The 285,915-nt window shown below is 46.5% G+C and overlaps 7 protein-coding genes across 13 annotated transcripts in view; 3 read left to right on the forward strand and 4 right to left on the reverse strand.

Moving 5' to 3' along the window:
- Nucleotides 1–10,368: 10,368 nt before the first annotated feature.
- RASSF7 (Ras association domain family member 7) lies at nucleotides 10,369–56,749 on the forward strand. Its single transcript, XM_077820159.1, has 6 exons — nucleotides 10,369–10,521; nucleotides 38,600–38,754; nucleotides 45,169–46,064; nucleotides 51,720–51,888; nucleotides 54,424–54,531; nucleotides 56,718–56,749. The coding sequence occupies exons 1-6, from the start codon at nucleotides 10,463–10,465 to the stop codon at nucleotides 56,747–56,749; spliced, it is 1,419 nt and encodes a 472-aa protein (XP_077676285.1). The 5' UTR covers nucleotides 10,369–10,462.
- A 35,909-nt stretch (nucleotides 56,750–92,658) lies between these two features.
- On the forward strand, nucleotides 92,659–137,841 carry PHRF1 (PHD and ring finger domains 1). The gene is made up of 18 exons (XM_077818213.1): nucleotides 92,659–92,800; nucleotides 101,071–101,179; nucleotides 101,581–101,700; nucleotides 104,250–104,494; nucleotides 105,655–105,738; nucleotides 106,898–107,022; nucleotides 109,406–109,506; nucleotides 109,997–110,169; nucleotides 114,131–114,260; nucleotides 114,636–114,760; nucleotides 119,256–119,443; nucleotides 120,765–120,884; nucleotides 123,941–124,095; nucleotides 125,751–128,555; nucleotides 129,897–129,973; nucleotides 130,611–130,871; nucleotides 132,615–132,743; nucleotides 136,862–137,841. Exons 2-18 carry the CDS (start codon nucleotides 101,095–101,097, stop codon nucleotides 136,997–136,999), a joined length of 5,061 nt encoding a protein of 1,686 aa, XP_077674339.1. The 5' UTR covers nucleotides 92,659–92,800; nucleotides 101,071–101,094; the 3' UTR covers nucleotides 137,000–137,841.
- Nucleotides 116,206–152,801, reverse strand: LOC144265548 (uncharacterized). Of its 2 annotated transcripts, none has more exons than XM_077818221.1 (3): nucleotides 152,109–152,801; nucleotides 122,893–122,954; nucleotides 116,206–117,993 (listed from the first exon to the last, which is right to left on the reverse strand). In XM_077818221.1, the coding sequence occupies exons 2-3, from the start codon at nucleotides 122,916–122,918 to the stop codon at nucleotides 117,243–117,245; spliced, it is 777 nt and encodes a 258-aa protein (XP_077674347.1). In that variant the 5' UTR covers nucleotides 122,919–122,954; nucleotides 152,109–152,801; the 3' UTR covers nucleotides 116,206–117,242. The 2 variants fall into 2 exon arrangements, with proteins under 2 accessions (XP_077674347.1, XP_077674348.1); XM_077818222.1 differs by lacking the exon at nucleotides 152,109–152,801 and adding an exon at nucleotides 130,630–130,763.
- On the forward strand, nucleotides 145,124–163,108 carry LOC144265544 (malignant fibrous histiocytoma-amplified sequence 1 homolog). Of its 2 annotated transcripts, XM_077818214.1 has the most exons (11): nucleotides 145,124–145,217; nucleotides 146,878–147,757; nucleotides 148,372–148,663; nucleotides 149,697–149,883; nucleotides 151,245–151,435; nucleotides 152,764–153,245; nucleotides 156,441–156,598; nucleotides 158,359–158,518; nucleotides 159,684–159,754; nucleotides 160,838–160,944; nucleotides 162,982–163,108. In XM_077818214.1, exons 1-11 carry the CDS (start codon nucleotides 145,199–145,201, stop codon nucleotides 162,997–162,999), a joined length of 2,565 nt encoding a protein of 854 aa, XP_077674340.1. In that variant the 5' UTR covers nucleotides 145,124–145,198; the 3' UTR covers nucleotides 163,000–163,108. The 2 variants fall into 2 exon arrangements, with proteins under 2 accessions (XP_077674340.1, XP_077674341.1); XM_077818215.1 differs by lacking the exon at nucleotides 158,359–158,518.
- On the reverse strand, nucleotides 157,612–184,687 carry IRF7 (interferon regulatory factor 7). 5 transcript variants are annotated; one of them, XM_077818218.1, is made up of 13 exons: nucleotides 184,501–184,686; nucleotides 182,644–182,780; nucleotides 180,590–180,752; nucleotides 178,058–178,265; nucleotides 177,016–177,104; nucleotides 175,565–175,613; nucleotides 174,401–174,598; nucleotides 172,282–172,518; nucleotides 171,039–171,287; nucleotides 170,028–170,411; nucleotides 169,532–169,650; nucleotides 168,502–168,517; nucleotides 157,612–158,545 (listed from the first exon to the last, which is right to left on the reverse strand). In XM_077818218.1, coding segments are annotated over exons 2-13 (1,737 nt in total). In that variant the 5' UTR covers nucleotides 182,667–182,780; nucleotides 184,501–184,686; the 3' UTR covers nucleotides 157,612–158,543. The 5 variants fall into 5 exon arrangements, 4 of the variants coding, with proteins under 4 accessions (XP_077674344.1, XP_077674343.1, XP_077674342.1 ...); XR_013346316.1 differs by lacking the exon at nucleotides 157,612–158,545 and adding an exon at nucleotides 163,173–163,925 and having other exon boundaries at nucleotides 165,654–168,517; nucleotides 184,501–184,687; XM_077818217.1 differs by lacking the exon at nucleotides 157,612–158,545 and adding an exon at nucleotides 163,173–163,925 and having other exon boundaries at nucleotides 184,501–184,685.
- Nucleotides 184,688–249,374: 64,687 nt separating this feature from the next.
- CDHR5 (cadherin related family member 5) lies at nucleotides 249,375–273,262 on the reverse strand. Its single transcript, XM_077820441.1, has 15 exons — nucleotides 273,181–273,262; nucleotides 272,756–272,931; nucleotides 270,326–270,376; nucleotides 269,853–269,945; nucleotides 268,471–268,569; nucleotides 267,127–267,237; nucleotides 266,660–266,833; nucleotides 265,133–265,223; nucleotides 263,631–263,728; nucleotides 262,452–262,658; nucleotides 261,063–261,179; nucleotides 258,884–258,956; nucleotides 256,898–257,413; nucleotides 251,753–251,919; nucleotides 249,375–249,926 (listed from the first exon to the last, which is right to left on the reverse strand). The coding sequence occupies exons 1-15, from the start codon at nucleotides 273,260–273,262 to the stop codon at nucleotides 249,375–249,377; spliced, it is 2,607 nt and encodes an 868-aa protein (XP_077676567.1).
- Nucleotides 273,263–281,617: 8,355 nt separating this feature from the next.
- The window catches only part of SCT (secretin), a 9,463-nt gene continuing 5,165 nt past the window's right edge, over nucleotides 281,618–285,915 (reverse strand). The window contains exons 4-5 of the mRNA XM_077819938.1: nucleotides 284,189–284,308; nucleotides 281,618–281,729 (exon numbers count right to left, since the gene is read on the reverse strand). Of these exons, the coding sequence (XP_077676064.1) occupies nucleotides 281,618–281,729; nucleotides 284,189–284,308 (232 nt within the window). The remainder of the gene's footprint in view (nucleotides 281,730–284,188; nucleotides 284,309–285,915) is intronic.

A 285,915-nucleotide genomic window follows, 5' to 3' on the forward strand; every position in this document is an offset into this window, starting at 1 on the left:
AAGCCAGGAGTGGGCACAGGGCTGAAGCCGATATCTCTCCCCCCCTCCCCCCCCCCCCCCAGGTCTGAAGCCAGGAGCGAGTGCAGGGCTGAAGCTCCTCCCCTTCCCCCAGCCCCGTCTGAAGCAAGGAGCAGCACAGGGCTGAAGCCAGTGGCCACCCTTCTGCCAAAGCTAGGAGCCCCAAACACTGCCCTGCCCACCCACACACACACTGAAGCTGGGAGCAGCATGGGTCTGAAGCCCCTGGCCCCAGCGCTCTGTGTGGGCAGAAGCCCCGAGCCCATGGGCAGAGTTGTGGGGGCACAATGCAATTTCCCCCCCCAAATTGCAGTGCCTTACCCAGAGTGGGGCAGTCCGGGGACAGCTCCATCCTCCCCCACTTCCTGCTCTCCCTCAGGCCCACGCCTCTGGCCAGGTTGTAGGTTAAGAAGCCAGAGCCAGGCAGTGCAGGGCAGCTGCTCCTCTCGCTGTGGTTCCATGGAGCGGGCAGCTGTGGCATTCCCCCGCCTGCTGCTGGTGCCTGGGATTGCAGCTGCTCCTCAGCTCCCAGCCCTCTTTGGCTGCTCACGCAGTTGGTAAGAGCTGCCCAGGCAGCGGGACCCGGCTCCGGGGCCTGCAGAGCCCTCGGGGAGCAGCCACTGTGAGGGGAGCCCTCCTGGCACACAGCCCCTAGCTATCCTTCTCCCTGCAACCTGAGCTACCCCCCTGCCTGCACCCTGAGCAGTTTTTTCAAACTTTTTGAGCTGAGTCCCCCTGCCTTTGAGTTATATTTTTTTTGGTTGCATACCCCCCACAGTCCATACAGGCCAGGTGGGCTGTTGAGGTGAATCGGGGTGCAGGTGGCGCTCCCTCCCTGGACCCCGCTGTGCGGAGCTGCCTCCCCCCCAGATAGAAGTCAAACTATGCCTGTGCCCAAGGGGCCACCCCTTGGCCTGGAGCCCTGAGTCCCCTCCCCCCACCCCCCTTGGGCCTTGGAGTTTTTATAGCCTGTTGAGGGAGGTCTCAGAAAGAAAAAGTTTGAGAACTCCTGCCCTAAGGGATGCCTCTGTTTGAGCTGTTTGCTCCTCTGCACCTGTTGGCTTTTCCTCAGCCCTTAATTTAAAAACCTCCCCTACAAAGTCTTAATTTTACATGCCAGCAGTTTGGTTCTGCTTTGGTTTAGGTGGAGCCCAACCTTCCTGTATAGGCTCCTCCTTTCCAAAAAGGTTCCTCAATGCCTAATAAATCTAAATCCCTCCTCCCTCTCCATTGTGCCATCCACGGATTGAGACCCTGCAATTCTGCCTGTCTAAATGGAAGCATTTCAGAGAATGCTACCATGGAGGTCTTGGACTTTAATCTCTTACCTCGCAGTCTAAATTCGGTCTCCAGGACCTGTTTCCTACCTTTTCTGTACCTATATATACCACAACCAATGTCTCCTTCTCAGAACTGCACTTAAGTCTACATAGATGTCTTTGGATGTTTGCACCTAGCAGGCAATTCACCATGCGGTTTCCCCGGTCATTGCAAACCCAACTATATATTTCTAATAATAGAATTCCCCCTATTACTGTTACCTCTGCCTTCCTAATAACAGGGGTCCCCTGCCCTGAAGAGGTAGCCACAGTGTGAGAGGATACCATGACATCATCTGGAAGGAGGGTCCCAGCTCTGGGATCATTTCCCTCTGTTCCAGCTTGATGTTCTCCTTCCTTTCATCCTTATTACCACAGAGGCTGTCGATCTGGAAGTGGGACTGCTCTACTGTGTCCCGGAAAGTCTCATCTTTGTATCTCCCTTAGCTCCCCCAGTTCAGCCACTCTCTGGTCTCAAGAGCCCTTACTTAATGTCTGAGGGCCATGAGTTGCTTGCACTGAATACATGCACACGCTGCCTGCTCACAGGGCTCCCATTGGCTGTAAGGGAAGGACTGGCAACTTAAAAACAAAATACAGCCCACTACCTAATCTGAATAGGACAGAATGGATATTTTCGCTGACCAGCACAGATGATCACTGCCCAAAGACTGTTTCTGGATAGGGCACTGAACTGGCTGCAACTGGGGAGAGCTGGTTCTGTTTCTGACTCTGTTTCTGAGCCCCTTTGGGCCAGTCACTTCACTTCTCTATGCCGCTGTTTCCTTATCTGTAAAATGAAGTTACTTACCCCAAGAGCTAGTTGGTATTATCTGTACAGCACCAAGCACACTGTGGGCTTCCGTTAAATCAGGTACAACTGTTTGTGATCTGCCATATTGGACTTTCACTAGACAAAGTATACAGCTTTGATGGGTAGCTAGATTCTACCCCAGCAATCCTTTAATATAACTTAGTTTAAGTAAGCCTTGCCAGACTGGAGGCAGTACAAGGCTTAACTCTTGCTTACTGTGCTTTCAAGGCTTTGGATGTTTGTCCATCTAAGACATTAAAACCCCCTGGTCTGCTCTCTGGCTAAATGGCTGGCCTCTTCTAATAGGTTTCCCCACATGGGTTGCCTGCCTCTGAAATGAGTTTTACCTACAATACCTGCTGTCACAGTGCTTGCTAGACTCTCTCCTCCTTCACATAGCACAAGTGCCTGCCTCAAATAATGGACAGATCTTTCCGGGAGAGAGGGCCTCGGAATTTGTGCAAGTTTGTTTCCAGAGCAGGATCTTGGAAGAATTTGGTTGCCTAATGCACAAGTAAAGCTAAGAGATGAGATTTAATGACTGGGGAGGGGAGCATGTCTGGTCTGTAGGTGACAGGCCTGCAAAATAACCAGTTTGAATAGCTTTTCCCATAGCCCTCAATGGGATGGGTTTAAAATAAAACATCCTCAAGACACAGCATCATCAGCACCCTTAGTTTTCCCATTGGTAGTTGGCAGGGGAGGGGGAGCCCTACCACCAGCATGCCTGATCTGGTGAGCTGCTGCATGTCTTCAGCTTCCACTGAGGGGAAAACGGAATTGAGGGTGTGCAGCATCTTGCTGGTACAAACTCCGTGCTGGTCAGCATTTAGCAGCAAGCCTTATGAGTTCCAGAGGTGGTTTTTCACCCCTACTTCTGCCACCTTGGGCACTGGGCCTGCCCTAGTGTCCGATTTGATTCTGTCCTGCTCCTGTACTGAGAGAAGTCCGTTCACATAGTACAGTTGAGATAGACAAGAGTGGTGGGATGAGTGTGCTGGGGAGTCTGGTCCGCTACGCCAGTGGCCTCCAAAGTGGGGTGCGCACACCCCGTGGGGTGCGCAAGACGATTGATTGGGGGGCACAGCAGGAGGAGCACTGCCAGAGGGGGGAAAAAAGGGGGGGCCCTGAGTCCTCCGGCCTGTGGAGGAGAGGGGCAGCCGCACAGCCAGCGGCCGGAAAGAAGCGGCACTTTTTCCTTCAAAGCCGGCTGGAGAGAAGCACCACTTTGAAGGGAGAAGCGCCGGTTTTCTCCAGCCGCTGGCTGCGCAGCTGTCCCTGCTCCTCCTGAGTCCTCTGGCCTGTGCTCACAGGGCCACATTCCAAAAGGGGCTTTAGAGCTTCAGGCCGGGGCCCCCTTAGCCCAGGGCCCTAAAACCCCTGCGTTCCGGGTGGCCCTGCCCGCCGGGGAGGGGGCAGCTCCCAGAATCGCAGCGATGGGGATGGTGCTGCGCTGTGCAGAGCCACCTGCACTCCCCCTGCACCAAACAGGAGCTGCCTCAGGTAAGTGCTCTGCACCTCCTGCCTGCCCCAGCCCTGAGCCTCCTCCCGCACCCTAACTCCCTCCCAGACCCCGCTCCCCACCCTGAGTGCCCGCTATCACAAAGTGTTAAATCAAGATTTTTAAAAATAATAAAGCATATTCAATCACGTTGCTCTAACTAAAAATATTAATAATTTTTTTTGTGAGAGCAAAAAGGTTTTTTGTACCGTTAATAAATAAAATAAAAAAAATTATTTAAAAAATATTGTTTCATCTTTATCTCATCGCTTTTTAATTTCTATTTTTTGTTTTATAATTTACGTAATATATTAGTACAGTAGTACATGTATATATTTTATACATCAATAAATATACATATATTGGGGGTGCATGCTCAAATTTTTTAATGATAGGGGTGCGCGATCAAAAAAGTTTGGAGACCACTGCGCTAGACCGTCTCTCTATATTCTGCAAGGTGGCAGAGATAAGCTGCTCTCTTGACAGAGAACAGTCCCTATGTAATGATTACAAGGGAACGTTGGTGAGCTGTGTCCGGTTTTCATTTGTCTCTCCAGTTTGCTGTTGGGAACGCGAGTAGAACTAACCTTTCTGTGTATGTAACACATTTTTCAGGCAGCTAGTTAGTTTGGATGGCTCAATTTTGGGGAGTCCACTCTGACACATCTTAAAGGGGCCTGATGGTTGAAAAGATAGGTGCTGAACTCCTTCTGAAAAACCAGCCTCTTCAAGGTTTGTCAAGTTGGGTACTGTCAGAGGGCATGCCTGCCTTACAGCAACCTCTTCTGGTCAATTGTGGTTCTGCTGAGGCCTGCCTCAGTTTCCTCTTAACTCTGACTCCCTTAAGTCCACACAGGCCAGAGATTCAAAACTTTCCCCCTTTTGGGGTCCAGTTTATTAAGTCCTGCACAAAGTATCTCAAAAGAGAATGCAGCCTTACCAAGTCTTCATCCCAGTTTCAGCTGAGCCCTGAGGATCTGTCTCTTCCCTTCAGAGTTCCAACACTCTTCTGTTCTGGTTGGGCAAAGCCCCCTCCATAAGGTTCTGTCTTCCTGCTCTCCCAGCACCTCTTGCCTGTATTTTGCCTCTCTCCACAGGCCTTTCCAGCTGGTGTCTTTCCCCTGCTCACTCAGGGCCCCGCAGGAGCTGCCTTACTTCCCACAGTGTATGCAAGCATCTGCCTACAATCTGCAGCTGTCTCCCCCTTTATAAGGCTCGGGTGTCCTTCCCCAAGTCCTATTGGGCAGTCCCAAGTGCACTGGACCTCGTTCCCTCCTAAAGGGACCAGTCAGCTAGTGACAGGCATCTAAAATTGCTGCTCACTTCCGCTCTGCATTTAGACCTCAAAGTCCATGTTTACTGGGAAATCTCTAGCGAGGAAGGGATTGCCCCTATTTTATCTCCTTTGTATATGATTGCACACATCACGCCGCTTCTGCTTTGGGAGCTCCTGGGTGGGCCTTCTTCTGAGCAACTAGCAATGCCAGGAGAGCTGTGGGGAGAGCACATATTGGGGGAATATTTCTAGAAAAATTGGACTTTTTCCAAACCCCTCTAATACGTATAACCCCTCCCCTTTTTTTTTAAACTCAGAAGCCCTGCTTGCAAGAGCACCATCGGACTGAAACGTGTGTGCGTACGCGTGTACTGGTGGATAGCAGACACACCATTGCCACTTCTTCTAGAATTGCTACCTAGGCAAGTAATCACCAAGTGCTTAACTATCTGGGAGGATGCAGTTGCCCTAGAGGAAATCAGTGCAGAAGTTAAACTGTAGAGTTAAGGGTCTGACTCACGTCATAGAACCATACCTCATTCATTTCCCTGGCTTCCTTTTTTCTGGTCATGTTGCTAACTCTGCTTCATGTGGGGGGACAGGACTGCCATGGTGTCCTGAAGTCAAATTTTAGTCAATTTGGCTAGAGCTGATCACAGTGATTACAGCAATAGTTAAGGGTCTGCCAGCAAATCCCCTCGTAAATCTTGATCTTTATGGCCAATTTCATAATTGTCACTTTTGTGATCTGTTCTCCCCACAGGATAGCTTCCGTTAATGCTAAATGGGATTTACACAAAGCAGCAAATAGACCTCCTCCTCTTCCCACCTTTCAGGCTGACGTGTGTGTGAGTGTGTAGACATGCTCTCGCTCGCTGTAAATGCAGTTGGGCAGCTTTTTAAGTTATCCAGCATTAACCAGTGTAAAACACAACCCTTTTTTTTTTTTTTTTTAATAGGTCATTGGCTTTCAAAATTATAATGTCCTAGGTTGGAGCAGCTCTAACATTGTCTAGCTGAGGGATGGAATGGCAAGTCGTTTCGTGGAGCTGTACCTCTTGTGCATAACATGAAGCAGCTTGCAGCCGCCGCCTTCTCTGTCTAGCTATACATATGAAAGGCAGAGGAGCTCTAGAGGTTGGGTTCAGGAGCAAAGCGGTGGTGAAAATCCCACATGCTCTATTCTGTGTTACTGGGAAAAGGGAGAGTGTCAGGAGTTTGCCATCATGCTGTCCCAGGATCCTGTTTGGGGGTCATCTCTTTTATCTCCCTCTGGTTAATAGGTGTCTAGTGAGTTGGTAGCTTTGCTCCCATGACTAAAAGAGCAGAGGAGCTATAGGTATCATTCTTCCCTCCTGGTTGCTGCAGATGGAGAGGCAGGAGAAGAGGTATCTGGCCCTTCTTAGGGAGCATGGAAAAGTGTGAATGGGGGCGGCAGGCAGAAAACCAATGTGTCCTTGTATTCCACTGTCTGTATCCATCTGTTGTCTCTTGTCTTATATTTACTTTGTAAACGTACAGCATGTAGCCTAGGACTAGGCTAGCCCATGACTAGGACTCCTAAGCACTATGATAATACAAATAAAAAACAAAGAACTGCAGTGCTTGCCTTGGTAGGTTTTCCCAATAGCAGTAGAAAGCTGATTAGACATATGTAGTTTCACATCTGCCTACAAGATTCTGAACAGAAGCAGTGAAACTGAACAGAGACTTGTTAATTTCACATTGCTGCTTGGCAAAAGCTATGCATTGCAGCAGAGGCACTGGCTGTGTGCGCACTCAGGAAGACAGTACTTCATAACCTCCCATCTGAGAATCATGTGGAGGTCTATCTTTGCAATCAAAAGGGTTAGAAACTTAGGGCTTGTCTACACAGTGAGGTAATGCATTCTAAGGGGAGGTGTGATTTCTGAAGCATACTACTTTATTGCACATTAATTAGTTCACGTAGACGCTGCTGGCGCAACTAAACATTGCCTAGTGTGCTTCAACATAGTACTGTTTCAAATGACACTTAAAGTGCACCAGCAGGGCCTACATCGACCAATTAATAGACGACGAGTAAGTGTGTTTTCGAAACAGCATACACCACACCATACTGTGTAGACAAGCCTTTAAAAACAGAGAGAACCTGGATTCTGCAGGTGGTGATAGTGTAGGCCCCTCACACAGCATGTCACTTAGCCAGGACAAGTCGATTTTTCAAGCACTACCTCTCTAGATGCTTATGTAGCCCTCATCACTCTAGTATCTAAGCCCTAGGTAAGTAGCCTCCTTATTAAAGAATAACCATGGACCACCCTTTGATCATCCTTGGCCTATTTGTCTTCAAATATTTAATGTTTGAAATCACTTTCTCTATTTTTGTAGTAGGACAGTTGCACTAGCCCAAGTTTCTGACCTTGAGTAAGACAATCATTGAAACAAGATTTTTCAAATCAGTTTCTAGTGATCCAGCAGGTTGTCGTATTGGGATGTCACTGGCAACTGCAGTTATGAGATGTGCAGATGCAAGGAAAACAGGCCTCCCTAATTAATCACTAGAGCATCAGTGTGAATTTTCTGCTGTATCTCATGGGAGTTACCAGCTTAGAAATAATAAAACTATCAAAGTTATGGACTCTTAATTTGTATGTCACACCTAATTTAGTTACAGTGAATAAAATACCTTGCATTTTAATTGAACAGCTGTGGCTGTGGGTGCTGGTAAGGAAATTCTTGTATTAGTGCTGGTGATGTAATGTGGCTTTTTTTCCAGGTGGGTAGGTAAGTGGGGGTGGGCTGTTGAACCATGGCGGAATATGCCCCTCTATCTACTCTGGAAGGTCTGAATCAGCAATTACCTTCTTCTTTCTCTCCAAAGGTGACCCAGTTTATCTGCAGCAGCATTATTTCCTGGCAAGGTGAGGCATTCAGGTGCCTCAAATGTTGATATCCTTAATTACTGAAATCCTAACACAGCTCTTAACATCTTCAACCAGGCAAGAAATAGCTAATCCATTATTTACCTGGCTCTCTCTGTCTAGGTCGTTGTAACCCCTAGAACTGCTGCATTCATTAGTCCTGTACAGATGTATAGAGATGCACACGGACAGACTCATTTTATCTGGCTGCATTTTGCTTCCCTGAACATGACAGTGTTGATGCAGTCGCATGCTACCTCTATAAACTAATGCTACAGGTGACAGCAGCCCTACAAACTTAAAGCCTCTTTGCAGCCTTATGATGAAATTCTTAGACCATGCAGCTTGCACTGAATTACAGAGTCTTGTTTGAACTCTGCCGAGGCCCTGGCTGCATTCTGGATGGTTTTTGTTTTGTTCGCTGATTTTTGTGTGTGTGTGTGTTTTTTTTTCCTGCTAATTTTTAAACAAGGCCATTTAGAGCTATTTCAGGGCAGTAATAGGAAGGAACCATCCAGATTTCTGCTCTAAAGAGAACACTTTTAGTGAAGAAACTTCTCATGTATTACAGTAATGCCTATGGGTATGTCTCTACAGCAATGAATCACCTGCATCTGGCCCGGGTCAGCTAAGTTGGGCCCGTTGGGCTTGGGCTACAGCGCTATAAAGTTGCTGTGTGTATGCTTGGGCTGGAACCCGATCACTGGACCCTGCGAGGTGGGAGGGATCCAGAACCAGAGCTCCAGCCTGAGCTCAAACATCTACACTGCAATTTTTAGCGCCCCCCTCGCCCTCCCAGAGCCTGTGTCAGCTGACCAGAGCCATCTGTGGGTCTTTTATTCCAGTGTAGACATACCCTTAGAGCAGTGGTTTTCAACCTTTTTTCATTTGCGGATGGAGGTGCAGACCCCTTTGGAAATCTTACTCACTCTGTGGACCTCCCCCCAGGGGTCCGCGGCCCACAGCTTGAAAACCACTGCCTTAGAGGCTCTAACTGAGATCAAGGCTCCCTTGTGCAAGGTGCTGTACAGAAACACATAGTAATCCAGATGCTGCCCCACAGTGTCAGTCTAAATAGATAAGGCAGACACAAGAAGTATCATCCCCATTTTGCAGATGGGGAGCTGAGGCCCAGAGTGACTTGTTATCATGCAGGAGAAGAGAAACGGTAAAAACACAAGCTGATAGAATTGTTTTCCAACCAGGCTCACTCTGAGCCTCCCATTAATTCCCTATATAAGTAGGCGTTGGGCCTCTCCTTCCCATAATCCTGTCTCTCTAGGAATACGACAGGATCTCTGAAAGAATGGTGCAGCCCCTCAAAGGAAATCCTGAGATCCTTACTTTGTTCTTGTTCAGGCAAACTCACAGTGAAGTAAACCAAAGCTTGCTTGATCAAGCAGCTTGGATCTGACCCTTTGCTCCTGGGAGGGACAGATGAAATGACCTTTGTGTACTATTCCTTTCATTCCCACAGGAAGCAGGGAGATCATTCTTATGGGTGTGTTGCAGTTCTGGTATTTGATTTTATTCCTCCCCCCACCACCTTTTTTTTAATACTTCAGATAGCGCTGTAGGTCCCACAACGATCTCTTTTTCTCATGGCATTTGAATTCCTGGACAATGGAAATGCCACAAGTTGTGGCCTTCCTGTGGAGGTGTTGGTCCCACAAAGGCTCCCAGAAGCAAAAAGGAAAAACAAACACAAATATGAAGACGTTCAAATTCTTAAACCTGAATGCAAATGATGTAAATGCAATACACACACATCTCTGGATCTCCCCCCACCCCCACCCCAATGAAAGCTGATTGCTTCCTCAGTTTAAAAGAGCAAGGATGGCATGTGGCTTGGGACAGATTGACATTCACAATTTCCCCCCCACACTGAAGAAAGCTTTCTGGAACTTGCAAAGGAGGAAGAGACAGATTCTGTGAAGTTCCCTAAACTTGCTAATATCAGTCTAATGAATGTGGAAGGTGCTTAGATACTCTGGTGGTGGGTGGCGGTACAAAACCCTTAAGCTAAGAGACTTGGGAAACTGCTGCCAGGAAATATGGGGAGGGTGGGTCAAAAGGAAACCAAGCATTCAGTCCCTCATTTTTAACAAACTAGGCTCCTGACTGGCTCCTGGGTGTTTGTGTTGCTCAACGCTGGCTCTTGTCATTAGAAATAACTAGCATGGGGATGCTTGTATACAGTGTATAATGGGGTCATGCTTTGGAATAATATTAGAGGGGTGGGGAGAAGCCTCTGTAGTTGAGTGGTCCTTTCTGACGGGCTGAAGACAATGGCCTACCCAATGTGAATGATCCCAAGGTACTGTTGTCTCTTGCTCTTTTATGCAACCGATGGGTTTGGAGTCCAGGTAACCCTTTTTAATAGCTGCAGACGGCATGCAAGTATTAGCTTCATATACAGGCTGCTAGGCAGGGTTCTGCTGGTTTCTGGAGCATGGAAGACCGAGAGGGACACTAGAGGGCTTGTAAAAGAGTTAAAAGGATACACCTGCATTCCCAGACACTACATGACTTTTTTTTTTTTTTTAATTTTTTTAACTCACTTCCTGCCTTTTAGGGATTAATTGGCACCTTGCCAGGGGATTATTTCCCATCACCCGTGCTTCCAAATGTATGTGGAAATGCGGGTTGAGCTCACGGCAGCACAATGCACGACCACGTAGGGATCTTAGGCGAGTTTGTCACTAGCAAACTCCTGGGCAGAAGGATGGCTGCTGGTGGGGAGAGCAGGTGGATTTGGGGTCTGGGCTTTCCCTCAGGAGGACCGTCCTTAAACGTGCCTTCTATTTATGCTTACCTTTATGCTCCTCCCACCCCCCCACTCCCCACCGGTCACCCCTAACTTCGGGAGCACTTTCCCATGCCTATTACACAACCAGCCTCTCTCCGTTCACATCTGGCTCCGAAGCTGAGCGAAGAACGAGGCTGGCTGGGTGAAGAGCCGTCCTCCCCATTGCCCAGGGCGCGCCGTGCTCAAACTGCTCGTTAAAGCAGCGGTGTGTGACCTTCGCAGCCTGGAGGTGAAGCGCTATTTCAGGAAGGTCAAAGGGTCGCAATCAATACTTGTAACTATTTTCCTGGCCTCTGCCTGAGCTTGTCCTGCTCTCCCTGTAGTTCCCACAACCCAGGAGGGAAGCTGGCAAGGGAGCAACCTGAAGAGCCAGCCACTCCTCTCTCCTCTGTAAGGCAGCAGGCTGCCTGTGAGGAAGGGAGAGCTGCTGCAGAGTTCTCCCAGCTCAAACCCGAGCTGTTCTGGGGGCTGCAGGGCAGGTGGGGAGGTCAGCAGTGCCCCTGTTTCCTCTCATAGCAATGGGGCTGGCTCAACCGCTGCAGTTTTAGAAGTTGTGGGGCATGGCACAAGGAGCCCCCTTTCAATCCACAATCAGATGTACGTTTTCTAAAAATAGTTGCCCTCAAGGGCTGGGGATTGGACATTTCTTGGGGCAGGGATGGCCTCCCTCTATGTCCTGTGCAGCACGGAGTTTGGCAGGGTGCAGCACCCTTTAAATTACAGAGCGTCTTGTGGTTCTGCCACAGGATTGTTTGATCGCCAATTGTGCTAGTTTATTTTCTTATATTTACAAGTAATCTGTCTCCCTGCTAGTGTACTGGCTATGCAGGATGCTACCTTTCGTACAGGGAGGGGCCTGTGGAAGCATTAAATAACTTTATGATGTGTCATTGCAAGCAGCTGATTGAGCTCTGACTCATAGTGCCTGCCAGCGTACATACGTGACATTGGCACGTGGCTCCTCTTATGTTCAGATCTGTCCACACTCGGCTTTGGCTGGTATTTATAATTTTCCTGCCATCTGAATACATGGAGCTTCTAGTGGCATCTGGTCAATAGTGAGGATTAAATCCCAATCGTCTCCATTCCTCCAGCTGTTACGCAGGCTTCCTCCACCAAAAACAGCACCCGGCATCTCTGCCAGCACGCCCTCAGCTTGCCGAAGAGTGTTGAGATTTGTCCCTCCTGCACCCTTCCTCATCACCTACTAACCGAGAGGGTGAATTGCAGATCCCTACTGACATCTTCTGGAGTAATGTCATGGCCAGGACCGTGGGCCCTCAACTGCCTGGTCCACACTATGGTGATGTTACATAAAGCTTCCCAGGGTTGCTACCACCAGCTCAGCCATACCCATGATGGCAGCACACCTATCAACCAGAGCAGATATCTAGCCGCCGGCTATCTTTGTGGGGGAGGGAGAGGGAGAAACCCACTGTGTTTTTATGAGCTGAGAGGAGGTGAAAGGTACCTTCGGTCAAAGCCCCGTGGAAGCCATTGATGCAACAAGATGATCCCATCTTTGAACTTGCCTAGGATTTGCTTCTGAAGGGCCCTTTGTGTTCACAGAGGAAGCCATTGTATGGGGTGGTGATGGGCCAGGTAGAAAAACCTCCAGCCTAAGTAGCTATTTTTCGGGGAAGTGCAGAGTGGTGACAGGGGCCTTTGTGCCTTAGAAGAGGAATGTGCTGACATCCAGGATGTTGTGCAGCATTCCCTCCTGTGCCAACGCTGAGCGAGCTGCTCTCATGTAGTAGGTGTGGGTACTGCTGGCTGACATTTGTCATAGAATGGAGATTCTGTCTACACTGGGAATTTGCCATCAGCGTAGTTGCACAGCTGCAAACTCCTAGTGCAGACAGGCAAAGCCACTGTTTACACTGGTGGAAATCACTCTCTTGAAGTAGAGGTGAGCTGCAGCCAGCCTGTTGCACTTTACCTTGTTTATTGCTAGAGGTGTTGCACCTACCCCTGCAATCTAGTAAAATACCTGACTATAGACAAGGCCTAAGACATCATAAGGGTGCATTGGAAACAGTCTAACTTCATATCCCAAAACGATTTGAGTCTCTTCGCATTAGACTTTTTTTTTAAACTTCTGAAAGGATTCTCTTGCCACTGGCTCTTCATATCCCTCCCGTGTTCTCTGCTGATTAGAATAGTATAAAATGCAAAACCTCTATGGAAAGGCCGTGCTGCAGCTGAGATTATAGCCACCCGTAAGTGGGGAAGTACCTTTCCACCCCCAAGTCCATAAGGGGGTAAGGGTGGGGGATCTGTGCACTGATGTTGAAAGCATTATTGCCTTCAAGTAAAAAAAAGTATTGGACTCTGTCAATCAGAAGCCGCTGATTTTGAATTGTCAGGTCTAATTAGGGTAGAAAATAAAGACAGTCTTTTTTAGCTCCAGGGTATCGTGACAGACAGCGCTGAACACAAATGAGCCTGGCTTAAGGGGCAGGGCAAGTGGTGGGAAGTGCAGATTAAAAACCAGGACGAAATGGCTAAGAGACTGCCTGCTATTATCTGGATGGCCAGGGTGTTGCTTTTCCTTCCCCAAGGTGACCGCATCCGCCTCTCCCTCTTGCTGCCTGTGGCCCCAGTCCTAGCGAGAACTTCGTGGCACTCCTGTTGTTCTCTGCTTTGTGCTTTGAAATGACAAACCCTAATCCTCACGACAGCCCTGTGCGGGAGGTTGGGAGTAACCCCTCCTTTACAGGTGGCAAAAGTGAGGCGCATCCAGCTAGTGTTAGAGCTAGACATAGAATTTCAGAGGTCCCGTTTCCAGACCACTGCTAGATCATCAGATGCATGCGGTGGATCCCATGAAGTGAGCTGTGGCTCACGAAAGCTTATGCTCAAATAAATTGGTTAGTCTCTAAAGTGCCACAAGTCCTCCTTTTCTTTTAACCTGGAGGTCATGACCCCCCACCAGAAGGGTTGCAGGTACATTTCAGTGGAGTTGTAGACCTGTGGCAACGGAGGGGCACAACTCGAAGAAGGTCTGGAACCATGCCCCCTCCCGCCCCACAAGACCACGCTGGACCAAACTGCCAAATACTTTCTGGACTTTATTTTTGCCCTGAGCACAGGGACGCTGCCGTTTATGTTAAGAAGGCCACTTGTGAGGTGTCATGGTTCAGTTAAAGTACTAGCCTTTCAATAGCTCAGTTACGTGGGTGCACTGGTAGGACGTGATCTGTTTTTTAAATGCACTGCATGGAACAGAATGCTCTGGGGAGCCCAGCGATTTCCATGCTAGAGAGGTTTTGTCAATGGGTCCATTTGGACAGTGGAACGAAATTAAAGATGGCCGGAGTAGACCTGGAAGCATTGCCTTCCATTTCCAAACACTGTAGCATGTGTTAGTTGACCCTGACCTCCCTTGCCCTCTTGCCTTTATCTAAACTGACCCTTAATGTCGACAAGGCCCCTGTGGCCAGACCCCCAGAATATACATGGGTTCTTCCACCATTCAAAAACATGACTGTGTTGCTTTTGAATGCTGCTTTGCTGTGTGTGTGTGTGCGAGCGTGTGTGTGGAGGGGAGCAAATTGCTTGGGGGCATGTTGGAGAGGAGCTAGATGGGAGGGCAGATGGTGTTGGAGGGGAAGGTGGGTAGGAAGTCTGGGTGTGTGCAGCGGGGAAAGCTAGGAAGGGTAGGGTAGGAGAATATTTTGCGATAGCCATGGTGCTTACAGTATAGTGAATTATATGCCAGGTGGGGTGCGGTTTGAATGGATGGATGCTGTGTGTGTTTCAATTTCCTTATGCTAGATCTCTTTATTTGATCTAGCCCCAGGATAGAATCCGACGCCTTCTGGAAGACTGACTGTAGTGTGACTGTTTTCTATGCAAAGAGGGCTTAATGGGTAAATACCTGGCTGCAAAGTGGAAAAGGAGCGTGGGTGCTAAGGTGATGGAAGGGCATGAAAGTACTTAGAGACACAGGCACCGACTTTCCAAAGTGCAGAGCGCTCTGCCCCAGGCCCTGCCCCCAGCCCACCTTTTGGGGGGAAGGCCCCACCCGCACCCTGCCTCTTCCTGCCCCTGCTCCACCCCTGCCCCGCTTCTTCCCTCCCAGTTCCACGCCCTCCCCTGAGTGCGCCTTGTCCTCCCCCTCCCCCCAGCCTCCTGCACACTGTGAAAGAGCTGATGGTGGCGGGCAGGAGGTGCTGATTGGCGGGGCCCGCTGGCAGGTGGGAGACATTGGGAGGGTATAGGGGGAAGCTGATAGAGGGGCTGCCAGTGGGTGCTCAGCACCCACTATTCCCCCCCCCCCCAGGTGCTCGAGCCCCGGAGCACCTACGGAGTCAGCACCTGTGCGTAGAGAGGCAAGGTATCTGAGGCTTTGTCTACACTGGAACTTCCTTGACAAAACTTTTGTTGTTCAAGGGTGTTAAAAAAACACGCACCCCCAAATGACACAAGTTTTACCAACAAAAAGCGCCAGTGTGAACAGCGCTTTGTCGGCGGGAGAGCTGAGCACCTGTTAGCAACACGGCTGTAGCCGCACAGCTGTGTCGCTAAAAGGTGAGTAGTGAGGACAAAGCCTAACTGCGTCAGGAAGGCATGTCTGTCGCAGCAGTGAAGAGGTTAACTTTTACCACCGGAAAAGATGGCAAACTGCTACCCAGGCATTTAATCTGCATGTAACAAACACGACAGCCAGCACAGGATGGACTTAAAACCTAGTTGCATGCCTAGTTCCAATACACAGAAGTTTGTTGTTTGGTGACTGAAGGTGCAAATGAGGAATAGTTTATTCCAGGGCGTGGTTGACTTTCTGGCTTGTTCTGCAATAATTTACCAAAAGACTTTGTGTCAAACAGGGATGTGATTTCCTCTCCCCTCACCCTCCGCCAGCCCTATTATTTTGTATGATCTGTCAGATCAAAGTAAGTTGAGGCTCTCCCAAAGGGGAAGGGGGGAAGAGGGTAGTTTTAATTAATTGCCCCTCCCCTGTATCCAGTTTCATCAGATGATATTTTCCCGGGTCACTAGTGCACCGGCACCTGCTGCGATACTGAATCAATAGTCCCTGTCGTCGTGGTCTCTGCCAGCGGACAATGGAGCATGGTGTGAGTCATGAACCCCCAGCTGAAAGCAAGGGCGTCTAACAACATAAAGGCTCATTATCTGCCCGAGTGGGGGCATGGCTACCAATACCCTACTTTCAAAAACAAACCCTCTTTTCTAAGTAGTAGTCACCCCCTGGGCCCCTCCACAACCCAACCCCAGACATAAACAGCGTGAAAGGAAAACTCTCTTCTTTGGCCCTTTTGAAGTTTAATGAGATTTGCTTGCTGCAAAGCTGTTGTCGTTGCTGAGTTTCCCCACTACTGCCGGGCACTGGTCTCTGGCAGAACAAGAGTTAGCAGCCATTCTCCCGCATCAAGCAGTTTGGAATGCTCCTCGTGTAAGCGGCTGAGCCAAAGTTCAGCCCGTTCCACCCGGTGCTCTGGATTTTGAGTGACCTGCCTATTCTATGGAGGATGATTTACTTCATTTATATTGCTCTGGCGCCCAAAGACTCTGGTTGGGGCACTTTGGTCCTGGGTGCTGTATGGACACATTGGAACGTAGAGACCTCACCCTGAAGAGCTTACAGTCTGTCAGGTTCAGATACCGTACTTAGCCAAGAGAGGGCTCAGGTACTGTAACTAGCCAAGAAAAAACACTGTTTTCTGCATTTTTAAAATGAGAAGTGAGGAGATGGCTACTAGGTTTTCTGGTGGATAAAGAAAGCTTATAGGAAGGTAAAGTCCCTTTCTAAACAAAAGAAAGTCATGCCTGAAAACCAACACATTCCAAACATTATCTTTACCTAGTGTAGACACAGTTAACACGTTATTAAGGGTGTTAATCCTAGGATGGAAAATACGTTTTTAAACATACCTGTTCCTAAACAAGGCCTCTGGAGGCGTCTACCCTGCAATTAGACACCCCGGGCTGGCCTTTGCCACCTGACTTGGACTAAGGAGCTGTTAAATTGTGGTGTAGACATTAGGGCTCTGGCTGCAGCCTGAGCTCTGAGACCCCATGAGGTAAGAGGGTCCCACAGCCCCTTAGACTGAATCCCCACTAGCCCGAGTCAGCTGGCACAGGACGGGATGGGTGTCTATTTGCAGTGTAGACGTATCCTAACTGTCTCTGAATTTCACTTTGCGTCTTGTTCAAAACTGACAGTGTAGCCTCCTCTTCCTTCTCCCTGGTACTTAAGGGATGTCTTTGAGCCAGGATATACCGAGGCTTGGTTTGGGGGAATTTTTTGAGGGGGGAGGCAGAAGTTTGTGGTGGAAGGAAGCGGGTTTGGCACCTTTCAATATAAACAGTAGAAACAACCCCATGACTCTCCCCTAGGAGCAGATGTAGGGCAGGTCTGCACAACACAATTACTTTGGTATAACTGCGTCGCTCAGGGGTGTGAAAAACCCACACCCCTGAGTGATGTAGTTACACCGACCTAAGCACCAGTGTAGAAGACAGCACTATGTCGGCAGGAGAGCTTCTCCTGCTGACATAGCTACCGCCTCGTGGAGGTGGATTACTGTCGGCATAGAGCGTCTTCATTAATGTGCTACAGAGGCCCAGCTGCATTGTAGCAGCTGCACTGAAGTAGTGTTTTAAGTTTAGAGCTCAAAAAGAAAAGGAGGACTTGTGGCACCTTAGAGACTAACAAATTTATTTGAGCATAAGCTTTCCTGAGCTACAGCTCACTTCATCAGATTGCTCAAATAAATTTATTAGTCTCTAAGATGCCACAAGTCCTCCTTTTCTTTTTGCGGATACAGACTAACACGGCTGCTACTCTGAAGTTTAGACCTGATATTAGTCTAAATTTTCTAAGGCCAAAATGTTGCCTGCTCAGAGCACACACTTCTGTTAAAAGGAAACCATCCACTGAAGAACTTCTCTCTCTCTCTCGAGTGTAAAATCGTAATGTTTCCTAACCAAACATTATCCTTCCTCCACTGTGCTGAACACAAGCTGCATTTTGTAAGACTGCCTTGCAGTGCTGGTCTGCTGATCAATATGGACTCTTTATAAAGAAGCATGGAAGTATGTTAGTTCTGGGGAATAAAATACCACATAACTACAGCGGTGATGTTCAAAGCTGCCTTGGCAATTTAGACGATCGATTCCTATTAAAAATCTCAGCCTGCATTGTTTCTGCAAACATACAAAAAACAGGTGATGCTCAGGGCTTCTCACTGTCACTTCTGCCTTGTGTGCTCCAGACATTCCTCTGTAACATGGCCATCGTGCCCATTTTGCGGTTCTCAGATGAAAGAGCTTATTATACAATCGCAAGGAGTTGCTGCTGTTCACAGGGCTTGTCTAAATGCAGAGATTTCTCTGTCTGACTCATCAGTTTGAGTTGGTTACTTAACTAAGTCCAGCCTCCTTATAATTGAATGAACTAAAATGTTATTGGTCACTCTGATCTAACAGGTTTCAGAGTAACAGCCGTGTTAGTCTGTATTCGCAAAAAGAAAAGGAGTACTTGTGGCACCTTAGAGACTAACCAATTTATCTGAGCATGAGCTTTCGTGAGCTACAGCTCATGTTAGTCTCTAAGGTGCCACAAGTACTCCTTTTCTTTTTTCTGATCTAACAGTGTCTGCACAAGGGGTTTGCACCGATTTTAACTAAATTGATAAACAAACCAATTTATGTCAACTAGGTGTGTGTGTGTGTGTGTGGACCAAGCCTGTGCAAGAAGTGCACCAAGGCAGCAGCCATAGAGGGGGATGTTGGCAGTCCAGTGCCTTTCTGTAGATTGGAGCATGAATTCCATTGCCTAACGAGCACCCCAATAAAAGCCTGACTATCCACAAGCTTTTCTGTGTTTTGTGTACAAGGCTGCCTGCCTTGGCTGGTCTAGCTATTATTTCAGATTCTGTGAGGACACCAAACCATTGCTAATGCCCAAAGGCATCTCTAATTGGATGTTTCATTTATAAATGCTGCTCTTGTCTGTGCAGGAAACCTGGGCAGGGATGCTTCGTTACAATAGGACATGGGGCGGAGGACTGGAAAGGACCCTCCTCCATGTGCTCTAGTCTAGTTGCCTTCTATTGCAGGTCACACCATCATGTAGGACACCAGCACAACTTCTTGTGTATGCAACTAATGACCCTGGCAATTGGAGACTGCTGGAGAGTGAATAAACACGTGTTCGTTTTTATAGTGTCTTGTTCTAACTTTGGAAAACAGCGCCTTTTTGAAGTGAAGGACAAATACGTGTTTTAGTTTCATAGTTGTTTTTTTTAAAAGGCCATTATGACCATATAGTCTGACCACCTTTAGAACACCAGCCATAGAATTTCATCCAGTAATTTCCACGTCAAGCCTAGTTATGGCTTGACTAAAGCATCTCTCTTGGAGTGTTTTAAAACTTTACATCTAATGGAAGCCTGCATCAGGAGTCTTCCAGCATCTTATGCTAGTTTAGGCTTAACTTTTTTTCCATGTGAGTGGTTGAAACTGAAACTCCATCATGAGGTAAAATCCCTTGGCTAGCAGATAGCTAGATCTCTATCATGTTGAGGCTTTTATTTAAAAAAACAAAAACAGAAAAACAACAAACCAAAAACTAACATGCAAATTTGTGCCTTTGCTACTTATAATGAACCTAATTATAACAACATTTTTAATGCCACTGCTGCTAATTTATCTTCTTTGAATTTTACCCTAAAAGCCTTGAAAAGTAAGCTTCTGACTCTGCAAACGCCTAGAGCAGGTACATAACTCTTAGTCACATGAACAGTGCCATTGGAGTGAGTGGGACTACTCCACGCTTAAGTTAAGTGTGTTGCATAATTGTTTGCAGCATCTGGGGCTAACACTGTCTTTTTCTTTCTTTTCTTCTGGTGGCATAAAATCTTTTAATTTAAAAATTGTTTTAAAAAGTGCTTCAGTGTTAATAATTAAAATCTATTTAGACTTTTGATATGTTATATTGAGAACACTTTATACATAACAGACCAAAATTTTCAAAAATTAAGAGCTTTAAATTAGGCTTCTCTCCTCATCCGTAGATAGGTCAGAGTGGGATTTTCCAAGGCAGTTAAGTTACTTAAGAGCACACTGACTTCAAACTGCAAACCTAGATGGAGAGCTGTAGCCTTTTCAGAGTGGTTCTGCTTTTTTGACTTGTGGAAGTTCATTATCTGTAGATAGAGGCTGAAAATAGCACATGGGCTGTTTGCTTATTGATTTGTGCATTTGAGTTTGTGGTGTTAATAAAGCCCTGGACTTTTCTTGATCAATGAAGAGGAGCATTTGAAGTTTGAAACTTTAGTACAATTTCAGATTTTATATAGAGCTTTTTTCCTGGCTGTCAATTAGGAAATGAATGAAAGAAGCTAGTATAGAACAGCCACATAAGCAATCTAAGACTCTAATATGGGAAGAAAGAACCACAGTATGATTCAGATTATAAAAATTAATTTAAAACTTTTTAGTAAATAAAAATGATGGATTTGTATCCGCCCTTTTGGCTAGTGATAGAAACGTTGCCTTGCTCACAAACGGCACTATATCCTGATGCCTGGCCCACACAAGGAAAAGCTTACAAAAATTTCCAAATGTTGACACCAGTTTGGCTCCACCAACTTTAGCAAAGCTGGGAGCCCTAATGTGAATGGGCCCCTGGTGTTTTCAGACTCATGCCAGTTAGACCCATTTTGAGTAGAGTTAGATGACACCATGACAAAACATCGGAGCTCTGTCTACACTCAGGCCATGTCTATACCACTGCTTATGTTGGCAAAACTTATATTGCTCAGGGGTGTGGGGAAAAAACCACCCTCCAGACATAAATTATGCCTGCATAGCAGTCGTGTGCACAGCGCTATGTCAGCAGGTGAGCTCTCTCCCGTCGGCACAGAGTGGCTACATGAGCGATCTTACAGCAGCGCAGCTGCATCGATCCAGTTGCAAGCTTACAGCGGCACTAGTGTAGACATGGCCTAACACTGTTGCTGCTGCCACTGTAAAGCTGCACCAGTGGTGGTTTCTGCATCCAACTTGTAGAGGAGGCCGAAGTGGCCACAGCAGTATGCTCTGAGGGTTTGTCTTTGCTGCAGTTAACTCAGGCGAGTGGTACCTAGGTTAGCCTGGTATAGGCGTGAGCGGCCACACTGCAAAACCACACTCAAGTGTCACAGATGCCATGCTCACTTGCGTGTTGTGAGCACTTCTGGAGTCACGTCCTGTAGTTTTTTTTGTGCTGCAGAATCTGAGTGCTCTGATTCTTTCCCATTAAATTATGGGAGAACTCTGGTCTTCCTGGGCCCAGGGGGTAAATTCTAAAGACCCATGTAGCCGTTAACTGGGAGTGAAGAGCAAAGCTGGGGGGGAACGTATCTTTCTGGGAAGGCAATTGAGTAATCCCAATTATTTCTCCCGGGATGCATCTTTTGAAAAAGGATGTGTGTAATGAGTGAGTGTCTGGGAGGATTAACTGCAAAGAAAGCAGTATAGCTGGGCAAGATAAAGAGGTTTGCTTTGTCTGAGATCTGGTGGCTTTAGAAAGCTAGGTCTATTTGAACTGGTTTGATGTTTCCCAGCAACTGGTAATACCTGTTACTTGGGATGGGGGGGGGGGGGAGGGGGAGGGGAGGAGAGGCTGTGGGCTTTTATCTGTGTGAGACCTTGTTTTTTGGTTTTTTCTCTCACACTCACACACGACATACACGTGGGGAACCTGGCACAGCTCTTCCTGACTTTTGGAAATCTTTCAATTAAACCCCAGTGATAAAACATTTGAGATAAGCCCCTTACACGTTTGTGAAAGGATTACTGGACCTTTGTAGCCCAATTGTTCCACTGTTGGGTTACTAGGGAGGAAGAGAGAGAAATGGGATTGGGGGCGGGCCGTTCTCTGGCCTGTGCTCTGCGGGAGGTCAGACTAGATCAGAGTTTCCCAAAGGCTACGTCTCAACAAGGGTCTAGCTGGGTTACCATATCCAGGGCCAGATTAACCCATCACTGAGCCCTGGCATAAGCAAACATACACTTCACCCAGCCTGATGCGCACAGGAGAGCGAGCTCCCATCCCATGCTTCCCACTCAGTTGTGGCTCCGATCCCAGGGGACTGCGACCCCATGTGCCAGGTCTCAATGCCCAGAGAGGGGAGCCAGGCCCAGCCCTGCTGGGTGAGTGTAGGGCTTGCTCACGCTCCAACCACTCCCCTCTGCACCGAGTGTCAATGAGGATTGTGGTGCCAGGGTGGAGGGTGCAAATCTGAAATGGTGATTTGCACAAAAGGACACAATGCAGTTGGTGAGCCACCTTAATAAAAAGTTTGGGAACCCCCAGACTAGATAATCCTAGTGGTTCCATCTGGCCTTAAAATCTGTGTCTGCAAGTTGTCCATTGTGATTCTTTACTGGCTCATTTTACAGGGAGGATGATAGGAAGAGGGGGGAAGCTAATGGTTTTTAAACATATGTCTTGATACAACTTTGTTTTACAGTTGCATTCACTTGACACAGTTTCTTCACATCTTCCTATATCAGGATATTCTCTGAATTTTACCAAAGGAGTGGGAGGTGGGTGGGTGGTGGGATGAGGGGGTTTCATTTATTGGTGTATTTTCAAAGTGCATTAACAGGGTTTTGAAAAGTGCAGACGGAGGCAGAGAAATTAAAAGAGGGGGACTGTGGAGTCAGGAGAGCAGAGATATTGTTGTCCCAGAGATCAGTGTGGCAACTTCCATGGTTCCTCATTGAACAGAAATTGTTTGCGTTGCCCCAGCACCTTGGCATCTCCTGGATTAGGACCCCATTGTGCTAGGTGTTGTACAAACACAGGACAAAGAGACCGTCCCTGCCCCAAAGAGCTCACAGTTGAAGTTGTCTTCCACTTTACCATGTTGGTGACCTAAAGGATAGAGAGTTTTTTTTCTAAAATAAGAGTTCCCTTGTAAAAGTATCCCTTTAAAAGGATTTGCATACTTTGAATCACTTTCAAATAACATGCAAGAACTGAAATTCATCTTTCTGACACCAGCGCTGTCTTCCAGTGAGAGTTGACTCCTTTCTTACCTGATTTTGAATTTGACACTTCAGGCAACAAATGATTTAGTGCTTTGGGTGCTGGCCTGGAACTTGGACACTTAGGGTGAATTCTCTTCTCTGCTATAGCTGCCTTGTGTTGTCTTGGGCAAGTCACTAAGCTTCTCTGTTCCTCAGTTCGCCATCTGTAAAATGGGGATAATAGCACTGCCGGGGGTGTTTGTGTAAAGAGGGTGAGACATTCAGATACTATGGTAAGGGGTCCGGGCCACATAAATACCTTTTAGATAAACAACAAAGTGGTGTCATAAAAATATGGTTAGGACTTCATTGGTCAAGGCAGAAGGAGAAACTGGGCTGAGAGGGAGATAAAGCTGTTAGTTAAAATTACCCCCCACACAGAGACCTGAAAATACTGGGGAAGGAGCATTCTTGAATAAAGTTCTTCCCAAGTCATCTGCCCAGCTAAATAGCTGTATCCAAGCAAAGCCCAGGTGCTTTGGTGAGTGAGTTTGGTTTCTGATGCATGCCTGTTGTTATGCATCAGCCCATCAGTTCCTCCTTCCCAGCCCTCCTGGGATGCACAATAAAGAGGTATGTCCAATTGCGCTGGGTGGGGTGAGGGGAAGAAAGAGGCTCCCAATGAATGCCTGAGCTGTGGGGTATTATGTGGGGGAAACTCGTTCTGTTCACAAAACAAAACGTTTGCATAGAAATAGCCTGTCTGACCTCTTGAGAATAGCCCCCCCTTTGTGCCTCCACGGAACAAAAGCCAAAAGCGTTTCCCTGAAAGGCCACATCAAGGCTCTGAGCTGCTTTGTATTATAAAAGAGGGGTTACTGGGGGGCTGCTAAGATCTGGGAGGGCTTTGCAGACGGGAGATGCTGGCATTTGATTTCCTGCAGAGTCCGGGGTATAAATTCTGCTAAAACCTCCATCAAACTTCTCCCAGTGCACCTTGCAAAACAGATCAGATTGGAAGTCCCTGAAAGGTGATACCAGTGAAGTACCAGCGGCTCTTCCCATGCCTTCCAGCGAGTGTTCTGAACAGGGCTAAGGGCTCAGCAGGCCTGGAGCGGTGGTTGCTTCTCCCTGCCTCTCCCTCCCTCCCCCCACCACAAAACCAGCCATTTGTGTAGGTCTGTACATTTGTGTAGGTCTGTAAAGCACTGTGGTGCTTCACAGATATTTGAGGAAGAGGAGAGACATACCCTGAAGACCTTGGTCTAAGGACCCAGCCCTGCAGTGAGTTCTCTGCAAGCAGATTCCTGCATCAGCTCAGACCGCCCAGTGATTTTAATGGGCTTCAGTCCAGGTGCAGGGATCCATGTGCAGGGAGCCCCATTGAGGTCAGTGGGGCTATGTGCATGAATTTCAGGAGTGGGGCCCAATTTGGACGAAGGCAGAACACGAGAGACCATGGAGGGAGGAGGATTAAATCCTATTAAACAGCAGGTGAATCACATCGGTTCTATGTGGCCTTTTAAGGCTGAGGCAGGTTGAGATGGGAGGAGTGGAAAGCCAAGCCAAAGGAGTGGGTTTTGAGGAGGGATTTGAAAGATGGGGAGAAGACGCCTGGCCTGTAGGAAGGGAAGGGTGGGGGTGTTTAGGGAGTAGTGTGAATTTGATGATCGTGTGTCCCTGGGACACCCTGGTCACTCTTTCCAGTGTATTTGTCCCATTTTTTTGGTACCCCTGACCGCTGTAAACTGCTCACCTGAAGGAGCTGTGTGGGCAGCAGCTGTCCCAATGACACTCTTGATAGGTTGGCTGAGTGCAGGTGGGGGGAACCCCTGCCCTCTAAACCAGGCCTCTTGTATGCTGAGCCTCCCAACCCCACCTCCCCTGCCTAAGTCCTAAAACAAGGGCGTGCCTTGCACACAGTTGGTTGCACAGGGAAGAATTGGGCAGGGGTGGATTAAGAAGAGGGAGGGATAGACTCAAAAGGATTGAGGCCCATCTTGTTAAAAGCTGAGGCTATGCTGAAAAGGCAGTTTGGTGGGCAGATCCTGTTCTGTCAGCAGGTTTTGTGCCTGGGGAAGGGTGTCTTGGGATTTTTGGTAGATGTGTTTTGAAGCAGTCTGAAGAATTTAAATGTTCCGTACATGGTAAGAGAGCATGCCCATATCTGATGGAAATAGATCATGGATTATAAGAAAATCGGCAAAAGTAGATTGGAGCAGAATGAAGTGGCCCCACCTGCCCTCTTTCCCCTCCTACTTGTAGGAGGTGAACACACATGCTTAGTAGCTCTGGAGAAGTTTACGCAATTACTGCATGAAAGACGTCAGCTGTAGGAAGTGAATAAACTTAACTCAGGCAGAAAGCGTGTGTCTGTCCCTATTGTTTATCTTTCTTCCACTTCTTTCCCTGTCCCCCCCCTCAAAAATCCTCACCAGTGGGCATGAACGTTGACAGCAGACTAAACCTGTTAGCACACAGACTGATGAGAAAGATGGGGATCCCAGTGTCCTAATGCAAAACAAATACCCTCGGAGCTGCTGAGATTCCTTCCAGGGTCCTCTCCTTAGACGCCGCTTGGGAGTTTCATCTGTAGTGTTTAGCCTTTGGCTAGTGAGTGTTAGACAAATTCAAAGGCCTCAGGAATTGCTGGGCCAGTGACGAGTGCTTGTATTTCTGATATCCCTTGAGCTCCATCCTCTGCACAGGGTGTTACTGCGGAAGCCGAGGGAGTGGAACGACCACCTGGCCCTACCTGTGACTGAAACAAACTTCCATTAACAATAAATGTCTCAAGCTTTTAAAAACAAACAAGCAAAAAAACTCCCTCACATTCTTTTTTTCTCCTTGCTTCTCTGTCTCCCGTTCTAAACCTCTTGCTGCTGAGAACGGTCTCTGCTGCTCTGCCACCTGGGGTATGTCTACACTACAGTCGCTGCAATGGTACAGCCACGGTGATGCAGCTGTGTAGACGCTTCCTACGTGGACAGAAGGGGCTTTTCCATTGTACGACATCGTGCATCAACTATGGGAAAGGGACTGAGAGACTTTTCCATTGGACCGTATGAACGGGAACCATAAACTCACTGAACATTAAATCCCACCAAATGAGGGTCAATCCATCCTCCTCATCGTATCCGCTCATTATACTCCACACCTGAACATAGCCATCATATGAACAACATACCCTCATATCTCAATGTCTGTACTTTGACCCGTTAAACTTTTACTCCCAATCGGGGAGATTGCAGATTATGTATTCCTTATGCCACCCGTTCCTAAACCGAATTTCGCACCCCTTGATAATCTGTACCTTATTCCCAGATAACCAGAAACGTCTATGCTTAAACTCTGTACCGTTTTCTTTTTACTTCAACATCATCTTAATAAAATTAAGTCCACTTCTCCAAGAGGCAGTAGCTAGGTTGACAGAAGAATTCTTCCATCAACCTAGCTGCATCTACGCCGGGGATTAGGTTGACCTCATGATGGTACTCAAGGCGTGAAATTTTTCACAGCTCTGAGCGATGTAGCTAGGAAAATCTAATGTTTCAGTGTCAAGCAGGCTTGTCTCTTGTTTGTTGCTGTATTGTGGGAATGTCTTTTGCACTCTATCCTTCCCTTAATCTCTGATTTTTGGGAGTCCATAGGGGTAGGTCCACTGCATGCCAGTGCTGCTGCTGCTTGTAGCTTTCTAAAGCAACAACAAGAAATTGACCCAATTCTTGTCAGTTTCAGTGCTGCCTATAGGATTCTGAATAGCATCCCTGAAAATTGAGGGAATTCTGATCTGGGTTTTACAGCTTGGCAGAGCTATGAATACCAGCAGAGGTACTGGAACTGCATTTGGAAGGTCACCTTCACAAGCCTAGAAACTTAATATAGTATGTTAAAATGAGAGTTTAAAATTTTGAAGATGACAGTACTTATTTGGGAGAGATTGCTATATGATTTCAGTGCTGGATTTTCTTCAAGCCCTCTTACTGGGGAACATTTAAGAACTTCTACTGGATAATAGACAGATGGAGGCCACAAGTTTAAAAAAAAAAAGCTTATCTACAATTGAGGCAGAACTAAAATCAAATGTTACTTCTGAAGTGCATGATAGAAGTTAAGAACATTACACTTGCACCTACTTCCCCTTTACATACTGGTTGTAGTTAATATTAAAAAATAACAGCCACTTTTCCTCAGAAAATGTAGCCCAGGAGGAGTTTACACGTAGGCCACCGGTGAAGGGCCTTGAGGAGAGAGGTGCTTTGGTCAGGGCAGGAGGGAGGGAAAGTGTTCGTGTTAGGTGCTGGATGTTGGGTAGGTTGAGGAGAGGGGAGTCACGGAGGCAACAGGAGAGGAAGGAGAGAGCCTGATCTTGGGATTGGGAGGTGAGGAATGAAGGGATGAATTTTAGAAAGGCCTTTAGAGGGAGAAGCAACAAAAAGAACCAGTGAGCATTTGGGGGCGAGATGAGGAGGAGGCAAAGGCAACCCCAGCATTAGGAGGCTGAGCAATGAGAGGTTTTAGAGCAGTGGCTTGCAGACTTTTTTTCTGGGGATCCAGTTGAAGAAAATTGTTGATGTCCGTGACCCAACGGGGCTGGGGATGAGGGATTTGGGGTGCGGGAGGGGCTCAGGGCTGGGGCAGGGGGTTGGGGTGCAGGAGAGGGTCTGGGCTGTGGGTGCAGGCTCTGGGGTGGGGCCGGGATGAGGGGTTTGGGGTGCAGGAAGGGGTTCCGGGTTGGGGGGGGACGCAGGGCTGGGGCAGGGGATTGGAGCGCGGCGTTGGGGCCCGGAAGTACCTCTGGCGGCTCCCAGTCAGCGGCGCAGGCGGGATGCAGAAGCAGACTTCCAGCCTGTCCCGGCACCGTGGACTGTGCTACGCCTGAAGCGGCCAGCAGCAGGTCCAGCTCCTATGCGGAGGTACTCAAGCGGCTCTGCACGGCTCTCGCCCATAGGCACTGCCTCCCCCCAGCTCCGGCCAATGGGAGTGCGGAGCCAGTGCTCGGGGCAGGGGCAGCGCGTGGAGTCCTGTGGCCCCCTGTCTAGAAGCCGAACCCGCTGCTGGCCACTCCTGGGGCACAATGAGGTGTGGGAACAGGTAGCTGGGCAGCACTGCCAATGGGATTTTTAACATCCTGGTCGGCGGTGCTGACCAGAGCGACCCAGTGCCTGACATGCCACGACCCAGTACTTGGTTGAGACCTGCACTTTGAAAAACGCTGTTTTAGAGGAGACGGCAACAGGGATGGGGAAGAGGGTGTTGGAGGAACCATGAGTTTAGTTTTTGCCATGTTTTGTACAAGGAAGTGGCAGGATCTCCATGAGGATCTGCCCTCAGCTTGGGCAGAGGGCAGGGGTGGGCAGGTAGGTTTGAGCTTGTTGGTGCACAAGTACAAAACCAGGGCAGTGGATGAGGTCACCTGAGGACGATTGTAGAGGGCACCAGTGGAGAAGAGAATCAGGAAGAGAACAGAGAGAGGCTTCAAGGAGATGTCCATGGCTGGTGTAGAAGGCAGAAGAGATGATGTATTTGTTTTTTCAGACAACACAACCCCCAAAGGTTTAACTTCCAGTTAGAAGACAAGTCCTTCTCTTTAGGGAGACTCGCGGAGGTCAGTTTGTTCTATTTGCTGTCCATGCTGCCTGCTGGTATTGCTTCCTCACCAAAACAGGCCAGGGCAGAGAATCACTTACCTGGGGTGAGGGAAGAAGTCTTATGTTAGCCATAAACAGAAGAGAATTGTTAGTCACTGTAGCTATTTTAAGTGATTTTAAAAAACAACCCTGCTTTATGATTAGCTCCAGTTCAGCTGGTTCCTCCCCCCCCGCCACCCCACCCCCTTTGTGCCCTGGGAGGGAGACTGCTGGAGGAATGTGGGTTAATGATTGCCAGAAGTAATCAGCTGGCTAGGGCTATAGCAAATGGCAATAGGGCTAAATGCTTTTTTCTGACATGCACAAAGTAAACTTTGCTACCAGGGCATGAAAACAGCTGTGTGTGTCTGGAAGTAGATGGGTACACACACAACGCTGTGTCGTCCAGCTTTTCCTCGTCGCCTATCGAAGAACGGCAAGTGAGTCTGATTTTTGTGTTTTTTCGATAGCTAATGTCTACCTTGCGAAACAGAGTATGTGTTTCCAGCAATACCTGTCAGACTATAAAATCCTAGTGGAGACGAGGCACAGGTAGTTTGTAAGGCAGTGTAGCTAGACAAGGTCAACTGCAGATGAGGGGTATAGGGCTGACCTCACCTAGCCACATCAAGGTACAAACTGCCGGTGCCTTGACTCAACCTGGATTGTCCAGTCAGATAGGCACTGCCACGTAACAAGGAACCAGTTTTTGCCTTGAAGACCAAATGTATGAGCTAATCTCCCTCCTCCACCTGACAGCGAGAGGGGGTGTAACAACCAGATGGTCTATTCAGTTGTTAAATGCTTTCCAAGAAATTCTGATGCCTCGAACCTGACATTGCTACAGAACAATCCATTTAGAAAATGTGACACGCAGGCAAGGGAAGGATTACCAATGGATTAAAGGAATGCTGTCCACTTGAAATATAGTCAATTTAAAAAATGAGTGAAATGTAGCTTGAGTTACCAACTAGCTGCCCCGAATCCCTATGCCTTTTTGGGGGAAGGAGGGGTTAATGTCCTATTTATTTAAATGTTTTTCTCTTCTCTGTCACTGACTCAGATTTGCACCAACAGTAAACTGTGAAATGGGCTATTTGATGTATTGCCAAGTGCAGAAGATTCAAGGAAGTATTTTTTCCTCTAATCTTTTCATTATAGTTTTGTGTGTTATATCAATAGTAGGATAAAAAAAGCAATGTGGCGAAAATTAATGCTGTCCCTTTAAGATAGCAGACCTCCTTGGGGTGGGGGGGACTAAGCCAGTTCTCTCTACCAGAGTAATGACATAAACTCGTAATTTTGTGGACCTTGCTCTCCGTCGCCTTCTGAAGTGATATCAGTAGGCTGATTATGAGGCGTGTAGCCATGGTGCAAGCAACGTTGTGGGTTTGGAGGGAGCCTGTCACCACCGTCCATCCGAGAAATAACACGATGGGATAGAAGTCCTAGCAGAAGACCATATTTGCAGTCTAGCTGATGATATTGCCTTATGTGTGAGGGAAATCGGTAGTCGCTGAGGTTTCTGTGGGGCAAATATTGATCCTTCTCCTCCTCCTTTCCTCCCAAGTCCTGTTCCTCCCATGGAGCTGAGAACTTTAATATTTAGCTTGGGGTTCTCTGTCTGGTGTGTCTTTTCTTACCCCGTTCCGTGTCTACCCTCACCTTTCGTCCCCTATTGGCTTACTCTATTGCTCTGCCTCCCTTCTCTCGCCTGGACTCTTCCTCCCTCCTGATCGTTTGACTCCTATATTGTCAGGTCTGTTTATTTGGCATCCCTGCCACTCCACTTCCTCCTCTGTCTGAGTCATGCAGAGTGGGACTGGGGAGGTGGAAAGCCTGGCACAGGCTGATGGTGCCTTGGACGGTATTGACAAGTAGCGGCTTTGGTAGTGAGCCCAGGTGGGGAGCCAACTCTGAGGCTATGTGTGTGGCGACGTCATTGCAGGGATGATTGGTACAGGTGGGTCCTGAGTCACCCATGAGTCAGTGTCTCCTGAAAAACATTCTTGGGTTCTGCTGTCAATGTGACTAACCCACTCTGTCAAAAGGGCTTTGTGGTGGGCTTGGAAGCAGATGGGACCCATTGGCGTAGCGTGGCTCTTCCTGTGCTCTGGTTACACTTGTGCATGTGGACGTCTGACTTGGGCAGTGCCTCAGAGGATCTGCAGCTTGGGCGCAATTATGGAAGATGCTCTGGACTGCAGCTGGGGCAGGTGACTTTTAGAACCTTGTTCCTGCAAGGCTGGGCTCGAAAGAAAGGGCACGAACAAGGAGGATACAAGTGCAGACTTAGCGCTGCATCCAGACTAACAGGATGTCTCCTTTATTCTAACAAAGCATGAAGGGGGAAGCAAGAAATGAGAAAAGTGCTTCTGGCCCAAAGATTGACTCCAGCTACTATTACAGTCTCGGAAACCTGTGAGAATGAGGTGATATAACCAGGGCCAGTCAACATAGGGGATTGGTAAGAATAAAAACTAGCATAAACCTTATTCTCTTGCAGACTCTCCCAGCAGCGGAAATACATGTTTCTTGTTCTTGTGCCACTGGATTGTTACTAGGGAGAATGGCCCAGCATGAACCTAGTTTCTTGGTAACGAGGATGGGAAATGGTACAAACTGAAACAAGTCCTTAGTTGTTATGAGTCTGACTTTCCTTGGGGTGACTGGCTGAATGCTGTGCTCTGCACTGAAGGCAATGGCTCAGCACGGAGGCTGCGATCGGGTCAGAGTGGTTGCTCTCAGATGCCATAGACTAAGTGTTGCCTGTAAATCCTTCTGAGCAGCGTGACTCAGTAGCTGTGCTTGTGCAACTGGGCTGCGAGTTTCCACGGGTCATGCTGAATGAGCTGTGACAGGAGTGTCTCGCCTCGCCTCGCGCAGGGAAGAAGGCAGCTGTGATACTAACTGCTCCCTGTGAAAAGTTGTGCTTGCCCAGTTCAGGAAATACTGCCCAGTCTTTATCTCTGTGCCTACCAGCACAAAAATACAGTGTGGTGGCTGTACACGGACCATCTCCGGAGAGAGGAAGCCAATGGGAGCCGAGAGTGGTGAGCAACTCTTGGCCCCCTTCAGGAGGTACTTGGCGCCTTCAGGATTGGGCCTTGTGGGAGAAAACACATCGTGGAAAGTAGCATCAGCACAGCTGAATTTGCAGGAGACCAGAGCGATGCACGTGAACTGTCCACTTGAATAAAGGCCAGATCCAAAGGACATTGAAACAAATGAAAAGAGCATCCACCAATTGCAATGAACTTTGACTAGGGCCGTAAGTGTTGGGGAAAATAGCTGGTCACTATTGGGTGTCTTAAGAGTATTGCGTAGCAGGAAGCGTTTCAATTTTCAATACCCCTGGCCATCTACAGCATCGTATTTATCTGCAACTTGACTGCTCTTAGACATGGTGTGTTTATTTCCATATGAAACTGTTGGTGTTGAGCATCCATTGCCTAATTTAGGACCATGGTCCCATAGAAACCTGTGGAGAAAAACTGGCGAAAGCCTTAGAATTTGACCAGCCCTGCCATGCTTCCAAAGGGTTCCTTTCTATAAGGAGTTGTGCTCTGCAGGCATACTTGTGAGGAGTGCAAATAAGGAACCTTCTGATAGATCTGAGAATTATGGATCAATAAGCATGGCTACATGGCTTTCGCTAGCTAATGGAAATATGTATGTTGTGGCTTGCTTGTTAAAAATGTTCTCTCGCATACATACTTGCATTTCTTTAGCATCATCAAGAGAGCCACCCTTCTGGGCCAGCCTGCAGACCCATTTTTTTCTCCACTTCCTATTTGCCATTGATTGCATCACTGTAAAAACCTGACTTTGGGGACGGTTGGCATGATGATTCTCATTTGAAACTCATTTGACCCAAAAACTGTTGGGGTGGAAGGAATCCTCTCCGAAGCAGTGGCGGTCCAGTGGATAGGGCAGTGTACTGGGATTTGAGAGGCTGGATTCTATTCCCTGCTCTGCCACTGACGTGCTGTATCACCTTGGGCAAGTCACTTACCCTCTCTGTGCCTCTATTTCCCCTAGCACCAGACAATGCCTTGTCTATTTAGACTGTAAGCTCTTTGGAGGAAGGACTATCCCTTACTAGTGTATATACAGCACCGAGCACAGTTGATCTTAGTTGGAGCTGCTAGGCACTGCAGGAATGCAACAAATTATCATCCCAGGTATGCTGCTTAAATTGGGCTCAGCTGCTTGTTCCATTGAGGCCTAATAGTCTATTTGTGTTGGGATTGTTTGTAAGGCTTTTTGCATGGAAGAAGGGCTAGAAATGCATTTTTAACCAAAGCTGAGTGTCTGTCGCATCTAGTTCCCTCATGCAGCCCTCCTCTTATGCACTTGCTTGTTGTGTGCAGCACGTCAGGACACCGTGCCCTCCTGCTGATTGAATAATAGGCCTGTGGCAACTAAAGCGATGGCTCACGTGAAAAAGCCATGTTAAGAAACTATTTTTAGCTGCCTTTTGTAGAGCTGGAATTGAGAAGGTGCTAGCATCATATGGGCAGCCAGTTCTCCATAGACCTCAGTCTGAGAGCCTCCTGGGTTAAGGCAGGAGAGCTCACCACATGCATTCTCAAAGGCAACTTATAGGCCCTCTCAGCAAATCCAGGGAAGACCAGAGCTGACTTTCTAGGGTTTTAAAAAAGCAAAAGCGGTTGAAGGAAGGTTTAAAAGACTCAGCTTTCAGGCCTGCCTTTGTACATAATAAAGGGCACAAGCCCAAATATTTAAAATCCTTGGCAGGTCATTTTAAGTCTTAGGATTGTTCCAGGCGCTTGGCTGTGGGGATCTACAATAGCCAATTTATCAAAAATTAGTGAGCGTGATGTATACTGCCTACTAGAAAGAAGGTGAAAAACTCCAGCAAGCTAGGTAGCTATTAGTCCCCACAGTAGTCTTCATGGTAGCGGACCATGACACTACTGCAGAATGTGCAAAACCAAGACCGAGCTTACCGCATAAAGAACCAATGATCTCACACAAACTAGAGTCCATGAGAGAGACTTCACACCCAAGTAGGCCAACTCTAGAACATGTCTAAGGTGAAACTGAAATGGAGACACCTCCCACCTCAGACTAAATGAGTGTGTGAAAGAGAGACCTCACTTAAAGTGAGGAACAGACTGTATGCAGTGTCTGTGGCTAACCAGTCTGTTCAGGTCTTCATGGTCGCTGGGTGATCCCCAGTATTTAAACTGTGCATTTCCAACCCTTCCTTGTGATATACATAAAGATGCAAACTTGCTATTACTAATTGGATCCTGTCAAATCAGACTCTAGGGTTAACCAGGACCAACTAATATGCCCTTACAGTGGACAAGGACAGTTGTGTTTAAGGGCAACCTCGTGCTAAGTAGAACACGTGCATTAACACATGGGTTCTCAGCCTGGCCTTCGCAACAGCTCTCAGGAGGTTGTGACTGTACTCCGTTCTTTGTGGCTAGATGGTAAGGATGGGGAGATCTTGCAACTTATGGACGCAGGAGTTCCAGTACGCTTCTCTTCTAACCTGGGGTCAGGGTACTGGAAAGGTTGTTGTTCTAACTTGATACGTTTTTCCAAGTATAGAAATGGCCTCCCAGTGTCTCACTGTAAAGCATTAAGTAGCGAGTTTCACTCGGACGCTGATAAACTTGGTGGGGGACTATGACAAAGACCCTCTACAATGATGAGTTTGTCAAAGGCAATCTGAGCTCTTGAGGTTTTCTTCAGCACACTCCTCTGGTACATCTTGGAAACCTTTTAATGGCTTATGCTGTTTTGTAAAGGTCTTTTATTTCCTCCCAGATAAAGATAACTGGGAGTAAACAAAACATTTTTGAAAATACCTACGCCATCACCTTTATACCCCACAGCTGGGGCGGGGCGAATGACTGAGAGCTGCTTTTTCTGCTTCAGTTATTGCCTGGAAAATCCCCAGTGAATTGTTGCCAACTCATTGGAGTAATCGAAATAAAAAGAAGAAATAAATCCAGCTAACCCACAAGAACCCATGCTCTCAGCAGAAATACTTGGGCACTTTTGCTGCACTGAGCCAGCCTCATGGGAGAAAACATTTCTGGCTGGAAATCTAATTGCCAGAGAAAATTCAGTAGCCACTACCCAGCCAGACACTGAGATGCCATCTTGTTCTGGGTTCTGTGTATGCTGGGCTGGGAAACCTGAACCCCTTTTAAATAGCCTGAACCAGTTTCCAGTAGTAACTTGGTCTGTACTCTGGCTGCTGTGGAAGGGGGTTAAATGGAGATCAGAGACTCTTCTAGGCTAGAGATGAGTCCAAACCATGTCCAGTCTTGCCAAAAGGTTTTATCTTGGTCTGAAATCAGCAGTTTGTGCCTATCTCTAACCCAGCCCCATCCATGCTGGTCACGCGCACCATGTTAGAACAGCTGGAATTCATCATGGAGTGTTTTTAAACCAGCTGTTCCCAGTCAGATATAAATTTTTGGGGAGACAAGGGGGCCTGGAATAGAACTACTTCACTGTTGTGTACAATGTGACTGTCTCCATGAGTTAGTTTCTCTAGTTGCTTTGGCTAACATAGTTATGTCTATCTGATTCTTAGCCCAATGGGGTATTGATCCTGTGAAACTCTTTGCCACAGGATGTCGTGAAGGCCAAGACTATAACAGGGTTATAGAATGAACTAGATAAGTTCATGGACGATAGGTCCATCAAGGCTATTGGCCAGGATGGTGTCCCTAGCCTCTGTTTTGCCAGAAGCTGGGAATGGGCGACAGGGGATGGATCACTTGATGATTACCTGTTCTGCTCATTACCTCTAGGGCATCTGGCATTGTGACCCTCTATGGCCATTCTTATGTTCTTCTTTGGGTTCCTAAGGGTTACTGTAATACAAATTAATAGCTTTAAAATGTCCCTTCCTTCCGTCATTCCAGCCTTGCCCAAAACTCAAACCAAGTATTTTTCAAGGTGGGTTTTGTTTTTGTTTTTTTTTAAATTCCATGATCATATACTTCAGCCCTTGCTGGCTTGGGGAAGTATTGAAATCCTGTAGGGAAGAGCTATTCCTGGGGTGGTCCTGCCCACCCTACTAGAGCAGGTGGTTGTGGAATCTTCCTCATTCAGCCAGGCTGCAATCGCCCTTATGTAGAGAGTTCAGATCAGAGGCACCAACTCCGTGGGTGCTCCGGCACTCAAGCACCCATGGGGCGGGGCGGGGGGGGGAAGGTGGGTGCTGAGCACCCACCGGCAGCTCCCCCCAGTGCTTCCCGCCCAGCAGCAGACTCCACCAATCAGCACCCTCCCCCGCCCCCCGAACAGTTCCCGCCCGCTGCGATCAGTTGTTTTGCAGCGTGCAGGAGGCTATGAGGGAGGGGGGAGGAGCAATGATGCGGTGTGCTCCAGGGGAGGGGGCAGAACGGGCAGGAAGATGCAGGGTGGAGCAGGGGCAGGAAGATGTGGGGTGGGACCTTGGGGGAAGGGGTGGAGTGGGAGCAGGGCCTGGGGCAGAGCTGGGAGTCAAGCACACCCCAGCACATTGGAAAGTTGGTGCCTGTGGTTCAGATAGACTTTGGCGAAGTCTCCAGACAATCTGTAGTTCATCCATCGCTAGAAGATACGTATGCAGTGCGTTCTCTTAAACACTCGTGCTTCTCGTTACACCTGCCTTCTCCCAGTCTTCTGGCAACAGCTGTGAATAGTTAAGATGTCAGAGTTAGTCACATACAGAGAGTGCAGTGGGTTCCTAGGTGGAGAGAGAGAGGAATTCAAAGCATTTAGCTAGTTGAGTTGAACCCTCCTCCCCCAACTTTCTAGGCATCTCCGAGCATTGTGTTCTCTTCTGGGTGAAGTCCTATTTCTGGAGTTTGCTTTGGCTGGCAGCAGGGAACATACCAAGGTGTGGTATTGTGGCCAGCAAAGTGGCTTTCTAGTTAGGGTTCCGGTGTGTGAGTAGCACCACCAGGTGTCCTCACTCGGGATTCTTTTCATAGTTTCGATAGGAAGCTGGATTTGATAGGAACATTCACACCATAGGAACGTTGTTGTTGTTGGAGATGTGGCTCACGTAATCTTGGTTTCTGGTATCGGGTGTGCTTCCTGCCTTGCTTCACCCAGCAAGGACAAGGGAGAAGCAACCTGACACTTTTCATATTTCTAAAGCTAAAAGCACAAGCTGGAAAACACCTCAGATCTTTTAAATACTCTATAAATAAACCAAAACAAGGTGCAGACCCATTATGTCTTTGTTTTGCTGTACCACTGAGGGAGCCCAAGTGTAGAGTAGGCCCTGGTATACCAGGCACTCTACAAACACAGAACGAAAACAGTCACTGTCTTGAGGAGATTGTAATCTAGATATAAGACAAGCAACAACAGGTGGAGACAGACAGACTGGGAGCACAAGGAAACAATGAGGCAAAAGGCATTTTGTCTGGCCAATGTAGACAGAGCCAAATCATGCCTGCACTAGCTAAAATGTTTGCAGTGAACAACTTATTCAACTCTAACCCCTTTATTCTGCTTCCAAATTTCCTGTGAACAGTGAGTTTTATTGGTGAGTCTGTTAATTGTTCAGTCACTTTATGGGAACAAATTTTAGCCTACGGGCTGTTGAAAATACGTAGTGATAATTTAGGAAGGATGTGGACAAACTGGAAAAAGTCCAGAGGAGAGCAACAAAAATGACAAAAGGCTTAGAAAACCTGGCCTGTGAGAAAAGCTTAGGAAAACCTGGGCAGGTGTAGTCTTGAGAAAAGAAGACTGAGGTGGGGGACCTGATAAGTTTTCCAATATCAAGGGCTGTTATAAAGAGGATGGTGAGCAATTATTCTCCATGTCCACTGAAGGTAGGACAAGAAGCAATGGACTTAAAATGCAGCAAGGGAGATTTAGAAAAACTTTCTAATGACAAGGGTAGTTAAGCTCTGGAATAGATTTCCAAAGGAGGTCGGAGAGTCCCCATCATCGGAAGCTTTTAAAAACAAGTTGAACAAACACCTGTCAGGGATGGTCTAGGTTAACTTGACCATGCCACAGCTCAGGGGACTGGACTTGATAACTTCTCAAGGTCTCTTCCAGCCCTACATTGCTATGATTCTATGTTTTCAAACTCTGTGATTGGTCACCCAAGTTGCATGAAATGGTTTCTGCATTCTGATTGGATGACTCTGTGATCACAAGTTTCCTTTAACCTGCAGGGTGGGTGTGAACAAAGCCTTGCCCATTTGATTGTTGGCAAACAGCAACTAAAACAGAGCTGCAGGTTTTATTTGCAGCACTATTTGTGGTGGCTAGATACACCCAGAGCCTAGTCAGTGTTGAATTATAAACTGTTCAACACGGTTTCTGATCTCAGACCAGCTCTGTCATGCTGGCTGGCCACATCTGGCAATTGTACCCTATTCATTCCTGTGGTGTCTGAGTGGTCATAAGTTGTTCTAAAATAGGGCACAGAAGTTTAAATGTAGTTCTCCCATGGTTTAAAATCCCCATGTAGTTTAAAATCCCTAGGCAAGGTAACTGTTAGCTGATACATTAAGTACTTTCTCATGAAGTTGCCTGTGCGTGGAGGATTATGGAGTCATTGTGACTTGCACATCTTATCCCCATTTTTTGTTCAGGGTGGATGGCGGCCTGTGAAACTGGCAAGAGAAAGACTTTTGTCTAGTAGGGCTTAAAACCTGAGTGTAGCGTATAGTCTGCTTTGACAGTGGCAGTGCTGGCAGCCACAACCAGCTATGAGCAAGAGATTCCAGCCAGGATTAACCTGAGACTGTCAGGTGAAAAGTGCAAGCTAGTGATATCTGTCAGATGCTAGAACTGTTCTCTGAGACCTCTCAATGTTACTGGGTTTACAGTGGGATGAACAAATTCTTCTTGACCTCTAGGCCCAGTCCTGGACTCGAGACATCTTTTGAGACAAACTAATTTCTGGCGGTCTTTACAAGAAGCCAGGGAACAGGGCAAGGGGCAAAGAGCTGAGCTGAGAGTGGTTTCAAGCAGCTGGTTTTAGGTCCAGTCGAGTGTGGGATACCGCTTGCTGCTGTGGGATGATCGCACAGAGATGTTGGCATTATAGGTGTGTTCCCTCTGCCTTTAAAATGTCTTGTATTCTTCTAAAGCTCTTTGAAATCGGCTGCATCAAATGGTAGCTGGTCTTAGGCCCCCCGAAACATGGCTCCATTGGCTAACTCCCATTCTTGTCATTAACAAACTGCCTCTTGGCCATTTTGACAAATGGGTATTCTGTAGGGGAATCTTGCATGCCTATTAATTTGATTGTTCTGAAGTGTTTAGGGGCTGGCACAGCAGATCAGACAGCACACATGAAATCAAGCGCTTGTTTCTCTATCCCTACAGGGAAGCCACCTTGCGATGGTCCAGAGAGTCTAATTCCTCTGCAGCTTTGGTGATGGAGCTGAAGGTCTGGGTCGATGGTATCCAGCGGGTTGTGTGTGGCGTCTCAGATCAGACCACATGCCAGGAGGTTGTCATAGCATTGGCACGGGCCATTGGTAAGTAAGGTGTTGAATCACCATGTCTGGTGAAGTTTCATTAATGACCTACATCAATTTTAATTGCAATACCTGAGAAAGTGCTTCTATACAGTCTCAAGTCTTTCCTGCGATGTGGTCAAGGATTATTATCCACTTTGGAGCTGGATGAAACTGAGACATACAGATGAAGTAACTTGCCCAAGGGAGTCTCCCAGTGAGTGGCAGAAATGGGACTAGAACCCAGAATCCTGACTCCAGTACCCTGTTCTCACCAGCAGCCAACGCTGCCTCCTGGTGGATTAGTTCTAGAACTCTTACACTTCTAACACAAAAGGCTTGACCCAGGCCAGTTCTTCTTTGATGACAGGTTTTAACTTTCAACCTTTTAAAAATTTAAGATCATTAAAATAGTCCTGCTTGTGCCCCTCCCCCTCCCTCAGAACCCACCAATCTCTTCATAATTAAATTCATGTCCACATCTGCACAGTAATCTCCTGTTGAGGTAGCAGGAGACCTCCAGGGAGCATGAGGCTGTCTTTGCCACAGGGAGGGCACAGCTAAACTCTCTAGATCTTTGCCACATAAACAGCATGATGCAAACGATCGTCTGTGGGATCACAAGTGTGTTTAATTGCATTGGTACAGCTGTGTCTTTCAGCACTGCCTCACTTGGGATCTAAGCAGCTCACGCCAGGATGGGGTGGGATTGCTGGAGAAAGGGAGCGTACCCCAGAGAACTATGTCAAACAATTGACCCACAGTTCAACAGTGGATGTGCAAGGGTCTTTGGCTGAGGTGGCTGCACCTACAGATCTGAAGCGGTGTATGTGTTTTCTTGCACAGCTAAGTGTTTCTGTTAGGGAAATTCTCTTCCTTCATAGGAGAGAAGAAACCTCCTTGGGCCAGTACCTGTCCATGTACTATAGTAGACTGTCCCACAGGACCCAGCAGAGCACTGATACAGGCAGGGTGTCTGCAGCTGTTTCTCCTTTTCCTCCCAGACTGTGCATTAGAAATAGGCAGTGAGGTCAGTCATTGGCATCAGGAAATGATGCAGACATGGGCTCCAAAATGTGGTTCTATTTAATTGTCTCGGACCTAGATTCACAACAGCCTTTAAATGCATGCTTACATCCCATTGATTTCAGTGGGTCTTAAACAGATTCTTGAAGTGAAGCCCAGGCTTCAGTGCTTCACTGAATCAGGATCTCTGTGATTTCCCATACACTCTTACAGATAAGAATGAAAATTATCTCCCAGCTCTGGAAAGTCAGCCTGGGCTCTGAGGCGCCAGCTGGGTTCTTCCATCTTGCACAGAACCACCAGGAGTAATTGGGCCTTCAGCCACACCGTTGTTTTTGCTGGGTTTGCTTAGGCATGACTGAGCGTGATTTACTGTAGTAAACGGTTCTGTTCTGAGGCACAAGAAAGACTAGAACCCAGCTGTCTCCCTCCCACTTAGCTCTGTTGGCTCTGCAGGGCTAACCACAGGAACCAGCCACAGAAATGTTGTTTTGTCCCTGGAGTTGGCGGATCTAAGACTACACACCGCTGATCTGTGAAATAAGGAGTTGCCACTATTACATACTCACTTTATGCAGTAGAATGGAAACCGAGGCATGGCCTGCAGGGCTGTACCTCGATGTGGCCTTAGATACTGGGAGAAGGCCCTGGAGCACATGCATAATTAAAGCACAGGCATGCTTTGAGATCCCCTTTAATCTCCATGTTCTAAGAGAAATCCCTCTAATCGTACTAATAGTCCGTCCTTCACTGTCCCCTCCCGTCGGAGGATCCAGGAGCGCTTCACAAACACTAACGAAGTCTCAGCACCACTGTGAGTGAGGCAGGACTCTGGCCCGGTTGTGCTCCAGGAGCTATTGGGGAGCTGGCTGCGGTGGAAAGTCAGTGGGTGAGCAGAGTAACAAAGCTTTGTTAGCGTAGCCAATAGGTGTCAGGTGCTGTTTTGCTGCTCAGGCTATGGGCATCTCCTCTTCTCCCCTAGGGCAGTAGCCAGCAGCACTCCCTGGCGTAACATTTGCAAGGTGCTGGCCCGAATGCGGTACTGGTGCAGACTTGGCATCGGTCAAGCTGCTCCATTTTGCACTAGTAGAGAACATGGGCCAATGTCAGCCTCTCTCCAGTAACCCACTGTCCATAAATACCGAGCCCTGCCCCAGGAGCCCCAACCTCAGTTGGCTTGTGAAAAGACCCAGCTCCACACACATGCTCTCTGAAGGCCCATCTTCGCTAAGGAGCTAACTCAACGCTGCTGCAAGCAAGAATCTGGCGGGTCTGGTGAAGACGCACTAAATCGGTGGGAGAGCGTCTCCCGTCGACACTGCATGGCGTAGACGCTGCGATAAGTGGATCTAGCTACATCAACTTCAGTTACGTTATTCATGTAACTGAAGTAGCGTCGCTAAGATCAATTTACTGTGGTAGTTTTGCCTGAGTTTGCCTCTGGCTCTTGAAGGTCTCCAGGGTATGTCTGTATCGCAGTCATGGGGTGTGACTGCATCCTGTATTCCCGAGGTTGTTTTAATGCTAGCTCAGGCCCCGGAGCAGTGAAGCTGCAGGCAGTGCCCACTTCAGCCTGGGCTATACAAGTCCTCCTGGAGCCCTGGGTAATTACTCGCGGTACTAACCCATACTGACGCATGTGCTGCCATGGCTTCGCTGCTCCAGGACCCAAGCTAGGGAGATGAAAGCTAGCTTGAGTATGTCTCTGGGAGCTGCAGTCCCACCCTGTGATTGCAGGATAGACATACACTCAGGCACAGGGACTCTCGTCTGGCTTCTGCTTTTAGGACATCACCTTTTTATTTCAATCCCTATTCATATGGAAGCTCAGCAAACGCTGTTATGGTGCTAAATAAGTCGCCTGGTGCCTGCCATAGGGCTGTGCCTGCTGGAGAAACTTGAGGTGGCTCTTGGAGGCCTGTACCTTAGCACGCCCTCCACTGTGGTTATAAATGTACCACCTTTAGAACATTGTCTCCGTATGATGGAGGCATCAAACCACATCAAACTGCCGACTTGCTGGGACCTTCCGGGTGATGGTGGCAGCTTCAGGTTTGAGCCAGGTTCCTCTGTTTGAATTAAGCATGTTTGTTCTCCCATGAAGGCTGTGAACTTTACCAGGAGAGAATGCAGCTGACTGGGCAATGTCTGCCCAAGGTTACAGCAGCTGTGGAGGAGACAGACTAGCGTCTGCTTTGTTGTGAGGTTTTAAAAGTTGGCAAGAATGCCTTGGGACTATCTTTATAACCTCCCTTCCGCTTCCCCTGGGGACTGTCCAATTAACTAACTCCTTTTTTCTCCCTGTCCCCTCCCAGTAGAATTCAGATACACTCCTAACTTTCCCTCTATTCCACTCTGGTATATTGTCTTTCCAGATGTAGTCATAAAATAACCTATTGCATCAGAGAGTCATTAATGTCACATTAAATGTGAGCTATAACAGCCCACCTGGCAGGATGTCTTTGGAATTGTGGTGAAATCTCTGCTCAGTTGTTACCCATCTCTGCCCCCGTGTTTGTGGCTAACTCCTTGTTTGCACTGAAGGTTCCGTGCTGGGTTACAGGTGTACTGGGGGTGGGGCCTGAATTGAAGGAAGGGATTGCATGGGTAATGCAGTAATTACTAGGAAGGAGAAGGAAGAAGAGTCTGGCATCTCTCTGCATAAATCCCTTCTACCCTTAGCCGGTCAGATGGGCGTAGGTGCCCACCCATCTGGCCATGGGAGCTACAGTAATGCCACAGCCGTTGGGCTCCCAGAGGGAAGAAGCAGGTTAGGCAGCAAGGAGGATAATAAAACCCTGTCTTTGAAAACTGCAGTTAAGCATGAACTAGAGAGAGGCTCTGTTAACCTTCTGATTTGACACCTGTTCCTTGGGCTTCCAGCTGTGACAACCCCCCATCTTTAACAATGCCAGCTTTATAAACAACCCCGCTGCCCTGGCTTTGATTAGATGCACAGCTCAGGTTTTTCTTTTTTCTTCTTTCCTCCAGAAGGGCTGAAATTGGTGTTTGGCTTCTAATCCCAGCAGGGGACAGCAGTCCTACCATGGACTGCTCCTTGCCTGACAGATACACTGTGGTTGTGATTTTGAAAAGATCCCTATCTCCAGATCGCAGTTTCCGTTTCAGAATCTCTCCTTTGCGGATCTTCCCTCATGACTCGGAATGGAATAAAAGATCTTTTACCCTCCTGTGGCGGGACCTGGAGGACTCTTCATGCACAGATCTGGGTTCAAAGGGACAAGGGTCCCATGTGAGCCAGGGCTCAATCTCTCAGCTCGCTGAACCGTCTGTAGCATGAAATGGTGGCTTTGGCACCATTACACGTGGCTAGGTCCAGTCTGGTTTCCATAGCACTAAACACTGTACTGTGGGTCTTAGACCACCTCTCTCATGGCGTTTCCGGTCGAGAACGGCACCTTTCCTTGGTCATGTTTGTAGCTGGGTGGCTGAGTCTGGCCCTGGAGCTCCCTGCAGCTTTATCTAGATGGGTGTTTGGATGAGTGTCATCATGTTAGTATCTGAGTACCTCGCAGGGTCCCAGAGCCTAGGCTCCAGCCCAAGCCCCAGTGTCTAAACAGCAATAAAACAGCCCTTAGCCCGAGCCCTGTGATCTCCAGCCAGCTGGAGGGGTTTTTAATTGCAGTGTAGACATACCCCAGGGGCCTTCCTAAGTGAGAGGCCATGGCAGGTGTGGGAGCTGAACTTGGATTTCCAGAGTCCCAGGCCAGTATCTTAACCACAAGCGTCCTGCCTGCCTTGCCAACCTGCACTGAGGGAGAGGAGAAGCCCTCCTGGCCTGTGAACTCCATAACACTGTACTGGAGAGCGAGCCACACAGCGGGCGAGGCTGGGCAGATGTGTTCCTCCCGTCAGCACGCTGAGCAATGCAGGACAGCCCCAGGTTCTGCCTCCTCTGGTATTCCCCGGACACAAACAACAGTCAGTGGCCATGTGCTCTTCTGCAGGCAGAAGCCAGGCCATGGCCTGGGAGCGTGAGATACCCTATGAGTCACCCAGCCTGTGCTTGCAGTTTCCTTGAACTTGAGCTGTGCATGTTAGTGCTGATTGTGCTGTCTGAATATCCTGCGGGTAATGGTGAGTGGCAATCCTGTCTAGGGATTTGGAAATTCACTAAAATTGCAGCTGAAGTTTCCATCAATATGTGCTCCTGCCCTCCACCAGGTTACAAATGCCTCTGATCTGATGCTGCAAATCGGGTCTCCACCTGCAACATCATTAATTGGACGTGCAAGTAGAGAAGCACCCCCATGCTCAGGGCCAAAACCTTGTGTGCTCGAAATCTCCTGACTCCATCTCAGAAGCATCAGAAAGTGTTTGAAGCTGAGTTATGATGTTTCTGCTCTCAGAAAACCTGCTGGCTCATGATCTTATTTAATGACTAATGTCCTTTCCATCCAGCAAGCGGAGGCTGCAGTGGTACAGTGAGATAAGATGTTAGACAGGCCCTCTGGAGACCCAGGTTCTAATCCTGCCTGAGGTCACACGTGAAATGTCGTCTTTTAGGCTCATCTACACTAGGAACATTTTAAAACTTGTAATTCCCCACTGGTGGCTGCAAGGGTGGAGACAGTAGTATAGCTAGGGCTTGAAAATCGTCACCACTGTGTTGTCTAATCCTGAAAGCAGACAAACTGGTGGTGTGAGTCCCAGAGCCCCAGCAGTGTGCAATGGGTAATTACAGGACTTGATTCTCCTAGTGCTGAAAACACTGCTACTCAGTGCGGAGTCTTCAATGCCTAGGACTTGGAACCCGGCGGTGTCATTTCAGAAGAATTCAGGGGAATGGGGGCAAAGTTGTCAGTATATAGAACGTTGTGTGATTATATTATAGCCTGCAAAGTTGGGTGGGGGTGGGGGTGGAGTACATAGACCTATGAAAAGTCAGGGTGGGGGGAAGATTGATGCCCCTGCTTGGAGTGAAGTCAGATAGGACCAGGGGAGCCATAGGGCTGGATGGAGGTGCATTGAAACAGCATTGTTTGGGAAGAACACATGCTGCCTGGCTGCAGCCACTGACATTGGTGGTCTTTGGTGGAAGCGGAAATCACCCCCCCCCCCCACCCCCCCCCCACCCCCCAGATTCCTGGTTCTTCTTCAAGTGAGGGTCGCTATTGTAGTTCACTGCATCAGTGGAATACAGGGAGGGGCCGCACATCTCGAAGAACCTCCAGTTACAGGTAAGTTGTCCCCTAGTGTGGTAGGGAAGAGCTGCATTCAGGTAACGGCTGTGAGCTGTGCTGCCAGAGGCTCTACGTGTTTGTAATGCAGATGGGCTCTCGGGTACAGGCTGGGGGAGTGGAGCGGCTGAGCGTGATGAAATGTTGCCAAGTGTGATATTCCCCATTTCTCTCTGAGCTCCTAGTGACTCATCTGTTCTCTTCTCAGGCCAGACAGGAAGGTACATTCTCATCCAGAAGCTGCGGGAGAAGGAGAGGCAGCTTCTACCTCATGAATGCCCTCTGGAGTCGCTGGCCAAGTGTGGACAGTATGCCAATGACGTGCAGTTCATATTGCAGCGGACGGGCCCCAGCCTGGCCGAGCGCCCTTCCTCTGACAGTGCCCCCCAGGCTCCCGAGAGGACATTCATCCGGGCCAGCCTTCCCATCAAACCCAGGCTGGTCAGCACAGAGGTGCCCAGGTCCCGGGAACCTAAAAAGTCTATGACCTTTAACTTGGGCCCTATGGGCTCCAGCGATCGGCTTGCCAAGAGCAAGCTGAGACTGCACAAGAGGGACAGTGTAGACTCGAAGGACAGCACCAGTCGCAGCCATCCATCCAAGGAGGAGCTGTTTAAGACTGTGCTGCACCAGCAGGAGCAGCTGCACTCCTTGGAGGTGCATGGGGATTCCCTGGAAACGGACCTCAGGCACTGGGAGCAGGACAGGGGCTCCAGCCAGGAAGACCAGATCCTTTATCTGGAGCACCTGATCAGGCGGAATGAGATGGAGCTGGGCGAAGAGGAGTTCTGGCAGAGTGAGCTCCACCTGGAGAAGGAGTGCGAGAGGGAGCGGCAGGAGAAGGTGAGGAGCCTGCGGGCCACCATGGAGGAGTACACCCAGAAAATCCACGAGCTGACCACCAAGACGGAGGCCCTGGAGAAGGAGATCCAGTTAGAGATCACAGAGAGGGCCAGGCGGGCAAAGGAGGCTCCTGCAGATCTGGAGGACATGGCTGCCAAAATGAAAAAGGATCTGGAAGCCAAGACCAAGCAGAGCGCCCAGCTGGAGAGCAGCCTGGAGAGCGTGGGGAAGGCCTTGGAAGAAGCCGAAAGGAATTTACAGGTACAGTCTCAGTAACGCGTGCCCCTGGGAGTCAGCAGTGGAATGCAGCCGCGTTCCGCTCGCGCTCGGACCTTCCTCCCGAGTGGGGCCTAAACAAGACTGTTAGGGAGCTGCCCAGGGACCAGCTGCTGAACCTGGCCTGAAACCCCAGAACCCTCCTGACTGTTCAGACCAGTAGAGAGCTCTTTGCGGCTCTGGTCGGGTTGCCATCGATGGATAGTGGGAGTGGTCTGGGCAATGTTACAACCCCAACAGTTAGGGTTCAATACTACTTGGGTGGATAGAAAGCCACTAGAAGTGCAGTATGGCTGGGAGAATTAGCAGACCGAGGCTTGATCATGCAAATCAAAGCCCTTACGTGCCCAAGTAATCCCACTGAGTTCAGTGGTACCCCTCCTGTGGGTCCCTGCTTTGCTGCTCAGTGCCATGTGGGCTCCAGCTTAGCAAACCTTACAGTGCAGGGTGTGGGGAGAGGGACTGACTCTTGCGAAACACAGCTCCTCCTGATGTGGCTGGAACACTTGTGGACATGAAGACTCAAGGAGCTTGGCTTGTTTAGCCTAACTAAAAGAAGGTTGAGGGGAGATATGATTGCTCTCTATAAATATATCAGAGCAATAAATACCGGAGAGGGAGAGGAATTTTTTAAGCTCAGTACCAATGTGGCACGAGCAAATGGACATAAACTGGCCACCAGCAAATTTAGACTAGAAATTAGACGAAGGTTTCTAACCATTAGAGGAGTGAAGTTTTGGAACAGCCTTCCAAGGGAAGCAGTGGGGGCAAAAGATCTATCTGGCTTTAAGATTAAACTCGTTAAGTTTATGGAGGAGATGGTATGATGGGATAACATATGATGGGATATTAGATGGGGTGGGATCTGAGTTACCCAGGAAAGAATTTTCTGTAGTATCTGGCTGATGAATCTTGCCCATATGCTCAGGGTTTAGCTGATCGCCATATTTGGGGTCAGGAAGGCATTTTCCTCCAGAGTAGATTGGAAGAGGCCCTGGAGGTTTTTCGCCTTCCTCTGTAGCATGGGGCACGGGTCACTTGCTGGAGGATTCTCTGCTCCTTGAAGTCTTTAAACCACGATTTGAGGACTTCAATAGCACAGACACAGGTGAGAGGTTTTTTTGCAGGAGTCGTGGGTGAAATTCGGTGGCCTGCGTTGTGCAGGAGGTCAGACTGGATGATCATAATGGTCCCTTCTGACCTAAATATCTATGAATCTATGTCCACGCTGGAGAGTGCTCATTCGAGTGTGGCTCTTTGGAGCAGCATTGGCTTCATGGTGCTGGGTCGTGCCTGCTCAGGCTAGGAGTGGGATCTGCACAGGGAACACTCTATGGTGCTTTCCAGCCACACATCTTGGTGCTTGAGGGGCGCACTTGTCCTTCCCCAGACTGTGGTATCCGGGACATCCCTCCAGGGAGCACTTACGCAGCCGGTCCTAGGGTGCTGCGGGCTTTTCAATGGCTGTAGCAATGCAACAGGGAAGACGGGAGGGAAACATCATTCCTCTTAAAAACTTTAAACCCAGGAAGATTTTATGAATCTCAGGGCAAAGCAAGGGGCCCTTTTTCCTTCTCTTCAGCCTGCTCTCCCTGCCCCCACCCCAAGTGAGGATCACAAGTCCTGAGAGGAAAACTCACTACACCTGAGTCCCGTATGGACAGCAGTTGCTACAGTGAGCTAGAGCTTCAGGTTAATTCGCTCATTGTGTAATCTTCTTCAAGGACTGTGGGGTGGGAGGGAGAAAATGCAGAAGAGCAGAGATCAGAGAATTGCCTTGCCCACCAGCCCCTTTTAAAATAGCAGGTACAAGAAATGGCATCTTTCTCCTCGTGTGTCTGGAAAACCTGTGGGACTGACTGAAAGCTACCCTGGCAGCTGTCATGGGGGTGCACCTGGGCCTAGTGTTTCTGGACAGTTTCTCACACCCAGAGGGAGTCGCTTAGCACGAAGGCCTGGTCTACACCTAAAAATGGAGCGACCTAGCTGTGTTGCTCCAGGCTGTGAAAACTGTTTCACAGAGCGTGATGTTTAGGTCGACCTCACACACACAAACACACACCCCCCTCCCATTGCAGGCGCAGTGAGGTTGACGGAAGGATTCTCCCATTGACCTAGATACCACCTCTCACAGAGGTGAATCGCCTACACTGACGGAAAAACCACTTCCACTGATGTAGGAGGCGTCCACAGTCTGGTGCTACAGCAGCACGGCCGTGGCGCTGTAGTGTAGACATGCTCTTGATCTGGCTTCCTCGTGCTATTTAAATTGGAGATCAGACCCTGTGTAGACCAGATCTTGCCCTCTTTTGTCTTCGTTGCCTGTGAAAAGAGCCAGAAGCCAAATGTGCTGCCTCGCTAACAGCAATCCCCAGCCTCTCCTCACAGCCACCCAGTGGTGTAAAGGCTTCTGCTCTTCTGGCTTTAGGAAGGAATAAACCAAGGTAGCAGGTGCGGCTGGCATCCAGCCTCCCCAGGAACTCTCCTCTGACCGGTGCTGCTCTTGCGCTCTGCTTGTGGCATAAGGTGCTGGGGGTGGAATTGACGAGGACCTGTGCACACTAACCAGAGGAGGCTACATCTGAAACGTCCCAAGCCCCTGCACAGCCACTTGGCACTTGTTTGCCAGTAAAATGGAAGTTGCTGTTAGCTGTAGGACAGCACCACTTCAGCTGTGTCTACACTGCAATAAAACACGTGCGCCTGGCCCCGGTCTGCTGGTGGGGCTCAGGCTGCAGGGCTAGAAAACTGGAGGGTAGATGTGTGGGCTCCAGCCTGAGCCCAAATGTTATACTACAATTATACAGCCCTTCAAGCCCAAGACAGCTGACACGGACCAGCCCTGGGAGTCTTACCGCAGTGTAGACACCCCTGGAGGCCCCAGCTCAGAGCGGGGACTAGGGGAGAGAGAGGGACAATCCCCACCTCTAAGATGACAAACTCTATGGAACAGGAACCAGGTGCAGAGAGGGGAAGTGATTTACCCAAGGTCAGTGGCAGAACCCAGCCGTCCTGAGCCTCAGTCCGGACTCCTGGGCCATGCTACCTCCAGTGGGAGATCCGGATGGCAACCAGCTCGCATTTCTCATTGGAAACGCAGTGCCCTAACAGACTCCTTCTGGCCAAAAGCCTGGAGCGGGAGCAGGACAGCAGTCACTCCATGCAACAGGGAGGGAGAGAGCAGGGTGTGAACAGTGATGCTGGGCTAGGAGAGCAGCATGGGAGCTGGGCGTATGTTTGGCTTGGAACAACTCGGCAGCCCCTCTGGCTTGCTGGTGGCGCAAGGGTGCTGGGCTGGGTGGATTCTGGGGTCTGGGTGAATAGGTGGGCTGGGGGGTAATGTCTTTGTTCCTGTTGGTGTAAAAAGGCTCTCACCCCTCCTGAACTCCCTAGAAAAGCAGGGCAGCTCTAGTATGATGCCTGTTACAGGTGACGTTGCCCCCGTTTCCCAGTCTCTTGTGTTCACCTAACCCCTGCCTGATTTAACGTAAACACTTCTTCCCCAGCCTCCCCCGGGACAGAGCAGCATTAGTCACCCCTCGCTAGGGAAGCTTACATTTGCAGCCATCGGAGCATCTTGCTTGTTCGTGGGTGGCTCCGAGCGGGTAGCTGCAAAGCCTGTTTTGTAATTGTGCTTATACTTTACTTAAATAGAAGCGCTAAGCACAGGGCTTTAGTTTTTCTTCCTTTTCTGTTTAGTAGACACTGGTGCCACCTTGTGGACATATGGAGAACTGACCATTCTCAAAATTCCTACTTCAAGGTTGGTTTGATTATCCCAGCGCAAAGTGCTGCTTTGCTGGTATGGCTCCGTCCACGTGTCGGAGCACTTTGCCAGTGCGGGATCCCAGTAAAGCGCTCCGAGTGTAGACATAGCCTCAGTCCATATCCTCCGACGGGAATGTTGTCTTGGCATTCCCGCTGATTAAATACTGACTTGTGATTATGTGTGTGTGACTGACCATCCGTGACTGAAGCAGTTTTGCACTCCGGTGTTTCTCTAACTTGGGCCCAGCAGCCGGTGGGGTAACCAGAGAGAGGATCCTGTTTGATTCTCCTTCCCCTTCCCCCCGCGCTGCCTCATCTCGGAGGAAATCCTAAGACTACCTCCCGGCGACTCTGTTCTCCCGCCGGGCTGTGTGAAAGTGGAGTGACTGATTCAGGCTGCAGATGGAGTCAGTAGGTTTGAATGTGCCAGTCTTGTCCTGAGATGACCCCTATTCCATTCTGATGCCTCTTGAAACCTCGTTCGCATTGCAGCTGACGCTGTGCCAGCTGCAACTCCGGGCTGAAGCTCCTGTAGTGTGGTTTCCCTATTCTTGGTGCACAGACTGCTAGCTGTAGCCACAAGGATACCGACCTCCTTTGTAAAGCGCTTTGAGAGCGACTGAGGAAAAGTGCTATATAAGAGCTACGTATTAATGAGGATAGTGCTATAGACTATACTCTGGTAGTGCATAGCATGGTTTGTAACCAAAGCTCTTCAAACCCTAATGTAGACAGGACCCAGCTTGGTTTCCTGTGGCCCCTTCTGCCCGGGGGTGGAAATCCTGTCTCTTTTTGTCCAGCTCTGCTCCATCGTCTTCTCAGGAATAGTTCCTCTGTGTCATCTGGATACTATGATGCAGCCAAACGAGAGGTCTCTCAAGGATACCTGCTTTGCTATACTTCCTGGGTTTCGCAAAGATGAGTTGGAAGGAGGAGGAGGAAGTAGAGGTGGATATAGTCAGAGCTCCAAATATGTGGCACCCAATGAATTCAAAGCGTGCGTTTGTATCTCTTTGCAGACAGGCGTCTCCACCAGAACCCTGCTAGGAAGCCTTGAGCAATAACCCTGCCTGCCTATGCTTGGCCAGCTGGGAAGCATGCTCTGTCTTTATCTGGGTCTGCCCTTTGCGAGAGAAAGGAGAGCGAGTGTGACAGGGTGCCTAGTTGAGTTTGAGTGCCGTGGGATAGTGTGTCAAGAGGCTAAAAGGAGTTTGTGGGAAGGACGTTGCTGGAATTACACGCCCTGCTAGGTAGGGGAAGTAGCAGAAGGCCCATTCCAGTGAGTCTGATGAGGTGACTCAGAATAGACTCCTTTATCCCGGCTGGATAAGAGCCCCAGTAGGAGAAGTGGCCAGCTGGTGCGTCGGCCCCTGTGGCACTCACTGGTTTTTTTTTCTGGCCTGGGTGCCCTATCTGAGTTTTAATTTACATTTAAAAATGAACAGCAGGCAAAGTCGGCAATGTTGCCTTCCGAGAACTGGCTAAATCACCTCGGGCCATGCTGGTTCTCTGTGTCGTTGTCAGGTTTGACCTCACAGGTGGAGGATGGCAGGTTCCGTTGTGGGCTTTGGAAGTATTGTGTTAGTGCAGCCCAAAAGAGGGCGTGTGAAGTGCACAGACGTGGTGGCCACTCAGCACAAGCTGGCGTGTTTGGTATTGAGAGGAGTGATGTTGTTTGCCCTCTTGGTGGCCCTGCTGTCTCTTGATTTAGGGACTCGGAGGAGGTAGTAGGATGAAAGGTGAGCAAGGGGAGGGGAATCAGGAGCCTTGCTGGCAGCTTCATCTCTGGAGGTCCCACTGTATTGATACCCTTTCTGCTCGGCAGATGAGGCACGGCTGTGGAGCTCATCCTGTTCACCCTGTATTTTGCAGGCCCAGAATCAAGAGCTGGAGGAGTTAAATAAGGAGCTGAGGCAATGTAATTTGCAGCAGTTTATTCAGCAGACGGGAGCCACAGTGACTGTTTTGCAGTCCAGACCTGAGGATGAACCCCAGCTGGATCAAACTAACCACGAACTGCCAGCCTGCCAGAGAAACGGAGGTCAGAACGCAGTTTGGAGACTCATTTATTTAAGGAGAGGGGCGCTTGCTTTAAGACCTGCCACTATGCTGGGCTGAAATGCTGCTTTTAAAACCTCCTAACTCCATTCTAACTGTTGTCATCTCCCTGAGATTTCCTTGTCAAGGTGTCTGTAGCTTTCTCCTTCTGTTACCCGCCACTGCCTCCTGTCTGGTTCCTTCACCGCTTGGACGTAGTTAAAATATCAAAGCTGGATGGACGCGACCAAAATACTTCTGTTGTTACATGTGTTGAGATTAGGGTCACCAGGGCTCCTGCTTCAGTGTCAGCCCATCTGCCATGTGGGCTGGGAACAGATTGTCCTCGCCATGGCTAAGTGCATTGTGGGGTTTTTCATCTTCCTTTAGAGCATAGAGCATAAGGCCTTGCTAGCGGCAGGATATTGGGGCTGGAGGACCAGAGGTCTGGTGTGATCTGACAGATCTGCGCTGCTGTAACTCACGACCTTGAGCAGTGTTAGACGCTGGATTTGGGGGTTTGGCTTGCTACCTGTGTACCCGCCCCTTCTACTCCTTTCCTAGAGGGAGCGATTGTGGGACAGTCCATATGTCAACACTTTCAAACCATGGTGCATTAAAACAGAAGTAGCTTCAGTGGGTGCTGGGATTATTCTGCCCCCTGAAAGACAGGTTGCTTCTACTTAAGGGCCTAGGTATGGCTGTAGGAGCCTGTGCTGTAGGTACGGGCATTGAAAATGTTGTCAGTAGTGTCTCGGTGGGAGCTGTCAGCAAATGTGGGTGATAGGACCGCGGCTGGGCCTCCCGCTGCATCCACCATTATGTGTGTGGTGGACAGGGTGAGTGAGAGAGAGACCCAATTCCTGGCTTCTAGCAGCAGAGACTAGAGGAGACTGTTCACCTTCCCGTGGGTCTGGGGTGGAGGGGTGTTCCCATCTCCTGAGGTGATTGTCCCGGGGCTTCCCACCCCCTTTGGGCAGAAGTGACCAGCCCTGGAGAGGCACACGGTACACTTGAGCCCTCTCCTCGCTGTGGTGCTGCAGAGGCTGTTTGTGCCCAGCCAGGAGGCAAGAAAGAGCTGAAGTGGGGAGAGGCCCTGGTCTCATACGGCTCTGTTGCCATTGGCAGCTCTGCTCTGGGTCAGGAGCCCACGTGTCTGAATTGGCCGCTCTGCATTCTGGACGACTGTGTGACCTCACTAAATGTACGTGTCTGGGTGGAGAAGCAGGTGGCTGAGAAACTGAACCGACCCATAATTCCAAATGCTGTGGTAGCTGGCAGGAGGGGGAGAGGAACACGGAGCAGTGACAGTTAGCTGGGAATCTGCTTCCGTTCAGTTACGGCTCTGTATGTCCTGCGGGGCCAGTCCTCCCCTGGTGTCAATCCGTACGGCTCCACTGACAGCGGTAGAGTTGTGCCTGTTGACACCAGTTGAGGGTCTGGCCCTGTATCTTTTCAACATCCTGCGATTCCAGAGACCAGTCTGGTGTCTCCTAACGCACAGAGACGGAACTCGTCTCTGTTCTGGCCGAGCTGGGACTGCAAGCCAAAGATGGGTTCTTCACGCAGCCACGTGCAACTTTGGAAGTGGGGTGGGGAGTCCTTTCCTTCAGTGATCTTAGCTGAGTTGTGGCTGCATTCATCCCTAAAAGCAGTTCAGCCTCTTTACACGGGAAGATGACATCAGAAGAGCTCTTGATTCCTAGGCTGAGTGCAGAGACATGAGTGCGACGGTGTGAAAAGCCCTTTTGCTGATGGGAAGGAAGCGTAAATGCTAGCTAGTTTTCAAAGTATTACACATGGTTTGTAACAAAGCGAGAAACACAGCCGCATGGGGATTTGATGCTATTCAGTTCAGGAAGAGCTGGTGTAAAGTCTGTCCATTGTGAGTTATATATTCGTGCAACTTCCACTACAACTTGCCAGATCTTAGCCGAGGAGGCGTTCGCTCGCCACTGGCACTGTGGATGCTGGAGCAGATGAGAGTTGTGTGTACTGATGATCCAGATCTAGACTGGAAAACCTGCCTTGACTGCAGCACAAAGCTGAGAACTCCCACTGTATGAAGGACGTGATCCTGTGCAGCGGGCACAGCGCTATAAAGAACGCTTGGTGTGTGGGGTGTGGAAGGCTACAGAGACGTGTTTGAGATGGGGATTATTCACAGGGATCTGAGTTGAGGGTGGTGGAGGAAGGACATGGAACAAAGGTTTGGCCACTTCTTCCAGTAGCACTCCTTCTTGCTGGGCCATAAAGAAGCTGCTTTAGCATAGCCTTTAAAGGCTGCTCTGAGCCATATGAGTGGTTTAGAAAGAGGATCCCCAAGAATGGAGTCAGGGTAGGCTTTTCTCCACAGTAATCTAGAAGAGGGGAAGCCCCTTCTGATCCCCCTTTATTACTGGGAAGAGTCCAGGCACAGGCCCTGGACATGTTTTGCATGAGCGTCCCTGCTGGGGAGCTCTGGACTGACCTGTTCCAAGGGTGCTAGCAAAACAAATCCAGCTTTACACTGAACCGTGAACTTGTTTTTCCTCCCTAGGCCTTCTCCATCCCAGCACAGACTCTCCTCCTCGACCAAGCGCCAAGCAGTTCCTCGGCCATCCACGGAACCTTCAGAACCCATTGGTGTCCAGCCTGAACCCCGAGGGTGTGTATGTTTGAACTGGCCTAAGCCCGGTTGTGCTCCTAATGCCCAATCTTGCCAAGCAGCCCTGCAAAAGGTCTAGTCTCCTTGCGACGGTGGCAGCTATCGCCTGCGTGGAGGAGGCTGTGACCCAACTCTCAGACGGTTCGGTGTTTTCTCTCCTGCTCTCTCCTCCTTTCTCTGGTATTTGATTGCAAAACGAATAGCTGCTCTAAAACAGCAAAGGCTTGGTTGTCCTGCAGCGCCTACCGTAAATCCTTGTGCGTTAGGGCCCTTAAATAATAGTTAGCAAGCGGCAACCAGAGCGTGAGGGCTGGGATGGGGTCTGGCAGCCATACTACTTGAAACGATGGGCTGTGGGGCCATGGTGGCGTGGCGTGAAATAATGCATTAAAGGCATCCTGCTGCGTGATGTCTGCGCTACGAATAGGTGCCAATGTGACCATGATGCTTATACCTGGCAGCGTCCCCTTCTCTGCGTCCCACCACTAGGGAGAAGCTCGCTGCCATAGCAAGCGCTGCAGTTGACTTTGCTCCTGAAGCCTGTCTTTGCTGTTCAGCTAAAGGGTCATCTCTGCTAGTTCAAGCCTGTTTAAAAACTCACTGGGTTGGGACGTTGTGTGCTGAGTACTAAGAGCTTCCTCACCAGCAAGTGACAGGCATTGCTCTGCACATGCAGGAACCCATTCGCCTGCACCCAGACTCCCATGATGTATTGCACTTCCAAAAGGACTCGCAAATCCCCTGCCCCTGTGCTGGTAGTTGCCGGAGACGTCCCGTGGGAGATCCCAACATAGAGCAGTTACAGCTCCCACCTGGAGAGTGTCTCTTGGTTTTTTTGGATTCTCTGCAGAGAATCAAGTTATTGCTGTGCCAGATCAGTTGGCCTGGTGCAGCATCCTGCCCCGACCAACGGGGAAAGAGCCGCAGCTGCCCCCACCTCCCTGTAATGCGCCGTCCCCTCTCGCAGGCCAAAGGACTGCTACAAACTCCACCCATCCATCTGAGACACTTAGCCAAGGGGGTAGAGGTGCCACCGCCCAATGCCATCCATTTCAAATAAAGCACCTTCCTTCTCAGACCAAGCGGTCGCTTCTGAGTCACTCTCCTTTCTTCACCACTGATTGTGATTTTTTCATCCTTCTGCTGCTCTTGCTGGTCCTGGTGGAGGGGAATGGAGACCTGCAAAGGAGAGGATTTAGGTCCTGGACCAAAGCTCATCAAAGTCAACAGGAGGCTTTCCATTGACCTCAGTGGGCTTTGAACAAAACCCTATAGGGATGTGTCTGTTGCCTGAATTTTCACTGGGTGGTGTTTCTTCCTCATTCCAGCTGGTTCATGCTGGAGCGGCGGGGGTGGGAGAGGGCACGAAGAGGCATTGCCCAATTAGTTATTGGGAGGTAGAAATTTGTACCTTTGACAAGGGAGATCTTCATGCTCTTCCCAGCAGCCCCCTTTGGAACTTGGCATCTAGCCCTACCCAGTCAACTCCAGGAAACCCTGGAGCACTTTCAAAGAGCTGCACAGGGCATGCCAAACCTGGTGACCCTTTCTTCCCACCCAGCCTATGGCACTGGAGAGGAATGACTTTGCACAGATCTTCTTCATAACAGTGCTTTTCTATACCAGGCCGTGGCATCTCTGCCCCTCCCCCAGAACCAGCCTGGGAACCGTCCAGTTAATTATGCTAATTTAACCTGCACCCTTCTTCTTGGTGCCTGCTCTCTTTAGCAAAAGCAAGTGAATTGTGCTGATCTTTTCTTTGGCCCTTTCCCCTCTCTGCTAAACATTTGCCCTTTTTAACATCCTAAGAGACAGTGACCATAACATTGGGTCAATATCAGAACACATAGCAGTGTACACTGTCTTGAGTACTTACAGATGCTGCATAACACGAGCATTTCTCCACGTAGTCCTGTCTCCAGTGGTACAGCAAAGATCCGCCTGTAATTCTCCCTTGTAGCATTTTAAGAGCATAAACACCAGACCTGGAATATTGTATCTGCTCATTTCGCTAGAGGGAATCATCTTGGTGTCTGTAGGTTCATCTCCACTCCCTTTAGATTGAAGGATATAATTTTATATTGCAAATGCATGGTTGCAGCATACATCTTCCTTTTTTCTTTTCTTCTTAAAAACACTAACCCACCAAGATGGGGTCACTTAGTTTATTTTTGTATGTCTTGCAGTCGTATCAACAAGGCAGAGCATCTGGAGGTAGAAAGGCCCAGCCACTGGAGGAGTGATTTGCCTTGCAAGTGTAACTGTATATAAGTAAAACCATGTTCCATATATATATATATTTTTTAACTCCTTTGTATCATGAATGGATGTTGATGGCCATACGAAGTATTTTTACAGACTGATGTGTTTTAAATAACAACAAAAACAATTCCACCCCATTTGGATGAAAAAGACCTGTTGTATTTTTTTAAATGCTTTATCTATTTTAAAAACAAAAAATGAAGATGCTAATATTTCTGGGAATCCATGTAGCCCTCATAAGATGCCTCAAACGACGAAAGACCCTTGTCGATAAAGCAAAGGACTGCCTTTGATGAGGGATACAAGACTTGTCTGGGCTAAACAAACTCAAAGCATATAGTGGGTCTTCTGTGCCATGCTCTGATGTTCACTTCCCAGGGGATATTATGTGCTACTGCTGTACAATGAAGGAGCCATGGAAGCCAGGACTGTGTCCCATATAAGGCACTGTGACGCTCCTGTGGTCGCTCGTGTTAATACCCAACGTGAGGAAAATGGATGTTTATTGGGAAACATAAGGAACTATCCAGCTGCCTGGGAGATGGGGAACTCGGTTGGTGGTCCTGCGGAAGCCAGGTTTGTCTGATCTGGGGGAGAAATTGTACAACCTGTTGCTCTTTGGACCAGGCAGAAGCATGACTAGGAGCTTCTGCCTGATGCTGAACAGAGTCAGCAAAGACTTTCCAGATGTGGTATAATGGGACTGAGGGGCTGATGATGATGTCTTGTGCCAAGTGCATCATCTTCCAACAGCATCATTTGCAAAGTAGAGAGGAGTTGAAATGGAATAGCTGGAGTGACGTCTAGTTCCTAATGAACCGCAACTCTCATATTTGTATTTACATGCTGGACCCCTCCTGCTTTCTAAAACACATTCAGGTCATTGAAAAAATGGAGGTAAAAATGTTGATGATCGAATGGCAAACTGGCATATGCATGAAGCTTCCAGTAGGGCTATCTTTGCTACAGGTAGTTTCACCCTGACTTGGGATTCATTGTCCTTCAACCTCCGCCCATATAACTCCTCCAGAGATGTCTGCCTCTCTCTTACAGCCAGCTGAATAGGTTGCATGTCTACCTACCATGCCCTGTAACTCTGCAGAAGGTCTGTCTACACCTGGTTCCACATTGCAGAAGCCCAGTTGTACATCTGAGCCAGGATTGGATTGTATCCAGAGAGAGCTGTGGTCTGGGGAAAGGAAAGTTGAACGCTTGCTCTGTGGGGAGTGTCTTGGCCGTTGTCCCCAATACTAAAATGTGATGTGTATTATTGCCATTAACCAGTATTTCCAGCCATTCACCCTTTTCCTAATGGAAGTACTGAAAAGAGTAGTTCATTAGTCAGGTATTTGCCGCTCTCATTTGTCAAGACAGCTGTCTTGTGCCTGCTCACTGCTTACACTGGCAAACAAGTTTATTCAGATGGTGGCTTACTCTGACTTGAGCATCGGCTGTCACTGCCCTAATTGGCCTAAAATACACAGCAGAGAATCCAAATGTTCCTCCTTGAAAAGGCTCTGGTTCAGAACCAGGCTGCTGTTCATGTCATACAATAGACATGAGCTAAAAGGAGAGGAGTAGAAGGGAAACAGCCTCTTGCTGCTATTCTGCACTTATTATGGTAGCACCTATAGGCCCCAATTGAGATCAGGGTCCCTAGGTGCTGCACCAGGTGTAAGATGACATAGTTCCTACCCCTAGAAGCTTGCTGCCTGGTCTTTCATTGTGGGTTCTCTTTACAGTTCCAAAGGATGGAACCCAAATAGCCCTTCCTCCTTTTAAAAAAACAAATAAATACATTCTAATGCATACTGCATTAGGAACATTTCTGATCTAGATGCGTCCCAAACTAAAGATGACCACTGTGTTATGTTTCTCCTCTCAGGGTGAGCAGCAGGCTGTGTTGCTGGCCTGAGACTTTCAGGAGCAGAGAGAGCAGTTGACTCCAAACATTCTGTAGTGCTCATTCATCAGTTTTTATAAACCTCTGCTTTCCAGGGCTGAGTAACTGCTTAGCTTTCCCTGACCTGTTTTACTAGGTGTGAATGGATACCATTCAACTTGAAACTCTCCAATGTGGGGGGAGGGGGAGCAGGGATGGTCAGAAAAGAGACTGTAAACAGGACATTGGGATTAATATTCACTCTGAGATTCATTGAGAGTTCCTCCCAGTTCTAAAAATCAAGCCGCTTTCTCAAATCTTACTCAATGTACAAATTGGATAGGGTTGACAGGCAAAAACGTGACGTTTGTCTAAATGAAACAGGCTTGAACTGCAAGAGACTGGGAACAGGTGAGCACATCTTGGGAGTTACTTTTCTCACCATAATCCTGTTTTTTAAAGTGTTCTCAAGCCTCCATCAGAACAAGCTCTTTAACAAGTGCACGTTATTGGGTTGTGTGATATGGGGAATGATGGACACGCTGTCCAACATTTCATGCTGAATGTTTTTACTTGATGGCCAGTAAAAAATTTCTTTTTAAAAAAAAAAACCCTCTGTCCTAACAGGTTTTTCCGTATTTTAATTGTGAATTGGAAATGGGCAAGTCTAGGGAATGGGACTGGACATACCTAGAGGGCCCCAGAGTCCTGATTTTTGTTTTACAAAAGTCCTATCTACAAAAATGTGACCTGGATGCTGTGTTCTTTGTAAAAACACTTTCTATGTATGAATGTATCCTGTGTTCTCAAACATTGTCCGGTTTAAATAAACGTACAGAAAGGATTTGTGTCAAGCGATTTCCATAATGTATGTGTGTGTGTGACTTCAGACACTTAGTGGGGGCCTCTCTTGCTCTCCCACAAATGTATGTTTCCTTCACAGGTTTCTTGTTCATATTCCCCTTCACAAAATTATCCCACTTGCTTTCCATCTTCCCCGCAGAAGCAGCGTACTGGAGAATTCTGAAGCGCGCGTGCACACATTATTTGTTACAAGTTCCTAGCATCTGCAACCAAGATCTAGGCCCCACAGTGCTAGGTGTTGGACATACTCTTAGTGAAAGACCAGCCCTGCCCTGAACAGTTTACATTCGAAGGGAAGGATTTTCAAAAGCACTTCAGAGACAAGAGCATAAATCCCACTGACTTCCAATGGGGCTTGTGCTTCTAACTCAGGAGCTTCTGAAAATCCCACACAAAACAAACAAGGCAGAAAAAATACCCCCATTTTACAGATGGGGAAACTGAGGCTCAGAGATTAAGTGACTTGCCCAAGGTCCCAGAGTCTGTGGCACAGCTGGGAACTGAATTCAGATGTTTTGAGTCCTAGTCCAATGCTTTATCCTTCTGTGTGTGAATAAATACACACCCACTATAACATTTCTCTAACTCCTGAACACCCAATGGCTGGCTGTCAGGAATTGGGCCATAGAAGGGTTTAGGGCAGCTGTGTTTGATATTAATGCACATGTACTCCAGTATGACCCTACTGTTCCTCCTGTTGAGCTGGAGAATACCAGCTACTCTGTATACCAACCCCCCTTGTTTGATTAATGTTATTGAATTCTATTATGGTGCTTTACTCATCTGAAACTCTGGCCTTTCCATGCACCTAGCTCCCTAATTGTCCGCTATTGAGGGAAGCTGAGCTGCAGACCTGCCCTGCCCTTTAGGCTCTGGTTTCCGGTGTGCTCTGCATCTCCAGTGAGATTACCCTAACCTGAAGGAGTGTTTTGTTCCCCCTCCACAACCCCAGTGGTTCTCTCTTAACTCTTCCCATCAGCCTCACTGGGCATGTAATATAATGGAGTTGACCACGGCAGCAGGTAAGGCCTTGTGTAGAAGGAAGAAGTGTTGAGAGTGGCAGGGAGTTCTTTATCTTCCCTTGCTCTGAACCCATGAAGGGACAAATCCCCATTTGACTGGAAGTGCCAAGGCCCAGAATTGTAACCCCAAGACAATGTATATACATTGGAGTGATATCTTCATGGTAAGTAAGCATTTTTCCTTATAATCCCCCTCTTGCCATTCACATGTGCAGTGAATTAGAGCTTTAAGTATTTTATGAGCAAATGATTTTTACACTCATGATGCCTTTTCTAAAAACCCCTAAAGTACTTTACAAACAAGAGACGAAGATAATCGTCACTGAAATAGCAGCCATCTCTGGGATGAAACATGGCAGCTTTTTAATACTGCATAACGCTTTAGGACAGGAAGTGAAGAGTACGGTATTAGATGACGAATGCAGGGTGGGTTAGGCATAATGTGATCAGGCAAAGTGGAAACATGTAATTGGCTACCCTAGGTTTGATTTTTTTAAAAAAAAAAAAATCACACACTCATGTGCACACATTAAATATCCACAGACCTGCTAACTGACCACTAATACTGATCTGAGCCTGCTCATCCTCCATCCAGAAAGCCTGAGAACCAAAGCCTTGGAGCAAGAATTAATAGTCAGCAGATCTGAACTCTCTCTTGGGCCAAGGTGGAGTGTGAGGTCTATAATAAAGGATCTTTTCACTGCAGATGCCCTGCCATCAGATCCTGCTTGTTTGAAGCTGGAGGCAGTTAGATGCATCTGCCATCCTGTTTCACAAGGTAGGCGAGAAATAGGTTTGTTTATACTTTAAAGGAACCGAAGAGTAAATTTGCAGACAAAATATACTAGAAGAATAAACATTGTCATGTGTATAGCAAAAGAAAACACAGCAGACACCTTGATTGCTTACTATATTACTGACTGCTATTTAATGGACTACTGAAATGCGTATCTGCAGGTCAAAGTGTGGATTTTTCCAGGGACCCAAGCCCAGTTAAATTCCCATTTGCTATTAAATCCCAGTTTAAGCAGCAGCAGGGAGAAAAGCAGAGGAAGAGACAGATTATGGTGTATATTGCAAACAGACTTCTATTATAAAGCCCTGTTTTAGCACTGTCTGAACCAGAGATTAAAAATCTGTTTGCCCTGGAACTTTTATCTTGAGGCAGAGGAGAGAGAACATTTCCCCTAAATTTGAAGAAGCATCAAACCTGTTTGAGTTGCAGGCTATTTAAAAAAAATGTAATGGATTTGAAATTTTGACTTGTGTAATGTTTTCCTTCCTTTAGTTCAACACCTGCATGTTGTTTAACCCCTCAAACATTCCTTTGAACTGCAGCTCTCCAACAACTCATCCATCCACTGGCTATATAAAAAAACAACAAAACAAAAAGTTGTAATTAAGCAATGTTGTTAACTTCTGGTGAGAGCTTTGGGCTTAATCATGGCTCTGTGATTTCAATGGGAGTCTTCTGCCACAAGTTCAGTGAGAATGTAGGGGAGGGGTCTATGGAGGGGGATGGGTTTAGGAGTTCATAGAATCTCAGGGTTGGAAGGGACCTCAGGAGGTTATCTACTCTAACCTGCTGCTCAAAGCAGGACCAATCCCCAATTTTGGCCCCAGATCCCTAAATGGCCCCCTCAAGGATTGAACTCACAAACCTGGGTTTAGCAGGCCAATGCTCAAACCACTGAGCTATCCTTCCCCCCTGGAATCCATTCTGGCCTTGGCTCTGCAAGTGGATGGAGTTTGTTATAGGGACTGGGAAACCTCTTTGTACACATGGTTGCAGACATGGTGCTGCTAGAGAAACACTGAACTCCCACGTTTAACATGCGCGTGCAGACACCCCCACACACAGGCAAAAAAAAAATTCCTTATGTTTTCAGAGTTTTAGGGTGAAGTCTCATTGCCACTTTTAACATGGTCTGGAACTGATTACTGTGAGATTTTAAAAAAAAATTTTTTTTAATGCACTATCTTACTATGTCTTTTGCAAAATAGACAAGCAGAGAAATGAAAGAAGGTCATTCATCTTCTAAAGCAGATCAAAAAATAAGGGAAAAAGTTGGGGAAACTTTTGCCATTGCTTTCTGTAACTTTTCAGTTTTTCCTGGAAATTTTTTAAAAATATTTTTATAATGTATTTTTTGGGCCACCTGCCTAGTATGGGGTCACTTGAACTTTTTGTTTCCCTTCCTCAAGAGCTGTGACCTCTTCACTGCTGTGTTGGGAGCAAGCTGCTGCCACCTGGAAAACATCCTGTTTCACAGGAAATCATCCCCTCACCTCGTGCTCAGCAGGGACGATTTCTGGAAGTAGTAATGGCAGAAAAGCTTTCTAGTAACAACAAAACATAGTAGCTTCCCGCGTTGCCTTCTGTAGATTAGGGTTGGCTGCTTGCTGTAGGTGTCTTTCCTCTGACTTTTTAAACCCCTTTTCATAGACAGACAGAATTTGAGGCTAGCAGAGACCATTGTGTTCACCTAGTCTGACCTCCTCCAGCACGGGTTTAACCAAGGTGCCAATAGCTCAAGTGTGAAAACAACCCTAACTCCCTAAGTGGCGCGATGGGCTAGCACCAGCTGGAGCAACTCCTTCATGGCTGCATCTGCACTGACCGTTTTCAGATCTCCCATGGCTGAGCTCTCAGTGGAGTAGTGCGGGGGAGGAGTATTACTATAGGCCAGGGGTGGCTGTTTGTGTTATTGGGTCTAGCCAATGCAATGGAAATACCTGTGCCTGGTGTACACCAGTGCTCCCACCGGTAGAGCTGCAAGGGTGATAGACCATTCCTGGAGAAATCCTGAAGGAAGAGATCACATAAGGAACTGGGTGTTTTTGGAGGGGGAAGGGCTTACTAGTGTTGTCATGACTTGGACTAATGTTGGCTTATGTGCAAGGACACCACACCCTTTCCCTCACTGGAATTTCTAATTGGAACACATTAAATTATATCTGTCATGCTGCTTTCTTTCCCTACCGCCTCCCTTTCCTCTTGCAGCAGGTATCTGTGACAGCTAAGTACCCTGCCATGCTCTCTGCTCCCAAGAGATGGGGTCCTGCTAGTGTCAAAATACCCACCATCCTTCCAGGCAGCACAGGCAAAGAAGTAGCATAGGACGGCTCCGATTAGAGGGTGGCTTTAGACTGCAGTGGCTCAAATCCAGATGTGATCAGTTAGTGACTGAACACCTGGGGCCAACAGCCAGGCAGGTACAAAAGCAGCATTATATGGAGCCCCCAAGGGGAAAAGGAGCTATGGTTCAGGCTGGGTCCTGAGCAATTTGCTGCTTTTAACCACTCTTCACTTCCTCCTCCAAGGCAGGCTGACTAACTGTGGTCAGGGTTAGCTAATAAACCCTGGGCTCCAGCTGCCATTCTAAACAGGCCTCTGCTGTACTGTAGTAAACAAGCTCCCTTTAGCTTGATGATTGCAATTGACGTGGGAGGGGAATTCCTCTGGTATGCTGCCTTACAGCTGTGGAGATCAGATCTCTAACCTGGGAAAGTGGAGAGGAATCTTCCAAAGCACAATTCCCTGGGACTGTCAATGGGGTTTGTGCTCCTAAATCCCTAAGGCACGTTTGAAAATTGCTCTTTGGTTCGGGAACAGCCCCTCTCTTGCTTTTAGCTGAACCCAGCCCCATACAAATTGATGAGAACGTTTAGCCCTTTAGCTGGTCCTCCTCTCAAGGCTCTGCAAGTGCTTAATTTAGAAGTTACCACTGCCCCTGAGAGGGAAATAAGTGTTGTCGGTGGGAATCCTGAGGCACAGATGCTTAGGGATGTATGTTCCTGTGGAGTTAGAACCCAGGTAGTCTCAATTTCCAACTACCAAACCCCATCAACTACTGGATGTTCATTACAATACTTGCAGCTTATTGCAAAGCATCAGACCCTCATGCTCCCGCTGGTTCTGTCTGTATCCCATCCATTAGTTACATATCTACTGCTAAACTTATAGCAGATCCCCTGCCCTTCTTTATGTTGCTTTACCACATGCTTGCTGTGGTCTGTTGGGAAACTAGGTTGGGGTCTGAAAGGTGGAGTAGGCTCTGTCTCGTCTGTCCTTACCCCCCTAAAAAGCATGCTGTTGGCCAAACTGTGCTCATCTTGTCTTTGTGTGTTTCTATGCTCCTCTTCCCTGTCCCTGCACAGGCCTAGAAGGGGGCAAATTTTGGGGCCAGCAGTTGGAATGAATGGACATCTCCCTTTGACCCATGAGCTCTCCGAAGCTGTAGTGACTCTGCAGGGCTGATGGTGATAAGCAAAATCACATTATTCAGTCAATTGAGCAGATGTGACTGAATCCACACCGGGAGCAGATCTATTGAGTAGAGAGTTGTCATTTTTACCCATGCTCTCTTCTGACCACCCTCTCAGTTTAGGTTCAACATGCTCTGAAACTCCTAAGGCAGATTCAGTGTTCGAAGCACTCAGGCTGCATTGGAAAGAAACTTTTTATTTCACAGTATCAGAGACTCACTGGGTTTGTGTATTTAGATGCTGAGTTTCTGCACGTGTGGCTGCTGGAGCATGCCCTCTGCTATGCACACATAACTTAGATTGACTTTTGTGGAAGGTTTTGCATGCATGCCAGCTCTAAGGGTGGAATTTGGCCCTTTCCTTCCAAATGCAGATTACCATGGCAAACAGGCTGGCTCTCTCCTAGTGACTTGCTGCTTGTGTCCAGGTTCTTCTCGAGCCAGTACTATTTTCAGATTGAGTAGTTGCTCCAGGCCACTTGCACAAAATCCCTATGAATGAATAGGTAGGGTGGCATAGGTCAGGGACTGGATGGCTGTGTAAGCCAAGGAACTTAATGATTGCAATTTGTTGAAAGGGCGCAGCAGGCCAAGAGTGGGACAGAGCTAAAGCTCACCACCCATTGAGTAATCAGCCAAGGAGGCAGATGCTGCTGGAAAGCAAACTGCTGGAGCATGGCATCCGATCTGCAGTATGTGCCAGAAAAGGAGGGGCAAGCAGGGAGATAAGTTTATGAAACAGTTAGAGACAGAAGCCCCAGGGCCTGCAGCGTAAATAAAATCCAAGATGGGTTTAAGTTCTCAGCCCAGCACACTGCTTTGCATGGCAGAAGCTGAACTCTTCCCATTCATGAAGGAGAGGAGGGTGTTTGAGAATAAGTGAGCCTCCCGCGCAAGGCTGATCTGAGCAATGGGCTACACCCATTCTGTATGGGAGGGGGAATCCCCTCCAAAAGGGGTGGACTTGGCTTAACATTTAGCTTTCTTCCAGAGTAAAAATGAGCTGCCTGGCTGCAGTGCGCTGCTTTCGCTCTGGTTTCCCACAACCCCTGCTTCAAACCAGTGTTTTCTCAACCCAGCTTTCTTCTTTTATAAACGAGCTATTTCTCAGTTATGTGCCTTTTGTCCTCAGGAAGTTAGAGCCCTTGTGACTCCTGCTTGAATGTGAATGACCCTGGTGTATAGTCATGTTTTTGCAATATGCAAAAACAAGTCCTCTTTTTCCTCACCCTCCATTCAACAGCTCACTTGTAGTGCTCTGTCCGAAGGCTCCTGCTTGGCTAGGCTGTGCATGGACTGCATAAAGGGGGCAAGTGTATTTCAATTCAGATTAGCAAAAGAAACTCTGTCACTTATAGGGATGGTTTTAAGAAAACCCCACCAGCATGGAACCTCAGCATTCTCCAAGACTCTAGAGTCTGCTGCATTGCCCTGAATCAGAGCATTTCTAACTCTGCTGGTGGAGTCATCTCTTAAACATTGTTAACCATTTAATTGCTGGTTGAACTACCCAGCTCCTGTGTTTCGCTCTTACAGCAGGCATGTGGCTGTCAAAGGCCTGATTATTTCATTCCTGGGCAAGATGGGTCCAAGTTCGGATGATGGGAACACTTGATCAGGTGCTCTTTTGCTTACTCCCATAAGTGAGATGCTTGGAATTGTCCTCTCAGAGTAAGTGTAGGTGTGGAGAGGAGAGGGGGAGAGAGGCAGTTTGAAGGCTAAAGTGACATTTTCACTGCTACCAGCTACATCGTGTTAGATTCCGGCGATGCTGCTAGTGGGATTTTGTGGGCCTCATATAAACCGTTGTCCAGCCGCTGCAAAGGCAGTTGAGTTTAACAAGGTAATGAATGCCTTTGGTGAATGACCCTCCTTGTGTCTTACAATGTCATCTGCCATTACAAAGAGAGGAGTAAGGCCAAGTGGAATAGAAAATGTGCCCGCCAACTTCCCCTCCCTGAGTGAGACTGTGCTAATGTCCCTGGAGGATTCTATTGATGGTGGTAGTTTGCAAGTTGATTCTTGAATAGCGTCTCCACCGTTAGACAAACTTATATACAGATTTCAGTATCACAGTTCCCGCTGTTTAGACAACAGTAAAGAGACATGGACATGCTCTCCTCTGCTACTTTTGCAAATCAAAGATTTTTAGATTACTTTGTGCCCCCTCCTTCCTTTACCAAGGTTGTGTTGATTGCAACCATGCCTATTAAATTCATCTCCCAAAGCACTTTGAAATGGGTTCACTTGGGAGTAATGCTTTGCTGGCTGCGAGTTACACCTTCACCAGCTACAGTACAGAAAGCAGGGCCCTGACATAATTAGTACCTGGAGTGAATGTTAGTGAGGGACTGAACCATATACGAGTGCGGAGCCCTGGAGTCCACCCAGGGCTGTAGTACAACTAGGATGGACTGGCTGGTCCTGCAGTGCAAGAGGGCTCTGTGATGACCTATATCAATCATGTCATGACACTTCTATGATTTAGGGAAGCTGTTTACAGCATTTTCTCTACCGCAGTTCGGGCTTCCTCGAGCCCTATCAGAACATCAGCTGTTACTGAAATGTGTAACAGGGAGCCAAACACTCTGATTTGATGTAGACAGAATCTAGTCTCATTAGCTGTTCTCAGGTGAAGGTCTCTAATCACAAATTCACACCATCACTGTTCAGGAGAATTGTGCAGCCAACGGCCAATCCACTCCTCCTCGCTCAGCTCCGACTGGCCTGTTCTCTGTGTGAAAGAGGGAATGCAGAGCAGTTCAGCCTGACCCTTTTGTAGCTAGCACCGCTGAAATCCTCCCCTGGGGATACATTACCCAGGCCTGGCACCTGTTTGCGTGGAGGGCATGCATACCGAGTTCCGGGCGAAGGTTTCTGAGCTTTGTTCTGATCAAACTGAATTTTCTAGTCTTGGCTCTAGCCGAATATCTCCCGTTTAACCCTGGTGCCTTTGTGCTGCAGAGCATAGAGGCTTGGACTGAAGGAGTAATCCAGGCAGTCTCCCCACTATCCTGTGCGCACACACCCCACCCCCACCCCATACCATTCCAGTAAGTGAGCTGAAGTGCCAGAATCCCTCCTGAAGTGTGTCGTCTATGGAGTTCTCGGTAGCTGGGCTTCCCTGCCCAACGTCCCCTCTGCTGTAATAGCTGGAGGAGTACTGCTGCACAACCCCAATCCACGCCAATGTTCCCTGAAGTGAGCGTTTGCTTCCAGTTAATGCCTTCTGCATTTAACCTAACAAGACTGAACAGCACCTAGAGCTCTTAGGTTAACTAGCCACAGCTCTCTCTGCCTTTTAGCTCTTACATGCTCTAAGGCTGTGTCAATAATACAATTTGCCATTGAATATTTTATTGATGATTTGACTTTTGCTGCTTGCAATTCCCATTTCAAGGCAGCCTGATTGTTCCTAATTAAAATTTTATGCCCTGGGAAAACCCATTGTGCTACAGTGTAGATGATGCTGTCCTTTTCAAGGCCACGACAGAGCAGCAGGAAGGAATTATCCTGTGCTACAATATTTAAAAATATATTTTAAATAAAGCGCAGTGTGTGTACTGGGGATTGAGGAGGAGGGCTGCTCATGCAGTTAAGATGCTGGACTGGCTGTATGTGCTAAGCGGGGATCTGTTCCTCACTCTGCCAGATGTACTATGACCATGGGCAACTAGATAGGTGTGCCTCTGTTTCTCCAGTTGGGGAAATGACCTCTTTCCTCCCCCTGGGGTGGTAGGAAGCATTAACGGATTTCTAGTTGTGAGGCATTCAGGTACGATGTTGTTAAAGCTCCATTGAAAAGCCTCTCAGTGAAATTGCTGACCTATACCATTTTTAGAAATCTTTCTGATGGAGTTTCCACACTGCTCTGTCCATGCCTCCAAACCAGCTTCTCTCACACCTGCTATTTTTTGTGTTAGAATTAATCTCTTCAGCAAAAGGCAAGATGTCTACTAATAGGTCAAGGATGAGCTCCCAGGACCACTTCTTTAGTAACATGTAAATAGTAAGGGAAATAAACTGATGACAGAAGATGTATTTGTAAAGCAGTGGGAGAGAGGATTTTAAAAAAAAACCTCAAGAGCCAGACAGCCATGGGTTAGGACACTAGCGTGTCATTGCTGCTTGCATATGATCAAGTCTGCCAGTTATAAGTGAAGCGAGTTTGCCAGTCTCTGCATGTGAAGGCTCTTGCTAGTTATTGGTAAGACAAGCAGGAGCTGCCCAGTGCTGTTTCAGGGTGGGGTGGAAGGAGTAAATCTTGCCACATACCTGCCCCTTGTATGCCAAGGTAAAGTCAGTGCTATTGGTCCTTTGGTTAGACAAAATCCAACCCCTCTCCTCCCTCATTAATTCTAGAAAGCTGATGGCAGTGTGGCCGTTTTCCCACCAGTTCCTGACAGCTACAGGGCTACTGCAGCTGGTTGGCACAGTAAGGAAGAGCACAGCTCTCTGGGTATGGCTTCTAGAACAGCTGGGCTGTGTTGGCAGGTGGCCCAGAGCAGCACTTGAATGTAACCCTATGTGCAGCTGCAGTCCCTCTTCTTCCCAAGATGAGGAAGGGCTTGAATTCTCCTTCAAACTTAACAGGAAAAGAACGAACAAATGTCAGCTAAAAGACAAAAATTCCCTCTTGACATGGACAAATAAAAACAAGATGTCTGCAAGGAAAAAGAGTGATTAGGTGTCATAGTAATTATTTCCAGGTGGCTGGTGGGTGATTTTACTAGAAACTGGGAGTCTAAAAGGTAGCAAGGAGCGAAGGAAAAGAGAGAAATCCCTTGTATTTAAAATGCAGATAAAAGCCTGTCTCATGTGATGGTGTACTGTATTATTGTGCAGGCCCAACCCTGTCCTGAATCCTGTTTGTGAGGATAGAAGTGTTGATCCCCCTAGGTTGTTTACCAACAGCAGTGTCAGTTACATCTTAACTGTCCAAAGAAGGCCAGAGGCCCAAGGTCTCTCAATGCTGTGTGCTAAGGGGTAATGCTCATGCTTTCCCGTGGTGTAGTGCAGGATATATGAGCGTGGCATATGCAATTCTCAGCCATAAGCCTCGTCACCGATGGCCTCAGAATGGCTGTGAACACGCTCTGCTAAATTAGAAGTGGCAACAATACTGAAATTAGTCTGATGTTCCCTGGGCTGCATAAAAGAGAAAAAGGGGATTAAACAAGAAGAAATGGACACCCAAATACAACACCAGCCGTTTCCTTGTCTCACAAGTGGAAGGAAAGGTAACAACTCCTGCAACCTTTGATGCCCTCATCCAAGGTGAGCTTGCCATTGATGTAGGCTCTCTATGTCCTCATACTGAAAGCAGCTCTTTCTCCCCTCTGCCCCAGGAGTCAGGCTATGCCAGTTATAAAAATAGTATAGCCCTGGTATCAAGCTATTCCAGGAAGCCAAAAAAATAATGGCCTGTAATAAATGTGGACCAATCTCTGATTTGTTCTGAGGATTATCCCAAAAAGGGGGAACTACGCTGCATGTCAACTGTTTTCCTCTTGTCCCCTTCACCCTGTAAAGTCTCCCTCAACAGCTGTCCCCCGCCTCCCCGCAAAGCCAGTTAATCTGGAACATTCACCATGCGTTTCCTCTGGACAACACGGGGGCCTTATGGGGGATACCAGAGTGATTTGGAACTGGTTGGCTGGATGCATTTGAATAGCAAGCAACTTTTGCCCACGCCTGAACCTGGTGTACACTGCATCCCCATGCTTACTCTAGACAGTCAGCAAGCTACAGCCCCAAGATCGCTCCTGCACCAGCTCCCACAGAATATAAAACTGCTGTCTGATACATCCTACAGAGCCAGTTTGACTAAAGAGGCCTAGCCCCTGGCCACAAACACAGGCAACAGGCATCTTTTGCTGCATTATGAGGGGGCAGAAAACGATGATGAGTCTAGCAAGGACTCCTGTTTGCTTTAGTTATTTTATAATCTAGGTTGCTTTTGCAACTTCCTCCCATGTCATTAACAGAGGTAACTCCCTGGAGCCCGCAACTGCATACTCCTATCTGCACTTAAAAGTCAGATCCCTCAGCTGCTTCTTCCTGTTGTGCAACTCAGGGCTTTGCCATTTCCATTGCCGCAGTGGAAGGAAGAATTCTGCATCCCCAACAGAACCCCAAGGCCCCCCTCCTCATCTGCCCATTTAACCACTGCCCCAAGACCTCATGTTGTATCCACTAATCTTCCTGGCCAGAGAGAAATGGATGGGAATTCCTGGCATAGCTGCTGCTTGATCACTCAACAGTGCCGCCCTCTGGCTGAGTCCTTCCCTTCCCCAGCTAGGGATGGAGCGGGCTGCTGGCCTGGGGCTCCAAGAGTCTGTGTGGTCTTCCCTGTGGCATTGCCATGCACCCCCAGCCTTTGTATTTAAAAACAACTTAACAGCTACACATTTATATTTGAAACGCAGATACTATATAGGCAGAGCAGTCACGTCATCCTCTAAAAGCCAAAATGCCCCCATCAGCTGATGTAGATAGTACCAGTAGCAGCCATTATGCCAATGGATGGTTTCAGACTGTTGACTTTGACTCCTAGCTATACTAAAAAGTCTATTACAAATGCTTTCAGCTCCCACTGCAAAAGAACTAAATTCATAGACTTCCAGGGACAGCCTTAGAGAGCAAGTACCATATTCAGACAAGCAGACTGTCAGAAAGGGCCTTGCTCTGCCCATCAGTCCAGGACTACACTGATTTTCCCCCAAGCCCAGCTGGCCACGAGCAATGTGCTGTATTGGATTTACTCTGCTCACCACAGTGGAGGCATTTGATTTTTAACCAGCTAGGATATACCGATTTATATGTCTTATTTTATATTATATTATATAATGTCTTATTTTAACTGGCCAATGGTCCACCTAATCCAGCCTCTCCTCTCTAAAGTGGATGAGTAAGATCTCCCTAATGTACCTACGGACTACATCCATCTGGAAAGCTCCTAGGTGGAAATGATCACAACCATGAGCAGAATTTTAGTCATCTTGTGTCAAGTACATGATTTTTCTTCAAAGGTCAGTGAGCCTGCATGCCATGCACTACGCTGGAATAAGTACCACCCTTACTAGATGCAGACAGTTGTACTTGGCAACTCTCCATGCACTAGTGGCAGCCAGAAAGGGGGAAAAACAGGTTTAAAATTGTAGATCATAAAGGAGGAAGAGAGGTGACTGGGAAGAGAGAACATGGATGTAAGACAGGATGCAAAAACATAGAAACAGGCTACAGGGAGTAGTAGTTACACCCCTTTACTCCTCGTCCCACCCTAAACAACACTAGCATACAGTGGGTTCTGTCTTTTTACTGTAATAGCCAGCCATATTTGGGCATCTGTCCACTCTTCCCACCATGAAATTAAAGATCAGAAATTTGTAGTATCTTGTCTTACATGCCCACCCAACATTCAACATAGCACAAGTTACCAAAAATACATGCATCAAAACACTTCTAAAGTCATCCGCCTATCTTATTCCCAGTTCTTATGGCAAGCATTCTGCTTGTTACCCTAAAACACTTCACTGAGATTGTTAATGAGCTCTTACAAGCAATTTACTCTAGCTTTCTGGTTTCTATTAGGTGAAACAAACAGCAACAAAACACACACATTTTCTGACTGTTTGTTTCATGCAAACTGCAGTTATGAAGTTGCAGTTTAGCTTCCCAGACCCTGGTCTGACCCACTATGGCCATTCTTAGGTTCTTAATTCTTGCAAGTAGCTTCTACAGAGTGCATTTCTTCAGGATTCAGCATGTTATATAATGCAAGGTGGAGGAGACTAGCGGAAAATGCACCTGCTGGCCCCACGGCCTCTCCAGGTGAGTTACAAATGCTCTATTTATTGCTCCTGGGTGTACAAACCACAGAAGGGGTGATTTGTTTAAGCCATGGAGTGAAGATCACTTGATTAATGAAGCACAGTCATAATTTTCCTCCTTATGATGAAAGTAGATAATTGCCTACCATGGTAAACAGAGACAAAATAGATTCTACCTTGCTTTATGATTTTTTTCCCCACTGGTTCTTGCTCTGTCCTGGAGGGCTCTGGGAGATTCTCTTAGTGGTTTATGGATGAGCAAGTTTCTCTCCCAATGGAATCTCCTTACAGCAGCGTTTTTTAAAAAGTATTATATAAGCTCCTACTTGCACTTATGTAAAAGTAACACAGACCCTCTTTTAACTTTTTGTTATTCTTTTATTCCTAACACACTAGCTTCTCTTCATTGATATTCAGATCGAAACGCACCTAATACACACCATGTGATTTGCAAGTGGCGTGTGCATTACAAACACACAAGGGTGCTTGCATTTCCTAGCACTAATGGGTGAACTCTATTGGTCTACCAGCCTCCTTTGCAAGGCTTTGAAATCAAAGCAGAATAAATATAAAAATATCTGAAGGATCTTTCTGCTAAACAGGCTTCATTTCAGCACCCTCCACTACTACAAGACACTCACTTCTCCGACTGTACACCAACGGCTTTTAAGCCCTTGCTTTAATTTAGCCCTGAACGTTCCTGTTGTAAATGTGAATTCCAGGTTATAGTATCTGTTTCTTAACAATTGCTAAGTTTTTATATTCTACAAACCCCTGCCCCCCCAGGCAAATGACACACAAGCACACACCATTTAACTGGGGGAAGAATTGTCTTTCAGAGTGACTATAACCCACCTACATCAAAGGTTTTTATGCTTCAAAGCTGAGAGGTTCTTCTCAGAGCTATTGGAAGAGGACAGTAAGGTGAACATTTCAGCTTGTTCTAGTACAGACAGACACCTCCAAACACCACACTTCTTCAGCACAGCTAGTCCACTCCACTTTCCTACTCAAGCCAATGGACAGTCCACTACTGCCAAGGCAGTGAAAGCAGAGGCAAAAAACCCAGAGGCTTTAATATTATGTAGCAGAGATACTGAAAGGAAGGGATTTTCATTTTCAGTTGTTTGGGCCAGCCTATCATGCCTCACAGCTGGATCTGCTTAAGCTTTCATCATCCCAGGGTCATGAATGTAATAATGAATGTATACACAGTGATATTGTAGTATTTATTGAGAACCGTAGGTGACAACAGGTTAGTCTGATCACGGCACTAGACTCTTACCATAGAAGCATTTTAAAAAAAAAAAAAAAAAAAAAAACTAGCAACACGCCATTCTCCATGGGGAATAAACAAGGGGGGGGGGGGCGGGGGAGTTTATTGCTTCACACTCCCCACTTATATTATTGGAGCTGCACAGGATGTGATACCAGTACAAGAATATTGTAAATTTGGGGGGAAATATGGTTCTCAGGTATGGTATTGTCACACTTCGATATCATAGGTAGAAATGCAACTACCACCTAAGAGGAATTTGAAATCAACATGTCTGCAAAGATGATCTCACACCCAGCAAGTATCAGCCTAGGGAGTCCACATTTTGACATTATAAAGCCTCCTCATGGCCAGTCCAAGGGTCTCCTTTTCAGCACAATGCATGTTATAGACTATATACACACATGAAATAAGGAACTGTCCCATTGTATAGCTGTAAGTTTCAGTGCAGACTTATTAAGTGGAGGCTTCCAGGGCTGGCTCTACTGTTTTTTGCTCTCCTGAGCAGCGTGCCGAATTCCTGCCACTGCCGTGGAAATGCTCTAATGGCACATGGACGACCGCCCCTTGCAGATTGCCTCCCCAAGCACCTGCTTGGAATGCTGGTGCCTGGAGCCAGCCCTGGAGGCTTCCATACCATAGCCAAGTTTTGTCCTAGTTTGAACTGAGAAAGGTGCAAAAGCATCAGGCCTGGTCTACACTAGTGGTTTTCAAGTTTCCCTACTGCTGTGTCCCACCAGTGCAGCTCTGTGAGTAGAATCACTTGTGTAGCTAAGCCACTGACTGGTGGTAATATAAATAGCGATCAGAGTAGAAGGCCTCAGAAACTCACATCCTCTGTTTGTCTGCAGACTTGTTGCATCACAGATATCTACAATACAAGAGTCCCCTGCTCTACCCTTCCACTGACCAGCCTCTTAACTGCCCTAAGAGAAGGTTGTTAATTCTCTGCGACCCAGTCAGTTCTCAGCCTCTCTATTGAGCAAGCCAACTTTGGGAGGGAGGTTATGAGCATTTGCAGATTCTTGACAGGGTATTTGGGGGTAGGGGAACCACAAACACCCTGATCCTATTTTTAACATCACAAGAGAGCCAGGCAGCTATTGTGTAGATGCAGCCACCAGCAGCTGCCAAAGCTGCTCTCCTCCCTTCCAGGTTATTTGGGCTAAGAGGACACAGCTGTGTTTCTGACCCAGCCAGCTGGACTTAGTTACCGTGATCAGAGGACAGAAGAGTTGACTTCCTCTCAGGAGAGCAAACATGCCCACTTCAGGATGTGAGGGAAAAATGCTTAGCAAGAATATGCTGCTCAGGAAGGTACAGACTTACACTTTCTCTTTTAAAGCAGTTTCTTGCTTTATCTGATTTGTAGCTGTATGAGAAAGACCTGACTTCAAACTTTCTTGTGTTACTAATTACGTACAAACAAACCTGAGCCTTTTCGGCCACTAAAAGAACATCTCTTCTTTTTCCATGGGATGAAATGCTAGGTTTCCCACAAGGTATGGTTGGAATGAAATGGAGAGCACCAAATCATTTCACAGAGGCCACTAAACAGCTATCAGTAAGCAGTATCTGGTCGCTACTAACCTGGCTTGGAGTCATGAAGTCATCTAGAAGTAAAACAGCCCCACACCTCACCCTAAGAGCAAACTCTGTAGCTAGTGAGTTTCCATAATGGAGCAAAACTGAAAGAACTTTACCAAACACAATTTGCTTGGTCACTTCCTCTGTCCTCTTTACTGTTGCTGTTTAATGCAACCACAAATATCTGAAACTTCCCTCTCATCGCCTTTGCTTTCCGCATGACGCAAGCAATGAAGTGCTGATTCTGCATTTGTGACATCACATTCTGTTGCTAGAGAAATGAATGGAGTCACTTGAGTTTTATCAGTAAGACTTCACTGCAGGATCAAATCAGGAGAGAAAACTGGCTTGGAAAGGAGCAGAGCCTTCATTTAAGACACAGCCAGCTACAAGACACTGCAAAGGTGCTAAGAAAAACTGGAAGGTGAAACTGGTTTATGCTTTACTTCTAAACAGATTTAAGGGAGTCTTTAAAATGACTCACCAGGGCAATACCAAGCATAGTTTATTCTGTTAACACACCCTTGGCAGCAGGAGTTCAATTAGTCATTGACTGGGTACCAAGATGTCACTGGCTGGCTGAAGAGTTTCTCCAACTAACATGATTTAAACAAAACCCCAAGTCACTAGCTTTTTGGAAGGAATGGGTGAGGTGGAGGGAAGCAGGGTCTCATTTTCGAAGATGTGCTATCGCATTTGCAGTCTTCCCAGGAAGACTTTATAGCTGTTTCCTGTCACAGAAGCCCTAGTTCACGTCATAATGTATACACTTCACTGGGTCCTTGTAGCAGAATGGCCCAGAAGCATTAAGTCTTTCAATGCTCTGCCACTGAGAGGTTGCTAATTTAAAAAAAAACAAAAACACACAGTGTCTGAAAGGCACATGTATCAAGGGGAACTCATTAAACATAGTACAATCAATGAACTTATTTTAAGAAAAGGTACTGTGCTCCCTCTCAGCTTGAGTTTTAAAGGAAAGAAACAAATTGCAAGCAAACTTTTCTGAAGATTTCACAATAGTTCAGGTCAGTGAATTTGTCAGGGGCTGCTGCCGGGATGTGAACAGCTCTCTCCTACCAAGTTGATGGAAGCTAGGTGCAGTCCCCAGGATCAAGTAATGCCTCTTCATGGGGCAGGATGATGGCGTGTATACAGTGATGTCCGAAAAGCAGGTTAGCCGCTGTCACACGCACAGTGGAGTCTTTAACAGCACAATGTGCGTTAGTCAGTGGCTCACCAGCTTCTGGAGGATTAACCCAATGTAGACGGATGCATGCTTCCAAGAAGCCAGCAACAACCTCCCACCCCAGCACACTGACCTGAAACACAGAAGAAACAAATCAGATCAACAGCCAGGAAGAGACAAGCTACCATTATGCATTGAGACGTGAGAGTACTTTATTTATGACCTTCCCTAGCCTAGGCATAAGACATGCAATCTAGTCAGTCCTTAGAAAGCTTTCATGCAGTGCTTGAGTCAGTCACAACTTGCAATAGGGCTGGTGGTTTGATTAATTTCCTTTTGAGTGTGTCAGTAACAGCTCACAGTTCCCTGTCAGGTTAACTCTGAACTGGTTCCTTTCTCCCTAGCTATTTAACACGTATCTTGTAACTTCAGCTCGAAGCTCCAGTGCCAATCAGGACCCCCACTGTATGACACATACCAAGCTGTGGTCCCTGCCCCAGAGTTTACAATCCAATAAAAAAATTTAAATGATGTAAAATACCCTACTACATCAGGTCCACCCAGAGTAGTATCCTGTTGTCAACAGGGGACAGCACAAGTCTTCAGAGGATGACACAATGCAGTCAGCAGTTATCACAGCAAAATCCACCTTAAGCACCCCCTTGTCTAAATTGAACACTTTAATCTCCAAGGTTTCCTATGCATTTTTTTTAAATGCCTTTAAAAACACCAACTGCTCAGATACACTTTTGCTGATTATTTGCCAGGTCTTGCTAAATTATGAACTTTTTTCTTTTTGAAAGCCAAGTTTGGCATTTTGTTTAAATTGATGATTTTCTTTTGGGGGGGATGGGGGGGGGGGGAGGGAGAAGGGAGTGCAAGGTGCCGCTTATTTGAGCCGCAATGACAATGGCGCTTCAACGCTTGACATTAGGTTTCGAAGAGCCTCACCCCTAACATTCCCATTGCAAAACTGAAAGTGCATCTGACTCTGCCCGGGGAATTTGGAGAGAGACACAGTCCGAGGCTGGGGGGGGGGGACTTTGCACACACGGTCCATGGTTTGGGACGGGGGACTGCAAAGCCATGATGAGACCCATGGCCGGTGCCCGGGTGGAGGAAGGGGAGAGCTGGCACTGGGGAAGAGTCCTGCACAGCCGGGCAGAAGGCGGGGGCTGGGTTTGCCAGGGAAGCCCGGATTTCTAGCTCTTTGCTCCCTTCTCCGGCAGCGCACGTTCCCCGGCGGGAGGGAAGCCAGGAGTCACCGCCTCTGGTTACCCCTCTTGGGGGAGGGGGGGAGGGGTGCACCCCCAAATAACCGCGCACCCCAGCCCTGGCCGTACCCCCATTTCCCAGCCCCTCGCTCACCTCAACTTCGGAGGCGCTGGCAGCTCCTGTCTCTGCCTCCCCCCGGGGCTCGTCCCGTCCGCGGCGCTGCCCCGGGACCCTGCCCCGCTAGGCGCCCCCTGGCCTCGGGCACCCCGCGTCCTGCCCAGCCAGCCCCGGCAGGAGCCGCCTGCAACTTCTCTCCCTCGCCCTGCCCATGCCGCTGCCGTGCAACCCGCCTTCTCCCTCTTTCCCCCGCTCAACCCGCTTCATGCAAATCACCCATTGTGACGCGCTGCCCCCGCCGGCCAATGGGGAGTGCGCCCGGAAGCCCGGGGGCCCCGCCCCCCGCCGCGCCCTCCAATCAGCGGGCGCCCCCGCTGTACAACGGGCTCGGCCCGTGCTCCTTTCCCCTCCCCTGCCAGTTACAGCGCGGGGTGCGGGCGCGTTCGGTTCTGCACGTCCTTATTTTAGGGCGGAACCATTTGTACCTGTGGAACCGTCTCTCACGTCCCCGCCCGCATCCGACCCCGAGCTGCCCGTAATAGACGTCCCCAGCCAGGGGCTGGCTACCAGGAAAGCGCCCAGTAGGGGGAGAAGGACGGCACCCATTGATGTGGTGGTTGCTCCCATCCCAACACCCCCCCCTTCGCAGGGGATGCGCAGTGGTACGGTCCGTATGGGCTTTGCCATGAGGACAGTGTCAATGTGCACGTAGCAAGCGCAGAAGCAGCAGCAGGACGAGACCCTGGTGGCGCGCGGTGCTGGCTGTGGCTGCCCCGCCGCGCGCCACTAGGAGTCACTCCTGCCGCTGCGCGTGCAAGTTTGCCTGCTGGCTGCAGCGTCGCAAGGCGAAGCGCTCGCCCTGAGCCGCACATCCCATTGCCGGGCTGTAGCCTTCTGCCCGTCTGCGCAGAGTGCGTGTCTGCCTGTGCCTGGGGGCTATTGAGCGCTAATGATTAAAAGTAACGTGCAATCGCCTCCGCCACCTGTCCTCTGGAGAGGAGGCGGGGAAGGGAGAGATTTTTACAGTGCAAGATAGTGCATCCGATTTCCACAGTACCAGTCCTTCCCAAAGCACATCGTATGGAATCTTCTTTAAAGTGCAATGCGTAGTAATCTGCACGGAGAATCGATACGGTGTAGATTATTTGCATTGCGCATCCGAGCTCATTATATGCATTGTACCAATACTCCATTGCACACAATGGGCTTTGCAGAACTAGTGCAGACAGGGGGGTGGGGGGAGAACTGGTGCAGATGATATATGAAGAGGGCATGAAGAATTTGTACAATATGATAATATGCAATACAATAATCTTCCAAAGTAATCCTATAACAACACTTGATGAGGGGAGTTTCAAGTCCCTGGTCATCTGATAAATGTTTGTGACTATGCTATATGGACTGTCCACTAGATTGTAAAAATCCTTGGAGCCTGCATGGCTGGTGTTTGCAGTACAGTATCTATGCTCCTACCACTAAGCATATTGGTGATGCTCAACAAAGCGTGATGGGGAAATTGTACAGTACGTATAATTGTGTCTGTATGATTCTATTGAAGAGCACAAATGACACATTGCAGGGGGTTGGGGTGATTGTCAAGGTTTTAGTGTGGCCAAAGAAGTTAGCATTTTCCCCCAAAATATGATGGGCAAATTATAAGACAATCCTTTGAAGGTTTGGAAGGCTCAGATACATTCTCTGTAATCTTTGGGGTTTTGATGCTGTCCTCTGAGCAATTGTAGCACTTTTCACTTACATAGTATCTTTCACTTGAGAATCTCAAGAGTGCTTTACAAGAGTTACGTAAGCCTAACAACACCCTTATGAAATAAATTATATTATACCAGAGTTATTTTTATGGATAGATGAACTAAGCCCCAAATAGTACCTTAGTTGAGGTTACACAATGAGTCAGTGGTAGACTCTGGCATGCAGCTTCAGCATTCTGTCAGAGGTGCAATCACAACAACCAACCTGAACCTGGAGTTTTTGGGATAGCTGGCAAAGCTAAGTGGTGGTCTTCAGGATCAAGATGAAGCATGGTATGCTGGGTCTTGCACTCTGCAGACCACCTTTCTGTAGTACTAATGAGGGAGGCTCTGTTCCATTTTATGCAAATTTGGTTTGACCATTAGAGTCTTGTAAAGTTGCCAGTGCTGCCCTCAGCTGGGCAAAGTTTGGGCAATCCCTGCCAAAGCTGGTGAGAAATTAATTAAATGTAGGAAAATGGCCACCCACCCAAACTTCAGAGAAGTTTTTGAATTATAAAAACATGATTAAGTCTCATAAATGTCTATATATATTATCACCCTTGTTTGGCTTAGAATCAGCTATAGATCTTTTTAATTATTTTTTTTTAATGTCCATGGTTATATTTTATATGTAGTGTCCTATTCAGCATTCCTTACTCAAGCAAAATTCCCTTGGGCCCTGATTCCGCTCTCATTTACACTGGCGTATATCCAGAGTAATGCCATGTAAGTCAACAAAGTTATATGGGTGTAAAAGCACTGTGAGATTTGAATCAGGTCCATTGACTTCACTGAGAATTTTGCGGAAAATGTAAAGATCCCCCCGCAGAGGTCATCAACAAGATTTGAAAACAAAAGCTTCAGCATCTTCTACCTCTTGAGGAACTCCATTAGCTGCTGGCAAGCAGGTATCATCTAGTAAATCAATCACTACAGGGGATCAGCTCACACAGGTTGCCAGGGAGTGCCAAGAACATTCACAGCAACACACAAATTATGATCAAACTATCCTCCACTAATCAGCACACAACACAACAGTAAGGGGAAGAGACAAGTGGTTTTAGTGTCCTCGGACAAGCTCTTTTTCTTACGAAGAATGCCATGGATCTTTATAGACCGGCATGTGGTTAGGTTGCAGGTTAAAGGCTTTTACATAGGAATCTGCACAGATCCAAGTTTATTTTCACTGGAAAGATGAAGGGCTGAAACAACACTGCTGAGAGGTGAACCGGGGACTCTCAGGATTTCAAACTTGGACATTTAGCTCACTACACCATCCCAACTAGGCTGTCTTTGCTAATTTTTGCTCCACAGATAAATGTTACAGCCACGATGTGAACTCGCCAGGATGAGGTTTCTGAGGAGAATGTAGCTGCCGTTCTAATTATCACAGTGCCTAGCTGTGCGTGACACACAGTGGAGAGCAGAGCTTGGAGTAGGTTCAAATCCACAGGGTGAAGACAATAGGTGGTTTTTAGTCAGAAGCCAAAGTCCACTTCCTCACTCTGCAAAAAGAAAAGGAGGACTTGTGGCACCTTAGAGACTAACAAATTTATTTGAGCATAAGCTTTCGTGAGCTACAGCTCCGATGAAGTGAGCTGTAGCTCACAAAAGCTTATGCTCAAATAAATTTGTTAGTCTCTAAGGTGCCACAAGTCCTCTTTTTCTTTTTGCAGCTACAGACTAACACGGCTGCTACTCTGAATTCCTCATTCTATAACACTAAAGATATCACGTGCTGTAATACAGAGAACTGGTGCTAGCCAGTTCATGTACCTCTGAAAGAAAGGTGCCCACCCAGCACTCCAACCAGCAAAGACATTTTCTTTTTTTTTTAACTCTTTATTTATTTTGGAGGCTTCAACAATTTTACAAATCCTTGCCATGCAAACATCAGAACTGAAACAGTCCGTACAAGAGTTAGCTTTTGTTTACAGAGACATTATACAGAAATACTGTCATCAGAGCTTTCTATTTGACAGGGTGTTACCATATTACGGAGTAAGTAAGCATCATGACACCACCTATGTAATTTCTAGTGATTTTATTAACAGCAGTGACATCTATGCCATGACTCTCCACTGTGTGGGCAGTTTGGGGGGTAGGATGAGGGGCGTGTACTTCTGTGTGACAATGCAGATAATGGCAATCTCTGGGCCTTGGGAGCAGTCAGCTGTATGGATCTGAGGCGTCTGCCCGAGGCTCTGCCCATCTTACAAATACATCAATCTAGTCAGAATGGAATATGGAATACTGGGGTCAAGGAAGGCACTCGTCATCAGGAGGATCAGGAGGGCTTTGACAGCTAAAGCAAGACACTGTGGGGTCATTGGGGAACTCAGTTTCCCTCCTCAGCTTCATTTAGCAGCATCTTATGGGGGACTGGCACCTGTCCATTTGTCCTCCTCTCTGCAGCAGTATGCTGAAAACACAGCTGATACTATTAACCTGGCCTATGCCTGACCCTGGGGATGAATGCCATGGAGTGCAGCACACTATAAGGGAATCTGCAGGATTAATAGTACTTTAAAGGAACAGAGATGGCTGAAGAGCATGTGCTCACTGGTGGCCCTTTGGTGTGCTGGCTCTGACTTGGGAGGCCATAGAGTGGACCCACAAAGCAGGGACTGATATGGTGCCCTACGCAGTTACTTTACAGGACACAAACTTGGCTGTTTCTGGCCATTTGTTTTTGGCCTCATTTTGGAAGTTGCATCACATGATTCCATGGTAACTGGTTGACCTAAGATTCTTTTCGGATGCTTAACAAAGGGGGATAAATTCAACTTATATAAGCAGATGCAATCTCCTTAGAAGTTAATGGGAGTGCCACTTGCTTGCACCAGGGTTACCTTTGGCCCTGTTTTTGTACACTGAGTTTGTTGATTCTCCATCCTGCCTGAGTTCTGCTTGAGTACAGTGGAAAGGGAACCTAGAAGGCTGGCTGCTGTTTCCTGATCCACAGCTGCGCAGCCCCAGTGTAAGAGCCCTTCTCCCTACGCTCTCTGTGCCCCACACCTTGAACCTGGGACAGTCCTACAGCTTTCCGTGGGCAGAGCTCCCTTGGGCAGGGAAAATTCTCCATTGGCCCTTTCTCAAAGTGGCTTTAAGGCCACTTTGTGCTGCTGTGAACCAGACTGGAGAATCTAATCCTGATCCATATATGCATTCAGAAATGAAGGCAAAAGCAATGATTTGTCTAGCCTGGGTGATCTTGTAAACACAGTAGAAGAGGAACTGAGGAGAACCATGTGAAAGCCAACTTGATCAATTCCTCTGCTGTGTTCCCTACTCATGACTTAAGTTCTGACTATGGTTAACAACTTCGGTGTTGGAGTTACTAGATCCTTCCCTCTTTCTGCAATACTTTTCATCCACCGGCTACATTTCACAAGTGCTTCAACCTTTTCCGTGAGTCAAGATGGACTAGTAGATGCATCCAGTGAAGTGAGCTGTAGCTCACGAAAACTTTTGCTCAAATAAATTTGTTAGTCTCGAAGGTGCCACAAGTCCTCCTTTTCTTTTTGCGGATACAGACTAACATGGCTGCTACTCTGAAATCTGACACCGATGTTAGTTTAACTTCCAAGACACACTTCGTTCCCTTTGTGCTATGAGAGATCTAAAGTTTTCTCATGTAAAACGTTATCCTTACAAACTGTTGTTATTATTTATTTATTTATTACTTTATACTGCAGCAGTGCCCCTGGGCCCAAATCAGGGATGGAGGCCCCCTTGTGCTAATGAAATCCTATTAAATCTGGATGCAAGCCTTAGGTGAAAAGCAAAGGAGATCTAGAGTGTGTTTTCAAAGCAGCTCTGGGTGGCTTAGCTGCATGATTCCCACTGTTAATACAGTAAGTGTTGCACATAGCTAAATCTCTGTGCCTCATATTGAAAACATATAGTGTAAAGCAGGGGCTGAAACCAACACACCACACAGCAATATGGAAAGAAGCAGTGTCTCAATGAGCAAACAGCTCTATTTGCTATATTGGAAAATGGAAGAGGTGTGATTTTTAAGGTCCAGTTCTGTATCCACTGAGGTAAACTGCAAGACCCCCCACTGACTTCAAAAGAGGATGGATCTAGCTCTTAGTCTCTGGGACATTCATGGGAGTACCTTCCTGTACTTCAATGGAGTAGTACTTGCTAACCCAAATGGAGAATTTGGCCCTTTGTCTCCAGCTCAGTTTCAAAACACATTGAAACCAAGAATTTGCAAAAGATGGAATTTATTTTTAAAGATGATCACATTTTGGGATGATGGAAGATGTCCTCCTCTGGTATACTGTAGGATAGGAATCAGCATGGCCTCTCTCCTTGCTAGGGTCATTGCCGAGGTGAAACTGGTACCAGAACTGGCATAAACAAAGAGGAACAAAATTATTTTGTTTGCTCTGTTAGTGAAAAGAGACCAGGATTGGACTTTTCCTGTTCCCTGTAATAAGAATGATTCTCTCAGCGGGCCACAAATGCTGTATTGTATCAAAACTGTGCAAGTCCATATTGTATCCTAACAGTGTTTAACTAATATTTTCAAAATGAAGGGCTTGTTTTTCTTTTAAAGTATACGGTGGTTAGTGGCTGTTGCTTTAAGGCAGCCCTCTACCCTCCTCTCTCTTCATCTCTCTCTCAGACCAGTGAGAAAATAACAGAATACACTGACACATTCACTTAGCTACCTTTGGTATCATCAGGGAAGGGAATTCTGTTTCTCTCTTTCTTCAACTTCTGACAAGGTGCCAGCCCGGTGCTGGCCCTGGAACATGCCTGTTTCTTGGTTGTATGCGTGCACCTGTATGTAATTGCTCTACAGATTTCACAGATCCAATGCTTTATTTTGCTTCTTTTTTTCATAAATAGATAGGGCAGTTTTCTTGACTGACTCATGAGTAATGTGGGTTCAGTTCCTCTTTCCAACGGACTGTCAAGATTTAAAGACCTATAGAAGACTGTAGAGGATGAAATAATACAGGAAAAATTATTTTCTCCCTTCTCGTGTGATTTCCCCAGCAGGTGATCCAAACATTTGAGGTTGAGATCAGCTGTGCAGATTTGAGAGGGAAATCTCAAATTTTCAACCAGGAACTAACCTGATTGCTTAAAAAAGATATATAAAAATCTTTAAATATTCTAATATATTATATTGTGTATTTATTAATTTTATTTCCAGTGAGTTATTTTATGTTAATTTCAGCTTTCCCTTCTGTAACATGTCTTGGAGGACCCATTACAATGAAGCCAGAACCCCCAACTCCTATGACTTTTTGTACAATTTTTATCAGGATAACCTCAGCAAATGTTTTTGGCTGACATGTCACAGTGCATAATCCTCACCTGCCCATTCTAGCTAACTAGGTTAAAAAAACTCTCTAGCAAAACAATCTGATGGTGGAAGGAGCCTGGTTAGCAATTGACTCAAACACCTCAGCTCCTGGGACAGGAAAATCAAGGGAGAATGAGAAAGAGGGTAGGGTATAGATAAAGTGATAAAACTATAAAGAAACCAATATAGATCCACACCCCTGTGATGTGATTCACTCTTGTTTCATTTACTTAGTTCTGTAGATAGTGGGCGTCAGTCCTGTAAATAAAGAAAGAGCCTGCTGTTTAAAACGGCATCTGATAACACAGCCTACAGTACAAACAGAAATTAAGCAAAGCTGCTACCCTGCTGGTTTTGTGTCTCTGTGCATCTGCTAGAAAATAGGAATGCTGCTACTGGCCACTTTCATTAGTAAATGAGAGATAATGGCGGGGGTGTGGGAGATCAACTCAAATCCCAAGTAGAGAGAGAAACAGGATGTCTGACAAGGGAGTTACAGCAAATTCAGAGGTGTTCTGAGTGAGATCTGATAGGCTGATGGTGAACTCCTTGTTGCCAGGGGTCTGACTAGATGGCACAAGTCGTTCCTTCCAAGTCTTTCATCTATACGTAGAAATACCAGCGTTTTCCTTTCAAAATGAGATTCACCAAACCATAGTCAGGTTTTTTTGGTGTGCAGGATGGAGGTTACATATCTTTATGGGGTTAGAGAAAGATGAAGTCCTCTGCTTATCCACTGAACAAACCATGAGAGTCCAAGTTGAGGTGGGAGAGGATCACTTCTAGGGAATCAGAGGGAAATTCTGTTTGGCCTTCCTGGTGCAACTGCTGAAAAGGCTGGCACTACACAAGAGAGGATTTTGCAGTATTGACACCTTTCAGGCCTGATGAACCAGCTGGGGGCCTGATCTAAAATTCTCCAAAGCCAATGGAGTCTTTTCAGTGGGCTTTGAATCAAGGCTTGGGGCACCACCAAACTCCTTTCACACTGCACATCAACCATCAGATGGTAAAAACTTCCAGCCTGGAGTTAAGCTGGTGACCCAGAAGCTCTATATCCTGTTGCCAATTCTTCTCCCTTCTATGGTCAACTGTTAGTACATTGACAGTGCAACAGCCATCTTGGGATCTTAGGCCCAGCTCCACAGAGGTATACAGGCTCTTAACTTCCATTGATTTCAATGCAAGTTAGGATCCTAAATACCTTTGTGAATCTCGACCTTAGGCAAAGGGTCTGCAGCCCCATGCAAGCCCCATCTACACTAGAGAATCACACTGCAACTGTAGCTCTTATCCCACAATGCCTAATGTTTATGATAACGTATCACATGTATGTTTGCATCTGCTATATATTTGTTTAGTTGCTCCAATAACTGCTTTGAAATGTTCTGTCCTACATGGGGCTCTGAACTATGCATCATGTGAGGCAGAGGCCAGACACTCACACCATCAAAGCAGATGTCATGGTAAAGGGTCACCAGCCTTTCCCTGAGTCACTGCCTGCATTGAATCTGGGCCTGGAGGAGGCAAGAAGTGTGATATTACTCACAGGTGCTGACTTTGTCCTTTCCCGAAGAGTGCTCGACCCCTGCTCCACTCCACCCTTTCCCCCAAGCCCCTGCCCTGTTTCTTCCTGCCCCATTCTGCCCCCTCCCTTGAGTGCACCCCACCCTCGCTCTTCCGCCTCCCTCCCAGCACCTCCTGCAAGCTGCTAAACAGCTGATCCGTGGCGGGCGGGAGGTGCTGGGAGGCGGCACTGACCAGTGGGGCCGACGGCAGGTGGGAGGCACTGGGAGCACCCACAGAGTCAGCACCTATGATATTACTATTTAGTCTCCGTTATCATTGTATTTTCTTTGCATTCCCTCCCATGTTTTTAGAGGGGGAAGAGGATTGCTCTTGTTTGTAGCTGAACTGGCCCAGTTCTGGAGGGAAGCTATCCCTCCATAAATCCCAGTAGAGTTCTTCCCTCCACCAGTTAATGCAGTGGAGAATGTACCATTAGTGGCATGATGGGTGGGTGCTGGAGTACTATGAAGAAGCGACTAGGTGGGAGGTAGCTGGGGGATTGGAGGAATGCAAGGTTGCCTTGTTGTGTCATCTTTTTCTGTGCCCCCATTCCCCAGCTTGCAGGGTCGGGGGAAACCCTGATAAAGCAGAATCAGGACTAGTGTGGCAACCCCCATTAAAGTAAGCACCCTGAGGTGTCTGTGTCAGCAGACAGACTGCTTACCAGCCTTTGAGTTTTGCTCTTTTCTATTATTCAGGTGAACTCCCATCAGGTGGGGATGAACTCCCACTCTGTGTATTGGTCACAGGTTTCCAGTGTGTTGTTAAAACCATATTTTTGCAGCATCCTTTTATGTCCTTCATCGCTGCTCTGGAGTTGAAGGTCTCAGGGATGCGTAAGTGCAGCGAAGCACAGGTCAGCTGAGCACTGCCTAGGTTCTCTCAGATGTGCGTGCAGCCAGTAGGTGAGTGGTCATCAGCAGATCTTTTCATCCTGCCTAGTTTCTATTCTCTGGCTGCATGGAAACAGCTGCGTTCTCTCCTCTGGCTCTGAGCATTAATAGCACGAGGTTTCTCCCTTGTATTAACTGTGATACGAGAGACAAGGTGGGTGAGGTAATATCGTTTACTGGACCAACTTTGGTGGGTGAGAGAGACAAGCTTTCGAGCCACACAGAGCTCTTCTTAGGGTCTGGGAAAGGTACTCCTGGTGTCGCAGCAAAAGGCAAGCTGGAACAAAACATGGGTGGCGGGTCAACCCCTGCTTTGGGGAGGCTAGCTCGTCGGCACTGCTTTTCCCACCACCCCCTGTAACAGGAGAAGCCCTGAGGGGCCTCCCCGGGACCGGAGGAGCCTTGGCCCACCTATCCCAGCCACAGTGGGCAGAGCTGCCACCCTACCGTCCCCGTGAGTGCCGGGCCAGACCCACCGCCGCCAGTTCCCCCACCCCTGAAGGCCCTCCCCTGGCCGAGCCGCTGGCCCCCCGAGCCCCAGGCCAGCCCCCTGAGCACTGGGCCCAGTCGCCCCTGAAGGCCCCATCCCCCCAGCCAAGCCACTGGCCCAGCCACTGGCCCCAGCGCCCAGCCGAGCCGCCTCACTCCCCCCGCCCGCCACTGGCTCTCCGCGTCCCTCCTCACTCCCCTGTCCCCGAGGAGGAGGGATGCAGCAAGCAGCGGGGTGGGATGTGGACTGGAGGAGACATGGCAGGCAGTAGCAGCAGGTGGTGGGGGCCTCGGGGAAGGGGCGGGGCCACCATGGCGACGGCAGCGCTTAGCCTTCCCTGGTCTATTATACCCACCGCCCCATGGAACAAAATGCCCTGTCCTGTGAGGCTGGGATACCTTTCCCAGACCTGAGGAAGAGCTCTGTGTGACGTGAAAGCGTGTCTCTCTCCCATCGGCAGAAGTTGGTCCAATAAAAGATATTACCTCGCCCCGCTTGTCTCTAATATCCCGGGACCTCCAGAGCTACAGCTACACTGCAGATAACATACATCGTCAGCGGGCTAGTCAGATAGGAGGGTGTGCTGTTCTTAATGAGTATAGGAGCAACCTCTAGTGGTGGAGCTAGTTTATTGTTTCCTTTATCGTACCCTCAAACGTGAATTTTTAGAATGTGCTAAGGCCAGAGTTTTCAAACGATCTCAGCACCCGCCACAATCAGGGCTAGACTTGCATGAGCTCAGAACGTTGGATGTGCCACTGTTTTGAAAATCTGGCCATAATGTCACTACGGGAACAGCTGTCCGCTGAGCCCTTTGAAAAACTTCAGAAGTGCTGAGTCCTTGCACCTTCAGTTGACTTCAGTGCGAGTTGTGGGTGCTCAGTAGTACCCCTATAAAACCAGGCCCCAAACATTTATAAGCAGCAGTCTGCTTCTCATTCTTGTTCTTTTCTCCATCCTAACTTGCTTTTTCACCATAGTCCCTCTGTCATTCCCAGTACTGCCAATCCCAGGCATTCAAAAATCATTAGTCACACCCACAAAAATCATGAAATTGGCTAAAAAATCACAAGAGTATTTTTTTTTTTTAATTTTGAGCGGGGTTTGGGGTTTTTTTGCCTTCTGGTTTCTAAGCATTTAGAGTACATTCAATTAACTTCTTAAGATTTTCTCAGGCTCTATAGATTCCAGCAGCTGGGCTTTTAGAAAAATACCATGTATCACAAGAATTGTGATAAAATCACAAAATTAGGCAACTCTACAATCCTCTTCCTTAGGTAAAAAAAATTCCAGGGGCTGAAATCCTGGCAATAAGAAGATAATGCACATTTTGCCATTGACTCCAACAGAGCCAGTATTTCATCTTAGATGCCTCCTAATTTGCAATCTCTGTAGTTATATCAAGATGTTCATTTTAAAGCCTTCCTCCCATTTTCACATGCTCATAACATTCTGAAAAAGGTTGGAGTTCAAACTTTCCATGTTTGGGGTAGCCCAGAGTCTGACGACGATGATTTTGACAGGTTGAGGAAAAATCTCTTGACCTATCTGAATTACTGGACAGTGAATAAATAGATAAATAGCTAAAATATGTAATTTTTTTCTTATCTCCAATAACTCAAGTATCTGAACTCCACCAACCTCTGTGGTCTTGTCTTCACCAGGAAAAAAGGCTTGTTCTTATCCTGAGTTATGTCGTTGGAGGCAAAATCCTAGTGATAGGGCAATTTGTAGGTTTCAACTGAGGTAGGAGGTCAAGATAACCGAAGACTCTTTAACTTGACTAGGGATTTCAGGGGTTGGTTCTAGTCCTGATGTTGTTCAATATTTTTATCAACAATCTGGAAATAAATTTAAAATCACTGCTGAAAAAATGTGTGGTTGACACAGAGATTGGCAGAGTGGTAAACAGTGATGAGGACACAGCAGTCATACAGCGTGATTTGGATCGCTGGATAACCTGGGCCCATTCAAACAAAATGTGTTTTAATACAGCCAAATAAAAGGTCATAGTCTAGGCACAAGGAAAGCAGGCCATACCTTCAGAATGGGGGACTGTATCCTGGAAAGCAGTAACTCTGAAAAGGTTTTATGGGTCATAATGGACAAGCAACTTAATAAAAAGAAAAGGAATACTAGTGGAACCTTAGAGACTAACCAATTTATTTGAGCATAAGCTTTCGTGAGCTAATGCATCTGATGAAGTGAGCTGTAGCTCACGGAAGCTTATGCTCAAATAAATTGGTTAGTCTCTAAGGTGCCACTAGTACTCCTTTTCTTTTTGTGAATACAGACTAACACGGCTGCTACTCTGAAGCAACTTAATGTGAGCTCCCAGCTTGAAGCTGTGGCAAAAAGGGCAAATGTGATCCTTGGATGTATAAAAGGGTGAGTAAGAGTAGAGAGGTGACTTTATCTCTGTATACAGTATTGGTGAGACTAATATAGCAATGTGGCATAAAGTTTTGGTGTCCATATTTTAAAAAAGATGTTGAAAAATTGGAGAGGATACAGAAAAGAGCTACAAAACTGATTGAGGGCTGGAGAAAATGGCATAGTAAGAGTCTTAAAGAGCTCAGTCTTTTACTGAAAAGAAGATGGATAGGTGAGTTGAGTGTACAGTGCATAAGTACCTTCATAGGGAATTAAAAAAAAAAGAACTCTTTAATCTAGCAACAAAAATAATAATAATAATAAATAATAAAAAAGCATAACAAGAACCAGTGGCTGGCAGGGGAAGCCAAAGAAATTCAAATGAGAAATAAGGCACATTTTTTCTTAAGTGACAGTGATTAGGCATTGGAGCAAACTACCAAGGGAAGGATGGATTCTTCATCCCTGGATAAAGACTGAATACCCTTCTGGAAAATATGCTTTAATCAAACACAAGTGACTGGGCTCAAAACTGGGATAACTGGGTGAAATTCTATGGCCTGTGTAATATGGGAGATCATAGATTTTAAGACCAAAAGGGACCATTAAATCTAGTCTGAACAACAGTTATACAAAAGTCAAGTTAAGGTGATTTTTTTAATAATATGGGTAAATTCTTTTTGGTTGGTGGGTGTTGCCCTTTAATTGCTGGTGTCCCAGGCCTGTAGCCTGTAAATATATCCTTGAGTAAAGAAAGAAAAGGTAAACGGGAGAGATATCCAACTAGAAGGAAGCATCCTAGAGCAGGGGAGGGCAAAATATTTGTAAGTATCTACATGGGGAACAAATATTTAATAATGGGCTTTTCAATCTAGCAGAGAAAGGTATAATATGATCCAATGGCTGGAAGTTGAAGTGAGACAAATTCACACTGGACATAGGGTGTAAATTTTTAATGGTGAGAGTAATTAACCATTGGAACAACTTACCAAAGGTGGTGGTGGATTCTCCATCACTGACCATTTTAAAATCAAGATTGGATGTTTTTCTAAAAGATATGCTCTCAGAATAATGCTGTGGAAGTGCTACGGCCTGTTACACAGGAGGTCAGATGAGATGATCACAGGTCTTGTCTACTACACGACAGAGTTAGGTCGACGTAAGGCAGCTTACACCAACCTAACTCTGTAAGCATGTACGCTACAACATTGCTACCGCTGATGTAAGTCACCCTCTGCACCGACCTGCTCCATGTCCGTGAGAGGCGTAGTGCTTGGGTCGATGTAGTTAAGATCACAATGTACATGTTACTTACTTCACCTGTTGGCTGTCAGCCCTGCGTGGGCTCATAGGTGGTGCCCCTCTGCCTCAAGGCTGGTGGGTCAAGTTGTCAGCCCTGTGCAAGCAGGGTGGGGGGGGATCCAGCTGTGAGGCCCCCCCACGCCCCCAATCAGTGCAAGTTCTCCTGGTGAGGAGGGTAGTGTGGACATGAAAAACTGCAATAATTGTGGTGGTGGTTGTATATTGACCTAACTTAGGTTGACTTAATTTTGTAGCATAGACAAGGTCACACTGGTCCCATTTGGCCTTGGAACCCATGACGGTGTGGACAATGGGCCCAGCATGCCCTAGGCTGCAGCTCATGTGGCCTGTGGCCATGGCAGATCCCTGCCTGGCATGTGCCACCCCGTTGCTGGCAGCAAGGCACACGGCATGCCCAGGGCGGTCTCTGGGGGCGGTATACGGAGGATGGGGGCAGCGCCCTCGAGGTGTTGGTGTCTTGCTCCTAGTGGGACAAGCAAAACCTGGGTGATATGGCTCCCCTGCCCACTAGTATTTGCTGGGGCCGGTGCCAGGGCCCGGTGATTGGTGTGTGTGCCCCCCACATGGCAGCCAGCGCTACGGGGAAACCAGCCCTTCCCCCTAGCAGGGGGGAATGCTCCTCAGCAGCTACTGAGCTGCCCTAAATTTGTACAGGCAAACTACACCCTAGCCCCGCTGTGCACAGCCCAGGCAGGGCGGAGATACACCCTCCCCCTCCTTACAGCCTCCCAATGGTTCGGTCCGCTACTTCCCACTCTTCCTCCCCTTCATCCCCGCCGTAGACTCGATGGTTCAACCCGGCAGCTTGTGTCCCCGCCCTGTGGGGGAAGCGGCGCTCGCGGCGTGACCCGGAAGTGCTACGAGCCTGGTTCCGGGTGGGGATTCCAGCGCCGTTGCGTCCCCCCCACTCAGTGTCCTGGCCTAGTCTGCCCCCCTTCCCCTCCCCCCCAGTTCCTTGTCAGCCGGGCAGCGCAGCGGCGGCGCGTTTGCTGAGCGAGGCCGCGACGGCGGCGCTGGGTCTTCTCCGGGGGTGAGTCGCGGAGGCTGGGAGCGGAGGGCCCCGCCGGCTTAGCGCTCGGAGTCCCCCCCGCCGGCTTAGCTCTCGGAGCGTCTCCCCCCCCCCTCCCCGCGGGCAGAGCCCCGCCTTCAGGGAGCCCCGCGGGTGGGCAGCCCGCCCTGAGAGGCTTGCTGGAGGGTGGAGCGCGCGCGGGGCTCGGGAGGGAGACTCTGGCGCGCGCTGGCTGCGGGGGGGGGCTCGGCGCGCGCTGGCTGCGGGGGCTTGTCCTGGCCGCTCGTCGTCCTTGGCCACAGGCCACATCGCTTCCCCGCACCCGCCAGCCGGCCTCCGCGCGGGCAGGGGACTCCACCGTCGGGCAGCTCCGCAGCGTCCCCCCCTCCCCGCGGTCGCTCTAGCTCAGGGTGGCGGAGCCCCAGCTCCGCTTACATAAGCGGTAGCCACTGGCCTTTGAGAACACGGCCGAGGTGCTGGAGGTTACATTTCAGAAACGCTGTTTTTTCTTTTAAAAAACAAAACAACAAGACAAACAAAACAACAACAGCGAGGGGTGCTTGTGGCACATAAGCGTGTTAGTCTCTAAGGTGCCACAAGGACTCCTCGTTGTTTTTGCTGATGCAGACTAACACGGCTAACCCCTCTGAAGCGGTTTTCCTACTAAACGAATGTGTGGCAGGGGCCGTTTTCTCCGTGTGACTTAGGGGGCAGGACTGCAGTTCTGTCAAATCAAAGGCTGACGATCTGGTTGCTGTCAAACCCACCCAGCAAGATGGGCTAGAGTTTTAAAAGCTCAGAGCTGTAACTTCTGGGTGTCTCTTACTAAACCCTTAAAAATATTACTTAAAAAGCTATCTTATTGTAGTAAATGCAGTATCAAGCCTTTAGGCAGAGAATGTTAACATTAGTAAAGTACGGACCATCACAAAACTGCTTACTTCATTGATATGGGCGCTGTGTGGCTTGATCTCAGTGTTTCAAATGTCCTCTGAAGTACAATTTAGCAATAAAACTGGATGTGAAAGACACATTGAGGTGAATATAGCTTGCCTCAGGGGTGTTGGGTGTAGTAATTGCCCTGTTTGCAGTGCCTCTTACTGATCATATGAAACATACAGAAAGATAAAAAAACTAGCTAGTTTTGTTGATATGATCACACGTCATTTATTGGATTGTGTGTGTGTGTGTGATATCAACAGCCAATGGGAAAAAGCTTTAGTTTTTCGCATGTTTTAAACTATTTTGTAATATTTAGAATTACTCCAGCTGGTTGGCATCTCAGCTATCTGCATAGGTGAGGCTTGCATGGAACCTTCATGTATACATGTTTACATGTATAAACTTTTCACAGCATTTAAATTGTGTGTAGATTTGGAAGGAGACTTTTAAAATTTGACCCTGTGGTGCTAATACTTGAATGTATTTTCCCCAAATATAGATTACCTTGTGTTATCTAATTTCATTTTAACATTGTGCAGATAGCACTGGTGCCTTGCTTTCAGTGCCTTCAGTTCTTTGACTGTAGTATGATTCTTGCAACTGAAGTTGCTAAATGTTATCTCTGATCTGATATGAGAGATAATCAAATAGTGTTACATAGCTATAATTTTTATGAGTATTATAGCATGATGTTTGCTACATGGATGCAAAGCGTTAAGGTAGTCCTGGGTGTTTTCAGACATTTGCAGGAAGGCAGACGATGGCTGTGGATAACCCAATCAGTGATACTTACCAGGTCTTGATCCCTGTATTGTTTTGTTGTACCCCCGTCCAAGGGGGACACAACTGATCTGTTTTTGTCCCTGTCCATAGAGGATGGGAGAATGGAAAAGCCTCAGGGGAATGATAGTGGAGAAGCTGTTGGTAAAAGGCGACTCTAGCAAAGAGAGATCAGAACCAAAAGAGGAGTGTGTGTATGTGTGTGTGGGGGTGTGTGTGTGTGCGCGTACACAAAAGGATGCTGGAGGACCCTAAGACACAGGTCTCCCAGGAGGTTGAGGAAACTGGGGAAGCGTCTTGCTTGCAGGGGGGTATTTTTCCGTATATCTGTATATCTTTTGCTTTTTTTGAGTGAAGTGTGCAAGGTTTAAAGATGTTTTGTAAAGTCTATGTGTTACTTACTTCAATTCTCATGAGGTCCCTGAAAGGCTAAACAGTACCACAGAGAACCAATGGTGGAGCTTGGGGGAGGGCATGCATAAGATACTGGGCAAATTTGAGGGGCTAGCACTGGTTCTGGGGCTCAGGGCAGCTGGACTGTGGGGTACCACATCCAAGAAGGGGTGGAGTCTATCCTGACAGTGGGCCTGAAAGGGTCAGACTAAGAGACAATGTTTGGACACAGCTTGGACCCAGTGTATCTAAAAGCACATGGGAGCAAAAGATTGGGTCCAATACAGCAGTCTGATGTTGGCCCACAAGGGGATACTCAGCCAGTGCTGTAACATGCTGGTCTTTCACCTCAGAAGTGTCAGTGGGTTATCTGGTGAAAGCCACTGTAGGCCAGGGAGTGGATAATTAGGAAGTTGCAAACCTCCTCTCCTGCCTCCCATGCTATCTAACCACATGCAAGTCAAGTTTAACTGCGGCTTTCTGGTTCTCTGAGTTCCTGTAATAGTTTGAGATCTGTTTATTATGACTACTCTGATTTTAGCTGCTTTGGCCTATTTATTAGAGCATCTAATCATCAGAAGAATGGGAGCCCTTAAAGATCTCACACTAAACCATTAATACTGAGACTGCAATCTTTAGTCAAGATTCAAGTCTTGTAATACTGTACATACACTGATTGCCTTTTCTCATGCTGAAAGCTTGTCATATGGCTTCTGTCACTGGAAGCTTCTTTAGGCCAGATATTAAAACCCAAATTGGATGCTTACAGAGAGATCTGAAATAGTCTCAGATTCCTCATTTTGGGGGAAGAGGTGTCACATTTTTTGCAGTTATGGGTTCTGGGACTCTAGGAAGTTGATTATGTTGTTTTGCATCATTCCTTACAGTTATTTAAAATATAGTAAGGGCTTTGGTTATGTGGTTCTAGTTCCTAATATGTAGGCATAAGTCTGATTGTAATCTGCCTGGAATAAAGATTTAGACTTATTGTTGCAAATTCCAACATTATGTATAATGTAGTTGAAATATACAGCAGTAAACTGTAGAGGAATTATTGCTAACCCAAAGCTTATCTAATATGTCTAAGTCTATTGTTTTTTTTCTGAGTCAATTTAACTTCTTGTTGCTTTACATTCAGCATATCATGGTGGTCGTCAACCTGTGTATCTCCAGCCTTTTTCTCAGCCTCATGAGGTTTTGATCTTTATAACTTTTATGTGCGTTTTTAGTTACTGCAGCTTCTGAAACCTGAATCACATCCAGTGATTTTCTGATGTCAGACATTAAGTGGGAACTGCACAATTTCAGTACTATGAAACCCAAATAAAATAGACATTTCCTGGTTAGTGCAGTCTGGAAGTTACATGCTGAGTCTTTATGAGATTTAAGTTTAGTTGTAGGTATTCTCTGGTGTGTATCTTCCCGATTACTGTCATCAAAACAAAATAATTGACCAAAATAATGGAATTGAAAACCTCAAAGATATGAGAAAATCTAACTGACTTCTGCTTTCTTGGCTCATGAGTCTCTGTAATCCAGAATGCTTCTGCAAGTAGACTAAAAGAAATTTTTCATTTTTTTAAAATGAATGGTAGACCTAAAGGCTGCTCGAAGTACCCAACATAAGAAGATGACAGTGCAGTTGGATTAAAATGTTGATTTATAAAAATGTCAGGGTCCTGGGTAATTTTTAAATGACCTATTATACCCCTTTCCCACCAAAACAGATTCATTCAGCATTTAATCTTTTGTTCCTTCAGAGAACCTCTTGCAAGTACAAGTTTGAAAATTGCTTTTTAACTATTTCATAATTAAATGTAAATGACTTAAAACTCTGTTTCTGTGTTGAGACTAATAAATAACGTTCACAGGAAAGTATGGGGTTATGATGTATGTTATGGTAGACCTCACACTGTGCTGTGCACACACACCTACAGAAGACAGTCTCTGCTCTGAGTTCACAGTTTATAAAGATGAAGACAGAAGAACAGTGAGGGAAAGGATCAGCATACAAGCAGTGATCTGGGCAGCTGACATTTACTTATTGTTTTATATATAGATGTTTTATTAAGATGTTGCAGAGCTCATCTTTTAAATTTTTTTACTGCCACTTGAATTTTTTTTTTTTTGGTGTGTGTGTGTGTGTGTGAGTGATTATTTCTAGGGCTTATTTTAAATTGGTGTACATAAGATGTGTATTTAGGTTGTGTGAAGGGTGCGTAAACTATATGCACAGAGGTGCACTTCAGTATTTTTTATGAATTTGAAGTAAATAGTAACAACCTTCCCCCTCTTAGCTTTAATTTTTTTTGAGACATTTGTTGGGTTTGAAGGTAAGGGGAAAGAATTGTGGGAAGGGGTTGGGAGAGTATGATGGGAATATGTAAAGAGGGAGGGGACTCATAGGGGGAGAATGATAAGGCACAATGAACAGGTGTCGTGAGATTGAGTTACTGGGGATGTTGACAGGATGCAAGTGGACCAACACTTAATGGCAAGACACATCCAAGCAGAAAACATCCAGAGTGCAAGTTTCAGAGTTAGGTGAACATCAGAAGGCTGTGAAGGTCTCTTTGGGTTTGGTGGTGTGGTGGATGGATGCTGAGGGCTCTGACTTACACAGTACTATCACTGTGTAAGCTTCCCCAGCTTCCGTCTTACTCCACAAAGTCTGCTAGTGTGTCTCCGTCATGATCTGCGAGTGTGGTATTCCACTACTGTTGCTTTCCAGAATAGAGACTGTTATTTCTGACAGCATGTTTAATTGTGAGGGTCTGGACAGCGTTTAAATTATCTTCACTTGTGGCCCAAACCAAATTTGCACCCGCATCTCCAGTTGTGAAAGGTTAACATATGTAAATGCACAAATGATATACTCCAGATCTGGTGGAAAAAAAGATCCTCTTGCTCTAAAAGTGGCTAGGCTCAGGCTCAGTGGGATTGCATTCCAGAAACAATGGACCTGAGCCATTGAGAAAATACTGCTCCTTAAATGCATTGTCGTTGTCAGTTTTTCTTTTAAAGGGCAGCTGTCGAGTATGATTTTGTTTTTTGTGAACTCCATTGTTTGCTCTCTTTAGAAACTAGAATCTGTTTTAGCTTCAGTTTGTCACCTTCTATTTGCATAGGCTGTGTCTTCCCCCTTCTCTATCCCAAATTTCTCATGGAGCAAATGCCTATGTGAAACTTTCTTTTTTGGGGCTTGATTCTGTGTTCTTTATTAATGCAAACTTCCCATTAACTTAACTGAGTGTTTTGAGTACATTGCAAATGCAGAATGGGGCCTTGGTCATAACTGTGTCATCAGTTATATCAGGTAGGTTTTTGGAGTAACAGTGGCTAATTTGGCTGCGTTTGTACTTCATGGATACCTTTCATTGGAGAAGCAGAGTGAAAATATTGTACAAATTAAGATAGTACTAGTGGCTATGTCATTCCAAAGCAACAGAATGAATGAATACATGTACATTTGAAATCATGAAGATGTGTACTTGACCATTCCTTAGAACTATCATTAAAAGTTTGATTCTTACTCTTCCAGTTCACTTCTTGTCTGATTTTGTTGTTGTTGTAATAAGCTTCATAGGGATATTCAAGTTCATTTGTAAGCCATAGGACAGAGAGAAAAGATGGAAGTTCATGCTGTAAAGAGAGTGGGGAAAGGAGAGAAGGTGAACTTTATGATAAAGCTGAATTTTAGCTATGGATTCCGTAACTTTCACATTTTCTTTAAAATTTTGGACCTTTGATAGTTTGGAAATTGTGTAAAAGGGTGAGTGTGGATAATAACAGTCAAAAGATAAAGAAGAAATGCATCAACCTGGATTGGGATTAAAGATGGAAAATTAAAATAAAAGGTCAGGAAGTACAAATATTAAGGTTCTTACAGTGATGTGAACTTGGCCACATTGCTTGTCCTGTGTATTTTGTGATGATACATGTAACATTAATAGAAATATTAACTAAATTCCAAGTTGTACTCTATAAATTTAACAAGAATTTCTAAGAAACTTAACCACCTCAGGAATGTAGCCTGACTAAAGTTGCTCTAGGAATCTTAGCTTTGGAATTTCCCAACTTTACCACAATATTATGGTTGTATAGTTAATGCAACTAGTGTAGTATTTAATTATATTGTATATGATGGCTTTGAGACTCATTTTAAATACATAAATATGCACTACTGAAACTTGAAAAACTGATAATGGAAACTAGCAGTTTTAAGGTGCTTCTTATCCTTTCAGTTACATCACTTTGATTGACTTTGGCTGAAAGTGATTCAGTCTTCATCAAATGTAAATGTTTTTTAAACACCCCTGTTACTAAATCATCTAGAAGCTTAATCCTGTACTCAGGATAGATTCCCATTGAAGTCAATGGAACTTTTGACTAAGGATACACTTTTTGTTTTTTTCACTTAACATTAAAGAGTGCTTTTATCGTTTAGTCTTATGAATTAGTGAAACCTGCATTTTTAAGGCTGTTAATTTAGTGCAGGGTTATGCTACATGGCTTCAAAAGGAAATGACTGAGTGAAGATGTGTAATTCAGGGCACATCATGAGCATCTCAATGAAACATACAGCGCTGAGATGTTTCAGAGCTTATTTTAGTATCTATTATTCGCAGTGGGAGGGAGAACAAGGCAACTAATTAGAACCTCATTACATTCATAGGAGAATTTCTATATCCCTTTTCTGAAGAGAGCCTCTAGGAATCCTGACATAACACATGTATTTTTAAACAAGATTTCTGTAAGCAAGCCAGAGATTAATATATTTAATTGTACAGTAATCTTTGTTTCTTAGTTTGTACTCGTAGCATGTGGAGTAAAAGCAATGGCTTGATTGTCATTAATTATGGATTTGTATCCTGGCACATCACTCAGTGTTTGTCAGTTTATTACCAGCCTGTACTGACCCACAACAATTAATTTTAGTTGCATTAGTGTGCACTAAACCATGTCTCCTTGTTTCTTTGAAAGATTGGTCATGGGATCTGTGGGGGTTTTTTGTTACACCTCATTATGGAGCTGTGCAAGGAAAAGACTTATTTAGACTGTCTGAAACACCGTGTTCTTTTGCCTGGTTTTTTGTCCTGGAAAAAATACTGAGATTGTGCTTTGGTACTTTAATAAATTCTTTTCAATTAGTCCTTGAATTCTGTTGAGAACTGGAATTTATGTACTCATGTACAAGGATTGGGTTCCCTTCAAAGGATACAGTGAGCTGTAGACTCTGATATCTGTAACTTCCTCTTTATAAATGGTCCACTCAGCACCCTTGACATTCGCAAATTGACTTCTTGACACTCTAAACTTTTAACAACCAGGGAAGCAAAAAACCCCTTACAGTTGTGGCTCTTGGATATAACATGGGATACTCTCTTTTCCCTGTTTTTGTTCTCACTGGCCCAAACGAAGAAATTTTGAATTGTAAGTGTAAACCAAACTTGAGAAAAAGCTGCCTCTATTTAGCTCATCACAACATTCTAAAACTTTACTTGACAAAATATGGTTCTCTGGGGATCATGGGTGAAATGAATTGGAAAACAAAGTTTCTAGTTACATTTTGTATCCTTAAGTGTAGTGGGCGTGGCCACTTTCAGTAAGTGACTAGTTCGGGTGCCCAGTGTAAAGCCAGTTTCCAGCTGAAGTGAGCTGTAGCTCACGAAAGCTTATGCTCCAATAAATTTGTTAGTCTCTAAGGTGCCATAAGTACCCTTTTTTTTTTCCAGCTTACATATGTGATAAGTAATCAAAGAAAAATTGTTTTTAAGGAGTAACAATTGAAGTGTTTAACATTCTGCTTTAATATTAGTAGTCTTATCTTGGGATCTTATGGTGCTGTCAGAAATGCCACTTTTCAGCAAGAGGGATGTCAGTAGGTGCGGGATTGAAAAACGTTAACTACAAATTCGGGAACAAATTTTACATTCTTCTGACCCATAATGTGTATCTCTGAAAACTGGAACAAGTTACACATTTGAGGGATTTGCATTTTGGCTTTTTCACTTAAAGCATGATATGCATTTTACAAACATCCTCTACAATGTATATACCTCTCTAGAGCCACTGTTTCTCATTGTGTGCTGAGCAGAAAATTATTATGCTTATTCAAACAGTGAGCTGTCAAACTTTTTAGAATGTGTGTTTTACTTGAGTCGTCTTTTTTTCAGGGAGCTGATTCCCAATGCCCTGCAATGGATGATGACAGTCAGGACGAACTGATAAACAAGAATGCTGCACTAAGCAAAAAGCCAAATCTAGTGCTCCTGAGTGAAGCAGGTAACTCAAACCACTCTCTGTACTTGTATACTTTCCGTTTTGGTTAGAAATAGTATTTGCCTATCCAAAATAAGTAGTATTTATAGATAAATATCTGTTCTGGGGGAGAAAAACTTAAATCTTTATGCCATCTCATAGGTTCTGTGCCTCCAGCTGTTGGCTTTTTTACACTACTAGCCAATTAAACACTGAACAGTGCCGTCACAGCTTGATAATAAATGATGTGCTGCAAAAAGCACCTTGGATAGCTGTCGTTTCAGTTTCTATATGAATTTGTGCACAGCAGGATTTCTGATACGTACTTGACTATCCCACATACTTTTTATTTGCAGTATATGCTTATTGAGTGGTCACGTGCAAAGTAGATGCAATTAGTGTTTTCCCTTTTGTCATTTTAAAAGAAAGCAATGATGGAAATAGTGGGGATTCAGAAGACGATACAGGAAGTGAGGAAGAAGATGGCACTGATGAAGATGGGGGTGAGGAGGATGAGGAAGAAGGTGAAGATGAAGATTTAGAGGGTGAGTCTGTTAAACATGCTTTTGTATGTTTGTTTACCTCAAATGTTTTTGATGGCTGGAAGAGAGAAACTGGGGCTATGGTTTTCCTTCCAAAAAGTAGCAACAAAATGTAAATCCAATGTTTATAACCATTTTCATGATTCATTAAAAGAGGAGTCTAAGCATTTTTGGCTCTTGTGTTTGGCTAAAATGCTAGTATTTAAGCTAATAAAGTAGAATTTAGTGACTGTTTCCCTTTCTCCAACTGCATCTTGGTAAGAAATGGCCTTGAGCCACTCTTACACATGCCATATAAATGAATGTTTTTTATTAAATATTCTGTGACACTTATCACCATAGTATGTTAATAATAATGTACTCTTAGCACCTGCTAATTATTCAGAAGTCTTGTGTTTTTTCCCAATTCATTTTTAATTTCTATTCAAATGTAACTTCCTCGTTGGCAAAATGATGTTATGGAGGGTGAAGGGGACCCCCTGCTTATAAACTACAAACGAACCAAAACACACCTCTAACTTAACCATGGAAAGTAATCCACCAATTTTAGTTAATAAGTGGTGCAGAGGAGTCTCTCAGAGTCTAGCAGTGGAAATTGTTGTATGCTCAAACTAAAGTAGGATTTTGTAACTTCAGTTTCTTTTACAGGCAGTGGTAAAATGGGGTGTATGTTTGTTGGTTTTGCATTTATTACTCAGCTATCCATGCAGGTATTAAGTGACTGGTTATATTTTTGTCTGTCATTCTGAAAGTATTGGTGAAATGGACTGTGCTCAAGCTACTCTAACTGAAGTCCTGAAAGTGCTGAATCTGTGCTAAGTGCTTTTTAGGGAAATTTGTTAAAGAAATGCAGTGAACAACTATTACACTTGTAGTGCACATATTTAATTTCTTTCAGCATCGTCCTAATCTTCCTGATTGTATGTTATATACCTTTTCCCCACCTGTCTGTCTCCTTATAGCTTGTATTCTCTCTAGGGCAGGGATTGTCTTCCTTTGTGTCTAGGAAGTGCATAACATGTTTTGGGTGCAACCACAATCTAAATAGGCATTTAAGAAAACTTAAAAGGAACAATGCCATGTGGTTTCAAAAAATAAAAAGCTTGCAGCTGTTGTGGAATGCGCTCAGTTTTCTGCTGCTGGGCCAATCTTGCCAAGTAATATGTTAAAATTGACAAAAGCAGTATTGCCTGGATTCGTTAAAGAACCAGAATCTTGTATAGTGCAATAATACCTGCTTGCCCAAGTGGCACGGTAACAAAGTATTAGAGGTGTACTTGTGCCCTAGGTTGCATGTGGAAATGCTGTAAGATTGCCAGCAATGCATTCTACAGCTTATTACAAAAAACACTTGATTTTTGTAAGTATGAGGATTTCAAAGCTAAAATTGTGAGCATAACCCTTGGGAATAAAATGCTGTGACTTTTCAGGTTTTTCAAGGTGTGTTTGGCCTTAATAATCACTTAAAAAAACCAAACAAACTGAAGCAGAGAGAAATTAATAGAATTTCACAATTATTATGTGATTATTGTCTGCTTATGTAGAGTAGTACTTTACTGAAACTGAAGTTCAACCAGGAGAATCAAATATTTTAGGATTTTAATTATTTCTTCCCCACATCCTGCAAGATGTGCTGAATGGACCAGGGTTTTCCAAGTCACTCTGTTTAGATTGATTGAGTACAGATTTGATTTGAGCACTGCGTGCCAGAAAGATATTTATCAGTCCTCTAAAATAGTCATTCCTGAGCCTTGACTGTGAAATATATGATACACTATATGCTATTCCTGTTTTATGAGGAAAGTATTACATAATATTTTGGTGTTATCTGATAACTGCATTAGGAACCTTTCTGAAGATGAATTATGTATTTGTTGGACACTTAACCTTTCTCTAAAAATTGTGGATGGAGAAATGCCCTGGTATTTGCCTAGAATGAGAATTAATACTAGTTAGTGAGTGATTAGTGATTTTTGGATCTCAAATTTTGGGTGCACCACTGAAGACACCTTAATAGGCTTGATATTTTTGGAGGGTGAGCGCTCTGTACTTTAACGAGACTTTAATGTTTCTGGTGGGACCAAAATCGCTAGTCGCTTCCAAAAAATCTTGTTCCTATTCTGGAATGATTGGGAATGTCTGGCTGTGCTCTATACCCTTTAGAGTTCCTATGAAAAAGTGAATGACTACTCTTTTTGAATATTGTGATGGAGAAATGGTACCAACCTGATTTATACTCTTTCACCACCACCAGCGATATACTTCTTATTTTGCTGTCTCTCCTTTTAATCTTCTGCAAGACTAATCACAACTCTGATTACCGAGAGACTTTAATAGCATCCTTTTTTTTTTTTTTAAAGGAATATCTAGTGTTTTGATAAAGTGGAGGGAAGAAAAAGAGGGAGAAAAATCAGTCTAGGCTTGTGATAAAAAGATTATACTTACCCTTCCCTCCCAAAAGCATCTCCTCACTCAGGATTCTTTCTGGACTAGTGTCTTCCTATGCTGGAACCCCGCAGTACATTTAAGCTTTTTTTTTTTTTTTTTAAAAGATATTCAAGATTCTGAAGATGAGGAAGAAGATGACTATGCTGAAGAGGAAGAAATGGAAACTGCTGTTGGGGAAACAACCGTTTCTCTGAAAACAACGCCACAGACAAATGGAGGGGACATTTCTTCTGATGATGATGCTGAAAACTGCCCCATCTGCCTCAACACCTTTAGGAATCAGGCTGTTGGAACTCCTGAGAGCTGTGCCCATTACTTCTGCTTGGACTGTATAGTGGAGTGGTCTAAAGTAAGTCCTTTTTCTTTTCTTCTTTTATCCAAGATAGCGTGTTAAGCTTTCACACCTGTCTGTCTTCTGATCAGCCTGCAGTAATATCTTGGTAAAGATCTATTGAGTTATGGTAAGGATATATCAGCAAGTAGCTGGAATATTCAAATCCACTTTCTTAATTAAACATTTTCAAAAACTTGGATACTGCTTTATTTGGCAGCGATCACATTTTGTGGAGGGTTAACTTATTTCCTTCCTAGCCATTCAGTCTCCCTGCATCCCTTTTTGTTCCCTTCTCGCAGCTAAGGCCAAAGAGGGGTGAGATTTAATTGAGAGCAATGATGGCAAGATGACAAAGTGCTTCTGCTCCACTGTCTCTTGGGCTTCTGTTTTAGGAAGTAAGAAATTGGGCTCAGAGTCTTGATCTTAGGTCTCTTGCATAGTAGAGCAGGTCACTACCGAGTGAGTGGGTGACTTCTTGCATGTTTAAAAAGCAGGCATGCATGTTACGAGCCTAGTTTCATAGCTGCTCTGTATGGAATTTTTACTGACTTCAGTGGAATTTCTGCACGCTTATTGCAGAATCAGGCTAAATATCTGTTACATATTTGAGCATAGGGAAGGGCCACAAGAAGGCGGACTAGATGGTTTGCTCTGAAACTTACTTGGTCTTAATCCAGAATTAAACAAATAAACAGAAACGTAGTGTTTGCACTCAGTAACATTTTTCAACATTTTAAAATTGTTGATTGGCTGCTTCAGCTGTCATTGTCTCATTAACTCTGCCCCACTCCCAACCTCAAAAAAGCTTGTCTGCATGTCTTAAAAAAAGCAGGGTTTTTTTTTTTTTTTCCAAGGAAACGTTTGGCAAAATGGTTATACCACTTCGGCAATTTTGTGTGGACATTTAAATGACCTAGAGCTAACTTAGACAATTTAGTATGTTCTTTTCTGCAAAATAAGATTCTAGTCTGGCAAGTCTGATGTAAGTTGCAGCAGTCAAGGAATAAACCCAGGAAAGCAAACTTAAAATGTAGGTGTTTAGTCCTTTAACTACGATGGTACATACCACACAAGTAAATGGAAACAGCCCTTTTAAAACTGATTTGAGTTGAGAACTCTGCATATGACCCTAACTGATGGGACAGGTACTAAATTTTGTTTTTTTTTCCTTCTAGAATGCCAATTCCTGTCCAGTGGATCGAATCCTCTTTAAATATATTTGCATTCGGGTGCGCTTTGGTGGTGAAATCTTAAAAAAGGTAGGCCATCTACTAACCTTCAAAAAACTAAAGTCCATGTAACCAGAAAATAGTTATTCAGAGATTTTATGTTTCTCTCATACAATTTATTTAATATTCAGTTGTTAGACTGATTGCCTCCATACTAATTTGATCACTTCTTTGGGAAAGTTTGTTTTTTAGCTTTTTAAAACCTTTTATCTAACTATACTAGTTATGGCACATCACAAAGTGTGGTGCCTTATTTAAGTCACAAGGAATGGGAATATGGTATGTTTAACTTTCATAACTACCTATTTTGCAAAAAAGGAATTAGATTGTAAACTGTTCTGGGCAGAGACCATCTTTGACGAAGTAGAAAGTGCCTAGAACTGCGTGCATGCTGCTGCAATACATTTAACCAGGGTTTATTCCTATTTGTATGTGGAGAGATAAGGCGATGGAACTCTTCCCATTAGCACTGTTTTGTACTGGTAAATAGATGTGCAAGAGGAGATGACAGATCAGATAATGGAGTCTCAATTCCTAGCACCAGAGGTTCAATGTATTGATAACTTCTAATAATCTGTGGTCTTGATGAGTTAGCATTGTCCGTTTTTCTTTAACATGTCAGTCATCATTCTGTCCGTCTTGGAGACAGAACCTCTCTCAGAATTCTAGGGATCTGGTGGCATCTTATCATAAGATAGTTTATGTATTTCTACTGTGTTACTACCATATTTCCCATTTATTTTAATCATATCTGTTTATGTGAAGTTAATTTGAAATAATCAACTCATAGTGCTACTTTCATAACCACCAGGGGTGTTTCTTTGTGGCATCCCACTAACGTCAAGGAAATCAGAAGCATCTAAACCTGAAGTTTTCTTAGTTATACACCTCTTGGGCCTTTCTCATCTCAGTCTTATTCAGAATTGTGACCTAATGTGTTGATTTAAATGGCAGTTTTCTATTGCTGATGATATCCAGTCAAACCTCCCATAAATAAGGAAGATGGATGGTGGAAGTTGTAGCACTTACCTCATAAACGATCATGTTCTAGATACTTTGAATAAAATGGAGGTTCTATTAGGGTAGAATAGGCAGTCACTGTAGCAGTGAACTACTATTGTTGCTGATGTAACAGGGTGGATAAAAAGAACAGAAGCTTCTACTTAAAATGTGAAACTCTCTTGTTTAGATTCCTGTTGAGAATACAAAAGCTCAGGATGGTGATAGCGGGGAGGATGATCCAACCTTTTGTGAGGTGTGTGGCAGAAGTGACAGAGAAGACCGCCTGCTGCTGTGTGATGGCTGTGATGCAGGGTAAGAAGAGTTGAAGGCCTGAGTTAGTTCCTTTGAGGTCACAAAGAGCTCCCTCTGAGGGAGTGAAGTGGTTATAATTCACAGCTGTTTTTCAGTACTGAATATTTGTGGGCTACCATTCATAACAAGGAGATTATTATAGTGGGAGTGGAAAAGGGGTCTATTTACCTTTTTCCTCACTCTCTTCTTGTTTTTCCTTACTTAGAATAAGCAAAAGGTAGTATCTTTAAGGCAATTTAAAAAATACTCTTATTTTAAATATTTGAATACAGATGCATCAAGGTACTCAAATATAGCTTGCGGCTAAAGTCTCATGCAAGGATTTAAAGCTGTTACACCACTTGTATCAACCTTGCAAAACTGTCCATTGAAATTTAATAAATTGAATGGATATCAGTAAGTATAGCTTTGTTCGTGCCTTCACAGTCTATAGTCCCCAGGGAACTTAAACATTCATTCATGGTTGGGATTGGGAGGTAGAAACTGTAAAGTCAGGCATATTGCTGAAACACTGAACAAATATAGTAAATATTAATAACTAAAGAACTCCTAACAAAATAAGATTTGATAAGTAGAACTCTTAACTTAACTCAAATTCTTACTTGTGCAAGTCTGTCCTCACTTTTTGTGTTCTGATTTTATTTTTTTTTAAGTGAGTGTCTCAGCTAATTTTGCATGTAGTGTTGTTGTGGCCATGTTGGTCCTAGGGTATTAGAGAGACAACTCACTAATGGAAATTGGTCCAATAGAAGATAATACCTCATCCACTTTGCATCTCAGCTAATTTTGTTTTTCTCAAAATAAGTTTCACTCTTAGAAAGATCTGTTCTTTGCAGAACTACAACTTTTTCAGTGCTTTGTTCTCAGAAAGTGCTTTTCATCTCTTCTAGCTTTCTCTCGTAGGATGCTGTGGCTAGGATAAGTCCTAAAGAAACCTAGAATTATTTTCTTCAAATTTTAAGTCTCCTAACTTCTAAGATTACCTGTGTCTCAGTGATCTGAAACAGGAACAATAATTATATTTCCCATTTTTGTTCACTGTTCACCCTTTATAGCTTGTAATCACATATATAGGGTCATCCTTCTCTTTTAATGGAGAAAGTGTCACATGCTCCAGGAAAACAGGTCCAGATTTTCTGTATGTGTAAGAATTGCATGAGGGCCTTTCCTTTGTGGCAAAAAGCATCAATTATAGAAACATACTAATCTGATAGTTGATATTGTCTTAAAGCTGTGCTGGAGAGAGCCACTAATACAATGTATAACCTCAGGCATGTAACTCAGTCCAAGCATTTAGCTTTTTAGGTTGAGTAATTCACTGGAGAAAATCCATTTAAAACTGATTGTCTTGTAGCCATGTAGTTTGAGTAGAAGCTGCATCAAAAGATTAAACACTTCACTGACAATCCTGACTTTAGCTAATGCTATGCCGTCTTGTATTAATGGTGTTGAAAATGGAGTAGAATCAATAAAAGGAACAGAGTTGCATAATCTTAAAAAGCTCAGCGGTACAGCTTCTGTTGACTACAGTTGATGAGACCATTTAATCTAGTAATTCAAATCGCTAGGCAAATAACATTTTAAAATATTTATTATGGAATGAGCATTATCTCATTTTTTGTCTTAAAAATTGAACTGGACATATGCACCTCTGTAAAACGTTATGTGGAGGACTGCAAACTTGGGCCCCAGTTGTGTAGACAGCTCTATATGAGTGAACCTTGAGAGCATGTGAAGCTCCTAGCCTGTGCAGTTACACAAGGTTGTGATATTGTGGAAAACTTCAGCAGACGTTAGTCGTCTCTGAGTAATGCCTGGATTATGTTTGATATGGGGCGGGTATTCAAAACTACACGATTTAAGAGGCAGATCCAGTCTGTGATGTGTGGCAAAGTAAAGATTCCAACAGTACCACTTATTTTAATCCTTGGAAACCAGCATTATTTCAAGTTGATGTCTCTATTACCCTTTCCACTGCTTTTAATTTCTCCAAAGCACCTTGAAGTGTTTTTCCTGCTCTGTGTTTGCTATCTCTTTCTGTGAATTTGATCCCAGTCACAACAAATACCCAACAAAACACGAAGCAACCATCAGGGGTGCAGAATTTTGAGGATTGGAGCTTTAAGTGGTTAAAGGAACTTCTGGAAATCCTGCAAGAATCCATGACACTGGTATAACTATCAGGAAGCATTATTGCTTTCGAAACTAATAGAAGCAGCTCCATAGACCACAGTTTAGGGCAGTGGTTCTCAGAATTATTAGGTGTCTGTTTGCATATGAGATGACTACCTTATATGGCCCTTGGATGGAAATTAAAAAAAAAAAAAAAGCTTTTTTCTTTCAGTGTTGATAAGACTCTCATTGTGTGTTGCTCTTGTATTAGATACCACATGGAATGCCTTAATCCACCTCTGAGTGAGATACCTGTAGATGAATGGTTCTGTCCAGCATGTGCACCAGCTAATGCTGCTGTTGCTGCTGCTGGTAAGTATTTTGATCAAATCACACTTTTTACTCTGATTCTGATCATGGAAAACAGCTGTTCTTTGAAGAAATGTTGTCGAGTTGTTTAGGCCCCAGATCTGACACCTTTGTTTTGGTGGGCAGCCGCTTTTGGGCTCATTGACTGGGAAAGCAGTGTTGTATATTAAAATTTTATTCAGTGATTGTAAGCTACAGTGTGGTGACTTGGAAGTGGGTCTATTACCAGCCCTAGCCTGGCTGGGAATGACAGGGTAGAAGCAACTCTTCTCAATGCCTAGCAAATCATCTAGCTGGCTGAAGGAGTGACGTTATCTGGCTCTGGGTATATTTGTGCTGCCTTCCTTGCCAAAGGGTCAGTTTGCTGTGATGTAGGGGGTGTGTGTGTGTGCAGAAAACAGAATGAGTATCTTGATTTAGATTCTATAGTAAAACTTTCAACTCTTGAAGGAATGTATACTGACAAGTGACCCAGAGGGCTTTTCCTTTTCAGATACAGATCATGTGAGTGAAGAAGAGGTTGCTGCCCTCATAGCTGATGTCACCCCTACCACCAGTAGGCTACGTCTTAACGTCCGAACTCGAGCAATAGCCAGGACTCGGCAGAGCGAACGAGTTAGGGCAACAGTGAACAGAAACCGAATAACAACTGCACAGCAAATTCAGGTATTGGGAAGTGTCCAGATAGTCTAGAAATATGAACTTTAAAATTTAAAATCAAGTCTCTGAAAGGCTCTCTTAAGAGAGTTAAAACAAGCCCGCTCATTACTAGCTCAGCAGGTTTGGTAGCAATGGAATTCTGATTGTCCAGGATTAAATAATTGCATTCTGGTAAATTGAGACTAATTGCAGTACCAGTTGTGCAGTGTGTGAGCAAATCATATAGATGCAAAATTGATTTGAGAAGTCCACTAATTTGCAGACCGCTCTGGAGACCTGCATTTTAATACTTGAGTCACAAGTGGAATTGAATTTATCCTTCTGAAACCCCAGAGGATATTAGTCCACAGTGCAAAGTCCTCCCACAGTTGTGCAAAACTGTTAGTTTTTTTTCTTCCGTGGTCATGATTGGAATAACTAGGGTCCTCCAGATGAGAACTACTGAAGTGCATTGAAAACTCAGGAAGCTCTTGTATAGGCTTTAGCCAATGCTGTTAGGGCTTCACTTGCATAAACCTGAAAATTCTTAATTCACGCCCCAACCTGTCATGGCTTATAGACTGTTTAGAGGTTATTTCTGTACCCATGACTGGCAGTATATCTTTGGGTTCTTTTTAATGGTCTCAGACACTTAATTTTTCAGTAACGCTATATGAGGTTATCCCTTCCCTTTCGTTTGCTGGAAGTACAGGAAAACTGGCAAGTTGCAAAACAATCTGTGTTTCAGTTGTTGAAAATATCTAAGTTGCAACCAAAACGTTCTCTACATACTTGCAAAGCTGCAAGCTTTGTCAAGTCAAATTCTACAGAGATAGTCAAACATAGATAAGAGAGAAGACAGTAGAAGGGAGAAGAAGAAAAAATAGGTTTCTTTTCATAGTCCAGTGGAGGGTGAGTGGGTGGTGATTGTCAGTTTGAGGTTGGTGTCAGTTTGAGTGATGCGCAAAGTGTCTAATCATCCTGAGGTCTGGTTTGGAAGAAAGCTGGATCAGAGGTGAGATGATGCTTCTCTTCCCTCCCTCCCATCCCCCCAATGGTTAAAGCTGGCAATCAGACAAGACAGTAAAACAAAATCTAGATGAAACCTGAGAAAAACCATGGCCTGATGCTCAATAGCCTTGATACCTATAACTAGGAACAAAAAATAAAGAAGAACAAAGTAGAGACATAAAGAAGCAACAAAATGACAAAAGCAGAACAAAAGACCAAGACTTTCCCTTCTAAGTTACTCAGTCTAAGATACCTTGTCTCAGTTTCCCATGGGCTGAGAAGTAATTACTTTCCTTTCAGAGTTTTCCAGTAGTGCATCTAATTCAAACAATGCTATTTAAAAACAGATCTTGAACAAACTCAAAGCAATCTGAAATATAGCAAAAAGTCCAGTCATCAAAACAAAGTGCATACAAGGTTCCAGCATGCACTGGGTCCTCCTTAACATGGTTTAGGTTAAATGATCTTAGGACTTTCCCCAAAGAGCCCTAATAGGCCTTAAATTTGTTAGTCTCTTTTCTGGAGGTAGGTCATGCCAGATGGTATGTTGACACAACTCCTCACTCCCAATCTTCAGCCCCCCAAATTAAAAAAGGATCAATAACACAGTAAAAATCCCACAAAATGTTGGACGCACTTTTGAAAAATATAGATGAAAGTCGTTGGTAGATGATGTTCCCTTTCTCATCCTAGATGGTAACTGCTTAATACAGTCACACTAGAAAAGTGTTTTGAAATCAAAGGTTTTGCAGGGTAACTGCTAGTGCTTTATTACTCTTTCCCTACCTGTTGTTTTATAAATACAGTGTGTAGCTGTCTCCCTGCAGATGAGAGAGGTGGTGCACGGGGACTTAATCGTTGCATAGTAGTGCAAGACTGGGTGCCAAGTACTTCCTGTTCAAGAAATCATTCCGAGCTCCACTTCTCCAATCTGCAGAGATGATTACAAACTTTCCCTAGAAAGGTATTATTGCTCACTTCATTTTTAAAAAAAGCACACCTCTCTTACTCTAGCTGATACTTAAATTTGACCCGAGAGCTCAAGTAAAAATCCAATAGCTAAGAGAAGCTCTTCTGCTGTGCCCCATGGCACATACAGAAAGGTGTTGATTTCATATCCTCAGTTACCTCTAGTATTTGGGGAAGGAGAAACTTCATTGTGTAATTCATGCATTATTCCAGATGTACCTGGTATAGTTAAAATCTTCAATGTTTAGGTACCCCCTACTCCTCTCGCCTCCCACCCCCCAACAGAAAATGTTTGTGTGTGGCACATGTTGGCATCCACAGAGCTTAAAATGCAGTTCTGCCCTAATGAATACCTTTTAAAGAAAAAGTTTTGTGGGGTGTGTTTCACATTTTAAAGTGTGTTCATTAGTCTTCAATGCTAACACCACATTGAGATGAAATTTCTTCTGTCAGCTATAGTTCGTTAATTTCCCATTTTGTTTACTTTGCAACCATAAAACACTTCTAGAGCAGTTTTTCTGTTCTGTGTATGCCATGTATAGGAGTTTATATGTAAAAGTCATTTTTTGTAAGTTTGTTTACATATTTTATGTAAGTATATACAAATGTAATAGGCTGGTACACTGCAAGCATTGTATCAGCATGAGTTATTCTAAAGTAGTGCAATAATATCTCTGAATTTATGGTGGTTTGAAATTGTTTTTCCCCTTGAACTCTCAATGTAATATGTGGTGTAGATGTGGCTTTCACAAAACCATAGCACTTAACCAAGCTGGTTAGGTTAGAGCAGTAGTTCTCAACCTTTCCAAGCTAGTGTACCCCTGAAGCCGAAGCCCCGCCACCTGGGGCTGAAGCATGTAACTTAGCTTCACGGAGCTCCCTGTGGCGTGGTTACCACCCCCTAACACCAGCCCTGCACTTTGCAACTCCCCTAAACGCATCCTGTGCACCCCCATGTTGAGAAACACTGATCTAGATGAGTAGATATACCCCTGGAACACCTCTGAGTACCCCCAATGGCCCTGGATGAGAACTACTGGGTTAGAGTACGTTGTTGTTGTTTTTTTACCTTTTTACTAAAAGCTGTGCTACCACTGGACAATCAAGGGAGCTCTCTAATCTCCTCTGGATGATCAGAGTTCTGTTAGGTCTACACAACCCACCCCCCCTCCTGGGTTTCAGAGCCTGAGTTTCAGCCCGAGCCACATCTTCAGAGTGCTGTCTGTACAGCTATTTTTACAGCACTAGTGCAAGCCCCACTAGCCTACTCCTGTCAGCCCAGGTTGGCAGCCTGCTTCAAAACGCTGTGTAGACATACCCTTCACGTCCTGAGTTTTGCACTTCAAACTCAGGACCTTCAGGAGCTGGATCTTGGAGGTGGGTGCGCACCTCTTGTGCAAGGGAAAAGGGACTTGAGCCATGAAATAGTAGTTCCTGCTTATTGCGAGGAAGTGACACTGAAGAGGAGTCTCTCTCTTATCCTTAAGCTCAGCTCCAGGATGTTGGTGTTGAGATTTGCCGCCTTTGGTGTGTCTGTGGGGGTTTAAGGGGAAAATGTAGCCTGAAAAGTGAGGAAGCTAAGATCTTGGGCCCCACACTGCCTCAACTTTGCTTTCATTTTTGGTCAGTATGGATTAGTCCTGCTTTGGGAGAAGCCAGTGGACAGTTGTGTGGGGTTGGGGAGGTTTCACAGTGACAGTGGATGTGATATTCTCCCAACAGAATAAAGCATTGGAGTAAAAATGTCCCTGGCTTTAAACATTGAGGCAGATTTAAAAAGCTATGTCAGTTTTCACTTGAGATGCAGCATGTGCTGGTGATACAAGTGACTTAATGTTAAAGGTGAACCATTTCTTGTTGACAGCCTGATTCATGATGGTCGGGGAAAAGCAAACTTTGGTGCTGGATCACAAATAGTTTTGTTGCACTTGTTTAAAAAGCAATCTCAAACTTTTGTTGCTCATTTACAATATGTATAACTTATGTGATTTCTTGTTCTGAAATGCAGCATGTGCCGAGGTATCTGATGTCTTCTCTTCTTGATGAAACAATTGATGCAGTTGCAGCAGGGCTAAGCACAGCGGTATACCAGCGACCTCTGCAACCACGGGCGCCAGCTAGGCAGAAAAGAAAAACAGGTGAGGGGATCAGAACCCTTCCAGGATTCCTAGTCTACAAAGTAAAAGGTTTCAGTGAACAAAGCATGAGACAAACTGAAAACAGTACAGTAGATATGTCTGCTTACCTCCATGGTACTGCATGATTACATCACTCTAATGCTTTTAAAGAGAACTTGTATTCAGTTAAAAACCAGTGACGCATTTAAACCGAGCTTTTATATCCCTACCCTTCCAACTGCACTATTTAATTCTAGTTTTGGATCCTTTGCAGCACATCACAGCTTTTTCTTTTGTAAACTTGTTTGTAGTCTGTAGGGAAACTTTACGTGTGTGTGTGTGTGTGTGTACAATTCTGCTCGTCAGTCAAATACTTTGCTATGCTTGTCTCTTCAGGTAGAAGGAAGAAAGCAGGCAAAAAAAGAACTCAGACAAAGTCTTCCGTTGGAAAAAAGAGTTCAGGGACATGGATCAAGAGACGTAAGCGTCGAGTAAAGAGGAGAAAGGGGAAGAAGATACGAGTAAGTTCAGATATCAGTTTATGCTGGTATAAAAAAGTCTCTGCCATTATTTTAACTTCTCTGGTGTAACACTGTAAGCCATCACACACTAAATACATTGTTTTAATGGCCACAAGCATGACTTGAATACAGGTGAATTATGTACAATGTATATAATATAGTCCTATGAGAACGATACTTAATAGAGGAGCTTTTTTCATCTATTTACTACTCAGTACTGTCTTCAGTAAATTTAGAACGTAAGAGCGGCCATACTGGGTCAGGCCAAAGGTCCATCTAGCCCAGTATCCTGTCTTCCGACAATGGCCGATGCCAGGTGCCCCAGAGGGAATGAACAGAACAGGTAATCCTCAAGTGATCCATTCCCTGTAGCCTATTCCCAGCTTCTGGCAAACAGAGGCTAGGGACACCATCCCTGCCAATCCTGGCTAATAGCCATTGATGGACCTATGCTCCATGAAGTTATCTAGTTCTTTTTTGAACCCTGTTATAGTCTTGGCCTTCACAACATCCTCTGGCAAGGCATTCCACAGGTTGACTGTGTGTTGTGTGAAAAAATACTTCCTTTCGTTTGTTTTAAGCCTGCTACCTATTAATTTCATTTGGTGACCCCCAGTTCTTGCGTTGTGAGGAGGAGTAAATAACATTTCCTTATTTATTTTCTCCACACCAGTCATGATTTTATAGAGTTCAATCATATCCCTCCTTAGTCATCTCTTTTCCAAACTGAAAAGTCCCAGTCTGATTAATTGCTCCTCATATGGAAGCCGTTCCATGCCCCTTATAATTTTTGTTGCCCTTTTCTGAACCTTTTCCAATTCCAATATATCTTTTTTTGAGATGGGGTGACCAGACCTGCACGCAGTATTCAAGATGTGGGTGTACCATGGATTTATAGAGAAAATACGATATTTTCTGTCATCTTATCTATCCCTTTCTTAATGATTCCCAACATTCTGTTCGCTTTTTTGTCCGCTGCTGCACGTTGAGTGGACGTTTTCAGAGAATTATCCACAATGACTCCAAGATCTCTTTCTTGAGTGGTAACAGCTAATTTAGACCCCATCATTTTATCTGTATAGTTGGGATTATGTTTTCCAATGTGCATTACTTTGCATTTATCAGCATCGAATTTCATCTGCCATTTTGTCTCCCAGTCACCCAGTTTTGAGAGATCCTTTTGTAGCTCTTCACAGTCTGCCTGGGACTTAACTATCTTGAGTAGTTTTGTGTCATCTGCAAATTTTGCCACCTCACTGTTTACCCCTTTTTCCAGATCATTTATGAGTATGTCGAATAGGACTGGTCCTAGAACAGACCCCTGGGAGACACCACTATTTACCTCTCTCCATTCTGAAAACTTATTCCTACCCTTTGTTTCCTATCTCTTAACCAGTTACCAATTCATGAGAGCACCTTCCATCTTATCCCATGACTGCTTAATGTTGAGAGTGCTAGTGTTCCTACTAAAAGAAAAGGAGTACTTGTGGCACCTTAGAGACTAACAAATTTATTGGGCATAAGCTTTCGTGAGCTATAGCTCACTTCATCAGATGCATTCAGTGGAAAATACAATGAGGAGATTTTATATACACAGAGAACATGAAACAATGGGTGTTACCATACACACAGTAACGAGTGTGATCGGGTAGGGTGAGCTATTACCAGCAGGAGAGAAGAAAAACCTTTTGTAGTGGTGATCAAGGTGGGCCATTTCCAGCAGTTGGCAAGAACGCGTGAGGAACAGTACGGGGGGGAAATAAACACGGGAAAATAGTTTTATTTTGTGTAATGACGCATCCACTCCCAGTCTTTATTCAAGCCTAATGTAATGATGTCCAGTTTGCAAATTAATTCCAATTCAGCAGTCTCTCACTGGAGTCTGGTTTTGAAGTTTTTTTGTTGAAGAATTACGACTTTTAGGTCTGTAATCGAGTGACCAGAGAAATTGAAGTGTTCTCAGACTGGTTTTTGAATGTTAACTCTTGACGTCTGATTTGTGTCCATTTAGTCTTTTATGTAGGGACTGTCCAGTTTGACCAGTGTACATGGCAGAGGGGCATTGCTGGCACATGATGGCATATATCACATTGGTAGATGTGCAGGTGAACGAGCCTCTGATAGTGTGGCTGATGTGATTAGGCCTTATGATGGTGTCCCCTGAATAGATATGTGGGCACAGTTGGCAACGGGCTTTGTTGCAAGGATAGGTTCCTGGGTTAGTGTTTTTGTTGTATGGTGTGTGGTTGCTGGTGAGTATTTGCTTCAGGTTTGGGGGCTGTCTGTAAGCAAGGACTGGTTTGTTTCCCAAGATCTGTGAGAGTGATGGGTTGTCCTTCAGGGTAGGTTGTAGATCCTTGATGATGCGTTGGAGAGCTGGTGCAGAAGGTGATGGCTAGTGGCGTTCTGTTATTTTCTTTGTTGGGCCTGTCCTGTAGTAGCTGACTTCTGGGAACTCTTCTGGCTCTGTCCATCTGTTTCTTCACTTCAGCAGGTGGGTATTGTAGTTGTAAGAATGCTCGATAGAGATCTTGTAGGTGTTTGTCTCTGTCTGAGGGGTTGGAGCAAATGCGGTTGTATCGTAGAGCTTGGCTGTAGACAGTGGACTGTGTGGTGTGGTCTGGGTGAAAGCTGGAGGCATGTAGGTAGGAATAGCGGTCAGTAGTTTCCGGTATAGGGTGGTGTTTATGTGACCATTGCTTATTAGCACCGTAATGTCCAGGAAGTGGATCTCTTCTGTGGACTGGTCCAGGCTGAGGTTGATAGTGGGATGGAAATTGTTGAAATCATGGTGGAATTCCTCAAGGGCTTCTTTTCCATGGGTCCAGATGATGAAGATGTCATCAATGTAGCGCAAGTAGAGTAGGGGCATTAGGGGACGAGAGCTGAGGAAGCGTTGTTCTAAGTAAGCCATAAAAACGTTGGCATACTGTGGGGCCATGCGGGTATCCATGGCAGTGCTGCTGATTTGAAGGTATACATTGTCCCCAAATGTGAAATAGTTATGGGTGAGGACAAAGTCACAAAGTTCAGCTACCAGGTTAGCCGTGACATTATCGGGGATACTGTTCCTGACGGCTTGTAGTCCATCTTTGTGTGGAGTGTTGGTGTAGAGGGCTTCTACATCCATAGTGGCCAGGATGGTGTTTTCAGGAAGATCACCGATGGATTGCAGTTTCCTCAGGAAGTCAGTGGTGTCTCGAAGATAGCTGGGAGTGCTGGTAGTGTAGGGTCTGAGGAGGGAGTTTACATAGTTAGACAATCCTGCTGTCAGGGTGCCAATGCCTGAGATGATGGGGCGCCCAGGATTTCCAGGTTTATGGATCTTGGGTAGCAGAAAACCCTAGCTTGGGGTTCTAGGGATGTGTCTGTGCGGATTTGTTCTTGTGCGTTTTCAGGGAGTTTCTTGAGAAAATGGTGTAGTTTCTTTTGGTAACTGTGTGTTCCTACTGTAGCACTGTATGAAAAGAGCTTCTTCATGTTTCTCATTTGGACCAGTAATGCTAGGGATTGAGCATTTCTGCCCCTAACTCTTCCACTGAAATCCCTGGGAAACAGGAGTTTCTTCACTCCTTCTGCAGTATGGGAGAATGGGAAGTTAGTCTACTTGAACTAACATCTAAGCATATTTGCATGGCTTGCTGCCAAACCCTGGAATTAAACATATGGTTCAATGTATAAACTGAACCCTGCAGATTTCACACTCTGCTCTTGCGCATGAACTGCCACTTTTGTTTGACAGCAGTCCACGCTCACTTGAAATGTGAGTCTCCATCACCCTCTGTTTCTAAGCCCACTGATAAACTATGGAATTTTTACATCCATGTCAAACTTAAGGGTATGTCTACACTGCAAACAGTACAGTGGCACAACTGCAGTGCTGCAGCTTGTCATACTCTGCTTTAAGTGGTGGTTATTCCCTACAGTTACAATTTTCCCTTTCCACTGTCTTTAGAGTAGTTAAGATCATGTGGAGTTTGATAGCATCCCTTTTGAACGACAGAACCTTGTGTTAAGGTATCGTATTTCAGAAATTAACTTGAGTGGTCTTTTCAATGTAATATGTGCAACTTACTGAGTGTATATACTAGAAGCATGACGTACAGGTTCAATAAAAATGTTTTTACACAGAAATGTAAAATTACCCTCATCAACCTATGCAAGTTCCATTATACTGACTACAGTACACTAAATAAAAATAGTAAACGTTGCAGTCCTCACCATATCAGCTGGACACTAGTGAGAGAAGTTAGGGCCTCGAACACAGAGCACACTCATGCCCAACACCTGCAGGCCTCACGCATTCTTAACCTGCTTGCTCTGCAAACTTCAACCCAAATCAAAGTAAAACAATTTTTTGCAAACTGCCACATGCTTTTAGTGCCAGGTATCACCCCCTCTTCCCTCCTTACACTTGTAGCTAATTTGGATGTTGATAGAAGCCGATCTTGCAATGCACAGTAGTTAATAACTTTTTTTTCCTCACCCTGTCCAGGTGAAAAATGAGGTTACTGCACGCTCCCGTATTGCAAGAACTCTTGGCCTTGGTAAACCTGTACATGGAGCTTCATTCCCTTCTGTGTATAAAACAATAGAACCCTCACTTGGCCTTATGAGAGCAGATATTGGTGCAGCTTCTCTGTCTGTGTTTGGAGATCCCTATGAACTGGACCCATATGACAGGTAAGATCTTGGGATCAAGACCTCAGATGTGTTTTAATGCTGTTAAAATATTTTAATACTAAATACCTGGATGCCGTCAAAATTAAATATTTTAAATATATATGTATTTGGAGGCGGGGTCATAATTAAGACTAAGATTATGTCACAGAGGTCACAGATTCCGCGACTTCCAGAGATCTCTGTGACATTTTCTGCTTCACCCCGGAGCAGCGGAGCTGGAGCTTTCAGGTGGCAGGGGGCCCCCACACCTCTGAGCTGCTGCAGGGGGTGGGTGTTGGACCGCCCCCCACCACCACAGCAGGGCTCAGTCTTGGGCTTGCATCACCCCTTCAGTCCCATTTTTGTCACCGTAATTTTTAGTAAAAGTCAGGGACAGGTCATGGACGATTAACAAAAATTCATGGAAGCCTGTGACCTGTCCCTGACTTTTACTAAAAATTACGGTGACAAAATCTTAGCCTTAGTCATAATATTTACCAGTAATATAAAACTACAGACCAAAAGATGACTAGTGGTTGTGCCCAACTTCAGACTTTTTAGAGGGGCCTGATGTTCAGAAATTGCTGAGTATATCCACCCGCTGAAAATCAAGCCATTTTAAGAAGTCTCATGTCGGGCATACAAAAATCATTAGTCACCTGTGTGTGAAGCTACTTAAGTGTCTTTAGAATCTGATTCTTGTTAACTAACTAGTGACTGAATGTGATATTCTTTATTAAGAAGTAGTTAGCAAATTTTGGGGGTTATAATGATGCAGTGCCTTAACTCTAAAAGTACAATGAATCTGTGGGGTTATATGGGTCTCTTCTCTCCCATTCCCCTTCAATTTTAGAATCTTGAATCAGAAGAAATCCTGCCAGATCATGTCAAAATGCCACTTCTGAGTCACTTATCTCATGAATAAGTCTGAAACCTCTTTTTAAAGCTTAACCTTAAATTGAAAAAGCATATTTGATCATTGTCATTAAAGGGATACTGCCCATTTGAAGTCTAATATATTTTAGAAAAGATTTAAAGATTGTTTCTGATAAGACACCTTCCCTTGAATATCCCCCTAACTTTTGTGATTTTATAGTTGTGTTTACCCATATGTTAAAAAAAGCTAAACAAAAAAACTTCCTTCCTGCTGCAGTTTGAGACACCCATACAAACCACTATAAAGAACTATTGTATGCAAAAAGTTAACTAAAATAAAGGGAGGAAACTTTTTTCTATGTTCTTTCAGGTCTAGTAGCCTTCGCTGTGGTGTCAATAGTAGATAATTGTTTAAACAAGGGTTTTTAAGTTGACAGTTTCCCTTTGTGTGTGTTTGTGTCTGCAGTAATGAAGAGATTCCAGCCAACCCAGCTTCACCTGTGAGCGCCAAAAGGAGAATTCTTTCCCAGTCAGCATTAAGATCTCATCGGCCTGTGGCTAGACCCGTTTCTGTGGGACTTTCTGGGTAAGGCAGCCAAATTATTATTATTTTTTAATTGTATAAAAACAGACCGAAGGAATCTGGGTCATAAGACTGAATGAGCTTTTTGACTCTGGGTATCCAGAATCAGAGCACATTTTGGCCCTTCTTGGGCAGTTGCTAAGGAACTTCAACTAAGGCTTTGTGTTTGTCACGGAAGTCATGGATGCGCCTGGTCTGGGGGCTGCCTGAGCAGCTTGGGCAGCCCCCAAGCCAGGTGCACCGGCCACTGCTGAGGCAATCTTGGGCCCTCCCCTGCCCCCCAGCAGCAGGAGTTTAGGTGTCGGGGAGCTAGGGGTTGGGGTGCGAGGCAGTGCTTACCTCGGGGTGGGGGGCTCCCCGGAAGGGTGACAGGAACTCCCCTCCCTGAGCTCCTAGGTCCACATGCTGCCTCTGCCTGTAGGCCCTGCCCCCGCAGCTCCCATTGGCCACGGTTCCCAGCCAATGGGAGCTGCAGACCTGGGGCTCGGGGTGGAGCAGAGGCAGCACATGCAGCTAGGAGCTGGGGTTGCTGCTTCCCAGGAGCTGGGCAGGGAGCCTGATCAAGCCCCACCAACCCTTTTGAACCACCTCCCAGCACCCGTGGCACCCCTCGGGCTGCAATTCCCACCCCCCCAAACAACCGTGGCACCCCCCCATGCCACAACCCCCCAAGTACCCGGCATGCCCCCCAGCACCCACCATGCCCCCAGGGCCACCCTCCTGAGCCACCCTCCCCACCCCCAGTTTTAGTCAGAGGTATATAGTAAAAGTCATGGACAGGTCACAGGCTGAGAATTTTTGTTTATTGCCTGTGACCTGTCCATGACTTTTACTAAAAAATACCTGTGACTAGAACATAGCCTTAACTATAATACATTTTACACTAGTAACAGTTCAATTAGTCACATTGAGACACCTGCAGTTGGGAGATTTTTTTTTTAAAGCACTTAGCCTTGTGCTTTAAACTCTGTCATGCTTTCTTTGGCTGTCTTTCCTCGTGATTCACTGTATCCCATTTTTACATCCTCCTTGCTTGCTCCTCATTCAGTAGATCTAACTAACATTTTGAAATTTCAGATTTGGAAGTTATCCCTTCTTGTTCAGACGTGGTCGGGCCATTTGTTACCTTATATGTTTAAAATGCAACATTTGTCTGGGAGCACTGAGGAACCTGCAGTCTCTCTCAGTTAAAAATTGTGTCTGAGAAGTGGTGTGCATCACAAAAAAGGGTCCTCATATTGCACTTCAGAAGAGTGGGCATATAACTGGTTCTACACAATGCGGTGCAAGAAGCTGCATATAATCTGAGAAGGAGATCAGTAAACTAGCAGATGATTTGGGTGACTAATCTGTTTCCTCTGCCATTTGATAGAGGTTAGAAGGAGACTGAGGAAAGAGTGTTCACTTTTAACCTCTGGTTGTGTGTACTGGGCAGTCAGTGATTCAGCTTTCCTCTGTTCAAATAAGCAGCAGAATATTTGGGACAGTATCCCTTTAATAAACAGGAATGGAATGCTGGAACTGGGACGTTCAGTTGCAGTTGACTGGAGGAGTTGGCTGAAGGAAGTGCAGTGAGAGCTTCAGGATTCCAGTGTGTTGGTGGCTGGCGGAGACGGGACAGAGCTGAGCGAATGAGGGGAGGCCGGGGGACAGATTAGGGTATGAGTGAAAGGAAAAAGGAGAGTAAAAAAACCACTAGAGCAAGGAGAAAGTGAGTGTGGGGGAGAGAAGACTGGAAACACACACCCACACCCACCCACCCCACTGGAAAAATAAGGGAGCTCCAGGTTGTCATCTCACTGCCCCGATGGTGTGATGGGTTTAAGTGGCTGCCTGTCTTTAGTTTGCAAGCAAGATAATCTCAGGAATAATGTGGTCATGCCTCTTGGCTATTTGATATTTTTCTCCACTTCCCCACCTCTCATTTGGAGGAAGAGGTTTTGGGAAGTCTCAGTGATCCCATGGGATGGCTTTGGGGGTAGCTTCTTGTTCAGAAGGCAGAATTACTTACCTGTAATTCAGCAGGTCTGAAGACATCACTTGACTGAATTACTGCTCATCTTCCCATCAGAGCTAGAAGGCAAACATTTTTACACTATCTGGTAGTTCTGTCATGTAGGCATAAACTTCTGGCACAAATAATACTTTAAAGGTTGGACTGCTATTTGCGTTGTGCTCATCATGAACTGAAGTGGAGTGCCCCAAACGGCACTGAGACACTGGCACTTAGTCTGCCCTTCAGCTGTGCCTACTGGTGCCTCAGTGGGCCAATAATATTTGAGAGTTATGGAAGTTCTAGAAAAAAGACCCAAGAGTAGGCATCCAGTAAAATGATGTCTCCAGAGGAGACAAAGTATAGGTAAGTAATTTCCCTAATGGTTAGGTAATACAGGGAGAGGGCTTTGTGTTGTCTGTAGTTGAGCCCATTAATCTAGCTCTTGGATTTAATTTGTCATGCACTCCGGTTCTTTTACAATCGGTGCCCATAAACCGCTAAGTTAACTTAAGTAAATTCTATGAGATAGTAATATAGGTCTGCTGAAAAGTAAACTGGGGAATGGGGAGGAAAGGTTGAGATAGACCAGACAGCTATGATGGGAGATATGCTTATGATAAACTTCTGAATGACACATTATGGTTATTAAAAAAATTAATAAGGTCTTGGTAAAAAAGTGTGTGTTTTTCGAGCAATTGAGTGACACTTCCAAGCAGTGTTATTTCAGATGGCCACTGTAGTGGCTGAAGGCATTTGGCTTTAATTCTGATTTCATGCTGCAGAGCATACTGAAGACATGCAGGTATCTGATATAACCACTCACTTTGCCATTGTATGGCACCAGTCCAGAGAGTAGGTATTTTGACCACCTCTCAGCAGAGGGCAGCAGAAGCTGAATGCCTTTTGTGAAGCCAGCTCCTATAAAGGGAACTGTACTGGCTGAGCACACAGTTCTTTTGCAAGCCCCCAATAGCTGATCTTAGTCTCATTGTAATGTAATCCATTTGTACAGTCTGAGAGCAATGTAAAAGTAAGGAAAATGTAACCCATCTGTAACATGCAGGAGAAGTGTGCCTGTCTTGATTCCTGATCAAGAAACAGAAGCTTCCCCTGCGCCTGACCTGTTGGGAAGCATCCTGTCTGGACAGAGCCTCCTCATGATGAGTGGGTCTGATGTGGTCATCAACAGAGATGGTTCACTAACAGCAAAGAGGGCAGGTGAGGGTTTGGCTTCAGTTCTTAATTAACTGTTTCGTATTTAGTCACATGGGTCTCTATCCTATAAACACTACATATGTGCTTAACTTTGAGCATATACATAAACGTTTATGGGATCAGGGTGGTAGGTAGTAACTAGGGTTTTTGACATGTACACCCATGCTTCTGTTTTAATTGCATAGTGACAAGGTCATTGGAAGAACTGGTTTAATGGGAGGTGGTGGTTGTCACTGTATAAGTAGGGCCCTACCAAATTCACAGTCCATTTTGTTCGATTTCACGGTCATAGGAATTTAATACTCGTAAATTTCATGATGTCAGCTATTTAGATCTGAAATTTCAGGGTGTTGTGATTGTAGGGTCCTGACCCGAAAAGGAATTGTGGGTGAGGTCGTAAGGAGGTTGTAGGGGGTGTTGCGGTGCTGCTACCCATACTTCTGCGCTGCTTTCAGAGCTGGGCAGCTGGAGCACGGTGGCTCCTGGCCGGGAGCCCAGCTCTGAAGGCAGAGCCGCCGCCAGCAGCAGCACAGAAGTAAGGATGGCCTGGTATGGTATTGCCACCCTTACTTCTGCGCTGCCTGCCAGAGCTGGGCCCTCAGTCAGCAGCCGCCGCTCTCTGGCTGCCCAGTCTGAGGGCAGCAGCACAGGACTATGGGTGGCATGGCATGGTATTGCCACCTTTACTTCTGCGCTGCTGCTGGCAGGGCGGTGCCTTCAGAGCAGGGCCCACGTCCAATAGCTGCTGCTCTCTGGCCGCCCAGCTCTGAAGGCAGCGCAGAAGTAAGGGTGGCAATACTGTGACTCCTCTAAAATAACCTTGCAACCCCCCCCCCCCCCAACTCCCTTTTGGGTCAGGACTCCCAATTTGAGAAACACTGGTCTCCCCCTGTGAAATCTGTATAGTATGGGGTAAAAGCGCACAAAAGACCAGATTTCATGGGGGGAGACTAGGTTTCACGATCCGTGACACGTTTTTCATGGCCACGAATTTGGTAGGGCCCTATATATAAGTACTGCACTGTAGCTGTTTTGTCATTTATCACAACTCTCAGTCAGTGAACTGGATTAAGCAAAGGGAACTTAAAACCCATTTTTCCTGGAATTTTACATGTTTACTGCCTTCTTATTTGTGAAGTACGCTGTAAATGGTATGAACAGATAGCTCAAAGTACAGCGATGAAGAGCGGGGCAAGAAAATGAAATACTTGGTAGGGTAGGTGCTGTGTTCATATATTCAGGTACATGCACTCTCCTGACTTAATCATTCTTATCTTGGAAAATATCTGTTCATATTGAAAACTTAAACATAATTCTTAAAGCTAATTGTTCTTTCGTTCCCCACATATCGCTGTCCACATATGTTAATCGGTCTATGGCTAAAAGATTAGAGACCATCTCATTATATGGCCTTTGGTGTTTCCAAGTGCACTTTCTACTCTACTAGTGATATTTGATTGCCACAAAGACACCGTTGTCCAACATAAGCCTTGAGCATTTGACTAAAATGGTAGTGGGTGTGGTGGCTTGCTGTTGCCAAGAATGCTTCCACAGGCAAAAGTGGAAGATTAAGACTTGTACAGAGTTAATGTTGCTTTCATTTTGGAATAAAAGAAGTAAATGTTGAAAAGATTAACTTTTTCTTTTGTATGTTTTAGTTCCGTCACTGCAGAGAAACTCACTTAGTGACTTAAGAGTAGAAGATGGATCAGGAGAAAATCTTCAACCAAGTACATTGCACTCAGGGACCATAGCAAGCAGCTCCAGTGCAGAACCTTCAGTTTCACTGGGGCTGAATCCTCACACCACCTCATCAAGCTTATTTTCAACATCATCCTCATTCAGCAGGTTCAAGAAGGCAGTGAACCCGGCACAGACAACAGCGGGAAGAGCAGCTGTTAGATTAGAATATTCAATGACTCCTAGATCTGTTCAGACTCTCAGTGTGGCAAATCCAAGCAGACCTGGTCTAAAATCAGATGAAATGCCTAGATTTAATGGGGATTCTAAACATGCAGTGCCCTCTTGCTCCACATTTTCAAAACCCTTCAACAGTAACTCTAATTTGAGTTCAAAAAGTGTAGATGTGAGACAGCTGCTAAAACCAGCAGCTCCCAAGAGGCTTGATATCTCTGAGCTTCCCAGGATACCAAAGATTAAAAAGGAAGTCGTCAGCAGGCATTCGGAATCAGAACCTTCAGGGAACCAAAACTGTGACATCCCCAGTTCCTGTATAACCCAGCTGACTGGCAAAGGGAGCACTAATCAGTCAGGAAAAGGTAGCAAGATGGAAAGCAACAAGTCAAATACCAAGGAATCTCAACAACAGACACACACAAGTGGAGGCTCTTTTTCCACAAATACAGGTGTCTATGGGAGTACAACACTGCTGGGGTCATCCAGGAGTAAAGGTGTAAGCTCTTCTTTTGAGAGCTTTAAGATTAATATTCCTGGAAACGCAGGGCATTCCAGCAGACTGTCTAATCCTGGGTTTTGTAATACCTTCCGCCCTGTAGACAACAAAGTGCAACGGAAAGAGAATCCTTCCCCTCTCTTCTCAATTAAAAAACCAAAGCAGATCAAAAGTGAAATATTATACGATCCCTTTGATCCAACAGGCTCAGATTCAAGTTCAACAAACAGCAGTCCTGAAAGGCTTGTCTCAGGGGTGCCGCTAACAAATATCACCAGAACCATTTCGATTGAAAGTCCCAGAGTTCAAACATTTCAAACTGTACGTCGTTTTACCCCTTACACGGTAGAAAATATTTTTGGGTCGGGTGCTGAATCATCTGATGTTCCATCAAGTAACACAGAGTCTCATGATGATGTGACAATAGAGGGTAGGATTGTGGAACAGATCTCCGATACTGAACAAGAAAAAATGGATGAGGAAGAATCTCAAAGCAGTCCCTGTACTTCCTCTGCAGTCAAACGAACTTCTAATCTGGAGTATTTAAAAGAAGAAAGCAGAGAAAGTCCTCGTGTGTTCTTTGATGCAGAAGACCTAGCTAGAGTTAATATGAAGCTGGAGCCAGATAGCCACTCTAGTAATGATGGGCAGCAAAAAATCCATAAAAGAGAACAAGTGGAGAGAGAGTCGCGTTCCCGATCCCGGTCAAACTCCAGCTCCCGAAGCCGGAAAAAATTGAAAAGAAAAAAGACACTCCTCAAAGAACATAAGAGAATCCCATCAAGGTCCAGGTCAAGAACACGCTCGAAGGAAAGAAGCTCCAGGTCCGCCTCTTGGTCAGCTGAAGAGGACTACAGTAAAATGCGCAAATTGAAATCCAAGAACAGGAGGTCTTCTAGTGATCGTTCCAGTAGTCATGAACGATCAAAAAAAAAGAAAGCAAAGGATAAAACGAAAGACAAAAAAGCAAAAGGTTCCTGGTCCAGGGACAGAAAGAAATCCCGGTCACGCTCAGGGAGTCCTGACAGCTCCTCTTTGGAGTTTTATGAAAGTCGAAAAAAGAAAAGGCGATCTGGCTCTCGATCAAGAGGAAGAGAGCGTTCCCGATCAAATAGCATTGAGAGAACTAAAAGGCGGAAGCACAGGAGAGACAAAAGCTATGAGAGATACGATAAAAAAGATAATAGCTCAAGGCCAAGGGAGAGAAAGAGATCAAGATCCAGGTCACGGGAGAGGAGAAAATGGAGATCTAGGTCACCCTCTGTATCGAGGTCAAGGGAGCACAAAAGCACTAAATCTAGGGGGAAAAGGCCACGATCTAGATCACGCTCCAAGGAAAGAAAGCACAAGCCAAAAGAGGGGTCATCGCTTTCTACTCCAGAGAAGGATCAGAGGTCTTCAGATGACAATGTATCTAGTGTTTTTGTACATTGTCATTCTTTGAAACAAGATCTGGAAGAGCCAACACCAGAAGATGTTTCCTTAAACCTCCAGTCAGCCAGCATACCCGAAAAGGAGACTCCAAGAGACACTGCTGTACGACAGGAAAATGCCCAAGAGAGTGCAGAGATGGAGCAAATCTCTGAGGAATTTACAAATGAAGCTGCGCCCCCGCTGCCAGAGAACACAAATTTTCTTGCTTCACACGACAATATAGATGCTTCCCTTGAGAGGGAATTAATAGATGGGACTGATTCAGCTGTGGTTAGTAGCCACAACAGTGTGAACCTGGAGGAGACTACAACTAAAATAGAAGATATTGAAGTGTGTCCATCTCTAATAGAATCACCTCGAGAGAAGGAAGTTATTGTGCAGGATGAAAGTGACGCAACACCAACCCAAAGCTTATCTGAAAATAAAGTTGTGGAGTGTGTGAAAGATGCTAACGATGAGTGCCCCGAGTTAGATAAAAAAGCCAATGATGTAAATAAGCCTGAGCTGGAGGCAGTATCTCAGGGTCCTGTGTTGAAAGCTAAAGCACTTGTGAAAAGGGTTACATGGAATTTACAAGAGGAAGAAAGTGATGCATTGACTGCTGAAAAAACACCAAGTAAGTTTGTGGGGTGTGTGTGTGTGTTTTGCCAAAAAAAAGTCATAACTAAGGATATGATTTGGTCACAGATTCCATGACTTTAACAGATCTCCTTGACTGTTTTGGCTTGGGCTTCAGCCCCACCATGACCATGCCGTGATTCTGTACATTTTTGCTATGACTTCTCTGTGAATTTTGCCTAATTTTACTGTGACAATCATATCCATCATCATAATGCATTGAGTATGTTGTCTGTAAGGGACTGTGTTGGTGAAATAGAAAGCTGTCTCACACTTGTGTAGTGAAACTCTGAAGAAAAGTCATTGTCATAACTGTGTATGTCTACCCTACAAGCAGCACAGCTGCAACTACACTGCATAATAGTTGCTACAGCTATGGAAGGGGTTTTTCAATTCCTCTAGTAAATCTACCCTCTTGAGAGGCAATAGCTAGGTAGTCGGAAGAATTCTTCCATCAGCCTGGCTGCATCTATGGGGGGAGGGAGGGTTAGGTTGGCTTAATTACATCACAGAGGGTATGAAATTTTTCACAGCCCTGTGCGATGGAGCTGGGTCAATCTAATTTTTAGGTGCTGACCAGGTCTCTCATTGTCTAAAGTGACCAGTGGCACAGATAACTGCTCTTCACTCTTGTTAGCCCTGCAGAGCCAACACAGCTAAGAGGGACGTAACGGGATTTTGTTCCTTCTTGTGCATCAACTGAATTGTTTGACAAGTTCCAATCAGTTATACTTGTGCAAACCCAATAAAAACAATAGGCTTACACAGATGTCTCTTGGTTCATAATTGAAAGGCAGTGAGATTGTTCAGGTGTAGCCACAGACCTTCTTTGTCCTGTGGAGCCTCAGTGCTGTGTGTGATTGTGATGGAAAGAATCCAGCTGGACTCAGATCCCAGGTTGAGTGTGCAAGACTGGGAGAAAAATCATCTTTTTACTTAGCACATGTGATATGGAAATCATTGAGACAATATGAACATAAGTCTGTCCCTGCAAGGCTGTTAAACCTCTTTCAGAGTAGAACTGCATCACAAACATCTTATTGGGGCATGATTTTCAAAAAGTGATGAGCAGCCTCTAAAATTCAGATGTTTCAAGCTGGTCACCCAAAATCACTAGTTACTTTTGAAAATGTGGGCTAGTGTGTGTAATCATATTTTCTTTTTGCAGCTGAAAATACTCACTTAGCAGAAGTTGTGAAATATAAACTTAGTCACTGCACAGAATTCTTTCTTAGCCAGTCACATTGCTAGATTTTTGCTTTTCTTACGGCTTGCTTTGTACTTGTGATGCATTGGGTTTATCACTGTTGTTAAATGCTTTTTTTCTTGGGAATTTTAGGAGTGCCGTTTTACAAACTTCAGAGAGCAAAGGAAGGGGCCTGGAAAGCAGAGGACTTGAGCCAAACATTAAATCAGGTGCAGTTAAATGAGCCTCCTCCAACCAATTATATGATTCCTGAGCCTATGTTTCCTGATCTAGATTCCTCTCAGGTTGGTTCTGACTCCAAAAGCGAAGTGTCATGGAAGGCCATTCCACCTCATCCGTGACCTCGTTGTGCCCTGCCCCTTCCATTACAGAATTCTGCTCCTTCCTCTGCGTGTAGTACATTCCATACAGCCCATGCACTTCAGCAATCCGCTAACTGCTTATTCCTTCAAACCGATTTTTGATTAAAAATCAAAGTTCATTACTTTACTTTGCAATATACTTATAGCTTCTGTTTTCCAGCATTTATTTGCCCCCCAAAATCTTGCTTTTGGGGAACAAATTGTCTTGCTGTAAAACCCAGCTTTTTGGCCATGGTTCATACTATAAATGCTTGTCCATCTGTGCTGCCTGCCAGTGAGAAGTTGAGTAGGAGTAGTGCTGGCTGCTGGAGCACAGAAGTCTTGCTGTGGCATGGAAACCTCAGCCCTTTTGACTTAAAGAAATGTTTAGCAGTAAGTCACTTCTCTGTTTCAGTGGGTAAAAAGCTGCTTTTAAATTCCCTAAACTCTGCTTTTCTGCACTGTAATATCAAGAAGCGTTTGCCAAAGTGTCTCTATTTTGCAGGTATACAGTCAAAACATACCTTTGACACCACCTCTGCCCTCAAGCCTGCCACCCTATGCACCAGTCAGTCAGCCCACAGTTCAGTTCATAATGCAGGGGAGTCTTCCTCTGCTTGGGTGTGTGGCAGGACAGAGTTTGACTCCAGAGCCAGACAGCCTGGCTACGGCTTCTGAACCAGGAAATCAGGCTGCTTCGGTTGGAGACGTGGAAGAGAAAATCAAAGCACCTAAGCCTCCACTGGATAAAACAAAAAATGAAGAAGTGAGTGAAAGCCCTGATGTTAACATATATCTAGAGTTATGTGCTCAGGCTGTGCCAATCCCACTGAGGCATTTGTGTGTTGTCATAAATCATGAGCAACACTTCCGTGGCTTGTCACTATAATCAGAAATGAGAGATGAATGAGATGTTCTGTTTTGTTTAACTTGTTTTAGGGTCACAAATATTATTTCATGCCATGTGACTTCACTGTCCCTAATGCCACAGAGTGACTAACTTTGCTTTGGATCACTGTGCTGCCAGTGGAACATTGGACCAACCTTGTCTTTGGTTTATCTGGGTCTTCCTCTGTGTGACAACTCTTTTGTGTGTCAGACCCATTCCTAGGTCTCTACCCTAGTTAGTTTCACTCTGCAGCTTCTGCTAGACCACAGGAGCAGACCTCTGCTGTAGCTGAGTGCTCTTAGAAAGAGGAGGTGAGGCTCTTTTCTGCATAGCCACCTACCCCTCTCTCCTGCCCATCACAATGAAACTGACTAGGACTGCATCAGTTTCTTGCTTCTATTTGTTGGCATCAAACCACCACAAGTGTGAAATTTCTCTGCAGGGGAGTTTGAGTGCAATTTAAAACATTTGGGATGCTTGACCTACTATCAAATGCCAAATGGTAAATTCCTGAAAGCCAGAATGTTCAAACTTGCATAAATACCTGAATTAATTCTCTTCTGTGTTGAAATGGACATAATTTGGGTACAGCAGAAATCTAGATACTTTAGTTAGAGAATCATAGAAATGTAGGGCTGGAGTGGGCTTCAGGAGGTTATCTAGTCCATCCCCCTTTACTGAGACAGGACAAAATATACCTAGACCATCCCTGACAGGTATTTTGTCTGACCTGTTCTTAAAAATCTCCAATGATAGAAATTCCACCACCTCCCTTAGTAACTTATTCTAGTACTTAATTATCCTTATAATTAGAAATTTTTTCCTGCTATCTAATCTAACCTAACCTAATTTCCTTTGCTACATATTAAGTTCATTACTTCTCGTCCTACCTGCATTACATCCACTGCCAGTGCCTTGATGCTGAGTTGGGTTTCTTGATTGGATTCACTATCTATCTTTGGGCCTGTAATAGTTATTAACACCTATGTGCAAGTCCTAAAAATCACGTTTATTATATCTACTGCTGGGTCCATAAAAAAAGGCTTACTAACACTGATAATCCATGACTGAGCAGCAATTTTTATGTAGTGTGAATTCAGTTGCAACAGAAGAATTGTAAGCTGTTTTTGATGTGATTTGTAATACTTTATCTTGGAGACCTCTCTACTACCTATGTTTTCTGTGTAATGTTAGGGCTATTTGAAGTTAAAGTGTTATCTTCCCAGCTGTGATTTGCCTTCATAAACAATCTCAGAGCCTTTTAGGTACTCTCTTTATCAATGGATGGATGCTTCATATTCAAGGCTGCTGGATTAGGGAGGTTAGTTCAAAAAATTAATAAACAAGTGAATTGAGGAATGACTGTCAAAATGTAGTAGAACCCTCATTTTTTTTCAGAGTAACTTGGCACTGAGCAGGGTTTCACTGGAACAGGAATTGTAGTTTGCACAACGTGTGACTTTCATTCTAGTTCACTATAAGTGGGTTTCACTGCACTTGTAACTCTTTAAGTCTTGAAATAAATCTTCACTTTGTCAGCTGACTTTTTTAATAGGGCTGGACTTGGGAGGCTGTTTACAGATAATCTTGGGTTACTCATTCTTCCTTTTTGCTTTGTAGTATATGAAGAAACTCCACATGCAAGAGAGGGCTGTGGAAGAAGTGAAACTTGCCATTAAGCCCTTTTACCAGAAGAGGGAGATTACCAAGGAGGAATACAAAGATATTCTCCGAAAAGCAGTACAAAAGGTAAAAAAAAAAAAGAAATGTTTACTTTTAAAACAGAAGGGGAACTGCACGGACAGTTAGGTGCCAAAGCTTGGATTACATTTATAAGCTCTTGTAGTTACATGCTGTAACAGAGTGGCAGATTCTAGAACTCTACATGGGATCTTGCAGAGCTTCGACATAAGAACTAGGTGTTTTAGGCAGTGCTGATAGCATCACCTATTATTAAAGTTCTCTGACACTTCCCGTTTTAATACCCTGTTTTTCGGTTGCTAATAACTTTGCCAAGCTTTAACTGGTTGGGCTGATATTTTCCATGTTGGGGTTCTGCCTCAGGCTGAATTGTCTTTGGAAAATTTCAGCCAAAACAGTCTCATTTCCAAGACTGAGCTAGGGAAGTATACGTTGTTTTTCTCCTGCTAAATTCTGTGACCTTTTCTTGGAACAGCACATGTCCCCAAGCTTTGGAGCAGGGACTTGACATTTGGCAGGAGGTGGCCTTTTCGTCAAAGATGTGCCTTTTGCCATCCCCCTGAAAATCTGCCCAAGTTGTAAGACTTTGAAAAATCGCGGTTCACACGTACTTGGGCTTCTTTAGTTTTAGCTTCTAAAATTGAAGAAGATTCTCAATTCATTGAGCTCATTTGAGCTTCTCTGAGTGCTGACCAGGCTGCGCATGCACCATCCCCACAGCTCAGCTGAGCATGTTCCCTCCAGCCCAGAACTCCAGGGGAAAAGCCAGACTTTCCTTGAAATAGTTGATCCCCACTGCTCTGGGGTGGGCTGGGCATTGACAGTGAGAGCAGGGAGTTTCTCTCTCCTGCACTCTCCCTGACCTCTCCCTGCTGGCATCCATGTAACTTGGAGGAAGCATTTGATTCAAATGCAGAGGGAATAAAAACTGGCCTGGGGGAGAGCAAGGTTGGATTCAGGCTTAGTGTCAGACTGGGAGGGGATGGGTAGGGGAGAAAAACTGGCACGGGCTGGGAAGAGACTGAGATTGGGAGCTGCAAGGGAGGATAGGCTGAGACTGGTTGGGCAAGGAGGCAGATTCAAAACCAGAGGGAGAGAGACTAGAACTAGGAGCTAATGAAGGAAATGGAGGGGTGGCGAACAAGAGCTGGGGGTGGAACATTGATACTGGATGAGGAGACTGGGCTGGCTGACTGGGCAAGGAGCCAGGGATGGGGTAGGCAAAGGGAGGCTGAAATTGAATGAGGAGAATGACTGTGAGTAGGAGTCAGTGAGGAGGAAGCAGGAGAGAGTGGACGAGGAACTGGGAGAGGGAGAGACTGGCAGTGCGTGGGAGAGGTTGGGATTTAAGGAGCCTGGAGGGGGTTATTAGAACCAATGGGGCAAGCAGACTGGGGACTGAGGAGTGGAACTGGAGATTGGGGAAACAAGGCGAATGGTACTGGGATAAGGAGCCAAGGGTATGGAAGAAACGGAACTGGGATAGGGATGGAGACAGGGCAGAAGGGATCAAGCTTGGGAAACGGGCAAAATATTCTGTGCCTACTAGATGATACTCACCTCCTGATTCTAGAATAGAATTAGAGATTCTTGAGTCTCGCCATTCCTCTGCTGTTAGCAAATATCCATGAATCCTGTTGGCACAGTATGTGTCTCATCCTATTCTAAATGCTGGTCCCTATAGAGGGTGACAACTTACTACTGTCAGGTAGTCTATTAGGTCTGTGCAGTTGATGTAAAGGTTTTAACCCTGCTGTTGACCCACAGGGGTGTGTACATGATGCCATGTAATTGAATTTCTGTACTTTCAATTTGCTTTGTTGAAAAACCTAGGAAATTACACACAGACTACATTTTAAAAAAACATTAAGGTTGGAGAGTCAAGTACTCGGTTAGGAAATGCCAGAATTCAGGTTGCTTGTGCAACTTGAATTCAGCCCTCTTGTGTGTATTCATTATGATGCAGTCTTTAATTACATGATCATGCAGTACAGTGCTCAGTTCTTGAGCAGCTTTTAATATTTTGTTTTATGCTCACTGTTCTGTGTGTGGCTTTAGGCCTTTTTTGTTGCTCGCTAATCAAATTCTTCAAAGACACAATTATTATTTTCCTCATGGGCTTTTCTATGGCATTCATCACAATAGTATCCAAGTGCTTCACAAATATTATTTTCATAATACTTCTGTGGTGGTGGTGAGTGGCATTATCCCCATTTTGCAGATTGGCCTCTCATGCCACAGTTGCCTAAAGAAATCCACTATTTTGAGTGCCCAATTTGAGACACGTAGAGCTGATTTTTCAGAGTTCTTAGCCTTATAGAGCACTTCATATATTCAAAACACAGCTCCTGGTGACTTCATGCTCAGCACTTCTGCAAGTCAGCCACTCAGAAATTAAGGAACACGTAATTATTGATCACCTGTGAAAAGTTTCGTATAGGTGACTTGCCCAGCATTACATAGAAACTCTGTGGCAGAGGCAGGGATTGAATCCAATTCTCTAAGGTAGCATTCAACTGCCTTAACTATGAGATTGCCCTTCCTCTTCCTGCAATCTCCTGACTCCTCCATTGCACACATTCCAGCTTCTGCAACAGTTTAGGCTGGGGTCCTATAGACAACAGGCTGCTTCACTACGCAACCCTGATTCATCACTAGAGCAGATCCATCCTGTTCCCTGAATGAGGCAGGAAGCCTATGGAACATATAATATGTGGATCATGTGTTTAAGACCATATCAAATGCATAAACACAAGGGGGCTGAATTAAGGTTGCACAGGCAACCTGAATTCTGGCATTTCCTAACTTTTGAGTGTTTGACTTTGCAACTGTAAAACATTCTTTTAAATGTAGCTTTTAGTGTTGTTATTTTGGGTCATTCTGTCTCAGGATTTTGAATTCTGCATAGAGATGCACAGATTTTGCCAAGCCACTTGGACGTTATGTCCAATAAGCTTCATTGTAGGTACATAAGAGGAGTCAGTCTTTCTGAAATGATGAGAATCATGCTCCAGTGACAGAAATCCTCCAGGGAAAACCTCAGAGGAGCCCTTTCTGCGGCGCAAGCTTAGACTGACATCTGTGTTCTGTTATGTTTGAGTTACCAATAAAGCCAGCTAAAGCAGAGGTGGGCAAGCTTTTTGGGCCAAGGGCCACATCTGGGTGGGGAAATTGTATGCAGGGCTGGGGCAGGGGTTTGGGGTGCGGAGTGTGGGAGGGGGTGCGGTATGCAGGAACGGGCTCAGGGTAAGGGATTGGGGCAGAGGAGGGGTGCGGGGTGTATGATGGGGCTCAGGGAAGGGGGTTGGGGTGCAGGAGGGGTGCGGAGTGCAGGAGGGGGCTCAGGGAAGGGGGTTGGAGTGCAGGAGGGGTGCAGAGTGCAGGAGAGGGCTCAGGGCAGGGGTGCAGGAGAGGTGCGGGAGGGAGCTCAGGGCAGGGGGTTGAGGTGCAAGAAGTGTGTGGGGTGCGGCGGGGGCTCAGGGCACGGAGTTGGGGTGCAGGAGGGGTGCAAGGTGCAGGCGGAGCTTAGGGCAGGGAGTTGTGGGGGCAGGGGGGCAGGAGGGGTTCGGGCTCCGGCCTGGTGCCACTTATCTAAAGCGGCTCCGGGGCGGCAGCGGTGTGCACCGGGGCCAGGGCAGGCTCTGGGGGGGGACCACAGGGCTCCATGTGCTGCCCTTGCCACGCCTCCAGGGACCTCCTCCGAAGCTCCCATTGGCCACGGTTCCCTGTTCCCGGCCAATGGGAGCTGCGGGGGGCGGTGCCTGGAGGCAAGGGCAACGCACGGAGCCCTCAGCCCCCCCGCTGCTGCCATCGCCACAGGGACATGGTGCAGGCCGCTTCTGAGAGCGGCACTGGGCCTGCGGCACCCCGGGGGGCAATCCCGCGGGCCGGATCCAAAGACCTGAGGGGCCGGATCCGGTCCACGGGCCATAGTTTGCCCACCCCTGAGCTAAAGGATACACTTGGAGTTCACACAGTGCTATATGCTGTCTGCTCACATGTTAATTTTTTATGCTTTTTATCAGCTAGTGTTTCATATTACACAATGAATGCATAATTGGGAAAGCAGGTCTGAGGTACAAATGGTAGTTTGACATCTGTTTCTCACCCTTCTGGACACTTGTAACAATATTTATTAACTGAATGACCTGTTTTTTGCCCTGTAGATTTGTCATAGCAAAAGTGGAGAAATCAATCCCATGAAGGTGGCCAATCTGGTAAAGGCATATGTTGAGAAATACAAACATATGAGGAAACACAAGAAGACAGACACTGAAGAAGATCTGCATGAAATGGAGAATTGAAGTAAGATCCATCATGAGGCAAATTGGGGTTATCCTGGCCAAGGACATTATTCTGGAGGGAATAAATAGTCTGCAGTTGCATCTCATTGGAAAGAAGACATAAAGAAGCTGGGTATAATAGGATTTATCTGCCAATGAAGCTTGAATTGTTTTCCACGTGGGAATAGAATTTCTTGTCTTGAATGAACTCCCGTTGTAGATCCAAATGACAGAAATCAAATGCTCCCAAACCAGCAGCATAGTTCAGCGGAGACTTAGAAAATATTAAAACTTTGGGGGCTCTCAAGTTGCTACAGTTTTTAGGGTTTACTTTGATCACATTTTTGGTCTGTGCACCTGTCTTGCTAACAGTTTAAAACTGGACACCATTTTTATATTCAGAACATAAAGAGAGAGACTGTTTCCATTGTGTTATTTATCAAACTATGGATTGTCTTTAAAAACTTCTCATACGTTGATTTAATACTTGAAATGTGGTATTTTTAGCCTGGTCGATGGTGAGTGAAACTTTGACTCGCTCTCAGTCGTACAGGAGTTGCAAAAGTGAGCTAACCTTTATAAATTGTCTTCAGAAACCACTGCTCAAGATGTGGCATTTATTTACATTTTGTTGAGTATCTTGTTAATGAGAATCTTAAATTTTTTTTGAGGGGGGGGGCAGATTATGTTGCAATTTTGTAAATAACGTGCCGATGGTTGTTTTTGCGTTTTACTGAGCTGCCTTTCAGAGAAAACAAAGAGCAAAGATTGTGAATTTTCAGTAACAAGCTTGAGGAGTGAGAGGGAACGATGTACAAAGCAGAAATGTGAAAGAATTTATAAAGTTATTTTGAATGGTTTTAGCCATGCAGAAAGTGTCATTTATTTGTCCTTATCCTTGCATCTTACTCTTTCAGTAGCTATTCTGTACAAATCTCCACTCTTGGGTCTTAAATAGAGCCTGGGGTATCCTTTTAAGGCCTGGCCTACATCTAAATATTAGATTGACCCAGCTACATCACTCAGGGCTGTGAAACATTTCAAACCATCTGCAAAGTAGTTAGGTTTGCCTAACCCTTTGTGTGGCTATGGATAGTTTGACGGAAGAATTCTTCTGTTGACCTAGCGACCACCTCTTGGAGAGGTGGAATACCTATATTGATGGGAAGATCCCTTCCTTGGATATAGGAAGGATCTACTCTACAGCAGCACAGCTACACTGCTATAGCTGTTCCGCTGTAGTGTAAACATACCTCTAGTGTCGGGTGTGTAATTTCTTGAATTAACGTGTTACCTATTTTTAGGATTTCTGGTGCTCACATTATTGAGGTACAGCACATGTAATGAGTTCTGAACACCTCAGATTTCTTCATAATAGCAATGTTTGTCCCCAGGTACTGCAGAATCAGGCTGACACAAATCTTTTCCAAGACAGATGCCTAGAAAGTAATGGCTGATGAATGGTTTAGGTTGTTTTTTGGTGGGTTTAATATGCTGAACTGATCAGTATCCATGTTATTGTTTGGGAAGGGGAGGGAATTATATGTAAGGAAATTAAGGTGGAAACGATTAGGCTACAGATCAGGAAAGGGCTCTGTCATAAGAATTAGAATATAATATACATGACTGTAGGAAGCTGTGGAAGGTAGGTGTAGTAAAATTTAGAAGACTAATGCTTACCTAACCTCTTGGAGCACATTTGGATACACTGTGCCCTACTGATGGTGGGTTCATCTGCCAAGAACAAGGTGCCCTCTAGGTGATCTCATTATTTTTAATTAAATAGATAGATAAATCTGAGTGCGTTTTTTGTTTTTGGCCAAAGGGTTTAACTAAAGCTTCACATGTGACAGAACTTCCTTAGCCGCTCTTATATTGCCCTTCTGAATATCTTCAACTCTCTTATCTTTCCAGTATTTACCTTGGCTTTCTTTTCCCTCTGAGCTCTGTGGTTGGGTCATGATTCTGAGTTGCTACGTTACTATTTGATTTTAAAAAATGAGACACTCCAGGTAACACAGGGCTTTACAGTGTGTGTAAATAGCCTGGATTTGTGTGCATAATTGCTTGGCGTACAATACTCCAGCGGTTCTCAACCAAGGGTCCAGGGCCCCCTGAAGGGACCCTGAGCAGGTTTCAGGGGGTCCACCAAAATAAACCAAAGAGCAGGGCCGGTGTTGGACTTGTTGGGGCCCAGGGCAGAAAGCTGAAGCCCAATCCCTGCCACCCAGGGCTGAAGCGGAAGCCTGAGCAACTTAGCTTCACAGGGCTGCCTGTTGTGTCAGGCCATTCCCCTGCTTGCTACCCCCTAATGCTGGGCCTGGCTTTTAATCTACTGTATGTGCAGCAAAACTGTTGTGGCAAAGGTGGGCCATGGAACTTTTATGGCATGTTGGGGGGGCCTCAGAAAGAAAAGGCTGAAAGCCCCTGCAGTACGCTACCCTCTTACGCCTTCATTAGCCTTGGTAATCGGTATGTGTATGTAACTGGAAGCTGATTTTGGTTGACTGCAATAGTAGACCAATTAAATGGTTGAAATTTTCAAAGTTCCCCAAGGCATCTAGCCACACTACTTCCAATAATTTGAATGCAAATTGTGTGGCTGAACACCCTAGTTGGCTCTAAAAAAAAATCTCAGCCCATGTTTTTTAAGTTCACAGGCACTGCCACCAAGGTGGGGGAAAAGAGGGAGAAGTGGTCTTCTGTCCTCCTGCCCACTGCCCAAAAAATAGCAGCATTCGCTAGCTTGTAGATGATCCCGACAGCACAGCTGCAGGGCTCGGGCACAGCTCTCAGATCTGGTCTCCCTTTTATTTGTTTCAGCGCCACATGAAAGAGTGAACATTCTACTCATTTGAATCGGATATTGACCCATTATTTTAAAAAAAAAAAAAATCCCCAAACCCACAGCTCGTTGGGCACATTTTTATTCCCCTTGCTGCAAAGCCTTTATTTTGGTCCTATCGTTCAGGGCCATATGGAAGCAAAGGAACGTCTGGACAAGATGTTGAAGTGAGCTCTTGTTCTGAACTGGAGCTTGTAGAGTCAATCATCATGTTGGGTGCGTGTGTACTCTGTGTAACTACTTTTCTGATGAATTGACCACTAAAATGTTAACACTGGGGGTGCTGAGATGTACATATTGCTGCCAGACTTTCATAAAAAAAATGTGGACTTTTAAAACAACTTTTGACTGTTTCCTAATTTGTATTTTCTTGCAGCATCAGTCTTGAACTTGTCAAGAATTGTTCAAAGGGAAATGTGGTGGTGCTATATGTTAATAAAACCTATTACCAGACGTATTTATTACAATAATAGGTCTGAAATTCATCACCCCTTTATGTAGGGCCGTACCAAATTCATGGCCATGAAAAATGCATTGTGAAATCTGGTATTTCGTGTGCTCCTGTACTATACATATTTAATGGGGGAGACCAGCATTTCTCAAACTGGGGGTCCTGACCCAAAAGGGAGTTGTAGGGGGGTTGCAAGGTTATTTAAGAGGCTCGTAGTATTGCCACCCTTCTGCGCTGCCTTCAGAGCTGGGCAGCCAGAGAGCAACGGCTGTTGGCCGGATGCCCAGCTCTGAAGGCACCACCCTGCCAGCAGCAGCGCAGAAGTAAAGGTGGCAATACCATGCCATGCCACCCATAGTCCTGTGCTGCTGCCCTCAGACTGGGCAGCCAGAGAGTGGCGGCTGCTGACTGAGGGCCCAGCTCTGGCAGGCAGTGCAGAAGTCAGGGTGTCAATACCATACCAGGCCCTCCTTACTTCTGCGCTGCGGCTGGCGGCGGCCCTGCCTTCAGAGCTGGGCTCCCGGCCAGCAGCCGCCGCTCTCCAGCTGCTCAGCACTGAAGGCAGTGCCGCAGGTGGCAGCAGCGCAGAAGTAAGGGTAGCAGCACCGCAACATCCCCTACAATAACCTTGTGATGCCCTCCCCCCCCCACAACTTCTTTTTGAGTCAGGACTCCTACAGTTACAACACCCTGAAATTTCAGATTTAAATAGCTGAAATAATGAAATTTACGACTTTTAAATTCCTATGACCGTGAAATTGACCAAAATGGACCCTGAATTTGGTAGGGCCCAATTTATATGTGATATCACCTGTGGTAGGATTACATGGTAGAAGGAAAACACATCAAGGCATGCAGTCTGCATTTGCCATGCTCTCAGGTTACAAGATCACAAGTACACAGATATAGACTAGAACTGCTCTGCCATTGTTTGGAATAAACACTTGTTGAGATCAACTGCATGAAAAATATGTATAAAAGTACATAAAGTGTGTGAATTTGTCCTTCTTGTTATATTCAACATACCAGGAAATCTTATTTATTTAACTACGTCTGTGTTTACGTTGTTGCATGCTCTTTGACATGAACTCAGAACTGTCTCAACTGAATACTTCATAGATTAGGTAATTTAGTTCAATGGTACTTGGATATCTCATTATGTGGCTTAGAACAACCCTTTCCCTTACATCTGTCTGGTTTTAAAAGGAACACTGTCTAAAGAACCACTAACTCAGAGGTTCTCAAACTGTGGTCCATGGACCACAGTTCCCTCTAAGGTGCACTCCTGGGTGGCTGCCCATGAGAATGAAGGTCAGAATCCCTCCCAAAGGGGTGTGTATGTACGTGTGTTTTTGCCCCTCACTTTTAAAGTCCAGTTACCTTTTGAAATGCATTTTCCCTAATTAGTGGACCTGCGCAGGCGTGACTCCACTAATTAGGTGCTTGGACTGTGGAGAAGATGCACATGTAAGGTGAGGTGGTGAAAGGGGGGAAAGGGGGTAGGTGGGAGGGGGCAGTGGAGTGAGAAGAGGGGGTGGCAGGGCTGCGGCCGCCAGAGAAAGAGACGACTTTCCCCAGCTCCAGGGCTGCGGCTGCCAGGGAGAAACAGCCCTCCTTCCCAGCCTCAGCTCTGTGGGTGCTGTGGCGGGGGAGACAAGGCACATCCATTGCCTTAGAAAGGTAAGACTGCTGATATTAAAATATGAGTAGTGTGCTTTTATTTGTAGAACAAAAAAACTTTATTATTAAGGGTTTTTTTTTTTATATAGCACTTTTATCCAAAGCGCCGTAGAATAGTTAGCTAATGGTACAAACAACGCTTGGAAAGATCATTAAGTGGTCCGCTGACACCCTCGGCAATTTTCAAGTAGTCCGCAAAAAAAAAGTTTTAAGAACCACTGCACTAAGTGAATGAAGGTGTATAACACAATGCTGTTAAAGGCAAATGCTATTTTTAATGAGTCACCATTGGCCTGGCCTGGTACTGGAACTTCTTGACTGCCTTCAGCACGTCACGTGTATAGAGGCTTTTTGGGAGAAGGAATTCTAGAAACCAGATGGCAAGAGAGGGGAGCAGGAAAGGTTGATCTGCATTTTAACGAACAACATGGAATCTCTTTCACCATGAGACTCCATGTCTCCGTCCTCATGGTGGGAAGGAACTTTATCTAGGGGTGACCTTCAGGAAAATGCATTTCAAAAGGTAACTGGACTTTAAAAGTGAGGGGCAAAAACACCCGTACATACACACTCCTTTGGGAGGGATTCTGACCTGACAATCTGGTCAGCCGTGTTGCTGGGAATACATGGTAAGCATTTCACCTTGAACTAAGTCTAATTTAAGTTTTAGTTACTAGAGAACATTTTATCTTTTTCTCTTGTAACCATTTGTGACTTTAACGCCTTGTACTCACTTGAAATCTATCTCTTTGGAGTTAAACTTGTTTTATTCTTTAATCAAACTAATCCAGTGTTGTGTGTTAAACTGAATTGTTTGGTAAATCCAATTGAAATAGTGAGTTGTATATTAACCCCTTACAGGGGCAATGAACCTATAATATCTGAACTGTCAAGGAGAGGGCTGGACAGTGCCGAGCACATGTTTTTAGGGAAAATTCAGAACTAGGAGTGTGATGGGGTCAACCTGCAGGTAGGAACCAAGGCTGCTGGAAGCCAAAGCACGGCTAACAGGCTGCTGGGGTCAGAGTTGCTGGGCCAGGGCTGTTGCTGTACACAGACCTCAGGGTGTCACTGGCAGGCTGATTGTGAGTGACCCAAGTTGGGAGTTAAAATAGTAAAGCATTGTGAGACACCCAAGGTTGCAGGGTAGGTGGTGACACAACCCCTGACTCGTCTGGGTTGCACCCAGAATTGTGATATGTTCCCATCTTGGTATCAGCTGCAAACTTTATAAATGTACTCTCTCTGTCATCTTGCAAATCATTTATGAAGATATTGAACAGAACTGGACACAGGATAGATCCCTCCTGATATGCCTTTACAGTTGACTTTACGGCTTGAACCATTGATAACTACTCTCCGAGTACAATTTTCCAACCAGCTGTGCACCCATCTTATCGTAGGTTCTTCAAGGCTGTATTTCCCTAGTTCGTCTCACATGATATTCTCATAAGCATTGTCAAGCCTTACTAAGGTCAAGATATATCACATCTACTGCTCCCCCTCTACACACAAGGCTTGCAACCCTGTCAAAGAAGGATATTAGGCTGGTTTGACGTTATTTGTTCTTGGCAAATCCATGTTGACTGTTATTTATCACCTTATTATCTTCTAGGTGCTTACAAATTGATTATTTTACTCCATTATCTTTCCCAGTACTGAAATTAAGCTGCCTGGTCTAGAATTCCCTGAGTTGTCCTCATTCCCGTTTTTATAGATAAGTAGGTACTATATTTGCCCTCTGGGATCTCTCCCATCCTCCATGGATTCTCAAAGATAATTGCTAATGGCTGAGAGATCTTTTCAGCCAGTTCCTTTAAGTGTTCTAGGATGTATTTTTGTCAGGCCCTGCTGACTTGAAGATAGCTAACTTAACTTGTTCTTTCTCTATTTTAGCCTCAGATCCTACCCCATTTTGTTAGTCATCCAATCACTGTTAACCGTGTTGGTGAAAACTGAAACAAAAATGCATTTTGTCAAGTATCAGAAGGGTAGCCATGTTAGTCTGTATCCACAAAAACAACGAGGAGTCTGGTGGCACCTTAAAGACTTAACAGATTTATTTGGGCATAAACATCTGAAGAAGTGTTTTTTTACCCATGAAAGCTTGTGCCCAAATAAATGTTAGTCTTTAAGGTGCCACCGGACTCCTTGTTGTTTTAAAAAAGCATTTCACACTTCACCTATTGCTTCATTTTCTGTTGTCTTTTCCTCCTCCATTGAGTAACAGGCCTGTCCTGTCCTTGGTCTTCCTCTTGCTTCTAATGTATTTGTAAATGTTTTCTTATTGCACTTTTCTATCCCTAGCTAGTTTAATCTCATTTGATGCCTTGCTGGCTCTTGTTTAGATGTTTCGGCCCCTGCTGATCGTGGCTGATGAGTGGGTGGCCATTGTGAAGTTGAGGGCAGGTCCAGACAGTGCTTTGGCTTTAAAATGCTGTCCCTGCTGAGGGGGCCTCCGGGAAGAAAATCTTTGTCTATTTTACATGGTCTTGGAAATGCTTGTCGGATGTCAGTTGCATTCTTGGCACCTCTGCCTGACATCCACATGTGCTGAACCATGTATCCTTTTAACCATAGTGTCGAGAAGGCTTGTGGCTGGTCTGGACAGCATGGCTTGGGCATGATCTTAGAACTGGCATGTAGACCCTGAGCTCTTTGGGGTAGAAACTGTCTGTCTGCTATGGTTTGTACAGTAATTAGCGCAATCTTCGTTCCTGGTTGGTCCCTAGACACTACTGTGATAAGATTCCTAAGAATGGTCATCTGTCCCTGAGAATGTGATATACATTGATGTCAATTGCCCCTGAAGTTGGCTGGGGTGTGGGGATAACCAAGCCATCTGTCGTTAGTATGTTTACTGCTTTTCTATCGCGCAGCCACCCTGTCCTGCCTTTCAAAAGGCAGTTCGTTAGGAAAGGACAGCAGCCCCTTTGAGGAGCGAGGAGAAGCAAACTTATCAACACCTTTACCTGCTGTCCCTGCTAACTGGAGGCTGCTGGAAGCGGACAGCTGGGGTCCCAAGGGAATCTCTCCTTCTTACTGTGTGTACTAAAGAATACCCAGTTCCTTCTCACTGTGCCTTATGTAAGAAGGGTGATAAAGATATTTTGAAATCATCTTCTAGGGTGGAGGAGGGAGGGCTCAAAAGAACATTTCCACAGGAGGTGGGAACTGCAGAAGGGACGTTTGAGGTTCAGAAAGGATCCAGCTGTTGCAGCTGCTGCAGGCAGGAAAGGACAGCATGGCCCAGCAGAGAGCCTGTGAGTAGCAAACGACCCCCTTTCCCTATTTCTTCTGCCCAGCCCCAAACTCCTCCTGGTGGGGGGGAAGGGAGGGAGGAAGTGAGATAGATTTGCCTTTGCTGTTTCACTCACTGCCCCAGCGGGGGGGGGAGGGGGAATGGGGAGAGGCAGATGTATTTTCTCTGCCCTATGTGGGGATGGAGAGGGGAGGATGTGGGGGGAGGGGGGAGAGGAGGGGTGTTAACTCTTTCTCAATGCGGGGTGAGACCTCCCAAGGATCTGTACTGTGGGGAGAGTCATTTGAGTTCAGCTCTTGAGCTCCGAGCTGTGTGTGAGGATGCACCACAGCCGTAGGCCCAGACAGGAAGCAGAATGGAGAAGTTGGTCTCATTTACTTTAGCTTAGAACAGCCCCCTCTGCCCATGGAGAGACCTCGCCCCCCCAGCATTTACCCCTCTGCTGTAGGCACCCTTCCTATTTGGGCTGGGGATGGCCAGCTAGGCTTCTGCTTGAGGGGTTTAGTCCCTCTGAGCCCCCAGGGGTGGTTCTTCACCCAGCTGCTCCTCCCACCCAGACCTCTCTGCTTACAACACCAGTCCCTCTGACGCCCTGGCTGCCAGCAGTTCCCAAGCTGTAACTCCTTGTGTCTGTCCCCCTCCCTCCCCCCGGGCATCCCAATATATCTGCCTGGGGGGTCCCTAGACTTCAAGGGCAGTGAGGGCCTGAGGGAAGGTCCTGAACTCAGCTCCTGACCACTGAGCCATGAATACATCTAGATGGCTACAGCTGCAGTGGTGTGCCTCACGCTGTGACCCTGTCTGTTGCCAGCAAAGAGCGTGGGTCGGCTCAGTAGGTTCCTGAGGGGAAACCCATTAGTGAGCACTCAGCAGGTAGCATTTCTAGCTGAGTCAGCCCTGAGCCGATTGCCCAGGGGCCCTGAGCCGTTGGCATGAAAGATCCCTTGGCACTTTGGGAGAGAGTATGGCTTCTTTAAACTTGTCTCCTAGTCAAATTTCAAGTCAGGTAATTTAAGGGCTGCTGTGATGAGGTTGGTGATCGATTGTTCTCCATGTCCACTGAAGGTTGGGTAAGAAGCAATGGGCTTAATCTGCAGCAAGGGAGATTTAGTGTAGATATTAGGAAACACGTTCTAATGATCGGGGTAGTTAAGCTCTGGAATAAGCCTCCAAGGGAGGTCGTGGAATCCCCGTCGTTGGAGGTTTGTAAGAGCAGGTTGGACCAACACCTGTCAGAGATGGTCTAGGTTGATGTGGCCCTGCCTCACGGGGCTGGACTAGATGTCCTCTCATGATCCCTTCCAGCCCTGCAGTTCTACTGTCCCTGCAGCTTCAATCAGACACAATATTCATGTCCTCTTCCCGCCTGTCGTCTCGTGCTGTGTAAGGGGTGCAGGGGAGGTACCGCTAAAACCGCTCCCATGCTTCACTGCAGCAGCAGGAGCAGCTTCTCATTGGTCTGTAAATGACCCTTTAGAGTTTGATGTGCTCTGAGCCCCTTAGGGAGGAAAAGTGCTACATTAACGTGGGGCTAACGGTGCTCAGCCACCAACACGTTCCTTTCAGACCCCTAAATGAGCAGCCAGATTTCCAGGCGAGAGCAGTGGGAGTGCTCTTGGAAATCAGGCTCACACGCTGTAATGATCTGTTCCGTCCATTAGGTCAGGAGCAAGATGACCGCGCGAGTAAAGTGACTCTCTCCACGATGAGGCTCAGAGTCCTGCCTCCTACGGTCCTGCAGGACCCCAGAGTGGAGAGCCTGAACCTGGACCGCAACAAGCTGAAACACGTCGCCGGGATCTCGAAGCTCGGCAACTTGAGAAAGCTGATCTTGTCCAAGAATGAGATTGCGGACTTCCCCGAGGAAATACAGAGCCTGGTCCACCTGGAGAAGTTGGAACTGAATCAGAACCAAATCCGAGTGATCCCGGAGGGGATCTTCTCCTGTCTTCCCAGGCTCAAACACTTGCGGCTGAGCAACAACCGCCTCAGTGCTCTGCCCAAGGACTTGGCCACCTGCAGCAGCAGCCTCCAGTACCTCAACCTGTCCAACAACTTGTTCCGAGCCATCCCCCAAGCTGTCCTGGATTTGGTGAGTTTACAGGAGCTCTATGTGCAGAATAACACGTTGCGCCAGGTCCCCAGGGAGCTGTTCGAAGGGAGGCCGCTGAAGATGTTCAAGGCAAATGGGAACCCGCTGCGGGAGCCTCCCAATGAAGTCTGTGCTGGGGGCATCCAGCAGATCCTGAGCTACTTCAGCCAGCTGCAGAACTGCCATGTGGAGGAAGACAGGAGGGTGAAGACCATGTTCTTGGGGGCCTCGCTGGCAGGAAAATCCACTATCTGTAAGAGCCTGAAGCAGAGGCAAGTGGTTCTGGTGTCTGAGGAGGAGCGGACAGTGGGGATTGAGATCAGCGAATTCCACATCCAGGACTTCACGTTTCTCTTCTGGGACTTTGCTGGGCAGCTGGAGTACTACGTGACCCACCATGTGTTCATCACCCCACAGGCCCTCGTCATCCTGGTCATTAACTTCCAGAAGTAAGTGTTATGCAATGGGTTTGTTTGAAGAGCTCGCAATCTAACTAGCTCAGACAGGCACAGGGTGTGTGCGTGTGTGTGGGAAACACAGGCACGGAGCAGGGAAGTGACATGGCCAAGGTCCCGCAGCAGTGCTGGGGATAGAACCCAGGGCTCCCAAGGTGCAGTCCCATGCCCTGTCCACTAGGCATGCTGCCTGCCCTCTCTGCAATGTGACTGCCAGCCCCTTGGATGGAGATCAAACTCCTTTTACAGAAGCCACTGAACAGCTGCTGTATCTAGTGCTGATTGTGGAATGTATAAGTCTACACCAGTTGGGCAGTGCCTATAGAATGATCATCCAGTCTCATGTATCCAACACCAGCTATTTTAGAGAAAGGTGTTGAGATAAGCCACTGTTCAGTGTATGTTGTCCTCTTCTCTGCCTCATCCATAGAGGAAAACGAGTCTGCTACAGACCCCAGTTAGGAGACACAGTCCTTTAGCTCAAGCTGTAGAGACACATGCTCTTTACTGTGACAGCGTTGTGTTCAATCCTCGGGATGACCCAGAGCACATTGTCATGCCCTGCACTGGCAGTAACTGGCTGAGTGTTGGTTTGATTGATTCTTCAGGTACCAGCTCAATAATGACATCTTCCAGGAGCTGGTTGGCTTCTGGATCAATAACCTCTTCATGCGAGTCCCAAACTCCGTGGTCCTGCCCGTGGGAACCCACACAGACTGCTGCACTGAGGAGGAAGTGGAAGAAAAGAAGCGGGACATCATGAGCAAGATCCAGGCCATGCTGGAGGAAAGGAGGGCAAACCTCGCCCACTTCATCAACAACCTGGAAAGCAGTGAGGAGTCTGAGTTCTACGTGGACCAGTGGGACCGACTGAAGGAGATGGAGAGCTGCACCTTGACTGTAGGGCTATTGATTGGTTATTACACAGCACTATAGGTGTACACAATGCTGTACAGGCCAATGGGAGACTCAGTCTCTTTTCCAAGGAGCTTCTAGTGCTCAGCCCCAGAGAAGTTAACTAAATCTCTGCTTTTAATTTAATCTCTGGATCATGAGCCCATCACTGGGGTACCCCCAGGCTATAAAGAATGGTTATATGGTGAATTTTGTGGAAATCTGTATTAGTAGAGCTACTTTATTTAAAAACAAGATGGACAAAAAAGGGAGAGGATGGGGGAAATATTTAGAAACAAATTTTGACTCCTCCCGCACTTTTTCATCAAAATTCATAATTTTTTGTCAAGTTCAGAGTTTAAAATATTCTGTCCAACCTGCCTTAGTATTAAGAAAACAGTTTCATTTTGTTTTTTCCCCTGATACTTTCTGTTTCTCTTTTCTTCCCCCTCACCCCATCTCTTGTTCTTGGGGACATCTTAATGAAAACAGAATTTCAAAGAGCTCCTATGTCTCTGTGCCTGCTGCTTATTCTTCCCATGAAATTAGACCCCTCTGGGACACTGCTCTCTATCTAAGGCACCTGTATGGGCCCCGAGTAGTAGGAGCAATCTCTAATATTTTAATCCTTGCAACACTCCTGGGCGGTAGGGAAGTACTATTATCCCCATTTTACAGATGGGGAACTGAGACACACAGGAATGACATGACTTGCCCAAGATCACAGAGGAAGTCTGTGGAAGAGCTGGGAATTGAATCTATGTCTTCCAAGTCCTAGATCAGTACACTAACCACTGGGCAATCTTCCTTCTCAGCCCATGATTACTAGCTGCTTAACACCATTATAAATGACAGACAAAACTCCCCCCAACACCACAACCCACCAAAATCTGTCAGCATTTGGCTTTCGTCACCAACTGAAGAGGACCTTGGTACCCGTTATGTATTAGTACTTGCTTGAGCATCAGGGCTCGAGCTAGACAGAATATGGCATATGGCGCCCTGAGTGTTCCATAGTAACCGCGTGCTTTCCTTCCAGATTTTAAACCTTGTTCCCGTCAATTGCACTAATTACTGGGATATTAAAAAACTTGAGACTACTATTTTGGAGCATGTCAGGAATGAAGAAATATTTCCTAATGTTATCCGAGTGCTGCCCCCTGTCTATAAGGAAGTGGAAGCGGCAATCGTAGATACTGAGCAGAGTGAGGGGACAGCAGAACATGGTAGGTGTCGATAGATCATCTCTTCTCCCCACCACCCTTTCCCACTGAGAGTTCACCGCGTTAGGGGACCTACGCCACAGCCACCGTCTTTTTGGCTAAGGAAGGCTGGCCAAGGACTCCCTTTGATGCCCAATAAACTCACTGCTCCCTAGTCCACTGGAGACACGGTGGCAGTTCAGAGATTCAACACCGTTTCCAATCTAGGAGCTAAGCCGGTGGTGGCCTGTAGCAGTCCCAGGTGCTGCATGGCTAGGGGGTGAGAGATTGGGAAGCAAACCCCGTTCTCTTGCAGGGCAGAGCATTGAACCATATTCTAGTCAATTCTGTCTTCCGTTTATTCCCGCGTCAGCACAATGGGGGCTGCGATTTCACTGTATGTCTAGTAACTAAGGAGCTCTGCTGTTTCCAGCCAGTGACATAGCAGCACTATCCCTGCACATGGCCAGCCTAGTTATGTTCTAAAATAGCCCACCTTGGATTAGCCTAGACCTAGAGAGGTTCTAGAGATAATGAGCAAAGTGTATCTGAGAACCAGAGACTGGGGAGGCAGCAGGATCTCCTGGCTGCAGTGTAGATCATTCCTGTGCCTGCGTCTATTGGCTCAACCTACAAGAGCCAGGGATGTCAGACACAGAAGTTAGGCTGAAATGCCATCTCCGTGCTCCAGGCTCTGTTCCTCTTGTGTGGATTTTCTCTTCCTGTGCTGTGCGGAGTAAGGGGAAGTGTAGCAGCCCCAGTGATCAGTCTCCACTCTGGGCTCATTGGGGGTAAATAAGTCCATTCTTGTTTAAGTTGGGCTAGATTGAGCTGCATTAAGTTCCTTAGAGGAACATATTGGCAGCGCACAGCCAAAGGCCTGATCCTGCAAACACTTCCTCATGTAAAGGGTTAGACTTCAGTGGAGCTACTAATCTGAGTAAGGACTGCTGGACTAGGTCCATAACGGGGAGAGCTGTGTATTTCAGTAACCTTTTCAAAGAGCCTGGTACATATCTGTATACGTGTGCATATCTAATTACCTCTGGCTTGTTCTGAATACTCCTACCACAGCCCTGCAGTGAAATAGCTGAGAGTTGGACAAGCACCCTGGGTACTGTCATGCAAACAAAGGCACTCAGCTTCTCTTCTCACCGCTCCCCACCGCGCCCCCCGCCCCTCCCGGTGCTTCAGGATTCCTGAGTCCAGTTCTGCCAGAAGTCGCCTTTGACCTGGAGTGGGATTTGCCAAGACCTGGGTGTTAGCACTGATATATGTTGGCCCTTTTAGGACTCAGCCTCGGGCAAGCACCCACACACTGGCATTTCAGCTGCTGTTTGAAACCCTGTGTTAGTAGTGTCCATGTGATCCTGTTCTCTCTCTAGGCATAATGGACCTCAACCACTTACTTAGTGAAATCACCCGCCGAGAGCATCTGAGCCATCTGGGCACAGAGCTTTTCCGGGACATCCTGAGATACCTCCACCGCATCGGGCTGATTATATGGTATGAAGAAATCAAGCAGCTGGAAAGCACAGTCTTTCTCCGGCCAGCCTTTCTAATAACCATGTTCAAGGTGAGCGTATGGGTCCCTGTAGAACCCTCCCTCCATGACCAGGTTATTTCTCTGGGAAGCAGTGTCCTGCCTCCCTGCGTGTTCTGTTTCATGCCACCCTGCACACCGTTGTCCAGGCACAAGAGTGATGGGTGGTTTGGAAAGAACAAGCCTTAAAGAAAGGCATTTTGCTCTCCAGCCATGCCTCAGTTTCTGGGGCAAGTCTCGGAGATGATCTTACACTTACCAAGGCCAATCCGCTGAGTTTCTCAAAGGACTTTGCAAGCAATCAATGACGTCTAACAAAGTTATGTGAAAGAGTCAGCATTATAGGTAAATGGAAGCAAAATACCTAAAGTCATGCTGCAAATCATGGACAGGAATAGAACCGACGAGTCCCTAATTCCAGTCTCCTGATCTAACCACTGTGATGTGGACACTGTCTACTAGGAACTGGACTGAGGCCTCTAATTTATCTTCACAGCCAGCAGATTTAAACATTTTACTAAAGCTAATGTTAAAATTATATAATACACAGGTTAAGGAACAAGTGTCTGCACATCTCGGTATAGTGCTTATCCACAAATACAAAGTTTGGTTTAAAAGTCATAAGATACTTATAGTGCATTATCTGTAGTAATCCAGATTTTGGTGAATAAATTTAACAATACAGTTAGACCCTGCTCTTACCAACCTGGCTTAGATGATCCTCTCCCCAGTCTCTTGAAGCCATCCAATAGCATTTGAATTTATCCTGAAGAGCGAATGAATGCCTCTGATTCGGATTCTCCTCCCCTTGCCCCCTTTTTAAAAATAGTCCTTTTCGGCCTCAGTTCAACTATGCAAAAAGAAAACGAGTACTTGTGGCACCTTAGAGACTAACCAATTTATTTGAGCATAAGCTTTCATGAGCTACAGCTCATTCATTGGATGCAACTATGGCCTCTGTTTTCCTCGTACTGGTGTGCGCTGTGTAGAAGGAACCTGGTCCCATTCCCTGTGATTGCTGGAGGAGCCTTGTGCCTGCTGTGTTGCAGGGAGATGAGGCTAGGAGGAAGGATAGTGTGCTAGCCGAGGACTTGGGAGAACCAGGTTCAATTCCCTGCTTCTCTACAGACTTTCTCTGTGACCTTTGACAAGCTGCTTAATCTCGGTGCTTCAGTTGCCCATGCATAAAATGGGGATTAGAACACTTCCCTCCCTCCTCATGGGTGTTGAGGATAGATACAATAAAGACTGTGAGGCCCTCAGATATAATGGTGATGTGGGTGTTGTAAGTACCTAAGCCAAACTGCATCCATTAGTGAAATCTTCCCTGGCTCGCTGAGCTTTTGTTCCTTCCCGTTCAGATCCTTGTTAGATATCGCCTGGTGCAGCAGCTGGAAAGCATCTCCGTGGACCTGCTGGTGGGAGAACACGCTACCATCAGAGACCAGTCCAACTGGGTGTGGACATTCAAGTCGAAGGCCATGCTGTGCCAGCGGGCCATGCGAGCCTTGGTCAAGCACCAGCTCTACTTGGAAGGGATGAAGGACGTCTTTGAGGAGATGGTAGGGCACAAGGCCCAGAAGGGGAAGCTGTTCAGCCTTCTGGAGCACTTTGAGATCTGCCTGGAGGTGAGGCATGCCAAGGACCTCAACCCAGGGGCCAGGGAGTTTGTGCCGGGGAAGCTGTGGGAAACAACGCAGAACTGCCGCGAGGCCTATTACTTGTTTCCCACGTATCTCAACCAGAGCGAGGAGGTTTCTGAGAGGTGGGGAGGAGATCATCTGGAGGATCTCCACATCCGGGCCTACTTCTCACCTGAGATCCCAGAGGGCTTCTTCCAAAGGTAAGAAGCCAGCCCACTTGCCTTGGCCATGTGAGCTGGGGAGCCTGTCAGCGCAGGGGTCATTCCTTCTTGTCTGTCTGGGAAGCATGTAATTGGTACTAGTATAAACAAACACATTAATTCATAGCTATCGAAAGGAAGGTTGGCCTAGTGGTTAAGGCCTTGGACTGTGCCTCAAGAGATCTGGGTTCAACTCCTAGCTCTGCCACAGACTCTGTGTGACCTTGGGCAAGTCAATTCATCCTCTCTCGGAGCCTCGGTTCTCCATCTGTGAAATGGGAAGAATGATTCTCCCTCTGTCTGCCTAGAGTGGAAATCTCTTTGGGTGGGTACTGCACCTGGCCCAATGAAGTTATGAACTCAACTGAGACCTGCAGGTGCTACTGTCATATAAATTATTAATAATAGGGCATGTTAGCAGTGTACTGCCCAGGAATTCATAACGCATGGTTCTCATTTGTGTTGATTGGTGCTGCATGTGTAAGTCATTGCATATTGTTTTGATCACATGCCTCTCTATGGCTTTATTTCTATCCAAGCGGGTGTGCCAGTAATCCTGAAACGCCGGGAGTTGGCAAACCAAATGCATGTGGAGATTTGTGCTGGGAGGTGGGTTCTCTGGAGCATTGGTCTCCAGCCTTTATGGGTCTGCTAAGTCATCTATTAGTATCTAGAAGAGCTGAACAAAGTAACTGCAGGGAGCATTATGGAGGGGAGAACAGGAAAACGGGGAGGACGCTTTCATAATCCCATTTGCTGAGCCATATTCTCTTTCACAAAGAGCCAGCAATGGCTGAGCTTCATCTCTTAGAGAGCCCTGTTCTAGAAGAGGCATATATACTGTGCAAGGACTCATGGGGAAGAGGGAGATATGGTCTAGCACACCCAAACTACTTCCACAGACCTAGCTTGTGCTCCTTGGAATCATCCCTTTGGTGGGGCAAAAACCAAACTCTGGATGCCATGGTGAAGGAGTGCATCTTCTACTTCATCTCATGAGCTCAGACAGTCCTGGATGACTTGCTGGGTCATTGCCTTCCCCTTTGAGTCTGGCTGTCTGTGACTTCTGAGTTAGCACAGCAAAAAAACAAATCCAGCTAGGGTAGTTTACCTCTCTGGCTGATCTCTGCTTACAGCCAGGGCAAGGCTGAGAGTCGGAGTCATTGTAATACGAAGAAGTTGTGAGGTTTCCCTCCTCCTGCAGTTCAGTTGATCTTATACCCTGTAGGATAGCCCGTCTCCGAACCTTCACAAACACTCCTCTTCACCCAGTCATGGGGATGAGTTTGGACACAATGTGTCATGATCTGGATTCATCGCCTCTTGAGTTAATTATCAGCCATATCATACCATCCAGTCAGGATCTGGGGTTCCCCAATATTCAAAGGAACATCTAATTCTATTCTCACTGTATAAGTTTTTATGGTGTACTCATCACTGTAGTATCTGAGTGCCTTCCAGTAGTGCATTAAGCAACCTGACTACGCATCTGTCACTTGTTCTCTCATCCTCTCACTAAGGGAGAAGTATGTGTAGTGGAGTGTCTTGTTTTGGTGATAATTTTTTTCTTTTCAGTTGGCCACCAAGCTTCAGTTCATGCAGCTTTTAGAGCATTGAGGGGTTTTGTTAACAGCTGGTGGGGAAGCTGGGCCTCTTTGCTGAATGACACACTAGAGCCCAGGGCATTTCTTCCCTTCCAGAAAATGAATGGCAGACTCAACAATCCATTCTAAAGTTTCTTATCTCTGCATAAAGAAGTGATTTGTACCCAACGGATCCAGGTTGGCAAGGTAGCTTGTTCAAATCAGTGTCATCTTGCTGCATCAAGAGTGAGAGAAGCAGGAAGAGGCACTCTCCGAGATGCGTGTATGAATCCATCCATCCATACTAATAATATTGTGGTTTGCCTGTGGGATTGTTAGCTACCCAACATGTACCAAGCACTCAGGCTGTCTGATGTATGGGGCAGCTATTTACTTTAGGAAGAAGCTTTTGACTGCTGGCCTTTCTAGGGCTAGAAGGGAAGGAAAAGCCAGCAAAAAAGAGAAACAAATGAGTGAGTGAGTTTGTGTGTGTGAGAGAGATGCACTAGGAGAATGTGAGTCTTTGTCAGCCTCTAGTGGCTGAGCCTCAGAAGAGGTTAGTGCAGTGATACTCAGACCTCAGTGATTCAGGAGTTAAATAAGGGATCAAAAGAGCCAAAGGAGCATGAATTCATTGTTTCATTTACCACAGTACAATATCTTCATATTTAAAAGTATGACGGGGAAATATCTAGTGTGTATATATACACTAAATATTATATACTAAATAATACATACTGTAGGTGTGTGTTCTCTCTCTCTCTCTCTCTCTCTCTCTCTCTCTCAGCAAAATGACTGACCAAGTATTAACATTTTATCAACTACAATTGGTTAATAAAATAGTAAAAACATCCTGATTGGTTAATAACTTAGACTGGTAAATAATTAAATCACAGTGTTTTAATATCCTGTGCTGCAGAGAGACACAGGAGGTGCTTGTGGCTTGCGAGCTTCAGTCTGAGTATCACCGGGTTAACGAGTAGGACAGCCCAGAAAACATTTCAATTGTTGCAAAAAATGCAGAGGCTTTGGAGTTTTTTGTTCCGAAGTGGAACGAAACTGACACCTTTCAAAATTTGTTGTGCAAAGAGACAGAGGCTCCTCCCACCCCAGACTAGCCAATGGTGATTGAGGCACAGACCTGGGATATGGAGACCCAGGTTCAAGACACTACTCTGAATCAGTCAGAGCAGGGACTTGCCTCACCCCTGAGTTCTGCACTATTCTGGGCACTCGGTCTGATTTTTTGACCAGAAATTCCATCCTGGATCCGAAGACCTTTGCTGATGAAAGTTTTTTCTTGAATCTGGAACATTTTCGCAAAAAGTTTTGATTCCAATGAATCTGCATGTTGAGTAGAAAAATTCCCAGCCAGCTCTCTTAATGAGTCTGCTCCAGCTGCTAGCAATGGGTCTCAGTCCTTTCGCTCCAGCGGTAGATGCTCATGTTTTTAATACAGTATGAGAGGTCCCTGGTTCAATCCCCATTGTTGTCCCAACTGGGGTTGGCTACATATATTCTGGCAGCAGGTGGGGCTGAAAATAGTTTCCATGATGCTGGAGGGCAGAACTGTCTCAATCTTTTGGCTGATGTCTCTCCAATCTCATTGCAGGCTCATGGTGAAAGCTTGCTCCTTCTACTCGGCCCACTGGATTGCGAAGGTCACTTGCCTGCTCATATGCAGTGGCAAACCCTTGCTGATCAAAGAGAACAACCAGAAGGGCTATAGTTATATTGAACTCCGGAGCAGAAAGCCAGCGCAAAGGACAGGTGAAAATGAAGGCACTGATTTCTCTACTGAGTATGTTCTCTTTCGCTTTCCCTGGCCTGGGAGTGGAGGGTAGTTGTCCGCTTGCCATCTGCTTTCGTATACTGCACCCGAACTCCCCTAAACAAACTGGCACTTGTGTTGCATGCTGGTCCAGTGCATGTACAGCATGATCCCCACTTACTGACTCTTGGTGAGCCACAGCTGGGTTGTGTCTCCAAGAGTTGAACTCTCTGAAGCTCCCTAGCCTACAGAGAACCATGTGACTTCCCCTGGCCTGTCCCATTGGAGCATCTCTCTCTAACCTGGGGAAACCCTGATTAATAGAACTTCCCACTTCTTAAAGATTTGGGTGTTCCCAAGATCTTAATGAAATCGGGGTCCCACAGTGTCTCTCTCAAAATAAACTGCCTGGGATGACAGGAGACCGATTCCACATTTAAGATCAGGTTGAGATTTTTCAAAGTAAACTTTTTTTTACTCCCTTTCATTAAGTTTTATGTTTTACCTTGGCATGAGGAGCAATATCCTCAGACCGCATCTTCCCTGTTCTTGCTGGCGGGTTGGAGACAGAATTTTCTCAGCCTTCAAAGGGGAGAGCGAGACTGAAGTTTTCACAAAGGGAACTCTTCTTGATGTTTGAGTTACGCAGACATTGACTCGCACAACCATCCCCTCCTAAAAGAGTTTTAAACATTCCCTCCCCTCCAACGGCTCAGTGTCTTAGTGTCACCGTTTTCTGGTGCTCTAGCAGAAAGAAGGGCCTCACTACCATAATGGGAATAAAAGCAGGAAAAATACTTTTAAATAAAAGTTTGAGGCCATAAACTCTGTTGGGCAAGAACTCTGTTTTTGTTCGGTTTATACAGTGCCTAGTGCCCTGGGGTTCTGGTCTATGCCTGGGGCTGCTTGGTGTTATGGCAAGACAAATAATAAGCAAAGGAGGGCACAACGTGGCTTTTGGGGACTGTTTTTTGGTCCACCTTCTGTTGTGGAAAACGAGTCACCTCATCTGTTTGGTTCAAACAGGCTAAGGTCCTTTTTATTTGAATACAGGCACGCAGGGAGAGGAAGACAGAGATGGTCACACACAGGTGCCCCCCTGGTCTCTCTCTGCCCTGCCCCTAGAATATCAGTCTTCTATAGTTTTTTATCATTCAAGTCAAATGATACGTTTCCTTAATTTTTATCACTCAAGCATTGTTCATAAAGCCTTATAAGGAGCCAAAGTAAACAGGATCATAATTAGCACTGTGCTGACACACTTTGTCGTTATCAAGATCTGCAGTTTGCTTGTGGCAGCGTTTTGTCTAGGGGCTTTTGCAGGTTTGAAGGGGGGGTTGCATATAATGGGCAGCTAGGGACTTGAGCTAGCCTACAGGTTGGCCTAGTTCGTTATCGGGGTCAAAATACCACGGCCCAGCATATGCAAATGCTCTTAGCTTAAGCTAAGTCTTACAGGATGCCGGCCTGTAGGCCTCTTGCGTTACCACTCTTGCCTATGCTGCATATAGTGCATAGATCTTGTCACAGAGTGGGATGGGGTCAGGCCAACAATACTTTCCCCCACCCTTTAAATTGCTCCTCAAGGGTGTCTAGTCTGGGTGAACTGGAAAGAACCCACCTGGTGCAACTGTTCGCCTATAACCCAGCCTACAAGCAACTCTTGCCTGCCCGTTACCATTTGTGCTCTAAATGGGCTAACTAAGTCCAGGTAACTGATGATTAACAGCAGCCGGTTCTTTCCCTTATTCATCTAAAGAATTCCAGTTCACATGGGATTTTTTCATGGCGATCATCTTCATCATCCGGCAGCTCTCAGAGGAGTGGCCTGGTCTCCACATGTGCATGAAGGCACCTTGTCGAACGGCAGAATGTCCTGCAGAATTTTTCTGGCCAGATGTGGATGACAAGAACACCGTGTACGTATGTCCTGTAACCTGTTTTTCCTAGAGGAAATATCCGCAGTAGGGGTGTGAGCACCTGCTACCACAGTACAAATGGTGATCAGTTCTAAAAAACAGACCCATTCTTTGCATGTCTATAATTCCTTCCATCAGAGCAGAGCAAGTCACATTACAACAGTCTGAATCCTCACTACATGCCAGTGAAGCAAATAACTACTAACCCCATTCTACGGAACAGGAAACAGAAGCGCCAAGAGGTTAAGGACACAATTTTCAAACTTGGGTGTCCAACTTTGGGCACTTGAACAGCTATGCAGCAAAGCACTTAAGTGTGTGCTTGACTTCTATTATTATTTGTTATTTGTATTGCAGTAGCTCCTAGAAGCCCTGGTCATGGGCCGCATTGTGGTAGGTGCTGTACAAACACAGAACAGACAGTCCCTGCCCCAGACAGCTAAGTAATTCAGCACCTAATCGTTGCTGAATCAGGCCTTAAATCCGTATTTAGGCATCCAAACCAAAGCAGACTGGCTTTCAAAGGGGCGGAGTGCCTCTGAAGTCCCATTGTTTCCACTGGGAGTTGAGTGCTTCTGAAAATTGATCCACTTTGATTGTGGTGTGTAAATAGGGATTATGGGTGGGATTTTTCAAAAGCACTGAGCCTGGTCTAACTCTGCTCCTTTTGAAGTTGGCAGTGACTTCAAGGGGAACAACTCTGAGCCCTTTTGGAAATGGGACCCTACATCTGTATTTGAACACCTAGCTTTGAAAATTGTGGTCCTTCTTTGAGTGACCTCTGCATATTCCCACTCCCCTATTGCCACCGGCTTGTGGCCCGGGTGTCTTGGTCCCACAAGCAGGAATATGCAGGGGTTCATCTCAAAGAACTCCATTTGCTGCTATGTAATCTTCATTTTAAGTGGCTTGGCAAAGGTCTCTTAGGAAGCCCATGGCAGAGCTGGGAATAAACCCCAGGCTACCAGTCTAGTATCTCAATTACAAAATCCTCCCTTTAGACCACGGGCAACATTTTCTCTCTCTTTTTTGTCCATAACATTTTAGAAAGAGCAGTTGTTTAGAAATGATTTGTTTTGAATCCCAAAGAGTCTTCCATGGCTGTAAAGGTGTTTAGTGGCACTTTAATTTAGTTTTTTTTCTTTTCCTTTCTTTTTATTTTAAGGACGAAGGAAGAAATTAAAACTTGTGGAACATGTGGCCATCGGTTTCGAACTGAGCTGCTTTTACCCAAAGGTACGGGGAGAGGGTTAGAATCCTGCTATAGCATAGGGGCCAGTTTCTGCCACAAGATGAAGGTAGAAAGATTTCCTGTGTGTCCTTGTACAAGGAGTCACTGAGGGTTTGTCTGCACAGGGATAAAAGCCCCACGGCTGGCTCAGTCTTGTTGGGCTCGGGCTGCAGGGCTACAAATTGCTTTAGACGTTCGGGCTCGAGCTGGAACTCTGGGACCCTCCCCCCTCGCAGAGTCCCAACATTTGGGCTCCAGCCTGAGCCTGAAGGTCTATACACCAATTTTTCAGCGCTGGAGCTGGGGTCAGCTGCTGTTTTGTTTTGTTTTTTTATCCCTGTGTAGACATACCCTGAGTCATCGTCTTTCTTTGCTGTGCTTCTCCATCTGTACACTGTGGGTGCTAATACTTCCTCTGTCTCTGGTCTATGTAGATCATGAATTGTTTGGGGCAGGGCCTGCCATTCGCCGTGTTTGCACAGCACCTAGCACAATGGCACCCTGATCTCAGTTGAGTCTTCTAAGCGCACGACTGTAATCAGATAAGCATGACCATAAGCATGGTCAGGGCTTACAGCAACACAAGGCCTGGGAATTGGGACACTTGGGTTCTAATCCCAGCTCTGCCCTGACCCACATAACCATTTTTCCTTAGTTTCCCCATCTGTAAAAGGCCCAACAATGCAGTGTCCTACAATCCATCTCTGACAGGCAGCTCCCTAGTGTTAAGAACTGCTCCTAATAAACTCCCAAGTTTCTCTGAGCTATTTTCCCCACTCTTTTTTATTTAAAGACCACTGTGACTTGGCGGCCAGCTCCTGCTGGCCCCTCGGCTGTTCCCTTACAACAGGCTTCTGTTATCTGCCTCTCACGTTCTGGCGCAGATGAGTAGCTGGTATAAATCGCCCTAGCTACACTGAAGTCAATGGAGCTAAGCCAGCTGGCACCGGCTGAGGCTCTGCCTCCACTGCCAGGAGGGATGAGTTAATGTGTCAAGCACTTTACACTGTCAGTGGGGTGGGGGGTTTTGGGGATTCACTCCATGGCTGTGGCATGGCACGCTGATGTCTCCTTCTCTTTCCTTTCAGTTCCAAGTGACCTGGAGGTTCCGCAGCCCCCGCCCCCTGCTCACTATTATGTCACTAGCTATGGGACTACATCTTTCGGCCCCAGCAGCATCCACGTCAATCGCCAGGTAACTTGGCTGTAGCTTTGCTCCTCATGTTTTGTTCTTGGCTTTTGGCTTCTGTTCTTTCTCTGTTGTGGGGAGCTGGGCTTGTGCTAACGCCAGCTCCCATCACGGTCAATGAGAAGAATGGCCCAGTGGTTTAAAGCACCGACTTGGTATTTGGAAGACCCAAGTTCAATTCCCTGCTCTGCTGTGGATTCCTGGTGACCTTGGACAAGTCACTTAGCCTCTCTGTGCCTCAGTTTCCCATCTGTAATATGGAAATAATAGCCCGTCCCTACTTCCCAGGTGGGGAAGTGATCTATTGATTATGATACACTCAGATACAGTGATGATCAGGGACAGATAGATGGAATTTTTCCATTGATTTTAATGGGAATTAGAGCGGGCTCTAGAACAACGAGGGAGCCAAACTGAAAATACCCACTCTGGAACACTGGTCAGACAGACTTCATAGAGCCGTCTATTTCAAGCCCAGAACAGAGCGATGTGGTGGTCTCGTCAGACCAGCTGCATAACACAGTCCATAGAACCTCACCCTGTGATTCCAGTGTCAGTCATCCTGACTCAGCATTCGTCCTGATGTAGCAATCCTTCTTTATTAAGGAATACAGCTAGCTTGAAGGATGCCTTTCTGTCTCTGCCCCTCTTCCTGATCAGTCTTTCTGCGTCTATCAGTGTTGTTCCTAAATGACTGGAGACGCTGTATGTTTAGGCTGAGATTTTCTAAAATGGATGGGAATTTTTGGGCATCTAAATCCCCAGGTGGACTTTGAAAGCCCCATCCTTGATGTATATAAAAATCACTTGGGCGATGGCATGTTAGATTCTAAATCCATGGAAGTCAGTTCCTTTAAATGTGTAATGGGTGTGTAATCTGAGACCGTCCTTGCAGTGCTCAGCACAATTTAGATCATAGTGCTGTTGGCGTATATGGGGTGACAGGGAAATTATGTCCCAAGGCGTTTATAATCTAAGGCTTCGGTTCTCCAAGGTGTTACCTCCCCATGGAGATTCCCATGGAATTGTCACCCAATGACCCTGTGAAGGGCCTGAGTTAATGGGGGTTACATAAGGAGCAAACAGAAATGAAAGTTAAACCCTTGCAGCATCGCTCTGCCAATTGCCTTGTGGATGGTTGAGCTGGCCTTGGTAAAAGCATTGTGGCGTGGCAGCCCATGGTCATTGTTCCAGGGCAGCCAATAATTTTTCCCAGTTCCCAGCCTGCATAGTTGGGCTGGGCACTAGGGAAACTTGGTTGTGGGCAAGGGGGAGAATGAAGGAAGCGTCCTTTCGTCCCCACGCCCTTGGCATGATTTGGAACCCCATGTCTAGAGGCTACTTCAGCCCAGATGGCAGCGATCCCACCACTGTCCAGTGCAGGGAGCCCCTACAGAGCTTGGCCATCTCACGTGGGGTGTGTACCCCTTGTGTACTTCTCCCCTCTTGCCCAGTGGAACTGCACTGGTTGCATTACCAACCAAGGGGAACCCTGCTGTCTTGGGAGCTGGATGCACCTGGGCGCATCCTTAGCTGCACGTGCACTCACAAAAGGCACTTTTCCAAATCTTCTCACTGTGGCTGTTGAGTTGGTCAGTGAAGAGGCTCAGGTCTTGCTTCAGGCTTTGGAAACCCCCCAGTACAATGTGTGCTGCACAGTCTGGCATATGGAAGCAGCAACCCCCCCTGGATTTTTCCCTTGGAAGATGGAAATGCTGTGCTGTGAACAGCACCATAGAGCCAGGCTGAGGTTTGGTTTATTTGATTTTACTCAAATTCTGTTTTCCCTCCTTTCTGAAGCAGGCAGTGCTCCAGGGACAGGCACTGTGTACTTCTTGGACGCCCTAGGGGGCTCTGGGGTTGGTGGTCTGACAACTTGATAGTGTTGGTTTTTTTTTTTTTCTTTCTGTTTAAGTGGGGTTCTGAACTGGAACTCCAGAGCCAAATACTCCCAAACTTTGGGCTGCTTAAACTTCAAGTTTCTTTGCTTTCTTGCAACAGAAGCTGCAACTCTGCAGTTAGTCACTGTCTTTCTTATTTCAGAGTATCTTGGACAAATGACTCGGCCTGCCCAAGAGGACCATTGAGAAGGACGTCCTTTTAGCCAAGACTCCTAGCGTGTTGAGCGCCACGCTAAGCAATCTCTTAAGCGCTCTGTACAGCAAGATCCATTTCACTGTTTGCAGTGTGTGTACTGGCAGTGTTGTGCAATAAACAATTTCTACCCACTGGAGGACAGTGGAATGTCAGTTTATTTACACAGACACAAGAGGGGAAAAGGGCACTTTTCCTGCCCGTGCTGATGCATAGATGAGCAATGTGAACAGAGAGCTTCGCTCACATCAGTAGCTGAAAGGCTTGCACTACTCAGAATACACACAAGAAACTGGCACAATGTATGAAAACTGACCTGGTGTTAGAACAGAATTACAGTTGGCCTCAATTACAGTTCTAAGAAACATTTCTTAATGAAGACGGAAAGAAGCTTTCAGATTTTGTGATCCCTTCAACATTAGCAGCTGGAGCCAAAGCCCACTGAACCCCTTTGGAAAGGCTCCTGTTAAGCTTTGGATCAAGGCCCTGTTTCTTCACTAAGAAACAATATTCACCTTATGCCTGTTAACGAAGAACCAGAACTTCCGGGTCTTCTGATTTGCTGAAAGCATGATTTGTGTCAGGAGCTATGCCAGTTTACAACCTCTGGGGAAGCAGCCTATTTATTCCATCATATGGGAAGTAGCAGTAATTAACCAAGTATCAAAAAGTACACTACAAAAATCCATATTTAATTAACACACACTCACTGATGGCCTCCCAAAGGTGCAGTGCAGAGGCTGATCCATGAAATTTGATTTTCTGGCTTAGTATGAAGCAGCTGGTCATTAGTGTCCTTTTATTTCCTACTTCCTTCTGCAGTCCAAGTTGTGGAGAGAAGGAAAATGAAGGGCTTTAACGTGTTGCTTTGTGTGGAACTCCCATGATCACAACTGAGGTGTGAGAGAACACAATCAATCCCCCCTGTATCCGTGATGTGAGTTAGGCAATTTTTAAATCAAATCACAAGGGTCATTTTATTAAAAAGGCAAAATAGTCCGTAGCACCCAATTCAGATCAGCTTGGCATTTCAGGGCAATAGCGAGAGGCCCTTCTACTGTACAGCTTGTACTGAGGCTGCCTCCCTACCCAGTTTGTGTCCACACACGCTGTTGGTAACGCAATCATGTTGGATACACTGTGCTTTGATTTTTCTCATGAGCATCATTATCAGGCTATAACTAGGTTCTAAATGGTCCTTCCTCGTTACAGCAGATAACGAGGAAGGACCATTTAGAACCTAGTTATAGCCTGCTTCTGAAGGACTGGCTTGTGACTCATCCATCCCTCCCACACACCGCACTAACACTGCGAGACAAGTTACGCCCTGTCAGGCTACAGTCTCGTTAATCACTGAGTGTTCTCGGGCTGTGCAATCCTCTCCCAGTGAATGCAATGCCTGCTCTACAGAGAGTGCAAAAACCCTCTGGCTGCATGAGACATGACATTAGAAAAAGGCATATTACTAAAGTCAAATGCTACTTAAAGCCTTCAACACCTGAGCTAGAAGGCACCAGACCTGCTGCTGCTCCATAGAGAAGAGGGAGAAGGGGCTTGGCACATCTTGGCAGTTGCGTGTGGGGCTGTTTTCAACCCTGCACACCTTGACCTGCTGCTTTCATGTCTCCCTCCTCTTGCCCTTGTCTATCTCCTCCTCATGCTATAGGCAAGCAGCCCCTTGAGGCTGATTCACCTCCCCCTGGAATCATTTACTTTGGCCACTGAATTCAGCTGGAGCCAGATTAGACTCCTAAAGCCTTTCTGCTCATGCTGGAACGACTTCTGTAAGGCCAACAGCAGCAAAGACCAACCCGCTTGTGGTGTAAAACTGAACTCCAGTACAAGATGTCAGGAGAAGAGCCCCTCTCCACTCTCAGGCTGGCTGGGAGAGGGCTGGACTGCCACACCAACTGAATTACACCCTAGCCCATGTAAAGGGATTTGCCTCTATTTGGAAGTCACAGTTCAGCTGCAAAGCCAAAGGCCTCGCTAGCTGCTCAAGTGCTGGTCCTCTAGGTCAGCCCCAGATTGGACCCACTCAAACAGGTGACATTCCATCCAGGAGCAGGGAGTTGTACACAGACCTGCAATCACCTACATTTACTAGTGATTTGTGGGGGGCAGAGGGGTTCAGTTTGTGGGTGCTGGCTTGACACCTTAAAAGGCCTGACTTTGAGAGAGCAGGTGTTCTACATGTTCTGACAATCAGGCCCTTTTAAAAAGTGTCCCAGCGGGGCCCCCAAAATCACTTTTGAAAACTTAGGCCAATGTCCATTTGGATGAAACACAGAGCCCTGTGCTAATAAAAGGAAGCTAAAACATAAACATGCCCAATTTACCTAAGCAATAAAAAAAACCTAGGGAAAGTACCACAGTGGGGCAGGTGTTCTATAAATTATACTTTAATATTAGTGCTTAACATTCTGCCAGACACACCAGGTGAAATCCGGGCCCCTGTGATGTCAATGGCAGGATACCCGCTGAATTCAGCAGGGCCAGGGTTTCACTCACCCTTCGTAAGGTATGTTGGGCTCCATCAGTGCATAGGTTTGGGAAGACCTGCTTCCCTGATTTCTATACGCCCCCTCCACCCCTTCTTTTTTTTCTTAAAATGCCCTTGCCTGCTCAAAGGAAGGGCAGAGGATGAGACTTCCTGGAGTCCATTAATTTTTCTATTTAAATCAAACTTTCAGCTGTCAGTCCTTGAGACACTTGCATTTTTGAGACTCACAGCTCAGTCAGGATGACCTGTATAAAGATCCAAGCAGCCTTAAAAGGAAAAGGAGGAAGCAATTAGAGCTGCTGGTGAGGAGGCCAACCTCCGTGTGTGTGTGACACACGCACACATTGCGATGACCAAGTGGATTGCCACTCGTTTACGGCCTCACTCACCCTCAGTTCCTAAACTCATGGAATGCAAGAAATTTCAAATGACATATCACTGAAACTACCCAGAATCATATTAAACCAATAAATATATACAGCTCAGAATTGTGGGCAGGCAAAAAGAGGAAGATAAGCTCGTCTCCCTCTTGCTGCTTTCCACAGATGCTCAGTGCTCAGATAACATGCTGATACTCGGGTGTCTTAGCAATAGCAACCCCTAAGCTAGGACAGGGAAGGGTCCTAAAGCTAACATCTGTAGTTGCTTTTGGAGGAAAACAGCATCCAGTGTGCAATGTCAGTTTCATACAGGTCTCCTGTCAGAGTCCAGCCTGCTCGCCTGACAGTAGTCTACAGCAGTCGGCCTTCCCCTACTGGTCCAGTGTTGGTCACGACCCAATGTCTTATGACCCATCCCGCCGCACAAGCAGCGTTGCTCTGATCGCACATCATCACTGTGGCCACTAGCGCAACTGTTCACATGGGCAGAGCACCGGTGGCACTTAGTGCCCGGGCGGCTGTTTGAAAGGCAATTAAGGTGTTGAGATTTTGGCTACGCTGCAGTTTAAAAAAAATAAAAAAGCACCCAGCCTACACTCTGGGTGCCCTTGACAAGCATTCTGAAACTGTACTAAATAAATAAATTACCAAAAAAAGAAGAAGAGGTGCAGGAAATAAGGAGCATGGTGTAGTCAGCCAGTGAACCATAGTTTAAGAACTGCTGGCCTATGCCCATTAAAACAACAGGTTACCCTGAGCACGTATGGTTAGGAAAGTGCCAGCTTTATGGATCTGTGCCTATGTATGCTGTGTGTTCATCAGATGACAGCAGGCCAGCACGTGCGTGCTGTGGTGTCCAAGGGAAGCGGGACAGAAAAAGGGGTAGGGCGGTGGTATGGTGGACTACAGGAACATGGCATGTTTTTCTCTTGTGTGACTGTGCTTTGTGGGGCAAGAAGCTGGCAAAGCATGAAGTGGAGTGTTGTCGGTGTGACTTGGTTCAGGCAGTGACCGCCCCCTGCTCAAGGACGACAAGGAGTTGTAGGGCAAATGGGCTCATACAACATGCGCAAGGCCGAGCGCGGCTGGGCCTGCAAACTGAACTCAGGCAGAGTGTGGAGAGGTTAAAATACAGTGTTCAGCACTAAACTTTAATTTATTAGCCAGGCACATTTGGGGGAGCAAGCTACTTTGGAATAGGACTGATCCTGCTCCCAGGAAAGTCAATGGCAAAATTCCACTGGGAGCAGGACCAGCCTCTGTTGTGGCTTCTGGGCCTCCCCTCCGCTACACTGTTCAGGGTGTTACTCATTCTCCTCGTTCCCCTCTCAACTCATTGGGGTAAGGGGACAGCCTGAGGCATGGCCCAGCTGTTTAAAGCAGCCCTCCTCGAGCTTGCTTACTTCAGCCGTCTGTATGCTACTTGGGCACAGCTGACGTGTCTAGCAGATCTACCGAACCATGGGTGCTTCCATTTCACAGACCTCTGACAGGCGAGCGCTTGAAAGGGACATAGCATGAGGAGAAAGTGGAGTCTGTGTCTTCTATAGGGGCCTCTTCCCTGTTCCTAGCCCTGGGTGGGGATTTTTCCATAGTGGTCTATCAGCTGATTAAAGCTCAGATCCTCAAGTATTTAGGCTCCAAACTTCCATTCAAATCAATGGAAGTTAGGAGCTGTGGCTAAGTCACCGTCTGACGGATTAGTTCACCTTGTAACAACCCTGTGACCCCAGGAGAGCTGGCCAGGGCTACTGTACGACCCACCCTCCTGCTTCACTCACGTCAGCAACAGGCAGTGATAAGGATTTTTTCCCTGTCACCACTCTTCACTCAGCTTAAAACCCAGCCAGCTCAGCCCAGACAGAGACACAAGATCATTACATTGCAGTGCTGTAGATGAGTATGCCCCACCCCCCCGTCGTTCCCCTCCCCGTGCACACCCTGACTTTCTTGCTGAGCTCCTGAAGCAGAGAGGAAGATTCTCTTGCTTCTACCTTCAGAGCACAGTGTCTGGTACCCTGTTTATTTCAGCTGGGGAAAAAAATCTCTATTTTCAATTGGTGGCCTTGAGTAGGGAAGACTGAGCTGTCTAGTGCTGTAATATCTGAGCACCTCACATACATTTATCCTCACAACCTTATGAGGTAAGGAATTGTTCCCATTTTACAGATGGGGAAAGTGAGGCCCCCAGCTGCAGTGACTTGCCCAAGGTCACTAAGGAGGTGGTACAGCATGGACTGAACCCAGCTTTACTGAGTCCAGTGAAGTGGCTAAGCCACAAGGCCACCCATCATCTCACACACACACTTCCTGATGGGGGCAAACTGATGCAAGTGGGCAGGGGAAAGGCGGAAGTGTTTTCAAAGGCAGGCCAGTCAGGCAGAGACCTAGGCAAGGACGGGCCAATGCTGCTCTCCCACATGCAGATCAGATCCTAGGGAGGGGAGGAGGTTCAGTCAATCTGCATGTTGTACTGCTCAATGAGGTCATACAAGCTGTTGAAGCAGCTCGACACCTGGAGGCTCACGTTCCCGCTGTTCAGGGACGAGGCTCCCTCCCGCAGGGCCATGTCATGGACATACTCACAGAACTTAGGCACCAGCTGCAAGAGAGAAACAGACACCCCTCAGGAGGCGTTCACCTGTGCTGCCACATTGCTATGCATTGCCTTTTTTGAATGAACCACGTGAATGGCCCTGTCAGAGCCTCCATCTGTTCCCCTGCCCCAGGGGGTGACTGCTGGGGGAGACATGCTCTGTCAGCAACGCCCAGAGACAAGGAAGTGAGGGCTTGCGGTGCAAGAGTGTGGCAAGTGCATCTCTCACCTATGTCTGGCAACCCCAGATTCAGCCCTGTGCTGGCTGCAACAGCCTGCTGTGGGCTTTGCAGGCATGCAGAATAGCCAGGGTACAGGTTGGTCTTGGCCACAGCTTTTCTGTGCCTGATCCACCTCTTCCTTCCTTAAACTTACACTCTGCAGCGAGGGCTGCTGTGAAAGCAGCATAGGGCTGGCTCTGTGACTGGACCGAAGGGGTTTCTGCACTGGAGCTATTCCCTAGAAGGCCCTTATGCCTACGCTGCAGCCCCATCAGATCGGTCTAGGTTCTCATCTTGGTACCCGTCATGGTAGTGTCAGAGTGCTAAACGGTATGCGTTCCCACCCCTCCCAAACAGCGGCGAGCCAGGACTGGTCCGTGCATTGGCAGGGCTCACTGGAGGGGAATTTGGGTAGTCAAAGAGGACTAATAATTAAGCTAGAAAGAGATGCTTAGTTACCCTCCCAGGACTGTAAAGCTTTAGAGGCAGAGGAGGATTCTCCACTTCTTGCCATGTGGCTGTGAAGCTGAGTGGGTGGGGGGGTAAATCTCTCCCCGCTGGTTACTCAGGGATCTCCACTCAAGCGCTAGCTCCTCACCAGCTACATGGACCCATGGCCATTCCACTCAGAAGAGGGGCGCAGCCTCTTAGCAGCTGCACGTCAACACTGAAGTCAGTGGAGCTGGCCATCAGTGAACAAACACTAACCCCTGAACCATCCCGCCAGAGACGAAGGATGCTTGGCATTTAGCCAGCACTTCCCTCCATAGCTAAGGGAGAATGATGTTTCTTGGCTCACCTTCACTAGGATTAACATGGCCTCCTTGGGCTTGGATTTGGAGAAGCACTGCCCAAAGCCAAGGTAGATGGTGAAGTCGGGAGATGCAGCCCTTTGATGTTCCTTAAAATCCTTCAGCTCTGCAGAAGGAACCAGGATGGTTTTAGTAGCACAAGGACAAGGCAGGCATTGGGGCTGCTGGATTAAATAAACTGCCCTGGGATGGTCAGGGGACGGGGGCCACGAGAGGAGCTTTCCAATTAGGAGATTCTGGGGCTCCCTCACCCTTGCTCCTGGCCATTCTCTCTTCTCTCTGAAACGCCCAGGCAAAACCTGGAGCCCAGTGCTTATGCAGGCTGGGCTCCGGCCCTTGGTCAGCCTACGCGCCTCGACCACACTGGAGCCCCATGGGGCAAACGTATGGTAAGTAACGTCTCTTGGAGTTTCTCTCAGCTAATCTAACTGCTACCCGTAAATCTGGCCCCACAGAGTAAGCCACACCCGGATGCAGACTCACCCTTTGAGAACACCTCATAGTCGAAGATCTCCATCTCGGTGCCGCGTGGCAGTAGCTTGGGCTCAGGGCTCTGAGCCATGTTCACCAGGTGCCTGGAGAGGGCCCAGAAAACCTTGCACTTATTCAGGCGCTTGGCATAGATCTTCTTGTGCTTCTGCTCCAGCAGCAGCCCTGTGTTCAAGAGCAGCTGCCTGGTGAACTGGGCCTGCTTCTGGTCAGACAGCTCATCTGGGCTTGGGAACTGGACCACCTGTGTGCAACTCGGAGCAAAGGTGGGGTCCTCGTTATTGTACGCGAAGAGGCAGCTGCTGGTGGCCACCTGCACCTCGTGGAGCGGCCTCCCACGGTAATAGATGGTGATGTCCATAGTGGGAGGAATGGTTTCTGCAAGAGACGAGGGAACGCTTGGACTATATAGGGCCTGGCAGGAACAGGTGCGCTCTGGTTCCGAACAGGCTGCTTGCCAAGGGCCCGATGTAATGCTCACTGAAGTCAGTGAAGACACTTCCACTGACCTCAGTGGATGCTGGATTAGCCCCTGACATGCTGAGCCCATCGTCCCCACGCCCGGCTGCCACTGGTGCCCTTGTTGGGAGTCTCAGCAGAGCATTGCCTGAGCATTATGGTACCTGTCCATCCCTGCAGTTGGTCCCCCGCTTTCCACGCGAGAGCCACGTCTGTGAACCCCATGGAACTTCCTGGATCCCCCTCTGCAAGCGGAGACGGGGCTGCGGAGATGGGGGTGGGGGTGGGGCGGGGTATCTATTTCAAACCTGAAGCCGAGATGTCTAAACCTCCAAGAGAAGTGAAGAGGGCCCTCTAATCTAGGGGTGGGGTGGGAAAGGTCAGTGCCATTCGGTTCCAATAGCTGTGTTTTCCTAAAGCTTTGACAAGTCTGCCCCAGTCCTTGTTCACCTTCAGAGGTAAGAGGGAGGGGTGGGTGACGGATGTACTCTGTGCTTGGGGCAGGTCTCCTTCCCTGGGGCAGGCAGCTGGGGTGGTGTCACTGACCTGTATTGTTCTGCGATGGCACTGTGTTGGGGGGAGGAGGATGCTGCTCTGGGAGAGGAGCGGCCAGCAGGGTCAACCTGTTCTGCTCGGGGGCTGCCCACTGATTCGCCGGCTGGTGATAACTGTTCTCTCCCGGGCCATTCAGCGTTTGATAGATCACTGCGTTTCCTGCAGGCGCTTCGCTCGGGAAAGTGCTCTGGACGCCCGCGTGGTTATTGTAGTGAGGTCTCCCTGCAAACAGGACTTCCGCTAGGATGGAGAACAATAGGCTTGTGAGACGGGTAGGCAGTAACGAACCCGTTAGTTTCTGCTTAGCTCCGCTCTTTTCACCCACTCTCTTCTACAGTCCCTCCAGAAAACCCCCTGCTTTGAGCCCTAAACTGTCTGTCCAAAGGAAAAAAGGCAGATTTTGAAGAGAAGGAAACAATATCATCATTCTGCACAAACGACAGTACTGCCCAGATGCCCGCACAGCGTCACTGCTCGGTTGTTTTGCTTTTGCTGCCTCCCATCCTCCACATTTAGACTGGAAGCTCTTTGGGATAGAGACTGTCTCCGAATGCACCTCACGTCCTGCTGGTGCGGGATGAGTAATTGCAAGGGAATGGGGGAAGTTTTAGGTCTAGCAAACAGCTTCATTTCGGTGCTGAACGGGAGCTGAGCTCTTCTGGCAAACTGGCTTCCTGTGCGCGATCAGCTCTAAGTAGGCTTGGCAGAGCTCGGTGTTTATTTCCGAGAACTGGAGGATAATGGCGATTGTTTATTTTTAAGCATTTCCCCCCTCCCCTCCCCCAGTTTAAATGTTCACAGTTGTGGGAAGTGATGGGAGAGGGTCAGATGGCAGGGCAGGCCAGGCAGTAATTCTTTAACGACCGACCTTGATTTCAAAAAGCTAAAGCTTTATAACTGTTAGAACCCGAATTGTCGACCTCACTGGTCAAAATGTGCACAGCCCATAGCCCTAAACCAAACTCTCGTGAATTGTTCAGCAGAGGAAGAAAAATGCTGCTTCTCTGCACATTTCAATTTTTATCGATGGACTATTTATTCCTCGGTTTGTGTGTAGAGTGAAATCGACGATTACCGACATTTACCGATAAAAATCTAACCCGCCGAAGCCTAGTTCCATATCTGCTTCATTTGCTATTGGGGGAGCATAACCTTCCAATGATCCAACAAGTCTTTTCTGTCTCAAGTGCCTGTTTACAACCGGCCAGCTCTCAGATAATGGGGATATACTGACCTGCACTATTAAGAAGCTGACTTATGCCAGGAACTGTTCTGGATGGGAGGGGCTGCTGTAGAAGTGAGGCTGCAGAAGGGTCATAAGCATTTTGCATGGGTTGGGTCACCCACTGGCCAACGGGTTGGTGATAGTTCTCCATTGGTCCATTTGCCGCTCCGCTCCCCTGCGGTGGGTAGCCATTTTGGCCCATATGTTGGTTTGGATAGCCTTGGCTGTCTTCATATGGTACTTCCCCTGATGGAGGGGGGGAGGGGGAAAGAAACCCAGTGTTAATTACCAGAGTTGGGTAAGGCACTGCAGCATGCTGGCCATTACATTAGACAATTCAATAGCTGCTGAGCGTGCTCGCTCTCTCCTTTTGGAAATGCTGCAAGATCTTCCTATTGGATAAAGCTTTACCATGGCAATGCCCTTTGCAGCATCCACCACTCCTCATGCTTCCCAACCCTACCCTGAACCTCACTTTTGGGAATCCAAACAGGGAGGGGAGATGGATTTCATTGCTATTGACCGACCCTGACCTCGGGGGTTGATCCACCCAGATGCAACACACCCGATGTGGGTGAGTGGCTCAGTGCAGGGCCCTTGCTGCCCGCAGCTAGCATAGGTCTGGTCTCGGAGTGGGCAAGGTGAATGACCCTTGCCGTTTGTTTTAGTTTTACAGAAATGGCCCCAGAGCTTCCCAGCCTGAAGGTCAGACGTCTCAGAAAGAGCAGGGGGGATCCCAATCCAAAATTTGGCTTGCTTTCCACTGCTAAGGCAGGCATGGAACCTACCCAGCAGGACTCCCATGGTGTCACCAGCCCATCTTGCTCTCAAACCATCATGCAAGTCCCCAAACATAACCACCCCCCTGCCCCCAATTTGGGGCTCTTTTTATTTGCCTTCTGGTTTTGAGCCTCTCAAGTTCACGGTTTCAAGCTTTTCTCTGCAACCAGAAACTTATTTTTAATTTTTTAAATGAAAGGTGGGAATTTTGTCTCATCACATGACTCCAGGAGCTGGGGGTCTACAACAAGATATCAAATAGCCCAGGACTCAATGCTTAAAATCCTGAGAGTGGGCAACACTGTTCGCTTATGTGGGGGAGTCCCCAGCAGGAGCCAGAGTGAGCACAGCTGGCTCCTAGACGTCCTGCCAGCAGCGGGCATGCAGGAGGAAGGGGTCACAGCTGGAGCTCTAGCCTATGGGGCAGAGAGAATCAGAATGGCTTTTGGCTTTCCTTTCTCCTGGGCAGCCCTGGATGACAGTGTGGGGAAGGGGACTAAGTCCTTTGCCAGGCTTTCCTCCAGGACCCACACCGTGCTAGTCAAACTCCTGTCCTGCTTTCCCTACAGCTCCCATAGCCCCACAGGGAAGAGAGCAACCTCTCTCGCCTGTAATGCAGCAGGCAGCCAGCAGGGGTGCTGCTGAGCAGCTGCAGGAGGGAAGGGAGAGTAGCCGCTCCCCGTCTTTCTGGCTCACATCAGAGCTGCTGAGGGAGATGCAGTGGGCGTTGGCTGGGCAGCAGCATTCCCAGCACCTTGCTGCAGCAACCGGGCTGACACAAACACTGCATTGCAAAGTCACATGATGCTGCTCAGGGACACATGTTCGTTGAGAACCAAGTATGCATTTTCTTCTATGCAGTCGCCCTTGGCGCACAATGAAGAGCCTCAAGGGCCACGGGGTGGGGGCGGGCAACACCCCTGCTTTAGATCCTCTTCATTGTTTTTGCTTGGATGCCGTACATCCAATACAATACAATAACAGTACAATAACCTGCCACTTGGTTTCTGAGCTGAGTACGTGGGCTGGAGCAGCTGTTGAGAGGGATACCTCCTAGGCACCTCCCTGCAGCCCATCGGCTTCCTGTCTGGAACTGCCCGCGCTGTGGGAGGAGGCTCTGCTGGCATGCTGGTATGGGACGGTGAAGAACCACAGCTCTCGACGAGCACATCAGAAGGCAGGGCAGGATTCCCTCCCCCCTGGAATACAATGGGACTGTCCCGACGCTCCGCACCCAACATTTCTAACACAGGCCTAGGAAGTCACTGGGAGGTCCAGTGAGAGCCAGCTGTATTATGAAACGTAGGTGCCTCTGGGTACAGCTCTGCTCTTTGGGGTCTCAGCCTACCTGAGCCTCCATCCAGAGCCCACGGCAGCTGCTGCGGGCTGCAGCCACTCTGGGTTAAGCTGCACTGTTGCAGAATCCACTGGAGTGTGTCGGGGCTGCACTGGTAGCCGTTTGGCACCAAATTATTGGTGGTGTAGCCCTGGGACGGATTCCTGCCAGGGTTGTAGGCTGGCCTTTCGTTCTGCACGCTGTCCATCTCTGTGGAGCAACAAGAGCCGAGGACGGTCTCAATCACACGCACGTCTCTATGCCTGTCACAAGTTTTTTCTCATGCACCTCTCCACCTGTCCCACTAGAAGCTGGTTTTCCTCAGGAGTTCGCTTTGCACGGTGGAAGCCTGCAATAGCCCTGCTCCTGCCCATGGGGTTTGGCTAGGACCTCACCATGCTGGGCCAAAGCGAGCTGTTGGGGGTGTGACACTGTTGGCCAAGGTCTGTCTCCCCAATGACCTTGGCACCACGGTTGAACCTGCCCGGGGCTGTTGCCCCTGATGGCTTCACGCAGGGGTTCTTTGGCAGACTTGTTGCCACAGACCCACCGACTATGGGGCAGTGTCTTTGATAGCTGGGTTAGAAATTGATCTTGAATAGGCTGGTTTTAAAGGCAATCAGACCACAGTCCAACTACTGGGCACTGAATCTGAACTGAACAAGGATTAAACTTGACTGCTTATTCGAGCAAAGGTTTATCAGCTCCGCCATATTGTTATTCTCTCTTATCTCCTTCCCAAGCATGTATTATGTTTATTTATTCCTGTTCTATTTGATTAGAATTAAATGCAACACCGACCTTCAGAATTCCAGACAAGGTGGAAAAGCCGCAGGGCTATTGCACTAGGAAGCAACGACTTTGATTCAAAGTCTGTATGCCTCAGGATAATTTCCTGGCTAGTTCATCCTGCTTCCTGCCCCAGGGCATGTGGAAATGCTGAGAGACTCAACCAAGGTGCTGAATAGATCAGTGGCAGAGAAGGAAAGAACCCCGGGCTCCCAACTCTCAATGAAGTGCCCAAGCCTTCAGTAAAGAGATCCAATTCAATGAACAAACAATGGAGGAGCATAGGGCCATATGCAGCACCACGGTTTCTATTCTGGGTTTTATCTTCCGGAATCCAATCATTTACACTTTAAAAAAAAAAAAAAAAAAACACAGCAAGTAACTTACCTTGGGGAGGGTTTTCCAGCGACATCTCCAAATCTAATTCTATCTGCGGCTGCAAAACAAAGCACCCAAGACCATTTTCTTTTTGTTTTATTGGATTCATCACAGAGATATGCGTGAGAAACTGCATCAGTGAAGCAACACCCCTACAATTAGCTGGGCATTTCTGCACCCATTCACAAAGAGGCTTTGACCAGCGAAGTGGATTCAGCCATGGTCTCACTCTGTTGCTAGTCTTGCTGCTTCCCAGTGGCCCAGCAGAAACATGCGAGTCCCAGCTAAGGCCAGCCTGAGCCAAGGAGAGTGGCTACTCCGATATGCAGGCAAGCCAAATACGCTTTGCGTTCTTGACTTGAAGAGGCATCCAAAAGGGAGGGGCTGAGAACCTGGGAGCCTGCTTGACACAGGGATAAGCACCCCTGATGCAAATGGTGGCTTTCTCTATGGACATGAGGGTTTCCAGCTATGCTGGCATATGGCCACTGGAGGCTGGAATGGAGACAATTCCCCGCAGTGTGATCCAGGGGCCAGATTCTCAGCTGGTGTGAATTAGAGCTGTTCCACAGCGGCCAACAGAATCCTCCCAGGGTCTTAGGCCTACATGAGAAAGCTGCACCAGGTTAACTTAAAACTGATTTGAGCTAAACCGCTCCAAACAACTGGGTGGAACTTAATGCAGTTTAAGAGGAGCTTATTCTAGTTTAGCTTTAAACTGATTCCCAACTGACTTAAGCTAAACCAAACCAAGACTGATTTAAACCAAACCAAAAGTGTCTGCACAAGAATTTGCCCTGGTTTAGCTTAACTGATTTTGAATCACACCGTTAGTTAAATTTTAGACTTTTTCCTGTAGACAAGGCCTTTGACAGACACACGGTTGCTGGAAGAGCTGGAGGGGAGAGAGCGTGTCCTGAATGTGTGGATGTTTTCATGCCAAAATCAGAACAGGTAATTTTTATTCCCTCCTCACCTGAATCCACTGTGTGGATGAAAAGGTTACATGGTAGCAGACAAAAGCAGTTTTCCCCCAGGCAAAAACTCTTTCATTCCGTTGTGGAAAACTTTTTTCACACAGTGAGACGACTGAGCTGGATCATCTTCTGTGATTGCAGCTCAGGAGCTAGCTGTGTGTGTATTTAGATCTGGTGTTGCAAACATGACTTCTTGCAAAAAGAGATGCATGATCATTCGCCTAGCTGTTTTCCTGGGGCCAGATTCTGTCCCTGCAGGATATAAGCAACTCCAAGGGACATTGTCTAGAGACACATTCACATGGAGGGCTCTAGCAGTGACGTCGATTGAGTCAGAACTCTGCAGCGTGGGGGTGGGGAGTTTATCCCTGTTAATTTCCCATGAGCCACATAAGTTTAGTGAAACGTTATCAGGTTCTGATGATTCCAGGGCTCCTTCAAGCTTAGCACTTCCCCAGCTTCTCCCATCCCCAGTTCTGGTACCTGCAGTTGCTGTGGCATATGGTGATGCAGATTAGGGGCTTCTTCAGAAGGTGGGCTGATGTCTTCTTTACTGTCATACAGGTTATTGTCTAAAAGACAACAGCAAATTACACAGGGATGGGGAGGAAAAAACCAGTGGTTTAGCAAATGGAATTTCTCACACGGGAAGTTAAGCATGATCCATAGTTCCAAGAAGTGGGATTTGCTCAGGGCTTAAGGCCCATATGTTGAAAACTCTTCACTAATTTGGATTCCCTCAAGTTTAGGAGCCCAACTGGAGACATCAAGGGCCTAACTTCTCAAAGGTGACTGGTGAATTTGGGTGCCCAACTTGAGACACTTTGAAGAGGTCTAGTTTTCAGAGGGCAGATGCAGACCCCTTTCTCAATGTCAGGTCCCTTTACGGTGTTGAGTTGTGCACCCAAAAAATTAGTGAGCACTTCTGAAAATGTTGCCCTTAATGCCACCAGCTTATCCAGTTCTTCATGACCTTCTGCACACTTTGTTGGGAAGCCTTGAAAGCTGCCCTCATTTATACCTGCGTCACCATAGCCTTCACAGCGCCATTGACTTTACAGGGTAACGCGTGTGCAACTAAGTTAGAATTTGGCTCACGGGGTTTCCTCAAAGCAGAAATCTGCAGGAGAAGGGCAGTGAGATTGCCCTCGGAAAACGTCTGGTACGGTTAGCACTTCTGCCCTACCAGCAGGGAGCAGCACTAAGCACCATGATCTCACGCCAACCATGTCACCCACAGTTCAGGCCACAGGCCCTAATTTTTAAGAGTATTCAGCAGCTCCCATTGACTGAGAACGCTAGGAGTTGGCTGGGGGACAAGTATTTTTGAAATATTGCCCTCCCCTGCCCTGGTCACTTTTAAAGGCAGTTACCTAAAATCCCATCTCTCCCACATGACGCCACATTCTATTCAGACTGGATCTGGAGTGGTGCCAGGCAGAGAGTAAAAGAAAAGAGCTCCTTGCACAAATCAGAACCATGTCTGTCTGCGCCTGTCTTCAGCCTGTATTGCCAGCATCCTTACTTTTAGTAGTCGTGGCTTTAGCGGCTGCCACAGCATCGGGGCTTGGGCTGATGATTTTATACACTTTGTGAGGGTCCTCGGAGGTCTTTGAGTTGTCCTGCATCATCAGGAACATGTTTGTGCTTCTCAGGGCGCAGCGGAAGTTGGCTTTCCACTTGGCCGGATCTTTCAGCTTTTCGTTGTACTTTCCGCTGGTTATGGCCCAGGCCTTTCCATAAAGAGAGGGATTGGGAGAGAGAAGACAGGCAGGAAGGCATTAGAGAAGGAGCAGTCTGTCAGTGCCGTCAAGCAGAAAGCCATGTTGATCTTAGCCCCACGGGCAGCAAGGCATGAAGATCTCTGTACAATTCCTTCCAAGCTCTCTATTAGCACTGTTGGTTTTTTTAAAGGATCCGTCAAGCACTTTGCCGTAAGTGTAAACCTCCTTTCCCGCCCCAACCTCCACTCAGACCACTGTGGTGGAGTAATCTTTCCCTTTTTGTTACTGTGGTCCAGGACTCAAACACCCAAGAGCTTAGAACTTGACCCAGCCTCCTCCTAGGATGCTGAGGATTCTGGTGCTGATTTTAGCATGATTTCAGACATGTGCTCTGCCTAGGTGCATATACAGTCTCGCATCATCACAGCATCTGAGCATGTTGGACAGTGGGTCTAAATACAGACATGCAGCGTACAATGGAGAAATACTAGGCAAAATCATCAGTGGATCCCATTTTCCCCCTTCCCTTTTTCTTATAAGGTACCCCCTCGATTACTGTTGTTCTGGGCTCATTCATTACAATAGGCTACTTCCCAACTGCTCTGTATTATTATTTATTATATAATGGTAGTGTCTGGGGCCCCATGGTGCTATGCACCATACAAGTATAGTGATAGGCCCTGCCCTGAATTGCCTACGATCTGTTAACACAGTTCTGTCCAACTCTTTGTAACAAGCCTGAAAATGAGATCTGTCTGCTGGGTGACTATTTTTGTTTTCTAAGGCACATGCCCGTTAATTGGCTGCCACGGGAAAGATCACAAACAAAAGTTAAGCAGAATCAACTGGGAGATTGTTTTGGCCTTTACCAGCCGTGACACTGCAACTATTGTAATTTTCAGTGTGGTCAGACAGCCCAGCTTCAGGATTTCTGAGGGCTGTTGCCAGCTCAGTCTTTGGGAGGGTCTAATCCTACTCTTAGCCGTGCCTAGTGCTGGCTGAAACTGGAATTCCCATTCTGCAGGAAATTCTGAAATTTCGGGGGGGGGGGGGGGGGATCATTCTGGAACGGAACAAAAAAATGCAAGTTTGAAATTTCCCAGGGAAGGAGAATTCTGAAATTTCGTTTCAGAAAAGTGACATTCCAAAACGCCATTCCAATCTTTTGGAAACCTTTCCCTAGCTCCCTGAGCTGCTCAGAATCCCAGCCACCCACCAGGCAGGGAGCGAGGCAGGTTGGGGAACCTGGAAGCGGGGGCTCTATGGAACTCCCCCTGGCAGGCAGGGTGTGATTAGGAACCTGCCTGGTTTCCATCAATATTTCACTGAAGTTGACACACATTCCGGCAAAATGTTTCCATTTTGACAAATCAGCATTTTCTAACAGAAAAACGTTCCATCTGAAAATTTCTAACCTGCTTGAGCTGAGACATTTCATGTCACATCTCAACACAACATTGTCCTCTCATAATGCTCAGAATTTATCTAGGAACCTTTCAATTGCCTGTAAGCTGCAGTCTGCAGGGAAGACCCCATTAAAATGTGGAAAGTCCAGGAAATTCCAGAAGGGGCAGAAGCCCTATTATGATGTATAGAAACAGTCTTTTAAATAGGAGGTATTTATTAAAGAAAATAACTGAAACGACAGGCAGAAACAAGCTTCCACGCTGCCTGAGTTCCAGCTTTGCCTTTTGTTTACTGGAAACCACGCTCTACTTAGAAACATTCAGCACATGGGGCCAGCAAGTGACTGGATGATGTACTGCAAGGGAACATGTTACAAACCATACCAGGGTCATCGGGGTCCTCCCACAGCCATGGGAATTGAAGCTGGTCATTATTCTGAGGCCTGGTGTGCATTCTGCCAAGGAACCCTTCTGTGCTCTGTTACCCTGGTGGATGGATACTCCATCGAATGAAAGGGCACTAGCCAATTACTGCCTGGTGCCACACTGTGACAATGATGCATCCTTACAATCACAGAATATCAGGGTTGGAAGAGACCTCGGGAGGTCATCTAGTCCAACCCCTGCTCAAAGCAGGACCAATCCCCAATTTTTGCCCCAGATCCCTAAATGGCCCCCTCAAGGATTGAACTCACAACCCTGGGTTTAGCAGGCCAATGCTCAAACCACTGAGCTATCCCTCCCCCCAGTGCAAGGGCATCACGCAGTGACACACCATTATAAGGCAAATGTCACAGAGCAATGTCAGAGCATTGACACTGATCGTTTTGCCAGTTCTTCTTAATTAGTTACCCTGGACTGGGACTGGCTTCTGCAGGAGATGGGGGTTGGTGGGGATGGGGAAAAGAGAATCATTTGGGATCCTACCTTGAAAATCTTGTAGTCATTAGGGTTGATATCCTTCCTGGAAGTGTGTTTCCAGGGGATGCGAAACTGAGTGCGCTCCTTGTCTACCCAGCAGAGCCCCTCATAGTTTTCACTGTTGATCTGCTTAATCAGCCACCAGGCAAACCGTAATTTTTGAGAACCCCTGTAAAGACAGAAACAGAGGTTATGCCAGGCCTATTGGCCAATGGCAGATCAAAGACCAACCCCTGCAAATAACAGCAATCGAGTAATACCAGAGCCGCCAGGGAAGACATCTGCTGTTCCAGCTAAGTGTGTGCTGCTGAAGGAGAAAATGCAGCCCAAGGAAATGCTGCCTTCTCCCTGGGAATGAATGGGGAGGACAGAGTTGATCAGCTGCAGGTTTCTGTTGCTGGTGAGCGCAAACAAGCAACAGCTGCTAGGCATCTATCAGAAGAGATAAAAGCGCACACACAAGGTGGATGTGTGCAGTTATTCTGAAGAAACACGTTCACAGAAATGCTATAAATGGATTGTTAGTCAATAATTAATTAATATGAAAATTAGGTGCCTCAGTGCTGCAAACTCCCTGTGTGACTTGGGGCAAATCTCTATCTTCCTGGGCCTCCGTTTCCCCATCTATAAAATGGGGATGACAATGGTTCCTTTCCCTCCCCGCGCTTTTTGTGTTGTGTACCTGGTCTATTGAGTACCTCTCTTTCCATATTTGAACGGGAATTATTGTGGGGAAGTCACATGGACTGTTATGTGATACATGGGCAGACCAGATGATCACAATTGTCTCTTCTGGTCTTGGAATCTATGAATTGATGTGTTTCTACAGCACTGTGATGGGGCGTCTGCCCCACACTGGCATCCAAAGGGTTAACAGGGCCCAAGGAAGGCTGCTCAAGAAGCAGCCAATAGGAGAGTGGCTGTGAGGAACAGCCAAACAAGGCCCAGCAGGCCCTTATAAGAAGAGTCTGGTCAGTTACTCCCTAGAGTGCAAGAAGGGAGGACTGGGTATCTGGCAGGCAGAAGGAAGCCTGCAGCCTGGACTGAGCAGTGTGGCTAGCAGGGACCAGAGAAAAGCTCCTGGCTGGCTGCTGGGATTTGCAGGCTGAAGCCCTGAGGGAAGGACGAAGAGGGTGCTGGGACCACGGGGAAGTGGCCAGACAATTGGCTGTAGTTGCCACTGGGAAAGTGGTGGGACGGTTAGACTGCAAAATTTGCCCCTGGAAGGGGGGAACGCAGATCATGACACGTCCAGAGGGCTGGGTCGTGACGAGAATGCCGCAGTCCTTGGAGTGATGAGGGTCTGGGAGCAGAAGGGACACTGGGTGAAGCACCACTGGGAGTAGGTGTACTGACCCGCAGAGCTAATCCCCAAGACCAGCAGGAGGCGCCAGTGTGGTGAGCCCTGGCAAAGCCCCTAGCACCACTGAGTTCCCATCTCACTTGGCCCCTCTAGGCTCAGATCCTCAACGGTATTTAGGCACCTAGCTCCTGTTGATTTCAATAAGAGTTAGAAGCCTAGTTACTTTTGCAGCTCTGGGCCGTGGGCACGAAGGGAATACAAATGATAAAGAAAGGGCAGGCACTCCTTAACTTAAAATACTTCACGGAGACGTTCCCATTCCCGTTTCCTGCGGCAGACAGAAGCGGTCACATTTCACACTTCAGCAAACCTGTAATCATGACAGTACTTTTGCACGGCAGTCTCACGTCCAATTTGGCAGTTGCGCCTTCCCTTTAACAGAGCAGCCAGTCACCGGGCAGCCATGTGCCACAGTAGACAGCCGCTTAGGTGAACAACAGCGACCCTTACAGCCCCGAGGGCCAGTCTCCAGCAGTTCCTTGGCAGATATCAGCCAGGCATGGCTGCCTTTGCTGTCCGCGGGAGATAAGCACAAAAGCTGTTGCCGTGGGATCCACTTGCTCAGGGGTGTGTCCTTTCCGGCCTGCCGGCAGTGGTTACAGCCAGATAGTGCAGGCTGCACTACTCCCACCGGCTTGTGTACGTCACCCAGGCTGCACTGACCGCACCCGCGTCCGGCTCCCCCAAAGCCACTTACCCCTCGCTCTCGGATGTGGCCATCAGGCAGCCAGTCTCGGGTTAATTGCAGGAGGAAGGGTTGGGGAGTTCGCTCCTTTGGTACCAAACGGAATTCTTGCGGGTGAATTGGAAACCTCCAAGCAGGACCTGTATGAACTGGAGGCAGATGCAGGGAGAGTCACTCACATTCGCCGCCATGATGGAACCCCAAATCAACTCCTGTGTCAGCACCGGAGCCCTCTCTGGGGTGTGCTGACAACCACTCGAGCAAGGCGACTGGTGGCTTTGAGCACCGAGCCAGGGCAGGGTGGACGGCGTGGAGCTCGGCTGCCCAGCAGAAACCCCCAGGAGGTGCCAGTCTCAGGGAAAGAGAGGGGCACATGCAGCTGGCAGGCTTTGCTGGCAGATGGAGCCATTCCTCTTTGTACTGCATCTGCAACCCAGGTGCAGTCCCGCAGTCCCTCCGACTAAGAGCTTACAGACTAATGAACAATACTGCTGCTGAGGAACCAATAGTTAACCTGACTTGCTGGGGTGTTTCTTATAACACTCCTCTCTAGCTTCCTGCTACAAACCACAAGGGAGGGAAGGGGATTCGCAGACAGGCTGAACCCTCAGCCCTCCTTGAGTTTAAGAAAAATCTTCTGCAATTCATGCCACACCTTACTCTCCACTGTATTCCACAAGATCAGTCCCCCTTCACTCAGCTGGTACCCATCTTCAGTAGAGGAGACCGCTAAGCTATCTCAGGAGCATCTAACGTCTGGCTCTTGAGCCAACCCAATCCCATGGCAGCCTGTCTCATCCATGCAATATCAAATTCCCCTTACTGAGAGCTGAAGTGGTTCACAAGGTGAAGCCATAAGGTATTTGGGTCAGGAGATGCTAAATTCTAATCCTGACCCGATCTCGGATTTGCAGCATGATCGTGTGCAAGCTACAAATACCTCCAAATGCCTTAGTTTTCCCGCCCCCACCTTTCTATACCTGAGTTTCCCATCTGTGTAGTGGGAATAATGATTCCAACCTATGGCACATGGATGCTGCAGAGATCCAGCAGGGATATTCTAAAGTGCTTTTGCAAATGCAAATTGCAATGCAAGTGCTAAGTGAGCAACTATAACTGCTGAGGAACCAGTGTAAAAGTTAGCCTGCTGTTTGGCATTATGCAGATGGGAAATAATAGGTATTTCAATCTAAGCACTGAAACACCAGAAGTCTGTATTATTCCTTCTTCCCCTGAATTGCAAACATGGTGCAAATCAGCTGAGTAATGTATTGGTGACATTCATAGAGGGAAGAAAGGGGAAGCCACAGCTGCAGGCTGAGGCATGAGTCTCGCCAGAATATATTTAGCATTTGGAGATATACTTCTGCATGCCTTTCATCTGAGGTGCGCAAAGGCCTTTGCAGATATAGGCGAACATGCCTCAGAGCACCTCTGCAAACCACAAGAAAATAGAGAGGAGGAGGAGGAGAGGGATCTGCAAAGCTACAGTTCATGCACCGTCAGGAATCAAAGTGTAGAAAAGGAATTTCTCTAGCTTCCATCCTCCAGCACAATTTGCAGCACTTGCATAAAATCTCTCTCTCTCACACACACACCCTACTGCACTCACACACCCCAGTTTATGCACACTCTCACCCCTGGTGCACCAGTTACCAAGAAATCCAGCCAACGTTTGTATCTCCTGGCACCCATTCAAAACTGCACTGTTGTTTCAAGAGAAGCTACTGAAGGCAGCTTTATGGGATTGTGATGAATTCTGCTTGCTTTTTCCACAGAAGCTGCCAAATCTCTTATTTTCAATTCCCTCCTCCCACTGCTCCCCAGCTCTAATCAGTTAATAGCACCAGTAAAAAACAGATCAGTTACCTTTGCTGTTACCAGAGGATGTTACCAGGGATTTTGTGAATAGTTGAAATATCAAAGTATTTCCAGCAACGAGTCTCCCTTTTATACTCTTCTGGACTATGTCGTCAGCCCAGCGCATTGGCAACAGTGTTCGCTGGATCACAGCCTGTAGCCAATCAGAGTGGACCCTGTACCAAGACGGTGGTTAATAAAACAACAACATGAAACTTCTTCAGAGCATATTTCTAGTATAGCTGTGATGATGCAAGTGGTTTCTATTGGTCCTGCCCAAATATGGCACTTCCTTTCCTGGAAATCACATGATCTTCTTGAAAGTAAAAGTTTCATTTCTATAAAGCAACAAGTTTCAGAGTAACAGCCGTGTGAGTCTGTTTTTGCAAAAAGCAACAAGGCTCTCCAGAGGTGGAAGGGCCCAGCCAATCTGCTTGGCTATGATTGCAAATGCAAATGTTACAATCAGCAGTCTCAGGGTGTCAGGGACTTCTCCAAAGCTGTTTCTGCAGCAACAGCAGCTCCTCCCAGCTTCATTACTGGGCACTAAAATTTTCTTTCTTTCTTTCTTCATATAAGATTAAATAAAACTGAAAATGGGAAGCTTTATATATATCATTTATACAACGTGTCCATGTGTCTTGTTCTGCAATCCCAGAACAGAAACTTTAATCAGAAATCCTGGAAAACGTGAAGGAATGGAGATTTTGAAGTAATTGGTTCTTGCTTTGTTTACCCTGTTCTGCTGTAATAATTGCAGAAGTCTGTCCACAGCATTCAAAGCGGGAATCTAAACCTAGCCACTGGCTAATAACACAATACATTTTATGTAAAAGCCTCAACTTCACACAGCAATTATTAAACCTGTCCACCAGGTAAATGATAGCCTCTGACTCCTCATAGTCATTTGTGCCATGCTGCAAAATGAGATCTGTTTTCAAGAAACTATTAAGTCAATACTTAATTACTAGTTCATTCTTTTTATATACCTTTTGTATATAAATTAAATTTGGGGTAAATACGGTATCTGAATATGGAGTAATATATATGCATTTTCCTGCAATGCAATTTATTTGCCTTAAATTACTACTGTATCTAATTTTATGTTCACATGTTGGAAATCACCTTGGTCTATTTCCATGAGCAAGCACTTGCCTTGTTTAGCATTTTTCCAGTCCAAATAAAATCTGTTATAAGTTTTGCTATTGTCTCTAACATCACAAAGGGTGATACTTGAGTAACATATAATGTCCTTCGCAGGATTTCCCTTCAGGCTAAATTCAATATTAACAAAGTGGACAAGGACAAATACATTCATTCATCTGTTCAGATCAGTTTTAAAAGAATTATAAAAATTAGAGATGGAAAAGCCAAATTAGATTACTGTATCTTGTCCACCTTCCACCTTGCCGGTTCAGGATTGTTAGCAGCTTTGCTAAATTCTACTTGTCCAACCAAGGTGAGAGAAATATGAGTCACTTTTTTGTTCATTATTATTTTCATTCTTGTGGGAAAGGACAGATGATATTCTAGGTTGGCTGGTAAATTTTATTTCAATTTACAAGGCTACCTTTTGCTTTATTTCGTTTTACTTTGTCTTGTGTTTGGTAGTTTTCCATTACTTCTCTTGGGAATGGTGATCTTACCATTAGGAATGTTTCCTACTGTTACACTGAAGTTCTTAATTTTGCCCTATTACTCCTACTCCTATAGGCATCACCTACATTTTGGAATAGCTCCTCAGACCACAATAATCAATTATTCTCCTTGATGTTTACACTCTTCATGTGTTTTTAAACAGTTGTTCAGACACTAAGCCTGGGATATTCTTCCTTACACATTGGCAAAATTTATGTGACTCTGAAGATTCAAATACTTGAATCCCTTTAAAGACAACTCATGTCCTTATCTCCTAGCAGGAGGGCTACAAAAGTTAGTGTATTTTGTAAAAATAACTTTTAAAAATGGAAAAGGGACCAGAGTAATTGGAGATTGGCTCTTAAGCATGGTAACCTTAGGGTCTGAGATAAAAATCAGCATGTCAATGCTAAAGCATATCAGTGCTAAGCATGTTTAACTCAACAAATTTATTTTAATACCCATCAGATCAAAATATTTTTTCATGCCTATGCTTGTGGTCATGAAGAAAGATGGTGAGATGGAACAATACCCAGATCAGCCTTCTGATTAAGGAGACTGTTTCTGTAACCACAATTATAGATGTAGGAGCAGCATGTAAAATCCTAAATAGGAATATGTTTCACTGGAAGGAATTCATATGTAACATGTATATCTACTGCTTATCTACCGTTGATTAAAATGTGGGAGGGATAGTTCAGTGGTTTGAGCATGGCCTGCTAAACCCAGGGTTGTGAGTTCAATCCTTGAGGGGGCCATTTAGGGATCTGGGGCAAAAATTGGGGATTGGTCCTGCTTTGAGCAGGGGATTGGACTAGATGACCTCCTGAGGTCCCTTCCAACCCTGATATTCTATAATTCGATGATTAATTGCAACGGAGATGTGTTCTCTACAAAACCAGGGCGGACAACTGAAACCTATCACCATATCCGCACGATCCCAGGAGCCAAGGGAACATTGAGACCCTACCGAATCCCAGCAGCCAAAAGAGAAGAAATCAAGGCCGAAGTAAAGAAGATGTTGGAATGAGGGGTTATTGAAGAATCTTACAGTCAGTGGTCCAGTCCAGTTGTTCTAGTGCCTAAACCTGACGGTACCATGAGACTCTGTAATGACTTTCGCCGACTGAGTGAAATATCCCAGTTTGATGCACACCCCGTACCGCGCATCGACGAACTGGTTGACCGACTGGGTAGTGCCCGATTCTTGACTACGCTGGATCTGACAAAAGGGTGCTGGCAGATTCCTCTGACCAAAGAAGCTAAAGAAAAGACAACATTTTCCACCCCGGATGGGCTATTCCAGTACACCGTCCTCCCTTTCGGGCTACATGGGGCCCCAGCCACATTCCAGCGCCTCATGGATAAGCTGCTGCGCCCCCATACTAGTTATGCAGCTGCATACCTAGATGATGTCATCATCCATACGCCAGACTGGGGAACCCACTTGGAGAAAGTTGAGGCAGTACTGCGCACCTTAAGGTGGGCTGGCCTCAGTATTAATCCCGCTAAATGCACCCTAGGGCTAGCAGAGGCTAGGTACCTGGGATATATTGTGGGAAGGGGCATAGTGAAGACCCAAACGAATAAGCTAGAGGCAATTCAAAACTGGCCCTGGCCGACCCAAAAAAAGCAGGTCCGTGCATCCGTGGTAGGCTACTACCGACATTTTATTCCCCACTTCACCACTAGGGCAAGTCCCCTAATGGACCTGGTGAAGGCCCGAGGTCCAGATACGGTAAAGTGGACCGACGCAGCAGAGGGGGCATTCACAGACCTTCGGACGGCCCTCTGTACTCACAGCCCCAGACTTTAACAGGGAATTTATTTTACAAACAGACACTTCCGAGGTGGGGTTGGGGGCAGTTCTGTTGCAAATGGTGGGAGAAGAGGAATACCCGATCCTCTACCTAAGTCGAAAGCTTCTCCCAAGAGAATAGAAATGTGCAGTAGTCGAGAGAGAATGCCTTGCTTTCAAATGGACTATGGAGACACTGCGTTATTACCTCGTAGGCCGGCGATTTACTCTTGTGACGGACCATGCACCCTTCCAGCGGATGCAGAGGAATAAGGAAAAGAATGCAAGGGTCACCAGTTGGTTCTTATCCCTGCAACCATTCCAGTTCCGCATACGGCACAGGGCTGGATGCCACTATGGCAACGCTGATGGTCTGTCACGAGCATACTGCCTGGCATCCCAAGTTGCCCAACTCTATGGTGTTGAGCGGGGGGTGGGGGGGAGGAGATATGTGACGGGGCAAGGCCAGATGGCTATAGAAAAGTAGTGGGAGATAGATATATTAGCTCCAGGCTAAACAAATCCCTGGTACCAGGTTAAGTGAAATGGCAGCTGCTCCAGGTCAATTAAGACACCTGGGGCCAATTAAGAACTTTCCAGAAGGCAGGGAGAATGCTAGGTTGATTGGGACACCTGAAGCCAGTCAGGGGCTGGCTGAAACTAGTTAAAAGCCTCCCAGTTAGTCAGGTGGTGTGCATGTCAGGAGCTGTGAGAGGAAGTTGCGCTGTTGGAGAGGCTGAGTAGAACACACCATATCAGGCACAAGGAAGGAGACCCTGAGGTAAGGGTGAAGTGGAGCTTGAGGAAGTGAGGGCTGCTGTGGGGGAAGTAGCCCAGGGAATTGTACGTGTCATGTTTCTAAAAGGTCAGCTACCATAGCTGATACTATTAGGGTCCCTGGGCTGGAGCCCGGAGTAGAGGGTGGGCCTGGGCTCCCCCCCCCTTTGCCCCCTGATTAATCACTGAGACTGGGAGACAACAGAGACTGTGCAAGGAAGGATAACTTTTTCTCACCTCCTTCGCTGGTTTATGATGAAAATGGCTCAGTAGAGTGTGACCCTTGTCTCTAGAGAGAGAAGGTTTACGTGGAGGGTCACAGTGAGCCTCTGAGGCAAGGACCCACGGAGGCAAGGACAGAGCTTTGTCACATAAGAGACTGTGCCATTGTTTGTGTTGCATTCCAAATGTGAATTCCAGCATTTATCTGCGTACGCTCCAGCTGCATTCACGGCCTTCTAGGTAGCTGTACTGAATGGTGGAGGGATTAGTTGGAGCAGGCTGGCAGAACTGGCAAGAGATGCATGTGTACTTTGAGGATGGTTTGTTTTCAAATATAATTTTGTGTCAGTCAGTCAAGGCTTTCCCCTGCCCAGGTGGTGTCCTCAGAGCAGAGGGCTTCCCCCTCTTATATGCAGTCTCCTCACCACATGCCACACCTTCCTCTAGCAGCAGAAAGTGAGGACCATTGCTTCTAGAGCCTACCTACATCAGACGTGCCTCTACCAGAAGGGGTCGCTAAGGAGCAGCATACAGCCTGCTATTTAAGGACACGCTCTATTTGCTCATGGGATGGCAATTGTTCATTAGACTGCCCGCCCAGCCCAGCTGGCCGCAGTTATACAGCCTGTGTGCATTCTGAAAAAGGGTCAGTGAAGCTCTGTTTGGAAAATGTCCTTGCTTCACAGCACATCCCAGGCGCCCCAGTGCAGCCAACGGCAACCATGCAGGAGCAGAGCTGGGTGAATGATGCAAAGCACTCCCCAAAAATATGGGTTTGAATTTCTTAACCATTTCACTTCAGCCTTACTTATGCCCTTTTGATGTTTGTGTCTCCTGGTGCTCCATCTGTGTTATGTGCCCCCCTCCGTTGTGCATCCAGAGGAGCCAGGAGTCAGCTACCGCTCCCAACAAAGGGGGCTGTCCTTTAGCCTCAGCTGCAGAGGCTCATTCTTTAGCGCTGGAGGTGGTGTTGTCAACTCCCAGTGACAGACCAGGGGGCTGTTACATTAGCTTTCTGCAAATATTCACGCCATCGAGTTTTGCTGGCATGAATATTTGTGGAAAGCGACTATTAGGGTCGCGCATAGGAGGATTCAAGGAAACGGAGTGTTTCATTTGCAGCCGCAAGAATTCATGCTGGAAGTGCTCGGCTGCTCACCCATTCAGGACACGGAATACCGTGTGGCTTTTGTGACCAATCCCTACCAAGCAGCACAAGCGTGAACACTGAGTACTCATGATTAATGCAAGAACTTAGAGACGATTCATTAATAGAGCAGAATAAATCGCAATCTGAGCATGAGCAGAGAAAAGATGTTACGTTAGCCTAGCAAGTTCCATAATGCGAATCATTCACTCGGCCCTGTGCAAGCTCCATTAATTTAGGGATCGGCTTCACCCCCAGATCGTAGCCCCTGGTTACAGTAAGCTCACATGGAGCAGGGGTTGCAACCCCTTGGCCCCCCTGCACGAAGTAATCAAAACTAGCTGCTGTAGCAGCAGCCCTAAAAATGGATGGAGCCAACCAGGGGCAAGACAGGAGAGACACAGATTCAACTGTAAGCTGTTCAGGTCAGGGGCTGCGTCTTGGTCTGTTTGCAGAGTAATTTGCACAATAGGGGTCCTGAGCTGCATCCATATTGTAAATAGTCATAATAATAATAATTCAGTGCTTCTCACACGTAGCCTCTGCCTGGATTTCACAGCTGCCCTTCCTGCAGGGGTAAATCTTCCCATTCCAGCGCAACTGCCCCTGCAGACACACCCCTCATGTCTACAGGTGGGAATCTGGCCCCTAACTGGGCAATAGTATTTTGCTCTTTATTGCTGCATCCCCTTGCAGAGCTTTCAAAAATCCTCTTCCTGGGTGAGATTTCTTGCCGTGCTCACAGACACCAGAGGAGGCAGCTTCGCCACCTCTCACCTCAGTACCGAGGCAACGAAATGTGTTCATGGGCAGACTGGAGTCTGCGAGGCTGGATACCTGCCCAGCTTTCCCAGGGGGAGGTAAGTAAGTGCTCTGCCCGACATAGAAGGTTAACTCGCACTGTAGCCACTTTCACAGCTCAGCATCCCTTAATCCCTCCGCCCTCCGTGCTGCGTGATAATGGTGGACCCAGCCGGCAAGTTGTGGCAGTGATATGATGCTTTGGCCCTTATGATGTCGCTGAAGATCCCCGCACTCCCTGTGGTGTTTTTTAGATGTACGCTGCTGATTTAAGCTCCTGGAGCAAAGGCAGGCATGTCCCTGGGGGCCTGTACTGCATCAGAAGGATGTGCATTAAAAACCCATTCAGCTGCCGCTGTGCTGGCCGTGCTGTAGAGCCGCTTTGCAAAATTGGTATGAAAATGGAACAGACCAGGCCCAAAATTGAAGGGCTGGACTTGGTGTAAAAGCCCTGAGATTTGGGTTCAATCCCGGCTTTGCTACAGATTTCCAGTGTGAGCTTGGGTAAATCACCTGATCGCGCTGCGCCTCAGTTTCCCTGATGTGTACTAATGGGGATGGTTCCTTTCTCCCACTTTTTGTCTGTCTTGTCTATTTAAACCGTAAGCTCTTCAGGCCAGGAGCTCACTCTTTGCTGTGTTTATGCACCATGGAGGCCTGATTTTGGCTGAGGCCTCTGGGCTCTTCTTGGACAATACACATAATAATCACATTTGCAGCACAGGTGACTGTAATAGGAGGGGAAAGATGTTTTACCTGCCAGTCAGGGGGAAAAAATTTGCCCTGGGCAAAGGTGAATAAGCTTGACATATTTGCTTTATATTATGTGTCCACAGGGTATGAGAGTGTCAGTATATGAATGCATCCTTTCACCCATTGCTGAAGGCAGTTCTGTGATACTAGCGAAGTCCTTGATGAACCCTGTCCAGAGAATCTCTCAGCTTGTCAATCATAAAACAGGCTTATTTGGGATGTAAACGGAATTGACCGTACGCTGGTGCTGCTGTCGCCTCCTACTAGAAGGCCTTTCGCTCCCTGGGGTCAATCCCCAGCTGCTGTCAGTTGTCACAGCTCCAGTTGCAGTCAGTGGAGCTGTGTCATCCCATTCCCACTAGCTGCCCCCCTCTTCCACACTCTTCCCACAGGCATCTCTGCGGAACGGCCTCCCGCTGTGGCCATCCGGTTCATGGCAAACCCATTGTCCCGTCATCACGCCCTCTCACTTCCCGTCCGCGTTGCCCCCGCCCTGCCCCCCTCATCCTCTGCCCCAGTGCAGGATCCAGGAACAGGAAAGAATGTTAATACTTAAAGAAGTGTATGGGTTGTACGTTCATTGCCAGTCTGCACAACCCAGAGGGCTGCAGGGCTGGTTTAACCATCTGTGAGTGGAGGGGCAGACCCCCCCCTCATTTATTACAAAGAATGCTGGAGCTGCAGGACGCTTCTGCAGTTGATCTCAGAGCCTGTCCTGCTCTAGCAATGGTTTTGGATTTTCCTTAGGTTGGGGATTTCCCATTGCTATGCGGCTTTTCACCCCGCCCAGCCACCATTCGCTCTTTGAGGCGGCAAACTCTTCCAATCCAGGCGGGGCATGCAGGGTTTTTTCTGGTAGCCAAAAATTCCCATGAGATTTTCCTTTTTTGAATCTAATGTAGTTTCCCAGGATTCTTAATAATTCTTAATAATAAGATCAAGTAAGTTATTCTTATGAAGCTGCTCTAAACTTAAGCTCTGCTGTCTCGGGGCCCTGGGAAGCAGAGACCAGCCCTGGGACAGTACACTCTGGCTATATGCCTGCCTGATTCACCCTCCACGCTGGGGCCTGGCAGCAGAGCTGATGCAGAGCCTTTACACCAGTTCTACATGGGCTGGGGAGCCAGCTGTGCAGGGGGTATTCTCAAGGGCTGGCTTCCCACGTTAAGCTCCCTTTATGCTGCCAGAGTAGTTTAAAAGGGCCTCAGGTTAACTGAGAAGCGAGGGCCCTCTGGTTTCTATTCTCTCTTCTCAACACATCCCCAGAACTCCTGCTCTCGTACCAAGAATCTTTCCCAGGGCTGCGGCTGTGGCTGGTACTGCTTCCCTTTGTGGTGACTCAAAAGGAGAATTCTTCCCTAGCATTAACTCCTTTGCAGGCTATTGGTGCATTCCTCCTCCCCCTGCCTGTCATGGCTCAAGTATTTCATCTGCATCCACTTATCCTGCCACAGGAGATGAAATGTCTTTATAATGGGGAGCTGGAGGGGAACCCCTCTGTCTGCCTTCCCACTTCTGTACAGCTCTTTTCACCCCTGGATGGCAGAGCACTCTGACAGCTGCATTACACTGGCAATTAACTAACTAAGGCTCCTGAAAGGGAGGTGAGGGTCATTACCCCTGATTTACAGATGGGGAAACTGAGGCACAGAGCACTATCATTTGCCCAAGCTTACATGGCAAGTCAGTGGCAGAGCTGGGACTAGAACTCGGAGGCCAGATTCAGATTCACCCTGGGGGAGCAAGTGTGACTCCCTTGCAGCTGCTGCAGTGGGGGAGGGGGGTACAGGTGGGATTCACCCGATGGGAGCCCAAGTGAGATAGTGGAACAGTACAACTTCCCTCCATCTGGCCTGGCCTTGGTTGCTCTGGGGCCAGCTCTGGGGTTAGCCTCTTATAGACATGTGGCTGACTTCAGATCTCTCAGCAGAGTAAGGGTGCATCCTTGCTTCTCTGCATCCTTACTCATGGACTTTCTGCAGCCGAGGACCCATAGCTGTGCATTGAATCTGGCTCCAGGGGTAAAGCAGCTCCTCAACTTCTGCTCTAATGACACACACACACAATCCTTGCTTCCCTTGTGGATTGCTGCTGGACCTGATTGTCGCACAGCAGTCATACATGGCTTGCAGGACATGTGACAGGTCCCCAGATTACTTGATCCTGGATGTTTGCACCCTGATGTTGTTTCGGGGCGTAACGATGCTGCAGCTTCATGGCTTGGTGCTGCCGGTGTTGTCTTATGATGCCAAAATTCATGGATTCCAGACCTGCTAGGGTGGTCAAAATTTGAGGTGCTCAGCATGCTGGCGAGCATTGCCTATGGACCTCAGTAGAATTTTTTTGTCCTACAGGAAAAAATGTTAAATTTAGTCACTGTGGTGACTCCCCTCATTTGATCCCTCGTTCCGAAATAAGGTATTTGAGCCTCTGCTTCATTAAAATCAGACCACTGTAGAAATGGCAGGTGTGATCCAGGGATAAGGTGCAGACAGGGGCACAAAAACACATCACAGATTCTGTACAGGTGCTATTTCCTGTAACACCTTGGCATTCCATGGATGCTTGTGGCTTGGACTTTGCTCCAAAAGCCTCCACACTGGGGTTTTGAGTTCTAGATCTAATCTCTCCACAAAAGGTCTGTTACCCAGCACCAACCTCACTGTGTCTGTGCGGGGCGGGGGGGGGGGGGGGGGACGACACACTCACATAATGCAGCAGGAAGGGTCACGGCAAGTGTTAGCATGGCGGGAAAGTGAGAGCAGCAATAACAACTCCCCTGCACCACGTATCACCTGGGGCTCTCAGAGCACCAAACAAACAGTGAGTGAGCCTCACAGCACCCCGTAGGGCAGGTCACTACTATCATCCCCATTTTACAGCAAAGGAAAGGGCCAGATGGTGCCATTTATCCACTGCCCTGTGCTGGAGGCGGTGCTGAACCACCAGTCCCCAGGGAGAGCTCAGGGAGGTACAATCCATTCCTGAGCTTCCTGGCATGCAAGGGGGACACGTGCACTGCACCATCCCTTAAGAATGCAGCCTGCCCCACTCCATGGACTGGTGCGAAGGGGGACAGGGCCATGGCCCTGCATGGTGGGTTCCACGGGAGAAGCCTCCTTGCACTCTCCTGCCCATTCTGTGCAGGGGCCGGGGAAACTGGTCCCTAAATGACTTGCCCATGGTCACATCGCAAGTCAGTGGTGGAGTTGGGAATGGAACCCAGCAGCTGTCTCCCTGCCCCTTTCTCTAACCATACTATGGGTGGCACAGGACTCTTCCATTTGGGGAGGCTGTGGCCCTGCCTGCCCCCCCCCTTACCCATGCATACTACCTCTCTTGGCCTAAGAGAGGCTGAGACGCTGAAGTCCCCAAGCAGGGGAGAGGGAAAAACTGAGTGTCCTCTATGCCACGGGAAAGCGTGGCAGGTAGGCTGAAGAAGAGAACAGCCCAAGAGAGGTTTGGGAGGGCTTCCCCCTCCTGTTGTTCAACAATAGCGTTTATATTAGAAGAATGCTGCCACCCACACAGACAGCGCTAAGCTCTCCCACTCTCCACTGCAGGAGGTGCAGCTGGGGAAATTGGCACTAGTTCCCTCTGACCCAGTACAAAGAAATCGAAACTATAAACTTGGAGGCAAGAGACAACCTGATGAAAGGGGAACAATGGTAGCCCAGACATAATGAGAGGGAAGTGATCCCTGGCTTCGCTGTGACACAAATGCCCCTGGATCCTGGCCTGCACTTATGCAAGCAGATGCACACATGACATTAACCCATTCAGCGCTGCACCACACACAGCTACCAATGCTGCTCAGAGGTGGTTTACAGGAAGAGGGTTTTGTGTGACATTGGGTAAGTGGATGGACAGGGAAGTTGCACTTTCCAAGGGCATGAGCCACAACAAAACTGTAGCCTGGAATACGGACGCAGTAAAGGTCTCCCGTGTATCCTGATAGTCAGTACTACCCAAGTGTTATTTTGGTGCAAGCCAAAACGGTAAGTCTGTACATTTACAATCCTTAAAACCCTTGAAAACACACATCACTCCACACAGCAGCTTTGTGAGCCGGGTTGGTGGTATTATTTCTGTTTTACAGATGGGTAACTGAGAAGGAAGGTTGAAATGATTTGGTCAGGGCCCCAGCGGAAGTGAGTGTCAGAGCGGGGCTTAGACACTCCTAGCTCCCAGTCCTGTGCTCAGAACACTAGTCCATGGATCTCCCTCATAGCCTAGTGCGACTCCAGGTAAAATGTATTCAAGTACATCCGAGATGGGCACAGTATAGATCACTAGTTAGAGAGACGCCAGTCCTAGTCCAATTAATATGTTACATGTGTACTAAAGCACAGCGTGACACTGCTATAATACAGTGCTTCTCTTCTGCTGTGTGTGTGGGGGGGGTGCAGCTAACCCAAGTGTTTGGCGTGCTTTCATTTTCTTGAAAGCATAATTTGTCCGTGCCAATGAAGCACAGGGCAGTGAACGCTGTCAAGCCTATTGGCTGTTGACAAGCAGCGTAAGAAATGCTCAGTATTCAAATACACTTCACGCAATAACGTCAATATGGGAGGATCTGCAGGACTTGGGAGACTGGTAATGGGACTCAGTCTTTCATTGCCACAAGCTCAAGTCTTGTCCCAGGCAGGCCAGCAGTTTCCATTGGACGGTTGTTCAGTTGTCTCCTTCTAACTCCTAGTGGACCAGCCTTCGCAACTGGTGCTAATTGGCCCATTTGCCAATAGTGTTGGTCAAGAAGCCAGAGGTCAATCTTTCAGTCAGCCTGATGTCACCCCATATACATAATTATCAGGGAGGAGTACCAAGCTCTCAGACACCCAATCCTTGCTAGCGGGGGGAGGGGAGTTCACTCGTCTCACCCTTCCCCTTTAAAACAGGCCCCACCCCCATAGTAGGATGCTCCAGGCCACTCAGAACAGCTGCCAGCATGTGGCTGAGAACTTCACCAGGGGAATCTCCTAGAGTGGTAAGTGTTGTGAGGCGCAATGGGTACCAGTTACCATGCCATGCTATGTTCCTAGCCCTGGTATTTCCTTTCAAACATGAGGGAGGGGATAAGAGCAGGCTTGTGTTGCCTGTGCCATAAAGCATGAACCCCTGGTTTTGTCTGTTAGTTGGCAGCATTACTGGTCAGTTGTTCTGCCAAGTGAAGGTAGTTACCCATTTGCTGCTGAGACATACAAGAGGAATTCTCACTAGAGCCTTTAAGAGCAGGGCCAGCCTGGGCTTCTCAGTGCCTAAGCAAAGAAAGGCATATGAGTCCACACCCACCTTTTCTCTCTCCCCCCCCCCCCCATGGTTCTTTACCTACCCTCTCATTTGGCCTGCTGTGTCCTCCCTTGCTATGTGAGTGCAATGCTGAGCATAGAGTGCAAGAAGGACAGTTGCAATCCTTGCTCCAGGCAGGGAAGCGGGGGCTGATCCTTGGGCTGGCAGACAGGCTGGCTGCATGTAGGGAGGTGGCAGTCCTGTACCACTTTGTAAGATGCCGTGACTGTTCATTGGGAAGTGAGGATGAAACCCCCTCCAAACCTTATGGTCATGGGGGTCATTGTCTGCATCAGATACCTGCAAGCAAGCTGTAGCTCACGAAAGCTTATGCTCAAATAAATTGGTTAGTCTCTAAGGTGCCACAAGTCCTCCTTTTCTTTTTGCGAATACAGACTAACACGGCTGCTACTCTGAAACCTGTGTTACCGTAGAATGTTCCAGAGCTCAGATGTTAGGTAAGAGCTCTCTCCTTCCCTGGCAACCGCTCTTGGTTCATTTGACAGCTACCACGTACCACATAATTACATGCCCTTGCATGATAATAGGAAAACTATGTAGCTTCTGCAAGTACTCTAAGTACCAGGTGCTGTAGCTTTGACCAACCATCAGGGAAATATAATAAAGAGCTTGTGAAAGAGGTGCTAATTAGAGACTCTCTTGCTTACATCTCCGCCTGGAGAAAGACGATTTTAAACCACTCCCTTTCCCACCCAACACTAGCACTGCAGACCAGAGGTTTAGAGGGGCTTTGACTACCCATGATGTATAATGGCTTATCCACTGCCATGCCTGAGTGGGTGCAGCAGGGTGTGAGCATACAAGATCTGCTCACCTGATCAGTGTGCAATTGTGTGAGTAACCTGGCTGGAGGAGGAGCTGAAGGTGATGATGAGTAAATAAAATAACACCCAAATTGAGAATGGCAAGAGCCATCTGCAGCCTGATAAGCAGCAATCTCTTTCTAAATGGTTGATGTATGTTTATAAGGGGTCCTATGGCCTAGGAGAGCAGGACCTCCTCCCTCTGGTGCCCTTCTGTTCTGCTGCTGCCAGCAGTGGCCAGTGAGGATAGGCTGCTTCTCTCCCCAGGAGCTCTGAGTATTTACAGGCATGGAGTTGAGGCTTCAGTTCAGACACACATACACATTCCCCTCAGTGTGGCAGGGTTGAATGCTGCAATGAATTGCTAGGCTGTTGATAACAAAGAGTTCTTTTTTTGCTTTGCTCTGGTGAGTAAAGAAGGGGACTGGAGAGGTCTCGCAGTGAAGATGGGGCCAGACACTTAAAATGGCAACATCTTATTCTGAAGGTTGTAGATGGGGTTTTGCTGCCCACTGAGTCCATGGTTTAGGATTATGTGGTAATCATGGAATGGATATAAATGGGATCCTCCTGGATTTCATCAGCTCTTTTTTGTCCTTAGACTCTTATTCTGATGTGCCTCAGTACCTCAAGGGGTAGGTGGATTGCTCCTTATTTGTAGCCAGGGTAGTACACAGAACTCTTAATTGGTGACTTATGGATATGTTTCTATGGCTTTCGCTTTCTAGGCCAAGCTGCCTTAGAAGTGACTTCCTTGATCACATTTGTAGTGAGAGTTGTGTTGCTGGGGAGACTTGTAAATGCCGGTAGTTTTGATGATGCATTCAGTCAAAACCCACTATGGCTAAATACCCTGCTGATATAGATTGATGCAGCTCCTGTGAGGTTAATGGAGCTGAAATGGTCTACACCAGTAGAGAATTGGGCACCACCTGTTAAATTCGAGTCCATTAACTCTTATTTCTCAGTGCTGGATTGTTGCCTCTTGCTCTGGGAGGATTCATGTTAGCCACGTACTCTGTTGTACCAATGGCAGGAATGTGTTTCCCCTAATTCCACAGCAAGCCTCTGTGCAGACAATGCTTTAGGTGCTTCATTCTTCTGTATATACCAAGCCTTGCTCTGACTTCACCTCTCCACTGCTGTAACTAAACGCTGTAGGTTGATTGGGAAGTGGTGTGGTCACACCTCATTATACAGGGTTCCAAGCAAAAGAAATCTTGCCGATACCCCAGCAAACTGGGGCAAGTGCTTGGTACCTGCAAATAGGTGACAATTCTGGGAGTCCAGTAAAGGACTGCCCCTTCCTCAGTGCACCAATCTTACTATGAAGACGACAAATCCCTTAATTCCTGACCAACTGAATCCCTTCACAGCTAATCTGAGGTGCTCGGTTACAACTGTGATGTGGGTGGTTAGAAGAACCTAAGTCAGCCTGGCTTGCCGTGCTTGTCTCCAGAGCAGCTGGTGGCCTTTGGAACCAAGCTTCTGGTTACTCTGTTAGAAAAGGACACTTCCCTGAGGGGCCCATTTAGTTCTGCAGCAATTAAGATGGAAGGGTTAAAAGTAGCACCAATGAAGAGATGAGCAGACACTCTGAACAAGACAGGCATTGGCCTTGAAGACTGTTGCAGCTGTATGGGGGAGGAGGGGAATTCACCAGAGAAGTTAGTCCTGGGATTCAAGGATTCTGCTATCAAAAGTCTAGTTTCTGGAGTCTGTGTTTAGAAGGGGAGACACTGAAAACAGTCTGTGGATAATGTTCTACTAACCAGTTGTGCCTCCTATGGAGGAGATTACAATAGCTATGCCTGGGGAAGGAGGCGAATTGGTGAGACGTACTTTCCACACTGTAGCTAAAGATATCAATTTAATTTGGCCCAGACAGACTGCAAATAATCCCTGTTAAGAGGTCAGAATTTGGATCTGGTTGTTTAGATCAGCGTGGTGCTGAACTTTAGTAGACAGCAGGATTTCTCATGTCTGGCTCAATCCTGCAAGGTGCTGAGGCCTCTGGCCCTGGTCAGCAAAGCACTCAAGCACATGCTTAACTTTAAACATGGGAGTAGTCCAATTGATTTGAATGAGATTACTCATGTGCATAAGGTAAGCATATGCTTTGCTGGAGCCCTTACTGTAGATCAATCTCTTCCCTCTGAACAGGCTCTGGCTGGTCTCCTATCCCTCTAGGCTTCTGGAATCCATGTGCCAATGCAAAAGGCTCTCTTGTCATGTAGGAACATAGTCAACCAAATGCCTGGCACTGCTGTGACAGAAGGAAACAGGTGGGTGATGCTCGTGATTTACTCTCATGATTGACATTTAACCATACTCCCCCCACCCCTCACACACAATGGGAAAACGACATCAGTTCAGAAACTCTGAACAATGCTGTGGTCCTCTGACATCATGTCAAGTACTCTCATATGATTTGATGCAGGAGATGTAGCAAAATGACTGGCTGAGATTTTCAGACACCCAAGTGACTTGGCACAAGTCCTGTTGAGTTTCAATGGATTTGTGCTGTTAAGTTGCTTAAGCATTCTTGAAAATCCCACCCATCGTAGGGTTTTTGACCAGGGGATATTTCCAAGATTTCTTCATAGTAAGGGGCTACTAAATGAAGAGCCTGGCGGGGAGAACAGTGCAGGGTATGGTCTCCTTTTCAAAAAGACACGCATGATTTCCCTTGCAGATTAATTCAGGTGGAAGCCTGCATCTGAGGTTAGTCTATTCATCACACACATTGGCAAAAGATCTAGAACAGGGGTTCTCACACTGTGGGTTGGGACCCCAAAGTGGGTCGGGACCCCATTTTAATGGGGTTGCCAAGTCTGGTGTTGGCCCTGGGCCCCAGCAAGTCTGAAGCCCAAGCCTTACCGCCCAGGGCGGAAGCCCTTGGGCTTCAGATTTGCCCCCCCACCCCCCCAGGGGAGTGGGGCTCAGGCGAACTTGGTCATCAGTCCCCCCCTCCTGGGGTTGTGTAGTAATTTTTGTTGTCAGAAAGGGGTCATGATGCAATGAAGTTTGAGAGCCGCTGATCTAGAAGGTTTTAATGGGAAGTAGCTGTCAACAGGAGGCTTAGGTGGCAGAGAACCGCTCCGGTGGAGGGGGAATCACAAAATGTGGACCTTGTTTATCAGTGTTAATAACGACTGATTTCTTGGGCTAGTTTCTAGGAACAGAGAAGAGACTCAAATAATGCAGATGTGCAGTCCCAGCTCTAAAGGATCCCAAGAAATACTTTAGTCTCTGGGTACTGCCATTTCTTCTCCAGCACTTCTGGACGATGAACTGAGTTGGACAAAGCAGAGCCATTAGTTCTGCAGACTTCTTCAGGGTTGCTGGCCTGTACACTTCTTTGTATATACAGTTGTGTTTGATAACTGCATGCCCATGAATAATCACCTTTTTTAAACTAAAGGTGACCTCCAAGGTGTATGGTAGGAATTCATTTGTTTTGGGTTTTTTTCTTATAAAGATTTTAATACCTTCCGTCTAAAAGGGTGGGTGGGGGAGGGGAGAAAGTTGGGGAAGTTTCTGCTTGTTTGATAAAGTGGAAATCTGGTCTTTTCTGCCATGGAGACAGTGTAGCTGTGACATCACAAGAGACGAGAGTGAAAGCTAAGCTAATGAGAAGTAATGTTTAATTGGACTGTTTGAAACTGTATTTTTTATTAGTACTATTTAAGAGCAACAAATAATGATTGCTTGAGGGAAAGGTAGCCTTTTCTTAAAGAATCATTTCCCCCTTACTTTTAGTTGAGGTGTAACAGCTCACAGCAAACATCACCTGAGACCCCCACCCCAAGAAATCCTCTGGCGAAACAAGATGAGACTTGACATTCTTGATATTTCTAATGTAAAAAGAAAGCTGGAACCCACCTGTTCTTTCTGCTACTTAAAGCTTACAGGTGATTTCTTTACTTCATAAAGAAAAATGGAGCACAAACCCAATTAAAACCAAAACCCCCTCGCCAGTTGCCCTTAAGAGATGGGGATTTGAACAGATGCCTGTGTATACGCTTAAGGGCGTTTTCTTGAACTCTTGGATTTCTGGCATGGATGTATCTGTTTGCCAGATGGCTTGCTGGGATCTTATTTTTCCACTTCTAAAAACACATGGGCATCAGGCCCAGGTATGATAAGCTCAGAACCCCTCTTATGATTTATTTTGAATTAATCTAGTACAGCATGGAGTCTCCCTGGTGCCTCAGCAACGTCGTCCCCCTGCTCCAGGCTGGTGACTGGTCTCCCAAGGAAAATGTTGTAAGTGCCATTCCTTGAGGTCTCTATACAGGACAAAGCTCTTTAGAACATACCATAGGGAGTAATCTGCCCTGGCCCTGAGGAATGGACTAGTTGATCTACTAGGTCAGTCCTTTCTCTAATTTCTATGTTTACATAGCTAAAAAATCCCCAAACCTGCCAGCTTCTAGCTACATCTTTCTGATTGTGTCGATACCACTTTTAAAATCTGCTTTATATGTCAATCTTCCTCAGCTAGGTTCTGAAACTTTATTTTTATTTATTTATCTTCTTTTTGCTGTTGTGGAGTAATGTGTTTCTGGGCTTGATTGATTGTTGCCATATGGTTCCTTAGCACCATCTTAGCTGGCACAAAGGAATCTAAGCTGCCTCTGCCCGCAACTCTGAGTAGGGTGGACCAGAACAGGAGGGCAGCCTGGCTGGGCTGTTGCTATGCCTTGGCGATTCTTCTCCCCTGTCATGGCAAGAGGAGTGCAACTTACACCTGCCCTACCCTGTGCCAGGGGCTGAGCCAGCCCCAAGAGATCCTGGGTAGGGGAGGCATATGGCCCTTGTCTCTCTCCCTGAATAGTTCTAGCCCAGGCGTGAATCTGTCCCTCTGAGCATCAGTGATGATCTCCCCCTTTAAGTGAGGGGACCACGGCTCTTGTGCATTTGTTATGGTGCATGTAGCCAGCTTAGCATCCTGTCTCTGCTCCTGCTTCTCATTAACTAGCCGGTCTATGGGACCTTGGCTGCCGCATTCGCTCAGTTTGCCCTTCAGCCACTTTCCCCTTCCACTGCTTCCCACATGAGTAAGAATACAGTGAAACTGTAGTGAAGCTACTCAATTCCCTTAGGGCAGGGCTGGCTTTCATACTGTATGCAATGACTTGCAGCTATTTCCTACAGGGGGTTACCAGTTTTTCAGTCTGCTTCCTCTGCTATTTTTTGTGGTCAGTGGTCACATCTGATGTGCTGAAATGGGTTAGAAGAATTGGGGGACAGCAGTCTATTTTAATGATCAGTTATTTATATAGTCCATGCTTCTTATAGCACTCTGCACCGACGGAGGAGTCATCATCAGAGGATCTTAAAGCACTTCACAAAAGTTGGAGATATTCGTTGTGTGCTATAGATGAGGAAACTGAGGCACATAGAGGCTATGTGACTTGAGTACCGCACAGGAAATCAGTGGCATTTTGAAGTAGAACCTACATCTCTTGAATCCCATTCTCCAATCATTAGACTTCTTACTTTCATACTGTCTCCCATTGCGGGTTTAAATTTACCTTCTCACACCTGTCCTCCATTTAATCTATGGATAAATGAGACACAGTCCTGAAGGATTAAATGCTACAGTGCTGGTGATCTGAAAGTCAGGAAGATAGGCTACTGCTACACTATTGAAATTTGACTCCCATCTAGTACAGGCTGGTAGGGCTGAGAGCTGTTGTGACCAGATGGTTATAGGGTGTTAACTATTTTATATGAAGTGAATTGAATGGTCTCATTTCAGCATCTAGCGGACAGGAGTCCATGTCCCCTAAATCACCTGGACAGAGATGTATGCATTCTTGAGAGCTGGCTGTCTCTGGATCTGATGCTGCAACCCTTGAATTTCAAGGATTTAAAATACTTGGATTATATTCCTTAGTCTAAACTGAAGTGCACCAGGATTCTGTTATCATTTCACATCACTGCTTCTCCCACCTGGAAAACACTGGCCATTTTGTCAACGTGCTTTTCTAGCTTTCTCAGTCTTCATTGTGTTCCAAGGTTCTTGCAGCTTTAGTGTGGGATACCTGGATTAGTCACGAGTGGCAAAGCCATGAGTGAACTTCCTGAACGAGTGCCAGTAAAATTGTTCTGCTGCATTCTGTATGTGTTGCTTGAGATTTTCAAAGCCAACTGCCAGGAGATTTAACCATACAACTCCCCTTAAAATAGGAATTTCATGGCTGAATCCACTACGTCAGTGGTCCCCAAACTGTGGGGTATGCCCCCATAGGGGGACACGGTGGAACAATCGGGGTGGGGAGTGCAGCCTGGGCCTGCCCCCAAAGGGGGCAGGGAGGGAGCATGACCCAGCTCCAGCCCCTGGCCCCCCACCCCTGGCCAAGGCCTCCAGCTCCCTGGGGCGGCAAGACCAAAAACATTTGGGGACTACTTCCCAAAGTCGTTTTGAAAATCTCATCTTTTTATATATATTTGTGCATGTGTCTCTAGAGTTGCCAATATTTGTTGGATGTATTCTTGGAGATTTCATCACGTGATATAATCTTTAATTAAAGATTAATCTCAATTCCTGGAGACTCCAGGCCAATCCTGGAGGGTTGGCAACCCTATGTGTCTCTGCTTTGTATTAGGTAGGCAGGTATCCTAACTTAAAGCAGTAGCTCAGGCTGAGGCTTACTGAGTGCCTTATTATAAATGCCTTCTGTTAGGGTCATAAAGGACTTTTGATATCAAAAGCAAACTGATCCTGAAATTGCTGAAGTTAAATTCTCTACTTCTGCTGATCCAGTATAGACAGCAACAAATTGCTTAGACATCTGCATCAAAGCGCAATTCGCTAGTCTTGTGGTAAACTGAGCTTCATGGAAAAATTCTAGGGGGAAATCAGATCACTTGTAAAGGCTATGCGAAGGACGTGATCCATAACCCATTGAAAAATTCCTATTGAGTGACTTTTGGATCAAACCCCACATGTGTAACTTTGTTTCAATGTGTGCTCCAAGGAACAGAAAATTCCCACGCCTGATAACCTTCCAAGAAGAAGAGATACTGAGCCTCAGGCTGAGGGAGCAACTCACCATCACCTCAGACTGTCTGCTATGGTGTTACAAAGCATCAGCTTCAGGCCAGGCTCTCTTTCAGACTGTTAGGAGTATACATGCACCATGCTGCTGACAACTAACTTTCCATGCTTCAAGTGGCACTAGTGCCCCTGGTACTCTGTACCTATCCAGGGATGCTCCAGACATTCACTGCCAGTATCTCTGCATCTAAAACAGTGTCTATTCAAACGCTCCTCTTGGCCTACATCTGCTGCTATTGACTTTGACTTTAACTGGAGCCAGAATAGGCCAAGGCTGGGCACCTTGGACGATCCAGTCCTAGATCACCTGCAGCATAGGATGCTTTTCGCTTAGCATGAACCAACGACTTCCCTCTTCCCTAGACTTCAGAACAAATGTCCTCCACAGCATTTCTCAATGGAAGGTCTATCTACATGACTGGGGAGCAAAGGTCTCCTGTCTCAGGACTGTCCCTCCATGTTTGAGGAGCACACTCCACAGACCATCATGGCCAGTGTTTGCTTCAGAGCCTAGTGATGTGTCATGCAGGCAGGCTTGAGTGATCAGAATGGGTTCAGGTAAATCTGAAACCCTGCCCCTTCCCACCACAGGCTACTGCCTTAAAAGCCCTTCCCTCATGGGCACTAGATACACTATGTGAATTCTGCCTTCCACCCCCCGAAAAACCACACTCTTCTCCCAAACCCCTCTGCCAAGCCTGTTAGGTGGGGTTAGTCCCATGAGGCAGGAGGAAATATGTTCCAAATGGTGTTTTTGGAGGGAGGCGAGGGAACACTGTATGGAGGCTGCCTCTTAAACATGAGTGGGCTGAGGGAGGAGCTCTTCATACCCCATCCAGGTCTGTGGTAAAGTAGAGATGACCTGGGAGAAGAAGGTGGTGTGGCCCTGTGGCTACAGGCATAGCAGCACTGTCTGAAATGGCCCTGTGATGGAACTGTGGGTAACTGGCTGCAGTGTGATTGTAAATGAGCTATTCGCTGGTTAGGTTAGTTTTCATGCTGTCACTTGGACAGCATAGGGGTCACTGAATGTGTTACGGACCTCCATGATGTCCTGTCCTGTCCTGTGCCCAATCAAACATGTTACAGGGTATGAGGCCTGTACGGGAAAGAAGTCTGATGCCATCCAGTCATCATGTTTTGGGTCTTCCAGGAGGGTCTCTTCCATGCTGCATTCGTAAGGTCAAAGTCGAAGATGATTTTCTCAGGAGTGCTGGTAGGCATTTGGAGCAGATACCAATATTACCTTAGAGGGGTGGACCTGTGTAGTTTGAAAATGGATCTTCTGTTCAACTTGAATTCATACCATTCGTTTTTGATCATTCGGAGATGCTTCATTGGAATGGTGTCCAACTTCAAGTTCTTTCTTAAAGTTGGCCGTCTTTTCAACAGAAGGGCCAAGGTAGGTGAAATCAGACACTGTCGACTGGGTGACTGTCACTAAGATGACACAGCCTGCAGCGTGTTCAAAATGGACAACCAGAAGATTTTTGGTTTTTCTCCCAATTAATTTTCAGGCCAACTCTTGCTACTGAACTTTTCAGGGTTTTAAGTGCTTCAGCTAGTTTTTCCATAAATTTGGCAACTAGCCCTGTGTGAATGGCCAACAGCTGTGCTTAGAGCTGGGCATTTCTCTGCACTGCCCTCTGCAAATTGTATTCTGACCTAACTCTTGAAGGATGGGGAGGGAAATGACTATCCAATCTAGAGGTTGGTCTAAATCAAAATCCTTGACCCAAATATTCTGAACTCTGGTGACATCTGGTTCTGCGTGCCCCAGATGACCCACATCTCTAAGGACTGAACAAAACCCTGGCAACAGACACCCCAGAGCTAATGATGTCTAGATACAGCCCTGGAACACCGCTTTGGTTAGGCCTTTCTCTCATAGTGGGCAGGCAGCTAGTGAACAAAGACTAAGGGGACAGTGCTGATAAAGCAGGCAGCCAGCAGGAATGATTGCACTAAAACGCAGCCCCCACTTTATTCCTACCTATCACATTGACTGAGCCCCAGACATGGTATGAATCTTTACTGGGGCAATGGAAAGAGAGATGGGGGAACCTGTGTAATGGGATCCTGTCTTTGGGCTTTTCTGATGCTGAGACTTAACTGATCTCCCACCGCTCCAAAATAATGATAATCTTTCCAGGTCTGTTTTATGTGCTATGCATGTAGGGCTGGATCCAACTCCCATGAAAATCTTACTCACATTTATAGATGAGTTGGATTGGCCCATAGAACTGTCAATGTGTGACATGCTGCCAGCCACAGAAGACGGTCACTGTGCTAGATGCTGTCCTCAATAGAGGATGGAGGAGATGTTATGCCCAATGTACTTGGTCAGTCAATTTATGTCCCCTCTCTATATTGAGAGGTAAGGAAGTGGGGTTTTCCTTCCATGAGAGAGGTGCTTTTTTTTTTTTTTTTTTTAATCGTTGGAAATTCTGAGTAGGGGAAGAGGGTGGAATCTCATTCAGAAGGAAACTGCTGCCTAATTTTGTGAAAGCAACGTGTATGGTGCAGCTACATTGTGCCTGAAAGCTCTGCGGACCCAAGTTTCTTGCCTGAGGTTTTGGCTGATACTTGGCAGAGATGATTCAAGCAGGTGTCCCACCCACAGCGAGCATGGATCTGATAGCCGTAATGAGGCACAAAGACAGGAAGCTCTTTCGAAGCCAGGAAGGGAAATCTGGCCTGTGGTGCTGACCACAAACGACAATATGTTCAGTCAAGGGTATGGCAAAAAATAAAAACAACTTGCTGACCAGGGTTTCCTTCCATTCAAAGACCAATCAAAATGTGCAGAGATATTGGTAATTTCCCCCATGATAGGCAGAGGGAATGAGTGTACTAGAAAGAGGAAGCTCTACAAGCCCTACAGACTGCAGCTGGTTTACAGTAATTCTCTCTTGGTTCTCCAGCATGCCTCTGGCTGGTCTGGCTTAGGCTGGCCTACACTTAAATCTAGGGGCAGAGCCAGGGGTCGAGCACCCCTCCCAGCACAGCGGAAAGTTGGCACCTGTGCCCTCTACTATGAGAGGCAGGGTGCAGCACAGAAAAATGGAGGGAAACCTGCCACTGAAGGATGGTGGAGGAAAGTGGCGAGCAATTGAGACAAAAGGATGTTCCTACTGATTCAGAAAATACTGAGGCCAAGTTCTGACCCTGCTCCAGCAGTATCATGCAGGCTTATAGCCAATTCAGCCAGCCAGCTGGGGAGCAATCTTGATCTGGAAGCCAGCGAGAGATGATTTATGGAGCCTATAATGTATATTTCAGAGATGACTTTTTGACTCTTAATCAGGCTTTAAATCCTATTTTGGAATCAGCCTTGGTGTGCTGCTGAAAGGACGGTGGATATCTCAGATGGTGTTTGGGCTTGTCAGGAGTTAATCAGAAGCTTGCCTAGAAAATGGCTGGTGAGGCAAAGTATGGGTCAAGAATCAGAGCTGACAGTGAATGTCCCTGTATTTTGAGCGTTTTGAGTTCTAGCTTGGCTCATTAGTGAACAGCCAGTGTGTTTTGAAGTTTGAATACAGAGGGTTTGAGCAGGAGTTTAGTGGCACACAGGCCTGGTGGTGTAGGTTCTCTGCACAGGGGTGAATTACATGTCCACACTTGGGGTGGAAGGCCCTCTTCCACTGAGGGCCCACCCACAGCCCTTCATATTGCATCCAGCTACTTTTAAACAACCACTACCGTAAGAGCAAGCGGAGAAGGGCTCTATTTTCTTGAATATGACACACACATCCATATTGCATACAAAGATTCTTTTTACCTAGTGCAGTTGTGGCATTCCTCCAAAAAAAACAGACACATAACAGCCGTCCTGGCCAGCAGCCAGTATCAGTGAAATAGTCATCTCTTTGAATGAGTCTGGAAGATAGGTTGAGATAAAGAATATCCTATTCCCAAATAAGGAAATGCAGAGAATTCCAGGGTAAGGGCTCCTGGGAAAATATGAAAATTCCCTGTGATTCATGCAGGTAGATTCAAAAAGTGACTCCTCCTACCCCACAGCTGAAACTGCTTAAAGGCCTCTTGACATGGACAAATAGAAGCAGGAAAAGGTTCTAACCTAATGGTCCTATATGTCTGTGTCTGTTTATGGAGCACCTTTCATCAGAAGGATCTTAAAGTATTTTGCAAACTACATATATGCAGGCATTGCTGTCTGCCACCATAATGGTGCTGGCTCTGGGGAGGAAAGGCAGCAGCCAACCAGAGTGACACCACACAACAGTGCCAGTGGATGCTTGCCCGAGGCTGCCAGATTAAAATCTCTACTCTCCCCCGAATTGTCATGGGATCCTTAATGGCCATCCAAAATCTCCTCACAGAGAGAACTGTGTGGAATTGGATTTGATCTGCCTCAGGCAGATGGAGGGCCGTGTTCACCCTGTTGGATTTGAACCAGTACTTCCAGGCAATTTGGGTATTTCCAGCCAGACACCAAACAGATACCGAGCCCATAATTAAAATTTATGCTTATTGGTCTACCTCTAACAATCAGGTGCAAACAGCTTGGGCAGAGTGAATCATTCCTCGGAGCCAGATTCAGCTCTACACTGGCACAGAGATAGTGGAGGCCAACTGCACCTTCCTTATTCAGAGGCTGTAGGGACTGGCGCAACCCTGCTTCAGTGGCCCCTGTGGGCTTCCCGAGGGTGCAGAATAGCCAGGATGCAGCACTGGCCCTTTCCTCCTCCTGTGGCCCCTGCCCTGGGCCCACTCTAGAATGAAGCCTGGTTCTGCAGCTCCCTGAGGGACCTTCATAGTGTGCATCCCCTTTGAATCACCCTAGCTAGTGTAAAGAGACTGGAGCACAACAATAAATAGAGGCCAGTGTCCATTCCAAGAGTCATCAAGGACGAGACTTTGCAGAGGCTGGCTAGACCTAAAGTGGGTTCATACTTTCCACAGCTCCTAGCTAAACCGCACAACAATTCAAGACAGGAAGTAAATACTGTATCCAATTGAAACCAGTGGGGAATTTCGTCTAGGCAACTGGAATTTGGGGAAACTGCCAGGGCTGCTATGAAAAGTGTTGGATCTTTCGCGATCTAGTGACAATCTCATTGTTAGATGTAAGAAAGTGCAGAAAGGCTCAACTTGATTGATATATATGGTACATTCCTATATACCAGGATCAGCTTGGTGCGTTTTTTGTGGCATTCCTCTTAAGAGGTGTAATAGCTGTCCTGGTTGGTAGCTGTTTACAAAAATAACTTTCTGTTGAATGAGTTGAGGGGAAAGCCTGTATAAGGAATGTTTGTGGGTTTTGTCCATTTTAAAATATGGAAATGCCAAATGCTCCAGGAAAATGTCTGAGTCAGTGCCCAAACTCACAAGGTGTAGCTCACCCGATAGGGCACCAGTGCACCACTTGCAGCATCTTGGGCTTTTCTTTGCAGTTTCATAGTCAAATATTGGATAGACGTGTCCCTGTTTAGCTTATGACATCAGATGTGATCACAGCATGAGATGGTGCAGCTCCAGGCGCAGGTGGAATTCTGCTACATTCTGTAGTTCTCAATGGTCAGTGATTGGCAGGTAAACAGCCACAGGCTGGGATCTGTTTAGATTTCCCTGCGACTAAGTGCTCTGAATCTCTCTTGCTCACTGCAACCCGCAGAGCCCCTCAGTGCCAACTGGCAGGGGGCCCACTATACTTCTCTCATGTGAGGCCTGACACACTCACCACCCCTAACACACTGTTGTCCTAAAATGTATCCAGAAGGTGTCTCGTAAGGTATCATATAAAAACTGGTGACATACTGGTCATTAATAGGGCCAGTCTTTTCTGGCAATGAAAACAAAGTAATTTCAGATTTTAAAGCTGTCTATTTCGGATAGGCATTATAATAATACAATATATACACGTACTATTTTCCCCCTGTATTTCCGATTTTCATGTTGTCGTGCAAACACACCAGTAATTGTGAGCCGTTGCTTTGCTGCTGTCACATCGCTGCTCTCTGCCCTTTGTTTTCTTTTTTCCATTGCTGCAAAATGACGTGGGCCTTCCATGTCGCCGACTATACAGTCCTTTTGAACACGGCCAAGAACTTTGCTGCAGATTGTACCATATAACTTCCCTCCACCCACATGGAGCACATGTTTGCCGAATTCTTTAACTTTAGCCTAAGCCTTAACCGTTTTAGGCATTGGTAGTAAACAGCTTTGAAGGGCCAAAGCACAAGGTGGAAAATCAGAAGGAATCGGCATGCGGGAGGATCAGGGAGGGGCTCTAGCTGTGGGGGAACAACACTGAGCCTGCAGGCAGCTGGGGCAAGGTCCAGTTGTGTGCAGGAGCGAGATGTGAGCAGTGTGCCTACAGCCAGCTGTGTGCTGGGGGAGCGGGCAGGAGCCAGCTGTGCAGGGGACAGATTCTGGTCACTAAGGGCTAGAGCCAGGCCAGCTGTGTGCAGAGTAGGTGAGCGGGTCAAAGGTGCTGTGGATGTTGCCAAGAGCAGGTGCAAGCACCGTCTGCTCAGCAGTGTGGCCGAGGGAGTCCAGCGCCCCCCTGCCAAGTGCCCTGCTCGCCCAGGGGAAGTTCTGTGGCAGTTTTGTTGAGCCCAGGCCTGTGTGAGGAGGGAAGTTGGCGGCGAGTCTCAGCACCAGTCAGCCCCAAGCCTCTGCCCTGCACTGTTGGGAGGAGGCGGATGTTTCCTGGCAGAAATCTCGGGGGTGGCTGTCTCTTGACCCTGTGTGCCCCCACCGTGCATTGCCTCTGATTGGCGATTCCAGAAATGAAAGGTGATTTCAGAAAAAAAAACGCGACAATAGCGACAACTTCCAGAAAACACCGGCCCTAGTCATTAATGTTATTGTGTGATGTATGTGTGGTTAGTGTGGCAAGAATGATGTATGTTTGCCGAAAATATATTCCTAAAATACGTTCAGACCAAGCGATCTGAGGAGAGCGGATAAACAAGCTTGTCGTAGAAAAAAGAAAGTTGTTTCACCTGTTTGCCCGTGTCGCCAGTAAATTGAGCAAGGTGAGGCCAGAGACATTGGAAGTACAGTTACGTCTAAAGTAAACAAAGCAATCAAGCTAACAAGTGGCAGAGGAAACAGCTTAGTGAGCATAGCTGGGGGCCGAGTCTGCACCCTCGGGAAGTCTTCCTGACTCTTGAGACAATGGACTCTGGATAATATAAGACAGTGGTCTCCAACCTTTTTATGCCCAAGATCACTTTTTGAATCCAAGGGCGTGGCTGCACTTGCAGGTGTAGAGCGCTGTGAGTTAAACCAGCCCTCGGAGACCGCAGCAGGGAAAGCGCTGCCGTGTGTTCACACTGTCAGCTGCAAGCACAGTGGCGTGGCCACATTTGCGGCACTTGCAGCGGCACTGGGAGCGGTGCATTATGGGCAGCTATCCCACAGAGCACCTCTTCCCATTCTGGTGCTGTCCCTTGCGGAAAGGGGGTGGGGTGGGGTGCAGGGCATTCTGGGTCCTGTCCCAATGCCCCGTGATGCATCACTTCACCGCCCAGCCACCCCTGTGCTTCCGTCCACATTTGGCGCCATCTTTCAACGGTTTTGGTACTGTTAATTACTGTCTTCTCTTTTGGTCTGCGGGAATGGATCCTGAACTTGTGAGGAATATTCTGATGGGTCGCGCCATCACGTCACGAATGGCAGTCGAGTTACTCCTTAAGCTACAAAGTGACAGTGACGAGTCTGATGATGATGTCAACTCACGTAACGCATACGACACGAGATTGCTTGTGGCATTCACGGACATGCTCACCGCCGTGGAACGCCGCTTTTGGGCTCGGGAAACCAGCACTGAGTGGTGCAATCACATCGTCATGCAAGTCTGGGACGACGAGCAGTGGCTGCAGAACTTTCGGATGAGGAAAGACACTTTCATGGGACTGTGTGAGGAGCTCGCCCCACCCTGCGGTGCAAGGACACGAGATTAAGAGCTGCCCTGCCGGTGGAGAAGTGGGTGGCTATTGCAGTCTGGAAGCTGGCTACTCCAGACAGCTACTGATTGGTCGCTAATCGGTTTGGAGTGGGAAAGTCGACCGCTGGAATTGTGTTGGTGCAAATTTGCAGGGTCATTAATCGCATCCTGTTCAGAAGAATCATGACTCTGGGCAACGTGCATGACATTGTGGCTGGCTTTGCACAAGTGGGTTTCCCTAACTGCGGAGGGGCAATAGATGGGACGCATATTCTAATTCTGGCACCAGACCACCTAGTACATAAATTGGAAGGGGTATTTCTCTATGGTTCTCCAGCCGCTTGTGGATTACTGTGAGCATTTCATGGACATTAATGCAGGCTGGTCCGGAAAGGTGCATGATGCATGCATCTTTCAGAACACAGGCCTGTTCAGGAAGCTGCAAGCCGGGACTTTCTTCCCAGACCAGAAGATCACCGTAGGGGAAGTTGAAATGCCCATTGTGATCCATGGAGACCCTACTTACCCTTTAATGCCGTGGCTCATGAAACCCTACACAGGGAGCCTTGACAGCAGCAAGGAGTGGTTCAACAGGCTGAGTTAGTGCAGAATGACTGTTGAGTGTGCTTTTGGCCATTTAAAGGGCCGCTGGCACTGTCTGTATGGGAAGCTGGACCTGGTTATAGCCGCGTGCTGTACCCTCCATAACATTTGGGAGGGGAAGGGTGAAAGCTTTACTCAGGCATGGACCATGGAGGTTCAACACCTGGAGGCTGAACTTGAACAGCCAGAGAGCAGGGCTATTAGAGGGGCCCAGCACGGGGCTATAAGGATTAGGGATGCCTTGAGGGAGCAATTAGATGCTGAAAGCCACCAGTAATGTTTGGTGCCCTGCACGGGAGTGAAGTACAGTTGTTCCAATGTTAGTAGGCATCTATGTTTGCTACGTTTGATGCACTGACTTGCAGTGCCTGTTGCTTTTCTGGACTACAGTTTTTTATTTAATGCAATAAAGAATGTTTTCAAAGCCAAAAAGTTAGTTTATTGAAAAGAAACAACTGCTTGGGAAACGGAATTAGCTTGCAGAACTCATTGCCACAAGACATCAGTGAGTCCAAGAGTTTAGCAGATTCAAAAAAGGGATTGGATGCTTTTGTACAGTAATCATGATGATTAAAATAGTGTTTTGGAAAAGAGATAAAACTTAGTAATTCAGGAGCGGAGTAACCGCCCCGCTACACAGCAATTGAAACTCAGCAGGACACACACCCTGAGGCTAGAGAGGTGCCTTTTCTTTGTCCCATGAAATTCCATTCAGTCTTGCCTGCATTATGAACTATTAAATCACCACATTCTTTCACTCTCCTGCATTCCTTAGGAAAATGCTGGCAGTAATAGCGCCACCCTCTGTGCTGGCCACTGTAGTGGGGGAGGGTAGGGTAGATGGGCTCAGCTCCTCTCATTTCCCTCCTAACACCCAATACCTAGTTCTAACATCCCAGCGCCTCCTCCTGAGGGCCAGTGGTGGTATAGACTGAATACCCAAACTGCACATTCCGGTTTGGCAAACACTACCTCAGCTCCAACTACTGCCAGAGAGGATGAAAGCTCACCCGAGCTGACCGTGCCACCCAAACAGGGTGGGGAGCAAGATGTAGCTGCCTGATGGGTGCGGGGAGGCGGTGACTGTGTTTATTGATCAGGAGTACCTGCTGGTGGGGGGGGGGGGGAAATGGGTCACAGGCAAGGAGGGAGCTGTGTTGACCTGTGCATGGACTCTGTCACTTATGGCCTTTCAAACCTTAGACCTATCCCTGTAACCTAACTCCTAAGCAACTTGTCCGTGTAGAAATGAAGTCTCTTACACTAAGGCTCAACACACTGAGAATGATGGTAGAGGGGACTCTGAATTGGAACCAGAGCATTAGGTTGTGCTGAATGTTGTTTGTGTTGCCTGGAACGTCAGGACGAGGGCTGGAGGAATCATCATATAAATAAGAACTGACCCTCAGCCATCGCCTAAAATGCAAATCAAAACCAAACACTTTTGGAGTCTTAGAAACCTGTGGTTTTTTTTTTACTTCAACTCTTCCCTGCATTTTCTAGTTTACAGTGGGCAGCGGAAGTAAGACTCTGTCCTTGTGATATTTTGGTCAGAACTAGAAAGCACTGGATATCTCATTAGAAAGCCTCGTCCACTGAGCTTTGCAGTCTGATATTACTAGAGCAAAGAAGTTAGCCTGAAAGAAAAGAACAGTCTAGAAGTTAATACCGACAGACCTGGGAGTTAAGAGATCTGGGTGATTTTCTTTGTTCTGCTATAGACTATTTGAGACCGTGGGCAAGTCACTTAAGGTCTCTGTACACTGGTTTCTCCTGTAAAATGTGGATCATAAATACTTAGTTACCTCAAATAGATGTTTTGAGGTTAAATTATTAGTGTTTGTAAAGTGCTTTGTGGTCAAAAGAGGTTGACGTTCCCAGCCCATAAAATGGGGATAATACTGCCTTTGTCTGGTCTATGTAGAATGTAAACTCTTCAGGGAAGAGATTTAGAGCACCTAGCGCAACAGGGCCCTGATCTGTTTTGTGGTTTCTAGATGCTGCTGTAATACAAAGGCTAAATAAGTGCCATTTATTTTTATGATCTGAAGTTTGAACGCCTTTGTAGGGTTGCTCATTGCTATTTTTAAAGCACTAGATTTGAGGGCATAGTGCCATGACAACATCCCCACTGGCACCTTTGAGGCAGGGAGGTTGTGTACACTTGCTCCTTAGCTAGGACCTATTGTATGGAATGTACATGAAGGCAGGCTGACAAAATGCCAAAGCAAAGTTTAATTGGTCATGAAAGAATGGCTCATTCTCCTGTAACCTGAATCTGATTAATTCCTATGAGAACCATTTCAAACAATGACCTTCCAGGTGGAGTGGGTTAACTTCCATCTGGTGTGAGGATTTAGAAGCTGCCTGCATTGCTGATACCCGTTCCATAGGATTTGTTAGTCATGTCCCCAACTATCCTGGCATCTGCAGCAATTTATGAGGCCGAGGCCCCTACCGGACGAGGCGGTCCCTACTGCTTCCTATTCAGTTTGTATGTACAGTAGAACCTGAAGAGGTTCGCACATCTCGGGAATAGAGGTTGTTTAGAACTCTGAAATGTTCGTAACTCTGAACAAAACATGATGGTGGTTCTTTCAAAATCTTACAACTGAACATTGACTTAATACAGCTTTGAAACTTGACTGTGCAGAAGAAAAATGCTGCTTTCCCTTGATCTTATCTATCTATCTATATTTAGCAGTTTACATTTAACACAGTACTGTACTGTATTTGCTTTTTATGTTGAGGAGGTGTGAGCCGGAGCGACATCGTGCATCGACTCTGAGAAAGGGACTGAGAGACTTTTTCCGTTGGACCACATGAACTGGAACCATAAACTCACTGAATGTTAAATCTCCCCAAATGAGGGTCAATCCATCCTCCTCATCGTATCCACTCATTATACTCCACACCTGAACATTGCCATCATATGAACAACAGACATTGAGATATGAGGGTATGTACTTTGACCTGTTAACCTTTTACCCCCAATTGGGATATTGCAGATTATGTATTCCTTATGCCATCTGATCTTAAACCAAACTTTGCACCCCTTGATAATCTGTACGTTACTCCCTGATAACCAGAAACTTCTACACTTAAACTCTGTACCGTTCACTTTTTTAAACATCATCTTAATAAAATCTGAATGCAGGGGTAGTGAAATGTTGTTCTCAATGTTGTTGTCTTTGTCTGAGTAAAGGGGAGCAAAACTGTGCTTCCCTGCCCAAATGAGGGGGTCACCCTCAGCTGAAAGGACCTCATGCCAGACCCCTGTGAAAGCAGAGAGGGATGGGGACAGGTGTCCCAGCCAGGATTCTCCCCACTGTTCAAAGACAGAGCTAAATCTGCTCCATTAGGAGTCTTTTGTTATTGTAAATGCTTAAAAGAGCTGACAGACACTTTTTGTGGTGGGACAGCTTCTCTGCCCAGCCTCAGAGCTGAAAATCACTAAGAGCTGGGTGGGTCGACCCTCAAGAGACTGAGCTGCAGAGGTCACAGCAGAAAGGCAGGTGGCAGAAAGTGACCAGAGGAGCAGAATGAGCGGCTGGCAGGGCGGCCAGCGGAGGAAGTGTTCAGATGGCAGAGCAAGCAAGGTGCCTTCTTCCCTAGGTGGAAGGTGAACTCCCACAGGTCCACCTCTGAACCCTGGGTCCTCGCCGACCAAGGGCAACCCCATGAGTGGTGTATGGTGAGTGAGCAGAGAGGGGCACAAAAAAGGAAATTTTGGTTGTAGAACTCAAGAACATGAGGCAGAAGGCACTGCCCCACGCACTCTGGGGTGGGTGTCCTATTCATAGTTTTATGATTAGGAATCCTGCTTGTGGCATTTTTTCTAATTAATCGACTTCCCTCCTTTCATTAAAAGTTTCTTTTCTGCACTCAGACTCTGTGCTTGCGAGTGGGGAAGTATTGCCTCTCAGAGGCGCCCAGGGGTGATGTGTAATTTTCCCAGGTTATTGGGTGGGGACTCAAGCCAGTTCTGTGTTGCATTGTTAAAAAGGAACCCTGAGATACTGAACCCAGCCCTGGTTGCTGCTGGCTCCATCTGAGCGAAGGGTTAATATATCTCATCTGAAAGATGGCAGCTCTAGCAGCCCAGCACCTGCTCACTCCGCTAAGGCCACTTGCTGCCGCACACTGGATTTTCCTTAGAGGTTTCCCATTAAACTACTCATGAGGGCTGGAGGATCAGCAGATATCATGGGATCTGGCAGTGAGAGCTCATTCTAAGGTGGTATGGCTTGTGATAAGGCAAAAGCACTTTAAATGCTGTTCTACCTTCAGGAAATGCCTCTAGGCCCCTTCTTCCATCCCCAAAACTGTACAAGGGAGCATATGAAACTCCCAAAATAAACTGGAAATGAAAATGTTGACCGCTTTTGACTTGCTATTTATTTAAAATCTTTATCGTGTTGCAAAATGGTAGACGTTTCAGCAGGTCCAGTTGATGTGGTCACAAGATAGGCAAGCCTTCAGACACAACTCTTCTAGGGCAAGTTTTTCCTGATTTGGAGAACAGATGTTTGATAGGCTTTTTCCTTTGGGGCTGCATGGCCAAAGTTGTAGCAGCAGGGACTTTGGAAGAGGATGGGGCTTGTGAGGAGAGAGAAATACATGAAATGACAACATAACCTACTGCATAACTCACTTGGATTTGTTATGTTCATGGCACACAAAAGAAGTTAAATAAAAATAATCTTGCTGGAAAGTTGCAATGTAACCATACTTTTTCTGAGAATCAGAATGATGACACACAAGAACCCTAAAACAGAGAAAACAGGCTGCTCCCTAAAAGAGGCACACCTCACCTGACCTGACTCAAGGCTGTCTGTATGCAGACTCCCTGCTGTTGGGCCTAGATCGCACGCTTCCCTACAGAGCCCCCTAGGCTACAAGCGGGACCAGGAAAACCCCTGAAATTTCAAGTGACTGATCACAATTTTAGTACCATTTTCAATACACCATGCTTTTGATCAGAAGATTGAGGGTTTTGAGTCCTTTTGTGGTGGGCTATAGCGATAATGTAGTCCAGTGGTTCAGGGTGCTGGCCCAGGCCTCATGAGGACTAGGCTTGATGCCTGACTCTTCTGCTGATCTGCTGTGTGAGACTTCAGGCTGACACTCCACTTTTCTGTGTTTTTTAGTGTTTCTGATCTGCAATAACCTCTTATCCTGACTCAATTCTTCTTTATCTGCTGTTTCTTAAGGATATTTACTTCTGCATTTTATCTCTGATCAGGCTAGTTTCAATTACCCCTCCGTGTTAATGCTGCTCACAAGAGTAAACCATAAGGAGTGACAGGAAGGGGAGAGGAAATTAAATGAGTGCTGGGTGTTGTCTCAGTAAAAAGGTGCATAGCTTTAAACTTGAGTCACTTTATTGATATGGCAAGGTGCTTAGGTACTAGTAAAGTCAGTACCTGGAGAGCCTGATGAAGATAACATCTACCTCTCGCGGTAGAGCCAAGAACAGAGTCCAGGTCTTCTGAGTCCTAGTCTAGCTTGCCCTCCTGCTTGACTGCTCTGCTCTGAAGAGACACTCAATCCTCATCTTGTGTAAATACATGCGGCTCCGTTTAAGTGACTGGAGTTACACCCATTCATGCCCGATGACGATCTGGCTCCAAGTAGCTATTTCCCAGTTTTGTGGTGGTGGTAATGAAGTGAAATGCACTGTTGACTTTTGTCTTGCTCTCCATTTCTGGGTCCCAATTATGGCTGGGTGGAAAAAAAAAACTCCATTCTGTGCCTGATTTGGAGCAGGGACTTGAAGCTGGGTCTCTCATGTCCCTGGTGAGTGCCCTAATTGGCAGGCTGTTGGTTATTCTGGAGTTCCTCGCTCCTAAAATTCCACCCTGGTTCTGAGAAAGCTTCACCAAAATGGAGATGTTCCCATGAAAAGTTTTGTTTTTGACAAATTGTCATCTTCCACACACCCCTCCCATCATTACCAAAAAAAAAAAAAATTGTCAAAATACCTGCCCAGCTCTGGTCCTGATTCTTCTGCAGCAGGATATGAGTGATTCCCGTCAACTTCAATAGTATTGCAATGGGGGAACAAGGCCACTTTTGCCACCTGTACTCTTCTTCTCCCCGAATTTATACAGTTTTTCTTCCTGGTTTTTGTCTGGGGATAGGGATGTTTCTCTTACAGCTTCCAATAGTTGGAGGAAATAGCTTCTCCTTTAGGAGAGTGTCTCTCACCACTTCTTCATCATGAAAACAAAATATGCACTAGAAACGGGGCCAACACAACCCACCCTCTCAGATCCAAACAGCCCCACAGCCTGGAGGATTTGCATCCAAATCTGAATGTTGGGGTTTGGGCTCATCTCTGCTGTGCCCAGGGGGCTAGATCCAGAGGAGCTATGCTGTCTTGTGCCATGTGAGGAATTAGCTCTTAGAGCAAAGCCAGAACCTTTGGGAGAGATGATCAGGGCTGTGACCTTGTGTAGCTATTCTTATCATGAAAGAGAGTGTGGCAGAGTTCTTTCTGCCCAGGAACCCGTACCAACATGGCACTGACACGTTGGGGGCGGGGAGTACCCACTGTTCAGCACTATGCTTCAGTTTTAAAAGTAACTCTCCGAGTTCTCACTCTCCTGTTTTGGGGCTTCCCCCTTTTCAGTTTCAAGCTTCCTCTGAGGCACAGATATAACTACAGCATTGTGTTTCAGTTTCCATGGGTACTTACCAGTCTAATGCCATGCTTGGGGGGTCACCCTCTGAGCTACACTCCATTCCCCCTGGCTGCAGATGGGCACTGAAGTGTTTGGCTAGCTCACTGTCTCTGAAATGCTGCCTGAAACTCAGGAGAGACTGTGCCAAGTACACCTGACTCCAACAGGTGTAAGCAAATGAGACCGAGACTGTCTTGGCAGCAATACATCCCTCTGTATTTTAAAGGGCCAGTGTGCTCTCCAGAAAGCTGGCATTAACTGGGTCCCTGAGATGGAAGGTCTGCCAGAAGGGAGACTGCAGTGGTAGTAAGTGGCTGTATTGTCTCTACCAGGGGAGCCTATGAGACCTGTGTAGCCCAAAGAGGGGGCAGTGCTCGCTGAGGAGGGCTGCAGCCAGGGTAAGCACTGATTCAGTGTAGCCCAACCAGCTGTGGCTGCTATGGAGCCAATATTAACGGTGCCCCTACCTAGTGGAAACTCCAGTGTGGGACAGGTGGAGTGACACCCTTGTCAACAAATGGTGTCCACCCTCCACATGGAACCTAGGTGGCCCAGCTGGTGTAACTTATATCTCCTTGCCCCAGCTTCAGTGAAGTGAGCTCATAAGTAGACTTCCAAAAACAGATCACAGAAAACCTCCCAGTTACAATGTGGACCTGTTTTGTCTGCAGCTCTGTTCTCTGGCAGCAAATAAATAGGATCAATCCCCTCCAACAGCTTGTCTGAATGATAGCAGAAGCAGTTCAGCTGTTCTCTCTGTGCCTAGGGGTTTGCATCACACACAGCCTGGACTGCCCCATGATGCAAGATCCAGGGCTCATGGAGAGTCTCTGAAATGCTGAAGGCATCCGCTGTCATTCAGACATAGCAGGGAGGCAGGAGTCCATGCAGTCATTTACCACACACACAAATTCCCCCGCTCACACATGGTTATTTTTTTTCACTGTGCAAACCCCGCTCAGCAAACATTGCTACAGCCCTGCCTACACCTCTCACCTTGTTTACATCAAGGAATTTTAGAAAGAAAATTCCCATCAGGGCTACCTGGAGTTCAGCAGTAACAGCACTAGTCCTTCTGGGAGCAATAGCATGGACAAGGTGCTGGCACTTTGCTTCTTGGCCAATTCAATTTGTTGGCTGGTTTGGAAGTTTACTGACTGGCCACTGTTTTCTTTCCTCCTGCTTTACAGAGACCGTTGCTCAGGTTGTTGTTTTGGTTAAACCATCAGAACTCCTGAAATGGATGGAGTGAGGTATTTTTATATTTAAAATTTAGTCTCCTGTGAAGTGCTTCTCTCTGTTCAGACTCTGGCCCTGGTAGAAACCACTTCCACAGTTTCTTTATCTGTGTTTAGGTTAAGGCCGTAACAAGGGGAATCCCTTGTGCTTCTGAATGGCCTCAGCGGGGAGAGACGACCATCTCTGCGTAGTGCATGTGACTGTTTCAATATTGCCAACTCCAAAAGTTCAAAAATCACAAGTCAGCCCCAAAATCCATCAGGGTTTTGTGTTTTTTTGGGGAGTCTGTCTTCTGAGTTTTGAACTCCCTTCCACCCGTGTGTCTGAGTGTTGCCAGCGCTCACTGTACTCTATGAATTCGGGACTTTGGCCGTACTGCAGGAGCTCTTGCTGGGAGACCCAGCTGAGACCAAAACACACGTCTGTGTGAAATACTGTGGTGCTTCCAGCTTCTTCCCAAACCCCCAAATTCTGATTACGCCCGTGCCCCACATCTACCCATCCCAGCAATTAATTATGCTCCCCAAACCCTCACATCAGTTCTACCCCCAGAGCATCTCTGCTCCTCTTACATTCCCCCCTGCCCCATTCCCAGACCTGGGAGAGCCCCTCAGGAGTCCTTTGCTTCCCCCCACCCAGGTGTTGCAGGGATGGGGAGGGGAGGGTGGAAGAGCAGAGGAGATGACTCACTTCACAGGAGGGGAGGGGGGAGCAGAGCCAGTCTGAGCTGTGGGGATCTGTCTGCTTCCCCCCGCCCCCCCTCATCATGTGAGGGTAGTACTGGCTGCTCCTTCTCATCACTTCAGAGGATGGAGTTTTTTGGGAAGGGGATATATGGGGGGAGTACTGCCTGCCCCCCGCAGCAATTCTGACTGACTGCTCTTCCCCAGGAGGCAGGGAAGTGGGGAAGGCAACCAGTAGGAGAGTGTCTTGCCACACTTGTTCGAGCAGGAGCTAAAATTGCTTCCTGGCCATTGGGAGTGTTGGTAACATTGGCTAATTCTGGTTGTTGGGTTTAGTGTGCAGGTGCTAGGTGATTGATATACAGGAGGTCAGAGTGGGCGATCTGGTGGGCCCTTCTGGCCTTAAACCCTGCCTGTAGCTCTACGACACTGCTAGCTTCCTGTTACGATACTCCATGCTCCTAATGTCATGGACCCTCAACCAGTCCTTCTGAGTCTTCTTGTTTGCACTTTCCTGGCAGAGGAGATGTTATTTGGCAATAAAACCTAAGCCAGAGAAATGACCATTGCAAAGAGAGGTGCAGGATGAAGGGACCAAACTCCTGGAAAATTGTTTTGGAAGAGAGATTCTCCCTGCAAAATGTTTAGGACCAGATCCCAAGCCCTCAAATCTGATGTTTTTGCACTCTGGGAACTGCCCTAACCAGGAAACCGGAATTCCCAGTGCCTAGGGGAATCCCTGAATGCTCTGAGACCAGATTAATTAGTTCTGTGCTACCTGATCCTGACTCCCCCTCCAGTCCCACTGCAACAGAGGGGGTTTGCTGGGGCTGGAGCGCGTGTGGCTAAAGCACATTGTTCTATGGCAATACCAGGGGAAATAGCCCTTCCAGATGGCCTTAGTTAGAGCAACACTGAGAACCAGGCACCTGGCTACCCCTAGAATCAGGGCCTTGGATGGTGCTGAAGGACAGTGGAAAGCCACCTCTGCCCCACACCTCTTCAGGTCCACTGGCAGGGGGGAAAGGGGGAGGATATGGAGTGGACTTTTCCAAAATGCCTAAGAGATTTAGCAACACCAGTCTCACTGAAAGGCAATCTGACTTGTGCCCCTATATCTCTAGGCACCTTTCGAGAATGTCCCCAATGGCCCTGAAAATCTACAAACCCTGAACTCTATCCCCCTTCTTGCTTTGACACACTTTTGTGAAAGGAGAGTATCACATATTTGGAATTCCCTTAGCCCAGTCTTGTATAATTGCCCAGAATTTACCAGTCCAGGCACAGAATCAATCTGCCTTTCCTTTACCAAGATGAGGATGGGAAATGAATGAGGTTTTCTTTGCCTCTCTCACAAGAATAATTTTGTACAGCTGCCTCAGTCTTCTGAAACACCCTTGTTTTTTTCATAGGAGGGCTTCATTTTGTGATACTGCTTAAAATGCCTTGGCAGATGGAGCCAGTATTTTAAGGAGCTGAAGTCAGTGCAGTGTTCAACTGACCTGTTGAAGACAGTGCAGTTACCAACTCCTCGCCTTAAAAAAACCATGAGTCAATCCCCTGCCCAATCTTGACTTTAAATAAAAAATTGGGGAGGTTTGTTTCGTGATTAGGGTGCACTTTGGTCAGATTTCCAAGCTTTCCTCTGCAACCACAAAGGCTAGAAACTTACTTTTTAAAAAAAAAAATATTAAAGCTGGCATTCTCCCATAATCATGTGACTCCAGAAGCTGGGGCTTTAAGGAAAAACAAAAAATGTCATGAGACTTGTGATAAAATCATAAAAGCAGGTAACACTTCCATGGGAATCTTTCCATAGATTTCAGTGGGCTTTGGATTGGGCCTACAATGAACAGGGGTTCCCCAGGACTGTCCTTTCTGCCCTCTTTTACCATGCTGGCTGACTCTTTTAAGGGGAGTGTTGGTGTAGCCGTGTCAGTCCCAAGATATTAGAGCAACAAGGTAGGTGAGGTCATATCTTTGATTGGACCCACTTCTGCTGGTGAGACAAGCTTTCAAGCCACCCAGAGCTCTTCTTGTTTCTCTCACGAGCAGAAGTGGGTCCAATCAAAGATATGTCCTTACCCACCTTGTCCCTTTAAAGGGAGTCAGACTCACCCTGGCCTGTGGCCTAGCAGCTATCCCCCAGCTGGTTCTGATTTGGCAGCTTAATTATAATTAGTGATCCCAGCTGTGAAAGGGTCAGGACAGACTACATGAAGAGGGAGAATGCGGTGAGGTTGTAGGGAGATATTACTGGCTGAAGAAGGTCACTAGGATGGAGTTGTACCCTGTGGTGAGCGCTGGAAAGACAGAGAGGGGGTGCTCCAGGGGGGTTGATATTCCAGAGATGGTGGGAGGAGTTGGGGAGAGGCTGTGTTAAGCTCAGGCTCTGAGGAAGCAGCACAAAGGGGCTTAGGGGCAGAAAGTGGCCCAGGGAAACAGCTGTGTATCTGAATGAGTAGGCCTAACTGCTTAATACAAGGTCCCTGACCTGGAGCTGAGGTTGGGCCTATTCCCCTACCAGCTCCGAGGAAGGGGCATGCAAGCCTGATGTAAGGGCTATTGTGTGTTCAGGGTGGGGCTGAGGATGGAATGTGAAGGACAAGCTGAGGAATAGCCCCAGCCTCTTGTTTTGGGACTTTCATTTGTACCTTTGTCACCTGGGAAGGGGTCTAGATCAGGTGGGACTTAGCCAAGGAGAGCTGAGTTGTGGACAGACTCAGGCCATCTCAAAGTCCTAGTGAAAATGAACAGAGGTTCTAGGGGTGCAGACCTCTGCAGTGCCATGCCCTGATGCCAGGGGGTGCTATGGGAGATAGTAACTGCTTACCCCCTGGCAGGAGTGAGGCTCCACAGCTACTCTGAGGCAGACTGGTATAGAATGGCTTCACTGGAACCAAACGAATGATGCAAAGATTTACAGGAAAAAAATAGCAGAGCAATGAGGAACCCCCCGCTGTTTCTCAGATGTTCTTGTCAACTGCTGGAAATGGCCCACCTTGATTATCACTACAAAAGGTTCCCTCCCCCACCCCGCTGTCCTGCTGGTAATAGCTCAACTTAAGTGATCACTTTCGTTACAGTGTGTATGGTAACACCCATTGTTTCATGTTCTCTATGTATATAAATCTCCCCACTGTATTTTCCACTGAATGCATCCGATGAAGTGAGCTGTAGCTCACGAAAGCTTATGCTCAAATAAATTGGTTAGTCTCTAAGGTGCCACAAGTCCTCCTTTTTCTTTTTGCGAATACAGACTAACACGGCTACTACTCTGAAACCTGTCATTAAAACTTAGCCCTGGTCTACACTAGGAGTTTAGGTTGAATTTAGAAGCGTTAAATCAATGTAAACCTGCACCCGTCCACACGATGAAGCCCTTTTTTTTTTTTTTTTTTTTTTTTTTTTTACTTAGAGGGCTCTTAAAATCAGTTTCCTTAATCCACCTCTGACAAGTGGATTAGCGCTTAAATCGGCCTTGCTGGGTTGAATTTGAGGTACTGTGGATGCAATTAGATGGTATTGGCCTCCGGAAGCTATCCCAGAATGCTCTATTGTGACCACTCTGGACAGCGCTCTCAACTTGGATGCACTGGCCAGGTAGACAGGAAAAGGCCCGCAAAGTTTTGAATTTCAATTTCCTGTTTGCATGGTCACCTGCAGCTTGCCACGCTGGCCAGAGCTCATCGGCAGAGGTGACCATGATGGAGTCCCAGAATTGCAAAAGAGCTCCAGCATGGACCGAATGGGAGGTATGGGATCTGATCGCTGTATGGGGAGAGGAATCTGTGCTATCAGAACTCAGTTCCAGTTTTCGAAATGCCAAAACATTTGTCAAAATCTACCAGGGCATGAAGGACAGAGGCCATAGCAGGGACACGAAGCAATGCCGCATGAAACTTAAGGAGCTGAGGCAAGCCTACCAGAAAACCAGAGAGGGAAACAGCCGCTCCGGGTCAGAGCCCCAAACATGCCGTTTCTATGATGAGCTGCATGCCATTTTAGGGGGTTCAGCCACCACTACCCCAGCCGTGTTGTTTGACTCCTTCAATGGAGATGGAGGCAACACAGGAGCAGGTTTTGGGGACAAGGAAGATGATAGCTCACAGCAAGCAAGCGGAGAAACCGGTTTTCCCAACAGCCAGGAACTGTTTCTCACCCTGGACCTGGAGGCAGTCCCCCCCCAGACCCACCCAAGGCTGCCTCCTGGACCCACCAGGTGGAGAAGGAACCTCTAGTGAGTGTACCTTTTAAACCATGTATAGTATTTTAAAAGCAAGCATGTGAAAGGATTAATTTGCCCTGGCATTTGCGGCTCTCCTGGATGTACTCCCAAAGCCTTTGCAAAAGGTTTCTGGGGAGGGCAGCCTTATTCCACCCGCCATGGTAGGACAGTTTACCACACCAGGCCAGTAGCACGTACTCGGGAATCATTGTAGAACAAAGCATTGCAGTGTATGTTTGCTGGCATTCAAACAACTTCCATTCTTTATCTCTCTGTGTTATCACTCTTCTGAGGATAACACAGAGAGATAATCATTCATGGTCACCTGGTTGAAATAGGATGCTTTTCTTAAGGGGACATGCAGTGGTGCCCGTTCCTGCTGGGCTGTTTGCCTATGGCTGAACAGAAATGTTTCCCGCTGTTAGCCGGGGGGGGGGGGGTGTGTGTGTGAAATGCGACCTTGGAACGAAAGCACATATGCTGTGCATATAATGTTAACAGCAAGGTTTACCGTGAAAGAGTGTAGCCATTGTTCTAGAAAATGTCTTTTAAAATACCACTGCCTCTTTTTTTTTTTTCTCCATCAGCTGCATGTGTTTCAATGATCACAGGATCTTCTCCTTCCCAGAGGTTAGTGAAGATTAGAAGGCAAAAAAACCGCACTCGTGATGAAATGTTCTCTGAGCTCATGGTGTCCTCCCACACTGACATAGCGCAGACGATGTCAGAGTGCAGGAAAGCACAATATGACTGGGAGGAGAGGTGGCGGGCTGAAGAGAGTAAGTGGCGGGCTGAAGAGAAGGCTGAAGCTCAAATGTGGCGGCAGCGTGATGAGAGGAGGCAGGATTCAATGCTGAGGCTGCTGGAGGATCAAACCAATATGCTCCAGCGTATGGTTGAGCTGCAGGAAAGGCAGCAGGAGCACAGACCGCCGCTACAGCCCCTGTGTAACCAGCCGCCCTCCTCCCCAAGTTCCATAGTCTCCTCACCCAGACGCCCAAGAACGCGGTGGGGGGGCCTCTGGCCACCCAGCCACTCCACCCCAGAGGATTGCCCAAGCAACAGAAGGCTGGCATTCAATAAGTTTTAAACTTTTAAAGTGCTGTGTGGCCTTGTCCTTCTCTCCTCCACCACCCGTCCTGGTGCTTCTCTCCTCCACCACCCCTCCTGGGCTACTTTGGTAGTTATCCCCCTATTTGTGTGATGAATGAATAAAGAATGCATGAATGTGAAGCAACAATGACTTTATTGCCTCTGCAAGCGGTGATCGAAAGGAGGAGGGGAGGGTGGTTAGCTTACAGGGAAGTAGAGTGAACCAAGGGACGGTGGGTTTCATAATGGAGAAACAAACTTTCACACCATAGCCTGGCCAGTAATGAAACTGGTTTTCAAAGCTTCTCTGATGCGCACCGCACCCTCCTGTCCTCTTCTAACCGCCCTGGTGTCTGGCTGTGTGAAACCAGCAGCCAGACGATTTGCCTCAACCTCCTACCCCGCCCTAAACATCTCCCCCTTACTCTCACAGATATTATGGAGAGCACAGCAAGCAGTAATAACAGTGGGAATACTGGTTTCGCTGAGGTCTAACTGAGTCAGTGAACTGCGCCAGCGTGCTTTTAAACGTCCAAATGCACATTCTACCACCGTTCTGCACTTGCTCAGCCTGTAGTTGAACAGCTCCTGACCACTGTCTAGGCTGCATGTGTATGGCTTCATGAGCCATGGCATTAAGGGGTAGGCTGGGTCCCCAAGGATACATAAAAAGAAAAGGAGTACTTGTGGCACCTTAGAGACTAACCAATTTATTTGAGCATCAGCTTTCGTGAGCTACAGCTCACTTCATCGGATGCATACTGTAGAAACTGCAGAATCTGCAGTTTCTACAGTATGCATCCGATGAAGTGAGCTGTAGCTCACGAAAGCTGATGCTCAAATAAATTGGTTAGTCTCTAAGGTGCCACAAGTACTCCTTTTCTTTTTGCGAATACAGACTAACACAGCTGTTACTCTGAAACGTGTCAAGGATACATATAGGCATTTCAACGTCCCCAACAGTTATTTTCTGGTCTGGGAATAAAGTCTCTTCTTGCAGCTTTTGAAACAGACCAGAGTTGCTGAAGATGCGAGTGTCATGTACCTTTCCCAGCCATCCCATGTTGATGTTGGTGAAATGTCCCTTGTGATCCACTAGTGCTTGCAGCACCATTGAAAAGTACCTCCTGCGGTTTATGTACTCACGGGCTTGGTGCTCCGGTGCCAAGGTAGGGATATGGGTTCCGTCTATGGCCCCACCACGGTTAGGGAATCCCATTGCAGCAAAGCCATCCACTATGACCTGCACATTTCCCAGGGTCACTACCCTTGATATCAGCAGATCTTTGATTGCGTTGGCTACTTGCATCACAGCAGCCCCCACAGTAGATTTGCCCACTCCAAATTGATTCCCAACTGACCAGTAGCTGTCTGGTGTTGCAAGCTTCCACAGGGCTATTGCCACTCGCTTCTCAACTGCGAGGGCTGCTCTCATCTTGGTATTCTTGCGCCACAGGGCAGGGGAAAGCAAGTCACAAAGTTCCATGAAAGTGCCCTTACGCATGAGAAAGTTTTGCAACCACTGGGAATCGTCCCAGACCTGCAACACTATGTGGTCCCACCAGTCTGTGCTTGTTTCCCGAGCCCAGAATCGGCATTCCACTGCATGAACCTGCCCCATTAGCACCATGATCCCACATTGCCAGGGCCCCTGCTTTGAGAGAAGTCTGTGTCCATGTCCTCATCACTCACGTTACCGCGCTGACGTCACCTACTCACCCGGTATCGCTTTGCCAGGTTTCGGTGTTGCATATACTGCTGGATAATGCACGTGGTGTTTAATGTGCTCCTAATTGCCAAAGTGATCTGAGCGGGCTCCATGCTTGCCATGGTATGGTGTCTGCATAGAAAAAAGGCGCAGAACAATTGTCTGTCACTGCCTGACGGAGGGAGGGGCGACTGACGACATGGCTTACAGGGTTGGCTTATAGGGAATTAAAATCAACAAAGGGGGTGGCTTTGCAAGAAACTGAATGGCCCCCTCAAGGATAGAACTCAACACCTCAAGGATAGAACTCAAAACTGGGTTTAGCAGGCCGCAGATTTCACAGAGGGAAGGAGGGAGGGAGGAGAAAATGAATAAAAAACAAATCTGGTCTATTTCTTGTTTTGAGCCACTTCATCTATCTTTATACATCTTGCTGGCAGCAGACTGTGCAGTACGACCGCTAGCTGTCATCATCTCCTGGGTGCTCAGCAGAAGACGGTGCAATATGACGACTAGCCATCATCTTCTGCTGGCCGGAGGTTAAAAGACATTGCACTGCCAGTAGGACTGAATCGCCACGAGACGAAACTTAAAAGGGAAATGATCTGGCTGAGTCACTCCCATGTTTGCCCAGGCGCCCGATTAAAAGAGCACCAAGGACTACGTCGATGACGGCTACCAGTCATACTCCACTGTCTGCTGCCAAAAGGCAATTTGCTGCTGTGTAGCAATGCAGTACCACGTCTGCCAGCACCCAGGAGACATACGGTGACGGTTAGCTGAGCGGGCTCCATGCTTGCCGTGGTATGGCGGCTGCACAGGTAACTCAAGAAAAAAGACGCAAAACGATTGTCTGCCTTTGCTTTCATGGAGGGAGGGAGGGAAGGGGGGCCTGACGATATGTACCCAGAACCACCCGCAACAATGTTTTAGCCCCATCAGGCATTGGGATTTCTACCCAGAATTCAAATGGGCGGCAGAGACTGCGGGAACTGTGGGATAGCCACCCACAGTGCAACACTCCAGAAGTCGACGGTTGCCTCGGTCCTGTGGACACACTCCGCCGACTACATGCACTTAGAGCACTTGTGTCGGGACACACACAATCAACTGTATAAAAACACTTTCTACAAAACCGACTTCTATAAATTCGACCTAATTTCGTAGTGTAGACATACCCTTAGTGTGTGGGTCAGAGTGACCCTGTCTGGCAGCGGCTGGGCTCCTTGCTGTGTTACTCTGTCATAGCTTTGCAGAAGTGCGGCGTTCTCCTGCTACAGGCAAAGGGTGGCAGTTTCTCATTGGACTTTTAGCTCCCAACCTAACGACTTTCTCCACCGTATCATGGCTTCCGTCAGTACAAACCTCCCAGGAAGATATCTCAAAACCGCATCTCCACCAGAGAGCATTCTCGTTCACACAAAGCGTACAGCTACGCAGCAGCTGTGGGGTGAGCGTCACAGCTTGACTAAATGTACCAGCTCATCTTGAATTTGGGCCTGAGAATAGCAATGTGGCTGCAGTGGCATGGGCTGCCTGCCTGAGTATAATCCTGGGGTATGTACTTGGCAGGGCCGTCCTTACCCATACGCAAAGTACACACTTGCATAGGGCACCAAATTTCCTGGTGCCCTACGCAGCTGCCTGCTGTTCCAGCCCCTGCTCTGCCTCTTCCCCATGACCCCCGCCCACCCCTTCCCCAAAGCCCCTGCTCTGCCCCCACACCGCCTCTTCCCGCCCCCACTCCACCCCTTCCCCTGAGGACTGCAGCAGGGGTCAGGCGCCCTGCACTCACCGGGTGGCGGTAAATGGAGCGACCTGGCCCCAGCCCGCTCCATGCTGCCGGCTCCCAGCCACGCCGGCGGTGAGTGCTGGGGGGCAGTTCCCCCTGCCGCCCAAGGCTGGGAGCCAGGGGAGCGGAGTGGGCTGGGGCCAGGTCGCTTCACTTCCTGCCGCCCCGTGAGTGTGGGGTCGGGCCTGCTCTGCACTCACTGGGCAGCAGGAAGTGAGTACTGGGGGGCAGTTCCTCCCCAAGCCTGCTCCTGCCCCCGCCAGAGGCCTGGGGCCAGCCTGCAAAAGCCTGGGGCCACACCCCCCCTCATGGAGGGGGGGGGAGGGGGCGGCTGCGTAGGGCACCAAAATGGCTAGGGATGGCCTTGGTACTTGGGCAGCTAGGCCCTGCGGCTGCAGCCATTCTACTGTTTTTAGATGCTAGCTCAAGCAGAGGTTGTGTGTGTACCTGAGCTGGGAACTACCCCACAGCTGCTGTGTGGACATACCCTAGGACAGGGGTTCTCAGACTGGGGGTCACGAGATGTCAGCCTCCACCCCCAAACCCTGCTTTGCCTCCAGCATTTATAATGGTGCTGAAAATATTAAAAAAGTGTGTTTAATTTCTAAAGGGGATCGCACTCAGAGGCTTGCTATGTGAAAGGGGTCACCAATAAAAAAGTTTGAGAGCCACTGCCTTAGGAGGACCCCTTCATAATGCTCTGGCAGTGGAAAGGGACCATAAAGTGGCTGTGAACTCATGCTGCCAGAGCAGTGTGAGGGAGGCTTTCTGGTAAATGAGAATTAGGCCCACACCTGGTAAAGGGGGTGCTATGGGAGAGAGTAACTGCTGATTGAACACAGAGTAGAATCATGGGGCCATATTATTTTGTCTTAGTAAATTGTGCTTGATTTTACTCACGCCCAGCTGGGTTCATTTGGGCTACTCCTAGAGTAAGGGTCTGCTCAGTGTAAATAAGGTAATTAGAATCTGACTCAGAAGACCTTGGAGCTGGAAATGACTTACCCAGGTCTTCCAGTTCCCCTCTTTCTCTCTACTCCTCCCCACCCCCGACAGCTCCTAAAGGTGAGCAAGATGAGTGCAAATATCCCCTTCCCATTTCCATCCTCCACCCTGAGGTGCAGCATCCCTTGCAGTTGCAGGGGTTTGCACCTCCTGAATCAATCCCAGGTGTCTGAATAGTCTCTTGGCCCACGTGTTTGCTGTCTGTGCTATTGTAGCTGGACACTGAAACTCCGGCAACCTGGGCTTGTACAGCCTGAGGCGTTTGTTTTATTAACTGGCCAATGTAGATGCTGGGGAAACAGGCCTGTACAGCAGACGCAAAAGAAGCTATGAGGTGGTGGTTACATGCTGCTGCCAGGCTTCTGTTTTGGGGTCCCCCTCTGACATTGCATTTCAGTGTTGGGAAACTTCTGCCTTTTTCCTGCCACTGATGCCCCTCTGACATACCACCCCCCCTACCCCTCCAGCGTAAGTCTGGCAGTCACCTGGGCCACAGCGAGGGCTCATTCTGCTTTCGGGGCTTGCTGCAATATCCCTCTGTGTTATGATATGCTGCAGCGAGGAACGGCTTCTACTGTCTGCATGACTTCCGTGCTAGGTGTTTGAGCCACGAAAGTCCTCTTCAGTTAGCACTTTTATAGAGACTCAGTGGGGCTGACTTAAAGACCTGCTGCAGGAGCTTCTGCTGACTCTTCTCAACTGCACTTTGTTCACTCCAGAGCTTCTGCATTCTGGCAGCAAATCACCCAGGGTGCAAAAATAAGCAAATGTGGCTAATGCAAAATTAAGCAGCTCTGCAGCATTACCATTCAGCCTAGAGCTTCCAAATGACTGACTTTGCCCAACAGAGGGGTCTTTCATGTACAGCCCAGCCATCAGGTCCTTCATTAGCTCTTACTACCCTGTATCCTACTTGTATAGATAACAAGCACTCTGGACAACAAAACCAGCACCCTCTGCTGTATTTATTTGAAATAACAGGCTCTTCGTTTTTGCTTCTATCATGACCTTGGGACTCAGGAGTTGCTGAACTAAGCCATCTGCAGGATCTTGTGGCCAGACACAATTCTCACTACGTATAAACTGAGAAAGTGAAACTCATCCGACCTGGCTGGCTGGCCTCCAAAGAAGGGTATGTCTACACTTTAGCCTAGCATGAGCTTCTCAGCCCGGGTAGACAGACTCCCACTAGCAGGGCTTGAAATACTGTGCTAAAAAGTAGCAATGTGGACATCTCAGGCTTTGAAGCCGAGGGGGGGTCAAGTGACCTTGAGAGCCTGAGCCAGAACGTCCACACTGTTAATTTTAGCACACTGAATCACACAGGCATTGACTTCTTCCTTTCCCTGGGGCTTCTCAGACCCATGCCCCCGCCCCTCCTCTTCCTGCCCCTGCTATGACCCCACCCCTGCTCTTCCTGCCCCACCTCTTCCGACCCAGTTCTACCTGAGCGCACCCCATATTGGCTCCTCCCCCTCCCAGCGCCTCCTGCACGCTGTGGAACAGCTAATAGTGGTGGGTGGGAGGCGCTGGGAGGGAGGGGGAGGTGTTGGTCGGCGGGGCCACCGGTGCTTGGGAGGCGCTGGAGGGGAGCGGGGGTGCTGGTGGGTACTAAGCGCCCACTAATCTTTTTCCGTGGGTGCTCCAGCCCTGAATTGAGCCCCCGCTAGCACAAGTCTGTCTACCTGCACTGGGAGACTCTCTTCCAGTTGCAGTATAAACACACCCAAAAGGTAGGGCAGGGGCGTTCTGCTTTTGCAAGGAGTTCTGTTTTTGCAAGCTGCCTGCTTGGATCTGGCAACGAAATGACTTTGTGTACCAGTTCATTCATTAAAAAGATGGGTCTCTTAATAAATTCTTCACAGCGAGAAGGGACTTCTTTTAACGCTGACGTACGCGCTTCCTGTAATGAGAACCAATAGGAATACACCAGTGGCTGAAATGTCTGGTTGTTCAAGTAGACATGGGTCTGAGTTGCAAAATCCCAATGTGGATCCGAAGTTCAGTGGTGTGGTGGTCCAGGCTTATCTGTGGAATTTCCTAATTACAATAGGGCCTGGTGTCCCTAGAGAAATCCAGGTTACAGCCTCCTTTGTCTAGCCTTATTCCTGCCATAAAGGATACCCAAGACTCTTGGAGCTGATGTGTGTAGTCTGGACAACTTTCTTGAAAATGTCCACCTCTTTCAAGCCCTGATCCAGCAAAGCACTTAAGCTCAGGTTTCATTTTGAGGGCCTGGGTTGTCCCATTGACATCAATCAGTTTTCAGGAATGCTTAAACTTAAGCAAAGCTTAAGTGCTTTGCTGGCAAGGGCCTCAGTGAGAACCCGTTGAAGATGATGCTACTTTGCAGTGGGAGGGAGAACAAAGATTTCGCTGTCAGACTGGCCTGACCTTCCCCTGCATGGTCTTCCCCTCAATGATGGTCCAGAGACCCAAGATTAGGAGTCAGGAGATATGGGTTCAATTCCTGGTTCTGACTTCTGTGTGAGCCCAGGCAAATCACTTTCTCTCTCTCAGTTCCTCATCTGTAAACTGGGGACAATACTTCCTGTCCCCTGTTGGGGTGCGGGGAAGTGTTGCTTGCTCATGTCTGCAAAGAGCTGGAACGTGCAATGGAAAGCTGGAGTAATCGCTGGGTCACTCTAGTGCCTGTGTGCTCCCCTCTGCGTCGGCTGAGGACGTTGAGTGGACTGGGGATGAATGCTGTGGACAGTGGAGGCAGGAATTAGAAAGGGATGAGACGACAGCCTTCAGGTTTAAAATATGGGACAGGAAGGCAGCTGGCTCTATTGCTGGCTCTACCAGAAGTTTCCTGTGACCTGTCATTTAACTTCTGTGACTTGGTTTCCCTGTTAGGTAGGGGTTGGCTCCATCTCCCCACCCCTTCCCAAATTCACAGGGGCATGGGAGCAGTAAGGGCCTTCTCCTGCTCCCATTGAACCCAACGGCAAAACTCCCGTTGATTTCCATGGTGCAGGATCATTACATTCATTAAGATTTGCGAGGCACTCAGACCACGGAGCTGAGGACCATAAAGATGCTCATAAATAAGGGCCAAATTGTGACACCCTTCCTCATGTTGACTCCTCAGCAGAGAGTCCCACTGAAGACAGGGAGGGGAAGGCCTCTTGGTGTGAGGTGCTACCAATGTGATTAATGCATCTGGTTTAATGTCGATCCTAGGCTAAAGTGGGAGTGATTGGGAGTTTTGGGTAAATTGGGCAGCACAGGAGGAATAAGTGACCCCAACGACATAGAACTGTGGGGAAGGAACAGAGAAGATCTCAAGATGGGAGGTGCTGAACATTCAGATGGATGAGATTACAATAACTGGAATGAGTCCTTTTTCAATTTGTCCTGAGTCCAGGAATTGGGTATCATCATAGTACTTCATCCCTTTCAGAATCTCTGCACGAAGCTGATTCACCGGCACCATCTATTGGATTTGCTGTGCATTACCAGTTTGAGGGTGTAACAAAAACACTTCATAAAAGCAATAACTCACTTGCAAGAAGAGCGTGTCGTTGTGCTGGGAGATGTAAATGATATTTTTTTGGGGTGGGGGGAAGAGGGTGGCTGAATAATCATCAAAATGACAATACCCACATATAGCACCGCCTTTTACCCAGGATTTCAGCATGTTCTGCTAACCTTAAGTAAGGCACATAAGGGGTACATAGGTATTGCATTGCTCACCACTGAGATGCAGCCTCCTCTGTTGTGGAATGTGGTGGCTGTTTAACAGTGTACAGAATGCAGTTTGGGTCAGGAGGAGATGAATGCTGTATCCAGCTGAAATGTCTAGTGGCATTCAGGGATGCAGAATACAATCACAGAGGTTTACATTTAGCTGGGATGCTGCAGTCCTGCCCTTATTAATAGTGCTGTGTGCTCTGATGACCTGAGTTTAAGACCTGAGTTTTTTGTGTGATTTGAAGGATAGCTGAAGGTGTGTTTTGCTGAACTTATCACAACATACCCAAAGCATGTAAATATCCCATGTTATTGCATACGTAGGGACCCTAATATATAAAGTGACTATTTGTGACAATTGAATTACTGATATTGGCTGTACATTAGCCTAATCAGTGCACTATTGCTTTAATATATAAGTTTATTGGTGCAACATGATGTTGGATGTACTGTCGTGTAACTATCATGTTGGAGTGGATTGAAAATTCTATTCGGGTGCTGAAGAATTCCAGTTCTCCAATTGGAGTAGGATAGGGTATAAAAACCACTGAGAGGATGGAAGATATCTGCTCTTGTGAATGAGTGAGAGACATTGGCTTGGAAAAGAGTTTATTCATTTTATAGCACATTAATAGAATAGTGGGTGAGGGTCTTTGTGCTTTGACCATTGTATTTTGAAGTTTTTTTTTTTTTGGTATGAAAACTGTCTCTTGGTTTGCTGTCTCATGTTAAGTATTGAAACTTTACATACACCAGTAGCCACTTTCATTCAGGAATCTCAAAGCACTGAGTGAACTTAACTTCACAAATACAAGTAGGAGGTAGATAAGTATTAACTCACTTTTCCTACTGGATAAAGTAATCCAGAGTCCACAGCAAGACAAGTGATAGTTTGGGAATAAAATGTGAACTCCTGGTTCACAGTCCCTAATAACTATATAGAGCCATCTCCCCCAAATAAAAATCCAGGCATCCTGACTCCTGTGAGTCCCAGCTATAACCAGTAGGTGACAGTCCTGATCTGAGCCAGATTTTTAGAGCTGCAGGTGCAGAACCACATACCAAATTTACCTGTCCAGTTAAAGACCGTGCATGCTGACTTGAGGTTTACAGTTATGCTAATTGCACATGCAAATCTCATATGCATGCAAAAATGTATGTGACCATTTGCACTGCAAATCTGACTTAGTGTTTTCCATGTTTTGCTTTCCAGCTCTTCTTACCTCTTACCAAACAGTCAAACCATTTTTTCTAACCATGTTTTAATTTTCTGTTTGGGTGTTTCCAGATGCTTTAGTATTGTGATCAGGTTTGTGCATTCATATGTATGAATATCAGGGGGTATATGCTGCTTCTAATCAATGCATATAGCTCTCAAAGCCATCAAATAGGCATTTAATGTCACAATGTGGCTCAAGATCACTCTGTGGATCCAAGTGATTTACGAGACAATATGATGGGCTATTTTCTGTTGTGTATCATTGGTTTTAATCAATCACATTTTTCCTGTGTGCAGATTTTGTCTTTCCTGGGGAAGTTCCTGCTACTCTCCTCATAATTGTGAGCAAAGTGTCTTTCATTGGAAAGAATGAGCTGATCATTTGCAACACAATGCTGTTATGGCAGTGACCAGTATCCCTATAACCATAAGGGGGCAGTAAGTGTATGCACAATTGTTTTGGATAGACATAGGCAAATAATTCATAGCAAATTTATCTGGTCTCTTTTCTGTTCACAAATTCTCCAGGAGCAACCCTATGATTTTTCTGAAATGCAAATACCTGTTGCAGGGAAATGTTTAGTTTGTAAGTTCACAGATTGTTCATTGATATGTATTTTTAAAGCTGCCTAAAGTTAGGCTACTAAATCCATATTTAGTCACCTAAGTAGAATGGGAGCTGCTGGCTGCTCAATGCTTTTGAATATTGATCAGTTTATTTAGGTGCCTATAAACAGTGTTGGAAGCCTGACTTTAGGCACGCATCTTTTAAATTCCTGGCCTGTGTTTGATATTTGAGCACATGGGCTGGTGTTGATTGGACACAAGTCATATGGTATTGTTTCTGTTCTCTGGCTGGCTGAGTGTAACTCTTAAAATCAGGTCTCTGGTGAGAACTCACATTTGCATTCAGTATTTACTTACACAAATACCAAATATTCAGTGAAACTTCTTTAGCACACAAATAATCATGGGAACGGCAAGAGTACTTCCTGAAAGTGAACACAGGAAGCAAATTCCTTCTTTCAGTTTCCATTCCATTCTCCTTTTTCATTATTTGAGCCTCCAAATACCTCAACCCTTTCCACAAATATTTAGGTTTTAGTTATGGGCATTGTGGACTGAACACCAAAACCTCCTATAGTGGTAAGCCTCCTCTTTTTTGCTTTGCTACTTCTGTCTAAAATACTGTAACTATTGCTTTAAGGAACTTATGGCATTCTTAGAGTGGTGGTGATGGGGAAATCCAGCTGTATTTCCACTTAAATACTGCTAGAAAATTCCCCAAATATACTACTGAGAAATTTCACCCTGTGACAGAATATCCCTCTGTATACACACCTTACACACTACTGTAATAGTCTTTGTACAAAATATTCCTTGTGAGATCATTTAAAAACTAATAACTCACTGGTCAACAATGAGCTCTCAAAACTGGATACTCTCATAAAAAACCAACCTTACACACAAACTTCCTCGTGGCTGGACTTTACTAAAACTAGACAAGCCATTTACAACACACACTTTGCTTCTCTACAAAAGAAAAAGGACACTAAACTACTATATGTCACGAGGGGCCACACCAATGGTTCCCTTAACCCACCCAGCAATATTGTTAATCTATCCAACTACACTCTTAGGACAGATTCTTCTGCTGGGCTATCTCGGGGCCTCTCCTTCTGCCCCTCCACCCCCACGAACATGATACAGTTCTGTGGTGACCTAGAATCCTATTTTCGACGTCTCTGACTCAAGGAATATTTCCAACACACCCCTAAACAATATACTAACCCACAGAGACCTTCTTACCAAGACTACAAAAAGGAGGATTCTACATGGACCCCTCCTGAAGGTCGAGACAGCAGACTGGACTTCTACATAGAGTGCTTCCGCTGACGTGCACGGGCTGAAATTGTGGAAAAGCAGCATCACTTGCCCCATAACCTGAGCTGTGCAGATCACAATGCCATCCACAGCCTCAGAAACAACTCTGACATCATAATCAAAAAGACTGATAATGGAGGTGCTGTCATCATGAATAGGTTGGAATATGAAGAAGAGGCTGCTAGGCAGCTCTCCAACACCACTTTCTACAAGCCATTACCCTCTGATCCCACTGAGGGTTACCAAAAGAAACTACACCATTTGCTCAAGAAACTCCCTGAAAAAGCATGAGAACAAATCCGCACAGACACACCCCTGGAACCCCGACCTGGGGTTTTCTATTTGCTACCCAAGATCCATAAACCTGGAAATCCTGGATGCCCCATCATCTCAGGCATTGGCACCCTGACAGCAGGATTGTCTGGCTATGTAGACTTCATAGATATTTAGGTCAGAAGGGACCATTATGATCATCTAGTCTGACCTCCTGCACAACGCAGGCCACAGAATTTCACCCACCACTCCTACAAAAAAAAACCTCACACCTATATCTGTGCTATTGAAGTCCTCAAATTGTAGTTTAAAGACTTCAAGGAGCAGAGAATCCTCCAGCAAGTGACCCGTGCCCCATGCTACAGAGGAAGGCGAAAAACCTCCAGGGCCTCTTCCAATCTGCCCTGGAGGAAAATTCCTTCCCGACCCCAAATATGTCGATCAGCTAAACCCTGAGCATATGGGCAAGATTCATCAGCCAGATACTACAGAAAATTCTTTCCCAGGTAACTTGGATCTTACCCCATCTAAAACCCATCACAGGCCATTGGGCCTATTTACCATGAATATTTAATTACCAAAACCATGTTATCCCATCATACCATCTCCTCCATAAACTTATCGAGTTTAATCTTAAAGCAAGATAGATCTTTTGCCCCCACTACTTCCCTCGGAAGGCTATTCCAAAACTTCACTCCTCTGATGGTTAGAAACCTTCGTCTAATTTCTAATCTAAATTTCCTAGTGGCCAGTTTATATCCATTTGTTCTTGTGTCCACATTGGTACTGAGTTTAAATAATTCCTCTCCCTCTCTGGTATTTATCCCTCTGATATATTTATAGAGAGCAATCATATCTCCCCTCAGCCTTCTTTTAGTTAGGCTAAACAAGCCAAGCTCCCTGAGTCTCCTTTCATAAGACAAGTTTTCCATTCCTCGGATCATCCTAGTAGCCCTTCTCTGTACCTGTTCCAGTTTGAATTCATCCTTCTTAAACATGGGAGACCAGAACTGCACACAGTACTCCAGGTGAGGTCTCACCAGTGCCTTATATAACGGTACTAAAACCTCCTTATCCCTACTGGAAATACCTCTCCTGATGCATCCCAAGACAACATTAGCTTTTTTCACAGCCATATCACATTGGCAGCTCATAGTCATCCTATGATCAACCAATACTCCAAGGTCCTTTTCCTCCTCTGTTACTTCTAGTTGATGCGTCCCTAGCTTATAACTAAAATTCTTGTTATTAATCCCTAAATGCATGACCTTACACTTCTCACTATTAAATTTCATCCTATTCCTATTACTCCAGTTTACAAGGTCATCCAGATCCTCCTGTAGGGTATCCCTGTCCTTCTCTAAATTAGCAATACCTCCCAGCTTTGTATCATCTGCAAACTTTAGTAGCACACTCCCACTTTTTGTGCCCAGGTCAGTAATAAAAAGATTAAATAAGATTGGTCCCAAAACCGATCCCTGAGGAACTCCACTGGTAACCTCCCTCCAACTTGACAGTTCACCTTTCAGTAGGACCCGTTGTAGTCTCCCCTTTAACCAATTCCCTATCCACCTTTCAATATTCCTATTGATGCCCATCTTATCCAATTTAACTAATAATTCCCCATGTGGCACCGTATCAAACGCCTTACTAAAATCTAAGTAAATTAGATCCACTGCGTTTCCTTTATCTAAAAAATCTGTTACTTTCTCAAAGAAGGAGATCAGGTTGGTTTGGCACGATCTACCTTTTGTAAAACCATGTTGTATTTTGTCCCATTTACCATTGACTTCAATGTCCTTAACTACCTTCTCCTTCAAATTTCTTCCTCCTCAGGCCCTACGCTACCAGCACTCCCAGCTACCTTCGAGACACCACTGACTTCCTGAGGAAACTACAATCCATCGGTGATCTTCCTGATAACACCATCCTGGCCACTATGGATGTAGAAGCCGTCTACACCAACATTCCACACAAAGATGGACTACAAGCCGTCAGGATCAGTATCCCCGATAATGTCACGGCAAACCTGGTGGCTGAATTTTGTGACTTTGTCCTCACCCATAACTGTTTCACATTTGGGGACAATGTATACCTTCAAATCAGCGGCACAGCTATGGGTACCCGCATGGCCCCACAGTATGCCAACATTTTTTGGCTGACTTAGAACAACGCTTCCTCAGCTCTCGTCCCCTAATGCCCCTACTCTACTTACACTACATTGATGATGTCTTCATCATCCGGACCCATGGAAAAGAAGCCCTTGAGGAATTCCACCATGATTTCAACAATTTCCATCCCACCATCAACCTCAGCCTGGACCAGTCCACACAAGAGATCCACTTCCTGGACACTACAGTGCTAATAAGCAATGGTCACATAAACACCACCCTATACCAGAACCTACTGACCGCTATTCCTACCTACATGCCTCCAGCTTTCATCCAGACCACACCACACGATCCATTGTCTACAGCCAAGCTCTACGATACAACCGCATTTGATTCAACCCCTCAGACAGAGACAAACACCTACAAGATCTCTATCGAGCATTCTTACAACTACAATACCCACCTGCTGAAGTGAAGAAAGATTGACAGAACCAGAAGAGTACCCAGAAGTCAGCTACTACAGGACAGGCCCAACAAAGAAAATAACAGAACGCCACTAGCCATCACCTTCAGCCCCCAACTAAAACCTCTCCAACACATCATCAAGGATCTACAACCTATCCTGAAGCACGACCCATCACTCTCACAGATCTTGGGAGACAGGCCAGTCCTTGCTTACAGACAGCCCCCCAACCTGAAGCAAATACTCCCCAGCAACCACACAACAGAACCACTACACCACACCACACAACAGAACCACTAACCCAGGAACCTATCCTTGCAACAAAGCCCGGTGCCAACTGTGTCCACATATCTATTCAGGAGACACCATCACAGGGCCTAATCACAGCAGCCACACTATCAGAGGCTTGTTCACCTGCACATCTACCAATGTGATATATGCCATCATGTGCCAGCAATGCCCCTCTGCCAGGTACATTGGCCAAACTGGACAGTCTCTATGTAAAGAATAAATGGACACAAATCAGATGTCAAGAATTATAACATTCAAAAACCAGTCGGAGAACACTTTAATCTCTTTGGTCACTTGATTACAGACCTAAAAGTGGCAATTCTTCAAAAAAAAACACTTCAAAAACAGACTCCAACGAGAGACTGCTGAATTGGAATTAATTTGCAAACTGGATACAATTAACTTAGGCTTGAATAAAGACTGGGAGTGGATGGGTCATTACACAAAGTGAAACTATTTCCCCATGTTTATTCCCGCCCACCCCCCACCCCCCACTGTTCCTCAGACGTTCTTGTCAACTGCTGGAAATGGCCCACCTTGATTATCACTACAAAAAGTTCTCTCCCCCCCACCCCCACTCTGCTGCTGGTAATAGCTCACCTTAAGTGATCACTCTCATTACAGTGTGTATGGTAACACCCATTGTTTCATGTTCTCTATGTATATAAATCTCCCCACTGTATTTTCCACTGAATGCATCCGATGAAGTGAGCTGTAGCTCACGAAAGCTTATGCTCAAATAAATTGGTTAGTCTCTAAGGTGCCTCAAGTACTCCTTTTCTTTTCACTGGTCAATGATATCATAGTGTATGTGACAATATTATATGTACAGTTATGAACATAAGCTGAAATCATGACTGAAGTGTGTTTTCCAGATAGGTCTGGGAAGTGGGTAAAAAAACCTGTTTCTCAAAGACTAAGGACAAGCTGATGCCTGGCCAGGTGTCATCAGTGGTGATGGGCCATCACCTATTAAATGGAAATTCTTTGGCAAGGAAAGGGAGCAGGAACAAACAGATCTGCATCTTAGCAAACCACTTAGCAACCCCCGCCTCCCTACCAGACTCCATGTCTTCTTCTGCTCAGCTAAATAGAATTTTAGCTTGCGCCAGCTCAACTTCTTAGGACTTCAATAGGTAAATAGAATTTTGTGAGGGGGCAAACACCCTCAAGGTGTATCTCTGCCTCTTTGTACCCAAGAAGACAAAAGAAACAGCTGCTGGACTTTGGGGGTGGGCTCCTGACCTGAAGGTTTGGTCAGTAATGCTGTTAGAAGGTTATGGTAAGAACTTTACTTTGAATCATGTATAGTTTGTTAAGCTAGGCACTAGGAAGTCTTATATTTATTTTTCTTGTAACCACGTCTAACTTTTATGCATCATTACTTGTACTCACTTAAAATCTATCTCATTATGGTTAAATTTGTGTTAATCTTTAATTGAAACTAATCCAGTATGTTTAAATTAAATTGTCTGGGCTGGGTAACTCCATTTAAGGTGGCAAGTTGTTGTGTATTGTTCCCCTAAAGGGACAACATGCCTAATATCTCTGGTCTATCCAGGAAAGGACTGGACAGTACAGAACATACATTTAGGGGGACGGGTGAAGAGAAATACAAGACTGCATGTGTGTTGGGGTCACCAGGCAGAAGTAACCCAGGTTGGTAAAAGCCAGAGTGTAATCCAAGTGTGGCTGGCAGTTGCAGTTACACACACTTACACACTTACACACACACACACAGGGTGTGGCTTGCGGAAGGCTGTTTGTGAGTGACCCAGGTGGGAGCTACTTCAGCAAGGGCATTGTAAGGCACCCAAGGTTGCAGGGCAGGAGTGACACAGGCCCTTGCTGGTCTGGATTGCACCCCAGTGTATGTCACACCCCAGCGTACCGGCGGGTGAGAGATGGGGGACAACAAGGGAGCAAGGAAGGGGATTTGAGAATGGAAATAGTCTATGGGGAAACACTCTTTTATAATTGGAGATCATAAGGGTCTCTCCATTTGAATATTCCAGAGGCAAAAAAATGGTATCTGTGTTGGGGGGAAGATGGGGAGAGAAATAGTAGCTGCCTGCATGTGGATCTTGGTAGGAAAAGATTTTAAAGAGAAAACAACATTTGAAAAGGGGATTGTTCCACTGAGCATATCTGAGGGGGGAAATCTCTTCCAGTGTGATCTGACTTACCTGCTACATTTCAGAATGAATGGATGCTCCACGTTCACCTGCTGCTAAAGCTCAGGCATGCGGTCCTAGTAGCCATGATGAATTTAAAACAATATTGCTGTTTTAATGCTCATGGAGGATACCTGCTGACTTAGGCCCTGATCCTGCAAATCCTACATGCATGTGAGTAGATTCACCCATGGGAGGAGTCCCATTGATTTAAATGGGGATTATTTGTGCAAGTAGAGTTTCTCAACTGCATAAGTGTTTGGAGGATTTAACTGTTAATAATTCATTTTCATATAATGTTGTTTGAAGTGTGTGTAATACACTTGGGATCAAATTCTGCGAGCTTCCACTGAAGTCAATGTACCTTCGTGCAAGGGCAACATGTGATTCTTGGCACCATCAGTGTGAACATTTGAATGCACTGGGATGGACTCCTGCCTGTATTGGAGCTCTACCTTCTTGATAAACTTGTCTCTCTGATCTGTTATTTCCTGGTTAATAAAAGGGATCAGGAATCTTTCAGTTGGGTTCTTTGCCACCTGTCGTCAGTCAGAAACTTTTCAAGTCATTATGCCACATGAAAGCAGCTCAAAGCTCTTTATAGATTAGCTAAGGGAGAAGTAGCTCATTGCAGCCAGCATGACTGATCTGTGCCTAAAATTAGCAGGGTTCTGATGTAGGCTGAGCAGCACCACAAAGAGAAAACAGTATGGTGAAAGTCCTGGGCCTTTTCTACCCTCACCTCTCTTCTCTTCCCTCCCCAGAGCAAGTATTTTCCTTGTTCCTTTCCATGCTCCCTTGTACCACCCGCTCACCTTCCTGCCTTTCACTCCATACACACAACTTACAAAAAATACTGTTTGCCTGGCACTGCTAATGACTCTTCCTCGTCTTCCCTGTCGCCACCACCAGCCTATCAGGGCTGTGCTGGGAACATGCTCTAGATAGCATCAGCACTGAGTACACTTATTGTAATCCACTCTCTATTTTCCCATGGGATGTGGGGGAAGTCCCCTTGTTTGAGTGAAGCTAGTCTGGGCAAAGCGCTGAAGAATATGAACTAGACCGAGCCCAGTCTGGCCCTGGACTAGATGATCTAGCAGGGCCTTCTCCATCTCAAAGCACAGGTGTAAACCAGGTTAGCTCCACTGACTTTTGCGCAGAAGCTAGGCTGACTTACACTAGCTGAGGGTCTGCTCCTAGGAGGCTGTGGCAGAGCCAGAAGTCCAGTGATGGTGGAGAGGTTGGTGCACTAGGGGATGTATCTTTTCATGTGCTGTGTATTTATACCTGCCTACTGTATATTCCACTCCATGCATCTGATGAAGTGGGTTCTAGCCCACAAAAGCTTATGCCCAAATACATTTGTTAGTCTTTAAGGTGCCACAAGGATTCCTCGTTGGGGTGTTTTTTTAGGGGACATGGAAGAGAGATTCTCCCTTACCCTGCACCTTGTGTTGTTAATTGTCCTCCCCCTCCCCCTGCGCAAAGGTGGGTTTCAAATGCTGCTAAATCAGAATGGTAACTATTGCATCCACTTTTCCCTGGCCCAGGGTTATTCTGGGCCAGTAACAGCACAAGGTCAAGAAGACTAGGACCAGGAGTGAGTCAGAGCAGAGGCCCAGGATGAGGTGAAGGGGAACCCTGGGGCAACTTCAGCAGTAAACAATCCTCGTCTGGGATGGTACTGCAGTTGAGAGAGCTGCCCATTCCATACCCTCACATATAATGTTGATTCAAGGTGACAGGCTCAGCAATTTGCTATTGAGAAATTTTTGTGATGTCAATGGAAGCTTTATGCTTTTACAGCCTGAGATCCTTCTATGCAGATGGAACTAATGCTTGGCTTCCTCCATTATCTGATAAACTGTGTATGTATTCTAAGCCACAGAGACTTCCTTGTCTAACTCCCACCCTCTGCAAGACAGCTGCTCCATGGAAACCCAGGTGTGGTCATTCAAACACAAAGATTCAGCAGCCAAAGTACAGTAGCACCAAGGGATATTAATAAAGACCAGAGGAGATAGATGAAAACAAAGTCCAGAAGACAACTGGTCTGCGTGACTTTAGTGGGGTTGCATTGATGTAAATAAGTTGGATTTTGCCCCAAATTTGCACCCCAGCTTATCAATACATGTAAGATTCTGTTCTGCCTTTTGATGACGATGAGCATCTTAAAACGGAGTTGTGCTTTCAGCTACACTGGTGTCAATTGGAGTAGCCCCACTGAAGCCCATAGTGTCAGTGAAAGTAGAATTTGCCCCAAGTTTATAGCTCAGGAATAGGTGTGGTTGTGTATTGCTGTCAGGACTCTAGAAAAACAGACTTATCTTGATGAAACCCTGATACCATAGGAAGCTGAACAAGTGGAATAAACCAGAAATCCTGCTCTGCTAATGCCTTGCCTGTGATGCATAACTTTCTGGCCACCAGGTTAACCCATTGCATGTATTGGGTTGACCTGGTGGCCGGTTTGCTTTCGGGGCTGGGTGTCACCCTGGGGTTGACCTGCTGTCCCAGAGGGGACTTACAAAAACGTCTGGCTGCTTCCCAGGGGTCGACCTGGTGTCCCAGTGGAGACTTTTAAAATTTTTTGGCCCTTTTTCCCCAGGGGTCTCGACCCGATTCTCAGCCTGACTTAGGCTGACCGTTGGGGCCCCGGCCACTTGCCCCTAGCCCGAGCCTCACAGGTGCCCAGGGCTGGTGAGTCGGGCTCCGGCTCCCCCACCCCTCCCTGGCTTCCTCCGCGGGGGCCCCGGACTGAGCCGCCGGAAGGAGCCTTTCGACCCCACGAGAACCGAGGGACGGCAGTCCCGCTGGTCCTCTCCGCCCGACCTTGGCGCTCCCTTCTCAGCTTGGGATACGAGCTTCTGAGAGGTGGCGACCTGGGACCCCCTCCTCTCCCCTCCGCAGCTGCTCCTCCTCCTCCTCCCCCCAGACTCGGCGCTCCGTTCCCAGCCTTGGAGTCTGCCTCTCAGCGGTGGCTGCCTCGTGTCCGAGGATGCTCGCCCTCCGGAGGCTGATGATAAAGCCTGATGCTGACCGCCACTACCCCCCGACTCTCCGAGGGATGACTACTAGGCATCCCCCCTGGACCGCCCAGGAGATGACAACTAAGCCTCCCTCCAGATCTCCTGGGGGACGACTACTAAGCTTCCCCCCCTTGACTGCCCAGGGGGGACAACTGCTAAGCCTCCCTCGGACCTGCTCCGAGTCGACTATTAAGCCCCCTCTGCGGTCCTCATGAGAAGTACTGCGCTGCCCTGGGAGTGGGGTTACACCAGCTGAGAATCTGGCCCAAAGAATCGATCCCTTTACTCAAGACTCTCTGCTTCCACAGTCTGGAAGCACCTTGTTAGTTAGGGATTGCCAATGGCTGACACAAGGACAGGCAGCGATGGGCCGTAAAGGAAGCAATGGTGTAGTCACCCCTCCACAGTGAAGAAAGGTTCATGGCAGCATAAAGGGGGTACTAGAGGAGGACAATAAGGAGAAGGAAAAACAAAGCTTCTGTGAAGCCAAACCATAGAACACAGCAGGAAGTCTGCAGGTTATTAACATATCCCATGGTAGCTGGTTCCCTGCCCCTCTGGGAGGATCTGATCTGCTTTCAGGCTGGCTACTGTACTAGGCCAGTTCGGTTTGGTTCTGATAATGATGTTCGATTATTCTGCTCTCCTCCTCTAAGGGGCAGAGAGAACCTGCTGGGGCAAGAGATCACTATTGCTTTACTGTGGGTTTAAATGTAGCTGCTGGAGCCAGTGGGGACCAAGCCCTGCCATGGGATAGGGTTACAAAAGGCCAATACCTATGCCTCGTGATGAGCCAAGAAATAAAGATGACAATCTTATCTGCACTCCTGGATGCCACAGCTTTATTCCAGAGACACGTGTGGTCCATTCGGCTTAGCATGACAGCGATCAGAGAGCCATAAAAAAACCCACCTTGATCATCATCTAAATATGAAACAAGGAGCCTTCTACTAACTCGTGGCCCAGGTCTCCTCGCATTGGCCCCAGGTGTGACTCCCCCTGAAGAGATTTGTATACCAGTGTCCCTGTGGATTTGGGAAAGGGCTCTGTGAAGGAGAGTTTACCCTCTTCTGCCCCACCAGTAAATCAGATCAATGAACAAACCAAGTACAATACGGTTACCAAAGCAGAGGGCTACTTTACAGTAGTTGCGGGCAGCGGAAGCGCATGCTGAAATCCTCTGTAAATTAATAGGTTTAATCCTTCGTTGTGGTCTTCATGGTTAGGAAAATGCTGGATGAGGCCCAGCTTTGCCCTGTTGACTTCATTGGGACTATTCCCACGCATAAATGTAAGCATGTGCCTAAACGTCTGCAGGACTGGGGCCTGGCTTTGGACTCGCTAAGCCACAGTGGGTCACATTCCTATTCTAAATTACACCAGTGGAAATCGGGAGTAATGGCCTTGATATCACAGCGGTGTCCCCGCAAGAAGAATCAAGTCTTAAATTAAAAACAATAAAGAATAAAATACTCCATTAAAGTGTTACCAGTTTGTGTAAATAAACATTCCTGATGTAGGGAGGAAATGACTAAGTTATGCTAATAACAGGAAATATAATGGTATTTCCCACTACGCTTGTTTCTATGCTCTCTAGCTTCTGTGGGCAGAATGAGCTTGTAGTGAAGCGGGAGGCTGTTAATTTTACCTGGGGGGTGAATGAGGCTCATTCAGTCTCAGTGGGAAACTGTACTTTCCTTAATTTTGTGCCACTAAATGGTGGTGCCTCAGTGGTGTAACTAGCACTGGGATTTAAATGAGCCTCAAAGCAAACCTCTGTGGCAATTGCCTGTTTCATGTCAAAACCAATTAAAATGGACTCTCTGCATCATTTTGAAGCAAAACCTGAAGTTGTCCCTGGGAACTTCCCCACTAATTAAGTTGGGAGGGGTTCATCTGTAGAGAAAGCCATAGGAAATTCACATCTATTCAGCCATTTCAAGGGAGGCTTAAGGGTATCTAGATCACTGCCAAAGAGTTCTCCTGATTGCCCCTCAGAAAAACTGGAAAGAGGGAACAGAAGTATTTTTGGAGCCCCCTGGCTGAAGTAAGACCTGGGCATAGTGCCGGTGGCCTAATAGCTAAGGCACTGGCCTTTGAAGCTAGGAACTGTGGACTGGACTCTCCTCTGGAGTAAGAAGATACTTGATTTAAATCAATATCAGCTCTGAAGGAGATGGTCTAGCTTAACCCCAAGTTATTGGGCCCAGTGCAGGCATCATTGAGTGAAGTTTTATGGCCTGTGCTAGGAAGGTCAGACTAAATAATCACAATGGTCCTACCTGGCCTTAAAATCTATTTACACTAGAAGGCAGAAAGGGATCACGGAGAGTATGTTCGTGAAATCTGCCAGCCACCTGTTTGCTAGCAGGCCTGTCTCTCTCACAGCACAAAGAACCTGGGACCCTTAGAAAAGTGGCTTCAAATTACCCACAGTTTCCAGATTGGCAAAACTCACTTTGCTGAGCCTATAACAAAATGTCGTCTTCTGTGTCTGCATTCTGGTCAGGTTTGAGGTTCCCATTCGTTGCTTGGAGCTGAGCTCTCTCTAGAATGAAGGACACCACTGGGTCACCGTGCTGACTGCCCTGCTCATCATCCTCATCCTCCTCCTCCTCATTCCTATCCCCGTCCCCATCACTATCATCTTCTTCTTCAACCTGGTCTTCAAGCACTACAACATCATCCTTTGTGTCTGGATCAATATCATCCTTAAACCACACAGCTTTGTATCCATCGTCCACTGTCTTCCTGTCCTTTGTGAGGATAGATTTCACTTCTTTATTGCTGTCTGTGTCCTTTCCCTCTTTGTTCTCCTCCCCACCCTTCGTGGCAGCGGAAGCTGTTGCAATGGTGCTCTCCACCCTGGGCTCCAGAGGAAGGAAGCCGTCTGACGGCTGCTGCCCGACAGGGGTACCGTTCTCCAAAGTGTCGCTTCTCAGCGATTCATTGTCTTTCGTGCTCCAAACAGGATTTTCATCATCTTGGTAGCCTTGGTTACTTAAATCCTCAAGGGGATCCTGGGGGAATGGCAAGAGCAGAAATGTCTCATGATGGGGGGGGGGGGAGAGGGGAGGGGGAGAAATGAAATGCTCGGGCACCGCTCTGCGGACATCAGTGGAATTGCACCCCGGCTGCCAGCTGAGGATCAGGCTGTCGAGGGGGCCCAGACAGGAGGCATGCGATACCCTAGTGGTAACTTTTGAGATGTAATTTCCCCTCCCTTCCTTTCTACCATCAGAAAAGTTGAATCAAACAATCTATGGCATGGCTGCCAAAACTTACTGACCCTCCGAGCCACATACAACGATCTTCAAAAGCCCAAGAGCCAGGGGGTGCCTGCATGGGCTCAGGGCTTCAGCCCAGCTCCTGCTGAAGCCCAGAGCCCTGGCAGGTGCATCCCACTGGGCAGAAGCCCTGAGATCTCCACCACCCCGCTGCAAGGCAGAAGTCCCAAGCTTCCCCCACCCCAGTCTGGTAGGTGGAGAATGGGAGGGGGATGTGGGGGGCTGTGTGAGCTGCGCTTTAATAGTAAAAGAGCCTCATGTGGCTTGTGAGCCACAGTTTGGCCATCCCTGCCCTATGGGAAAGGACAAGTTCAGAACAGCTCGATTTGTTTAAGGATGGGTGGGGGGGATGCAAGACAGTCCAGTGAACTAATCAACAGCAGCCTCACCTCCATGACTCCTCCCCTCTTCCATCAGACCTTGAGGGAGAGTGGTTTTTTTTTTGTAAGCTGCTCCTAACCCCAGGTAGCCTGGTGAATTATTGGGACATTTATTCCTGGCAGAGTGATTGTCCAGTAGCACCATTACTCCGTTTAGGTGTTATTAGCATTTGCTGGGGCCCATTTGTTCCTATGGAAGCCCTGACTTGGGTCAACATGTCTCATCTCAGAGGCTTGCAGCAATCACCTGAGATGTAGGCACTTGATGCATCTCTCAGTACCACCGCTGCAGTCGCAGGACACCCATAAGAAGTGTATCTAATACTTTGCACTTCTAAGGCACCTTCCATCTAAGGGTCTCGCTTTACAAACGTTAGTGAATCTCCCCTCCTGACACTCCTGTAACGGAAGTATTAGTGCCATTTTGCAGATGGAGACAATGGAAGCCCAAAGACGTTAAAGCCAACATTTTCAAAAGAGGCCACTGATTTTTAGGGTCCTCCATTTCTGGGTTCCTGACTTCTCAAGTTCTGAACACCTGCAGCTCCCATTGAGTTCCTACCCCTATCTCTTTGAATCCACCTATTGTCTGGCCTCTTATTCTTTGAATTCTCTGGGGCATGGGTCATCCTGCTGTTATATCTGTACAGTGCATAGCAGAGGGGCTGGAGCCTCGACGTGCTATGGCAATACAAATCATTATGACTGTGACAGTGCGTGACGTTTGGCTCACCAGAAAATGGAGGCCTGCATACTCAGTGCGACGCTTAAACTTTGGTCCATGCGACCTGTCACAGTCACACAGCAGGACATAGAACGTGGATATCCCCGCACCCTGGTTCTTTCTTTAACCCCAAGACACATAGGTGCTGACTCCATGGGTGGAGAATCCATGGAGGAGAATAGTGGATGCTCAGCACCCACCAGCCATAGCTGATGTGGGAGGGGGGGAAAGGAGGTCGGCAACGGTGGCACCAATCAGCGGATGGGGGAGGAGGGAGGAGAGCAGTGGGCGGGCAGGGGTCCTCGAGGAGGGGACAGAAAGAGGCAGAGCAAGAGGGGGGCAGAATGGGGGTGGAGCATCCCCCGGGAAAAGGAAAAGTTGGCCCTTATGCCAAGGCATCATTTCCGAGCTCTAAGGCAACCCTGAAATGAAACAGTTACAAATTAACCACTTACTTTGTCGCTCTCTTTTCCAACCAGATGCTTAATTGTGTTTGCATAATGCTTGCCGACAATCAATCCAAGCAACAGTAAGGCTATTACCAGAAGTACCGCCAACGTGGCGCCTAAAGCAGCCATGTCCTGTGCAGTGTATTGCAGGTTAGCTCTTGCGCCTTTTGTACCTACGAGGAAAACAAATGGATGTTACACTTCTCAGAATCACTTATAGGCGGCCTTTAATGCAAGACTTGATTGGAGGAGGAGAAGACAAAATTGCTTTTCTAAGATCAAGGGGAAAACTCTCCTGTAGAGTGCAAGTGAGGAAATGGACCCATTTAATCTGACAGGGTGTACTGCAGTGGCGTGCTTGAGGCGTCGGCTTTTGGAAGGACACCGAATGGAGAGGCTGGGACTTACAAAGGTGAATTTCCCATTTAAGCAAATGGGGAATTTTTCCTGAGAAAGAATTGCTGGACTGGGACAGGAGTGTTGTGTTGACATTTGGCTTACCACATTTAACCCCCAGAGCATCCTTTCCTTAATCACAGCTCCTCATCCTGGACCTTGAATGAGGTGGGAGCTGAGGTGCCCAGTGCTGCGGGGATCAGTACCTGTGGCTTAGCAAACATGTCTGTGGCACATTCTGTACAGTGCCAGACAAAAGTTTACACCCATTGTGGGAGGGCAGATTGTGGCTGGAGTTTATTACTTTAAGTTTCAAATGATTAAAAGGCAAGTAGGATCCATTCTCATCCCTGTACCTGCTTATCATTGCCTAGACTGTGTAACTGAATGAGCAAATAAACAGTGGTGTTTCCTAGAGCAGACCTTTGTGACAATTTTTGCTTCACAAATTTCCACCAGCAAAAGAAAACATTTTTTTTTTTTGTTTTCTAGTGGAAAAATGAGGCATCCTTTGTGCAGCGTTCTAGCCCAGAGATTTGGGGCCAAGTAAAAACAGGGAATAAAAACTTGACCAGAATAGCATTCCGATCTCTGTTACATGGCTGCAATTTGCACTGACGTCAGTGGGATCTGAGAAGCACCTTCTACCCTCTTGTCTATTAACAGGTGGACTTACTGTGCCATATTACAGCTGTCATGCTGATAAAAGCTACTATACTGGCCATTGTGCTTGTTGCTATGCTGCAGTAAAGCGCAGAGGAAAGTGACTGACTTGGGAGTTGCATTAAGTTGCACTATTTTAAAGTGTCTTTAATCCTTCGTTGATGACAGCATCTCACTCTGATTCTTATATTCCATGCCTATGGGAAATTGCCAGCTTTTCCTGGCTGTAAGTTTGGGTTACACTTTCAGCACTTAGCAGATACAAGAAGCCCTTACCAGAATCAGCATCAAAACTGAGACACAGTACTATACTTCCAGAGGATTCATCTATTTAGCTTACCTCTAGGAATATTTGTTTCTTATTCCATCCTCATTTTGAATAGTAAACCAATTTCTTTCAAGTTTCACAATAATTAATAGCGTGTTTCGCCCTTTTGCTGGCATGTTTTAATTGTGGACTTTGAATATTACCTGGGCCGGTGATACTGCCAACTGTTTATTATTAACGTGACAGTGAAGGACTGGCACTTGTATGAAATTTTACTACTTAATTGTGTTTGATACCATGTTTAGTGATGGGAAATGCAGTCTGTAGAACTGATGCAAGACTTCACTCTTTCTGTCGTCAGTGGGTGTGAAGTTATCCCTTTGGTGCACATGTCCTAGAAATTAAAGTGTACTTCAGCATCAACCTCCCATAAGTTGAGTATTATTAAAATGTACTATAACTTTCCCACTGACTTCTTCAATGCACTTTGGCTCACACCCTTAAAGTACACTCCAGTCCTTGGCATACAAATCCCTTGACACCAAAGAACAGCCTTGAGGATAGGAGTCAGAGCATTTAGATCCAGAACAGGCCTATTGGCTCATTCCTCCTTGCCTTTGATAGTGCTGACTTGGCCCTCTGAAATATACTGTGTATACAGGAAAATAGGGCAATAGTTCTGTCACTTTAAGTACCCCAAGCCAACATATTTTTAGTACAGCGGTGAAACCATTTCCTTGCCTAGTTACCAGTATGTTGTTTGTTTGATAAATAGACACAAAGGGCCAAATTTTTAAAGTCACATCTATGTTTGGGTACCTCAGTTTCTGGGGTTTCAATCTTAGATACTTTAGGTACCAAGACTTGAAAATGTTGGCCTAATTTTGGCACTTAATAACTTGCCACAGGGTGGGGTGGTGTTTTTCTTTTTCCCTCAGAAAGGCTGAAGCACCTGCAGCTCCCTCTGAAGTCATTGGGAGCTGGAGGTGCTCAGCATTTCTGAAAATAAGGCCCCATCAGTCTAAGCCTGGGCATCCAGAAATGGAGGTACCCATTCTAGCCTGGATCTTGGAGAAAAACACAGGCTGGAGGAGGGAAAAATTTGGAGAAGGCACCAAGAACCCCATTTGGGTGCACATGGCTAGAATGCTAGCTACAGCACCTCTGCAAATAGTTCTCTTACTAAAGAGCCAATTTAGTTTTAGAAACATGAACTCCTCATATGTTGTTACCCAGAATGCAGTACGTGAAACCACGGTGACAGCAGTCAGTCTAGTGAGACTCACAGCAAAGAAGAGAGTATGATTAACACGCAAACTAAGCAGCACCTAGAAATGGAGCAATCTGGTAGCATGGAGGGACTGGGAAAGCTGGATTTCCACACACAAATCTTTGCACAAGCAGGGAAGCAGTGGAAGCAAGAACTGAGTCATATACACAGCTGACCATGGAAAATAACTATGAGAAAAAGAAGATAAAGCTTTTTTTACTACCTCTTTGGGGATGAGACATGAGTGAGACACTGGAACAGCCGATGAAAGTGTTTCTGTGCTGGGGTCTCAAGCAGAATGAGATTGTAGAGATAGGTGATCGTTTTTTTTACCCCAAACCAAGAAGCCGAAAAGAGAATAGATGCGTACACTATAGAGCTGAGAACTCTGGCATCCACATGTAACTTTGTAGCCATGATTTAGAGACAGAGTCGTTTGCGGCACACCTGATTCCAGCTTACAGGAAAGATTGTGAAGGGAAAACAGTCTAACCTTAGAGAAAGGCTTCCAAATAGCAAGAGCAGCTGAACTGTCCAGGGAAAAGATCAAAACCATGATAGCCATTAGTGCAGAACAAATACACAGACTCAGGAAGCAGGACAGAGACAGACGGATTGAGACCGTAGGCATCATTGTCCAGCGTATGTACTGCGCAAAGCAACATAACAAGGAAAAAAGAAATTGCCCAGCCAATGGGCAGTGTTGCAAGGAGAGTGGGAAACACAACCACTTTGTCCCCGAGCTGCAGTGACCCTGGAAAGAAAGAAAAGCAGCAGGACATGCAATGATTTGTGGATGTAGAGGCTTCCAATGAAGAAAAGTATGTCTGCAGTGTGACTTCAGCAAATCCGAAGGCTATCTGTGTGCACTGACAAAGAAGGCGGTCAGCCATTCAGCTATTAGCTCAATGACCAATTTGATTCCGGCTGGATTGTGGGGCCAGCAGCAAATGTAATCCCAGCAACAGTGACATAGCAATATGAGACAGGAGAAATGTGGTTTCATTGTACACCACCAGGACTTGGTCATTCTGAGAACAGCAGGCTGTTGATAAGAAAACGTCTCCTGTTTCATGGCTATCGCTTGGAGTCTATAGTAGTTGATGCACAGTAGCACCAGCTGCTGCTAGGTAGCAGGGCAGTGCAAGCCGTGGATTGGATTGTAGTACAACGCTAGAATAGCCTCTGCATGAGAGAGGAGGAAGAACAGTCAGTAAGGGCCCTGCCCAGCATTTTAACAGAATATAAGGCCATATTTGAAGATGGGCACCTAAAGGGCAAGCTGAAGTTAGAAAACCATCCCCACATGCTGCCTGTGAGATCTCTTAAACAGAGTTTTAGCCTGATGAATCCACTGACAGAGCAACTGGCAAGTCTGAAAAGAAGCAAGACTGCTCAGAGGCATCGTTACACCAGTTGAAACTAGCTCAAAGTGGATCGGCAGCCTAGTAGTGGTGAGAGAATCTCCAGGTAAACTGAGGATTTGCAGTGATCCAGAACCACTTAACAGAACATTGAAAATAAGTCATTATCCGGTTGAGGACCTGCTGCCTGACTTATCCAGGGCAAAAGTCTTCACACTTTGTCATGTTTAGAATGGATTCTGACAGATTCTGTACTGTGGCACTATATATATATATATATATATATATATATATTTAAAATCCCTATTAGTTCTTCACTCTAAAACACGGAAAACCAAAAAATGAGAAACTGAAATTTTTCAGAAAACTGGCAAAATGTATCTGATTTTGCAGTGTTTTTTGATTTTTGACAGAATATGGTTCCATCAAAGTTTCTCTGACCAGCTCTGGTCAGCAGCAATGAAGTGCTACCCTCCTGAGTACTGGTAGAATTGAGTTGGAAAGGGGTCTCTGAGCCACAATGCCCTTCATGGCTGCATCTGGGGTGGAGCACCTTACACTTAACCGCCTTCAAAGGGCTGTTCCTAAAGTCACAATCTATTTAGCAGGTTTCATCTGAAAGAATTCCAAAGCAATTTACAAACTAAATAGGCACAGGAGTCCCTTTCCCCAACACTGAAAGGCAGCTGCCTTCGGCATACAGCAATTTAACAGCACAGGGCAATACCATGCAACATTTGAGAACAGAAAGTGAAGAAGAATGCTGTATCCAGTAAAAGCTGCACTGGGATTTTAGTTAGGCACTAAAAAGTAATTATCCAGATTGGGCTTTCCCCAGGACATGGGGGTTTAGCCCCCCCTTCTCTTGCAAAAGGTGCCATGGGACCTTGATGACACCAAGTGGTCAGAGCCTTGCTGTGCACCACAAAAAAGGGCTATCTCCAGTTGCACAGTGTTCCCCAATAGCATACTGCTATGTTGAGGAATATTGATCCCAAAGGGTGAGTACATCCTACTGAGTCATCAATACTGCAGCAGTTCTTGAGACTTCCTTGGAAACCTCTCCCATTCGTAAGGAGGACAAATCAGAAACAGGCAGCGAGAATTAAACTGAATTTGCTGAGCGCAGAGCTATTGCGGCGGGGGGCGGGGGAACGCCTTGATTCTGAGTAGCACACACATCTATCTACCTGTCTGATGACTGTTTGTGAAGGATGTTTGAGAAGACACAGGGTCTGATGGCCTCGGAGATCTGCTTGCTACTAGAGTTGATGTAAGATGAGGGCTGGGCCCACCAGATGGGGAAGATGGTGGAGCAGTGGATTGAACAGTTCCACCTGGGTTTGTTCCTGTTATGGGGAATTTGGTGATTCCGGATTCTGAAGACCCCACTGGATGCATGCTGGATACTGCGCTGGTAGAAGACTTTGTGGTAGCAGGCTGTGTTGTGGTTTCAAGAGGCGGGATAAGTGAGCCTGAGAGAGTACCTGCCACAGGCTTTCCAGTGGGCCCAGATGTGCCAGCATTGTTGGTTGTCATGTTCACTGAAGAAGTGGATTTTATGGGTCCTGAATTGGATGTAGAAGCCGTGTTAGTTACTCCAGGTGGTGAAGCTGATGATGAACCAGAAGGTTTTGGAGTGGTGGTTCCTGTCCCTGCAGCAGCGGAGGTGGTGGTGGTGGTAGAGGCAGGAAGAGTTGTTGTCCCTGGAGACCCAAAGGTACCCGAGGTGGTGTTTAACTTTTAGCTACAATTTCATGTTACTTTATTTTTGACAATGGCAAAACATTTTATTCATCAGAACAGAGCAAAAGTAAAGCAGGTGACGATTGATACAACAAGCCATAAAGTTTCAATATAAATAACCAAGAAAGGTGTGTGTTCTACTGGCTGGAGGAGAAGGAGCTAAAACTTCTCCCTCCTTGCAACTCTTTAAAAGTGGAATTATGTTCATGGGCAGGCAGAATTTTAAAACCTACTCAAGTCCACGACTGGCATGAATCTTAACAATCAGCAGAAGACTTGTGGAGCCATATTTTAAAAGGGCCTCCGAAATGCACCAGCAATATTTGTGAGTGCGGGCAAATCTGCATTCATAAGGGGACTCCTCCTGTTTTTGCACATGCAAATTCTTGTCTGCATGTGAAGCTGCAGGTGTTTGCCCACACAGATGGGTGTGTCCTCAAGTATAATGGACATGTTTCAGGAAAACTTTTTGCCACTTGGCCTATTGTATCTTTCTGTGCACGTCTAAGCACCATTTTGCTGCTGTTATCCAAACACTGTTATAGTGGTGAGGTAATGCAGGATATCAACTGCAACATTCTGCAAGGTGTAGCAGGATATAAACCAAGAAGGATATTTGGCAAGGTAGCCTGGGGTTTCTGACCCACTCCGTGTATTTAATGTGCAATGCAATATTGGTCTGCCTTCACGCAGACTACAAGGTGCTCATCAAGCTTTCAAATCTGATTGAGTGTAAATTCTATCCAACAGCAATTGCTAATGAGTATGGAAGGCACAAACTACCTTGTTCCAAAGAGGTTCCGTGATGGCCAGGGGGCCACGTGAAGAGTTCCATGCATTGCCCTATGGCTATCCTATTTTGCATGAGTCACAGCTCCATATTAGTAAGAGCTAAAGATCCCAGAAGTTAATGTTCCATCTTGACCTGAGTAGGAGGCTGCTGGGAGCAAAATGAAGCACAGTATGCTGGGACCTCTTGGCTTCCCTTCTCTTTTTTTTAAAGATAAGAGCAGCTGCCATCTGCTCCTTTTTAAGCAAACTAGGAAAAACCCGTTAGCAAGGTACCCTTGTGACTCTCACTTTTGCCAACACTCAGCACCCCTCTTCATTCTGACCAATAAAATGAAGCATTGTATGTACAATGAAGCATGATCCTAGCTCTAGTCACATGTATAAAAAACATGGGAAAAGGAAAGTGAGCTGTCAAAGGCTAAATCCCTGGCACTTTGGGTGGGGGAGGCTGCTGTGAGTGTTTTAAGGCTACAGTTGGAGTGCTCTAGCTGGAGAATAGAATAGAGCCTCCTATGGGATATGAATAAGCTTTGAATTGGGACCATAGTCTCTAATGTGTGATCTGTGTTCTCTAGATTGCCTGGGGCAATGTAAAATAACTCTTTGAGAACCATAAAACAATGGGATGCCCAGCGTACCTGTGGAAGGTGTGACCTCCACCGTGATCACAGTGTTTGCCTCCTGCAGACTCTCCTCATCGGTAGCAGTGGCCTATGCAGACATGAGAAGGAGATGACATTGGCTGCTTGCTTCATTCATTCATTCATTCTCCGAACATCCCCTGAAGTAACAGTACTCTGTACACTCCCACAGCACCTCCCGCTTGAGGCACTCAGAGCTTTATACACGTTCTATAACAATCCTTGCAGCATCCTTTGCAACTATGAAGTGGGGAAGCATTTTCTTTGCTGCTTTACAGATGGGGACTCTGAAGCATGAAGGGGTAAACTAACTTGCCCAAATTCAGGCAGGAAGCCTGACAGATCTGGAATCAGAACTCAAATCTCCTGAGTTCCAGTCCTGTGCTTTCAACACTAGACCATATTTCCTCCAGAAATGCAGCAGGGAACAATCTGGCACTGGCAGAAGGATACACAATGTGACAAAAAAGATCTATCCTTTAAGAAAACCCAAAGGCATAAGCCCCCTTTCTTGCTCAGAGGGGGGAAAAAAACAAAAGGCTTTATCAGAGGATTTCAGAGTCCCCACAGCTGGTGCATATACCAAATCAGCAAAAGTCTTTATCTCTCATCAGTCCCTTTTGGACGTAGCTCCCAGTTAAGTCATTGGTGACTTTGTGGGTCTACGGAAGGCAGATTCTTAATTTTAAGAAACATTGCCCCTCTTTGTGTAAACCCTTCTGTGTGATTGATCGTTCGGAAAAAGCAAGCTCAGAGGAAAAATCCTACACAAAAGAGAGCTCTTAACATTGTTACGACAATCGCAAATAACTTAAAATATTAAGTGCCAGAACCTCAGCTGTTGGAACATGGCACAGCTCCACTGATGCTGATTTACATCCACCAAGGATGAGTCCCTTAGTATTTCATCTTCCCAACAAGAGTTGGTCTGTATCCTAAATGGGAACCTGGTAGATACGAACGGTGTTAATTGCACAGTCAACCTTTTAGCTGGGTCCTAAAGTCTTCCAAGAAGACAAATTTTGTTTTCTTTTTGTTAAATTCTGTGCATATGTAACACCAGGTTTGCAATGATTAGTAGACAGTGGAGCTCATTGAAATCTTTCTGTCAATTTTTTTCCTGTGGAAAACTGGATTTTTGACTAAACAAAAAATTTTGTGAAAAATGTCTGATTTCTTTGAAACTTGTTAACTTTTCATTGGAAAACTGAAAATTTTGTTTTGTTTTAAATGAAAAGTTGAAATTTTCTACCGAAAACTCTGGAAAACTTTTGTGTGTGTGTGTGTGTGTGTGTGTGCGTTGAAATTTTCCATGGGTGAGAGGGAAAACCCATTTCTTGACTGGCTCTGGCAGACAGTCCTGTATTTTACAGGCTTCTCAGGCATGTTAGCTCTATGACAGGGGTGGGCAAACTTTTTGGCCTGAGGGCCACATCGGGGTTCCAAAACTGTATGGAGGGCTGGATAGGGAAGGCTGTGCCTATCCCTATCTGCCCCCTCGTACTTTCCGCCCCCTGACTGCTCCCCTAAAAACCCCCCACCCCTCCAACCCTCCCTGCTCCTTGTCCCCTGACTGCCCCCCCAGGACATCACCCCCTATCCAACCCTCCCTGTCCCCTGACAGGCCCCCTGGGACTCCCACGCCTATCCAACCGCCCCCTACTCCCTGTCCCCTGACGGCTCCCTGGGACCCCCTGCCCCTTATCCAACCTCCCCGCTCCCTGCCCCCTTACCATGCTGCTCAGAGCAGCATGTCTGTCAGCTGCGCCGCTCGGCTGGAGCCAGCCACGCCGCTGCACTGCCTGGCAGGAGCTTGCAGCCCCGCTGCACAGAGCGCTGGCTACACGGCGAGCTGAGGCTGCGGGGGAGGGGGAACAGCGGGGAAGGGGCCGGGGGTTAGCCTCCCTGGCTGGGAGCTCAAGGGCCAGGCAGGACGGTCCTGTGGGCCAGCTGTGGACCCTGAGGCGTAGTTTGCCCACCTCTGCTCTATGATCACTATTACCTTGAGCTCCCTATCGCCCCAGCTGTTGTCTTATCATCTGTTTCTATTGTAAGGTCTCTAGGGTGGGGGCTGTCATTTTTATGATGTGTCTAGCTCTGATCGGGGACCCCAGATACTCTGGGAGCTACTGTAATACAGATAACTATCCTCTGCCTATCAGGAAAGATGACATACCAATACTGTTATAGTTGCGGCTGACTGCAGCATTATGTTTGTCAGGACAAGTCCGTCTCTGGTTACAGTGAAATCACTGCTGTTTTGAATGCTGTATGTGATCTGAGGGTTGAGTTTCTGAAAAATTAGATAAGAAAGTGAGTTAAGCGTCTGCATTGGCTGTCTGTGTTTTCCCAGAAATTGTTGCTCATAACAATGAGCGGAATCCTTACTCCTATAAAAATGGTTCCCTCAGGGCGAAATTCACTCCCATGCAAAGAACCAGCACAAGGGAATCCTGTTGGGAAGGTTTAAATGGGATAAAAACGTTGCATAAGCCTATTGCTGGGCTTCTGGACTGGGGTAATTGTTGCTGTATCTCTATATGTTGTTCCATCTATATATGTCCTGTTCTTGTCACAGGCTGGCTGGCCCTTTAGAGCAAGCTAGGCTGAGCAGCTGAGCTATCCCTCAGCTTCACTGGTGATGCAGTGAATTAGTGATCCCAGCTGGGTGCGATGGAGCTTAGTTACAGTGATAGACCCCAGAACGAGGATGATTTAAAAGATGCTGTGAACTCAGCCTGGAGAGGAGACCAGAACAAGGGGAGTTCCCTCTCTGGGAAGGGCCTGGGGGAGTCAGGCTGGAAGGCCCACAGGGATTAGGGTAGGTTCCTATGGGGGAGCCTAAGATGGGGCCTGCAAAGAGCAGGGAGATCCCTGAGCAGGGGACCTGCTAGAAGGAAGCAGCATAGGAGAAACTTTGTGGAGGGGCTGAGGGAAAGGGCCAAGAAGCAGTGAACGTCAGTGGAACCCGAGTGGGTATTTATTTGGACTTGCAGAGGAAGGGGGCTGAACTTAAGAGGAGACCTGACTGGAGGGCCAGGCCATGGAAGACTTGGAGAGAGACAGGCCATCACAGGCCTGAAAAAATGGTCAACAAAGGGTGCAAGAGAGACAAAGCCCACCTTGTGCAGTGCTGCATCCAAGCCTGAGGGTGTGCCCCTGAGGTGAGGGTGCACCATAACAGGTACCCATACTGTGTTCCTGGCTGCCCTTACGCCAATTAAAACTGTCAATCTCCTCTCTTTACCCAGTATCAATCACTCTGTTGCAGACAGATAAATACCTATCCTCGCTTGCTCCTATCAGTAATGTCCCCATCAAGCTGAGCCGTCCTTCAATGTCTGAGGAAATGATGGGCCTTGCAGTGAGACTGAAAGGCTATGAGATCCAGACTTGGGATTTCTGGGCTTCCCTGTCACAGTGGATGCCATCAGCAGCTTTCGATGGGCTTGATCTGGTTGCCTCTCAAGTCAGTGGCAAACCCTTCCCTCCTATCCCCCACCCTCAATCCAGATCCACGCATGAGGTATGTAGAGTAACAGACCAAACCCTTCCAGTTCCTTACATTAGGGAAGTCGTCATCAGCTGCAAAGATCTTCAGGGGTATTGAAGGTGCTTTAGAGTCCATGACCAGACTGAGAGTGGCCAGCCCGGCAGACACCGTCCCTGTGTACCTGGAGTTTTCAAAGTATGGTGCGTGGCTACTTTTAGCGATGACCTTGATCTCTACTGTGGTGAAGGAGTATCTCAGTGCATTGTTGGCCTGGGTGGCCTATAGAGAAAGGAGACAATACAGACACACAACTATTCCCTTTGTTGGTGAGACACAAGAGGATGTGGGGCCAGATCCAAAGCCCATTAAAGTCAAAGGGATTTTTTTCTGTTGATCAAATGGGCTTTGGATGAGGCCCATGATGGGAGGCTGGGATAGGACTAAGTTAACATTTAGAGCAGGGGACTGATGGTTAGAACTGCTGTGTTCTAGCCCAGTCTCTGCCACTGGCTTTCTCTGTGACCTTGAACAAGTCTCTTAACTTTCCTGTGCCTAAAATTTTCCCACCTATCACATGGGAGGTGCTTGAGGCTTAATTTATATATGTAAAGTGCCTTCAATTCTTCAATGCCAAGGGCTACAGAAGTGCAAAATATTACTAGGATAGGATGATCCAAGCCAGCAGACATGGCTATGCTGCATAACATCAAGAGGTTCCACCAGCAGCTGTGTTTACAGCCTGATAATCTAGAGTTTGGCACATATTTTTTTCCCAAAAATGGTTTAAAACTCTTGACTTTCCTTTGATTATATTCTAGTTGGAAAATGAGCTTATTCATATGGGCAGACTAAATAACTGCTTTTGTGCCCACACAGATCATGCCCAAGTCCCCAGCACTAGTCCTTTCTGTTAAGTTATGATAATTTTAACCCAGATGGATGGCTCTTCAGTTAAGGTTGCTTCCTACATCCCGATGTGAGGGCACAATCCAGTCATCTTTACGCAGGTCAAAATTCCCACTAAGAAATCCCAGCAGGAATTTTGCTTGTAGGAACAAAGCAGGATAACACCCGTTTCCAGACACCTGTCGCACACTGGATGCTTCAAGAAGAAATCCTGTGTTTAATTACTCTTCATCACAAGCCGAAGCACTGTGGTTTCCTTGACTCCTAGCACATATAAAGTCACTGTCCTCCTGGCCAGAAGCTCTGGAGCTGAGACCTGGGGTTCTGGAATGTCAATAGACTTACCATGACATGCAGAATGAACGTGTCTGTAGTATTTGGTGCTTTGTTCATAGTTATATTCCCTGTATCACTATCCAATAAGAATACATCGTCCTTGTTTCCTAAAGACAATGGGAAGGTTAATTAGGACTAGTGTTGACCATAAGAGATACTTTAGTAAACGTATCTAGAGCTTTAAGAGATTTCGCTCTGGCTTATGTGTTTTGCACCTCGGATATTGCAACCCATGACATCATCTCCTTATCACCCTTGCCAGGCTTTAGGACTGGGGACACGTAACATGGACACAGTGTTACCTCAAAGCGTAGATTCAGCCTGATGAGAACAACAGGAAGACACATGCAAGCCTGACCGGAGGTAGGAGAGCAACACTTCTTATTTAAGTTGCACTTAAGTGGCTCCAGCTGATGTATGAGGCCGACTGTGCTAGTACTTACATAGTAAGAGCCAGTCCTTACCTCAGAGAGCTTACAATCTAAAAGGACAAAGGAGGTGCTCCCCTCATGTTACCGATGCGGGGGAACTGAAGCACAGAGAGACTAAGTGACATGGCTAGGGTCACCCAGGAAGTTTGTGGGGCTGAGCCAGGAGTGGAATCTAGGTCTCCCGGGTCCCACTCCAGTGCCTTAGTGACAACACAAGCCTTGGGAAGGAATGAAGAGATTTTTTTACAACACAGTGGGTCATGTTGCTCACTGTCAGCATCATGTTCCCTACTCAGTTCTGCACTGCCATATGGGTATGCAGCTAGGCCACGCCTTACAGAACAAATTAAAAAGATCAGAGAACTAACAATCTGTCTGATATGGATGAATTGTATTTGTCAATCAACTGACCTCTTTTTTTAAAAAAAACAAAACAAAACAAAAAAACGTTGACTGAAATAATGTGCTGTTTGACCATGGAGAAATCAGCTGATTATAGTCCAGCCTTTATCTTTTGAAATCAAGACTAACGCATGGAATCCCAGTCAGAGCTTTTCGCAATGTCCAGTGGTGCGAATACAAAATTCTCAACTAAAAATGAAAACACAGAAGGTTTCAGGAATTTTTGGTTCAGGCAGGTTGAAGACTAGCTGGAATCAGTGTGACTGGAATGGAGAAAGTCAGCCCCAGCCATTAGGATAAAGATCTGTATCAGCTGACAGAAAAGAGCTTCTCCCTTTCCCCTCCCCCCCCAAACAAACACACTGCGCTGAGCTCTGGTTGTAGTGATGTGCTGCTCCTTTTCTCCCCGTCTCTACAGTCTAAAGAGACAAGAAACCTATGAGGTTCCCACTATGTGTCTATACAGCACCTAGCACAATGGAGGTCCTAATTCTATCCTGATGGGGCCTCTAGACACGACAGGAACACAGGCAATTAATTGCAATAATTATTTTTCTGATCTAGAGCTATATTGCTGTGACTAAATATTAATTCTGAGGATTCCCCCCACTGGTGAGGGAAACTTGACAATATTACCAATGGGAAATGAATGTTGGGGAAGATAGGAACTTTACTCACCATCAACAATGCTATACACTATTTTTTCATTCAAAGTGTAGTCAGGGTCGATGGCATAGAGGGGCCCAGGTTTTAGGATCAGTGGTTCAGTCTGCAACAACAAGGCGAGACTCTTAAAAACAAGACACTAGATGCCTGCAGAACTTTCCAATCCAAGTGATACTTAGCTCACGTGCACTCTGTTACTGGAAAACACAATGCTTATTGCCAGGGGTTGACTATTGCAGAACAGAGATGACAGAGAATAGGATTTGGGGTTGTGTAGCTCCTTCCTTGCTCTAGGTATGCATCAAAAGCAATGAACCCTCTGCTGTTGGGAATTTTCAGTCTCAGTGGTTGACTCAGACTTGCCACTGCACTGACATGTCCTCATTTATGACTGGCGTCAAAAGCCTGCTCATGACTAAGTGATACAGCTGGTACTGGGCATGATCCTTGGGGGAGAGGGTGACTTATTGTTCAGTGTAACCAGTCTTCTCCCAGCCTCCCCAACATGCATTATTCTGCTGACCATAGTCTCAAATAGTTGCTGGGGAAAACAAACCATGTTTGACTGTAACCTTCTTCCCTGTGGGGTGTGAAGACATGCAAAGAGCTGTCTCATGGAACAAAGCTGAGCAAACCCCACAAAGGGTCCAGTCCTGCAGCCCGTCCTCGGGCAAGAGAGAGACCAATGTGTACCAGTATCTGATTCAGAACAGATTTTCCAAACGCCTCATGAACTGAGCTGATCAATGCTAGACAGGTGTTCAGAGTTGATGTTCTAGTGTCGTTATTATCGTCCCTCACTATTGAGAGGGAGTTACCGGAGCTCGCATTACAAAGCCTTAATTTCCCAAAGGGCTTTTTGAGCAACTGTTTTGCTAGGCACATCCACACTGACTCTATGCCTATGCTCTCATCTCTCTTAGGATGGTAATACCGTGCTGTAAACTCAAGCAACAAGCACGTCTGATGGAGTATGGTGATGGCATAGATACGGGCTGCATCACATGGGTGCAGCAGCAGGCATCTCTCCTAAGCAGACAAACAACTTTTTCAAAGAAAGGGCACCGTATTGAGGGCTGGATTGAAGCCCTAGGCACACCCCGACACTGGGGCTGTTCCCATGGCCTACACCCCAGTAGAGGAGTGAACTAGAGGGGTGGTCCCCTCCATGCTTCCAGCAATGAAAGGCAGGGTGGCAGGATGCCTGCCAAATATGGCAAGCCCCTTCCCCAAGGAGTGGACCTGGTCTGCTCCCTGATGGTGGCTGCAGGACCAGTTGGCTTCCTCCCTGTTGACTGTGCTGCAGACTCAGGGAGAAGTCACTGCCTTGACTTACGCCTGCCTCATGTTTTCAAGCTTTTCTGCACCACGATGGGAGCTAGGAATATAGTAATTTAAATCTGAGGTTCCAACATCACGTGAATCCAGGAACCAGGGCCTTAGGCCTCTGCTCCGATCAGGCCTGGACCATATCTGTGATGCTAAAGACCTGTCCTGGGATACAGACTGAAAGCATAAGCTCCTGTGTGGGCTGCCTACCGTTTTCTCTGAGATGTTGACCCTTCCAATGTACCCGCTGCTGATGCAAACTTTCTTATCCGCATTAAGGAAAGTGCACGGTTGGAACCAGGGCGGTTTGGTGTCGGTTTGTTGGATGTCTATGTTTATTGTTGCAGTAGCTGTATTACCATCTGCGCTGCCAGGTGCCCTGTCCTACACAGAAAATCAGAACATTCCTGTTAGATGCAAGGCATATTTCCAACCTTAGAACCCCCTTCCCGGAAGCCCCTGCAAAATCTAATGGACTGGATCCTTAACTGATGTAAATCAGTGTATCTTCATCGATTTGTTTTTTTCCAATGGAGCTATGCCAGCTTATACACGCTGAGAATCTAGCCCTGCAACTATTGTTAGTATGACAATTACAGCTATGTTGGTGGATAGAATACCCACCAGGACATAGCAGCTGTGAATAATGAAATGTTTTGCTCACATATAAAACTCACCCTTGCATACAAGATTAACTGCATAAATTTATATTTGTCATAGTCCAGGGTTTTGTGCAAGTAAATGCTTGGGTTATTAATTCCTTGTATGTTAAAGTAGTCAGTTGCTTCCTGAAAAACAAGAGGGGGCGGGGAAGGATGATAGCTGTCTCCATCACAGACACACACTCTGAAATACTGTTAGCTGCTTAACATATATAACATCCAAGGCTGGGTATTTATAGGAGAAATACATGCATAGTTCATCTGTTGATGCTTTGAACTCTTTTTGGTCTCTTGCTAGTAAAATGGAATCATCTCTGGCATTTCAGTATGGCTCATTAGTGGAATTTTGAACATTCTTCTCTCAAAATGATCATAGGGCTGAACTCAGATTTAAATTAGTGGAACAGAGAGCAAAACTTGGCACATCGCTTTCTACTGTAGTCGGAAATAGCAGGCTTGGCTTCGCTCTCACTTACACCAGCACCTTTCATAGCATTCTTCCTGATTTATACCATTTTGAGGCCAGAATCTGACCTGATGAGTAAAATTCTGAACTCATTTACACCTGTTCGACTCCATTAAAATCAGTGAGGTTTCACAAGTGTAATTGATGCAGAACTTTGACCCCCATCTGCCCTTGACATGATTCTCTTCTTTTTTTGTTTGAAAAAAAGTTTTTATCCATTCCTTTGTTAATTAAAACTTAAAACAAACAAAATGACAAAACACCATCCTTTATACTACAGATTGGCATCAGTTTAACTGAATATAAATTATCCATTGGTCTTTCAACAAAATCCTTAAAGATGAAGGCTGATCTTGTGGCTAAGGCCCTGGACTGGGGCTCAGGGGATCTGGATTCAGTTTCTGGCTTTGCTCCAGACTTGCTGTGTGACCTGGGGCAAATCCCTTAATCTCTCTGCGGCTCAATTCCCTGTCTGTAAAACTGGGGTAATCGTACTTCCTTTCCCACTCTGTCTGCTGACCTATTGAGAGTCTAAGCTCTTCAGGACAGGGTCTCTCTCTTACTGTGTTTGTAGTACAGCCTAATACAGTTCTTCCCCAACCTTGTGTTGGCTTCTAGGCACTACTGTAATGTTAATGCTGAACAGGTGCTCTGGTAATATATATTTTTAAGTGTGAATTTTTGAAGAATTCATTATCTAAAACATGGATTTCTCTGTTTCACTAGTGCCTCCTTGCTCTGTCCTTGCTTTATCTTTCTGGAAATCTCACATGTACTCCAGCAGGTGAAATAACCAACTCTTGTTGAATGTCCCACTTGTCACCTGTCTCAAAGTTGGTGCCAGTGTAAATCACTAACAAAGAGTTCTATGCTTTTGCAATGAATGTACTCACCGGGGTGATCGCTGTAAGTTCATATTGTATGTTGTCCAGATCAAGGTCGCTAGCAGTTACCCTCTTCTCGGCTATAATGATTGTATTCACTTTTGTATCCTCAAAACAAATATACATGATTATTCTTCCATTTTGGCAAATGGTCACATGCTGGATATAGTGTCCTCACTGGTAAATCCTTCCTAGTCCCCTTGTGCTGTATGGGTCAGTGCTCTTGAATTAGAGAGAATCCTCCCACTGCCACCTCTGACCAAGTTTAATTGACATGGTGGTAAAAATGCTGGATGCCCCCAGAGCATTGTCTACACTAGGGCCCTTATTGGAACTGGTGTTGCTGAACTGAGATGGTGCCAGCAGAAGTGTGTATTCTAAAATTCCCTGGTGTAGATGTGACAGCTGCCATCTTGGCTGACACACCAGGGACTTAACCAGAGCTAAAAGCAGGAGCTGCTGTAGCTTGAGCTAAAGAGCCAAGTTTTCCCAAGCTGTGGCTGCAACAGGTTCCTATCCTCTGATCAGTGTGACCAAGAAGGGCAGGCCTCACAAGAGGACCTGAAGTGTTTTGAAACCTGCCAGGCTCTCTATGTGGAAGATGGGTGACACCTGGTAGCTAAGCCTGAATATAAACTGCCTGTTTTTTTTAAGATGCGTCTTCTCTGTGCAGAGCTTTTGTTCTGACTAAATAGTACTTTGCTTTATGAAAGCTGGCTGGTCGCTGATGAACCTTGTCCTTGCCTCTGAGAGAGCAGGACTGCAGGTGCTGAACTCAAGTCAGTTCTGCTGAGGTGATCACAGTGAATTGCAGAAATCTGCAGCCTAAGTCTGAAGGGAGAGGATAGTGAGATCCTGCCCCAAGAAAGTCGACCACCAGAGGCCCGAAACTTGGGTGGGATCCCTCAAGGCTGCCCATAAGAGGTCAGAGGTGCAGTTACCTTAGGAAATGTGACAGTCAGCACAGAGGGGGACCTGTAACGTGTACTGAGAAGTGGGTTCCATAGACAAAGCCCCTGGAGAGCTGCACATTAAGGGGTGCCACTCTTGGCTTCAGTTTGCTTTCCTCTGTGTGCTTTGATTTTGGCTAAATAGGTTAAGGACTGATTTCAGAAGTACTGAGCACCTACAACAAAACAGCTGAAGTCAACAGAAGCAGCAAAGATTCAGCACTTCTGACAGTCAGGTTTTAAATGACTTTGACTGCACGGGCAGTAATTCTAACGTGAAATGTCAAGGAAGCATAGTCCTCTAATTTTCATGGACAAGAACAGGTTGCATACATGCTTATAAATCATTTTCCTCTTGCCAAATTAGAGTCCCACATGAATTGGAATTATCCGATCTGTAATCTTCCCTTTATTATGACAACACTTTAATAAAACCCTTACCTCAGGAACCGTGGCAGTGATATTTGTTTCCTTGAATATCGGGCTGTTATCATTCAAATTGCCAACTTTTACTACAACATTCACAGAATTGACCTGGTTGGGAGGTAGGAAGAGGGGAGAAAAATCACAAATAAAGTAAGACTGTTCGGAGCTGCACTGACTGGTAGGCATGAGCTGAGAAGACCATGTGAGAATCAGAACTGGAACTGGACTACATGTGCATTTGGGCTGTAGGCTGAATGAAGGCCTGGGTTTGAATTTGGATATGATGGCACTGAAATCTCATGGGCAGTGGGTTGGTTTTTTGGTTTTTTTTTTCGCTCTTTCCAGGAGAAGACAACATTTTAACCATGAGAATGAGCAGTTTCTCACAAGGGGTATGTGTTGTGAATAGTTAACATCTGAGCCAAGAATGGTGTCCTGTTTCTAGTTTCTATCTAGCAATATGGCAGCATATTAGAAATTATACTCACCTCGACACCCCCTTTCCAGCAAAGCAGGGTTACTAGTAATACATTTTCTGCCTGTGTTTTAAAAACAGAAACAAAAAGTCTGTCATTTTAAAAACATCCATTGTGGCACCAACATTCTTCTCAGGTGTGGCTCACTCCAGTCCTGATGCAACAAAGTAACTGAGCACATGCTTTTGTGCATTTTAAGCACGAGCTTAAATCCCTTTTACTTCAGTTGGGATTTAGGGACAAATCTCATTTGAAATCAATGGAATTTAAGTATATGCTTAAAATAAAGCTAGTGAATAAGTGCTTTGCTTCAGCTGTGTTTATACTTTTTTTTTTTTTTAAGATATTTTTCTTTCTTCCTTTTACAGGCCTTCAATTAGCTTCTGATCTCCGTTACACTGGTGTCAGTGTGAAATCATTCCATTGACTTCAGTGAAGTTACTCTAGATTTACATAGCTGCAGATAGGATTGGACACTTCCCCCCCCATGCGTGATGCTAGGGCTTGTCTACACTACCCGCCGGATTGGCGGGCAATGATCAATCCAGCGGGGGTCGATTTATTGGGTCTAGTCTAGATGCGATAAATCGACCGCCGAGCGCTCTTCTGTTAAGTCCGGTACTCTACCAGGGTGAGAGGCGCAGGCGGAATTGATGGAAGAGCGTCGGCCGTCGACTCACCGCAGTGAAGACACCACAGTAAGTAGATCTAAGTATGTCAGCTTCAGCTACGTTATTCATGAGGCTGAAGTGGCGTAACTTAGATCGATTTTCCCCCTCCCCCTCCCAGTTTAGACCAGGCCAAAAGTGGGGCAGTGAGAGAGAGTTCTTTGACGCTGATGCTCAGCGAGGTTTCTGTTTATACAGATACCAATCAGTCCAGCTCCTTTCTTCATGGCTACATCTGTTCCCATAGCCAAAACCCTGTCTATCTGACTGCAGAATTAACATCCACCCTGCTAGAGTGCCCCTTCATTGCTCCCACATTACAGTGAGTCTGGCTGGAAAATCTGCAGCAGATCCAGGTAAATTAAACAGAGGTTAATATTGAACAGTGAGTACAATGTCCCCCACAGAGTCTGTTTTTACAGGAAATCTTTCATTGTTAGATATGCTGCAGATTTGTACATTGGGAAAAGCAGGACTGCATTGCAGAAACTGTTGAGAGGGTGGGAAGGAGCTGGAGGCTTTTGTTGCTGGAGACAGTTTAGGATTGGCACATTTACTGACTATTAAAATAATCGGCAGTGAAATAGTTAACAACTCTGCCATTTAAATTGCTATTCAATTTCCAAATTAGAACTCCACTGAGGTGAACAGAATCATCTCGCAGCTCTAGACTGTTGTCATTTTGTGTATGTATATGTACCATATTAAACCAGCCGTGGGGAGTATCCAAACTCCACTGAAATGCAGTTACAAGTCTCTGCTTTAAAACCTGCACCATATTCTCCAACACACCTTATGGACCCCTGGAATAGACTTCGTGGGTAGGGAACTTAAGAACAGGCATACTGGCCAGACCAGTGGTCCATCTAGATGAGTAGCCTATCTTCTGACAACGGCTGGTGTCATATGCTTCAGAGGGAATGAACAGAAAGGGCAGTTATTCAGTCCCAGCTTCTGGAAGTTACAGGTTTAGGGACACCCAGAGCATGAGGTTGCTTCCTTGACCATCTTGGCTAATGAACATTGATGGACCTATCCTCCATGAACATATTTAATTCTTTTTTTAACCCATTTGTACATTTGGCGTTCGCAAAATCCTCTGGCAAGGAGTTCCAAAAGCTGATTGTGCATTGTATGAAGAAGTACTTCTTTGTTTAAAACCTGATGCCAATTAATTTCATTGGGTGACTCCTGGTTCTTGTGTTATGTGAAGGAGTAAATAACACTTTTTTTTCTCCACACCAGTCACGATTTTATAGACCTCTATCATATCCCCCCTTAGTCGTCTCTTTTCTAAACTGAACAGTTCCAGTCTATTTAATGTCTCCTCATACTGAAGCTGTTCCATCCCCCTAATCACTTTTGTTGCCCTTCTCTGTACTTTTTACAACTCTAATATATCTTTTTGAGATGGGGTGGGTGAACAGAACTGAATGCAGTATTCAAGGTGTTGGTGTACCATGGATTTATACAGTGGCATTATGATATTTTCTGTCTTATTATCTCTGCACCTGTCGGCTTTCCCCCAGTATTCCCTTGAAAAAGAGAGAGTTGGTGGGGGCAGAAAAGGTTGAATTTACGCGTACAAGTTCCCTGTTCAGGATACCGAACGTCAGTAAAATGGAAAAGGTGACGCCATTTTACAAGCCAGCTGTGCTGTGACTGTCAGAGGTATTAGATCATGTCCCTTTCACGTGACCTGTACTCTATGAAGAGTGTTTTACAATATTAACTCATCTGCTAATTGTCTCTTTTTTTCCAAATAAAAACTTACCTCATAATCCAAGGACTTGGTTAGACTCAATTCTGTGCCAATAATGGTAAACGATCCGGAGTCGGGTGAGTTCTCAATTGTTACTGTGACACCAGGCTGCTTTGTAATGGTGGTAACAATAGCCCCCAGCTGATTATTCTCATCTATTGTTGGGTTCTCATTTCCTACAGAACATTCTGGAAAAAGCACACAATCATTTGTATCAACTTTGGCACAAAATTGTCAGCCAGTTCTCTTTGGATATTGGAACAGTCAGACTGGATCAGACCCATGGTCCAGCTAGGTTAGTACCCTGTTGCTGGCAGTGGCTAGCACCAGCTGCTTCAGAGGAAGGTGCAAGACACCCTGCAATAGGCTGTTATGGAATAACCTGCTCCTGGGGAAAATTTCTCCATGCTCGTAGGACTCAACAGATGCGGACTTACCTGTGGTGCTCTGTGCAAGAACTTGTGTTAAGGGCAGCAGCAGAAGGAGTGCAACAGCAGGGAACTGATTAGAAACCGCCATGCAGGAAGCAGAAGGAAGCCCACGTCTTTGGACAAATCTAATCCACCACATTTTTTCTCCGTATTGTCACTGAAGCGTGCTCACCCATTCGCTGCCCCAGGAAGAAAAGAACACTGCATGTCTGGAGCAGACTCCCACCTTCGGCACTTCAACCTTTGCCTCCCTGCTTTATTGTTTAACTTATTTATGACTTATTTACTGGTTTCTATTCTCAGAATGCGATAAGCTGTGAATTCCGCATTCTTCTTGGCTCTGGATCTCTGGATTTTTATCTGCGTTAGGATTTGGTGTTGAATACCCCCAAATAAATATAGTGGAGGGGGGGGTGGACGTTGGCACCTGTTACGTTGTCTGTCTCCTCCAGTGCTCCTCAGTGGCAGGTGCGATTGTAATCACAGAGTGCATGCTAGAGTGTTGTACTGAGCCAATGATTTGGAGCAGGGCTGCACTTCAGATGTACCACAGAGACTCTCTGCTTCATGGTAGGGTCACCAGATGACCTGTTTTTTTAAAGGGACAGTCCCTTTTCTGGGGACTTTTTCTTATATAGGTGCTTATTAGCCCTCACCCCCATCCTGTTTTTTCACAGTTGCTATCTGGTCACCCTACTTCATGGGAATGTTTCATGGTAGAAATAATATGGGCTTAAGCAAACCTTCCGTGTCAGATCTCAACTCACTACTAGCCAGTACTGTCCTATGCAGCCCACATCAGGTCTATGCTCAGCTCCATAGCAAGCCGTGTTCTCCAGCACATTCTCTATGCTCTCCTCCTGCTTCTCGTTACAATGTGTTGCATAGCTCTCTGGGATGTTTAACTACAATGAAAGATCTTGGTAGTGCAATGGACTGGGAGCTAGAACTCCTGCTTTGTTTGGACCAGCAGGAAGCCTCTATTCTCCTACTAGCTCTGCTGCTTCTTTCTTTGGTGGCCTGGAGCAAATCAGGTCCTCTTTCCCCCCCCCCCCCGCCACATTTGTAATATGTTGATAAAACTTCTCTACCTCAGAGGGATGTTAGAAGGCCTAAATTTTCAAAAGTGACAAGTATTTTTTGGCTGCCCGACCTGAGACACCTTTGAGGGAGGCTGATTTTCAGAGAGCTGGTGCTTAGCACTTTATGAAAATCTACGCTCTTTAAACTGTTTCAAGCTGGGTGCCCAGAATTGCCGATCACTTTTGCAAATGCTGCAGGCTGCCGTATCTGCAAAGTATTTTGCCATCCTGGGCTGAAAGGCACTGGTGCATTCAGAGTATTCAAATTCTATCATAGAATGTTTCCCTTTGTCTCTCTATAAAACTACTGGAGCATGAATAAGTCAGTCGATTCCCATATGATCATGCACCATGTCAGAGCCTAACAAGTGATGGAGTTACTAATAAAGATGCTAGTTAGTGAGAAGATTGCACAATAGAGGAATATGTGCTTTAAAATCTCATTTGTGTAAAGAGGCTTGCGCTGCATTATGGTAACACCCTGTTAAATAGAGACCTGATATTACTGTATGATGTTTCTCTGAACAAAAACTCACTGTTGTAATCATTATTGTTTTGTTTCTTATATTTACTTGGCAAGGATTTGTAAACCTAAAACTTTCTAAATAGGTTTTAAAAAAATCTTATTAAAAGGATCATTGAAGTGAAAGGGTGAATGACTGGAGGCTGTAACAGAAGAATGCATGGACTATTGATTTACTGCAGTGGTTCTCAACCAGGGGTATATGTACCCCTGGCGGAATGCAAAGGTTTTCCAGAGGGTACATCAACTCATCTAGATATTTGCCCAATTTTACAACAGGCTACATAAAAAGCACTAGCAATGTCAGTACAAACTAAAATTTCATACAATGACTTGTTTATACTGCTCTATGTACTATACACTGAAAAGTAAGTACAATATTTATATTCTAAATGATTTATTTTATAATTATATTGTAAAAATGAGAAAGTCAGCAATTTTTCAGTAATAGCGTGCTGTGACACTTTTGTATTTTTGTGTCCGATTTTGTAAGCAAGTAGTTTTTAAGAGAGATGTAACTTGGGGGTTCACAAGACAAATCAGACTCCTGAAAGGGGTATGTTAGTCTGGAAAGGTTGAGAGCCACTGATTTTACTGCGCTTGAAGAGGAGGACAGGTCTTGTGGTGAAAGCATTGGACTGGGAAAATGAGAGAGGATGGCTCTGTTTTAAGGCCCTGGACTGGCACTCGGGAAATCAGGGTTTAACTCCCTGCTCTATCAGAGTCCCTGGGTGATCCTGAGCAAGTCATTTAAACTCTCTGTGCCTCAGTTCTCCATCTGTAAAATGGGGATAATAAACCTTTCTTTGTCATGTCTATTTAAATTGTAAGCTCCTGAGGGTAGGGACTGTCTCTTACTATGTGTATGTACAGCACCTAGCACATTGAGGCCCTCATCGCAGGCCTGGTCTACACTAAAAAGTTAGGTTGACCCAGCTACATCACTCAGGTGTGAAAAATCCACACTCCTGAGTGACGTAGTTAAGCAAACCTAACCCCGGGTGTAGACAATCTTCTGTCAACTTCTCGCGGAGGCGGATTACCTATGCCGATGAGAGAAGCTCTCCTGTCAGCGTAGGTAGTGTCTACATTGAAGTGCTACAGCAGTCCAGCTGCAGCATTTCAAGTACAAGCCCTCAGGTGAAATCTTGAGGTACTACCATAACACAAATAAAACAACTTCTAACTTGTCTTCCCTGCCTTTCCTTTGGATTTTCATCTGACTGCTTGTGACATTACCAGGGTACAATCTGGACTCAATTCTCCAGCCTGAGATGCCTTTTACACTGCTTTGCTGTGAGAGCAAACACTGCTGGTCAGCTCACACACAGCCTCCAGCATGTAAATTAAGCCCAGCTATTCTGTATGAGTGCTATGGCCAGCTATTCATGAATTACACTCAAGCAACACCAGAAAATTCCCAGCCCCAGACGTTCTCCCAGAAATGTGTATTTTGTACAGCCCAGCCCTCTCCCGGACAACACACGCTCATATAAATCCATCATTTCATTAATAGAAAATGATATGCACAAATTCTGTTCTCAAATGGGATTTCCCCAAACACTTCAGTCCAAACACACCAGTTTAGATAAAATAATAAAGCAAGTTTATTTACTACAGACAGCTTTTAAGTGGTTACAAGTAATGAGGCATAAAAGTCAGAATTGGTTACAAAGAAATTAAAGGTAATACCTAACTTAACAAGCTAAGTGAATTCAAAGCAAAAAGTCTCTCAGCACATGCTTCAGCTGTCTTACTGGCTGAATTCATTTCAGACAGGATCCCTCCCTCAGTCCAAAGCTGTTACTTTGTTCCCTAGGTGTTGTGGTTGCTGAGGATGGAGAGAAAGGGAGGAATATTTTGGGGGCACCTGTTCCCCATTCTTATTCCCTTCTTTGAGAATCATCTCCAGCTGGGGTTCAGGAGACAAAGTGTAAATTTCTCACTCACACCGTTTTTCCTGCCAAAGAATGGCCACTTAACCAGGTGATGGTCCATTTGATTTTGTTGATACCTGGCTGAGGCATCAGTTTGCCTTTTTCTCTGATGAACTGGTTTGTGTCTGCTTCCCCAGATTTGGAATATGTCTCAGTAATGTCATACAGTAGAATTTTTTATAACTTTACATACAATGTTGCCACACTTATTTTACCAGGGCAATAATGACCAGTTACTTCTCTGTTTTCAAATGATACTTCACAAGGCATACTTTGTACAAAATTCACCGTAGTCTTGTAATTGTGGTTACAGACGGTCATACTGCACATGGCAAAGCTTTCCTAAGAGGAATTTTACAGCAGTGTTTTGTGGCTTGGCCTTGAAGATAAGCAAAGATTTTTATTATCACTTGATGATAACCTGTCTTTTCATTCCCTTTGGGGCACCTGCCATTGGCCACCATCAGAGGACTCCTTTTCTTTTTGCGAATACAGACTAACACGGCTGTTACTCTGAAACCCATCAGAGGACAGGATACTGGGCTTGATGGACCTTTGGTCTGACCCAGTATGGCCATTCTTATGTTCTTATTATACCCAGTATCTTGCACTCTCATGACAAGCCATTGTCCTCAAGCTTTAATTCATTTTGATGTTTCTTTGTGTGGCACATGTTGGCTAAAGATGTTTAAAAGGTTTGATTGCTGTAGTGAGCCAGCCACGAAGCAGAGTGGATTCTTTGTGGGATGCAAGGTCATTACTTAATGAGACAAGGCTGCCACTTTCAGGATAGAAGTCTTGAGGGCTGCAGAGAATATGGTGGCTTTTGTTAGTAGGGTATGATTCACTTATGAGAATCATTAATAGAAAAAAATTTACTGAGAATGCGACTAGATGAGTGTGAAAATAGGTTTAATCTCCATAACAGAATGGTGAGGTAACTAAGTACCTTACAAAGCAAGGAACTTGAGAGCTGGCTGTGAAATGGTTGATGGATAATTTGAAGCTTGTTACTTTCCTAACTCTTCGCAATTTGTATTTTAGGATGATATCTGTGACTAGGGACATAATAATGGTTCTCTGCAATCAGTGTCCCATTGTGCTGGGCAATGTGCATACACGGGCAATGACGTACTCTCAGGGCCAGATTAATCTTTTGTGGGCCCCGGCGCCTGGACTGGGGCCCCGCCCCCACACTCCACCTGCGTTCTGCCCTGAGGCCCCATCCCCACTCGGCCTCTTCCCCCAAGGCCCCGCCCAGCACTTGCAGGGTGGGAGGGGGCGGAAAGGGGTAAGCAGTGGGTGTGGCCTTGGGGGGAAGAGGCTGAGCAGGGGCAGGGTCTTGGGGCAGAGCAGGGGGTGGGGTCACAATCTGGGTGCCTGGGCCCTGTCTGAGTGTGGGCCTGGCACCAGTGTAAACCCGGTACTGGATACTCTGACCTGAAGAGTTCAGGGAGGATTATCTTCCCCTATTAAACCTTGGGAAATAAGGTGCAGAGATGAGGTGTGGGGGCTGGTTGAAAATCTTTGTCTCAATACACTTTTTCCATGGAAAACGGAGATTTTGATTAAACAAAATCTTTGGAAAGTGGCTGCTTTCTCCAAATTTGATTTTTTGATAAAAAGCCAAAAAAAAAAAAATGTTTTCAGCACTTTTGTGGTTTTATGGAAATTTTGAAACTTTCAGCTAAAATTTGAACAAAAACTTCTTGTTTTCATCAGTCTTCAAGGGGGTGGGAACTCATTTTCCAATGACTTCTAAGGGTCTGTCTTCACAGAGAGTTAACCAGGCCTCTTACTTGGGTGTCACCCTTAACCTGTCTCCCTTCCACACACACAGCGCACACTGGAGTTTAGTGGTGCTTTCAGCCCAGACTGGCTGACTTGCCTAAGGCTTTAGGCTAAAACCTGAGAGCTGCTTTACCTCTGGCTGGTAACACTGCCCACACTGCAGTGAGGATAATCCACAGGCTAAATCCCTGAGTGCTGATAGTCCTCCGGTGCCTTCCCACAATTCCTCCCCACCGTGTCCCCAAAGGACGAACTCTGTCCTACAATTCACTGGGGAAGAATCAGAGTGGATCAGTTTACTGCAGCGCAGAGAACTATGGGATGTGTCCCCAGAAACCATAGTGACACGTGGGTGGGCACAGCAGCAGTCTGGGCACGGTATCTTGGGTAGGGGTTTGCAGGGGGGCTGCTTAAGCCTGGGTAGCAAAGACAGACCCTTAAGTGACCTCCCCAAGGTCATACAAGTAGTCTGTGAGGTGAACCCAGGTTTGACTAAGGAGAGTATACGCTGTACTAGAACAATCAGTTTAGCCAATCTGAACAAAATCCAATCATTTTCACAAGCGGTGGACTTTCTTCTTGCTGAAAAGACCAGGATCTCTGCAGATTTCTGTCCCCGCCCCCCCTTTTGGTTTGGTTTGGTTTGGTTTTGCTCTTGGCTTTGTGAGATTACATTTCACCATGTCTTTTACCTGCAATGATTGTGTCACTTCTTATTTCTGCTGTGGAGTTGGAAAGCAATTTCTCATAATGGGGTTTTAAATACAGAAGGGAGTGTAAGAAATCTAATCTGAAACGCTCCTCTCGATATTCACCCCACTTGGCAAACCTTATGGGCATTCTTCTGTTTTGAGGATTATTTTCGGGGGAAAGGCTGAATAACACATGCTTTTTCGCTGTGTGTTTTGCATGGAGTGCTCTGCTCCTTTACCTGCTGCTACTAGTGATTTCCAATCTAACAACAATTCTGAAGCTGTTATTTGCTTCTACCATCTTAGTCCTTGTTCTACTGCTTGGCAATATAACAGCGCACCATTTTTTACATCATTTTTCTTTCTTTTCCTCTGTCTCTTAGGTGCCTGCATCATCCAAAACTCAGCTTGTCTTCTGGTGGGAGACAGAGTCATATAAAGAGGAATGTAACTTTGTTCCGTTTGAAATGGGTGCAGAATGACAATGCCTTGTATTCACTGCTGTTCAGCTGGGCCAAAATGTTCAAACATGGGGACCTAAAGTTAGGCCTTGTCTACACTTGGGGATAACCCTGATTCGTACATCAGTAGCTAGCACTAGTGCTGACCCCCTAAGTGTAGATCTAATCAGGATAATCCTTGTAATCAGGGTGAACTCCAATAAGCGCAGCAGGTCCAAACCCCAGCTACACTGAGGCACCTTCCTCACCAGGCATGTAATCATATCTTAACTTTGCTTTTTAGCCGTTGAGTTAGCTGGCACAGTGCTGAGTGGCCAGTTTAGGGCAGTGCAAGTCCCACTCAGCATCATGTCTGGCTGGCACAAAGCAAAATGTGACTTAACTGACTGACCACTGCAGACAAGGGCAAGGTTAGCATTGTGCCAGCTAACTCAATTGTTAAAGCCTGTTTAAACATGATTACATTTCCTAGTGAAAACAAATTCTTAGGGGTTAACACTAGAACAATTGCTGGACTCTGGCTGAATTGAGGCTATGTTTGAATATAGGCAAGATTTGAAGAGTCCAATTCCATGTTTTAGGCACTTAATTAAACATGTAGGGCTGAATTTCAATGGGATTTGGGCACCTAATTCACTTAAACTGCTCTGAAAATCCCAATCAAGGTGCTGTCAAAGCCAGGTTTGAAAATTTTAGCCATGCTGCTTTTAGTGGTTTAATCACATAAAAATTCTTCCAAATATTCCTTTGAGATTTTTCTATTGTTTTTGTAATTGAAAGTTACAACAGCATGGTTTCCCACATGCTGCAATAAATGGAAGCTGGCCTGTGAGATGTGGAAATGGTTCTTTAAATGTTACATTAAGGGAAAGACATATGTTTGTGTAAGACTAAGTGCTTTGTAGATGTCTCTGAAAGAAAAATGAATGGTAGTTTTCTGATGAGCTACATCATAAACAGTCTTACAGGCAACATGGAATGATCTCTACATTGTTCTTTAGCTGCCTTATGTTTAGAGATGACAGCTGAATCTATTACTTCTGCATTAGAAGTAGATCCCTTGATCTTTTCAGGAAAGATAATCAAAACCATGCAGTGTGAGTAGCATGTACAAACTTGAGTATTAAGAATGAATTTCTGCTTTTTGGTTGGCTGCAGTGCCTGTCTCTAACTGCTAGAAGACCAGTCCTGTAAACAGAAGGGCAGAATCTATTGGAAATTGATCCATATGTAGCTGCCATCAGTGTAGTATCTGAGATATTTGACATTGGAGATCTTTGTCACAAAACCCACCGCCCATCTGACGTTTTCTGCTTAAACAAAAGCACTGATCTCTTTGTCTGTGTGATGTCTCCTGCTCTGTCTTTCTAACATCGGGGTACCAGAGTAGTGGTGAGACTCTCGCTGAACAAAGAGGACCAGATCTTCAGCTGGGCTAAATCCACTGACTTCACTAGAGCTATGCTGTGTGATGCCAGCTGAGGGGGGGGTGTGGATGTGTGTGCGCACACGTACGTACACACATACATATATAGATATGGGACAGAGAGGGAAGGACATTTCTTGCCCTGACCTAGCAATCCCCACAGTGCTGTGCATAGCAGCCTTGCTCCTGTATTCTCAACTGCTTTCTGGTGCTTGACCAGAGGAACCAAAACACAAGCCAAAGCACAATAGATGCTGAAGAATTTTTATTAAAGTTTAGAAACAGACAGGCCTGGAACAAAGTATTGTGTAAGCTGCTTCCATCATTCACGCACCATCTACTAACCCCACCCTCTATTTTACACTAATATACACAGTGCCCTGGATTACATGCTTTACTGTTATTTGGCAGTTTGTGATCCCATCATTTACACTTGAACCTGATTCAGTAGCTTCCTTATTTATTACACGGAACCCACCCCACCAGGCTGTAGTTTATGGAGAGGTTTGGCTGCTGTTGTCCCCTTCATTTCTAGTCCAGAACAGACATGTCTTCTTTCATCTCTTCAATCAGTGGTTTGGAGGCTGGGCAAATGTATTGGCCGGTCATCTGAGTGGCTTCTCTTGCATCACTCTCTGACAGGCTGTAGTAGGACAAACAACAGGGAAGAAGTCCAGGATTCCACAGGGGAAGTGGACTAGAGGGTAGCGATGAGACTGAGTTATAAAGTTAAGGAAAAAAGTAAAATGAAACACCTGCCAGTTGCCCTAAATTATCATCATCCACCTGATGGTGGTAGACTACAGCCAGAGCAGGTCTTGTTGTACTAGGCACAGTACAAACACAAAGTAAGAGGCAGTTGCTGTCCCAAAATACTTACAACCTACAGGGACAAGATGGACAAAGGGTGGGAGAAGGCAAGTATTATCCCCATTTTACAGATGGAGGAGCTAAGGCACAGAGAGATTAAGGCCATGTCTACACTGCAGGGACTATAGCGGCCTAGCTACAGCATCATAGCTATGCTGTGAAAACCCTGCAGTATAGACACATCCTACTGAGACACAAGAGGCTTTTCCACTACTGTAGGAACACCACATCCCTGAATGACAGTAGCTGGACCAACTGGAAGCATTCTTCCATCAACATAGCTTCAGCCATACTGGGGGTTAGGCTGGCATAGCTTCGGCACTCCGTGGCTCTGGATTTTTCAGACCCCTGAGATCCATCACCATGGCGACCTGAGTTTTGAGTGTAGACTGGGCTACATGACTTGCCCAAGATCACACAAGAAATCTGTGGCAGAGCCAGAAACTGAGTGCGGATCTCCTGAGTCCCTGTCCAGTTCCTTAACCACAAGACCACCCTTCCCTCTCCTAAGGGGACCAGGATGGTTGATTAAATGCCAATAAGAAAAAATAGTGAGATCACCTTTGTGGCACTGTCAGTAACTTTAAAAATTAACTGATGACCTGCCTCAGAATATTTCAAATTCAGAAAAACTAAATAAAGATGGTATGGAAAATGAGTTAGAATAGTTAGACTTTTCGACAAGAAGTGGAAGATGGCTTGGTCCAGAATGTTAGATCCAGCCTCTCTACAATCAGAGAAATATTTTATTTTCCCCCATATTACTTCATTTTAATAACTACCTCATACAAGGGGTTTTTTAGCCATCGATCTCAAAGACAGGTAAGTGTCAGAAGGTGAAACTGAGTGTCGTATGCGCTTAGATCTCCATAAGCATAACATCAAAATTATCCTGAAGAATTGCATAGAATTTAAATGCATTTCTATGATGATAGCTACATGCTAACTTGTGTTTCAGCTATGGAATTGTCCCTGATCTCTATGCAAACAACCTCTCATACATGCAGGCCTCGGCAGGATGACACTGGATGTAAAAATTTGTGACAGACCCAAAATAAGAGACAAATAAGCAACAATAAAACGCTTCAGGAAGGGATGAGGAATGATGCAGGTTTGATTTAGTTAAAAATGTGTTTAAAATTTTCTCTGGATCAGCTGCTGTAAGTCCACGGAGGTCAACTAAGCTATATTGATTCACACAGCTGAGACTCTGTCCCGGTAGCTTTAGTGTTAAATGTCTCTGATGATAATAGTGAGGTACACCAAGGTTCTATGTAAAGTTAAGGCTGTGATCCTGTGAATTCTCGCTTGTGGGAATAGTCCCATTGGGATTCATGAGAGCAGAACCCTTGATAAGTATTTGCAGGATCAAGCCACAACTTTGAGTCTAAAATGAGTGACCTATAGTACCCAGTCATGAGATGTCACCATCTAGCATGTACAGAATCCAGTTCATTTTCCTCTCTCATACATTGTCTTTTGAGGCTAACTATTACCTTTATGAGAATTTAATAGAGATCCTATCGGAGTATCACATTTATAACATTAGATCTAAGGAATTGGCATCAGTTGCATTATAATTAACCCCCATTATTTCAAAACACTACACACCTTAATTACCATCCCTTGAGTCCATTGGCATAGAACTTGTCATCTCAGCTGTGCATTTTTCCCCTTGTGTTGAAGCTATGAGCTAAAGACCTAGTTCTGCAAAGCCTGTAAGGGTAGGATTTTCCAAAGTGACTTAGAGCCAGATTTCAAAGGTTTTTAGGTGCCTAAAGATGCAGAGAGGCTCCCAGTGGGATTTTGAAAAGTGGCTAAGCCTAACTCATAACTGAAATCAACAGGCCTTAGACATCTAAGATGCTTTGAGAATGACTGAGGTGCCTGGGCACCTATCTGCATCTTTAAATGCCCAAAGAACTTTGTAAATGTGGTCCTATGTCATGTAGTCAATAGGATTTGTGCTCCTAAATCACATGCTAAACACATGGACAGCTTTGCTCATGTGAAGTGTTCCACTGAAGCCAATGGAAGGAAAAGAGAAGTGTAATAAAATTAGACATGTGAGCCTGGCTAGCCCATTGACAGAACATCAGCCTTTGGCAGGGTTCAAGTCCCTGTTCAAGTAAATACTTTAGCCACTCAGATGCTATGATAATGAAGGCCATAGAAGTACCACAATCAGTCCAGGTTATTCTTGCTGATAGAATAGAAACATACTGTACATACCTATCATTCAGAAAGCTCTGGTATAACCACATGAAGCAAAAGTCATCGTAAGAGCTGCCGGTCTGATGTGTCCTTGGTATATCTGTATGGATTAATCCTTCAGAGCCATCCACCTCATCACTGATTTGGAGGAGAGGGGGGAAGAATATTGTTAATGTCACCCATGCCACCTGCTTTTGGGGAATGTTTTTCCAAGCAAAAGCTGAGCTACTGTGAACAAGATGTTGTGATCTGACACCTTGAGTAAAGCCAGTTCCTGAAGGTTACACTGATTCCCCTGTATCTTAATATACAGTGACAGCCTGTTTCCTTCTGTGTTTCCAAAGGCACTCTAGTATTTCTTAAACCAGAGAAGTTTAGTAAAGAAAACAGCTACAACAACTGATACAAACACAACAAGTTCCTGTACAGCTTGAGTCCCAGTTTTGGCTCCCTTATTCAGCAAGGACTGCATGCTGCCTGGAACGCTATGTAGCACACAGAGACATTTAGTGGCTGAATAATATACTGCAAGTAAGCATGGCATTACAGGGCCTATCTCCATCATGTTCACAGACTGACACAGGTTGCCTTGCCACCTCCTGCTAGGCTGCAGTTGTGACATGTAGAAGCAGTGACTTCTGATGACATATCAAACTGACCTCCCACATACTTCCCTGCCTGATTATTGATGGGACGTGCTACAGCTGGGTGTGAAGGCTTATTGCGGTTGTGACATAGGTGAAAGCACATGTGCCATTGAAAATCATTAATTTTCTGGGGCAAAAAATTTTGGGCCTTTAATTAATTTGCTGCTGCTATTCTGGGAGCTCACTTCTGTTCTAGGGAGAGGAAGCCAACACAACAAAGACAAACAGAAATGCCGGTAGATGCTTCCTCTCCAATAGAAATCCACTTTGTTGATCCTCTGAATAGGGGCAAATTGTGCTCTGATCTCCTTCCTGGCTGTTGATGGCAGTATATATACTAGCCAGCTGGAGTAGGGGGCTGGATATGCTCAGCAATTAAGCCGGCATTCCTCCCAGTGCATTCTTGTGTAGTGTGGAAGGATTCTGCCTCGTTTGTGGTATTGAAGCAAGAGGAATGATTTTTCCTTCTATGACCATCTTCCCCTTGCATACTAGCAGGCTATAGTTATATAGCTGAATCCTGCAATGCTAATGATTGTATTGTACAAAATATCACGTCTACTTCGGGAACGTATAGGTGCACTGTAGGGGTCAATGAACCAGACAGTGTCTCTAGCTACACCTCAGCTGGGGAACACAAGTGGCGGCAGAGAGAGGCTGTTAGAGTTGTTTTTGGGTGACTTATCTGTCCCCTAATATACAGGAAACATTTATGTAAATATGAAATTCAAGACATGGAAATGAAATTCAGGATTATCATAACCTCATCTGGCACAAGAGGAATGATAAGGCAGGGAAACAGTGGCCTCAATCTTGCAACATCTCTCTATAAACTGACCTTCTAATCCATTGTAGATGTTAGCTCTGGAGAAAGATGCACAGTATCCTTACATGGCTAGAGTTACTAGTATGGGTCAATGGTCACAAATTGGGATGAGAAGGGGAGAAAAGATGGGGAAATAGTGATGCCCAGAGAAAAGAACACCAAGAGATGGCTTGCTATGCCCCTCAGTAGCACTGCCAGTGGGAGTTCCTTTCCTTTCCCTTCTCTTGACCAGAAAAGGGCCAGGACTGAATTAGGCCTTAATGCTTCCATTG

Source organism: Eretmochelys imbricata, chromosome 6 (genome assembly GCF_965152235.1).
Source record: "Eretmochelys imbricata isolate rEreImb1 chromosome 6, rEreImb1.hap1, whole genome shotgun sequence".
Taxonomy (NCBI): domain Eukaryota; kingdom Metazoa; phylum Chordata; order Testudines; family Cheloniidae; genus Eretmochelys; species Eretmochelys imbricata.

Bases quoted from the DNA above. Each gene is read 5' to 3' on its own strand.
- RASSF7 (XM_077820159.1), top strand. From the start codon at position 10,463: ATGTGGAAATGCGGGTTGAGCTCACGGCAGCACAATGCACGACCACGT. The intron at 10,522-38,599 runs GCGAGTTTGTCA...CTATCCCTACAG, and splicing joins CGACCACGTAGGGATCTTAG to GGAAGCCACCTTGCGATGGT. The intron at 54,532-56,717 runs GTGTGTATGTTT...TATGTCTTGCAG, and splicing joins GTCCAGCCTGAACCCCGAGG to TCGTATCAACAAGGCAGAGC.
- PHRF1 (XM_077818213.1), top strand. From the start codon at position 101,095: ATGGATGATGACAGTCAGGACGAACTGATAAACAAGAATGCTGCACTA. The intron at 105,739-106,897 runs GTAGGCCATCTA...TCTCTTGTTTAG, and splicing joins GTGGTGAAATCTTAAAAAAG to ATTCCTGTTGAGAATACAAA. The intron at 129,974-130,610 runs GTGCAGTTAAAT...TCTATTTTGCAG, and splicing joins TGAGCCAAACATTAAATCAG to GTATACAGTCAAAACATACC.
- LOC144265548 (XM_077818221.1), bottom strand. From the start codon at position 122,918: ATGTCTTCAGACCTGCTGAATTACAG. The intron at 117,994-122,892 runs GTAAGTAATTCT...CTCCCTCCTCAG, and splicing joins TCAGACCTGCTGAATTACAG to ACCCTACACTACCAGCACTC.
- LOC144265544 (XM_077818214.1), top strand. The intron at 147,758-148,371 runs GTAAGTGTTATG...TTGATTCTTCAG, and splicing joins CTGGTCATTAACTTCCAGAA to GTACCAGCTCAATAATGACA. The intron at 153,246-156,440 runs GTAAGAAGCCAG...ATCTCATTGCAG, and splicing joins CCAGAGGGCTTCTTCCAAAG to GCTCATGGTGAAAGCTTGCT.
- IRF7 (XM_077818216.1), bottom strand. From the start codon at position 182,666: ATGGCCACATCCGAGAGCGAGGG. The intron at 172,519-174,400 runs GTAGGCTGAGAC...CCCCTCCATCAG, and splicing joins GGCTCTGGATGGAGGCTCAG to GGGAAGTACCATATGAAGAC. The intron at 169,651-170,027 runs GTGAGTCTGCAT...TTCCTTCTGCAG, and splicing joins CTATGAGGTGTTCTCAAAGG to AGCTGAAGGATTTTAAGGAA.
- CDHR5 (XM_077820441.1), bottom strand. From the start codon at position 273,262: ATGGCGGTTTCTAATCAGTTCCCTGCTGTTGCACTCCTTCTGCTGCTG. The intron at 267,238-268,470 runs GTGAGTACATTC...CTTGTTTTTCAG, and splicing joins AACTTACAGCGATCACCCCG to GAAGCAACTGACTACTTTAA. The intron at 263,729-265,132 runs GTGAGTAAAGTT...CATTGTCTTTAG, and splicing joins AGTGTATAGCATTGTTGATG to GAAACAAGGACGATGTATTC.